Source organism: Haemaphysalis longicornis, unplaced genomic scaffold (assembly GCF_048455015.1).
Source record: "Haemaphysalis longicornis isolate Haplotype H1 unplaced genomic scaffold, Haemaphysalis longicornis Haplotype H1 scaffold_13, whole genome shotgun sequence".
In the NCBI taxonomy this organism is placed as follows: Eukaryota; Metazoa; Arthropoda; class Arachnida; order Ixodida; family Ixodidae; genus Haemaphysalis; species Haemaphysalis longicornis.
This window is the reverse complement of record NW_027526233.1, coordinates 63,689,261-63,977,618: the sequence shown is the minus strand read 5'-3', so window position 1 is coordinate 63,977,618 and position 288,358 is coordinate 63,689,261. Positions and strand designations below refer to the sequence as shown.

Below are 288,358 nucleotides of genomic sequence, written 5' to 3'. Positions count from 1 at the left end.
CAAGAAATGCACGTTCTCTGCAAACCAAGTCAAGTTTCTTGTAGTCGTGGTTAGCGCACAAGGAATCAGTCCCGATACAGAAAAGGTCGAGGCCTTGGCCAAGCTACCAACCCCATCGGATGTCAGCGGTGTCCGAAGACTGCTGGGAATGGTGAACCATGTGGGCCGCTTCATTCCTCATCTTTCCGACATCACAGCACCGATCAGGGCATTGCTTTAAAAGAGAAACTCATGGCTTTGGGGACCGTGCCAGCAAGCTGCTTTCGACAAGCTCAAAAGCTTGCTCAGTTCAGAGGTCTGCATGGCTAAATATGACCCATCGTACCCCACGGTTGTGTCAGCTGACGCAAGCTCATACGGTCTCGGAGCCGTATTGCTTCAAGATCAACCATCGGGAGAACGACGAGCGGTTGCTTACGCCTCACGATCCCTAACGGACACTGAAAACCGCTACAGTCAAACAGAAAAAGAAGCTTTGGCTGTGACGTGGGCTGTCAAGAGGTTCGACCAGTTTCTGAGGGGCATCGCATTTCAAGTCGAAATGGATCATCGTCCTTTAGTCACGCTCCTGGGATCAACAGAACTTGACATGATTCCGCCCAGAATCCAGCGCTTGCGAATCCGTCTTATGCGCTATCAGTTCACTGTTCTCTACGTCCCTGGCAAGCTGATTGCCACGGCAGACACGCTGTCAAGGGCTCCTATTCAGGGACACGATCCTGAGCGAAGTCAATGGCAGGCAGACTCCATCGAGTTATTCATCGGGGAAGTCGTTACAGCAGCTGCCAACCTCAAGTTCTCCCGCATGGATGCCTTACGCAAGCACCAAGTGGAAGACGGCATCTGTTCTGGGCTACTCCGCTTCTGTGAGAAAGGATGGCCAGAAAACGTCTCAAAGGTTCCAGTTCATCTAAGGGAGTACTGGAAGGAAAGAGGCAACATCACAGTGTGCGATGGCTTCTTGCTCAAAGATCGCCGCATCATTATTCCAAGCCTGATGCGCCGTGAGGTACTTCAGCAAATCCACGAAGGCCACCAGGGCATTGGACGGTGCAAGGCAAGGGCAAGGGACGCAGTATGGTGGCCTACCCTTAACAGCGAAATTGAGCAGCTCGTAACATCGTGTGAGAAATGCGCTCAGACGAGAGTTCAGCGTTCGGAGCCACTAATCGCAACACCGACTCCAAATCGGCCATGGCAGCGTGTAGGCGCCGACTTGTTTGAACTTGATGGAACTCACTACATAATCGTGGTGGACTACTACTCTCGTTTTCCGGAAGTAATCAGCTTGTCGTCGACCACCTCCACAGCTGTCATTGCGGCTGTCAAGAGCACGTTCGCGCGACATGGAATACCTGATGTGTTCGTGTCTGACAACGGCCCGCAATTTTCGTCACGGGTGTTCGCCGAGTTCGCGCAGACCTACGGATTTCATCACATCACGAGCAGCCCGGGCTACCCACAGTCAAACGGCGAGGCAGAACACATGGTGCGGACCATGAAGGATCTTTTCACAAAATCCAAGGACCCACACATGGCGCTTCTGGCGTACCGCGACACGCCAGGAGCGAGTGGATACAGTCCGTAGCAGCTCCTAATGGGCCGACGTCTGCAAACGACAGTGCCGAAGATGCCAGACACCCTGCAACCGGAGTGGCCACCACATGACGAAGTTGCAGCTAAGGATAAAGCTAACCGAACAAAACAAAGTCAAGACTTCAACCGTCGTCACGCCGCCCACCAACTCCGCCCACTCGCTGACGGGGAGGATGTGTGGGTGCAGATATGTCATGCGCAGCAAAGGTGCTCAGTCCAGCAAGAAGACCACGCTCATATGTGGTGGAAACACCGACAGGCATCATTCAGCGCAACCGTCGGCATTTGGTGCCGTTCAACGGTGCAGGCATGCCTGATGGCCTTGCGTCTGATAGTTATTCAAGCACAGACGAAACACCAGCAGTGACGGTCGAAAGCTCCGCAGATCAAACCCGCCGGATGTGTGACGCGTGAGCTATCGTGTTCCACGCCTGCGCCGCCGCGCCATCGGGGACCGGGGGGTTTATTTCTCTTCGCTTAATAAAGACACTTGAGTTCCAGCAATCGGTCGGTGTGGTCGCTTTCATCGTCACTCGTCAGCCGACGAGACAGGAAGTACCTTAATTTGAGGAATGAAAAAAAATTGGGCGTTTTAATTAGTGAACAAAGCGGAGTAACGCTAGTTCCATCTTTGGCTCGTTCCTTTTAACTGCGCTATTTTTACTGTGCACCTTAAAACACCCGGTTATTCCTCCGTCCCCCTCTGTGCTTTTACTACATAGCTGCATTTATTACATGGAATGGAGAGTTGATTTTTAAGCATTGCCTTGGGCACACATGGTATCTAGCAGGTTATTTTATGCACCATTCTTTTTTAAGCAACCAACCTTCCCAACCGGCAAGCAGACTATTCATATGCTTGCAGGCTCTGTTTTCACCATCCTTGCGTCTGCACATATGTATATTTGTTAAACGTTGCCTGCATACCTTCTAGTCCAGACTTCATATTTGAAAACCGGCAACTGGCCACAGTTGCCGCTTTTTTAATGGAGGCGAAAAGCAGAAATGCCCATGTTCGAGATTTTGGCACACGTTAAAACATCCCCAAGTGGTCAAAATTAACCTTAGTCCCTCACTACGGTGTGCCTCATCGCCTGTGTAGTGTCAGTGTGTTAAACCTCATAGTAAATCAAAGTGTTTGTACAAACCTTCTACAAAGCCAGCACAAGCCGTTTTCAACTTTATGTGGTCACTGGTGAACTGACTGTTGTAAAACTGTGCATCGCAGCATGTTTAAGTTCACATGTTACTACTCACTCTTGCAGGTCTGAAGCATGAGATCAACCACTGGCTCTCAACAGCCACTCCCCCAGTCTGGCGAAATCAACAAAAAGCCATCCAGCCACCACTAGGCACACAAGGCTGCAGAAAAAAACTTGTTTCTGACCTAGTTTTGCTTCTCTTAAGAAGGTAAAGTTTATGCAGCCTGTGTTGCTTTTCAGTTTCAGTTTACAACTTTTTTTTTATGTTGATTATGCATTTTCGTGTTGAAACGTATAAAAATGTGCAGTGCCAAAGGGACACTGCACCTCCAAGGCAAACTTCATTTTAGATTTTTTTATCCTTCACCTCCGTAAATGCTGGCATCATTACAGGACTACTTGTCGAACGTTTTGATGTGTGGGTGTTTGCGTCTGTCCCGAATGCAAGATGGTGTGCCACGGTCCCTTAAAGGGGCTGGACCTACCCCACTTCTGATAGTGATGAAAAGCATGTCATAGTCTTCACATAAGCCATATGATGGCCAATTCTTTAAATACGTGTGAACATCCACTGCCTGACTACTCTTCACGTCCCAACTTTCAGCCTCTCATCAGTGCTAGTAAACATCCTACTCGAGGCTGACCCCTTTGCTAAGCTGCACAGAAAAAAGGTCAACCCAACAGCTCAGCCATTATCAGCAGCTGACAATCCTTGTGAATCCTCAGGTGCTGTCAAGTGCACAAATAACTCCTCTGAGTGCTCACCTTTGTGAGAGAGCAACGAGCCAAGAATGCCCCAGCAACACATCAGTGATGGCCTCCCAGATGGCCGATAGGATTCTCCAGGTACAGCGCGGAGGGGTTTTGAACCCCCTCCCCCAAACATTTTACTATGCTGCACATAAGCAAGTGCTAGCATTCATTTTGGCAAGGCTCCTTCCATTCTCCCATACCTCCATACACCCCCAACCCCTAAAAGTATTTCTGGCTGTACCAACAGTTGATGGACTGTGAAGAATGAGCACCCTGAAAAGAACTAAAGGAGGTGTTTCAGGTGTGCATTTGGAGGTTGTCAGGTGACACAGTGTTGAGTCGAGTTGATACGTGCAGCATACCACGGTAGCAATGCACCAAGCATGTGTGATCCTGCATTCAAGGCCAGTGCACTGCAGGCGTATTAGTAACTGCACTTGCATTGGGTCAAATTAAACTACGCAGCTGTTGAGAAAAACAATGGGGTGTACTCACGGGAGCAAAACTCTAGATTGATACAAGCAGCAGCTGAAAGGCATTACATGCTGCCACATGAATAAGTGTCTCCTGCCAAGAAGACACTGGCTGTACGGCCTAGTTTAACAGTACGATGTTCATTTCGCGCTTGTTGCTTTGGCTACATGTGGCTTCGGCCTTGTTGAAGCGTTTTAGCGATTAGCGGTCAGTAATGCATTGAACGTTTTTTTCTTGACCTCTGATTGGGAGCTTAAGCACGCGACAGGCTTCATTAAAATCAAGTCCTAGCACTTCGGGATTTACACTCTATGCGCAGATTGTGACTATTCGTGAAGGATGAGGACAATAGAAAGAGCAGTAAAAAATTCTTTAGGGCCTCATCTGGGGACAGTGACCATTTGGGCTCCTTTCCTTGGTTGCAGGAAAGCCAAGGGAATGCGAGCTGTGGACCGGCGACCAAGGAAAACTCCACCCGGAGCTGGGATTGTGTGCGCTGGACGTTGCGTCGTCGGCTGTCGAGCACTGAGGGCCAAAACCATCGAGGACAGGCGGCCATATCCATGCCAACAGAATCAACCTAAACAACAAGGTGAGCTGGGCAGCTACGGTCTCCCACGGCAAACACACTCAGAGACACATGGTCCCCCAGAGTCAATACACTCACGGCAGACATTCCGATTCTAGCTCAGAAATTAACTAAATCCATCACATGCTTGAGTCCATTATCGTTGGAAAAAAAAAGTTCTAAAAGCAGCCCTAACTGAACTTAAGGGAGTCGACACCACTGTCAACCCCGCCTCTTCCAAAACGTCAAACCAGCATCTCAGGCCATCGTTGACTCCAGCCACAGCAGGTTACCGACCTTGGGGTCCTCAGAAATTGCGTCCGCAGATGCAATGGACAATTCTCCATCTGGCTCTACTCAGTTAAAACACTGGGACAAGAAAATTGGCCTTGGCAAACCCCCCTTGCTTCGGGGTCGGATGATTAGTACGTTACGGAAGGTGTGCTTCAAAATTTTGGAGAACAGATCATGGAAACCCTCGTGCGACATTCAAAGCCATGTTAGTGTTTTTTAAGGATAAGATTGGTGCTGAAATCACCGGTCTCAACATTTGCATCACCGGTTCTTTGAGGACGCTGCGTGAAGGGGAATGGGCCCCATAAAATCGACTGCACGTGCGTCTGGCCTCCGTCAGCGGACAGTTCCAAAGTGCTCACCAATCGTCTAAAGGCACATTCCCACTGGCGACTTGGCACATTGCGTGACGTCGCAAGTGATGAGCCAGGCATCGCTTTTTCTCGCTTTGCGAGGGAGGACAAGATCGCTCTAGGACTGAATCCCCTCTTTGCGCCTCGGCAATGCAAAACCGGATAGCCAATCATGGCTAAGGAGTGAGCTGACGTAGCTGCAAATGAAAGATTTGTTTACATCCAGCAATGCAAACAATGGTGAGCCGCTGCTGCCGCACAGGGCTGACTGTGCCTGTCGGGTCAGGGGTCAGGCCGGCAAGGAATTTTTCATGCGCTTCAGTTCTTTGGTCAGTGACTTCAGGGTATGTGTGTACTAATCAACAAACAGTGTAGAACTCATCAGTGTGGAAAGTCTTTTCAAATGGCAAACACGGTGTAGAACTTGGAGCGTTCAGAGGCGTCAAAACTTCTGCGTCTGTGAAAAGAAGTGAAATTCGCCGGCCAGGATGCGAGTATTGTTGCATCGAATTAATTACTAAATGCAAAACATGGCTGACCGGCACGTTTCTCCTAAACGTATGGAGCCCTTCTCGCAACACCTCCAAATTGACCAAGCTTTTTTAGAAAACTCTTGAAATTTTCCATTTCGACACATTACTCATTGTCGGTGATTTTAATGCACATCACACTAAGTGGGGATTGCAAGCATGACACCATTAAAAAGCGAAAACCTTTGGCTTGATGCCCAACAAGAAGGCCTCACCCTTACCACTGACCATACGCATCCCACTTGCACCGGAAGTAGTGTGAGCAGTGATGAGCAGCAGTGTGAGCAGCCTTGCCTCACTTTTACAGAACACACGTAAAGGAAGACCACTTTACGCAACACATAAGAGAATCTCGGCAGCGACCACCCGGCAACATCCAACGAAGGTCTGGTAGGCCCGCTTATCCTCATTTACTGAGATGCATTTCAAGGGCTCTGAGTGGTGCAGCGGGATTCCTCACACTCGGTGATTGGTCCACATATCTGAGAAATAACTAACATCAAGGCAAAGGCGGATCAACTGGGCCGAGATGCTGAGCAGGCAACTAATTATACATTTGAAGCAGGGAACCAATGCCAGGTTGACTTGCAGCTTCCCCACATGTGGGAGGCCAAGAGTGGTTTGCAACAGCAGCTCCGTAAGAACAAAGTCAGTTGCAACGTGTTTTGTCGCCTGGATTGGCTTGACCAACACATTGAAGAATACTCAGTTATTGCGACAAAATTGGCATGCAGCTTGCGATTGCACCGTGAGAAGCAACTACTCAAGACATGAAACGTCGTCTGATGCTTGATCGATCTCGGTAAGAGGCAAGCCATACATTGATGCAACCTAATGGGGAATTCCATTGAGAGAACAGGAGCAGTGGCATCGTGCAGTGAGGAGTAGGTGACAGAACACTTGGGGGCACGCGGGAGCAGGGCGACTGCACCTGCCATGAGTGCGGCACGCACCCGGAGAGCAGGTGGGAGAGGAAAAAACGACGAGGGGAAAACACGGTCCCGACCGGCTGTATGGGCATACACGATAGCATTTATCAGGTTAAATAAGGGCGATCCAGCTACATTACTTGCAGTAGCAGCAATATGAGGCCTGTCTGCAAGATTGGCGAGTGAGGAACAGGCGGTATCACTACGAGGGCGTCTCAAATACGACAAAAACTACTAACAGAGGCTATTTTGCTCATATGCACCATCTCTCGGGGTGAAGTAGAGGTTAAACTGCCGGCTACTTGTTCTTGTAGTCGTTCGTTTTCTCTCTCTCTCTCTCTCTCTCTCTTCAGTCTTTAGCGTTTCTGAGAACTGAGAACGAATATTTCAGTAGAAGAAACACCCCCGCCCCACGCAAAATTGTTAAATGATGTACAACCAAAGTGGGAAGCTCCTTCACTGGGTCTGTTTACTGAACAGCACCGTTGATTCTGGGCATGGAGTTCAGTGAGAGTAAAGCCCCTCCTATGGGCAGGGCCGCGGCGGAGGGGCTTTAATTTAGAGCAGCCCAGCGGCAGCGCGGCGGCGCGCCGAGTCGTCGCTCCATGTACCGTAATTACCCGATTCTAACGCGCGCCCTTTTTCCGGAAAAATAGGCCGAAAAATCACATGCGCGTTAGCATCGGATTCGAAACCAAAACCGAAACAGCAGAAATTTCGTCCCACCCATCGCCATCACCATGTCAAGATGGCGCTAAAGCTTTTAGCAACGATTTTTCGGACGCAGGAACCATATGCGCCTGGACTTTTCCATCGGCGTTCACACAGATCATCAAATTGTTCCACTTGCGCGCTTGATAACAGCAATGGCAGCAGTGGCTCTCACGCGTTCAAAACGAGCGGTCGGCTGAAGCGTGCGGCTCTGGAGAAGCTCGCGGGATGGGCGTGCGAGGCGTGGGCCACGATCCCATCGACCATGGTTGAATGTTCGTTCAGAAGTGTGGCATCGCGAAGGCTCTTGGCGGCACCGAGGACGAGATGTTCTGGTCAGCGGAAAGCGACGAGGAGTGAGATGAGCGAAATTACTTTGGGGAATAAATCGCCCATTTCTCCCGCATTCGTTTGTCTGGGTTATAAAGTTCCGTGCGCGTTACAAACGGAGGTGCAAGTTTTATGGTTTTTTTGTCAGAAAAATCGGGTGCGCGTTAGAATCGGGGGCGTGTTAGAATTGGATAAGTACGGTAGCTCAGAGATTTCCCGCCGCGCGAACTTTGTCGTGAAAGTTCGCTCCACGTATTCCAGCCTTTAGGCATCCCAGCAATCTCTGCGGAAAAGCATGTGTGAGCAAAGCACGTGTGGCGGTGTGAAGCATTCGCATGCTCGTAGGGCTCGCTGCCCATTCCACAAAGTTGCAAATGCACGATGGATACTGCCGCGCTCCCCGATACAAGGGAGCAAAACACACACACACACAAAGGGGAGGATATGACATTAAAGGTCATGTGACTTCCTTCGTATCGTACTGTGCTCACTCCGACTTTTCAAGCGGGAGCAGATCGAACTGCTCCCAACTGCTCTCAGAGCACCGAAAGTGGTCTCGCACTACCACTGGATGACAGTGCTCCTACTTCTGTTCGACCACTGAAACACGCCTGCTCAGGAGAGAGCATTTCAGAGTGCTTTTGAGTGCTCCTGCTCTCCCAATGGAATTCTCCATAAGTGTCATTCCCTATCAGTTTGGTAGCACGGACAAAGAACTACTGAAGGTTATTCAGGATCTTCATATTGCAAGCTGTGCTGCCAAGGTACTGCCCCCCTACTCGAGCCGGAATAATGCCCTCCTCAACATTACTTCGGGCAAGGTACGCGGCTGCCATTACGGCCCTTTGCACAAAACAAAATGTGCTTTTAGGCAAAACGACATCAGGAACAAATGCTTGTAATCTAGGTTATGACTTTTTGGAAGCCCTCACTCATTAGCTCAATATGTGTTGGGATAGAGGCCACATTCCGAAACAGTGGAAAAGAGCCAAAAATATTTTAATCCCTAAACCTGAAAAAAAGCTTACGATTGAAATTCTCCAGCCATTATCTCTCATTCCATGCATGGGAAAGGTTCTTGAAGATGGAGGAAAACTCTTTTTCTGCATACCATGATCAGTTTCAGACGTACACTTTCTACAAAGGTTAAGGCAGCATGAGCTTTAGCTAACAGCCAAACAAGGAGTCGCATTTTAAGCACATTGGACATTAACCTTCCTTGCAGCACGACTTTACAAGTAGCTATTCCAACAACGCGGAGATTGCATCCTCATTCCCCCTCTTCTCGTGAAACGCACCCCAATTACAACGACGAGCGACGATAGGCCAGGGCGCAAGCTCTGCGCAAACGCTAAGCTAAATGTGAGGACGTGGTTTACAGGGACGCAGCCAACTATTTTCGTCTCGACGTAATATTAGTTGCTGTAGTCAATACCCAGGGAAACTCCATTGCCTCTGGTCCGCTTCATACCCCAGTGGTGTATGAAGCAGCAGCCATTGCACTGGCAATGGTGGCCTTCACAAAAATCAGAACAGTAAAAAAATTCAGGGAAGCTTGCGCTCACGTGCAAGGCTTGATCATTGACGGACACAAAGTTGAGTTTTATTGTTGTGGTGCCGTGGTTGACGTCGGCGGGATGGCATTTCATTACCTTACGTTGAGCAACGCCAGAGTGAGCTCGTCGTTTTGGTCGACGTTTTCTTGTGCCGCCCTGTAAGCATGACTTATCGTCTCTAGCAGATGCTTTGCACGCCGAGCCTGTCGAAGCACACCGGCCTCTTCCTTTCCTCGGCCATGCCAACTATCTGTGGCCTATCCACTATCCGCGACAAACTATGCACACGTATCAAGGCACGCAAGCATGGATGGTGTGCATTTTCGTAGTATTTTAAAAGCTGCGGACACCATACAGAAATGATTTGCTCAACAGCATCGATGTTAATTAAAACCTCCAAGTCTGCAATCCTAAATTTCTCCCGAGGGCAGATCTCCGAAGAGGTGTCCGTACCTCTAACTTTTGGCTTCGACCCCGAAAAACGAACCGGCAAGTTCTGGACCGCTAATTCTGGACCGCTAATTCTAGATCTAATCTGGACCACTGCCCTCTTTGGCATGGCCAGGAGTGAATCCGCACACAACGCCGCTTGCGGCTTCACCGACCTAGCGCACGTCAATCTGGACGGTGGCTTCATCTCACTGTCAGGCAGGAACAGAGTAGTGTCCTACACGGATATCCCCAACCACTGTCGGCTGACCTGAGCCTGTATCCCTCCCAGGAATCTGTGGTTTGTTGTCTACAGCTACTGTTACCCAGGACAGGTAACAGTAGCTGTCCCCCCACCCCCCCTGCAGAGTGCCACAGGTGCCAGGAAGGAGCAGGCCTAACACACATGCTATGTCAGTGTCCTCACACAGCCACACCAAGTTGCAGTGTTAATAGCAGTGGGAGACCGTACTGCACAGCTCCTACTTGGGGAGAGTAGAACAAGGGTAGGAGCAGTAAGCACCCTGGAACTAGCATCACATCTGTCTCTGGCCCTCCAACACCTTTCACCATATGAATTGTTCCAATTTTTACTGCCCCATTTGCTCAATTCTTAGTTCCTACCCCATTTTAATAAAAGGTGTATTGAATGTTAAATACTCCAAATCTTTGTGCATCAACCGTAAGTGCATCTATCGGAAGTGCAAGGGGCATGAATAAAAGGGGATGCTTAGAATAAAAAAATTACAATGTAGCAGTTAGTGTGAATTTTAGCATGTTTTAGCTATGATGGGCATGTGAATTGCTTTTCAGGGATGCTGTGTGCCAGATACTAAGTTCCCTTCTATGTACACAATGACGAGTTTTTCCCAGCAGAGTCCTGGGTATCGCGTTTACAATAGTGAAAATTCACTATCTGCTACTTATTTTTTTTTAGGTCTTTAAGCAAAGCCTGCAAAGCTGTTAGTAGGCAACAGGTTAGTGGGCAACAACAAAAAAAGTTTATTCAGCACACAGTATGTCATTTGTGATGTCACTGCTTAAAATAATATTTGCATTTTCCTCGTGTTACAAAAATCACAGCAACTGGACAGTATCATACACAGAAAAGTGTTGAAACAGTTCAAAGAAATAGGGATTTAAAGGCATTATACAGACAGGTAATAGTTTTCTGGTAAATACACAAAGTAATGCCACACTATGAAACTAAAAAGATAATTGAGATTGATGTGATTTCTCTATCATAGCACGTTAATAACAACTGAACAAGACGACGAGCTGCAGGCTTACAAAATTGCTTCACCGATGCAGTTGTTGGAGTCAGAAAAGAAATCTGTAAATACAGGATGTGTTGAGTACAAATGACCATCAATACCAGACGTGCCCAGTAAGTGCAGTCTTCTGCTGAATGGCAAACACGCAAAAAAAATGACTTGATACACTTAATTTACAACTAAAAACAAACTGCAAAAAATGTGAGTATAATCAGATTGCAAGGTAAAACTGACAGGACTAAATTTCTTGGCAAGTTGCACTATTCCAAAATGGTTTTACAAATGCTGCAAATATAACTCGCCGCGGTGTCTCAGTGGCTAAGGCGTTGCGCTGCAAAGCACGAGGTGCAGTCACTTTCATTTCCGAGGGTTGGGGTGGTCGGACCAGCGACAAGCGCCTTACCGAGTCTTGCGGCATCTTAAGTAACCTTGTACCAGGTGACACAGTGTTGGCTGACAGAGGATTCACAATAGGTGGTGCTGTTGGCATCCACTCAGCCAAGCTAGAAATGCTGGCTTTCACTAGGGGGAAATCGCAGTTATCGGCTTGGGACGTCCAAAAAACTCGAAAATTGGCTAATGTCCGCATTCATGTAGAACGGGTGATTGGGCTACTTAGAGGACGATACTGAATCCGGTCAAGCACTATTCCAATTGATCTTGTGACTGTGAAGCACAACGAGAGGCTCACCCAGCTAGACAAAATTGTAGCTGTCTGTGCAGCTCTAGCAAATCTGAGCCAGTCAGTTGTGCCATTCGAATAGGCATTTTCCAGCAAGCCGTGTGCATCAGTTTGGCTGAGACAGCAATGTCTAGCAGTTTCCCTTATTGTGTGGGAAATAGGTGGGCGAGGCACGCCGTAGTGGAAGGCTGCGGATTAATTTTGGCCACCTGGGGCGGGGGGGGGGGGATCTTTAACGTGCGCCGAAATCTCGCAGACACGGGCGTTTTTGCTTTTCGCCTCTGTCAGAAAAGTGGCTGGGAATCGAACCTGCAATGTCCTTGGGCCCAGCAGCACAACACCTTAGCCACACAGAAGAGGATGGAATGGGAATGGCCGCAATGAAATGCCAATACTGGGCAACAGTGAAAAGAGCAGCAGGCATCCAATGCCACTGGTTAGGAGGCGAACATGACCATTAAGACGGCCAGGATGCAACGCATGGTTTGTGTGGTGTGTAACGGGTGTGCAAAAAATGTTGTGTGGTGGGCATCTAAAATCGCCGCAAACCATGTGTATTTATTGGAAGTATGATTTAGGGACTACCCAGCGATGGGCATAACAGCACAATGCACAGGCTACTGTACCAGGTAGTGCAATTCCTGATGATTGACTTATTGATGCAATTTTTTGTTTCGCTGTAGTATCTAAATGCACAGATGTTTTGGTTTTCATTGTGTGATTTGCAGTTATGTTGTGTCATGAAGATTTTAGCCCTGGTCATCTGTATGAATGCACTCTTCTGTTCAAACAGAACATTATGAGTATTTTGCTCATGTAGACATGAAAAGCTGTTTCCTGGACTGTTGACCGACGATTTACCCAATTTCTTGGCGGTGAAAGTTTTGATGTGCCGTAATGTGTAAAATAAGCCCTCCGAATTTTCCATAATGTGAAATGCTATTCCACGCAGTCAATGGCAGCACCCATTGCGAGCCTAAAGCAATGGGAGTCTAGATGAAGACATCAAGCCCAATTTTGAACTGTTACGCTCGTGATTTTGATTCCAGTGGTTTAGGTAGGTTATTTTTTGTCAGTTGTTACACCACTGTCCATTTTATGCTGCTGCTGCTGCTCTAGTAAACGTTCTTCAGCTTAGTTCTGTGTCTTCACAAAAAATACAGGGTGTTTGTAATGCTGCCCAATGTCAGTATTTCTTTCCCTTATTTGTCCAAACTGACATTGATGATTGTCGTCGTAGTATGCAAGTTTTTAATAGTTGTTAATGTTTTATGCAAAAAAATTGTGCATCTTAGTTAGTGACATGAGGGGTCTCAACTCACATCAGTGAGCAAGCAAGCCACAGTCAAGAAGTTCAGTCCCACATGGGAAGGTTGCAATGCAAGAAAGGCAGGGGGGAGGGGGGTGTAACAAATTGTCACCTAATGCTGCCGTTCAAACGAAACAAGTCCTTTCCCACACATTGTAAATATGCTTGGTCATTTCTGTATGGAATTTGGTGTCACCATTCGAGAAACATATCAGTACTGATCTCCAGGATGACTAAAATCTAGGCACTGATATTTGTTTTACGGTGATCCTTTAATACATCAAAAGGTCAAAAAAATCGAAAGGTCTGCAGGCCACATGTGGCCCGGGTGTTTCACACCCTTGCTTTAGATTAACTGTGCACAATAGGGCATGGCTATGTGTATCAATCGTAACACAAAAAATGGAAGGTTACAAGTGGAAGCACCCACACACAAAAACCGAATGGAATGGGAAAAAATGGTGTTTCCGTGTTCTAGATGCGGAGTGTCTTATGCTCGCGGGTATGTCACTTGTTGACCAGTGGCGACCGTCCGCACACCATCTGTGCATGCGCTCCTCTCCTCCTTTCCAAACAGCTGCGTACTCTCCTCTCTTCTCCTACCGTCTGCGCGCGCTCCTCCTCCGTTCGCTTCAGCTCTCTCGCGCGCATGCGCGGCTCTCTCTCTCGTAGTCTCCTCTCCTACAGCTGTGAATATAAAGGGGAACTAGCAGAGCGCCCGTTCAGTGCTGCGCTTGCTTCGCTTGACTCCGAGCTTCTTCAGATGAAGTAGGATGGAAGCAACAGTCCCGTCAGCGGGTGCGCTGACGCAATTAAACATAACGGAAACGCAAACGGAACCCCCATGACACTCCGCATCCTACTCATGGTTCCCTTCGGGGAGATGGGTGTAATTTTTTTTGTACCCCAGCAAGGCTCCTTGTCTCTGTTTAGCTCCAAGTAGTAGTGCAGAAGTGACAACAAAAGAGAATCGGCAGACTGCATTGGTGCTCCTGTGACCTACTGCAAACTATCACTAATATTCAACTGATGGGTAATTACATTGTGAACTGTTGGTTGGGTGGTGTTTTATTGATCTGTAATAAAATGTTTCTTGATAGACATGTTCTCATCATGCCATTTTTAATAGTGTCCCAAGCTGCTGTTAGCAGTTACCCTAGGTGTAAGTAAGACAAGTTAACTTAACAAGCCTTGCTGCTGATGCCCGGAAACACCAATGTTAAGCTTTGGTGGTGCACAAAGAACATGGGTTGGTAAGCTAGTTTGTATTGCATAATGAAAAGTGGGTCTTACAAAGCAATATGAACAAAGGCAGGACAAAGCACTGAACTGTGAGTGATTGTTTATTCAAGGAATAAACATACCAATGCGATTACAACCAATGAAAAGGCTAAAAGCACATCGAAACCAACACGTCATCTCGCCCCTTCCCTGCTACATAGCAAGGTTTTGATACATGATTTCTTTTTTTGGGAGTGCAACTGAAGGGTCTCTAATGCACACATTATTAAACATTCAATTTTAAGTACGCCTATCAATTCATGTGTGAACTTTTCCTTTTCTAAGCGATGAACGCACTTCCCAAAAAGTGGAACACAAGCGTAACTTTTCGCAGTGTGACAAAATGTGGCCCGATAATTCAATGAAGTCCTTGTGCTCACTGTACAGATCACCATTTCTAAACAGTTGAATTAGCCAAAATGAAGGCGATAGCCATGAGTTATCATTTCCTGGCCAGAAACCACGTCTTGCAAAAAATATTCTAGCACATGAAGAGTATGACTAAAATGTTTTTTTTATATTCTAGCACATGAAGAGCATGACCAAAATGTGTCTTTTTTTTCATTTTCCACAGTCATTGTAAATTCAAATAGCAGTAGCTGGAAAGGCACCTAAATGCACATAAAAGGGCACCAGTCGACCTCGCTATTTATTTCTGAATATTTTTGTAGATCAGTTTCGAAGTGTGCTAAACACCATCACTGTATTTAAACCTGCTGCTGCTCACGGATGCCGCAAAAAACGGCACTCTTGAGGCTTGCCCCGCAGGACGAACACCAGCTCTGTGAGGGCGCCGTATTTCTTTTCTAGCAGCTGCATACGCCTGCAATGAAAGAGAAAGAAAAAAAAACGGGCTAAAGTTCGGGGTGAAGCAGAAAGGCACAATTACTTCCATTATGTGCACAATTAGTTTTTCTAAACCAAGCAGGAGCTACAAGTTTTGTACGGAGACTGAAATGGCAGTTCTGCTGCCCCTAAAAACACATAATAGTAAGTTTCGCTAAGCGCTGCTGGCGCAAAACAGCTTGAGACGACGTTCGTTTCCGGACGGCGTGATCAAACAGCAATTTCTTTAAAAGATATATCGGCCTCAAAAGTGCGCAGGATAGAAGTACCCGAGGTTTTGACCTTTAACTGATGCTCGCCGGTTTCCTCACTCCACCCAAGGACAATCGAAACACAGGGCTTCATGCCCTGCGCTGAGATTGACAGAAGTAAATTGATCGCTGCATGCGATCCAATCACCGCACGAGAAAAAACAAGAAGAAAACACGTTGCTGCTAATGTTCGAGTTATTATAAAAAAAGCAGCCCTAAAAACGGCTTCGCTCAAGATGGCACGGGCGACACATTGGCACTGGGTTTCTCGTGCGCTAAATGTTTCACACTCAGCAAAACAACTCACCTGTGACATTAGAGCGCGGCGGCTGGCCATCAGCTGATCTGCGGCGGCGACTTGATACGCGTCTGGCGATAGTTAGATCGCACTGTACTCAACAGTACTTAGCGTCGAGTTATTACTTTGCGTTCAGTGGGCATCAGTTTGGAAATGATGCAGTTCATGCTGACCAACGACCAATGCGCTAACGATGCAACCTTTGCGCCCCGACCGACTCGCACTCGCTCGTAGGTGTGCGCAGAGGCTGGGGTTGAATTGCAGATAAGGTTGTCACACTCAAGAGCGGAACCATGAATTTTCGCGTAACCAACGCTATCGCGGTGCAACAGACTATCAAGCCCCTCGCACACGCCTTGCACGAAAACACAAGCTCATATCGCGGACCGCGACCTGCCTGGCCGCCATGAAGGCACGGAGGAGATGAGGAGGGCCTGATCTGCGGGCCGTGCGCACAACGTCGCCTAGCAACAGACGCTTGGCCACAGATATGGCGGCGCACGCATGGTTGCCTGTATGTATGTGAATACGCTCTCAAAATGTGAGGCAAACTTTTTTGCAAGACATTTACTTCTACAAAATTTTTACTTAAACAAAAAGCGAAGATTCGCTTTTTGTTTTTTGTAAAAGAATTATTTGCAATGTCAAGTTTCCAACCTACGAATTTTTCAAAGTTTATAATGTTTTAGGCAATATTTTGGAAACATTATTTTTCTGCGTAGCTAAGTCGCATCGAGCTATCAAGATAGAGTAATTAGCTTTTAAAAAGCAAGGAATAGAGTAACCATAATTCGTGTAAGGTCACACGTATAAGTGAGAGTCTCTGTGTTCCTGCTGCGTGGTTCTACTGGTAGGTACGTAGACTGGCTGCGCATGAGATGAGTGAGGGTGGTTAGCCGATGAATCTAATTTTCTCACAACCGAGATCTGTCCAGCAGACGGTGAAAGGTATTTGGATTAGTTAAAGTACTTTGTTCTGTTTCCTTGCAATAGACATCCTGGCATCGCGTAAACATCGACATACTGCTCACATCGCCACCACTCCGCAAAGTTATCTACACCTTTACCGCCACGCTGTGGGTTGGAATCGAGATTCAGGTTTTGATCATATCACCCAGATGCTGTTGTAAATATGGGGGGCTTACTTAGAATGAAGGCACATACCAAAGCTTTCAAATTAGAAAAGTCCACCGATATTTTGTTTCATTTTTATGGCCGCTCCCTTCGAGGGTGCTAACGACTTTGGCTGTAGGAAATACAAAGCAAAGTGAAGATATTCTTGGAGCAATACGGTGTCAAACTGTGTGAGGATTGACCATCATTGTTGCAAAAAGTGGACCATGCGCGGGCGCACGAAGACGTAAAGGAGGAAGAAAAGGGCTGGAGGTGGAACGCGGTTCCGGCGGCAGCGGAGACTCGGAGCTGACGAGCCGACCCGCAGTTCCTGTGATCCCGTTCGAGTGGTTCGAGGCGTGTGAGTCGGGGCCCGCCAACCCGTGTGGAACCCGCAGACGACCGGGGCGTGATCGTGCGACTGGCCGAGGTTCGGGATCACAGCCCAGGGCTGAACCACCGCTGCACCCACCACGTAGGATGTGGTGCATCTTCTTCCGTCTCGCTCGGGCAGAGCTGGCGACAGACGGCCAGCGCTCGACCGTGACTCGGACTGGCGACGACCCGCCATCGACGTCGCCGAACATCCGCCGTTGAGGCGGCTGTGAAAACGTTTTTTTTTTTCCTCTATTGAACGCTGGTTAGGGGTATCGGACTCGTGTGTTTTGGCTGTTGTGCTTCGCAACTGTACCGCTTTGCCGCTGTCTCGTTTTCTGGTGGCGCTGTTAATATACTTTCTTTTCTCTTACCCTCTCGAGTACCGTTCTTACGCGTCGTACACCTACAAGGCCAAACGAGTCCATCACAAACTGTTTAAAGTATGCTAAACACCACACAAACATCTCTATCTTGCATTGACGGAGTCACATTGCTTTAAATAAATGCTAAATACGCTTGTCCTTGACACAGACCCTTGTCGGTCATAAAACGTTGCGTAATCAGGGTGACAACTTAGGGTGCATTTGTGCGTGCAACGGTCAAGACAGCATCTCCATGGAATTGATCTGGCTGCGAAGCCAGATCAATTCGGCAGTGGTGCTCCTAGAGCGAATAACTGAAGTAGCCCTGCTGTATTTTTCACGCAGCTTCCTCTGGCCCATGCATCGCCGTTCCTGATACGAGCATCCCGTCGACTGGAGCACCTTTCGTCCGCAGCCACCGCGACCGAGGCAGCTGAGGTCTCTGAGACTGCGCAGCTCGGCACGACATTGGCGCGGGATAAAAGTGGACTGTGCTGCGGCGACGGGACCAGTTCGGCAGCGGTGCTCCTAGAGCGAACAACTGAAGTAGCCCTGCTGTATTTTTCACGCAGATGAGCTTCCTTTTGTGGTAAAAAAAATATATTGCCTGCTGCACCGCTGCCGAACACTTCAAGTTCCCCTTCTTTTTTGCTTTGTTGTCGTTCGCTTGTTACTTTTTTGATGACGTTTTGATTTAACCATGCCAAAGGGGAACAACGAGATGGCAAAGCTGTTGGAAGAGTTTAATAGTGAACTCCGTCAGGATATTCGCTCTCTTACGGAGAGCGTTAAATATTGCTCAGATATATGTGACGGTGTAAATGAAATCCAAAAGGACATGAAGGAGCTGAAGCTGGAAATCAGGAGGCTTGTCGCTAAAAACCTTGATCTCGAAAAGGAAAACAAGAACCTTCGTGACCGGTTAGACGAACTTGAACAACAGCACAGGCTAAACAGTCTTGAAATAAAAGGACTGCCTGTAGATTGCGACGAAGTAGAAATTGTGAAAGAGATTGGCAAAAAGTTAGGGGAGGAAATTGTCGATACTGACATCCACATCTGCCAAAGGGTTGACATACAACACTCGAAAGACAGAAATGTAATTGTTCGTTTTACGCGTAGAAGCAAGCGCAACGCGGTACTTGCCAAGGCAAGAAAAATGCGCCTAACTACCGAAGCCCTTGGCTTTGAAGGAGCGAGTAAGCCGGTGTTCCTGAATGAACACCTGACCCAGAAGAATAAGCGATTGCTCGGGGCGGCTATCGCAAAAAATAAATCAGTTGCCTGGAAGTATGTCTGGAGCAGCAATGGAAAAATATTGGCACGCCGAGGTGAATGGACGCCGATTCTGCGCATTTCCACGATGTCCGATGTCGAACGCATGAATGCGCAATCGCCTGCGGCATCTTTATCAGAATGATAGCGCCGAGCAAGTCAACCTCTGATGCATTCAGTTAAACTGTTCACCTTGAAACTTTATTATTTTTTCTCGCACAGTTTGCAGCGAGTTCATGAGTAGTACCAGGTTTGATTTCGATAGCTTCAATGAATTATAGCTAACAATAAGTGGTCACGCAAGTCTGCGTCGTTATTTCACTTGATTGCTAGAAGCCTCCGTAACAAAGGTGAAGAACTTGATGTTAATTTCGAGCAACTATCTCTAAAAATTTGATTTTTTGTGCTTTACGGAAACCTGGTACGCAGATGCCAGCGATGTGTATTTGTTTGATGGCTATTCCCATGCCGGCCTCTTTAGAGCTGAAAAGCGAGGTGGTGGTGTTTCAGTTTACGCCAAAGCTGGGTTAAAATGTGACCTAATAGATGAGTATTCTGCCATCACTAGTGATTTTGAAGTGATCACGATACGCGGCTGTAGCGTTTATATAGTGCTCATGTACAGGCCACGGTCTGGCAAAGTAGAACGTTTTCTAGACTATTTGGACAAAACATTAGCTTATGTATCTTCTTCAAGTCTATGTGCGATACTTGTAGGTGATGTAAATATTGATCTATTAACACGTATTAATGCCCAATGTGAGTTTGTTTCGACTGTGTACTGTTATGATTTTCAACATCTTGTGAATTGTGCTACTAGAGTCACTGCAACTCGCGAAACATTACTTGATGTTTGTTTTACGAACTGTCGTATTGGAAGAGTGATTTCTGGTGGGCTTTGTGCGGACGTAAGTGACCACTTGGCTGTGTTTTGTGCTCTAGAAATTCATGTTGGTAGAACGAAAGCGCCTACTACCAAAACAAGAGTAATAAATGATACTACTGTAGAAACGTTTGTGGAACATGTTAGACAGGCAGATTAGTCCGATGTATTGAACGAGGAGAGTTCAAGTGCAAGCTTCACAATCTTCTGTAGTAAAATTAAAGACATATACTATAGGGCTTTTCCGGAATATTCTCTGCGGAAACACAAAAAAGCAAGAAAGCCTTGGATATGTGCCACACTTTATAACAAAATTCAAGAAAGAAATCGTTTATTTCAGCTTTGCCTGAAGCTCAGAGATGATACCAAATTTAAGAAATTTCGAGCTCTTCGTAATAAAGTAAATGCCGAAATAAAAAGAGCGAGGGATATGTACTACCGGCGTAAGTTTGAACAAGTTGATCAACCACATAAATTTTGGAGAGTCTTCAATGAGTTAGGCAATAAAAAACCGAGTCACGTTTTTCCAGATTTTTTAGATATAAATGGTGAGCCTGTCTCCGGAACTGAACTGTGTGAGCGCTTGAATGAGCATTTCTTCTCTTGTGTTAGAAGTCGGGAAAAATCTTGCCTAGTAGCTCCTGACCCAATCAAATATCTAAAACCGGGTTCGTCAGGTACAATTTTCATTTCCCCGACTGATGAGCCTGAAATTATGACTACTATCCTTGCATTGAAAACTAGCAGTGCTGCTGGTCCAGTTGGTATAAAAGCGTGGCCAATCAAGTTAATCGCCCCGTTCATAGCAGTACCTTTGGCTCACGTATGCAATCGTATGTTTCACGATGGTCTATATCCCAGTGAGCTTAAAATTGGTCGGGTAACCGTAGTGCACATGGGTGGGGCAAAAAATGATTTCAACAACTACCGGCCAATTTCCGTCTTAAGCGTTTTTTCAAAGGTTCTCGAATCATTAATTCTTAGAAGATTCACCAATTATGTAAACCGCTTAAAAATTATTACACCAAAACAATTCGGCTTTGTAAAGGGAAAGTCTACGGAACTGGCCCTACTTACAATCAAGGAAAAGCTTACTGAAAACATCGAAAAAAAGCTTCACACAATTGCAATATTCCTTGATATAAAAGGCATTTGATTCCGTAAATCACCGTATAATATTGAAAAAGTTAGACAGCTATGGAATAAGGAAAAATGCCCAGAGCCTCATTGAAAGTTATCTTAGTAATCGTAAACAGTATGTAATGCTCGGTGAATATGCATCACAATATCAAAATATCACGAAAGGTGTCCCACAAGGTTCCATTTTAGGACCTCTCCTTTTTTTACTATATATAAATGACATATGCAATATACCGCAAACGCAAGATATTATGCTATATGCAGACGACACTAACGTGTTTTTCATTGGGGATAACATGGGAGATCTTGAAATAGTAGCGAACGATTAGCTTAAGGAACTCTCCGCTTGGCCATTGACAAATGATCTAGAGCTAAATACAAAATAACCAAGTGCGTAATTTTCAGAGCTAGAAACACTCCTTTAGATAAGAATCCGGAACTGTATTTTTCAAATGAAGGTATTAAATCTGTGAACACTATCAAATTTCTTGGCGCATATTTTGATTAATTTCTTACGTGGAACGAGCATACTAATCAACTATTACTGAAGCTATCTAAGGTTACTGGCGCACTATGAAAATTCCGTGATAAAATTCCCAAGAGTTTCAGACTAACTGCGTATTATGCAATGTTCCCATCACAATTAAATTACTGCCTTTTATTCCGGGGCTTAACAAATCGTCTTAATACTTTAAAGCTAACTATAACGCATAAAAAAGCTACATATGTCTACAAGGAAATGCGCATAAATCGTCATGAATTTCAGCAAACATATCTATCAATGAATGATAGTTTTCAATTAAGAAAAATAAACTACAGGTTACCCCGTATTAGAACAAACTATGGCTTAAAGACCATGCACTATCTCATTCCTAAATTCCTAAATGATAATGCAGATATCGGTGAGATTGTCGAAACATGTCCTCCAAATTCCTTTATACGAATATTACGAGAATACTGTTTTGCAAGATCTCTATTTTGACTTATTCTATAAGTAAATTTAGCTATTGGCATCCTGTGTTGTATATCTACCTCTCTTTTTTGTATAAATAATTCCCTTTGAATTTCGGTTCTTCTTAAGTTTATATATATCTTATTGTGTGATGATATGTTGTGTTATGCTCACACTGTTACGCGAAGTGTTGCGAGTGCTTGAAAATTTTGGTTTTTTTGTTTGCTCGGTTACCAGTTGTACTGAATTTTTTTTCTCGTCTTGTAACTTTGTGCTGCTGCTGATGTCTCAAAGGAAGCAGGGACCCAGTCAGGTACTTACGTGTACCTTTTGTCCCCGTACCCTTACTCTTTGTTTATGAAAAATAAAGAGTTTTTACATTAATTTTTTTCATTGAAAATAACGACAATTATTATAGCAAAGCATGATACGGCAATTACCGCCACACCATTCAAACGGACGAAGAAGCCATCCTGAAAATGTCAACGCCTGGTAGTTCGTATGAAAGACGGCAATTTATATTGTCGTGTGACCCTACAGAATTTGTAGATATGATCCAAATATTTGATTTTCGCAAAACGTTCTGAACTGAGAAAATTGGTTCCATGCAGTATTTAAATGTTACACTAAGGCACGTGCACAAAAAGCTCTCTGTTTCAGTGTGTAAACAATGAACCGATAACGGAACAGGAAATACTGCACATATTTTTTTTGGTACATATAAATGTTTTACTACCTTTTATCAAATAATTTCCAGTAAAGGTATGTTACCGCGCAGCTCGTTTCAAGGTAGCCAGCATTTGTGTTGGAAGCATACGTGAGGCGTCCAGATCTAATCTTTCCGCTTTCGAAAGTTTAGCTGCCATCCAGAAAAACTGTTCCATTCAAATTTCAAGCGATGTCCTCCCATATTGAATAGGGAGCCCATACTCCATAAAAACCCCATGTTTATATTTCAACTTCCCATTTTTTTAGTTCTCTCGAGTCTTCTACTTCCTGGCAGTTTCTGTTGCGATACTTGGCAGGGTGTCCCATCGCTGGGGCTGGACAGAAATCGGCTGCGTCTATAGTAATTGTGACTTAGTAAACCGTTTTAGCGGGCATTCCTTCGTAGCCGGCATCACACAAAGGAGTGTCCTGAGTTAGGGCTACCGTTATTTGCCTATATTGTTATTGATTTTGGTAGATGTTGTAATTGTTGATTTGTATTTTAAATAACAAAACGTCGCCCCGTGGGAGCTCGATTACTAAATACGGGTATCTCGCCCTTGTACGCCATACTTCGCATAGTTTGTCGGAAGAAATCGTGTTCATTCCATAATGGCTAAGCAAACATGCATGCGGAGATCTTGTGATTGAATATTTTTGAACTGATGTGCCAGCGTAGAAGTGTAACATTCGGCGCGTATGAGAACAGTGGAGATGAATGAGTGTAATCACAAAATAAGCGAACCTGATATTGAGCAGCCCTTCATGTCACCACAAAAGTGCAATTCCCACGACAAATCTTCAGTTGTTTATGCTGCTATTATTGTCCTGTTTCCGGTTAAATTTAAGCGAAACAGAAGGCGTAATGCGACAAGAAAATAGATTAACTACGCAGTTTTTGTCTGCATCCAGCTTTCATTTTTCCTTGTATCACATCCGCAAGTTAAAAAATGAAATAACATAGGGAACAATTCCCCTCCCGAACAACTACTCAATCACAAAAAATGGACAGCAGGTACAATGCTTTTTTTAGCAGTTAGTTCACTTTCAGGTAGGCACATCTGAGCACTCCCGGAACGCATTTTTTACAATCACGTTGGAGGCATTACAGCTGGGCTGAAATCTCAGAACGCCCAAGTAGGTTTCTTGAAATCAAACTCAGGTGAGGGAGCATAAGGGTGAAAGTATAAAAGCTACAGATACAAAAGCATTTTACCGACTGAACCGATTACTCAGCGCTTATGGTTAATATAAACTAAAATATTGGATAAGCAATGAGAACGCACCAATAGAAAGAAAGATGAAAATATATAGGAAGGTGAACCCAGAATAGCAAGTTCAATGAGTACTATTTATTTATTTACTTATTTTTAATTTTTTATACGCACTGCAGCCAAGTTGGGCTATCACAGGAGTGGGTAGGCACATACAATGCGTAACACAGTTTTCTGCACAAAGTAACAGTAAGATATTCACAACACATTTAAAATCCCGTGTTTCATGAATTTTAGACACAGAAGATAATGTTAATGTTGCGAATTTAGTAAAGAAGAGGACGAGGACAAAGACGGCTAACAGCCGACTATCGCCATCACGGCCTAGAGGAGAAAGAAGCGAATAAACTCGGTTAGGCTCAGCCACGATTACTAAATACGGGTATCTCGCCCTTGTACGCCATACTTCGCATAGTTTGTCGGAAGAAATCGTGTTCATTCCATAATGGCTAAGCAAACATGCATGCGGAGATCTTGTGATTGAATATTTTTGAACTTATGTGCCAGCGTAGAAGTGTAACATTCGGCGCGTATGAGAACAGTGGAGATGAATGAGTGTAATCACAAAATAAGCGAACCTGATATTGAGCAGCGCTTCATGTCACCACAAAAGTGCAATTCCCACGACAAATCTTCAGTTGTTTATGCTGCTATTATTGTCCTGTTTCCGGTTAAATTTAAGCGAAATAGAAGGCGTAATGCGACAAGAAAATAGATTAACTACGCAGTTTTTGTCTGCATCCACCTTTCATTTTTTATTGTATCACATCCGCAAGTTAAAAAATGAAATAACATAGGGAACAATTCCCCTCCCGAACAACTACTCAATCACAAAAAAATGGACAGCAGGTACAATGCTTTTTTTAGCAGTTAGTTCACTTTCAGGTAGGCACATCTGAGCACTCCCGGAACGCATTTTTTACAATCACGTTGGAGACATCACAGCTGGGCTGAAATCTCAGAACGCCCAAGTAGGTTTCTTGAAATCGAACTCAGGTGAGGGAGCATAAGGGTGAAAGTATAAAAGCTACAGATACAAAAGCATTTTACCGACTGAACCGATTACTCAGCGCTTATGGTTAATATAAACTAAAATATTGGATAAGCAATGAGAACGCACCAATAGAACGAAATATGAAAATATATAGGAAGGTGAACCCAGAATAGCAAGTTCAATGAGTACTATTTATTTATTTACTTATTTTTAATTTTTTATACGCACTGCAGCCCAGTTGGGCTATCACAGGAGTGGGTAGGCACATACAATGCATAACACAGTTTTCTGCACAAAGTAACAGTAAGATATTCACAACACATTTAAAATCCCGTGTTTCATGAATTTTAGACACAGAAGATAATATTAATGTTGCGAATTTAGTAAAGAAGAGGACGAGGACAAAGACGGCTAACAGCCGACTATCGCCATCACGGCCTAGAGGAGAAAGAAGCGAATAAACTCGGTTAGGCTCAGCCACATACTCGCGTTCACGTTCGTTTCTTTAACATATATGGTGCCGAAAACGGGAACAACGGACCAGCGGACGTCAAGGCGCACGGCCTTAAAGGTAGTTCGTGGCCTCGAGTACGTCGAATCTTCACATTTCGGAGGCCTCACTCTTGAACGGTGCCTGCCATGGCAGTGTGCTGGACGCAGACCGCCCGCCTTGAAGCCGGAGATGAACCTTACCCATCGGACAGCCTCGACCCTTGCTTAGGTGCCCTCCCTGGTTTTGATAACAAGTAGGTCGTGGACCGACTTGTCAGTTCGCGGGTTGTCCTACGGCCGTACGTATCCGAAATAGCCAACACAACCGTTCGTGTCTTGGAATCACCAACTTCAAATATATATATGCTTATTGATTTGTGCCGTATGGCAGAGCCAAGACAGTACGAAATTCGAAAGCTAGACGGTAATATCCAGAGCCTTCTCGACTTTGGCAGCTTAGTAACAGATTTAGAAGCAGGCCAAAAGTATTTTTTATACGATAAGTAGCACGAAGGTTTCGTTATATGAACGAATTTCAAAGGCAAATTGGCGGATGTCGTTCACGGCGACGGAATTTGTCTCCACCTCAAAAGACGCAAGGGCTTTTCAGAAAGGGCACCTCCCAGAAAAAGGTTGCGCCCAATGTAGTACTACCCTTCGGGACAAGGGCTGCATTCGAAACCGTGAGTTCCTCGTCTTTAGTGGAAGAGAGGACGGAGCAGCAGAGTGCCCCTAATATTGCGGCATCATCAGTGAACCAGACCACGGGACATAGTGGTATGCCCATGTTCGAGGAAGGAGCAGGCACCGTGGCAATCCGTCCGAGCGACACTAATATCATGGTAGACTCGGATGCTCTCGGGGCGAAGCCCAAGAAGCCATCGCACATAGGCAACGCGTAGATTCCGTCAAGGGGTGAAATTGGGTCAGCGTGCAGCATGATATTTACTCGTGAACCGCCATTAGGAAACGAGTGGCTTAGCACCAAACCTCGGAACATCCTAATTCAAGCACGTTAAAGACAAGCGTCTGCTCGACCGCGAGAAAACAGAAAACGCAAATCCATGTTGATGATACACATGCAAGTGGTTAGGACTCAGCCAGTATACGCAGAAAGGAACATCGAAGACGAACAGGAAAAGAAAAGGGCACCACTGACCAGAAGGTTCAGGCTGCATTCCGAACACGATTTGTCGATGCTCACTCGAGGACTAATTTTATTGCATCATTCATAACACAGTCCGATCCAAGCAAAACTTCCGGCCCCATCCTAGCCAAGAAAGTATCAAGAATAAGGCGCAATGCCTCGAAGCATAGATGGCGAATAAACCAGAAAGGCATCTATCACCTCTCGTCTCCACAAGAATGCCATCGGACTAATCTATGCCAAACCTACTCTATCCTGCTCTGCACCACTCCAGTAGTGTCACCTTTGGGGCTGGGAGCATGTTGCGGGTTTAGTAAAGAAGAGGACGAGGACAAAGACGGCTAACAGCCGACTATCGCCATCAGGGCCCCAGAGGAGAACGAAGCGAATAAACTGGGTTCGGCACAGCCATGGACTCGCGTTCACGTCCGGTTTTTTAACAGTAAATAGAGCAAAGACAATGAAAATATGCAATATTCCCACACCACTAATTTAAATTACAGAAAAAGTTCACTAAAGGCAACGACCTAATTTCACCTGGTAGTTGATTTCATTTTTCAATCGTGCGGGGGAAAAACTACTTAAATGATTAGTGCGTGGCTGAAAAGGCGCAAGGATAAGTTGGTGGCTATTCCTTGTATATTTCAGTTGATCAGCTGACAAATAGCTCTTCCGTAATGCGTATCGCGGAGTATCCATAAGAACACGCAAAAGTTTAAGACATTCGCGATTACGGCGCTCGGACAGGGGTTGTATTTCTAATGCATCTAGGTAGGATGACGGTAAAAGGCTCCAATCAAAACGGCAGAAAATGACACAAAATTGATCTCATCTGAACGGTTTCAAGCGTGTTATTTTATATACTTCATAAGTGTTCCAGATGGTACAGGCATATTTCAGGATGGGTCTAATGAGCGTTTGATATGTTAAAGGGACAATGAAGTGAACTTGTCAAGCTCCCGTTTTTGCTTGCACTGCGTAGATCGGCTCAAATTAACACACTTTTTGTAGTTTGTCTGGTTGCCAAGTCGGTAATTATTTTAAAAAAACTCCAAAGAAGAAAAACTACCATGCGCAATCTGTGGCCGCCGCACCAACTAAGCGCTGTGACAACGCGAGGAGGTGCACTGTGATCGTACCATGCCCACAATTATCCTTCAAACAAGTTTCGATTTCGGTTCCGTAAAACATCATGCTTGACATCCGGCATTATCTGATGGGCATTCTCAAGAGAGAGAGAGAGAGAATAAACATTTAATACAGCAAACGGTGGTGGCTGAGCCGTCACTCGGTGGGGTCGCTTCGCCTCAGTAATCTTCGCCTCAGTACCGCGCCTCTGCCATGTTGTCGGCTGTAAAATGCCTAAGATAAGCCTCCCAGGACGGCTTGGAATCGTAGCAATCACTAGCCGAGGCCTACCCAGTTGATGAACGCCCTCCGCGTCGGTGCAGACGCTCAAATGCTATGCGCTTTTCCCCCATATTTGGAGTTTGCCTCAGTCATGCCTGTATCGTAACGAGCGTGTTCGCATAAGGCCAAGGGTCTGCTGATTCTGGCCTGTGTCCACTTCCCGCAAGCTGTCGGTGCTTATGGCAACAACACGCCTAACAGACTGACTGGCTAGTGCGCTAGTGTCTGTCTGCACGCGTTCTGCGAACTCTCTCGTGGAGCAGTGACCTTAACGGCCCAAGAATGGTAAACTTAGTATAGAAAACATCGGCCAAAAACGGAAAAAATCACCCTACAAAAACACATTACCCTCGGGAATTCGAACTATCACATGTAGTGCTTGTGATCAGTCGGCCACGGGCCAGAGCTGTCGACGGCGAAAATATAATGTATATAATTATAACCCTTTTACACTTTTATTTAGTTTTACCACTCCAAGTACTTTAGGTGACTGTTTGTTGTATAGCACTCATGCAGTAACCGTCCCCCAAATTTCCACAATATCTCACGTCAAGCAATTGCGTTTCTTAGACGGAAAAGCGTTCTGAGAAGTGTAGTTGTGCAAAAAAGTGCTTGCGGCTCCCTAGTCTTACGCTGTACGGTGAACGTTTCAGTGGATTTCATTTTCTTAGTACCTGTATTGGCTTCGCTGACATCTCCCACCTTCAAGTGGCATTAGATTTTCCTACTAGCGTACCAATCAGACAAGCTTCGCATGTGTGCTTGTGCAGCGCTTGTGTGAAGCGACCTGGACTTGGAACTTCATACGTTGTACAAACTAAAAAACTAAAGAAAGGCACATTCTTCCATTCACAAACGTGTCACGGCTTAGTTTCAACTGAGCGAACGAATTACGACTACCCGCCGGCGGCCGGTGGACTAAACGCTGTACCATAAACTCTGGGCCGACTGACTCTGTCAGAAGGTCGGTGAGCCGTGCAGTAGCGCAGTCAAGCCAAGTCATCTTCTCCTGATGTCACACGAAAACACCCCAGAAAATGGGCGAGGATGCAGAGAGGAGGGCAGCATTTCCGAAGTGAATTTTCTGCTAAATAAATTCGCATAAACGTCCTCAGAGTGGTGGAAACACGGCCTCTGGACTCCGGACTGCACTTTGCGCGAGTATTTTCGCAATGTTTACAATTACTTCAGTGTCCTTTTAACAATTTTGTTTCGAGTGGAGCTTCCCGCAATGTACAATTTCGGTAGCCAGTTTTTTTAGTGCTTTGTTTCATGTATATTCAATGTGCTTTGACCACGACAAGGTAGGTATGAAGATGACGCCCAATTACTTGTATTCTGACACCCCCTATAGGGAAGAGCCGGTAAACGAATAAATAAACAAACAGAACTGCGCGTACTGAAAGATAAAGTGAGTATATTCATTTGCCACTTGTGGCACCACCTGCAAAATTCAGCAAAAAAATTATTTAGTGAAATATGGTCATCATTAGTGTTAATTATGTTGTATACATACAATCATCGGCATAGTGGCGGATGTTTGCGGATACATAATTATGCAGATCATTTACATGCAATAAGAACAGAAGTGGCCCCAGGACCGCACCCTGGGGAACTCCGAATGACACATTCATTGCCGACGAATATGAGGAATTAAACGCAAGATGCTGGGAGCGATCATGTAGAAAGCTAGCAGTCCAGGCAACTAAGTCCGAGTTATTAATTAAAACGGGAAGTTTATGAAGAAGCTTTGGGTGGGTAACAGTGTCGAGCGCCTTGGACAAGTCTATAAAAATTACGTCAATTTGGTTTCCTTTGTCAAGAGCGTGAGCAATATCATTGGAAAATTCATAAAGCTGAGTGATTGTACTAAATCTGTGACGACAACCATGCTGGACATCACAGGAAATGTTATTACATTCAAGAAACTCCATATTATGACTAAATATTATATGTTATAGAAGCTTGCATGATTAAGACGTTAATAAAATTGTACAACAATTCTATAGTGACAGCTTGGTGCTGCATTTAAACACGAAAAAAGCTTTGCCAAATTCCATGCTAACGGTACTGTCCAGGCAAATAAAGATTTCTTAGAAATTACTCTTAAATACCGACTGGTGCAAACACAATATCTAACCAAAAAGCATTGTTAATGCCATCAGGACCGCCGGATTTCTTATTGTCCAAGTGCAAAATTTAATTTAGAGCCCTTTCGTGAGACACGGTGATATCACCAATTGAATAACGCGACTCGCGTGGGAAATCGTTTGTCTCGATGTTATCAGTAATAAATACTGGCTGAAAGTACTCATTGAAGGCAGGGGCGATAGTTAATAGGTCACAAGAAGGGACATTGCTTACTAGGATAGTATTAGCAGAGGCCTAAGAGGGTAAAATTGTACACTGAAATGTTCTAGAGTTACGTTTCAATAAACCTTGTAATTTAACCTTAAAGAGGAAATCTTTAGGTGAATGCATTTTTGGTAGAGCTCTTCTTTAGCATCGTTCAACTCAGCGATTTTAAGTGGATCACAGTTTCATTTTGCACGCCTGCACGTCGCAACACGACGCGACAGGTGAAATATATCATGCGAGATCCCAGGGAGGCGAGGATTTTTCTTTTTTGTTTTCAGGTCGGCAAAGCACTGGAACATGTTGCAACAATATTTTGGAAAGAAGCCACTAAGGACTTCACATAATGCGATACACTAAGCTATTCTAAATCGTCAAAAGATTCGCTTAAATCATCGATAATAGAATAATCGTCAGCGCGTGAAAAATCAGGAAATGTAGAGTAAATAAAAATTGTTGTGAACCGGAACAGGTATGGAAACAAGAAAAGCCTTGTGATCTGAAATGCCATCAGCAACCTCGCATTCATATCCGTCATCTAATTGATGTGGATAAAATAATAAAAATAAAAAACTGCGGCACCTCTTGTGTTAGCTTTGACGATTTGTTTTAAACCAAAACATAGTGAAACATCTAACAGAACTTTCCTTAAGTCCACGTCGTAACCAGTGAGCGATAAAGAAGGCCACAGAATACCGGGAGCGTGTAAATCACCGATACAGATCGAGGTTGAATAAGACAAAATACGCTCGTGCATGAACGCAGCTATGTTCGATGACGGCGGACGATAGGTGACCCCAAATGCAATGAAAAAGTTCCCGAAAAAGACCTTGGACCAAACGTATTCGGTGTCAGCCGGGCTAGGAAGTACTGAAAATTGATGGACAGACCCCAAAAATAACGCAACACGTCCCCCTCTCCCATGTTGCCGATCAGTTCTAAGAACAGGGAAACCTGGTGGTGTTATATCGCTGTCGTAAACGTTGGCTTGTAATCATGACTCAGTTATGCCAACAATATGACGTTACTGGGTGCAAACCAGTCAATAAAATTGGGAAATTTATTAAGTAAGGTTCTGGCATTTACATTGGGGACACGCAATGGCTGTTGTATGTTACTTGGGTGTGAGAGGGCTACAGTAACAGTGTTGTATGCGCGTTTCGAAGGGCGAGGAGGAAACCTGACGAGGGTGTCTGTATTATCATCCCAGTTGTACCGAACTTTATCAATATACGCGTGGTCGAAGCTTAAAGGACATTCGAGCCATTATCACGGAAGGGCTTAGCTTCCTGTCATATTTTTTTTTTTGGAATTGAGCGTATACGTATGAAAAAGTTTCTGAAATGCAAAATTTAGAATCTCTAACCTTGCGGCCATTTTTAAGGACGTTTAATTTTTCACGGATCAAGAAGTTTCATTAGAACGGGGCGCGGGTGATCAGCATGCTTCTTGCCAGTCCTGTTGAACCTTTCAATACAAGCCATTCTATTTCAAGCTGATCCCTGAACAACGCGGAAACGTTGGACAGCAGAAGGCCGTGGGTTTCCTCAGACGCCTCAGGAAAGCCGTGCCGCAGGACGTTATTACGGCGGAAGTGATTTTCTAACTCATCATTGCTCAAAAAAAGTTGGTTGATTTTGATTTTTATCTGATGCAGCTCGCTTTCAACTTACCCTTTAGCCCGGCAGAGGGATAGCTATAAAGAGCGACCAAATCTTCTCACGTTAACTTGAGAAATTTCATCGTCGCCTAACTACGTGACTGACGGCTAACAATTCTTTGAACACTGGACAGAGTAGCTTATTCCTCTACTGCTCGCGCTAGGCGCTGTCCTCTAAGAACCCTTTGATTGTGTGGCAACTCACTAGATCTGAAGACTTGCTCGTTCATCTGAACCATCAAGATAATTTTGGCCTCCGTGTCCGCCTTAGATAATATACTTCGGCACACTTCTTCCTAATGCCTGTGCGAAACTACTACAGAAGTGTTTATATAAACCCAGCTTCCTCCACTCAAGCCTTTTTCACCACCTTGATCCGCCTTTTTTCGGTCCCTGTGGTGGGAGTGTACAGCCCAGCAAACCACGGTACTTCATGCAGATATCCTGGAGACGTGAGCAATCGACATTGCAGATGTCCAGGAGACGTACCGTTGCGGACGAAATTACATATATTCAACGTTGCTACAAGTGCAAAAAATCAACCCAAGTCACACAAAAAATAACGTAGAATAGACCTCTCATGGTACCTTTATATGCTGTTTATGGGACGTTACCTTTGTGGTACATCTTACGGATGTTCTAGTGGTACGCGTGCAAGACGTATATGGATGTCTGTTCTACATCGTTTTTTTCTGTATTTGGCACAAGCATTAGTTTTTTATATTCATGACTAGTGTACGTTAGTATGATATTGTTGAGATGAATCTGTATGCTTGAAATCTACATTCTTTATACATTTTCGAGTTTGGCCAGCCCCCTTTCAAAGGTTGCCTACGTTGTGTGGGCATTTATATTTCAAATACATGTCTTGCTAGTTATTCAGCACTGTTTGCTGTTACTTGGCACCTGGTTTCTAGATTAATGTGTTTCCAGTTTTTGAAGTGCTGCATACTGCATGAAGTCTCATGTGGAGGGCCAAGCTGACCACACACTCTTGCAGAAGCAAACGAAGCACAGCTCTAAACAAGAAATGTCGCATCGAAAATAAGTGGCAGTAAGTAACAGCAAACCAGTCCTGATCAGCAGAAGCGCCCTTGACACTAAGGCAACCACAGTAGCGTCATCGAATTGTACCACACAGCACGGCTGTACAGGCCTTCTGCAAATAAACTATGACAGAAACAATTCAAACATTAAACTAATTATAATGACAGTCTTCCAACTTAGCTGTAAGTGCAGCTGGGTAGTAAGAAAGCTTTCAAAGTACGCATAAAACACAAAAGGGTACAGGTAAAACAGTTTATATTGACTTCCAAATTATGTATTATGCTTTCGCAGCACAACCACTTTAATTGTGATTCCTATCTGCCCTGGCCCGCAGGGTACGCATTGTATAATTACAAGAATAATAGAAATATTCATGACTATAAATAGGTCACACACACCAGAAAGGTTGAAAAAATAGGAAAAAAAGCAAACATAGAAACCCAAGATACAAGCACAAGGTAGTTATGCAACTTGAAATTTCTCACATTAAGTTAAATGGGTGAAAAACAAGTCAGGAAAAGTGTTAACACAAAGAAATGATCGATTGGTGGTTACGAAAACAAAGCAAATATAGGAAACTAAATATTTTATATCTAGTGAAAGTTTGTGGAACAATAAAACAAAAGCACCTTGGAAACACAGAAGTGGTGTTGAGTGGTGGTTGTGAGTGCCATACAAATTTAAATTACTTTGAACAAACCAACATCTAGGGAAATGGTTATAAACTACAGAAAAGGTGTATACAGAAATGACTGTACGGCGGTTAAAAAAGCAGTAGAAATTTACGTGATGAAATGATTCACACTTAGTGAAATGGCAGGACAACAACCAAACAACAAAAACTTTAGAAAGAACTTTTTGAATTCTGGTTAGGAAAACAATACGAATTTACACTATTTCAATATTTCACGCGAAGTGATATGATGTGGGAACAAACGAAAAAACGGGGAACACGGAAACGATTGAATTTTAGTTACAACAAAACAGCTTTACACGACTACGTGATTCACACCAAGTGATACGCTCAAAGAACAATAACACAAAATAAAAGCGCATCAAAGCGCGGAAATTATTCAGTGGTGGTTCAATGGTGCATGCCTCCATCATCAGTTATAGTAGGAATTCTTGAACAGTTTGCGTTCTTCGTTGTGGTGCCTGAAACTGCCAAAATAGTTGCTGACCGGATTGGTCGGAAAGTGAGTGAAAGATTCATGGTCCAAAGGCTGAAAGAAATTTAATACCTCTTCTAGCAATAAAAACTAAGAAGCCGCAGGTTGTCGACACAGCTGATTTTGCGCATGATGTGACTGACCATAAACATCTGGTCCTTAAACATTGTCTAGTGAAAGAATTTCCTGTCTGTAACAACACGAACATATCTAGTTACACACAATGCAGGATGCCATTCGCAAGTGGAAAAAGCGTGCTTATCTTTTTCCCGAACAAGAGAACTCCTGCGCCAAGTTGACCGTGAGCAGTAGCTTGAGCAGGCGCCTTGTGCTGACTGTTGCAGTAGCACTTCTCTTGCAAGCCAGTTCTTCAATCTAGGCACGGGAGCACGAAAATCTGTGTTGCTAATACAGCTTTTTAAGACTGGTAAAATACAGAATGGCCGCCTACTATTGTCCCTGAAAAAAACAGTGTATGACTGCTGCATCTTACGGGTACTCACCTACGGGGCAGAAACTTCCAGGCTCACTAAACGCGTATAACTTAAAATACGGACGACATCGCAGGCAATAGAACGCTGGATGATGGGTGTAACATTAGGTAAAGGAAGAGAGCGGAGTGGATATAATTTAATGTCAGTATTGGCACTACTAAGGCAACATTAAAACTAACTATGACTTCTAATGCGAGGTACCACTATTTATAAGAACTATATTTCGTTAATGGAGACTCTGAGCACATTTTAGCCAAGCAACAGGTCCCATCTGAACTTGCAAAATATTTTTCTGATTCTATCCTGACCGCTTGGTTGATTGAAGTGACAATATATACACGAATGAAGCCATGTCCACAAAATGTGGCAAAACGAAACATGCACGAACCCGGACAGCGTCATTTCCATGGACGTATACTTCCTGCAGCAGAATAGCGAGGTGGGCTAGTTGCTATATATGATAACTAAACCTTCAAAAAGCACATCACTGAAAAACTCGTCCTATTGTCCTATTCGCTTGTCCTGTTGGTCTGCATTTTTAGTTGAAGTATACGTTGTACAGCAAGAAGCATCAAAGTAGTGCAAGAAATTTTTACTGCATAATCACATTCAAACATAGTCTATGTTGCACCAGTCAGCATCCTGCAACATGTAAGTTATTAGCCAACGACAGGCCAGACACCAGAATCATACTCTGACTTAAACCTGCGAAATCCCAAATGCTGTGTTACTCTGATCACCAATGTGTGTTACACACTAAATTCATTAGGCTGGCAATTCCGTAAGTGACAGAAATTTAACAGCAATTTTTGAATATTTTAATAGGTTCTGAATAGTTAATTTACTTTTGCGATGCTGCAGTAAGAGTACGAAGCGCAACCAGTGCTGCTCATACTACTGTACCAGTTACGACATGCGTGTAGTTCTGACTTTACAAATAAGTTCGGGTTGCATACACGTTCTTCATTCCAACATTTCACGGCCAAACTGAGCGTTCGAAAGGATTGAACACTCAATCAAAATGCGAAAAAAGCATCCAGCTGGCATTTTAATCAAATGCTGTACGCTCGGAAATCACTCGGTTTATTATTTTATTGTAATGCTACACGCACGCCAATCATTCAATTTATTGTGAACGTTTTTTAACCGAAAACTATTATCACGGAAAAAACGGCATCTGCAGAAACCAAACAAAAACCAAGAGTGCATATTATAACGCTAAAAGTACACGATGTGCGTATAGCGCATACATGCACTTATATTCAAACACGCACTTATATTTCCACTCTCTAGCTTCCCTTATTTCATTTCATATCAAAACATTCGGCTAGCAAGACAGGGCAGGACACAAACACTTCACCAAACACAGGGCTAGAAATTGCGCGAGAATTGATTCTGTTTACACACGCAGCAGCCAGGTACAAAGGCCTACCGACAAATGTGCGCAACGCACAAAGCGAGTCACTCAAAACGTTAGGGCTAACCGCTTACGCGTACCAAAGTTCGAGAGCACCTGGGCTACGTTAAATACATATGACAAGAAAACAAGGTGCACTAGTACTCACTTACCTTCATTAATTGGCAGTATTTCTTCGTCCGGTAGATAAATCCATGTTAGTCAAATCACCGAAATAACGAAAGTTGAAGGCGTGCACGCCCAGGCCGTCGCCGGCCAGTAGCATGCGCATCGATACGGAGTGTAGTAACACAACTGTCGGATGGACGGACTCGCCGCGCAGCGACTTTCCTGCCTCATTTTCATTTTCGCAGCGACTTTCCGGTCTCAGGGAAAAACTAGTTCCTGAAAGACACCCACCTTGATAAAAGCGCGTTGTGATATAGATGCCCAAGTTATTGGTAAATGCAGATTAGTTGCCATCTATACACAAGAAAAGCTTGAGCGTGTTTTTTTAAGAAAACAGTAATTGTACCGACAATCTAGATTACGGCATTTAGGGCAATTTCAGGGTCTATGGTGGAAATGCAGCTGGCGTGGGGTTGCGGCCGCCGTAATTTTACGGTTTGTTCTGAGGCCACAACCACTTGCAGCGTAGTTTCCGCGCTTTCGCGCGTCGACATCGCCCCTCGTTGACGGCGTCGGCAAAATGCTTGTCGACGTGAGCTGACGCGGGAGCTACGCCGATGTCTATGCTCGCCAGATATCAGCGTCGACGAAGCGCAAGAAAGCATCCGCAAGCAGGCGACATCGTCCGGATTCCATGTCCATCTCCTGGTTTTGGGTGATTACTTTCGCACAAAACAATCAATTTCTTTTTAGCATGCGGTAATCGGGTGCCTTGAGGCAAATACAAACTATTTCTTTTCGAAAGTGCGCATTCCTTCGTGGCTAGCTTGACTTTCTTTGGGGAGATCGGGGGTTTGGGATAGGTTTTTGTGAGTTAAATACGGGAGCTCTGGCTACATGGCTTGTAGTGTTTGCATGATGGGCTGGTCTGCAAGGTCGGTGCGTAACGAACAAAGTTTATCAACGCCAGAAATCTAGCGGCGCATTCACTTTCATTCGCGGCTACCACAGCTTGCATAGGGGGAACAATGAAACGCGATAGCTTTTCTTGGCTTAAGGGAGCTTTGGTAACATCACTTGCAGTATTACACAATTGGCCTCGCCTCAAAGATCGGTGCGGAAAAAACAAGCGTGATCACTGCCAAAATCAGTCAAATACGACCAAAACAAATCACTCGACAATATGCGTTCGCAGCCTAGAGCTCTTAGGGTACCAAATTCTTCGGTCCACGCATTTTGTTTAAGCCAACAGACGAAACGATCCCGGCCGGCCACTCATGGCGAGCTTTCAGCAGCAAGTTAGGAAATCCATGTCAGGCGCAACAGCCGGATCTCCGACGAAGGGAGAGATAAAAGAGAGAAATCACTTTATTTTCCAAGCAAGTTGAGTAGGAACGCATGGTGGATGCCGGCCGAAGGCTGGCGGCGGCAGTGGTGGCTCGGTCAACCAAAAGTAGCTGTGCCCCTGGTGGCGAGCAGCCGAGTGCGTCCTGCTACTTCTCGACGCTGGAGATGGGGTGGAATGGGCTAAGAGGAAAGGCCCACATGCCGTGGCTTAGTGCGTCCAGGGAATCATAAAGGGGACAGTTGGGCGAAGGGAACCCAGAGGACTAGGTCTTAAGGAGGAGGGATTGGCGGGAGAGGGAGTTGGTCTGAAGGAGTCGCCATAGGCGCTTCTCTGCGTTGTTGAGGGATGTGTGGGCAGTGGGAAACGGCGGCGGGAGAGGCGATAATGCTCCGTGGCTTCTTGATACGAGAGCAGACGATCGCGTTCCGACCGAGCACTGTGTTAGAGAGCAGGAGCGAGCACAGGACGGCTGTTTAGTTCTCGTTCTTCTTTGTGGACCGCGTCCTCCCACCACAGAGGGGCCGGGGTCCAGACGATGTCGAGTGGTTGAGATATGGGGATTTTAGAGAGTCTTGAGTGTTGCAGCCGAAACGCTACTACAAATGAAGTTTTGAATGGCCCTCTTCAAATAAGTGATTATAATGTGCGTTGGCAGCCTGGTGATGCGTGCTAGGGCTATTGCCACCTCTTCCGCCGTTGCGGGGTACGAAGTGCGTACGGTGAGGAAAGTGACCGGGGGAGAGCTTGCCAGCTCTCCTGTTCCTCCAGCCTTACACCATCTGTACAAGCTCGGGAAATTTGTTTGTTAACATATGTGGCTCTACGGTGTCGCCAGCGATTTGTCAGGTCAGCATTTGTATTTTCATTACGAAGGTAGAAGGACCAAGTAAAACGGAAATTTCACTGAATAAGAACTCCTATGAGCATCAAATTTTGTTGAGGCATATGTTGAGTCTAAACTATTTCTTATGTCATCCGCATTTATATTTCTGTAAAAGCAATATTGGTGGATTACAAAACTTGCACAAAACCCCTCCCTCGGTACAGAACCCATACAAAACACATACAAAACCCTTCGGTCACATCAAAAAAGCACACCTGCCGAGAGTTTGAAAATAAAGTATAGCATATATATAGCTAAAATAAATGTAACTGCGATAGACATGTACGAAGTAGAAAACGAGCATACCAGCAACATCCGAACAACGTCAGCAAAATATGTCTAAATACCATCCCCAAATGAAGGAGCAGCAACATCGAGAGTACGTCTTTAGCATAGTTGAAAGAACATCCGACATTAATGTACCAGCAAGGTGATCTCAAAATCCAAAGATTTTCATAAAAATATTGCACGTTGTACGGATGTCTAGTACAGATACGGCTGGGACAGAGACGTTCGGAACTTTTTGGGACGTCGCAGAGATGTTAGTGGGAGACTTTATTGAGGTCACACTCGCTGCCCTTCATGGAGTCATGATTTGGCGTAAACACTAAAATTAATGTTGAGGCCAGTCACGCCTCTGCAGGAAACCTATTTTTCGCTTTGGTGCTCGGTTGTGTAGCCGTCTCACGGTCGATGGAGACGCCCAAACCAATCGGTATTAGCGGTATGCTCGCCCCGAATGAGTGACAGTCGTTTTGCCGACGTGTGAGTCGCAGACAGAGCACTTCCAATCTCCTCCGCTTCTCTTATGCCCCTGGTCTTGACTATTCCGCTTAGGAGGTCGCTGTTCCTAGTTGAAACATCTGGCGCAGTGTATGGCGTGCTTTTACGTGGGGCGGCGTCATTGTATACGGCTTTGACGTCTTTTCCGAAATTCGTCTTGACCATTCGGCTCCGGTTGTTCTTCTAGCCTGGCAATGGGATGGGTGCATCTGGCGGTTCCACCGATTTTGGTTACGTCATCGCTGGGCGGGATTTTTTTATTACCGTTCGTGAGCCCATACATCAGTTTAACCGCATCGCTGTTAAAAAGTAAATATTACGCTTGTCATGCTTCTGCAAGTGTGGTCAGCTAACCAAACGTCTTTTTCCAAGCGTACACCTTCTCCAAAGTTGGGTATAGAGAGGCAGACACCCCTGAAATCGCGCGGTTGCTTTGAAATAACCATGAAATAGACTAAGAAACTAAACTACGTAATCTTAAAACTCGTAAGCAAAATTTTTATATCATCGCTAAATATTTTATGTTGCTAAAAATTTTCACTGAAATTATCCAAATATTGTTTTATTATATTTTAAATAAAAACCCTTCAAAAACTTCACTATTAAAATTTTTGTTTTTAAAATTAATATTTCTTATATAAATTCTTCTGACAAGTTACCTCATCATCGAGATAAATTGCGACGCAATGTATAAATTTAGAAATAACTGGTTGTTAAAAGGCTAGCATAGTACCACACAGTAAGCTGTGCAACTTTGATTTCAACTGCAAAAAGGATGTGTTTTCTCACCTCTGTATCATAGAAATCCTCGGAGTTACTTACACGTCAAGCGGGGTATCACTTAAGACATGGCACCAGACACTTAAACAACTCAGGGAGGATGTAAACGAAGCCTTAGCTTACGACTTTCCATACGCGGTTAAAACGTATTTGGCATTAAATGTTTTTACAGGGAAAGTATGGTATATAGCCGGGACAACTGCCCTTCCTCGATACATAGCGGTTAAAATTACATCTGAAGTATTGCGCCTGTTCTGGTCGGATAAAACAGCCCTGGTCAAAACCGGGAAACTGGGCCTGCCCAGGCAATTCGGGGGGTGGAACATCCCCTCTGTAACCAATTACGCCGTGACCTATGCTTTGAAAAGTGTTCTTAGGGTCCTTGATCTGCAGACGGGGCATCCAGCAAGGCAGCTCTGTGTATACTTCTTGGGAGCGCAGGCTAGGTTATTTCCCCAGCATACTCCGGATGGGCCCAAGGCAACTCAGCCACCCCCCTTTTACGCCAAAGTAATAGCAGCATATAAGAAACTAACCACACATAACTCACAAAGAGAAGTAGAAGATATGAGGAACATAGAACTGGCACAGAAATTAGATGAGACGAGTCCTGAAAACTTACAAGAGAAACAAAAGAACTTTCCTTGGCGCACGCTGATCAATGCAAATGTACCGGGTGAAGCCCAGGACGTAACATGGAAGTATGGGTGGTCAGTCTTGCAGACGAGAACTGTCTTAAGGAGATGGGGTACAACAACAACAGATAAGTGTGTGCACTGCAATCAGAGGGAGACAAATGAACACGCAATGGTCCAATGTACAGTTGCCAAAACATTTTGGCTCATAGTGAGTAGGGCATATAGACAACTCCGCATTCGGGACTTCCTGGAGGGCAGATGGTGCCCAAGAAACCCTCTAGCTGTGCTTATCATAACGATTGGTCTTTATGTACTGTGGATAAACAGGTATACTGCTGTAAAGCAATCACGTCCCCGACGTAACCAGTGGAACTTACTGATCCACATGCACACAAAACTAACCGAAAACCTGGAAGCAGAGCTCTTCTTCTTAGGGGAAGAAGAATTCTTGAGAAAATGGTCTTGTCCTTTCATTGAGGTTCAAAACGGGCGAGTGCACTTGAGCTGCACTCCAATACACGGGTTACGCTTCACAGGAACATAAAAGGAGGCTTATAAAAGCGGGTGTGCCTGAGCCACACTCCAATACATGGGCTACATTTCAGGGAAATAACGGGAGGATCATAAAGGTGAGTGCACCTGAGTTGCACCCCAATAACCTACGGGTCAAGTTTACGGGAACATAAGGGGAGGCTTTTAAAAGGCGCAGGCGCCTCGGGCGGGGGAGACTCTCCTCCCGCACCTGTGCACTTGGCGCCTCACTCTACTACAAAGTGAGCAGGGCTCGCAAATGTAAGCCGCTTACTTGCGTTTTTACAGGTGTAAGCCATGTGGTGCGGATGTAAACCGCGTGATTGTGTTGCTACTGCCAAAGGCAGTTCCAATTGCATTATGCAAACAGGTTATGTTCAGAGTATCCAATAAGTTTTGTGGCCCAAAATGGGAAGGTGGGCCAAATAAGTGTATGCAGTACAGTCAACAAACCAATGGTCGGTGTCTTTTGTATTTGTTTTTGCATTTAAATGTTTTGAAGTTGCGTATGTAACAAGGAAGACCACAGTAAATGAAACGTCTTGTGTAAAGGGAGCTGGTGCTTGGGATGGGGGAGTAGTTTCCCCCTCCCAGGACACAGGCTGTCCTCTCAGTGCACAATTTATGTACCAAGAAGTGTGCGTCATTTGTATTCGTGTTCATGCAATGTTAGTTTTTCACTCATTTCGTATCTGCTTTGTTAATAGCAAGGAGATATGTTGTCCTGCAATGTAACGGACGGACCGAGTATGTAAACGTGGAAGAGCGTAACCACGAGTGTTTTGTACTTCCTTTTGTGACAAGAGAAAACTAAAAATTCCTTTGTTATCCCTGTTATTGCAATACTTGAAGCACATTTCAGCAGTATGATGACGTGAATACTGCAAGAGGGACATGTTTTCTGACCTTTGTTTCTTAAGTAATCTATCTTTGTATTTGCAATACCTGGATGCGCATTACAGCTGAAAAAATATCGGCAGGCTCACTCACGAGTGCACTGACAACCATACACACCTTTCACAAATCCTACAAACCCTCGCGGTGCCAGTAATTTCTTTTAAAGCAAAGGTTTTTACCTCTACCCCCCAAGGGTTCTTTCGCGACCGTTGGTGTCAACAGAAAACTCCCGCGAACAAACAAAAAAAATTACTGGCACCGCGAGGAATCGAACCCGGAACTAATATAGCAACAAATCGAGAGCCCGTTGTCTTACTGATTTAGCTACGAGCTTTTTTTTTTATTGCCGTTTTCAGGCATTATCTAAAAACAACGGTACATATAATAAAAGCGCTGACTTCACTTGAGCGAGCGCTACATGACTAAAAACTGGGCATAGACAGTACCTTATCAGATTCATGCAACCGAAGGACGGGGTTGCCAGGTTTGGCGATTTCTCGCCATATTGGCTCCTTTGTGACTGGCGCCATGGCGACTTTGTGGCTACTTTTGACAGTGGTATTGAATTTACAAAGGCTTCAAAATGTGGCCTCCAACCCTGACGTACATAATAGATTTTCGACTCCTGCAAGCACTTCTGCCACATGAAGCCAGCTCAAGCAACGGTGGATCAAGCAGCGCCTTTGAGATCTGAAATTGTATCTCAAACACGCCGCCAGAGGGCGCCATGTACTGCATGCCGATAGATGGTGATACGGAGGCGCGCTCATCTACAAGCCGTGCGTCACGTGAACCACGCGAACGACGCATTTTTCAATGGTCAGCGCGCGCAAATGGCTTGAACGTCGTGCGCAAGCACACCGTCCTACGAGTTGACGTCCTACGAAGGTACTAATATGGGCAAACACGCTTGTGTACGAAGGATATTCCGCAAGCAATGGCTGGAAGACCCAAAGTTGAAAGGTAAGATTCATTTAAAAATTGTAATGCGTTTTTAGAGAATCTGGCAAAGTTATCGAGGGCAAGCATGTTGCGTGCGCTAAACGGGGCTTCTGCTTTTGTATTTCGTTTTAGATTGGATTGCGCCTGTTCAAGGCCTCGACACATCAGCCCGGTGCAAGCTGTGCAACTCTGAAATTAGAGCCCACTACGCCGACCTTGTGAAACATGCCGATACAATGAAACATCGTCAGAAGGTGACACCGCGTGACCAACAGAGGCTGCGGGATGCCGTCGCGCCGGCTCTGACGGCCGATGAAGACGAGAAAAGGTGCGCTTTGAAGATAGCAATATTCACAGCTTGTAATATGGCCATAAATTGTGTCGACGAACTTTCTGATCTTCTCAAGGGCGAACTGCGTTGCAAACTGGTTATGCACAGAACCAAGTGCACAGCCCTCATTACGAAAGTTATAGCGCCATACTTTTCTGCCAAATTGAGAGAGGATATTGCCGGAAAACCCTATTCTCTTTTGGTTGATGAATCAACGGACATTTCAGCCAAGAAACTGGTGTGCATTGCAATTCGCTTTCACAGCGACATTGCGAGAAAGATAACTACGACTCTTCTAGACATAAAGGAAGCAAAAGACGGGAAGGCGGAGTCTATATATTGCCGCGAACCATACACATTGGGTTTGTTTATTTGTGTTTTGCTTTTACCGCCCGGCTGCGCCGATCTGTGTTATCTCTGCGCCAAGGGAAGCGCGTGTTCCATTCTTTCTTTCTGTGCCGCATGTGTTATCTGTTGTGATAGGGAGACCATTCCCATCTAACGTGAACAGCCCAGAATAATCTTCTTGGATGTACTATGTTCTCGATGCGAATCAACGTTTCGAGAACCACGCGCGCCAAAAGATAAAAAGCCTGCAGTGCGGACGCCGGGGCATTCGATTCGACGACACTCGCCTGTGCAAGTCACTTTGTTGACCGCTGCTTCGCCGCCTCTGTATTCTTTTGAGTTGTTAGGGGAGCACAAGTTCGCTCCAATAAACGTGTTTCTCATTCAAGACAACTGCATCGCTCTTGTCTTCGCGACATCTGGTGGAGGTGCTGGGTACTAAGCCTTTATGCCCTCTACGACATCTCGAAGCCGCCAAGCCAGTCCAACCAGAGAAAGCCCCCGACTGCAAGGATTGCTACCCGAGTTCGGTCTTCTGCCAGAAGGGCCCAAGAGAAGGAACGCTGCAACCAACACCATGGTGCAAGAAACAACGTCGCCAATCATCCTGCAGCAGCCCCGAGAACCGCCATCGTTCCGGGGAGCCCCCGCTGAAGACCCCGAAGAATGGTTGGAGAAGCTGGAGCGCGTCCGCATCTTCAACAGGTGGGACGACGAAGAAACTTTCCGGCATGTCTTCTTTTACTTAGAAGATGCTGCTCGAACTTGGTTCGAGAACAATGAGAGCTCTTTGACCGACTGGACTCAATTCAAAAGGGAGTTCCTTAAGACTTTCACTACCGTGGTGAGAAAAGAGCGAGCTGCGCTTTTGCTTGAAACTCGAACGCAGCACCCCAACGAAGGAGTCGTGATTTTCGTTGAGGACATGAAGCGACTTTTTCGTCGTGCGGACCCTGAAATGACCGAGGAAAAGAAGCTCAGGTTTCTAATGCGAGGAGTGAAGCAAGAGCTTTTTGCTTGTCTAGTCCGTAACCCTCCGAAGACAGTGGCGGAATTCGCGTCTGAGGCGGCCGCGATGGAGAAGACGCTAGAAATTCGAACGAGGCAGTACGACCGCCCTGTCAACGCGCTGTTCTCGGAGACCATCGGTGCCGCAAATGGAAGCTCCGATACATTGCGAGAGACCATCCGAGCAGTGGTCAGGGAGGAGCTTCGGAAGCTTTTTCCAACGACGCCGCAACCTCAAGTGGCTTCCCTGACCGACGTAATCCGAGAAGAAGTCCAAAACGCACTGGGAACTTCTACGCCGTCGGAAGCACCCCGCGAACCACAAGCCATGACCTACTCCGCGGCTGTTCGTCAACCCCGCCCTGCTCCAACCCGTCGTCAAGAGGCCGAGCCATACCACCGTCCAATGCCACCCGCCCGACGCCCTGTAGACCAATACCAGACGCCAAGGAAGACCGACGTGTGGCGAACGCCCGATAATCGCCCGCTGTGCTACCACTGCGGAGAGGCCGACCACATCTACCGTCGCTGTCCCTACAAGAGGCTCGGTTTGCGAGGGTTCTCCGTCGACGCCCCACGCCCCCGATACGGCCAGCGCCCTGCTGAGATCGAGGAATACCTCTCCAACACCAACCGAGGACCAGCCCGCTTCAACCGTTCACCGTCGCCCTACCCGTATCAGTCACCGAACCGCTGCAGCACTGCTGACTTCTCACGTGGAAGGTCCCCCAGCCCACGCGGGGGAAACTAAAAGCAGCAACTTCGGGAGGTAAAGTTGCACAACGGCGGAAAAATGAAAACCCTCCAACGACGCAGCGACTCGCTGAAGCCCATCATTCACGACATGCCCTCAACCCGACGACCCGACCTAGCCCTAACGAGACTCCTGAACACGACGACAGCTACACGGCGCGACGCGTACCCGACCTGACCGAGACGTCCGTTGAGAAGACGACGACAACGACGATGCACAGTGCCCGACCGTCAACACGTACAAGCAGAGATACGACGCCCCGACGAACCCGGAACTCGAGGAAGACTGCATCTGACGTCAAGGTGTCCATCGACGGCTTTGACGTAGTCGCCCTCGTAGACACGGGAGCTGACTATTCGGTAATGAGCGGACCATTTGCGTCTAAACTGAAGAAAGTTATGACCCGATGGGACGGTCCGCACATACGCACAGCAGGAGGCCACCTCGTGACGCCAAGTGGAACGGGCACATCGCGCGTCACCATAGACGGCACAACGTACCCTGCGGCGTTCGTCATTCTGCCTAACTGCTCCCGCGACGTAATTCTTGGAATGGACTTTTTGATGGACAACGGTGCAATAATCGATCTGCAGACCAAGTCAATAACTTTTTCCCCCAATCACTCCATGACGCCGGAACTGAACCCCGAACGACGTGTTGCTGTAAGGATTGCCGATGATCATGTCACCCTGCCACCCCGCGCAAGCTTGATGGTCGCAGTCTACTGTGAAGATGCTGCTCCTGACGTCGACGCTATCGTAGACACCGATCAAAGGGTGCTTCTCGACCGTGGTGTGTCGGTCGCAAGAGGCATTGCGCGCTTCAAGGAACACCAATCCCACATTTTGGTTACTAATTTCACCGAGGAGTACCAGCATTTAAACAAGGGCGCGGCAATTGCATTCCTCGAAGAAGCGCAAGAAGCAAGTGACGTGATCGCGGTCGCCGACTTTGAACGCACACCCGTAGAAACCTTCAAGCTCCCGCAGCCTTGCGACGTGAATCCGGCGCTACCGCAAGAACAACGGAACAAGTTATTGGCTTTGCTCCGTCGCTATAGCGAATGTTTTTCGTCGACCGCAAAACTACGTCAGACCCCTCTAGCGAAGCACCGAATAATAACCGAAGACGGAGCCCGACCTACCCGACAGTCACCGTACCGCGTCTCTTCACACGAACGGGAAGCCATCCGGACTCAAGTCGACGACATGCTCAGCGACGACATTATACAGCCATCGAAAAGCCCCTGGGCTGCGCCCGTCGTACTCGTAAAGAAAAAAGACGGCACATTAAGGTTTTGTGTTGACTACCGGCGACTGAACAAAATCACGAAAAAGGACGTGTACCCCCTCCCCCGAATCGACGACGCCCTCGACCACCTCTGCCACGCGAAGTACTTTTCATCGATGGACCTGAAGACCGGCTACTGGCAAATTGAAGTGGACGAGAGAGACCGAGAGAAGACTGCATTTATAACCCCAGACGGCCTATACGAGTTCAAGGTGATGCCGTTTGGGCTGTGCACAGCACCAGCGACATTTCAAAGAGTTATGGACACTGTGCTAGCTGGCCTGAAGTGGCACACCTGCCTCGTATACCTCGACGACGTTGTGGTATTCTCCCGGACTTTCGACGAACACCTCGCAAGGTTGCAGTCTGTACTCGAGGCCATCCGTACGTCGGGGTTAACGCTGAAGCCTGAAAAGTGCCGCTTCGCGTACGAGGAACTGAAGTTTTTGGGCCATGTCGTCAACGCCGCGGGAGTCCTACCTGACCCGGCAAAAACTTCAGCCATTGCGAACTTCCCAAGGCCGAAAGACAAGAAGGGCGTGCGAAGATTTCTCGGGCTGTGCGCGTACTACCGGCGCTTCGTCGCAAACTTCGCACGCATTGCAGAGCCACTCACGCGCTTGACGAAAGATAGCACCCCTTTCAGCTGGGAAAACGACCAAGAAAAAGCATTCTGCGAGCTGCAAAAACGCCGCCGACAAGACCCGCCGGACTTCTGCAACCGATCGCCGTCCCATCGAGACCATTTCAGCAGATTGGAATGGACCTTTTAGGCCCGTTCCCTACGTCACGATCACAGAACAAGTGGATTGTCGTAGCGACAGACTACATGACGCGCTACGCAGAGACCGCCGCTCTTCCGAGGGGGACTGCACAAGAAGTGGCAAAGTTCTTTATAAGCCAAGTTGTGCTGCGACATGGAGCCCCGGAAGTCCTAATCACCGACCGCGGAACGGCATTTACTGCGGAGCTGATGCAAGGAGTATTACGCTACAGCAACACGGATCACCGAAGAACGACGGCGTACCACCCCCAAACGAACGGACTAACAGAACGTCTGAACAAGACAATCGCAGATATGCTGTCAATGTACGTTGACGTTGAACATAAGACTTGGGACGAAGTGCTCCCGTGTGTCACGTTTGCGTACAACACGGCTATCCAGGAGGCGACGCAGCTGACGCCGTTCGAGCTTGTCTACGGTAGAAGGCCGACTACGATGCTCGACGCCATGCTTCCGCACGTAGAAGACGACGACCTCAACGCCGACGTCCACGGATATCTTCAACGTGCGGAGGATGCCCGCCAGCTCGCTCGAGTTCGTATAACGGACCAGCATCTGGTGGATGCGGGCCGCTACAACCTCCGACGCCGAGACGCCGAGTACCAACCAGGGGACCGTGTGTGGGTTTGGACTCCCATCCGACGACGCGGACTCAGTGAGAAGCTCCTGCGACGGTATTTCGGACCCTACAAGATTCTACGACGTGTTGGCCAACTCACCTACGAAGTGATCCCCGATGGTGACTCCGGCACATCACGACAACGCACGCGGCCTGAAGTCGTCCACGTGGTTCGCTTAAAACCTTTCTACGGACGATGACGAACTTTTATTTTCATTTGTTCGGACTGTCGCTTATGTTAGCATCGGGTCGATGCACTCTTAGAGGGGGGGTAATGCCGCGAACCAAACACATTGGGTTTGTTTATTTGTGTTTTGCTTTTACCGCCCGGCTGCGCCGATCTGTGTTATCTCTGCGCCAAGGGAAGCGCGTGTTCCATTCTTTCTTTCTGTGCCGCATGTGTTATCTGTTGTGATAGGGAGACCATTCCCATCTAACGTGAACAGCCCAGAATAATCTTCTTGGATGTACTATGTTCTCGATGCGAATCGACGTTTCGAGAACCACGCGCGCCAAAAGATAAAAAGCCTGCAGTGCGGACGCCGGGGCATTCGATTCAACGACACTCGCCTGTGCAAGTCACTTTGTTGACCGCTGCTTCGCCGCCTATGTATTCTTTTGAGTTGTTAGGGGAGCACAAGTTCGCTCCAATAAACGTGTTTCTCATTCAAGACAACTGCATCGCTCTGGTCTTCGCGACAATATGACGCAGTGCAAGCGGTACTTTGCAAGAATTCGCTTAGCCCAAGCGACTGCATTGGTCTTGCGACTGACGGCGCCAACGCAATGTGTGGCCGCAACAACTCCTTGTGGCGAAGACTTCAAGATGACAACCCTTCAATAACGCTAGTTAAATGTGCATGCCACTCTCTAGACCTTGTCGCCTCAAAGGCGATGGAAACAATGCCTGCGAGCCTCGAATTCATGGTGAAGGAGACCCACAACTACTTCGCTCACAGTAGCACGAGGCAAGCTGCATACAGGCATGTGTACTCTGAAAGCAGTGCAGCCCAAGAGGGAGCCATACCTCTAAAAATAATTTCCCCTTCAGGCACTAGATGGCTAGTCATAGCAGATTGCATCGAACGCATACTATCTCAGTATGAGCCTTTGAAAACGCACTTCTCGAATGTGTCTGAAAAAACCTACGCCGCCCGCCTTCTAAAGGAAATGTACGCTGATGAGAGAAACCGTGCGTGTCTTTTGTTTCTCGAACCGATACTTGTTGAAATGAGAAGGATAAACAAGCTCTTCCAAGGGGAAGATATCGATCCACTTGGAATTTTCGAAGAATTGCAAAAACTTTTCAAGCGCCTCCTGTGCCGGATACTGAAGCCATGCGTTTTGCGACACCACGACGACTCCAGCCTGTTGACTCTGGACATGAAGGACATGGAGTCTATTTTTCTTGACATACATGACGCTGATCTGGGAAGCAGTTTTCTAGAGCATCTCCAAGCAATGCGCCTCAGCCCTGAAGACGATAATTCCCTGAAACGACGGTGCTTCGCTTTCATTAAAGCATGCTCGTGTGACTTGCAGAAACGCCTTCCGAGCTCAACGTCACTAGTCCGCAAATTGAGAGCGATAAGCCCACAATCGATTCTAGGACCGCATGCTATGCAGGGACTCAAAACGCTACCAAACAGCCTGTTTTCTTGCTCAGAGCGCCGCATCGAGGAACAAGTCAGATACCTGCGACAGGTAGAAAGCGTCAACGCAGACATGCCCGCCATAGAGGTCTGGACCACGGTGCACAAGTATAAGGATCCGGCGGGTGCAAATCCCATGCAGGACATCGCTGCAGCTGCAATGAAGCTGTTGGTCTTGCCCTTGTCAAATGCTGAAGCGGAACGTGTATTTTCGGCCGTCACATTGACGAAGACGGACTTGAGAAATAGAATGGGCCACGAGCTGCTTGTTGCAATCCTCATTATAAAGTTTGCACTACGCATGAGAGGTGTCACCAGTGCTGAATTTCAAGTGCCCCGAGATATGGTGGAAAAAGTGAATAACGACATTTATCAGTGACATAAGGCAGCTGATTGGTTTCACAGTGATGTTCGATGTTCGACCTGCTGTTCGACCTGCAGGTTCGAGTGATGTTCGACCTGCTGAGTCAGTGCTGACTTTAAATGCCGCCATTGAAAACCCCCAGCCTCCTTAGATTGGATTGGATCAATAAAAGATAGTTGACTTGCACGATGGGTTCTTTATTTGCTAGCAAACTTATCTCTTTATGCCGGTGTGACATTTACTTTGTTCTTGTCAACTTCGATTTGTTCACGATGTTTTCATTTTCGATATAGATGATCAAGACGTACTGTTTCCCGTACCATGTAAATGAATTAAATGCTGATCGATTGTGGTGATTTTACTGAATTGTTCGCGTTTCACTAAGGAAACCGCCGATAATGGCGATTTTTTGGCGACTAACAAAACTTTCAGCTAAAGGTGGCGCCTTTTCTGGCTCCTTTCGACAAATTTCCGGCGCCTTTTCACTCTGAGGACCTGGCAACCCTGCCGAAGGAGTACATTGTTGACTTTTCCACATTTCTGCAATACGCTGGGCACTCTCACAGAAATACTGCCTTGCTGGCCTTCCGTCTACGACACAGTGCCGAAACGCCATTCGGGACCTCCATATTCCATGGAGAACCAGCAACATCACAAGGTCAAAAGGCACTCCATTATCGTTGTGCACCGCTAAAAAACGAATGCCGTAAGGGCTCAACGGGAACTCCTTTTTCATTGTTCGCTGAAGAACGTCCCACAAAAACACCCCATCCCAACAATAAAAAAAAACATGTTCCACCGTCTCGGACTTTTTGCACAAAGAACAGTCGACACCCAATGGCACAAACAGACCCTTTTAGCTACGAGGCCACGCTGAGATGGGAAAGACAAGTGGTGCACTCACCAGGCACATCTACAGGTTTACCTCCTGCATTCTTGCTGAATGCCACGTGATAGCGTCACGCGACATCTCGCACCGCTATGCGCTCCGCCCACGGTTCATGTAGGGGACCTGTGCGCGCCTTGCGCTTTTGCTAGGAATTAGAAAAAAAAGGAAGCTCACATCAACTCATGCCATTTCACTTCTATTACGCGAATGAGCTAAAGCCTGTGGCCTTCAGTGTTCACGAAAAAATCACAGCTCCTTCTCCTACGCCCTCACGCCAGACGGCACATCATGGAACACATTCAAATACGGCTTGATAGCCAGGCCATCACTTCAAGCCCCAGCATCAAGACCCTGGGCCTACATCTTCAGGCCAACACCAAAATTGACGTGTTCTTGCAGCGCCTCAAACACAGCATCAATAAAATCATACACTGCTCAGGCGAGGTGCCACCAATAAGCGAGGACTCAAGCAATCCGATTAGTTTAAGCTTTTGCCCTCTCGAAAATCACTTACGTCAACATCTGCCTGCTTCTCGGCCGGGAGGACATAAAGATGCTTTATATAGTGATTAGAACGGCGGTTGACCAGGCCATCGGTCTTTCCATGAGTGCGTCCACAGAGAGGCTGCTTAGCACGGTGCTCCACAACTCGGTGAAAGAGCTGATAGAGGGCCATCCTTCTAACCAGAAGCTCCGATTGAGCAGAACTGCGACGGGTCACCGCATACTTCACCACATTGGCTGGGCAGAAGAGAATGTCACTCTGCTTGATGTACTCCCAGAATATTCGCGAAAGGAACTAAAGATGATTCATTTAGTTAGAAATATAAACCCCTCACGCGACGAGCGTCGCCGACAAGCACTGCTTCAAGCGCACACCACCACACTCGGCGGAGATCATGCAGTCATCTACACAGGCGCCTCCCAACATCTAGGGCAGCAGTACGCCATCATCGTGGCTACCTCCAGAACCAACCTCCTTGAGTGTGCATCACTCAAGACACAAGACATGACGGCAGCAGAAGGGGCAGCCATCGCCTTCGCTCTCACTCAACCAAGGGTTCGGAACGTAGTCACCGATTCCCAAAAAGCCTATCGGAATTACTTTTCGGGTTCGGTGTCACGACCTGCACCACGTGTGTCAAAAAGCCACTCCCCAAACGGTTCCATTCACCTTATCTTGACACCCACTCTGGCTTCCATGGAGAGAAACGAATACGCCCACCAACAAGCCTGCGCTTTTACCCCACGTGCTATGGAGCTGCACTTGGACAGTCACCCGCTTGTCTCCTTTAGGGACATAACCCAGCATTATCGTCTTCATAAACAGACCCTACTTTAGCATTACCCTAACCGTTCCATAGAACAACAAACTACACTACGGCTCATACAATTCGGCTCCTTCCAACACCCGACGCGTCTTCACTTAATGCACCCGAATCGCTACGACGCTGATTGTCAATTTTGCTCATAAGTAGGAACACTCCGTCACATAACCGGGGTGAGCGACTTTAGCCCTGAGCACCCTCAACTACCCAACAAAGCAAGGGGAGATGCTGCTGTCCAGCCCCTCTCTGCCTTCCCTGCTTCAGCTGTTGAACAGAGCACAGGCGGCGCGCACTGCATATGGGCTACAGTGAAGAAGGAACCTCTTCCCTGGGCCGCACTCTGGGCCGTTCAGGAATCTGAATAGACGTATTTCTTCCTCCTTATCCTCCTCCTTCTTCCTTCTCTGCCGCTGATCTCGTCGCCTTCGTCCGCGGCGGCAGAAACGGAGAAGTGAGATCGTCTAACACCGGATTTGAGCTTCCTTGAATTTTATGAAAGAAGGCTTTCCACTCATGTGCTACACCAATGCAACTCAACCGTCCACCGTTCATACATCATGCATTGATTTATTCCTTATCAAGAATAACTCTTTGAAGTAACGACGGGTGTGGTTAAGTGCATTTCGTTTCTCTCGGGTTTCATTATTTGTAGTTCGGCGTGAGAGAATTTAAGTGACGCCGGATGGGTAATCGTTGTGCTTGCCGTTGACACCTTTGCTTTCCAACCATATTCACATGGTGGATTGGCCTGAATTTTTTTAGTTGCGTGAGCGGCCCATCACCGCGCGAAGTTACGACGCTACATGTGAGCACTGCAAGAATCTGTTTTGTTGCATCCTCAATGCATGATATAATTGATCAAGGTGAAAATTTATTGCACTTACAAGCAATGAATCTCGTTCGTCTTGAACATATCCCCCCATACGACCACACTTGTCGTTGTCGATCTGGCGGCCATCGCGGATCCCTCGTCGAAATATTTATTTCGCGGCGCGTAAATAGGTAAGGCATTCATTGCCCTTTTAATACAGTACTCTACCTCGTCAAAACATGACAATGTTTTGCAGCAATAAAATCTCCCACTGCCCCCCACCTGAGGCACTATTTCGTTCAACCAAATTTCTGCTGGTGCCACATGACAGCAGATGGTTGATAAACAGAATCATTTCATGGCACGAATCAGCGCGGACTGCCAATTTAGACGGTATGACTGTGCTTTGCAGAGCAGCAGAACTTCGAGAAAGGGAAATGTTGCTATGAGTAAGAGCAGACCATGTCGATGCTTTGGCTGCCAGCCTCTTCGGCCCACTGCGCGCATCCCCAAAACACGCTGAATTTACCTCTTTGGGCACTCGGAAATGTCTGATGCCGCTGATTCTGCTCGCACAATTTGCGTAGCCGAGAGCAATGCCGCCCAACGCCATCAGAAAAGCCAATACCTAAACAAAAACTCCACTTTTGCCCGCGTCTAATGAAGCCTCACTGCATACGCCGCGCGCACAGTTTCCTGGAGTCGAATCAAATCCAGAGGCAGACAGCCAGATTCAGCGATCGCACCTAGGCACGACGACCCTTTCGGGAGGCCGAGGCAGATGCGGAGGCAGTTGTTTCTGGCCGGATCGGGCCAGAAACAACTCGAGTTTTGAATTCGAGTTTCGGGCAAACACTAAATCTTTTTGTTCCCTCCCAGGCACCAAAAGCAATGCCCTCTAATTTTCCACCCTGGACCCTTTCGCCCCTACATATCAGATGCAGCATCCCCGGATTCGACTCCAAAAAGAGCATGCCTCAAAGCGTACTCCTACAATTAACACTTCACCATATCAGCAGGCTGTACTCTGACGCAAACCACATCTTCACAGATGGCTCCTGCACACCTGAGCGCAGTTCCTCCGGAATATTTATTCCCTCGACTGGGCAGACGTTCTCCTATCGCCTCGAGCGTGTGACATCATCGATGACCGCCGAGCTTCACGCCATCAAGGAAGCTATACGCTACATTTTACGCCAGCAGCCAAAGCAGTGGACTATTTCCACAGACTCGAAGGCGGCTCTCCAAAACCTGCAACGCAGCGACTGCTTCACCCTACATGAACATGCCTCTCGCAACATCTCATACCTGCACCACCTTGCCAACGACGCTGGACACCGTATAACGTTTCAGTGGCTTCCCGGTCACTGTGGTGTTTTAGGAAATGAGAAGGCGGACGAAGCTGCTCGCAGGGGCCTGGAAATGTGCAATGTGAGGAAGATTTTTTTCACTAAGCGTGATGGCACAACTATGGCGAAGGCGCTCGTTTTAATGGAACGGAACCGCCTCTGGTCCCTTCCAGATCACCACCATGCCTTCCTACGCTCATAGACACTGAGCTCAGGATGGGGCTGCCCCGATTAGAGACATTATATCACCGACTACGTCTCAACGCAGCGCTTACGAAGGCATACCTTTTTCGACTTGGTGTCACCACAAACCCTTACTGCGACAACTGCGGGTCGCAAGAAACCGTGAAGCATTGGCTGCTGGAATGCTCTGCATACATACACGCAAGATGCCGTCTTGCGCAGAAACTAGAGCGCCTCAGCCCAGGACAAAGGACCTTGAAAGTACTTCTTGGTCCATGGGCATCTCTAGCAGCTCAACGCAAAGTACTGGAAGCGTTGTTCGACTATCTGGACGAGATTCGTGTCACTGCAGTGATTTAGAGTTTAGAAGACAGACTTTGTAATCTCACTACTCACAAACTGGATGTCATTTTCTTGTTATTTTTCTGTCTTCTGTTATTTCTTCCCTTTCTTCCTTTCTTCTACCCTGAAATCTATGGGGCCTTTTCTTTCCCCCTCCCCCTTCCCCGCCGAGTAGCATGTCGTGTCAACATCTCGGCCTTCTTTTCTAATAAAGAGCCTTTCTCTCTCTCTCTCTCTCTCGCCGCGCGCGCCGGTCCGAATGTTTTGTGAACCACCCTCCCGGCCACGCCCTGCACGTGCGCTCGCCCTAACGTCACGGCCGCCGCGTGACGTATCCCGGTAGAGGTCCACAGAAGAGCAAAGAAATCGCACACGCCAAGTACGCAAAGTTTCTAAGCATTCCACACAGAGGTACACCCCCGTCTCCTGCCAAACGAATACCACCGACAACAGCAGCGCAGGCTATCGTTTCCGGTTCCAAAAACGGCTATATGACGTCACCCTTAACCGACTAGACACGCCGGCCAATGTGTCGTCACTCCAATAGCGATTTCACTAGTGCTGCCTATTTGTGGTAGCTTGCGGCCGGGACAATCAACATCGATTGTCGATGTGATTTCGGCCTCGGATCGTTGCTTGAATTTCTGTGAGGCATCTGTAGAAACTGCTGAAGCCAATTGTGTCATTTTTTAGGCGTCAAAATTTGGTGTCTGTAGACAAAACATAAGTTTGAATAATTCGAAAGATTGTCTCGTTAAGCTATATAATTAATAAAAAATAAGGGAATGGCCATGCAGCCCACTCATTTCCCGCAACTTCCCGCAACTCATTTCCCGCAACAGAATCTGTGATGTCATACCAGCCAGCTCTGCTATTTGCGGAGGCCGGCAAAAGCAAACGCGAATTAGGCAGAGCTTATAAGCTTGCCAAACGCGCTATTTGAGCTTAAATTTAGGGGACATTCTTTTTAAAGCAGTAAGAATTGTGGGAGAAACAGTGGAAGTTACGAAATACACGTAAACATAGAAGTACCGACGGGTACTGCTGTTGGTACTTCGCGCATTATGCTTGGTTTAGCTGCGCGGGGCTTTGGGTTTGTCTCAGACGACACTGCCCGATTGACGCAAGCAACAGTGTCTTACCTGACCATATTTGTCGAGCGAGCACTATGTTTCACGAAACGATTATTTTTTCCCCGAACACACACAAGCCAGGTTTAATTACGGTTAAAAACAAACCAAAGGCAGCAAACGGCCTGCCGCGGTATAGGTGGCGCCATCCAGTTTCAGTAACGGTAAGCAAAGCGTTGCAATCAGCTACGGAGTGGTCAGTTCCTGTGATGTCATTGCAGACGCCGCGGAAAACGAACGATTTGGGGGAGAATCAAAATTTTAGCTGATATAGATTAATTTTTCAGTGAATAACGCATCGTTTGCTTCCAGACAAGTGCTGGGGGCACCATAAAACACGAGATCTTATAAATAAAAGAAGCTTGTATTTTGTCTACATAGGCCCTTTAAAGTCACCTGAAGGCTTCTATTCTTTTTTTTTCCTGTGGAACGACAACATGGATGTCAGCGGAGCTCTGAAGCAGTCTTTTCAAATCTCGTGAGGCAGGTGCAATTGTAGCTTTAAAAACTTCCTCTTGCCGTAAAGCAAGCTCTCGCAATTGAAAAAAATCTGCACCCATATTCATTTTGAACTTAAGTGGTTGCCCTTGAGCTGTGATGGTAGCTTCTCCAGTGTGTTAAGGGGGCACATGAGTCTTTAATCAAAAACTTTATTTTTACAGTTATCATGATAAAAATTGGGGGCATATGTAGTTTTTTATTCTGATTGTAGATATAAAATTGTTCATGTGCAAAACGACTGTATTCAAATTTATCTGGATTTTTATATTTGATTTTATTTGATTGCATTTTATAGTTGATTTGATTTGACTTTATTCAATTTTTTGACAGCCTTTTTAAAAAAAGCTGTAGAGGGATGCAGCTGAGCCAAGTACTAGTGAACTGTGCGGAAATCAAGGAGTGCAATGAGACTAACATCATGATTATATCTGCTCTATAGCAGAAGTTACGACCATTTGAAGTTTGGGTCCGGAATGCAGAACCGGATTTTCTTTTTATCCGTGGGTTTCTTGTGTTGTTTTTCACCATGAATATGAATCTACACCATCTAGCCCAACCTGCCATCTTATTTCGGTTTTTCTGGTTGCCACCCTTGAAGCCCAAACTTCAAACGGTCTGAGGGGGAGAGCGGCGCGCGCTGCTAAGACGTCACGTCTTTCATTGCCTGCCCTCCCAATTTCGACAGGCGCTCCTCCAGCGTTCATGGCTCATCGGAACCACGAGACATTTGCGTGGGAGGTTGAAACACGATTTCTGAAAGCATATTCGGCGGCGGCGCCGCGGTGCGTGACGACGGCAGAGTATCGCGCGCCGCCGTGCCCTGACTGATCACGCGATCGCCTCCGTAGACGCAGCAGGTATGCGCCGTGACTGAGAAGACTGCAGTTCTCGTCGCTGCGCAAAAAAATTCCATTTGCAGTAATTGGCAGCGGATTTTTTTGTTCTTTACCTTTAATTGCAATTTTCGTGGCTTAAGTTAGTTATCGGTGATTTATAATATGGTTTCGGTTGGTTAAGTTATGCAGGTGCGTTTACATTACATTGCGTTAATAGAGGGCGAAGTAGTCATGAAGAAGGGAGTGTTTCATCGAAACGAGGCTGGACGTTGCTTTAGTGGAGTGCTTATTGTACCGTCGGACGTCACTGTAGACACAGCCTTTACCCTTTACGAGATCTTTCTCCTTCTTCATCTTTCACCCCACAAGCCACCATTAATAGGCCCAAATCAATGGTCATAGACCGTAGTAAACAAATTCAGGGAAACTAGCTAGCACTCTCTCGCAAGACTTCAGTACCGAAGCTGTAGTAGGTGAGCATTGCTGGACACATACTGAAGTTTCAGTGTTTATCTGCGTAGCTCCGGGTGTGCTAGTAATCGTAGTCGTCAACGAAGAGGTCGTCGTCTTCTCAGCGGCGAGGGGTGAACGCGGTCATCCACACCATTGTAGGCTTCCAGCAGTTCACCTGGCGAAGTTTTCACTAAACGCGGAAGGCTTGAACCATAGCAAAGCGGCAGAATTTATTTCTACGTGAGCACTTAATGACACATCCAATGCATTTGTGCAAGTTTGAAATTCTTTATTTAGATCTTCTGTCGTTGTTTTGCGCTATATATAGTAGTAATCGTCATGAGCACCGATATATTAGTGTTCCTCATGCCAAGCATTACAGCCGCGGTGGGGCTTGACGACAGCGCTGGAGTTCTTTTTTGCTATAGCCACTGCGCGAGCCGCTGACTCTTGTTGTTGTTGTTCTTCCTGGCGATTTGGCTCATACCCACGTGGGGGATTGGCCAGGAATCGGGCGTGAGAAGGGCTAATGCGCCCGCTTAAACCACCGGAAACTCAGCGGTCCCCGAGAGGCAAGCGCACATGAGCGCTCGGAATTTTTTCACTCTTAGTTGTTTTTTGCCAGAGTTTGTTTTTGCCAAAGCCACTGCGCGTGGCGTTGACGCTAGGCGGTCACCGCGAGGCACGCGCTCATGAGTGATACGTATTTTACTGGTATTTTTTCCGGCCACACCGAATTTACGGCTCGCACAAAAGCGGTGCTATTAACTGTAAGGTGAACTGCACGTAATAAAGGGGCCAGGCTGCTTCTTGTGTCTAAAATATTGTCAGACAATAGCAACACTTTCTGCTTGTTTTTTCGCCGTGCTCTTTCTTTCTTTTGCACTTTATGATTGACCACTTGAACCTTCTTTTTTTCTGTCGCTACCAGTGAGGACGACGACGAAGCAGACAGCCACACGAGCGGTTCGGCACGGAGTGGGTACGAGCCATTTTTTTGGACCAACCAACAGACGATCCCTGCCTCACGTCCTCATTCCGCTCCAAGTCTAGTTCCCGTCGTTTATCTAACAGGCGGACCCCTATCCCAGATCGGCTGTCGCCAACCCGACACCGCCTTTGCAAGAAGCGCCCGTTGGCCACCCCACTAGCAGCGACAGTGAAGACTGAACAGGCACCTCATGGCCTTCGTACCTAAGCGAGACCAAACCAGAGGCCGGGGCAAGAAGCCGGACGTCGGGAAGCGCCGCTCACGGAGCTCCGATTCCGGAGGCGGACCCGGTCAACACACGCGCTCTTCCCGCTCGGCCCAATCGTCTGGAACGGCCCCGTTCACTAAATCCGTGAGCTCCAGAAGTCGCTCCATCAACCGCCCGGAATCGCTTGGGCACGCACCCCCGCCACAATCCAGCAAACAGAGTCACCTGTCAGGGTGAGGACCACCTTTTGCTATGGAAGTGTACAGATTGCCCGAAGCAGGCACTAAATTTAGCTGATAAAAAATGGGCCCATCTCCCCGCGAGGGGGACTCGAGTAAATGCGTCGCATAGGGGGTGGGTGTATTGCGTTAACGTTTAGTGTTTGGGGAGTCGGTGGTAGTGAATGCGTTGTATCAGCAGCTTCTTGACGTAGTTTGAATGAGTCAAGGATATAAGGCGCGTTCGTAGCCTCCCATTCTGTGTCGGCTTTGTGGCGCAGTGGGTAGAGCACCATGTACATTGCGTTCCGCCCGCAGGGTCGAGGGATCGAAACCAGGCGCCGGATAGCATTTTTTATATAGTGTAGGGGGAGGGGTGCGCACTACGACTACGGACGTCAACGCGGGTGACATCGTGAGTTACTGAAATGCTCTGCATTTAAAATACTTGGCTGGCGATGTCTCGTAGTTTGCTGTACAGGCTTACTGCATTTTGGGGGTATTACTGTCTCTGAGGATATAGCACAGTCTGGCATTGTAGCGTGGTGCTGTCGTTGCGCCTCCTGTTTCTGATAGGGAAATGCTCGGAATGGCCCAACCTTGTTCAGCTTCTTTAAATTTTTAATTAAAACAAAAGCTTTTTGTTTTCGCCAGTTAAACCAACTGATGACCGTTGGGTGATTGTTTTGGTGGGCAACTAAAACCCCATTTGCTATAGAACCAAAAGAGTAAACCATTTCTTGTATGGTTTTTTAAGTCTAATAATCGCAGCGGAAGTGTCATCACGGTTAACGCACGCTAAATTGTGGAATAATGAAATTCCTCTTGACGTCGGCCCAGGGCGTGCCTGCCTGTTTCTATGCAGAAAACATCAGATTTCGTTTGTATGACCCACAAATCCTCCCAGAAGGTGTCATTCTTCTGTGGTGAACTATGTGCAATCCGACTATTGATCTACCCCACCATTGAACTATCTGCAATGGTCGGTTGATGTGTTATATTATAATACTCTTTCAGCACACACTGGGTGAATCCATTCTTGTCTAGTTTAGAGACAACTATATTTCAACGCCAGACATTTTCCGTGAAAGTTATCTAAGCATGACCTTATGACAGTATGTGAATCGTGATACTGTAGTTCCGACTCTTCCGAGATCACTGAGGTCTTGCTTACCTTGTGTACCGTAGTTCCTTGCGTACTATGGCTACCGAGACACGGCTATGCATAAGCGCGCGGGCAGGGCTGGGCGTGCCACCCCTCAGGGGAACGAATGCGCGGGCACGGCAGGGATCGACAGTCCGCCAGTGGATCTAAGCTATCCTACCGGGACGAATGCGCCCATCCCCAGTCGAGATGTGGCACTAACAGTACCCCCGGAACAGAAAGTAGGAAGAGTAAGCTAAAAAGACCTAGTGACTGGAGCAACCACTGTTTCGTATGGTATTCAGCCACAATACCGTCACCAACATCTATGACGGGAACGATAGTCGTCGGTGACGGTCGACCAGACCCGATCGATCGACCGCATTGCCTTCGCTGTTGCCTTCAACATGCAGCTCTTCGGGAGCCCAAATAATATGTGGCTTTCCTACAGCATTGCTATAGAATATAAATGGAAAGCCGCCTACATATTCTTGTTTTTGTTTGGTGGCAGGGAACACGTGGTAAGCACAGCCACGTGGTAACCGCACGAATTTGGCCGGGTGTACAACGCGTGCTTTGTGAGAGTTGAGCGCCCCCCATCCGCCTGCTCACCGCCATCGTTTTCACACGCAGGCCTGCAGATGGGGCTTCTCCCAACAGCGAGGCGCCCCATAAGTCGCACCACCGATACCTGTCGCTAGCATCCAACCGCACATGGCTCTTGCAGAACCGACACGCCGGCCCGAAATTTCTACGTTCATTCACTCAGGTGCAGAAGGTTCACCTGCAATGTTTAATTGTGCTGACACGTCTACAATGAGTGTTACATGGAGCATTGCGGTTGTTCGTTGCTGGCAATTTCTTGTGTGAAAGGAAAATTATGCTTCTGATATAGTCTTACTATGTGCCAGTGGTTGGTACGACACATTTCCCGGGCTCACAATGGCTACGTCAGAATTTAGGCAGCACAGAAGGCAGCCGAAAGCGGGATGCCCCAATTAAACGTACTACATTAGGAGGCATTTCATCACTGCGATAGCGAGACGACACCTTGCGTGTTTGAGAAGATGAAAGCGGAGCTCAGTTTTATATTTCGCCACAAATCGACAATCTAATCACATAATCGTCATCATCGATATTAAGGCATAGGATGTCAGCATTCGTATAAAGTATCGGTTACAGTCAAGGCTAAAAGGGGCATGGAAGGGGATTGTCCAGTTTGGCCCGACACGGAAGGAGTGCTTTTGTGGTTAGAGTATCCCCGCGAACTTCGATTATCGCCTTTCTGGGAACGTTCCATCTACAACACGTGTGTTCGTGCGCGCGTGCGTGTGTGTCTGGTCCCACCTTAGATTCATGGAGCGATTGCTGGTCCATGTGAAGCACATTCAGAGATCCGAGAAGTAGAGTGCAATCCAATCAATCAATCAATCAATCAATCAATCAATCAATCAATCAATCAATCAATCCTTAAATCAATCAATCAACCATTTATTAATCACACGTGTGCAGTACTTGCTCGAGGATGACAGTGAGCACGAGCGCTTCAAGAAAGTCCTGCGGCTGGTCATCGCCAACGTGGTCGTCGCCGTCATTGTCGGCGGCCTTCTGGTGCTCCTTTTCCTCTTTTTCTACCGTCGCCTCATCGCCCACGACGTGTGCGGGACGCAGAGCTGCGAGGAGTACGCACATCTCCTGGGCGACGCACTGAATGAGTCGGTGAGGCCGTGCGAGAGCTTCACGCACTTCGTGTGCGACGGCTGGTCTCGCCGACAGCAACAGGGCATCCCGCAGAACGTCGTGACTAGCGCCATAGAGAAGCTGACGCGGCTGGTGAACGTCACGTACCTGCCCAAGGTGCGTTACGCATGCGCCCAAGCGATCTTTCACGACCGTGGAAAACAGAGCACCTACCACCAGTTAAAACTGCACTGATAATACGGTTTCTCTTAGTACTGCTAGTACTCCAAACAGGTCTGATAAAGGAGACTGAGAACCGATAACATCATTACAAACATCACTACCATATGATACTATGCTCGCTATAATTGAGCAATAATTATATCATTGAACTATTAGTGAGCTCACGTACAGAATTGGGCACACGAACGCAGAGGCCGCAACATGTGTGCGCTGCTCAGCCAAGCCGAGATTCAGACAAAAAGCCTGGTAATAATATATTGAGATCGGCAAGTGGACAAGCGTGATTGGTTTCCTAACGCCAGGGGAAATCCACATCACCGGTGGATTTCCCCTGCCGTACTTCGTCGCCTTCCACGATTTCTACTCACCTGTTCTGCTTGACATAAACGTTTTTCGCAGCTGGTTTGAAGCGTTCTCGATCCGCGTAAAATCACCTTGCGTTGCAGGTAAAGCACGTGGAAAGTGTTTTTGCCTGCAATTAATGGGTAACTTTATCAGGAGAGCACTTTCCGTACAAATAATGCCATAGTCACCTTTGCTCTTTTCTCCTGGTCGTATACAAGGGCAAAGGGCAAAGCTAACGATGATATGAGGCGGAAATCTGGGATCTTTCCAAACAAGGGGATTCTGCTGAAAGAGCCATTGTAGTATGACGATGGCAGTAACGGTTCAGGAGAAGGTATGTGAGATACCGATATGGGAGATTCGGGTGTGGAGACAATCTTACACCCAAATTAAGAGAGATAAGCGTAGTTGGGTGCGAACGCAAGGGGCGAAACAAGGGACAGGCGGGCCCAGTAAGTGAGAATGGCTACCAAGCAGCGGAGGGAGATGTGTAAGGTATAAATGCGGTTTGAGGGACGGTATAACCGAATTGACCAGCGAAAATATTTGCAGTATGCAGGACGACTGAAATAAAGGGAACTTAACCCGGCAGTAAAGATGTACATCTTCGGGGATTTTTGCTTGATAACCACGAGCAGGTCATGGTTGCTGTGTGTGTAACAGTTGTGCAGAAAGTCAGACATACACAGGACAGTAATTCCGAAGTCAGAACCAGAATTCATGTTAATTCAATTCCTAAACAGTAAAGCCTATGCGCGGATCCGTGTTTACCAATAGTGTTACGATACCTTCAGTTCGCGTACAGCTTAATTATTTCGCTGTGGCCCTCTATCGCTGATCATTCCATGTAACGTCTTCCTTTCGCAACTGCCTCTCTTCTCGAAGACTGGCCAGAACAACGCCCAGCGTGGATTGGCGCTCTACCGCAGCTGCGATGCTGTGCTCCAGGGAGAACGCCACGAAGTGGCTGGCGTCAAGGCGGCCCTCAAGGAAGCCGGGATAACGTGGCCGCTTCGTCCCACCCAGATCGACATACCGCACATGCTTCTGGCGACCTCGCTCCGGCTGGGCTGGGACGTCATGTTTCGCGTTATACCGCTCTGGAAGTCCCCTGGGGCGAATTCTTCCAGGACGCTTCTCCTAAACAGTGGCAGGACCATAATAGAGATTCTCAACAAGACGTCCAGCACTTTGACCTTGCACAAGCGTAGAGCGTATTTCGACGTGCTCCGCGAACACCTGCGGCAATCCCACGGCGGGGAGGAGGGCAACCATCCGGACGAGGTGACCTTCGAACAAGTGAGCGACGCGGAGAAGATAGCGGTCTCTAAGCTCAGGCGGGCGTATTACAAGGCCGACGTCATCCCGCCGGTCCCCGCGCAGGGCATGATGGACGTTCCTGACATCGGACTCTCCCGTGACGTATGGGAAAAGACTCTTGCGAGCTTCGGCCTCAATGACACCACACCGCCTTCCGGGCTGCAGTTTGGCACAGCAAACGAGGACTACTTCAACGTTTTCTTGGGACTCTGGAAGGAACTAAAAAATGCCAGGATGCATCTTTTCGTTTCCTGGTGTACCGTTCAGGTGAGGGGTTTCACTCGATTTATTTCGCGATCTTAAATTTCGGTGACCCTCAAGGCACTATTTATTCGTGGAAGCTTTAATTGCCTTAGTTGGCGAAAGTGTGCAGGCAGAAGGCGCCCACAGCACGTGACTTGTCTTGCAGGCGCAGACACCTACCGCACACAATTTAAGTCATCCAGAAACTATTGCAGGGCGTGTAATAGAACACAGTGACTTCGCAAGACAAGAAAAAAACCCAAAGGAACAGCCAGCTGGTTTTTGTGGAGTGCGGGTCGTCAAGCTCATATGATTGCCCACGTTTGTATAGTGGGTAATCGAAAAGAATTTCCAAACAATTTGCATACTCCCGCGCCATTTTCTGGTGACTTCACAATAACGTCATCAAAGCTTGTTTGTTCGATTTGCGGCGGCCGAGATAAGCTACCGCCATGAAACATTACTCGGCGGTCTATTGTAGTGGGTCATCTAGTTCTCTTTGGTCTTTTCAGTTGAACGCTAACGTCCGGTTAGTGCAGGGATCAACTTTGTTTCAGCACTGGCCCATATTGCGTCATTTGTGCCCATAACACCGCAGTATTACAGGAACTTTGAAAGTTTCTAAATTTTCATTAGCTTTTTCTTGAAAAACTTCTTTCGCAATTCGAATGGGGCTGAGTGAGTTAAGAAAGGCTTTTTCCTTCAAATGAAACAAAGTTGCATGGCATTTTCGTAACCCCTTTAATAAACTACAGCGGCTTTCCTTTGCGACAAAAGAAGGAACTCGTTACAGGTGGGAGCCCTGTTCGCGAACCAGGAGCTCATTGCTAACTTCTACGGCGCTGATCTCACCGCGGCGAAAACATTGCACGGGGCCTTCTGCTTCAGCCGGGCCTTCGCTGTCTCCGGACCCCACCTCTTCGAGCAATACAACCAGCAGTTCCAGACTTCCTCGACGCTCCAGGAGGCACGTCACCTAGCCCTGTTAGTGCGAAGGGCCTTCCACAATCGCTTGCTCCTATGGAGCGGATATAACAAAAATGTCACCGTAGTATCTGACTGGAATTCGCTCGAGACGCTTTTCGGCCTCATCCAAGGAAGTGACAGAGCGACGAAAGTGAAGCCCAGAAGCCACGCCAAAGCCAGTGGAGACAAGATGTTCCCCGATTTGGACGAAAATGCCCTCCTTTCAAACTTCCGCAAGACGTCTTCGGACGTGGCTGTGCGGAGCAGGGAATTCGACGTGAGCACCGATGTAGAGGTGACCGCAGTGTTGTCGTCCTTGTCCATGCTTCATTTCAGCGCAATTTTCTACGGGCGGCCCGACTTTCAGCTCATGCCTTACGCCATAACCTTCCCCATCTTCGACTTTCAGCTTGTCCCCGGCGTTAACTTCGGGGCTTTCGGAGCCGAAATCGCCAAAACTTTGGGAGTGCTCACGCTCAAGGCCTACCACCATTCGGGGCCGTTGGCGACCGAAGGACCTGTTAGGAAATGCTTTCGGGACAGTCCATTCGCCAGAGACACCAACCTCTTCCTCGCCCTGGCCGAGACCCTCGCCTTGGGCGCCCTGGTCGATGCCTACGACGAAGCCTACGCCGCAAGTCCGCGGGGCGACCGACGGTACACGATGCGGCTGCCGGGCTTTACGGGCTACAGCGGTACGCAGCTGCTTTTCATTGCGTACTGCCTTCCCAAGTGCCGCGGAAGCATCGCCGGCGAGACTCCGCCCTCGGCCTGCAACCTCCCGCTGTCGAAGCTGCCCGAGTTTGCACACGCCTTCCAGTGTGCGGCCGGCACGCCGATGAACCCGATGGAGAAGTGCGAGCTGATTTGAATTGGTCGGGACCAGTGCAAAAACGTAATTTTTTGCTGTACCGCTTGTCTCAGTACTTGCTGAACCCCCACTATTTTCGTACTCATTGTGAGTGTTTGGATTTCGATACGGATGTTTCGTGAGGTTTGTGCTAAAAGTATGTCAGCTGAGTGCCCTATTGCGGGGATATTTTTTTTAGCTCAGAGTCTTAAGACATTTATGGCATTTCTGATGTTGACAAAAATAAGTATGTGGATGGCTATGATTGTTATTGCGTGAGAAGTGCTTTTGTAGCTTTTATTTTAATCGCATGGCGTGATTTAATTTTCAGAAGAAACTTTCTAGGCCTTTCGCATGCTGTTTTCTGTGGCGCAGACATAATCTCGCGAGTGTGTTGTCTTACTACGTATGTGCATGTCAACATCCCCTGGTATACACGAATGATGATGGACGGGCGGAAGGTACCTGACATGGTGTATCCAGGTCCCAACAGTGTGACCTAGGAGACAACAGCAGTTGAACTGTGTTTATTGCGGAACACCTAATTTTGCTGTTTTATGCGGAGGCCGTGGTATGCCGGTCTTCCTGTGCTTGACCTCCTTCTCACGGTAGCGGCGTTGAGCTCACATAGGGACATTGGCTGGCTGTGTGGAGTAAGGACTTTATCTTTATTTTAATAATTTTCAAGGAGACAATAACAGAACCTTTTAATGACTCATAGTAAAGTCCCACTTTCTACAAATTACTTGTGCATAGCTCTTGATCCAGTTCTCTCCTGAAGAGGTGACATACGCATTATTTTAATAAGCTGGAAGTCTTGATGCCTGGATGGTGAAAGTGACAGAAAATTTGATCCCATGCGTAGAGAGGATCACGAGCTCTGACATGCTTTTTTTTATCATAATGAAACTTTTCCACGGGCAATGGTGCACACTGAATTCCTTCAGAAATCCGAGTAATGACTGCGCCCCAAATCTACGCTTCTCTTTCTGTATGCAACTGTAACGAGCCCAGCTAGCCTGCATCGCGTGAGAGAGGGTCGTATTAAATGCGTTGCGTTCATCTGGTGACGTTGGCAGTTTGGGGATGGCACGTAGGTTGAAAGGGACATCAGGAGGTCTCCTTGGCAGTTTTCACTTCGGCATCTCTTTCTGTGCTAACATCACGGACGCACTGTGCACTGTGAAGCCTTTGTTGAATAAATGTTGAAACCATGAAGTTGCGATGCCCTAATACTCGGAGCTGAGGGGCCGGGAATGCAAAGTCCCTACTCCAGAAACGGAATATTTCCCAGCGTGCAAAAGCACCAGTGGAGTGGGTATGAGGAGCGGGTCAATTAGCTGTTCACAGCTGTGTTGTCGATCTAGAGTGAGAATACGCAAATTTTGTAGCCAGTGCCGACGCAGCTATGGGGCTTGCGCCACAGCGTTATCCTAGGTAGCGAGGCCAGTACGACGATGGTCAGAAAACCATGGGCCCTAGTGGTGTCCTCCGCCAGCTGGATGACTGCTTCGTGAACTTTGTATTGCGATCTCAGCAGCTCGCTCTTCCATTGCTAAAGACGTGTAAAAGTGTGCTGACAGGAAATTTTTGCGTTGCGTATTTTTGGCTGCTATGGGTCCTAACAGACCAGTACTCATAGAACGACACATCAAATGGTCGATTGCAGCGTCGAGGTGGCCGCAGTGAGAGCAGGGAGCCTGTGGTGTCGCCGATCTAGTCGCACCACTGCCCGTCTGGACGCGTATGCGAGTGCACGCGCACCCGCCCAGACCGGCCGTGATCTCTGCCACGGACGCTCGGTCTGCCCCTTTTAGTCGAAGATCAGGCGGCCGTATCTCCACCATCTCCACGCGCAAGGAGAGCTTGGCGCCAGTCACAAAACCATGACGTGATACGCACGGCGAAGCAGCGCGCACCAACCTCAGCCAGCGCGTTGGTTTCCCCACGGGAGCCCCGACGTCGGCAGTTTGCGGCCAGGAGCAGATGACGTCATGCTGATGCCGATGTCACAAGGGTATTTGTTCTGAGCTTTCTCGTGCACAGAGAAATTAAATTTGATTCAAAATATGTTGAAACTCGCTTTAATATACGTCTCTATACAAGGGAGGCCTTCAACCTAGCTATTTCAGCTTTGAAATTTTGTGTCATTACTCTTGCATGGGTATCCCAATGGCGAAATCCTATTTCTGTGCTTAAAGGGACCCTGAACACTCTTCGTGCAGTGCAAGTAAACCTGCGCGACGTTTAGATTAGACTTCCAGGAACACCCGAGCCAAATATTACACGCGCACGTGAAGCGGTAAGCGCGCAAATCGCCGCGAAAGACGCGGAAAAACCAACCGCTCTCTCTTCAATTCTCCTCATTATGCACCCCCGGCATGGCCTCTGCGACGTCAATCGGGCCATGGCTGTTCTGGCTGTCCTATTGGCTGTCGCTGGTCAACTTCGCGGTTAAATTCTGGCGTTTCTTTTGACGATCAGCCGTCGTCGGCGCTGTGTATGAACCTCTTCTATGTCTGAACCTGTCCGCATGCTTTTGGTGTTCCTTTTGTTTTGAGTGCGCGCGGAGTTTGAGTGACGAACTAAATATTCCACTTTACACGAGCCCACTCGACAACAAACGTTTATTGCCCCAAAAACGCCCTTTCAGCCTGAGCGCTTGCTTGCGAGCAGGCCTCCATGCCTGCTTTTTTGAGGCACTAGACCAGAAATAGATTCGTCCACGTTGCGGGGAAAAGGACGAAACTCCCCGGCCTGTGACATATCGAAGGCCACCGAACAGAACACCGCGCACCGCCCCGCTCTCCGCGAGAGAGCGCGCAGCTTTCATCGCGTTTATAGTTCCTGTATATAGCTCCCGCAGGGAGCTAAGAGTTGCGCGACCCTTTTCCACAAGCCGCCGTGATGACGTCACTCCGGTTAGCAATGCCGCGCAGAGAAGCCCCCAGTACGGCTGCGCCGCAGCCGCCGACGCGGGCGGCACCGCGCCCCGCATAGGAACAGCAGCAGCAGCAGCGTGATCGACATCGCAGGAATCCAGCGTAGCTAAGGTGGCTAGAATGAGAAGGTGTGAAAACCGGCCGCCCGAAGCTGGCTCACTTGCGCGTGCCTCCCGCGTGGCGGCGCTGTAGGTATCGGCGCGGTAAGAACGGCGTCTGCTGCGCCGCCGCGCGCATGCGATCCTGGCTATCCTGGCCGCGCCGCTGCCGTGTTTCGGAGCCCGCAATCTTTTCCCATGCGCTTAAAGCCGCCTAATGTGTAACCTAAGTGCTCTTTCACAGTTATGGTCACCGGCCATTATACTTAGCTTGCTTCTCAGCACTATACAAGGAGGAACTGCGTATTTTTGCATCAATCTTTGCGAACCAAGCGGAGTATAACGCTTCTGGAGGTTGAGGCCTTCACTTTAAACAGAAAAATTTTCGAGGTTTGGTAAGGTGCACCTGTATTCCACGCGATATTGCAGGGTCCCGTTAGAGAAAGTAGTGGGTACCGGTCTGGGTAGGGAGGCTTCGAGGTGTGAACTACTGTAATCCTCGGTTTAGCATACAGGGCGCGTAATGCGAATTCTACCTATCGATCCGTGTATTTTGCAAGCAATATGCTGCAACCACTAATAAGAAAGTAAAACAAGTTCACCATTTTATTTGCAAAGTTTACAAATATTTACACGTTTGCAAAATATTTACTCATACAACTGAAGCAATTATATTAACTTGCACTGTTTTCACTCTCAAGATATTTTTTTTTACAAAACAAAACAAAGCTACTTTTACAAAACAAAGCTACTTTACAAGACACAGGGCTTTAGCCTCTTGCCTTTCTTTGCATTTTCTTCTTGGTTCAGGCCCTTTAGTAAGAAATAAATTCTTGTAATGCAAAAAATCGCGTGAGCCGTGACTGATTTTGTCAATGATATTGCGTGCTCTGGGCAGCCGATATGAGACACATCATGCATGTTGCACCTAAGATCGTTGATAAAATGCCTGGTGGGAGCATTAACTGCCGTCCCTTGTTCATGAATTTGGGTTTCCATTTCTGCCGACTGGCATGCTTCAGATATGTCACGTACTCTTGCGGCTCTTCTTGGTGCTAGGAGAGTCATGTGAAAAATCTGGCCGCCTTTTCCTTTTTTTAGGCAGGGTCCTCGAAATGTATTTCGGAAGGTTCGGAAATATCGTAGGTAGCGCCTCGTCTTTCTGTCGAGGAACACTGCGGGGTATGTGAACTTGCGCGTGCCGTTCACAGTGTGCGTGAAATCCCGGATGACAAACCTGCAGGAGGTACAAGCCAATGCTTTAAATAGAAGAAAAAAAACATTCCTGAGATCTGCATAGCACTTCAATAACTCGCGCAATGCATTTTTCCCCTGGTAACAAAATACAAATGCCTTTACAGACAGAATTTTCATACAAATGCCTACACAATTTTTCTGCAAAGGCTTGTCAGCCCTGGGAATGGCACGAGCCCACTTTGAGAACTGTTCTGGGCAAGCCGGTGCGCGGAAAAGGGATACTTTCTCAACACACTTCGTGACGCCCACGTCGCATCCCGGTACGAAACACCACCTTTGTGCCTTTTTCTTCGCAGTTGATGGCATGGCTGCCATCATTCCACACGTGTAGCTCACAAGTATCACAAATATTGTCCACCTGAACCAAGATCACGGTTTATCAATGATCACGCGCGAAATGAATCGCGAGCCCGTCGACTGGGCCGCCGGCCGCCTCGTCTTACCGCGCCTGTCACCGAGGCGCCCAATGCTCCCCTAGCGGCAGGCCCGCGAAATGGGGCCCCCGCCGGGCAAGGGCGCTGCTCCGCGCATTTCACACCTTCTCATTCTAGCCACCTTAGCGTAGCCGCCGTAAGGCGCCGCCGACCGAAGCGCCCCCACCGCGCGTCGGCCGCCGTCGGAAGCGGGGCGGCGAGGCTCCTACACTCGCGACGCGACGGAAGAGCAAGAAGCGACCATACAGCCTAGAGAGGAATCTCGCGCTACGATCATCCACCGCATGAACGGGTCTCGCTTACGTAGGGCGCTAGGAAGAACTGCTCCAGAATATGCTGCTTCATGGAACCGAATGTCGCATGAGCAATGGTGGTGCGCTGAGAGATAAGTGGTCTAAACAAAGTTGCTGATCGGTTGGCTGTGTTCAATTCACTGCTGGCCGAGCGAGCACGAGAAGACAAATGACGGCGCTGTATGTGGCAAATTTGCCGCCGAATTGGCAGCTCCAGCGGCGTTATTCGGCAGAACAATGCATTTTGTAAGCTGCAGATGTTTGCGAACTGCTTGGGACAGCCACACCTTTCGTTCGAACGTCGGTTCCTACGGCGTAGACCAGCGGATCGGCGGAACGTGGCTTTATGAACACCCCAAATTTAGGCTAAATAGCTCTCCAAAGGTAAACGGTTCCTTTATTTTTAGGAGCGCAAAACTTTTTATACTAAAAACTACAAGCGCCAAAAGTTTTGCAAGTAGTTTTTTTAAAGAAGTCCACGCCCCGCTGTAGGCGTCAAATGGCAAACATACTCCGGAAACATCCTCCACTCCGCGTCTGCTTTTTCTCTGAACGCGCCCTTCTATTTCGTTCAACACAGTTTTTTAGAAACTCAATGTTTTGTGAAAAAATTAATTTGAATTAGCGAACCACGCCCTAAATATTTTCTCGTAAAAAACAATCTGCCGAGCCGCAATCGCGTTTCGATCCTACGCAATCCGGTTCCACTATATCCTTCGTTCTCGTTGAAAAGTTAAGAACAGCAACGCTGACGATTGATGAGGATGATGATGATGGATAGTTGTATCCCCTTTATAGTGGGGTGATGACGTGTCATCATGCAAAAAAAAAAAACTTATATACATCCGTTTTACACTCTTCGTTTCATAGTAGCGCTGATCTTTCAGTAGGCACAAACAACCATAAGGCAAAAAATACTTTATTTTTCCGTTAAGGTGGTAGCTGTCCTAGGCAATAATCGCCTGCCTGGTTTTAGTGCACCAGCATTCTAGTCTTCTCTTCGTCGCCTCGACAGCCTGGATGTTAACTCCCTCTATGGTGTCGTAAAATCCTAGAGCTTTTGAAAGCCGAATATTTCCCTGAATTAAATTTGGATGTATACCCCCCCCCCTTGTTAGTCTATGTGCCGCATAGTTTCTGTTTCTTTTCCACAGACCACGCATACCTAGTCATTTTGTGTACGCTTCCCCACAAGCTCTTCGTTCCCAAGCAACCTGCTCAAGCCTCAAAAGTTACGAGTCCATTCAGTCGCGTTCTGCCGCTAATATTTTTTACGATCCCCGAAAGGGTACGCGCCCATTCCCCCCCCCCCCCCCCCAACCCCCATTTCTCCGTCGCCGCTGCTCCACGAAATGGTGCCATCGCGCATGTAGTAGATATATTGACATTGTTTTCGGCAATGCTGGGATGCTGCGCAAGGAATAACGACTTAAAGCTTTATCCGTCGTGGTGGCTCAGTGGCAAAGGCGTTGCGCTGCTGAGCACGAGGTCCCGGCTTCGATTCCCGGACGCGGCGGCCGCTTTTCTAATGCAGGCGAAAAGCAAAACGCCCGTGCGTACGAGATTTCGGCGCACGTTAAAAATCCCCAGGTGGTCAAAATTAATCCGGAGACCTCCACTACGGCGCGCCTCATCGCCTGAGTTGCTTCGCCGCGTTAAACCCTAAAATCAATCAATTAGACTTCAAGCTTTAGCTCAAGGCGATATTCAGTATTTGTGGGCCCCTCTATAAGCTTAGGATAAACATTCAGCATGTGCACTTAGCTCGTTTCTCGCTCTACTTCTCCCCGCTACACTCATTCTTGCCTCCTCAATCACATACAGAATAACCGATCAAGTCCTATTGGGTCACAAACCCACTAGTGATCTCACCCGTAACATTTCTGGATGAATCGATATACGAACGAACAAGGTACCCGAGAAAGACCATCTATTGTGTATTACTACTGTCAAGTTCTAGCGTCACCCCAGCCACTTACTACATAGTTTTATTTGTGTCCTCGCCAATTTTGATACCTTTTTAATACAAACAGGAGTTGCCCGTCAGTGCTAGAGCCGCGGTATTCTTTATACAACACGTATTCTTGTTTGCAACGGGCCTGGGCCACTTTTTAAAATCACCCATTGTTGCCAGGTGGGAGGACAAATGTTGACCGTGCCCTCGCAAACACAGGAGAACTTGGGATTAAGGCACCACCAGAGAGGACGGCGGAATTTCTGGCACCGAGCAGGCCCAAGACGTTATACAGGAAACTATATTTCAACGAGAGCGGCCTCAACTGGGCGCGCTGATAATGTCAAGCGTGCCCCGCGCGGTTATCAGATGCTCTACTAGCACTACTTTGTTAACTGGAGCGAGCTATCTCGGGCCTTCTGGAGTAGCGCCGCGGGTCTAATTTCATTAAAAGAACACAGCTAGTACGAGTTTTCTACTGACGAGTTCCCTCAAATATCCCTAATGATTTATTTTTTTGTCAACAGTTTTGGCAAGTATGAAATTCTATACCGGATTCCGTTCCAGAATGGTTTTGTATAGGTACACTACTCGTTTAAAATTTTTTTTTAGTTTCTGGCCGAGTGTCTGAATCGAGGCATATATAGGAAGAGAAAGAAACAGACAGACTGCACAAAAAGACGGACCAACATTTTCGAGTTTAAAAGTATCGAAAAAAATCACACACCTACACGCCGTGAACGATGCCGAGGGTGCGAAGCACTGGGCCGGAAGTTGTGTATTGCCTGTGTGATGGGCGCCACCGTCCGTGGCTGCTGATGCACTCGGGGTTTTAATTCCGCAACGCGCCTATAGAATACGCACTGCACCGCAGTGCCTTCTCGTTTAGTTCTCTGTAGTCACTGTAGTTTCAACTGCAATTGAAACTGCTCTTCTTCCGAGAATTATCGTTGGCAGTTTATGGTTTTTGCTTTGTTTTTGCGTTGTGTACCCTTTGAAATTCCCGCTCTTTGCTACTGCAGTTTGCGGCGCCCTCCCCAGATAGTGCGCGGATGGTACTACAGTGTGCACCGCTCTCGTTAGATGGCTTGCAATGCTGTGCGCACGGACAACTCCATACAACGGTACGGACATTGCGAGGTCCTAAAGGGCTTCGACCGTAAAAAATTATAAGCCTCCCAAGCGGGACCGGCTTAACGTGACCCCACTGGTGGTCATGAGAGGTGGCTTCAACACGCCCGATAACGCAGCCGCGGTCTACCTAAAGGGTCACTGAAGTTATTTGTAAACATTGCGGGATTACTAGCGCAAATTGTAGTCCGGAGTCTATAGGCCATGTTTCGACCACTCTGAGCGCGTTTAGTGAATTTATTTAGTAGAAAAATCAATTCGAAAATGCTGCCCTCCTCTCTGCACCCTGCCCATTTTCTTTGGCGTTTTTGTGTGACGTCAGGAGGAGATTAGCTGGCACAGTCTGCGCTACTGCACGGCTCGCCGCCCTTCCGACAGAGTCAGTCGGCCCAGCTTTTAGTCCGCCGGCCGCCGACGGGTCTTCGCAATTCGTTCACTGAGTTGAAACTAAACCACGACACGTTTGTGAATGGAAGGATGCGTCTTTCTTTAGTTTGTTAGTATGTACACTGTATCAAGCTCCGAGTCCAGGTCGCTCCACACAAGTGCACAGGCGACGCTTCGCTGACTGGTAGGCTAGTAGGAAAACCTAAGGCCACTTGAAGGCAGGAGAAGAGTCAGCGAAGTCAATATAGGTACTAAGGAAATAAAATCAAGTGAAAATTTTACCGTACAGCGTAAAACTAGGGAGCAGGAAGCACTTTTTTGCGCTGGGTGAACACGCAAAGCGGTCAGCAGCACGACCAGACATCTGCGAACGCTTTCCGTCTAAGAAATGCAATTGCTACACGTGAGATTTCGTGGAAGCTTGGGGGAGGCTTACTGCACGAGGGCTATAGAACAAATAGTCACTTAAAGTACTTGAAATGTTAACATAAATAATAGTGTAAACTGGTTGTACATTATATACCTTATATATCCAACCTCGGCAACGCTGGCTCGTGGCCGAGTGGGATTCTGCTTCCGGTCACCGCCATGAACGGACGCAGGATGCAGGGCTCCTCACGAGCGGTTAATGCGGCCACGTTTGGCCGCGGTATCAGGTTTCTTGCGCAGGACGATGATCAGTACCAGGTTTCTCTCCCAACAGGAACTTTTGTTTTAATACTGTTTTTTTGCACGGTGATATAAGGGCCCGCCTGTATCGCATGGAAGATTTCCGCGACGCGCTGGCTCGTCTGTAACTGCTTGCCGAGGTGCTTTCCTTGGGAGCGTTCCAGATGAGTCACGTTTAGGCCGCGACTTTCAAGAATGAGCAAGCTGTGAAGAAGATGCTCGAAGCGAAGGACGTGAGAGTGAAGGGACGGCAGTGTAAGTCATCGACCCAGCGAACCAGGACCTCCGCCTGAAGTTGCATTGGTTGCTACACAATGTGACCGAAGAAGACGTCCGTGTTGCCCTTGCCCCGTACGGCAGAGTCACCGACGTTACCAGGGAGAGGCGGAGAGTTAAAGGCATCCACGACAAGGGCTCGACGACGCGGTCCGTTACCCTCAAGGTGAAAGCGGGCGTGAGGGCCGAGGACCTTCCGCACCAGCTCCGAGTGGCGGGTGAGTCAGCACTCGTGGTTGTGCCCGGGAGAGCCCCGCAGTGCCTGCGCTGCCAGAGTACGGGACATATGCGACGGGACTGCAAAGTGCCGCACTGCAGTGTCTGTCGCCGCTTCGGCCACGAGGCGGCAAAGTGCACGCGGACGTAAGCCGCCGTAACCGGACCCGTGCCAGGCGACAGCTCGGCCGAGCTTGTCATAGACACGGAGGAAACCGAAGAGTTGGTTGCGGGAAGTGACCCGCCACGACAACCGACGCAGGAGGCCAGGGAAGAAGTGCCAGGGAGTTCGGCTCCTCCACCCAGGGACGAGGAAATTGTTCATGAGGAGGAAACTACATCGCCGGTTGCGGCAACGGTTTAAGCTTCCAGCGTCGCACCGGAGGCCATCTTGTCTCAACAAACGCCGACGCGAGCCACCAAGACGCCAGGGACGCTGTCACTAACAGCGACGCTAATGAGGGACGCGGTGAAGATGGTTCGGCGACGAAACGCCCCCGGCACGAACGAGACGACCAGGCTGCGAAGGAGGACACGGACATTGACGGGAAAGGGCGAACTGCTTTGTGGTACTGCGCCAAAGTAGTTCTCAATAAACTAGTTTCGGTTTCGGTTTCGGCGTGACGCATATGCATTTGCTACAGTTCGTTTCTTCGCATGAGCCCTTTGGTTGAGTGCGCTGAACCGCAATCACCAATCATGCAGGCATATTGGCGTATCCTTGTCTACGTTTTATTTGATTCTAAGCAAAAGCCAACGCATTCACTGGAGAACTCGGACCGACTTAATATATTATAGCGTGGACGGTACCGTCGAACTCTGAGCCGCCCAGAAACGCCGTTAATTTTGTCAGCGCTGCAGTTTTGAGGGCAAGCACTGATATTTAAACTCTTCTTTAGCCGAAAACTGGGCAGCACAACGCGCACGTGTAGCGTGCTTACATAGCGCAGGCTCGCTATACCGTTAGGGCAGCACACGGCACTACGGCGCGAAGTGAAATCCCATTTGGGTCGCGCTGAGTTAGGCAGGCCCCAAGACGTTTTGGTGACCCGCAACTCGGAAAGCGTATGGGGGAAGCTCGCGCTGCAGACCCATGAATCTTGCGCTCAATCGCCACGCCTTCCTATTCCAATATCTTTGATGAACAGCGGGCTTTCGGGCGTGTCTCGCTATACTACGTGGCGCAGATTTCATACCTTAGGATAGCAGTCGTACTTCACTGGCTGAGTTGCCTATTTACAGCGTAAAGGCGTGTCAGCACTTGGACGGATGAAAAACGTAACGCTGTCTAAACACCTGCACAGTTAGCGGTGGTCGTAAAGTTTAAAAACAATTGGTCACTGAACATTTTGCCAATATTGTGGTCACTGACATCGTAAAGTACATTGCATCAGCTAACTTTGCCAAACGCCAATATATCGAGCCGTTCTCAGATTGGTGGTTAAACCACCCCTTTCCATTTTTTAATGTGTGGTCACTCGCATACTTCTTGGGTCACTTGCCGAAAAAATCACCGTATCCAGAACACCGCAACTGGGCCTGTCAGCCGAATTTCAATTGGCTTCCAAACCAGGCAACAGAATTCGCGTTGGCTGAGTGTAGCTGCTAACTCTTCATCAACATACCAATTGGCTGCAACAGCCTCCTTTCTTTGTCACTTACATCAATGTTGTGGGAGCATGGCTGGCTCTACATTAAAAAATAGCTGACTGGTATTCATGGCTGTAAATTTGATGTTGGCCTCACCTTGCTCTTACTTGTTCCCAAGCCCAACACGTGGGTTTACCAGTGATGGTCCTGCCCGTCCAATTCACCAATTTTCACTTGGCGACGACGTGACACCCCACCATAGCTTGACTTCCAGCTTGGCGCATTGAGCGTCGTCTGCTATTTGTAAATACTGAGTATGGGCGTGCATAACACACATGGCATGCCTCGTAAACGTCACATCCACGTTCAGGATTTACCGATCTGAGAAATGCACGTGGGGTTACGTACGCTTTGCAAGTCCCACCGCCGAAAAACGACGGAAAGTCATGCAAACCTACGCTGCGCTGACCGCCACCGGCTTTCCACTGACGAGCGGTTCGCCACGGGCGGCGCTATTCGCTGAAACGACGGTGGTGCCATACAACGGCCGCCCGTCCCTACACGCCTCGAGCGCGGCCTGTAGGGGCGCCACTGAAATCCCCCTAGCGGCCCGTTTCGAAAGCAGCCGCGGGAGTTCGCGCCCAGCTCCCCAGTACCGCCGCTGCTTTTGCGGCACGTTCACGACTGAGATTTACCGCTTCGGGCGTTTGAAATCAATCCATGTTTATGTGGAGCAGTCACTCTGTTCGCAAATGGGGTGTGCTTACGAGAGTGTAAATGTTTCTGACGCGATATTAGTGTGGTATATGCGGTCTGTATAAGCGCCAGGTGGGTGTCACACGCCAGCGTCGCGGAACCGGCGTATGATGGAGCCGATTGTAGTTACACTGACCTGAATTGACTAGCCGTGTCTCCGTAACCACCGTTTCCTCAGGTGTTCATGCTACGGCTATACACTACGAGTTAAATCGGTTTTGTGCGCTTACATAATCATCGGAGCACTCATACCTGACAGCACGCCAGTTACGTTTGCCAATATTATACCTCAGATATTGATAACCACCATTTACAAGCCAGTCTGTGTTCATTTCGGGAATATTCAACGAAAGTACGATGGACAATGCATAATTATACTCGGGGATCAGCACACGACAGAGTCGTCTTGTCGTGAGGTGAGCGCCCGGAAGCATTCATCTGCTCCTCGGCTAGCAGCGCGGAGACGGGCTTAGTATATAATCCACGTCCGCGACTAAATGCTTCTTCAAAATATCATAGAAGCAGAATAAAGCAGAAACTGAAATCAGAGGGCCTTATCGCTTACCACACTCTTCAAACGACATTTATCATCGCTTAATTTTTGTTGAACAGCGTACCTTCCAAAAATCCGTCCGCCGTACGATAAGCTCTTCGTTGAAGTAGAAAAACAAAAGGAAAGTGAACGCGCGTGGAATTACTAAAACGTTCATTGCTTGATTCCGGTCCCATACAAAAATGCCTTATGGGCGTCTATTGAAAAATGTATGGTGAGCTATGGCCGCCTATGGGTCTCTATGGTCATCCATAAAAAGGCATAAATTAGGCTATAGCCAGCTATTGAAGTTTTTATAGATCCTGCACTAAAGACTGTAAACCATACAATTCTCTTTAGACGATTATAGAACATCCTAGTGTGTTTAGTCTATAGAGTCACAACTATTCAGGTAACTGTAGCCAGCTAAAGAAATATGTATGGCTTTAGTTCTATAGACCAGCCGCGGCAAAGCTCTTTTGGCTGGCTATAGACCATTTTTTAGCTTGAAGTCTACAGACTCAAAACCATTCAGCCGTCTTTTGCCAGCTATTGAAAAGAGTTCGTCCTAAAGCTATAGAGAGAAAGCCATAAAAGCTCATTTGGCTGGCTATGGGCCGTTGTTTAGCTCTAAGTCTACAAACTTGGAACCATACGGATGTCTTCTGCCAGCTATTGGAGAGAATTTGCTTTAAAGCTAAAGTGAGGCAGACATAAAAACTTCTGCGACTGGGTACAGTACAATATATAACTGTAAACCTTTAGATGTGTGATACTTAAGCAACATTTTGCCGGCATTAAGAAAGCATTTGGCGCAGAACTTACAAGCCTGCATCCATAAAGGCTTCTTTAGCTAACTACATAGTAACATAAGGCTCCAAGTTTCCAGCCGCTAATCGAAAAGTGTTAGCCTATAAAGGTATAATTCGAGCAACCATTAAATCCTATTCTGCTGGTTTCAATATGACTTATGACGCGAAATTCATATACTCATGATTTACCTAGCTACATCTACAACACAGATTGGATAACGATGACGAGGTTCATCGGCCGGTTATATGAACGTATTTGTTCAATAAGGTTAGGTACTTATTATACCAACAATACTGGAAAAGTACAATTAAAAGAAGCTATTCATTAACGCTCAAATTCAGGTTGCAACTTTGGATACTGCGCGTCCGCAAAGCTCGCAAATGAACGTTGACCTAAAGACGTATAATTTCGTAGAATTATTCCTCTGTGGCCCTTCGCTGCCGCGGTCAAGTGAAAACGCCGGCTTCTCTGAAAATGGCCCTCACAGCGTCAAAGCAGATTGGAAATAATTTTCGCGGCGGCCCACGGTACGCTCTCTCAGAAATATGCTGGAAGCTGCGAACAACCGCATTCTTTCTCCCGCGGACCCCACTTTCAGATTAGTCATCGAGAAAGGGGGAGAGCGACCCACGCCCGACCGAAGGAGGCGCGGTGAAGAAATTCTGGGAAGTGATGAAAGGGTAGGGGGGACACCCCTGCTTCCTGTTTTATTTTCTGTTGTTTGTTTGGCATACTGGTTTTGGCGATGGGTACCGAAGGACACGGCCGGGCGGCCCGCGCTGTGTTAGTATTCCTGCGCGCAGCAATGCTAGTGACAGACAATGTTCCCTGAGTACTGAGAACAGACACAACTTTTTTCGGATGAAGAAAACAAAACGTTAAGCGATCTTGTATTTACCAAAAAAAAAATTAACACCGAACAAGTTAGAAAAAGATCGAAAGATGGGCATGTATCTCCGCACTATTTGCTATCGCGATGGACCTGCTTATACCTGGATGTACTCAGTCAGCCACATTTCGTCTCCTTGCTCATGTGCGCGGGCATGGCACGTGTTGCCTGGTGCTGGGAATTTCGACTCGACGGCAATGTGCTCATGTAGATGGTGTGACGCCAACTTTTTGGTGTCGTGAATTTCGGTGTTTACGCTGACAGTGTTACGATTAATTCAACATCAACTTCAAGTCATGCGAAAATGGATACCTGCGATACTGTGCCAGGTATTTCATCGTACGCAAAACTCCAGGGTGAGTGATCTTACGATCTGAAGAGACTCTATAGTGCGAGAAACGCAGGACTTTTTTTGGTGTCACGAATACTTTTCGAAACTATTCTGCACCACATGGACACTGCAACGTAGACAGAAGTGAAGATTTGGCCGCGGGGATGTGACAAAAATAATTTTTTTGCGAACTGAGAAACTTACAAGGACCTAATTGAGTGAACTTGAAAAAACGTTTTTTTTTATCATTGCATTGTGTGCGACCATCTTCATTGTTTTATTGAGAGTGCATTTCCATTTTAGCCACCGAACTTGCAGCTGTGTGCGTTGAGTACTGAGTGTAATGAACGACTTCTGAGTGCTTTCTTTTCTGTGGACTACCCAGCACCTGTAGGTATTTGTGTCTCGGCGGACGTTCACGGGGAATGTGCCACGTCGTATGGCTGTCGAGCGAGTCACTTAAGCGTGATCCAGAGTGTTAGAATGCGTGTGCTGTGTTTTTCGATCGGCGTATGTGAACAACTGTTTACTGGTGGTGAAGTAGCGTAGATAGTAGCCATTTATGTGATGAATGGAATGAATAAACCCCTTGATTTTGCTTTCCTTGAATGCCTGTGTTTAAGCCTTTTGTGAATGAAAACTGGCGAAGTGTTTGCAATCGCAACCTCGCACTCCCCCTATATCGCTGAAGTGTTCACGTAGCATATATTACATAATGCACCTAAGTGCCACATGACAAGTTCTAGAGATCTGCAAGGCTCTATGCCGGCATGGCAGCGTGCTAATAATTTCTCAGCGGCTGCTGCTGTCGCTGTGTTTCAAGTAGTGGTGATTCTCTTCTGGCTGCAGCTCATGCAAAAATATTGTATGGTCGGCTATTGAAAAACTTTCTTATGGTTGTCTTTAGCTATTTGGCCCAATTATCTTTAGACATTTCTATGGCTGTCTTTAGCCATTCCTATCGACATTCCTATGGGCGTCTTTAGATTCTTCTATAGCCATAGCGATATCGAAAGAAGAGCTAAAGACACCCATAGGGATTTCAATACGAATAGCTAAAGACAACCATACAACCGGCTATTGAAGAAGCTAAAGACACCCATAGGAATGTCGATACGAATATCTAAAGACAACCACAGAACTGGCTATAGAAGACGCTAAAGACACCCATAGGAATGTCGATAGGAATAGCTAAACACAACCATATAACCGGCTATAGAAGAACCTAAAGACACCCATAGGAATGTCGATAAGAATAGCTAAAGACAGCCGTAGAACCGGTTATATAAGAAGCTAAAGGCAACCATAGGAATGGCGATACGAATCGCTAAAGACAGCCATAGAAAAGTCTAAAGATTATTGGGCCAAATAGCTAAAGACGACCATAAAAAGGATTTTCTATAGCCGACCATACAATATTTTTGTATGGGATCCGCATTTGTGCACAGCGTTCCCCTCCTCCCCCCCACCGATCTCACGAAATAGCCGTGCATTTCGCGCATAGTTGGTCTAGTGAACCCTACCTGGCTTAAGTTTCGACGAACCTCTTTAGCATGTCAGAAGCTGCACTGTTTTTTTTTTATTTCGGTTAAGGCTATTATGTTTCTTAATACCGCACTTTCACAGCATTTATGTTTCCGTGGTTTCATTAATATTTAACGACGCACAGGCTCGGAATATACTTAACATTTTGGCATGGTTTATATTCTTATAAAAGGCATAAGTTACTGTCCGGGATTGGCTAATCACATCCCCGAAACATATTTTTCTGCGGTGTATATATTCGAAACGAAGCCGCATTCGTTGTCCACGCTGCAAAATGAAGCCAACCTCTCATTGTGCCAGCATCAAGTCTAAACGAGGCGACAGTAGAATTCATTTGTGCCTGATGTTTTGGAGGGGACATGGGTGATATGCTGCTGCCTTCGCCGACGCCCGAAAGAGCGGCGACGAAGCGCGCAGAACCGCGTTCCCGGGTAGCTCTTGCTGGCGATCGCGTACTCTACGAAGACGCAGCTGTTTTTTAAGCGACGTAAACGTACTCTTTGCCTATAGACGTCACCATAACAAGTTTTTAGGGTGCGGAAAGGCGAAAAGAAGCGAAACAGAACCAAAACACTGCCCGAGCCCCTATCAGCCACGCAGCGCAAAGGCTGTCAACGCCGCGGAGAAGCGGCGGCAGACGGCGCAGCGATCGCGAAGCTTGAGGCGTGTACACTGCAGGGCCAGGACAAGATGTATGTCAGCGTGTGAAAAAAATGACGGTCCCGCCTTACGTGCAGTCTTTTTTCAATAAATTACACGCGGGAGTATTACCTGGTAAACCTTGGATGGTTGAAAAAGGTTTGTTTGTTTCCTTGGGCCCTGACTGATTGGTTTGGTTTGTAAAAAGCCAGAAACAGTAGAGCACGCATTCATATACTGTTGGGAGGGGGTTTTCCTGTGGGACGTTTTGCAGAGAACACTAAAAAAGGATTTCCCGATGAATAGCCATGAAATCAGGTTTTTGGCAGTTGAAAACAATGGCGGAGTCCCGTATGATCTTTTGATGTTGCTGGCCCTGCATAATATATGAAAATCTAAAATGGCCGTTCGCCATAATGATGTTGATGTGAGGCCGAGCAGAGAGTTGTTTTGCCAGTGTACGAGAGATCTTAGAAGTGTATAAAGCCCAACCTTCCCTACCTAAATGGTTAAATGTGTTGGAAAGTGTGGCATGGCTTCGGTCTTTTTAACAATCACACACTAACAAGTGACGTGCTGGTGTCTTTTCGCGCTTTGTAATCCTTTTTTTTTTTTGGTTCGTATGGTGTATATCAAAGACAGGCAATAAAGAAGAAAAATCATTGATTTACTCCCAAAGCTGACAGACGATGAGTGCGCTCTGGTTTCTGGGCCTATTACACTCGAAGAAGTTAAGGCTGCCATATCTGACCTCAAGACAAACAAGACCCCGGGGCCCGATGGTTTGAGCGGAGAGTTTTATCAAAAGTTCTCTGATATCCTTGCTCCCGTTCTCTTAGAAATATTCACAGCAGCATACGACCATGATGTTTTGCCGCCAACCTTTTATTTAGGACACACAGTTTTAATTCCGAAAACGCAAGATGAACAAAAGCTGAAATCGGTTGACGGCTATCGGCCAATATCTCTCTGCAATGTAGATTATAAAATTTTCGCAAAAATTTTATCTAGGCGCCTTCAACTTGTCATCACTAGTTTAGTAGGACCTCATCAAACTTGCGGTATTAGAGGTAGGAGTATTCAAACAAACATACATGTTGCCCGTTCAATATTGGAGTGTGTGTCTGATTCGGCAGAGCAGGTGGCCCTTATCCAAATTGACCTTTCAAAGGCATTTGATCGCGTTTCTCATGATTTTCTATTCGCACTATTGGCAGCTAAATTTAGGGGATGTGTTGTTAAAAGGCATTCAGCTTTGTTACAAACAGTGCACCACACAACTGGTCGTCAACCGCGTTCTGTCTAAGCCAGTTTCGATTAAGTCGTCTGTTAGACAGGGCTGCCCCCTTTCACCCTTGTTGTTTGCCTTATACCTCGAACCTCTGTGCCTTAGTATTCAGCAGAGTGAAAGAGTACGGGGCTTTTCATCGCTATCCTGTGAGGTTAAGGTCCTTGCTTACGCGGACGACATTGCCTATTTTTGTGCTGATAAAAAAAGCGTTCAAGAAGCCCTTAATCTCACCAGGCAGTTTTGTGGCGCGTCTGGAGCCGCTGTGAATATGGAAAAAACAAAGGGATTTTGGTTTGGTGAATGTGGTGCGAAACCGTCCTTATTTGGTGGCATTACTTGGGATAAGGACGCACTTCAATACCTAGGTGTACCTTTGCACCAAATACGAAACACCGGGCCTCATTGGTCATTGGCACTCTAAAAAGTGAAGCGAGCCTCTCAGGCATGGATGGGGCGAGAACTTTCTGTGTTTGCGCGTGCGCACGTTTGTAATGTCTTCCTTGTCGCAAAGCTTGTTTATGTGCTGCAAGTACTCCACTGTGCGCGTTCTAAAGTGCAAGCTCTACATAGAGTTTTTGCAACATTTGTGTGGGGGTCCCAATGGGAACCTATGCGTAGGGACAATTTGTTTCTTCCATTAGTGTCTGGGGGTGCTGGGCTGATACATTTGTTTGTACACCAGCTTGTATCTCGGTTTTTCTTCTATAAGGTGACGCATCATCCACTTCTGCTCAACGTTCTTCAACAGCGCATAAGTTTTCATTTACCGTTTTTGCTTGTCTCCACTGGTGAAGTCAGTACGAAACCGCCATGGGGGTTTTTAAAGGAGGTGGTTGACACCTTCAATTTCTTTACTGCGAGGTTTTCCCTGCAATATCTGTTTACCCTTTCCAGGAAGGCTTTGACGAACACTTTATTAGAGAGTCTGTTCCCAGTGCCGGTTTATCGCCAGCCTTACATTGTCCACCATAAGGACAGTGTTTTGAAGCGGGTCACACGTATGTGTCTTCCTCCAAATGCAAAAACGTTTTTCTTTAAGCTGCATACATCAACACTCCCAGTGAAAACATGGCTGCGCGAGAAAGGAATGTCTATTCCTTGGTCTGACAATTGCCGTTTATGCAATCAACCTGAAACGATTGATCATTGTTTTGTTTTGTGCCGGGATGCGGTGTTTTTCTGGGATGTGTTGCAACGAACTCTTAAAAAGGACATGGACATTACCCCTTATACAATTCGGTTCTTGCCTTTTAGAGATGCTACTGGAGTGCCCTATGATATGTTTGTTGTGATCGGATTGTATAGCTTGTGGAAGTGCCGCATGACGGACAGGCACGCGGAACCCCCTCGCCCAACGAAGTCCATTTTTCGGGAGCAAACTGCGTTGGTGCGGAGCATTTATGCGGCGCAAAGTGACCCACCAGAATGGCTGCATCTGTTGGACGCGTGCGTCTGCTTGCCAGAGTTTTAACGGACGGCTTATTTTAGCTGCAGTGATGTGCATCTTCTTGGATGACTCCTAACTTTCGTAGGCTGTATTAAGGGAAGTTTTCCATGCAGTAAAGAAAAAAAAAAGTGGCCGAGTGGTCTGAAGCTGAAGCGCTAGCATTTTTCTTTTGAAAGTCACAGGTTCGAATCCCAGAGGATACATGTTCTTTTTTTGTATGTTGATTTTTTCGTTTGCGGCCGATGTTTTCGAAACTAAGTTCACCATTTTTGGGCCGTGGCGTTCACTGCTCCACTAGCGTGATCGCAGAACGCGCTAGCGTGTTCTCGTTTGCGTGCTGTTGCCACAAGCACAGACTACATGCGGGCAGTGGGCACTGGCCAAAATCAGCAGACCCTTGGCATGGTGCGAACACGCTTTTTACGATACAGGCATGAGTGAGGCAAGCTCCGAATATGCGGGAAAAGCGCATGGTATTTGAGCGTCTGCGGTGACGCGGAGGGTGTTCATCCACTGCGTAGGCCTCGGCTAGTGATTGCTACGATTCCAAGCCGTCCTGGGAGGCTTATCTCAGGCATTTTGCGGCCGACAACATGGCAGAAGCGCGGTGCGACTACTGGGATATCGAGAATGCCCATCAGGTAACGTCGGATGTCAAGCATGCTGTTTTACACAACCGAAACTGAAACTTGTTTGAATGCTAACCTTGGACATCGTCCAATCTAGGTGCATCTCCTCCCGTCGTCACAGGCTTTAGTTGGTGCGGCCGCCACAGACCGCGCATGGTAGTTTTTCTTCCTTCGCGCTTTATAATATATTTACCGACGTCATCATCATCATCATCATCACCAGCCTATATACGCCCACTGCAGGGCAAAGGCCTCTCCCACTATTCTCCAATTAACTCGGTCCTGTGCCAACTGTGACCAATTTATCCCCGCAAGCTTCTTGATCTCATCTGCCCATCTAACTTTCTGCCGCCCCCTGCAGCGCTTGCCTACTCTAGGGATCCACTCTGTTACCCTTAATGACCAGCGGTTATCTTGCCTTCGCATTACATGCCCTGCCCACGTCCATTTCTTCTTCTTAATTTCTACTAATATGTCTTTAACACCAGTTTGCTCCCTGACCCACTCCGCTCTCTTCTTGTCCCTTAATGTTACACCTATCATTTTCCGCAGCACTGCCCGCTGAGTCGTTCTCAATTTAAGTTCAACCCTTGTGACAAGTGTGTGGTGCCCCCCATCCCTGATATTCGTTGGCCGCTAAGTTCAGTGGCCCCACCAGGCTCGGTGGGCAACATTGTGTGTGGCCGTGCAATAAACACCGCCGAGCACGGCTGCTCGGGGGTCAGTCACCGTCACCACCAGCACGCTGCATGTTGTCTGTCGGCAGGAGGGTACCCCTACCCTCCCAGGTTCGCGAACGCGGGTCTAAATCGTGACACTGGCGACGAGGGAAGAAGCCCGCGGAGCGGCCGAAGCCACCGTGAACGCCGCCACCGAGAACACCGAGACACCGCCCCCTCAAGCCAGCCGCCATTACGCCATGCCGCTGTACGGGAGGCTCGAGCCGTTCGAGGGTGAAGGGTCCGCCTGGCCGGCCTACGAGGAGCAAGTCGGTGGGTTTTTCCGGACGAACGACACACCCGAGGCGAAACAGCGCGACATCTTCCTGGCCAGCTGCGGGACCCGCGTCTTCGCTCTCCTGCTCGACCTGCTCAAGCCGGCCACGCCGCACGAGAAGTCGCTGGGTGAGCTGCTCGCGACGCTACGCTCGCACTACAGCCCGCCTCCGTCGACGCTAATGGAGCGTTTTCGCTTCAACAACCGGAGCCGCCGAGACGGAGAGACGCTCGGGCAGTTCATCGCAGCGCTGCGAGGGTTGGCGAGCGGCTGCGCCTTCGGGGAGCAGCTCGACTCGCTGCTCCGGGACCGTTTCGTCTGCGGCATCAACGACCCCGCCATGCAGACGCGACTCCTGGAGCTTCCCGACCCCTCGCTGGACGACGCCGTGAAGGCAGCGCTGGCGATGGAGGCTGCGGCCAAGGACGCGGGCGAGCTAGCGCGTGCGGCCGGCTCACCGTCGACGGAGGCGGCGGTGAACAAGATGGCGGCACGGCATGGCAGGTGCAGTCGCTGCGGTGGTGACCACCCCCCTTCCCAGTGCCAGTTCGCGGAAGCGGAGTGCTTTGCGTGCGGAAGAACTGGGCACATTGCTCGGGCGTGCCGAGGGGGACGACGGCGGACGGACGGAAGCAGCAGCCGGCGTCGAGCACAGGTTCCACGCCAGCCCACGGCCGAGGGAGTCGGCGCAAGGGTAGGCGGCGGGGGCGTGCGGCAGCAGCTTCGGGTCCAACGGCTAGGCTTCACGTCGTGGCCGAAGACTCGCAGATTTTCGACATGTGGCACGCGGCCACAGTGCAGCCGCCGGTGCCACCATACTGGCTGACCGTCGAAGTCTGCGGGCACCCCATCTCCATGGAGCTGGACACAGGGGCCAGTGTGTCGGTCATGGCCGGGAAAGCATTCAGGCGCACCTTCCCCGGCGTGGCCGTCGAGGCGTCGCGCGTCATGCTGCGCAGCTACTCCGGACAGCTCGCCCAAGTCGAGGGTCAAGCCCAGGTCAGCGTCCGCCTTGGCGACAGGGAGGCCACCCTTCCCCTGTACCTGACCAAGGGGCCGTCACCGACGCTGCTGGGCCGGAACTGGATCCAGGCGTTGGGCGTGAGGCTGCCGGAGTACCAGGAAGCAGTGCATGCAGTGGCAGACGGCCCGAGCCTCCTGACCAAGTTCGAGGCCCTCTTCCAGCCCGAGGTGGGGACAGTCACCAGCACGGCGGCAAGCCTTGAGGTGCCAGAGGGAGCACTGCCCCATCCAGCCCGACTGCATGGACGGCGTCATTGAGCAGCTGCTGCACCGGCGAGAGGCCGGCATTAACGGCGACGGGGTGCGGGGCGCCAACGACCGCCTGCTGCACCTGGTGGTGCTGGGTGCCGGGGGCCGCGCCCAGCAGGTGGCGCAGGCTATGCGGCAGGTGCTCCCGCAGGGTTTCCGGCTCGACGACAAGGCCCAGTACGCGCGGGACTTCAGGATCATCGACGGCGACGTGGGGCTGGAGTACATCCGCGAGAGCCTCGAGAAGACCCTGCTGGCCAAGTTGGAGCAGGAGGACCGGCTGCCCTCCCACGGCCTGGCCCTGGTAATGGTGTTCGCGGGCCAGGGGGACTTCCTGCGCGAGGAGAGCATCAACCGGGCCAAGAGCCTGCAGTGCCCCTTCGTGGACGGCGGCGGCGGCAGGACCCCGTGCGGCTGGAGCAGGCGCACGGGGTGGAGAGCATCGAGCGGCTGCACATCTACCAGGCGCTGCCCGCGGCTGCGGGGCCCCGGCCGGACCTGCGGCTGATGCTGTGCGGGGACCCGTATGCGCCCGAGCAGGTGCTGGCGCCCCTGCTGGCGCAGCCGGCCTGCCTGGCCACGGGCCCGCTCCACTGCCTCCGCCTGGACTCCTTCAAGGGGAGCCAGCTTCACCGACTGCTGCCAGCACAGCACCAGGGGCTGGTGCTACTCGCGCCACTGTGGCGCCACGCGCAAGTCCTTCGACACCGGGAAGGCTGACAGCTGGTGCGAGAGTGCCACAGGTGGTACCCAATGCTGCCACACCTGCATCGACACCTGTGCCCAGGCGGAATGCGAGACTACGGAGACCGCCAGACCGTTACTCGCCGGGGGGTGTTGCTTCGTGTTTGTGTAGGACAAACAAACTTGGGGGTGAGGGGTGTGACAAGTGCGTGGTGCCCCCCATCCCTGATATTCGTTGGCCGTTAAGTTCAGTGGCCCCACCAGGCTCGGTGGGCAACATTGTGTGTGGCCGGGCAATAAACACCACCGAGCACGGCTGCTCGGGGGTCAGTCACCGTCACCACCAGCACGCTGCATGTTGTCTCTCGGCAGGAGGGTACCCCTACCCTCCCAGGTTCACGAATGTGGGTCTAAATCGTGACAACCCTCTTAGTGAGCCTCCAAGTTTCTGCCCCGTAGGTGAGTACCGGTAAGATGCAGCTGTCATACACTTTCTTCTTCAGCGACAATGGTGGACTGCTATTCATTATCTGAGAATGTCTGCCATATGCACCCCACCCCATTCTGATCCTTCTAATTATCTCTGCCTCATGGTTGGGATCTGGAGTCACAACTTGGCCTAAGTAGATATATTCGCTTAGCACTTCCACTGCCTCGCCACCTATCTCAAACTGCTGCGCTGTCCCGAGGTTATTGATCATTACTTTAGTTTTTTGCATATTAATTTTCAGGCCCACGGTTCTACTCTGTTCGCCCAGTGCGGAAAGCATGCTTTGCAATTCGTCCCACGAGTTACTTAGCAAGGCAACGTCATCAGCAAATCTGAGGTTACTGAGGTATTCTCCATTAACCCTTACTCCCACCTGTTCCCAATCCAACGTTCTGAATACTTCTTGTAAGCATGCTGTGAATAACATTTGAGAGATTGTGTACCCTTGTCTGACACCCTTCCTTATAGGTATTCTACTGCTCTCCCTATGGAGGATGATGGTAGCTGTAGACCCATTGTAGATAGCCGAATCAGATGCTTTCTCATAATCTATGAAGGCTATATATAGGGGTTCAGTATACTCAGCGCACTTCTCTATCACCTGATTGATCCTGTGAATATGGTCCATTGTTGAATAACCTTTACGGAACCCTGCTTGTTCTTTAGGTTGACTGAAATCTAAGGTTGCAGAGATTCGGTTAGCGATTACCTTGGTAAATACCTTGTAGACGACTGACAGTAAGCTGATCGGCCTGTAATTTTTCAAGTCCTTCATGTCGCCTTTCTTATGGATTAGGATGATGTTCGCGTTCTTCCAAGATTCCGGTACCATTACGGTCATTAGGCATTGCGTATACAGGTTTGCCAGTTTTTCAAGTACAATTTCTCCGCCATCCTTCAAGAGGTCTGCTGTTATCTGATCCTCACCAGGCGATTTGCCCCCTTTCCTTTCTTTTAAAGCCTTCCTTACTTCTTCGGTCGTTACTGGAGGGATGTCTATCTTCTCTGAACTACTGTCTCGTTCGGCATTATCCTGTATGTCCCGGCTACTGTACAGATCCCTATAGAACTCCTCGGCCACTGTGACTATTTTATCCCTATTTGTGATGACATTGCCTTGCTTATCCTTAAGTGCATACATCTGATTTTTCCCCACGCCAAGACCCAAGATGCCTCTTCACTGCTTTCAGGCTACCTCCGTTCTTTACAGCATATTCGATCATCTCCATATTATACTTCCGTATGTCAGCTGCCTTACGCTTATTGATTAACTTCGAGAGCTCGGCTAGTTCTATTCTGTCAGCTGTGGTGGAGATTCTCATGGTTTGCCGTTTCCTGATTAGATATTTCCTCTCCTGTGAAAGTTTACCAGTATCCTGTCCAGCCATAGTGCCACCGACTTCTACTGCACACTCCGTGAAAATGCGTGTAAGGTTGTCGCTGGCTTCCTGTGTCGTAAGCTCGGATTCCTCGTTAAGGGCGGAATATCGGTTCTGCAGCGCGATCCTGAATTCTTCTACTTTACGTCTTACTGTTAGCTCATTTATCGGCTTCTTTCGTACTAGCTTGTTGCGGTCCCTCCTCAAATCTAGCCTAATTTGAGATCTTACCATACGGTGGTCACTACACCTTACCCTTCCGAGCACTTCCACATCCTGCACGACGCCAGGGTTATCGCATAATATGAAGTCTATTTCATTTTTGTGCTGCCCATTCGGGCTCCTCCAGGTCCACTTCCGACTCTCCGGTTTACAGAAGAAGGTATTCATTATGCGTAGGTTATTCCGTTCTGCAAACGCAACTAGACGGTCCCCCCTGCTATTTCTACAGCCCAGACCATAGTTCCCAACTGCCTTGTCTCCAGCCTGATTCTTGCCTACTTTAGCATTGAAGTCCCCCATAACTACGGTATACTGTGTTTTTACTTTAGCCATTGCCGATTCCACATCTTCATAGAAGCGTTCCACTACTTGGTCGTCGTGGCTGGATGTGGGTGCGTAGCCCTGCACCACCTTGAGCTTGTACCTCTTATTGAGCCTAATAACAAGACCTCCTGCCCTTTCGTTAATGCTATAGTATTCGTCTATGTTGCCAGCTATGCTTTTATTGACTAGAAATCCCACTCCCAGTTCTCTGCTTTCCTCTAGACCACGGTAACATAGGACGTGTCCATTTTTCAGCACCGTAAAGGCTTCGCCTTCCCTCCTAACCTCGCTAAGCCCTATTACATCCCAGTTAATGCCCTCTAATTCCTCGAACAACACCTCGAGACTTGCTTCGCTAGATAAGGTTCGCGCGTTAAACGTTGCCAGGTTCAAATTCCATTGGCGGCATGTCCGGATCCAGGGATTCTTAGCACCCTCTGCTGCGTCACAGGTCTGACCGCCGCCGCGGTCAGTTGCTTCGCAGCCGCTGGGGACTTAGGGTCGAGGGTTAATTGTCGTATTCATGGGAGGTTGTGGCCATTACTACACCAGGGTGGCCAATCCTGCTCTGGTGAGGGAGTGCATTACCGGCAATGGTCGCCGGTGTCAGGCCGCACCCCAAGCCCCTTTGTGCAATTCCATCAACACGCTGATTTTTTTTAATCCGGCGGGAGCTGTCCGGCACCGGGATTCGAACCACGGTCCTTCTGCACGCGAGGCGGGTGTTCTACCTCTACGCCAACGCTGCTACTTTACCGACGTATCAACCGGATAAACGATGAAAATGTGGTAATTTGAGCCAGTCTACGCAGTGCAAGCAAAACCGGAAGCTTGACAAATTCACTTCAGTATCCCTTTAAGCGGGTTCTTATTTTTCTGTCGTTCCCATTTTACCCCTCCATCAGCGTAGAAGGATCACCATAGGCTAACAGATCTACGAGAACGAACTGCTGACTTGTGGCAACCGCAAGATAACGACATTCGCAGACGAATTCTCTGTTGAATGACACCGCAACCAAGTAACTGCTCTGATAGGTGAGCTCATTTTTTAGCTCAATACATTCAGCTGCTGCTTTAAAGACGCGGATGCCATTCTCAACCACCAGCCTTAGAGGCTTTCTGACGCAATGAAAACACGCTAACCTACAATAACGCGTACGAGGCGCTGTGAGCCGTACTGCTGCGTGACCCTTTAATCATCAACGACCACAGCTTGCTAAGCTAAGTGGTAATGCAGGCTAAAAATTGCGGGGCGCTTACAGATTTCTAAACATGTGAAGGCAAAGCTTAGTTGTTCATTGTGTTCATCCGTGGTTTAAGTTTCCGTTGAACTTTGCGGCCGCACCCGATCCCCACTTTGCAAACTTCCCAGACAGACCCCCTTCCCTTCCCCACCCTTGAGCTCGTTACGCTCCCTCGGGTTTCACTTGCTGGTCGGCTTCGGTACCGGCACCTCTAAATACAGCTCGTATTACACGTGCGGCAGCAGTCTAACCCCCTCCGAAGCGGATGTTTCCATTTCCCCACGCCCATCCTCGCCCCTCTCCCTGCACTGTTTCCCTTTCCTGGCGCACTATCACCGGCTCACGCTTCGATTTTCCGTGCAGGTCTCTGTAGTCTTCCCCCACCCTTTCTCCATCCCAACCACCTTTTTACTATCTTGATCACAGTTAGGTTGAACACCGGATGGCGTGTCATTCCATGCGCGGGAGCCGACTGAAGGCGTTCTGGGGAACTTCGCACGCGCATCCGCGGCCTGCGTGATCGGCTACCGGCGGCGCGCCACGGCGCATCACATAGCCTCGTTCCAAGTGAACTGCGCATGAGTGCGAAGTAACCCGGAACGCCGACAGGCGCCCCCCGCGCACGGAATAACACGCGCTCCCGTGTTCACCCTGACTGTGATCAAGATGGCACCTCGCGCGTTCCATGAAACAAACATCTATGGTTTTGGCATTGACCGTGGTTTCGCCTTGAAAGCGCGCACTCGTGCGGGGACACAGAAAAAAGGGGAAATGCGCTGCGTTTCTTTCTGTATTCCTTGTTTTCTGTGTCCTTGCCTGAGTGCCCTTCAACCAGCTCTTGTAACTAATCGGCAACTAGGAACATTCAGTGGCGATGGCACGGTCACTTGGGCAGTCACCGGGGGCATATAACGCATTGTCGCCATGAGGACGCTGAAGAGGGCTTACCGACCATTTCCCTGACACGCACTCTGTGCTGACGGATACATTTCATTCCGCAGGCGTAAAAGACGACACCGAAGCGATGCGGACGACCGCCGGAATTTATTGTTCTCGGTAAATATTTCTTATACACAGAAAACAAGCGCAATAAAAAAAACACCGGACGAGGCGTGTACAGGACAGGACGAGCGAAGCGCTAAAAATGTATTTCGGGAAAGCCGTGTCATCCTCTGTACGACCAAACGACTTCTGTATTTTCATCGCTCGGGCCTGACAACAGAAGCTGTGGAAGCGGCAGAGATTACAAGGTCCCGTCATCAATGCGTCAGCAGGCCGTCTGTGGACATATACGGAAACTTGAGCTGGATTTCTTGTCGTAGGCGGCACGTCGCTCTTTTTGTTCTTTCGTCCATCGTTTTGATGTTCTTCTTTCCTCCCTCCTCTCTTCGTGCTATCCAGACGTGTTTATATGCGCTGGTTCTGCAAAAAAAGAATGTTGAAAGTTAGCCCTTGTCCTGTCCACGCCTCATCCTCTTTTTTACTGCGCTTGTTTCCTGCGTGTCTATGAACCAACACGCCCAAATCATATCCCTTCTGAAAACGTTCTACGGAATTTGTGAAATTGCATGTATACACAGTGCCGGGAGCCCCTTTCCTAAATCGACTTAGACGTCATTCCACGTACAACAGATGGCAGTCTCCGTAATGGGCTCCACTTCTGCCTTTCAAACTTTTTGTCCGCATGAAAAATCATTTCTCGTTTTCGCACTAGTGAATAGTTGAAGCATTCCGAAACTACGCCTGCTCGCTCAAGTGTATTTCACGAAGAAAGACAAGCCTAGGTAATTTAAACATGGGGTCATGGAACTAGCCCTGTGATTCCCTGGAAGCACGGCTCCAGTGGAGCGCGTCTTTCGAATTACGAGCTCCGTGCGGACATGCGAGAATTACCGCCTTTTTGCTCTTAACGTGGCGAGCAATGCTACTTGTGCGGTTGAATTACCATACAACGTCGAAGATGGCCAGGAAACTGAGTCGGGGCAAAAGCCGCCCACACCAACGAAAGACCAGCACCTTCCCAATTGGTGCAGGCGCACAAACCGTGAGTGTGGTTCTTCACTCGCGCGAGGGCTTACATGCATACGGCAACGTTTTCAAATTTCACGAAATGTTTCCCTCTTGATCCCAATCTTTTATATCCCGCCCCTTCCTTTGCTTTTGTGTTTCCCCTTATCCGCGTGGAGGAATGTGGCCACCCCATCCTTCCAAAATGACGACGCTGGAACAACGTAAAACGGATAAGCGAGGCGGGACGCACACCATAAGAGGGCATTCAACAAAGCAGCGGCTTTAGGGTTCTCTCAATGCATTAAAACCGACACGAGAAGCAAGTGAAGACATCAGCGCACTTCGAAGTTATCATCAAGCCGTAAACACAGGGTGTTACGTCGGTAACAGGAACCCTAAAAAATGTCTTCCTGAGTGAACCGCTGCTCCGCTCGCGCTCAAAGTTCGCGCGAAGGTCGCATTTTGCGGTTTATTTTGTGTGACACACGCAGCAATTATGGCACTAACCAGGTTATTCAGACATTAAATAAAAACTATATTCTCCTATGGGAAAATTGCCGCCACTTTGGACTTGAAAGCTGATCTCCGAACGACGGTGCCACCTGGAAAATGCAAAATGAAACACACGATGCTGATTCACGGTAGGAATGAGCCAGCTGAGGTAGCAGACGATCAGAAAATTTCTTTTGTGAATAGTTTATGATGGCTAGCAATAGTTACATGAGAGCTCAAACAAATCATAGTAAAATATTCCCCCGGTTCCCCGTTGTCCCTGCCAGAGTTACTTGATGTAGGAGTTTCAAAACTCCCCATGGGCCCCGTGCATCGAAAAGCGGCCCTACGATTGGTCAACACTTCCGGACTTTTCGTACAGTAGTGCCATCTGTCCGCGGCAAAATAAACTATACAAAGTACTTCGCCGCTTTACGACCTAGGCGAGAAATGGTATTTGAGTGCTAGCGTAAATTTGTTGCACAGAAGGAGCCCAATGTGTTCAACCATGCAAGTGTTGTACATGCATTTGAAGCAACAGTAGTAAAAAAATGTGTCCGTGGGGTCCGCGAGATGTGTCGACACTCGCGCATTGTCGTCTGCTGCGCGTCCTCTGCGGTCTTCCAGCGGCAAAAAAAGTTAAAAAGTTCGCTTAAACCACTTTGCACACGCTTTAGAGGATTATTAAGAGCAACTTGATCAGTTACTGCATTAGTCTTGGCATACAGTGTGCTCTAGGCGGAGCGACATGCAAATTTATGGCTCCAGGTCGGACCTATGTTGTGCTCGAGTGCCCGCACAAGCTCAGTTGCGCAGACGAAGAAACAATCACAACCACAACAAAAAATAAAAAGCCGGAGTTGAGAAAGCAATGAATAACTTAGGAAAGAGCAAAAATAAGGAATTATGCATTTTTAAAATAAAGTATAACCAGAGTACTTCAATGCTTCTTATTGAAGACTGGTATAACGTTAAATTGTCAGTTTGAATAATCCGTGCGTTTTTTGGATAGTGTGTGCGGTGACCACGGTGGCGACCGCACGCACGATCCAGTGTTGGGGAAGAAGGGGGAGGGAAGTCCAAATGCGGGACGTGTTTTCTTTTTTTTTTCTTCCTTTTTTTAGGCGGAGTTTTGCGGCTGCATGCATCAAAGATCTCTGGTCACTTCTAGTCGTCTGGTTACACATGCATAAAAAAGGTAGCCTTTTCGTTTGCTTGTGAATGATCTCATGGTGCCGTGTCACAAGCACAGACACACACGAACAGAATAATGAAAGTAACAAAGGAACAAAAATGAGCAAACAATCGGGAACCTTATTTCGGAAAGCGGGTTTACCTGTCACAGCAGACGACAGACAACCTGAAACCAGATGAGTGGTATTCACAACGATGAACCACGGGAATACTTCACAGTGATTCGTTTGAGCTCTTATGTAACTATTTCTGGTCATCGTAAACTGCCGACAAAAGATTTTCTGATATTCTGCTGCCTCATTTGGCGCCTCCCTACCGTGAATCGCCATCGCGTGTTTCGTTTTGCATTTCCCAGGTGGCGCCGTCGCTCACAAAAACGCTTGCACAACCAAAGTGGCCGCCAGTTTCCCACGGGTGAAAATGCTTCCTATTTATTTTCAGAATAAACAGGTAAGTACTGTCGCTGTTCCTGGTGTCAAACAAAATAGATAACAAAATGCGACATTCTTGCGCAATTTCAGCCCGACCGGAGAAGCGGTTCACTCAGGAAAAAAATTTTAACTGTTCCATTTTAGGTGTAACACCGTGTACACACCTTGGGGGGAAAATGCTTCATAGGGTCAACTAGCGCCACTAAATAAGCTACGCTTAAGAGTACCGCCACTTCGCGCACCCGGAGGCGTCTGGGGGCCATTTTTTTTCTGGCTTGCAGTGTTGCCATCTCTCCGAACGAAACCGCCGCCGGTTGTGACGGGCAGAGTGCGACCGGCCGCTCTAGCGCCCGCGGAGCCGAGGAGAGAGAGAGGAGAGGCGCCCAAAAACAAAATGGCTGCGCCCATATGTAAACAAACATCACGTGGTGCCGACCGACCAATGGAAATCCCGGCGGCACATAACAATGAGAGAAAAGAGTGCCGATACTCTAAACGCCTTTATTTAGTGACGCTAGGGTCAACGGAGACGACTTCGCATGATTTTTTGTACATAATGAATCAAGAAACACTCCGTTATCACCATATCACCAGCAAAAAAAGTCCGCAAAGCTGCGCCTCATTTCGCAGGAAACACTCCTCAATATTCCTCTGATAGCTGGATTAATTTTGTTGGCGAAGGAATAAAATTGGTTGGCACTCGGATTAATTCGCTGGCCCCTGGATAAAATTACATCACGCCTGGAATAAATTAGATGGCGCCATGATTAAATCGGCTGGCGCCTGGATTAAATTGTATGGAGAATGGATTAAATTGAGAGGGAAAACCTGTAGTTCTGAACGCGAATCAGATAACGCGTGTAGCAGCATTTCAGCAGCCGAAGAGTGTCCCAAGATGCCGTTTTGCTGCATGTTCGGTAGTGTTGTTAACAAACGACCCGGTCGCAATTAGCAGCAATTCTCTAGAAGCGGCAATCAACCCGCCGCGGTGGCTCAGTGGCTAAGGCGTTGCGCTGCTGAGCACGAGGTCGTGGGTTCGATTCCCGGCCGCGGCGGGCGCTTTTCTGATGGAGGCGAAAAGCAAAAATGCCCGTGTGTACGAGATTTCGGCGCACGTTAAAGATCCCCAGGTAGTCGAAATTAAGCCGGAGCCCTCCACTACGGCGCGCCTCATCGCCTGCGTTGCGTCGGCGCGTTAATCCCAAAAATCAATCAATCAGAAGCGGCAATCTCGCAAAACTGATAAAAACCAAAATGGCCGCCGCTGCTGACTTGCATGACTCAGTGGCGGTAATCTGATACCTCATCTATTGACATAAGGGAAAAACATTATGGCATTGATTTCTGTGCTGCCACACCGTGTTTGTATTTGCATGTGTTCGCTGTGTATTTTGCATCGCATTCTGCGGTGCCGTTGCACTGCGTTTGCATTCGCCACTTGATAACTTCGACCGGCCCATTGGCGACACTTCTCGCCACCGCGTCTCCAGTACCTGAGTCCTCCGTGGCTGGGGTGCGTATGTTCTACCCACGTGCCACCATGTTCACCTGCCATTCAATAAGACGTCATTTTCGTGCGCACTCGGCCAACTCCCGTTCCGCCGCTCGGAACTGGCATTGATGCAGCGTTGAGGTAACCCATTGGGCTACTACTCTGGATACCCGCGTTCGATTTCGACTCCCACTTCAAAAATGCACGTAATTTCCTTTTCAAACTCGGGTACATTCTATCGAAATTACAGATGCACACCTTGGCCACAATTCTCATGTTCTCGTGTTTTTTTTGCCAGTAAGGTATTCCGCTCACGCCTGCCTCGTTTAAACTTTTATGGCATTCGAGTACGCATGTGGGTATAAGCATGAAAGTGCCTTAGTCTGCGCCTTTCCTCAGATGTTCTATTTGAAGCGAGCGTTGACGTTGACCTCCAACTGCAGGCCAGTAGACGCCGGAATCGGTAACCTTGATAAGCTGGTTTGGTCTCGAATCGTGTTGCGGTAGTCTCTCTGTGACCTTAGTCGCTCTGAATTTGTCGTGCGTAGTGCATTGTAAATACTGATGCTCAAAGCAACTTACGTTTTTCTATTGTTTCCGACAATCCATGTGGCGTGTATTTTTCCTTCAGGCGAAGTTCATCCGCTACGGCCTGCATCAGCGCCTCGTGATAGGCGTTCGAGAGACCGTAGAAAAGGACGTCAGGCATACACGGTTCCATGTCAGCGCTGTTGAGGATGTCCCCCAGCTCCTCGCTTAGCGGCGGCGGTGTTTCTGGGCTCATGATGCAGACGCAGAACTCAACCAATAGCACGACCGGCTCCAGCAGCGTGTACTTCGGGTTGCGGCACACGGCCTGAATGTATACCGTCCGCCTGAGAAATGTTCCCGCATTCCTCATGGATTTGTTAGAGGGAAGCACCCGCCGCTTGAGGGCTCTGGCCGCGGAGTAGCGTTGATAGTGATAATAAACGGCGGTTGCTTCTTCCTGGCCGGCTGATTCTACTGCCGTTGTTTCCCGTTGTTCACAAGCCGTAGGGAAATGCCTGCGGAAAAGACAGGGTGAAGAGCAGGTAGAGTGTCTGAACGCGGTTAAAGAAAGATTCTCGACCGATAGCTCTGTTATCGCGCGGAGAAAAACGCCCCTGTGCTCGAGATTTCGGCACATGTTAGAGATCCCCAAGTGGTCAAAATTAATCCTGAGTCCTCAACTACGGCGCGCCTTGTACCCTGTATAGCATCGGCGCGTTAAACCCTACAATCAACGAATCTTGATATTGCGTACCCTTGACTGACGTATTGAGTGACGTATATTATCACTGATCGTCGCCTGCTACACGCCCCGGACCCATATTGCAGGCCCACGTACTGAACCTGAATTCGTGAACCTGAATTCATCTTGCAATGGGCTTATACAGTAGAAGCTCGGGAATTCAATCCGCTAGGGGAAGCTGCTTGATTTCAAACTATCGACATTTAGAACAAATGAAAGTGAAGAATTACAGCGGTACAATGCCACTGGAAACCATGTTAGGCATGCCAACAAATTGGCACCTGAAGTCCATGACTGCCGATTTAATGTCGTCCTTGAAGACATCTGGAAACACCTTTTTGCTCTAGCAAACACATTTGGGCGAACGCCCCCTTAATCACCTTCTTTAAATGTGAAGGACAGACGGGTAGATTCCTTGGGGTGGGTCCGCGGAGGACTGTGAAGTGTGATGACGAGACTTTGGGAGGTAGGTCTAAAAGGAGAGGTCTATTTACAGGTATTTACAGGGGTTCATAGGAGACATTGAAGTATGACGTAAGACGGGCGGTAACTGAGTTACAATACGCCGACATGTACGCAGGGTATCGCCGCACCATCTCCGGTGGGGCCCGTAAGCCACAAAGGAGTCAAACCGCCGCACAGTTGGATAAGGAAATCGCGGGGGGCTCTGGCGCCCAGAAGCATCCACGGGTGCGAATCGGTTGCAGCCACTGATCTCCACTTAGTTGCTGGATGGCGCTCCGCCGCTGTCGCGGCCGGGCGCGCGCACGGCCACCGGAAGTTCAACGGCTCGTCCCGGAAGTCGGGCGTCTGCTACGCTTTTCAACCGCTGATAAGCGTCCCCATTGGCGCATTTTGGCATTTTTTTCTCACTTTACTGCATTTTGGCTATACGCCTCGAGCGCGGCCTGTAGGGGCGCCACTGAAATCCCCCTAGCGGCCCGTTTCTAAAGCAGCCGCGGGAGTCCGCGTCCCGCTCCCCACTGTCACCGAGCTGCTTTTGCGGCACGTTCACGACCGAGATTTACCGTTTGCGGGCGTTTGAAATCTATATTTATGTGGAGCAGTCACTCTGTTCGCAAATGGGGTGTGTTTACGAAAGTGTAAATGTTTCCGACGCGATCTTAGTGTGGTATATTCGATCTCTATGAGCGCCAGGTGTGTGTCACAGGCCAGCGTCGCGGAACCGGCGTATGATGGAGCCGATTGTAGTTACACTGCCCTGAATTTACTAGCAGTGTCTCCGTAACCACCGGTTCCTCAGATGTTCATGCTACTGGTATACACTACGATGTAAATCGGTTTTGTGCGCTTACATATTCAGCTGAGCACTCATACCTGACAGCACGCCCCAGTTACGGTTGCCAATATTATACCTCTGATATTGATCACCACCATTTACAAGCCAGTCTGTGTTAATTCCGGGAATATTAAACAAAAGTACGATGGACAATACATAATTATACTCGGGGATCAGCTCACGACAGAGTCGTCTTGTCGTGAGGTGAGCGCCCGCATACCTTCATCTGCTACATATATCCTCTGCGAGCAGCGCGCAGACGGGCTTAGAATATAATCGGCGTTCGCGACTAAATGCTTCTTCGAAATATCGTCATATGGCACAGGGAGCCGTTAGAACAAAGCCGAAACGGAAATCAGAGGGCCTTATCACATGCCACACTCTTCCAACGACCCCTTTCCTCCCTTGTTGAACTACCTATGTATACTTCCAAAAATGCGTCCGCCGTACAATCAGCTGTTCGTTGAAGTCGAAAAACAAAAGAACAGTGAACGCGAGATTTGTGTGTGTGATTACTAAAACGTTCATTGCTTGATTCCGTTCCGCATTTGTACACAGAGTCCCCCTCCCCTCCCCCCCCCCCCGATGTCTCGCGAAATAGCAGTGCATTTCGCGTATAGTTCGTCTGGTGACCCCTATCTGGCTTAAGTTTCGGCGAACGTCTTTTGCATGTCAGAAGCTGTACTGTTTCTTTTTTCATTTCCGTTAGAGCGTTTATGTTTCTTCCGCACTTGCACAGCATTTATTTTTCCGTGGTTTCATTAACTTGCTTTGGTTCTTGCTATAAGGCGTGTGTAAGCAAATATTTAACGACGCACAGGCTTGGAATATACTTAACATTTTCGCATGGTTTATATTCTTATAAAAGGCATAACTTATTGTCCAGGATTGGGTAATCATATCCCCGAAACATATTTTTCTGCTACGTATATATTCAAAACGAAGCCGCATTCGTTGTCCCCGCTACAAAATGAAGTTAACCTCTCACTTTGTCAGTCTCAGGTCTAAACGAGGTTACAGTAGAATTAATTTGTGCTTGACGTATTTGGAGGTGACAGTGGTGATATGCTGCTACCGTCACCGACGCGCGGAAGAGCGGCGACGAAGTGCGCAGAACCGCGTCCACGCGTATACTCTTGCAGGCGATCGCGTGCTCTACAGAGACGCAGCTGCTTTTTAAGTGAACTAAGCGCACTCTTTGCTTATAGACGTCAGCATAACAAGTTTTTTTGGGCTGCGGAAAGGCGAAAAGAAGCAAAACAGAACCAAGCCACTGCACGAACCCCTATCAGCCACGCAGCGCAAATCCCGTCAACTCCGCGGAGAAGCGGCGGCAGGCGGCGCAGCGATCGCGAAGCTCGAGGCGTATACACATCGCGTTCAGATCGCAACTTATGCTATTCCGAAACATGCGACGTTAATATGAAGCAGAATTTAATTGCGAAGGAGAACGAAAATGTAACTTGGGTCTTGGTTTGAGAGCAGACGACGCAGCTAGAACGGGATTTATGCTAGAAATTTACGCTAGGGATTTATGCTAGAAAGAAAACAACGTGGGCACGGCGTCAGGCTGTAGCCGAGTACATGCGACCGTTGTCAGAACAGTTGTCAGTAAAGTGGTCACTGCAGAGCCTGCTGCCTGGAGATGGAGCCCATTTGTCCCATCCTAATACCCTGGTTACACGGGCACGGTTAACCACGCTTAAGCGAACCGCGGTTAGACAAAACTGCAGGTTGCTGCGTTACACAACAGACGAAACTGCGGTCACGTCGCTAACCATGGTTAACGCAAACTGCAGCTTGGCCACCTCAGTTCGGTCACGCTAACCGCAGTTTCCGCCGCCACAGTGCTCAAAATCGCAAAAGTCAGTTCGGATGCAAGTGCTTACCATCCTATCAGCGGAGGCGAAAAAAAAAATCACCTGGCGTTCGGAAGAGACGAAGGTTTTCAAATAGCGGACGCCCCAAAGCTGTCCCCAAGACGCGCTTTCGTTCTTTGCGTGGCTCTCGCAATCAGCGCGACTGCCCGTCAGCAGCGGCTCGTTTCCCGATCCGCCCGATCAACTACGACAAAAGCCGTGCAAAATGTGTAAATTCCGCGCATCGTCCGCCAAAAATGGATATAGCAGGCAATCCTGAAGCGTTTTCAGCACTCGGAAACGATCGGCGCCGCGTCGGCCGTGCCTGCATACACGCCGGCGCGCCGGCGCGCCTGCCCGCACGGCACTGCTAGCGGCCCGAACCGGCCCAGACCACGGCAGCAACAGCTTATCGCATCGCCGCTCTTCAAAACCAATCTGATCGCGGAAAAGAACTTCCGCATGCGAGAAAATTGATATTAGTTCGGTGAAAAATTGTGCTATGGATTATAATTCGCATTAGCGGCGGTCAAATATCTACCGCGATGCTAAGCCGAAAGTTCACAACACCGAACAACCAAGCAAACCAAGCCGGTTGCGAGCTGTTGGGAAAGCCCCTCTCTTCGCCGCGCGCGAGTGCGTTGCGTTTGGGTCAGAAGCGACAGCTTTAAGGTTATTTTTTTTGTCTACACTGCTTCTCTTTTGTTTTTTATCCTGAAGTTAAAAGTGGGGTAATTTATTTTTGTTACGACCACAACCAAGGGACTGCAGTGACCAAACTTGCAATTTCGCGTGTAACAGCCAAAACCACAGTTTGCGATAACCACGGTTCAAGTTTAGTAACCCCGGGTAAACTTAACTGCGGTTACTTTCGCCGTGTAACTAGGGTATAAGTTTGCCACCGAACGCCGGTATAAGTCCGGCTTAGAGCAAGGGAATCTGCGTAACAAGAGCCACAGCTTAACGACACTGATTTGACATTTGCGTTTTGCTGCGTATTACGCACGTCGTACAGAATATTGTAATACTTCCTAGTGGAACGTCTTCCCAGACGACTTCTCTGGTCTGCTTGTGCAGTTGACGGCGCAACAAGCAGGCATTTTTGGCGGAATGCGCGCGAAACTAGCCCATACGTAGCATGCGCTATGCTGGAACGGCGGCCATTTGCCTGACTTCCGGAACGAGCGCTCGAACTTCCGGCGGCCGCGCGCCGGAGAGCTCGAAGCACCATCCAGCAACTCTAGTGGAGATCAGTGGTCGCAGCTGCGGATCAACTCGACGCACTTTGCGCGTTCACGCGCCGGCCGGGCTTCTTGGGGTCTAGGACATTTCGGCACAGGACGTTCCGGTGCGGACATTTTGGTGCAGGAAGTTTCGGTGCGGACATTTCGATGCGGACATTTCAGTGCAGCAGGGCCGCACAAAAAAAAAAAAATGGCGCGTTCGAAATGCCGCAGAGAGGCTCTAGAGGGGCAAGAAAAAAATGCTGCGCTCGGAATGACGCAGAAAGGCTCCCGGTGGCGTAGCGTAGTTTCGGGCAAAGGCGCGCGAGCACTGCGATGGCGGGAAATTTCAAATGCAATGGGTGGCAGTATTGAGCGGATAACGGCACTTCAGCCCATTATGGCGAATCATTGCAGTGCACTTCCGACAGTTCTCACATTGAGTGGAACGGCTTTAAAGTTTTTCCTGTTTTCCTGTCCGCTTCACCAATTGTATTCGGTGACGAACGCTTAAATAAAAAAATTGACAGCATGGTGGATAAGCGGAAGAAGGCGGGATGGTCGAGTAGAAATATCGCGGAAATATCTTTCAATGATGCACGCAATAGAAGGTAAATTACTCATGATTCAAGGCCCATGCCTGCGTTGCCGTCTGCATATCTAAACGCATAATGAGCACAATTCCTCTCTTGCACCCGGTTAGGAGCGATAGTATTTTATTATTTAGTGTGAACATTCTTCGAGTACCCCCAGAACTGGGACCTTGTAACGCACTGCATTCGCACAAAAATAAATATTTATCGGATGTGACGGTTTAATGGTTATAATAGCGTAAATAGACATAAGTGGTGGAGAGAAATTTGGATAAAAACAATACAAAAGAAATAAACAACTAAGAAAGAATATTGCACAACAACCAAAGGCATAAAAATGCATCTTCAAACATGTACAACAAACGAAGAATAAAATAAAAATTTCTCCCACCTCCCCTCGCGGGAACCCCTGTGTAGATGCGACGCATAGGGGGTTCCGTCAGTCAGTCAGTAAACTTTATAGATGGGAAAGGGGTTGTTGCTTCCGTTCGGTTGATTCTCCCATTGCGTGAAACGTGCCGTGAACCCCCTGCCGCGGCTATGACGCAACGTGGCGCGGCTATGACGCAACACAATCCAACACAATCCACTTTAATCCAATCCAAATCCAAGCCAAGCCAATCCAATGCCCCTCGCGAGAGAGTGTTCGCTATCGGAGAGGAGAGGGGGTGAGCGGCGGAGAGCGCAGCTCGCGCGGCGAGGAGAATGGGGGAGGGGTGTGGACGGACAACAACAACGCCGTATGGAGGGGCAAGGAGAGTGAATGAGATGCAGTCGCATCTAAAAGCCTGAAAAGAAGGGCGGAAACACACATACAAATACCAAAAACAGGCCAACCGTTCTACGCCATGCATTTGCATTTGCACAAAACTGCATGCTTTACGCAAGTAACACATTTATTCGCTATATAGCGGCAATGCAGATAATTGCTATCACGGTATTTCGATAAACGACAAATTCGAAATCCAAAAATAAAGATTTTACGAATATAAATTACGGAAGAGAGAGAGAAGAAATAAGTAAGAATATTTGTCCTAAATACATACAAAAAGTTGACTAAAATAAAAAAGGCCGGAGAAGAACGGCGGAAATACGAATAAAAAATGACCGGAAACGGCCGATTTGTGTAACTCCCTGCATTTGCACAAAAATGCTAAATTGGGGGAAATAACGCATTTATTCATTATAATAGCCTAGATGAAGATAACTGTTGAACCGGATTAGAAAAACCAAATATTAAAAAAAATGAAGGAACTAAAATTACAAAAGCACTTGCAATATTAAAACGTATGAATTTTATACGCCTCCCCAATGAAGGTACACGAAATTATTATTTTAGGGCTTCACACGCCGACGCAACGCAGGCGATGAGGCGCGCCGTAGCAGAGGACTCCGGATTAATTTTGACCACCTGGGGATCTTTAATGTGCGCCGAAATCTCCTACACACGGGCTTTTTTGCTTTTCCCCTCCACCCTAAAAGCGGCTGCCGCGGCCTGGTGTCGAACCCGTGACCTCGTCCTCCGCAGCGCAATGCCTTGGCCCCTGAGCCACACTTACCACCCTTTTGTAAATACCTGAATGGATCGGGACGTTGTCAATTATCCAGTTGGTATTTCATAACTGGGACAGTTTAGAGCAAAAAATGGCAGGGACGGTGGATACATTCCGGTCTTGCCTTCACCGTCCTGTCCTGTTTTGCGCTCCTATCTCCAAGCCATGGAACGCTTCTTCGCGGAACAACATGGTATGGGTCGCGAGAAGCACCCAGCACGCCTTGTGTACTGAACACTACCGGCCGGGTTTAGAAATGGAACACGCTCAGAAAGGCAGTTAAGAAAGAAAAATTCTGGTCTCTATTCACTCACCGCCAGGCTACTGTTGAAGGTTCGTGGCGGAGAGCTCACGGTCGCCGAAACAGCGGTGTGGCTAACGCATTTACATGCCTCTAAGAGGCTAGCCTTTACCGACAATTGTAAGAGACCAACCAGTCACTGTTCTTCTTGTTCTTCTTCTTCTTAATTTTCTTGTTTACAGGGTATTGGCACATGCACACAATGCGACGTCGGCAAAGGCCTGGGTAGCAGGCTGCCCATATAGATTATTTTAGTGAAAATAGACAAAATGGAGAGAAACGAACCAAACGAAAACAAAAAAACTCGGTGCTGCGATGGAAAATGGAAAGTGGCGTGGGTGTGAACCGCGAAACATTTTCGTCGGACGCAATAAAATTATAACGGATGTGGGGGTGGAGGTATACAACCGTTTTATTTAAAGGAGCCATGAAGACAAAATACAAATTGGGTTTATTAAAAGGACTGCTTAGTCCCGATAACAATGATACCAATATCATCGCAATCTTCGAAAAATAACGGAGATATGTGTGAAGCCGTGGCGACCCCCTCGCCAATTTCCCGCAACGTTTCTATGACGTCACGGAACCTTCTTTTTGCGATTGGCGGCCGCCTAACTGACCGGTCGCGACGACACATGACTGGACGTCTGTAATGGGGCCTCTTGTTCCATTTGACCGCGTCACTTGAATGCAATTAACGCACTGAAAATTATATTTTCTTGTTGGCCCGTATGACGTCATTCTTGCTCATACCACGTCACTGTGGCGCAAAATTTGAATGTTTTTAAATATTTCTTGCTTTTTTTCGTTAAAAATCATCTTTTGGGGCTGTAATGGAGCTGAGTGAGATACTGAATTTTAGTTCTTTCAAATTAAACGAAGTTGTATTTTCTCTTCATGGCTCCTTTAAGCTGAAATGGAAATGGCTGATGCGTTACTATTTTGCGGGGTCATGAGCACTTCAGGAGGCTCTGAGAATCTTGCGCGCGACACATCAGCTCGAACTTGTCATTTAGGACACCGTTAGCCAGCTGCTCATAAAGTAAATTTCTCATCTCGTGTCTGGCGCTCAATGGTGCACTAGCGCTCGTTTTGATTTTCAGACAGAGACGTTAAAGTGAAAAAATAAAGTATTTCCACTCAGCTCCTAAAAACTGCAATATTCAACAATTTTGCTGGGGCTATGGTTGGTTATTCTGGGAGCTCGCACGTATAACTGCATACGTAGTTTTCTGTCCGGTCGAACTGCAATTATCCAAATAGGGGGCATTACCTCTGACACGGTTGAACTTCCATCCAAAGGAACCCCCCAAGGAGCGGTGCTCTCTCCTCTAATACTCTTCCTGGCCATACTAAACACTCCCAATCGATTAGAACAAATTCCCGACTTCAAGGATTCAGCCTATACGCCGATGACATCACCTTATGGGTCACGGGCGGCAGTGGTTCGCACATAGAGGAGATTCTTCAGGCAGGTGCTCAGGTCGTAGTCGAAGAAGCTGGACGTTCAGGGCTTTCCTGCTCCCCTAATAAGTCCGAACTGCTGTTATTACCCCCAAAAAGAAATTGTAAAGTTTCTCCACACATTAAAACTCAGATAGCGAACAAGCCGATCCCAGAGGTTCCTGTCCTGAAAATATTGGGGATGTCAATGCAGCAAAATCGGCCCAACACACAATTTCTCCATAAATTGGAACAGCATGTCACCCAAACTGTTGGGCTAATAAGGCGAATCTCTAACCGTCGCAAGGGGCTCAAGGAGGCAGAGAGGATCCGACTGATCCAGGCATTTGTTATCAGTAGGATCACTTACTCACTCCCCTACTTGAACCCCAGTAAAAGGGAATTAGAAAAAAAATCAATCACCTCATCCGCCGGGCCTACAAAGATGCCCTTCACCTCCGTCTTAATACGACTACTGCCAGACTCGAGGGACTTGAGATACAAAACACGGCAGAGGAGCTCATCGAAGCGCATTTATTCAATCAGGTGGTCCGCTTCTCGAAAACTCGCACTGGGCATCACATTCTCTAACAATTAGGAATAAACCACTCTCGACGACCTTGAAGCTAAATCTCCCCTCTCTAGGGACATTCGCTCTAATCTCATTATCAGACCAATCCCTCGCTACATGCATCCTATTCTCAACGCGGGCCGCAGAGGCAAAGGGTACTAGCTCTGGGCAAACGTCTCCCGGTACGACCTGATGAGTTGAATGCTGCCGAATACAGGCACTACAATGCCTACGCCATCGCTTTAATTAATGACCCCGATAACCCCCCAATCACCTCCCAGACCGTTAACTCTCCCCACCCAGCCACGGCCATTGCGTTAGCACACTCAATGAGGCCGACCCCATCAATCATAATCTCCGATTCTAAAACGGCCATTCAAAATTTCGCTAGCGGCCTAATATAAACGCTGGCCTTCAAAATTCTGAAACAAAATCCACCCAATTCCCCAGTAGAGCGGCACACGCTGGTCTCCAGGGAAATGAGGCTGCCCACAATACGGCTCGAGGGATTACGATTCGAGCCGGGGCCAGTCACGTTCCCTACCACGGGCCAGGTCTGCCAGACACCGACTAGTCACGTACAATGAAATTACTACCCATTACCACCTCTCCCGCCATAGATACCCTCCCGCCCATATCCCAGGCAGCACAGGACTGTTCGGCCTAAAACAGGCCGGTGTACTTTGGCAGGTGATTTTTCTGTCCGGCCGTTTTCCGGCAGCCATGTTCGGCCCATGTCCAAATGTGGGCCTTTTGGCCGTATACGGCCGTACCCCCATGGCTGTCCAACGGCCAGTGTCCGTCGGCCAGTCGACCGGCTTACGGTCATACGGCCAGATTCCAGCCGTAGGGCTCCGGCCATTCGAAAGCCACCCGTGTACGGCCGAAGTACGGCCGCCGGAGGACCGCCGAGATGCGGTCGTCGGACTCCAGCCGGACTAAAGCTACCAGAAATACGGCCGTGCTACGGGCATTGGAGTTCAGCCACAGTACGTTAACTGTACTGAGGCTGGCCACTGCATGTCGCGCAAGCAGATGACTCATTCGCGCAGTGCAGAAGCAGCACGAACCCCGCATTTTGGGTCCAATGCAAAGTGAGCTCGCGCGCAATCACCAGCCGTCAAGCTTTCAGCGCAGCCTTGCTTAATTACCAGCCTCAGTTGACAGCAAAATTCATTTATTAAACAGTGCTCACAAATTGTCGTTCCTTTAATTGCTGTGCCTCTTTTACTGCCGAACACAGAAAATATTCAGTTCTTTGTAGAGCTTGAATAGATGTATTGTCCAGGTCCTGATATCCTGTGTGGGGCGGCTTACCTGTAATAAACGGGGAAAGGTGAGGAAGGGGGGGGGGGGGGGCGGCGGAGGGCGCATACTTTACTGGGTTGAATTTCAGAGAGATAAATTGCGCCGCTTTTAGCCAATTTCTTTTGGGGCAATATTCCTGAACTCTTTCATGCTATGACTACATAAACTATTTTTATAACAGTTGCTTGACCAATTTTGATGTATATAAAACCGGCGTGAATGCCTTTACGAAGCGTTTTGGTTCTCAAAAACACTCAAGAGCATTTAATATAACTCCTTCACAAAAAAGTATGTCAAGTTTTTGCCCATTTTTCTTGCAAAGACATTTTCTACCCGATCAACTTTTCTGATGATCTTGCGCAGGGCTGATCCTAAGAAGGAGCAAACAGGTTCTTTCATTTTCAATCTATTTTAATGTTGTTTTCACACCACTTAATAGTCCAAAAGAACTTAATTTTCTTCTAATGTCATACTACGTTCAAAAAATTCTAGACGCGTTGCGAATAACACCCTGCTTCAGGTGGCTGCAGTTGTATCCCTCTGTGTTCACGCAAGGAAAGGCGTAAAATTAGAGTTACATAATTTGTTTCAAACCAATAACATAGCAATGGTAGCATGCATAAAGGAAACCTTGCATACTGCAACGAATAGGGCAATAAATATGTTATTGGTCAAGGTTGCCTTTGCATGCATTACAGAAGGGAGATACATAACACTAAGCATTAAATATGAGACAAAATAACAAAATAATTCTACAAAGCGCGCTGAAAATCATCAATATAAACAGTTAATGCAATCATACGTGGAAGATAATTACACTGCAGTATTGATGTAAAATGAAATGAATCGCGCAAGGCGTCACCTTTAAAGGAATGTTAATAATTTGCTTTAAGCTAGCGCTCCCACTTTGCGATATGTAGAATGGCGCTTGGACATACTTCTCCCCTTCTACTCCAGTTTTCGAATGATAGATATTACGAAAAAAGTTCAACCTGTGGTTTCGTCTGTGATCTTTCACGTCTTGCCATTTCAGTTTACTTTTTGATTTATTGATTTATTGATTCCTCAAAGGTCCCATTGGGACATTAAATGAGGGGTGGGCATGACACGGCACTTGAAAAAAGGGTAACAACATGGTAACGGCAACAGACGATGTACTGTAATTATGGCGGCACTTCTATATAAGGGGTGGGTATGATACAGTACTAGAAAGGAGGGTTACAACAACGTACCGACAGCAACAGAATGGGTACACTAGTTATGGCGGCACTTCTTCAATGGCGTGCTTGAAACGAGATTGGTCAATGATGGTAGCAACTGCAGCAGGTAGGTCATTCCAGTCTCGGATGTGCGTATGAAAAATGATTGTTGAAATGTATTAGTATGGACACGTTCCGGATAGACTGCATTGATGTGACTAGTACGGGAAATACGGTGGGCTAGTTGGATGTACTGATTTCTAAGTTGTTGCGAATGGAATAATTTGTGGTAAAGACACAGTCGAGCTATTTTGCGGCGAGATTGAAGTGTAGGAAGGTTAAGTTCTGCTTTTAACGCTGAAACGCTTGAATAGTGGAAGTAATCAGACAAAATAAATCGAGCGGCTCGATTTTGGACAGATTCGAGGGTGTTGATCAAATAAGTTTGGTAAGGATCGAAGATAGCGTTTGCATATTCTAATTTAGGCCGCACGAAAGTTACTTATGCAAGTAATTTTATTGAGGGAGGGGTTAGGCCAAGATTACGGCGCAGGTAGCCAAGAGCACGGTTAGCCGAAAATAGTTATGTGGTTAATGTGACAGGACCAGTTTAAGTCGTGGGATATATATATGGACACCCAAGTATTTAACCGAGTCAGCAGAACCAATAGCAATGTTGTTAATAGTATACTTAGGTTGCACAAAATTGCGGCGGCGGTGGAAAGAAACGTGCACAGTTTTTGTATATCTAAAGCCATCAGCCAGTCATTGCACCAATCCTGCACGCGAAATAGGTCTTCTTGTAATGCGGATATGTCACAGCTACTACTTATAGGGCGATAAATGACGCAGTCGTCAGCAAAAAGACGGACTTTCGACGTAAGATTTATGGGGAGATCATTTACATATATGAGAAAAAGAAGTGGCCCCAGGACGGTTCCTTGGGGAACACCAGAGAGCACGTGCTTGAGTGATGATGTATGCGAACTGGCGTGGACAAATTGCTGGCGGTCACTTAAAAATGCGCTTATCCAATTTAAAACTAATGGGTCGAAATTAAGCTGATAAAATTTTAGCAGTAGGCGATTATGTGGGACTTTATCAAATGCTTTTTTTCAAAATCAATAAAGATTGCATCAGTTGGAATGTTGCGGTCTAGGCATGAATGTACGTCATGAAGGAACATGGCAAGCTGAGTGTCGCAAGAATGATCTTTACGGAAACCATGCTGATTAGGATTGAAGAAATTGACGGAATTCAAAAATTTGGCGATGTGCGAATACAATATATGCTCCATGATTTTAGAACAGACACTGGTAATTGAAATCAGACGGTAATTATTAGGGCTCAAACGATTTCCCTTTTTAAATACTGGGATGACCATACCGATGCGCCAGTCATAGGGAACCGATCCTGTGTTCAGAGACTGTTGAAAAATGAGTGAGAGAAACAAGCTGCTCATGTGTTTGGTGTTTTTTAGCACTTTAGCATTTATACCATCAATACCAACAGATGATGAATTTTTCAGCGAGTCAATTACTTTGACTATGCCTTGTGGTTCAAACATAATACTCGGCATGGGGGGGTTATCATAAGAAGGGACAGTGGGAAGGTCATTCAAGGGTTCACGCGTAAAAACCGCGCTAAATGCGTTGTTTAATATATCTGGTACTTCACGGTCCGGGGTAGGGAGTCCAGAGTTATCGCAAAGCGAAACACAGTTAGATGCAACGGGGATTAATAGTTTTCCAGAAGCGCTTCGGTTCAGTGCGTAGCATAGAGGGTAAGGTGACAGAGAAGAAACTTTGTTTAGCGTGGGCGGTTGAGGTTTTGTAATCGTTTTCAGCGGCGTAATATTTCTGCCAGGCTCGACTCGTGTTAGAATTCTTTGCTGCCCCGAACAATCGCTTTTTTTTATTGTTTTATTTTTTATTGTTTTATTGTGTTATTGTTTTATTTATTTATGTAGCTACGCCGTGTATTTACTGTTTGCTCATTTCTTCATCCCATTTGGCCAACCGAGCAGATCGCGCCGTGCTTTAGCGATCGAGCTCGCTATCATGCCGATATTTTTTTATTCGTTGTTTGATGATTTTGATATCGTATTGTGTCAACTGAGGAAAGAGTGGCGTGCTTTAGGCTGGCCAGCATACGTCACTTCTGCTTTTTTTCTTTATTTTCTTGCTGACTGTTCTATCAAGATCTGCATACCGAGCAAACTGCGTCGTGCGTACGCAAACGTTTCCCATTTTATTTTTTCAAATTTGACCCATGCAGCACACATGACAGATGTCTTAAAACTTCAGTCAAATCAACGAAAAGCGCGCAAATACAGGATTCGCAACCGCGATTCTCAGAAAAGCCCCAAGTCACTCGGCATAATTTTATTGCGCGATCATTTTATTTATTAAATAAACATAATTTTATTGCGCGTGCGTGTGTGCGCGCGTGTGTGCGTCCGTGCGTTTATGTGTGTTCGCGCGTGCGCGCGTGTGTGCGTGCGTGCGCATGTGTATGTGCGTGTATGCGCGCGTGTGTGTGTGTGTGCGTGCGCGTACGTGCGTGCCTGCGTGTGTGTGTGTGTGTGTGCAAGTGTGCCTGCACACACACACACACACACACACACACACACACACACACACACACACACACAAATTTAAATAATCCTGAGCCCGCCAGACTGTTTCTAAATATCAGCCCGCGTCCGACAGAGTATGAGCCCGGAAAAATCGGCCTTTTCAACCTAGAGCGAGTATATATACAGATATATAGCATTTAATTTTCTTAAACTTGGACTGAGCTTTGTACAACACACACACACACACTATATATATATGAAGGTTGCAGTCGTCATTGCCAGTGCTATTCGGCTTTTTTTTCGAAATACATAATAGGGCCGAATGACGTGTGCTTGTCACGTTTCTTTGATTCATTGATAAATAAGCGAAAATATAAGTCGAGAAAAAATCCGCCGTTTTCCGGGAGCGGGACTCGAACCCACATCTCCGCATAACCGGTGCGGTGCGTTCACCATTACGCTATCCCCACAGCGGCTTCTCTCTCGACTTTAAAGCGGGGGTTTATATTTACAAGAGCTCTGAGGCCGGTCAACTAGCGCCGCCCCTCGACTACCGCGGGAGACGTAGAACGTCTTCTTTCCCAGCGGCCGCCACGTAGAACGTGGTCGGAGGTCGGGGTTAGCAATTGGCATATCCGAACTGCTGGAGCCAGTGCCTCGTAATGCATGTAGCAGAACAGAGAGATACGGGACGAGGGACTCGGTAAAGATACATATGAAGGTTGCAGTCGTCATTGCCAGTGCTATTCGGCTTTTTTTTCGAAATATATAATAGGGCCGAATGACGTGTGCTTGTCACGTTTCTTTGATTCATTGATAAATAAGCGAAACTATAAGTCGAGAAAAAATCCGCCGTTTTCCGGGAGCGGGACTCGAAACCACATCTCCGCATAACCGGTGCGGTGCGTTCACCATTACGCTATCCCCACAGCGGCTTCTCTCTCGACTTTAAAGCGGGGGTTTATATTTACAAGAGCTCTGAGGCCGGTCAACTAGCGCCGCCCCTCGACTACCGCGGGAGACGTAGAACGTCTTCTTTCCCAGCGGCCGCCACGTAGAACGTGGTCGGAGGTCGGGGTTAGCAATTGGCATATCCGAACTGCTGGAGCCAGTGCCTCGTAATGCATGTAGCAGAACAGAGAGATACGGGACGAGGGACTCGGTAAAGATACATATGAAGGTTGCAGTCGTCATTGCCAGTGCTATTCGGCTTTTTTTTCGAAATATATAATAGGGCCGAATGACGTGTGCTTGTCACGTTTCTTTGATTCATTGATAAATAAGCGAAAATATAAGTCGAGAAAAAATCCGCCGTTTTCCGGGAGCGGGACTCGAACCCACATCTCCGCATAACCGGTGCGGTGCGTTCACCATTACGCTATCCCCACAGCGGCTTCTCTCTCGACTTTAAAGCGGGGGTTTATATTTACAAGAGCTCTGAGGCCGGTCAACTAGCGCCGCCCCTCGACTACCGCGGGAGACGTAGAACGTCTTCTTATATATATATATATGTGTGTGTGTGTGTGTGTGTGTGTGTGTAGCGAATCAGAATAGGAAATGAGGGGCTCGTTGAAAATAAGACAGAAATAATGGTTGGCAGTCAAGAAAACCTCGGAAAGCAAAGGGGAGGATATGGTAAGTCATAGAAACAGATAAAGAATTCAGAAAGAAAGAAAGTGGAGAAAAAATGCCCGCCAGGTGGGATCTGAACCCACGACCTCCAGAATACCGGTCTGACCCGCCGCGGTGGCTCAGTGGCTAAGGCGTTGCGCTGCTGAGCACGAGGTCGCGGGTTCGATTCCCGGCCGCGGCGGCCGCTTTTCTGATGGAGGCGAAAAGCAAAAACGCCCGTGTGTACGAGATTTCGGCACACGTTAAAGATCCCCAGGTGGTCAAAATTAATCCGGAGCCCTCCACTACGGCGCGCCTCATCGCCAGCGTTGCGTCGGCGCGTTAAACCCCACAATCAGCATGAGAATACCGGTCTGGTGCGATAACCACTATATACGCTACCGGCGGGGTATTTTTCCCCTCCACTTTCTGGGGTATTTATGTCAATGTAATTTTTTTCCCTGTACTTGGGGGTAGCCAGCGCCACTCCGACTTCTCGGGGGGAAGGGGACCTTCTTTTTAACCCCCAGGCCGTGACTCGAGCGTCTACGACATATCGGTAGTGGTCGACCAGCGTTGAACTTAAGCTCCCTATGGCACCAAGACTGCCAGAACAGAGGCCCTCGCTATGCATGTAGCGAATCAGAATAGGAAATGAGGGGCTCGTTGAAAATAAGACAGAAATAATGGTTGGCAGTCAAGAAAAGCTCGGAAAGCAAAGGGGAGGATATGGTAGGTCATTGAAACAGATAAAGAAAGATTCTTCATCTGTTTCTATGACCTACCCTCTCCTTTGCTTTCCGAGGTTTTTCTTGACTGCCAACCATTATTTCTGTCTTATATGTATATATATATATATATATATATATATATATATATATATATATATATATATATATATATATATATATATATATATATATATATATATATATATATATATAAGGTTAGTAGAGACAGAGACAAACGAGAAAGACGTAGAAAATAGAAATAAGTTTACTGACGTTTCAGGGAGAGGACTCCCTTTCTTCAGAGTCCTCTCCCTGAAACGTCAGTAAACTTATTTCTATTTTCTACGTCTTTCTCGTTTGTCTCTGTCTCTACTGTGTTAGTTTTTATCTTTTCAGACTATATATATATATATATATATATATATATATATATATATATATATATATATATATATATATATATATATATATATATTTATATATATATATATATATATATATATATATATATATATATATATATATATATATATATATATATATATATATATATATATATATATATATATATTGCCGCCACTATCATCAACAGCAAGTCAGGGAAGAAATGCCGCGACTATCAACATCAGCGAAGCAGAAAAGACGACGAGAACGCTCGGGCAAGCGCTTGTCCTCACGGGCTCTGGGCTGCAGCTTTGAGTTTAGACACATTAAATCTTCTTTATAGCCTTGATCGCTAGAAGTACCGAGTGTCATTCGTGACATTTGTGGTAGAGGTGCGGGGTAAACCCCCTTCATGCTGAGTACCCCCTCAAGGCCCCGTAAGCCAAGCCCGATACTGAGTCCGGGCCGGCGAGCCTTCCTCGAAGAGCCCGGTGTCCGCACCAGTCGACGTCTCCAAGGCCAAGCACCGGAATACGGGCAGTTGACGGCGAATCCCAAAAGGACACAGGTGACACGTGCAGTTAGCATGACGTCGCAGTCGCAGCAGACTGACGCGTTCGGGCCTCCGATTGTGTTCTGGCCGATCGCGCCCCGTAATCCTGCCCCGTTCTATGGCGAAGACTTCGAGGACGTAGAAGACTGGATTGAGCAGTACGAGCGTGTAGCTCGCCACAATGGCTGGACGGAAGACCAGTGCCGCAAGAGCGTCTACTTTTCTTTGGAGAAAATTGCTCGCATCTGGTTCAATAACCACGAGGCGGGCCTGAAGTCATGGGAGTCCTTCAAGGAGGGCCTTCGGCGAGCCTTCCCTAACCGCGTTCGACGTCAAATGGCCGAGGAACTTTTAAGAACCCGCGCCCAAGGGCCTACCGAAAGCGTGACGAGCTTCGTGGAAGACGTTCTGCAATTGAGCACACGGGCGGATCCGCTGGCCACTGAGGAAACCAAAGTGCGGGCACTTATGAGAGGCGTCAGGAGCGACATTTTTGGAGGGCTCGTTCGCCATCCACCGACGACTGTCGATGAGTTTGTGACGGAAGCCACCAACATTGAACAGGTGCTAGCGGCGAGGAGTAACCATTACCACAGGTTAGTGGCTTCCCCCACAATTGCTGCGTGCACTACTACTTCTCGCCTCGACCTGAACAGCAATAATGATAGTTGTCTCCGCGAGATCATCCGCGGGGTGCTCCAAGAGGAGCTACAAAAGCTGTTCCCAACGCGCGGGCGGCCTGCTTCAGTATCGGTTGCGGAGGCTGTCAGAGAAGAAGTGCGGTGGACCTTTGCACCCATAATTCCGGTCGACGTTGTCCCCCAACGTCCCTCTGTGACGTACGTCGCGCCGGCTTCCCTGCCGCCCTCGTCAGTCGCCGCTCCTTACTCAAACCTGGTACCACAGCGGGTGGCCGGTGAGTCGTCGAATATTCCCCCGCCGGGACCACAGCAGCTTCGCCCGCGAAAAACGGATGTCTGGCGAACACGGGACAACCGACCACTCTGCTTCCACTGTGGGGAGCCAGACCACACCTTTCGCCGCTGCCCCTACCGTGAGCTTGGACTTCCAGGGTTCCGTCCAAGCGATCCGTGCCCACGTTACGGTCAGAAACCCCGCGAAATCGAAGAATACCTTCGACGCTCAACGCCGCCGTTATCAGCCGTTCCTCGTGGACCCCGTTCGCCGTCGCCCCGTCGCCCACCTTCGCCTCTCCGCTCGTCTCGCCGCGAAAGCCTTTCGCCCGTGCCTCGCCGGGAAAACTAAGTACGGCAACGCCTGGAGGTGGTGTTGCCGACGACGAAAGCCATCAAGAACCTCCGCAAACGCCGCGAAGCTCCCACTCCGACTCCCGCAACCCTTTCATCCGTACTGCTGCGCCATCGAACAACCTGTCGATCACTATAGACGGCTACGGCGCGACGGCGCTCATTGACACTGGTGCTGATTACTCCGTTCTTAGCGGTAGGCTTTCCCGTCACCTACGTAAAGTGATGACGGCGTGGGATGGCCCGGATATACGTACTGCCGGAGGACACCTGGTGACGCCTGTTGGACTGTGCACTGCCCGCGTCGACATCCACGGAGAGCCATGCCCTGTGAAGTTTGTCGTTCTGGAGAAATGCTCCCGAGACATCATTCTAGGTATGGACTTCCTCTACGAGTATGGTGCCGTCATTGACCTGGGCTCGAACAGCCTCACGCTGCGGATGCCGGATGCACCACGGAGTCACTCCTCGCCAAGTTTCGCCTCGGCCAGGGTGTTAGAGGAGCACGTGAAGCTGCCTCCGCTGGCCAGTGTTTTCTTGCTGGTGCAAGTTGACACGTTCCCAGACGGGGAAGCACTCTTAGAAGGAAGTATCCAGCTTCTTCTGGAGAAGGGAATCGGGGTCGCCAGAGGCCTACTGCGACTTCAAAATCGATGCGCAGAAGTTCTGGTGACAAATTTTCGAAACGAGTCGCAGCACCTAACCAAGGGCATGGCCGTAGCCCACGTGGAAGGCATCGCGGAAATCTCAGCTGTTGACGTGGTGTCCGACGCCGATACATCGTCTCTGCCGAAAACGGCAGCAAGTCTGGAACTCGACGTGAACTCAAAACTTTCGGTTCAACAAAGGAGTGAGTTGCTTTCACTGCTCGACGAATTTCTTCACTGCTTTGCTGCGCCGTCCGGAGTTGGCCGAACCACCGTTGCTAAGCACCGGATTTTGACTGATGACGCCGCGCATCCAACTCGCCAACCGCCGTACCGAGTTTCGCCCAAAGAACGAGAGGCAATACAAAACCCAGGTGAAGAGAGAGAGAGAGAGAAAAGACTTTATTGAATTTTCGCCTGCAGGAGGGACGAGGAAAGGCTCCGCGGAGCCACCCCGTCTCTCGACGCTGCCTAGGGCGTCCTCGAAGCATTGCCCCGCAGGCGTCCGCCAGTTAGACATGCTGAAGGACGATGTCATCCAACCGTCTAACAGTCCCTGGGCTGCACCAGTGGTGCTTGTAAAGAAGAAGGATGGGACACTGCGGTTTTCCGTAGATTATCGGCGGTTAAACAAAATAACAAAGAAGGACCTGTACCCGCTTCAATGACACTCTCGATCGGCTCCGCCATGCCCGCTTCTTCTCGTCAATAGACCTGAAGAGTGGGTACTGGCAGATTGAGGTTGACGAGCGGGACCGAGAAAAGACGGCCTTTATTACCCCAGATGGGCTCTATGAGATCAAAGTGATGCCTTTCGGGCTATGTACAGCACCAGCGACCTTCCAGCGTGTAATGGACACCGTTCTCGCCGGCCTTAAATGGCAGACGTGCCTCGTTTATCTCGATGACGTCGTCATCTTTGCAAGTACGTTCGACGAACACTTACGACGACTTAGAGAGGTACTGAAGGCTCTAGAAACTGCCGGCCTTACGCTCAATTAAAAAAAATGCCGGTTCGCGTACGATGAGCTGAAGTTCCTAGGCCACATTGTTAGTAGTGCAGGTGTAAGTGCTGACCCAGCGAAAACAGCCGCGGTTCGTGTCTTCCCAACACCGTCTGACAAGTCGGCAGTGAGAAGGTTCCTGGGTCTGTGCGCTTACTATCGCCGCTTCGTTAAGAACTTCTGCCAGATAGCTGCCCCACTGACTTACCTTACAAAAGAACGGGTCCCGTTCGAGTGGAATGAAGAACAACATCGCGCATTCGAGGACTTAAAATCCGCTCTGCAAAGGACGGCCGTCTTAGGCCATTTTGACCAGGAGGCTGAAACTGAAGTCCATACTGATGCAAGTAGCGCGGGACTTAGTGCTGTGCTCATCCAAATGCAGGATGGAGCTGAGCGAGTCATCGCTTACGCGAGCCGTGCGCTAACCAAAGCGGAGAAAAACTATTCAACCACCGAAAAGGAGTGCCTTGCAGTCATTTGGGCAGTTAAAAAGTTTCGTCCCTACCTGTATGGTCGTCCATTCCGTGTAGTCACAGATCATCATTCACTGTGCTGGCTTGCCAACCTGAGGGACCCATCTGGACGACTCGCTCGTTGGGGACTACGCCTTCAAGAATTTGAGTTTTCCATCATTTACAAGTCGGGCCGCAAACACAGTGATGCGGACTGCCTGTCTCGGGCCCCCGTGGAAAGCGCTCAGCCGGAAGTCGATGATGACGACGCCTTCCTGGGAGTACTACATGGCTGTGATATGGCCGCACTGCAACAACAGGACCCTGAGCTTCAAAAACTTACGGCATACCTTCAAGGCCAATAAGTTGACCTTCCCAAAGTTTTCTCCCGTAACGTGTCCTCGTTCAGTCTTCGACAGGGCGTCCTCTACAAAAAGAGCTTTGACTCAAACGGCAGGTCGTGGCTTCTCGTTGTGCCAGACAGCCTTCACGACGAAATCATCGAAGTTTCTCATGACCACCCCACCGCCGGACATCTCGAATATAGCCGCACACTAGCCCGGATACGAGAAAAGTACTACTGGCCTCGTCTCCCGAAATCAGTCCGTCACTACACGCAAACATGCCGAGAATGCCAGAGGCGGAAGAAGCCGCCAACAAAGCCGGCCGGATTTCTACATCCTACCCAGCCCCCACTAACAGCTTTCGAACAAATTGGCATGGATCTTCTGGGCCCATTCCCCATGTCCAACTCAGGCAATCGGTGGATTGTGGTAGCGACGGATTACTTAACCCGCTTCGCAGAGTCTAGGGCGCTGCCACTCGGAACAAGCGCTGAAATAGCGAAATTTTTCATTGAGTCTATTGTTTTACGGCATGGGGCTCCCAAAGTGTTAATAACTGACCGCGGCTCGGCGTTCACGTCGAAACTGACGCAGGACATACTCCGCTTGAGTAACACCAGCCACCGTCGAACAACGGCGTACCATCCCCAAACAAATGGACTTACAGAGCGCCTCAATAAGACAATGACAGATATGATAGCCATGTACGCAGACGTCGAGCACCGAACTTTGGACGAAGTGCTCCCATTCGTGACCTTTGCGTACAACACCGCGATCCAAGAAACGACGGGATTTTCTCCATTCTATTTGGCGCACGGCCGGCACGTAAACACCATGCTCGACGCAATGCTGCCCCACTTGCCCAGCGACCATACCCACGAAGATGCGGAAGTTGTCTCACAGCGCGCTGAGGAAGCACGACAACTCGCAAGGATAAGGATTCAAAATCAACAATCCGTCGACGCTAACCGCTACAACCTCCGGTCGACGAGAAATACATTTCACCCCTGGTGATCGAGTTTGGGTTTGGACACCGGTACGGCGCCGTGGTCTGAGCGAGAAGCTTATGAAGCGGTACTTCGGCCCCTATACAATACTCCGCCGCATTGGTGACCTCAATTATGAAGTGAAACCTGACACAGCGCGCACAGCCTCCTGTCGAAGGCTAAGATCCGAAGTGGTACACGTCGTGCGGCTCAAGCCTTACTACGAACGTTGAGGCATGGACTACGCACCCCCGTATAGAACTGGAAGTGTTCCGTCTTGCAAATGTTGATCCGCGTTGGACAATGTCATATCGCTTTCCGTAGCATCAAATCGATGCCCTCTCAGAAGGGGGGGAGTAATGCCGCCACTATCATCAACAGCAAGTCAGGGAAGAAATGCCGCGACTATCACCATCAGCGAAGAAGAAAAGACGACGAGAACGCTCGGGCAAGCGCTTGTCCTCACGGGCTCTGGGCTGCAGCTTTGAGTTTAGACACATTAAATCTTCTTTATAGCCTTGATCGCTAGAAGTACCGAGTGTCATTCGTGACAATATATATATATATATATATATATATATATATATATATATATATATATCCTGCAATAGAAAATATTTTTGATTGATTGGTTGATTGTGGGGTTTAACGCGCCGACGCAACGCAGGCGATGAGGCGCGCCGTAGTGGAGGGCTCCGGATTAATTTTGACTACCTGGGGATCTTTAGCGTGCGCCGAAATCTCGTACACACGGGCGTTTTTGCTTTTCGCCTCCATCAGAAAAGCGGCCGCCGCGGCCGGGAATCGAACCCGCGACCTTGTTCTCAGCAGCGCAACGCCTAGAAAATATTTTTGGAGTATAGTATCAGCGAAAGATATTTTTAACGGCGCCGCAGTGACCTCGATTTGATTTTTTTGTTTTTCATTTAAGCTAAATGATCAATGCGGAAACTTTGTGTCATCAACTATCACGAAGACACTGCATTCATGCGCTCGGGCAAGCACTTCCCAAAATATTTTTGTTGAAGCCAGAGCCTGGCCCGGGCCCGAGAAAATGCGTGCTACCTGGCCCGGGCCCTTGCAGTGCAATAATTCACGCAACACACGATACGTTTTAAAAACTTCTCTCAAGTCAGCGAAAAGCATCAACATTCGTAACCGTACGTAGTTCTAAGAAAAGTACCACATGGCACACTTTATGGCGCGATCATTTTAAAAGTGCACAGTTCATTGGAACGCTGGTTAGCCATTAAAGGGGCACTGACATAAAATTTTGAAGGCAAGATAACTTCGGAGACAGATTGGTGGGAACACATATACATCATCTGCAAAATATCAGCGGCGAAAACAGCCTACAACATATTTAAAATCAATTTTCAAGTGTGCGAAACGCAACCGAGCAGCCAGCAGAGGACCACGCGCAATCGACATCCCGAAGATATTGTGTAAATAAACAACATCCAAACACGTCACGAGTTTGTGTTTGCCGCTTCCGTACTGCCGGCGTTTTTCGCCGGCTCGCCCCGCTCGCCGTTCCAATCGAAGGGCCGGAGGGCGGAGCTTCTGCTCTCGAGAACGAACGACCCGATCGTTGGCGGCGGAGGCGCCGTGATTTCGTCAGCTCATCGGGCAGCTGGCCGCGACCAAAGTTCTACAGCGATTCCAGGCACTCTGTTTCTATTACTGTTTATTACCATTGGATGCGAAAACGTGCCGGAGGCATGAAAAGCCCACTGAGCTAGCCGCACGGTCGCTGTGCAGGCGGCGGCCGCGGCCGCGAAGTGGCCCAGGCTGGCGCAGCTTGTGATAGCTTGTTACCGCTGCACGAAATTGTCCCAAGTCCCGACCATGGTGGCTTACATTCATGAGAAAGGAGTTAATGATGCGATGGCGGGTTGCGTTAAAAATTGTCATCTGCACCGCTTACAAGAGCGGCACTCGAATATCCGCCGCAGTGCTAAGCCGAACACATCTGTAGGCGGACCTGTAGGCAGACTGGCCGGCTGCTCCCAGCGCGCGTCTTGCCACCCACCGTCTCGAGCGTCGCGCGTCGTTCTTTAGCCGCGGTAGCATTTGCACTCGCAGCGCCTTCGTCACATCCACGGTCGCTTTTTAATTAAGCGCCTCACGAGATCAGTACGTGGGGTCATTCGCAGAAACTGCCGTCGATGCGGATTCGACAGTGCTACGGCGGCTCTGCTCTGTGATATCTCTCCGACGGTCACGTGGTCAGCTTTGTTCACACAAAATCCACAAAATCCATCGTTTCGCGGCACTCGCTGAAACTGAAACTGCGACTGGCCGCATTGAAAATGCCTCTAATTAAACAACCGTCGCACGCTGAAGCAAATGAGGTTTCTACAGGTTATAAGTAGGTCACTAGCTACTTATCGCAACAAAAAAAACAAGATGCAAAATTTTTGTGTCAGTGCCCCTTTAACATAAAGTAATTACCGCTTTAGAAATGCACATGTTCATGAAATGTACTGCCCACATCTTGCAGATTGTAGTGTCGTGCAATAGCACCAGGTGCCGCCACTCATCTGCGATTATCTGTAGACGCCAAGATGTGGCGCCACACTCGTTATAGTATGTATATATATAGGACAGACATCCTTCAATAAAGACTTCCGTTCGTCTGGGCTACGATGTGTGGTGTGGTGCATCCGTTCGGCCGCACCGTCCGGCCGACATAACAAACTGGCGACGAGGATGCTACCCGGAATTTCGCCGCCGCCGCCGCCGTTCCTCGTTTCACCAGGCACGCCCGGCATCCCCTGGCCGCGATGGCTGCGCCTGTTCGAAAACTTCACGCTCGCCTCTGGAGCGTCTGAGCTATCGGCGGCCCGGCGCCGAGCCCTCCTTCTGCACTGCCTCGGACCTGAAGGACAACGAATTTTCGACGCCCTGCCACCGCCACCACCATCGAACGCCCCAGACCACCCGCCCGCGCATCCGAGTGCGGGAACCGCCCCCCTTCAGACGGTTACGCCTTCTGCAACCACCGCTGCAGTTGGAACAACAGAGATCAAACAAGCCGATGCCGAGCTTGCACAGCCACCGGACGAGTACGACGCAGCTGTTCAAGCCCTGGCTCGACACTTTTCCGCTACTTGCAACGTACGCGTCGAGCGACATCGCTTCCGTGACCGTCGTCAACTGCACGGTGAGCCGATATCGGAGTTTGCTCTTGCGCTTCGCGAACTGGCTTCGTCATGCAACTTTGCCGCGCAAGCGGATACAAATCTGTGCGACCAGTTCGTCGCCGGGGTGGCCGGGGTCACATGCCCGCGCCTACGGGAGCGGCTATTGCTCGAGGGTGACGCGCTCACGTTTGACCGCGCCGTGGAGATAGCGCTTCTTCGCGAGCAAGTGCAGCGCGAATCCGAAGCTCTCGGAACAGCCCCCGTGGATCGAGTAGTACCACAACATAACCGCGGACGCAACCCGGCAGGCCGTCGTAGACATGTACGCCAGTCCAGCAGTACCGACCGACGTAGTACGCCTAGCTCTTCGCGCTCCGGCTTCGTTCGTCCGCCTGCGCCGGAGATAGCTAGCGCCGTCGTCCCGTACTCCGTAAACACAAACGTGTGCGGCAACTGCGGCGCACAAAACTGCCAGCCGTCAGCCTGTGCAGCCCGCGGTCGAGCCTGCTTCGCGTGCGGCCGCCGAGGCCACTTTCAACAGTACTGCCGAAATTCGCGTCGCGGACGTGGAAGACGCCCGGCTCGAGTTGCCGAAATCGTTTCAGAGGAAGACGCTGAGAGTGTCGTGAACATTCTTACTGTTCACGCTGAGAAGCGTACGGGCGTCTACGTTGATGTCGGGGTTCAACCTGTTGCTCTGGCATCACGCCCGTGCATCATAACATTCTTAGTGGACACTGGCTCAGCTGTGTCGATAATGGGAGAACATAACTTTAGGAGCCGGTTCAGAGACCAAGTTGAGCTGAAAAAGTCGCAAATAACGTTGCTGGATTTTTCACGTCGGAAGATTCCTGTGCATGGCCAGTTCACCGCCCTCGTAACGTACAAATCAGAAACGGCTGTGGTAACGTTTCACGTTACACCAGGTGGAACATCACTCCTGGGTATTGATGCTGTAAAAGCTCTTGGTCTCCAGATTGTAGGCACAGAATTGCGCTGCCTTAATATGGCCGCTGAACCGAACGTCGACACAAAAGGCCCCAAAATGCTACGCCCCGAAATGCATTCGCAGGACACAAAGTTGTCTCCGCCCACCACGAAGCCACCACTGGGTCCACCCAAGTTTGGTATGCCTACTTCATTATGGGCCAAGTTCGGACACTTGTTTTCACCGGAGTTAGGACTTGCCAAAGGTGTCCAGCATCGGGTCAAGCTCAAACAGTCGGTAGCTCCTGTCAAGCAGAAGCTCAGACGCCTACCACTTTCAGTGCGAGAAGCAGTCAGCGACGAACTGAGGAACCTACTTTCTGCTGATGTCATTGAATGCGTAAATGCGTCAGAGTGGGTTTCCCCTATTGTTGCAGCTCGCAAGAAAGATGGCAGCATTCGCATCTGCGTGGACCTCCGTGAAGCTAACAAAGCTGTGGTGGTCGACAGCTTTCCCCTGCCACACACAGAAGAGTTGCTGCATGCCCTGAACGGTGCCCGTTACTTTTCTAAGTTGGATTTGGCCTCCGCATACTACCAGGTTCTGCTTCATCCAGACAGGAGAGATATTACAGCGTTCATAACGCACGATGGCCTTTTCCGATTTAAGAGAGTATGTTTCGGCCTAGCCTAAGCACCAGCAGCATTCCAGCAACTCATGACGTCAATTCTACAGGTATGCAAAGGCGTTCTCTGCTACCTGGACGACGTCATCATCTTCGGCAAGTCGGAGAAAGAGCACATGCGGAACTTAGAGGAAGTCCTGCAACGAATTTCACACGCTGGGCTCAAGCTAAATGACAAATGTGTTTTCAACACATCCGAACTCTCGTTTCTTGGTCACCGCGTTAGCGCCGAAGGAGTAGCACCCCTTCAGACCAAAGTTGACGCCATTGTTCACGCTGCCACCCCTACAGATGCTGGCAAGCTCCGGTCGTTCCTGGGACTAGTAGAATACTATGCTAGATTTGTTCCAAGACTAGCAGCGGAAGTGGAGCCCATGCGCAGACTTCTTCGTAAGGACACTCCTTTTAACTGGGACACTGCTGCTGAGAACAGTCTTACAAGAGTAAAGAGCCTCCTAGCCTCCCACAGGGTACTACAAATGTTCGATCCAGCACTTCCCGTCATTGTAGCCACCGATGCATCCGCATATGGTTTGGGTGCGGTACTGCAACAAGTTGATGGTCGGCACATTCGAACTGTGGCATTCGCGTCACGAACATTGACGGAAGCAGAACGGAAGTACTCGACTGGTGAACGTGAGGCTCTAGCTTGCTTGTGGGCTCTAAAGAAATGGCATGTGTACCTATGGGGTCGTCCAGTTACTGTGCAAACGGATCACCAAGCTCTAGTAGCCCTGCTTTCTGCTCAATGCACAGGACAGCGACCACTCCGCATAGCAAGATGGACTGCACGGTTACTGCGGTACAACTTCACGGTGCAGTACAGGCGTGGTGAGCACAACAAGGTAGCTGATGCCTTGTCCCGGCTACCTCTTCCAGACACTGAAGGTGGCCCCGAGTCAGAAGAAGAAATAGTGTCTCTGGTAAGGTGTGTACATCACGATGAACTGAAGCATGCAACCGCGGAGGATAGCACTCTCCAAGACGTTGCCCGTTACGTACAGACATCGTGGCCGCCGCGCAAAAACCTGGCACTTAACTCATGACTCCCTACTATGAAGTCCGAAAGGAGTTGACAGTGGTTGATGGCATACTCTTGCGTACTGAGCGCATCGTAGTCCCCGCCAAGCTCACAGCCACTTTTGTCCAGCTGGCTCACGAATCACACCCTGGTATCGTGAAAACCAAACAACGCCTACGAGAGAAGTATTGGTGGCCAGGGTTAGACAAACACGTTGAAACAACTATCCGCAGTTGTGCCATTTGTCAGAGCGCGGACAAAAGTGCCAAGAACTCGCCCACACCACTGCAGCCAATCCCTCTTCCTGACAAACCTTGGGACAAGATAGCTATTGACATTGTTGGTCCTTTCGAGCGTGCACCTACAGACTGCAGATTCGCCATTTCAGTAGTTGACTATTTTTCGAAATGGCCAGAAGTGGCTTTTTGCGCTGATGTTACCTCCCGCACGGTGACGAAGTTTCTACTCTCGCTCTTCGCACGTGAGGGTTACCCGACAGAGATAGTGTCTGATCACGGCAGACAGTTCACATCGAGGGAATTTGAATCCTTCCTTGAAGACCGTGGAATCAGGCACATCTTTTCTGCCGTATACCACCCACAGGCAAATGGTCTAGTGGAAAGATTTAATCGTGTACTGAAGTCGTACATTCAACTGGCCCTGCTGGAGCAGCGTCCAGTGAAGGCAACTGTGACTGAATACTTGGGAGTATACAGAGCCACCCCTCACAGCACCACCGGTCTCTCACCGGCCGTTCTTCTACATGGCCGACACATGAGAACATCGCTGGATGTAATTGGTCAGCGTATACGGCCGACTTCAGCACAAATCCATCGCGGGAGATGAGCGTGCTCAGGAAAAGAGTCGCAGAGCATCAACGGAAGAGCAAGGCCTACGCTGATCAACGGCGAGCTGCTAGGGTCCCCAATTTCCAAGTTGGCACCTACGTACGAGTGAAAAAACCAATTCCCGGACCAAAGGGCACTCCAAGTTATGGACCACCATTGAAAATCCTCAAAAGAATCGGCCGCTGGTCTTTCTATCTGGAAGACGGTCGAACCTGGAACGCTTCGCAGCTGTCAGCGGTACCAAAAGAGGCATCGCCAGAGCAAGAAACTAACATAGACATCTCTTGCGCGCACGACATGCCCCCGTTGACAGACTGTCACAGGAGAGATGTACCATCGAAGACTTGGATCACTACGCCTGCTGGTCCGCATCAAACGCAGGAAGCGAGTTCCGCTGATCAACTTGCGTCTCCTTCACGCCCTGTACCACTACCCGTGCCGCCGAGCCCACCGCAGCCGCAAGATTCGCAACCGCATAGGCTAGCTTCAGGCTCTCGCACGGAGGAGTGCAGTGTACCGGTAGAGGGCAATGGATTCGATGCCGAGCCACCGCCTGACCGGCCAAGGAGAAATCGCAGACCTCCAGTGCGCTTCCAAGATTACGTGCAGTGATTTGACAGCAGTGAGTGTTCACACAGATAGTGACTGTTTTGTGATTTCTGTGTACAGATAGTGACTGTTTTGTGATTTCTGTGTACAGACAGTGACTGCAATTGTGATTGCTTTGTGCGGACTGGACTTTCTAATGATTCATACGTTTCTTCCCAGGGAGGGAAAGATGTAGTGTCGTGCAATAGCACCAGGTGCCGCCACTCATCTGCGATTATCTGTAGACGCCAAGATGTGGCGCCACATTCGTTATAGTATGTATATATATAGGACAGACATCCTTCAATAAAGACTTCCGTTCGTCTGGGCTACGATGTGTGGTGTGGTGCATCCGTTCGGCCGCACCGTCCGGCCGACATAACACAGATGTAAGACAATAATGAACAGTTAGGAACTCAACAAATAAAAGCAGGGTAAAACAAATCGCAGATATAAAATATTTCTAGCAATCGCATAAATTTATTAGGGGTGCAGTCCCACCCCACAATACTGCAATCTCAAACTGCATGAGCCATGGCATTTCTGCAATTAGAGACCGTTGCACGCATAACACCCTGTCCGTATTACCAATAAAAGACAGAATCAAGAACACTTAAGGATCAGTGCAGTGCCTGCAAGGCTCCTCTTGTAATTACACACAAAAAAGACCATGTGCAGCGGTTAAAAAAACGTCAAAACACAACGTGAATCGCCGAACAGCAGCATAGCGGCACGTCGATCAACGCGCGCCGCTTCGGGATCTCTATCGGGCGGGGCACACCAGCGCCACGCGCGGCGGTTAACACGTTTGGCTTCAAGGGCGCCGTGGAGAGCAGCCGCCGCTTTTTTAACTACCCAAGTATTCTAGTTCACTCTACCTTCGCGGCACGGCCAATTGGCCCATTGAAGTACATGTTCAGACGCCGCACAGCACGCGGTTCAATTTTTCAGACTCCAGCTTCGGTGCTCATGGAATTTTTGTCGGTGAATACAACCAGTGTGTTGCAGCCCATTGATCAAGGTGTCATCATGAACTTGAAGCTGCCCTACCGATCGCGCCTCCTGAATCGTGTGCTGTTCTGTGTGAACAGTGGCAAAGGCTACGTTGTGGATGGGCTGTCCGCCATAAGCATCTTGTTTGATGCTTGGAAGGCAATGTCACACAACACAATCCGCAACTGCTTTCGGCATGTGGGATTTGTGGTTGACAGTGAGGACGAGGATAGTTACACAGTCCAGAACTCCACAGCTAAGATGACACCTGCCGCAGCATCCTGCATTTTTGATGACCTCCGCTAATGGTGTCAATGTTGGAGTGGCTTTGTTTGAAAATTTCGCCAACATCGATAGTGCCGTCCAGCTGTGTGCCGTGTTCAATGATGACGAAATCGTACTCCAGGTCCTCGAACCGGCGCAGGTGGATGAGACTCCGATGATGATGTCCCACCAACACTAGAGGCACCCAATACTGATCTAGCATGAGCCCTTACAGAAATGTCTGCGTACAGTGATGGCGGACAAACACTGGCGGAAATACAGGCGGACTTAGCTGCAAGTAGGCGTGCACGTTTGCAGATGCACATACATATGTATTATAGCCGTTAGGCCAATAAAGTATTTTTTTAGTGAATCCTTTTCGGACTCCCAATTATTCAGACTTACCGGCGGTTCCCATTGAGTCCAACAAAAAACGGTCGGCGACGGTTTAGGGATGGGGCGGCCGTCATATGGCACCACCCTCTCTTCAGAGAACAGCGCCGCCCGTGGCAAACGGTTCTTCAGTGGAATGCCGGTGGCGGTCAGCACAGCGTAGTTGTGTATGTTTTTCTGCCGTTGTGCTGCGGTGGGGCTTGCAAAGAGTAGATAACCACAAAGACTTCTTCCAGGTTTGGAAATCTTGAAAGTAGAGGTGACCCTTACGAGGCATGCCATGTGTGATTCACGCTTAGTAATTACAAATAGTAGACAAAGCTCATTGCGCCAAGCTGGAATTGCAAGCCCATTCCTTCGTGCAAATGTTTCATGCCTGCATGCGGTTTGTCGTATCAAGGAATATATTGAAGCTAAATGCTCCTGAAAAGCGGGAGTGTGCTGGTGATCCAGGAAATCTGTGGCGCTGGCTTTTTGCAGATGACGAAACGGCGTCGTGCACAAGCGGAAGACAAAGTTGGGGGGGTGCCTTCTAAGATTTACCCCCAAACAGAGATTGTAATGGACGACACTCCTTCACTTCATTAAATTCGGTAAAAACGTGTTTAATTTCACAGAAATACAATTACTACAGTCATCGGGAACCATTTACAGAATAAATACCGCATGATAGAACGTTATTGCTTGTCGTGAAAAAGCAGTGCTTTACAAGACGTGCAATGGTTGCTGGCTAGTTCTTAAATGGTTTTTCAAAAAATAATTCCTGCGTGGGTGAAGGAGAGACAGGAGGTATGCCAAAAACCTGCCCTCAGTGTCACAACTGAATGCTCCGGTCAAGTTTTACAAGCTGCCACCTGCGCTTGAAAAATGATGCACTGCTTTGAATAATGACGATGGTGGTTAATCGCAAAGCTTGCTTGTGTCGGTTTCCTTGGTTGAATTTGACCAGCACGCAGTTTGGTCTTTTGATCGCAGGGTCTTTGACCTTGACCCTTTCCAATTCTATTAATTCTATTTCCCACAAAGAAAGCTTTGCGTTCAAACATCGCCGTCGCTAGACGGGGGGCTGGATGATTTTGCTGCGTAATTTTCTTCTTCCATGCACCCCTCTCCACATCCTAACTGCTTCCAGCATGTCAAAAATGCGTCTGTGCTGGAGGACTCGGGCTGATGCACCCCCTAATTTAGGCATCTATAATATATTCGTGCATTTTTGGTTTCTTCACAAGGCATTCCGCAGTTGTTTAGGTACTCAGCAAAGAATACTTAAAGGTGTTGTGCCACCAAATTTTAAGTCTGTAAAAAGCCTGCTGTAGGCTTCCTCTGCATGCAAGGACCCTCAACACGAAGTGCTGGGTTCAGCAAGCGCTTAATATATATTTTAATTCGCTTCTAAAAATTACCTAAATGCTCTTCTGGAAATCGGGACCTATCGCTAGCGCCACTAACCATGATGTCAGTGAATTGCCAGCGTAATAAGTTTGTGACGTCATACCACGCTAGCGACTCGAGCGACGTCAACGTGAACTCCAGTTACCACAGTTTGTTTGGGCGCTTGGTGGCTTGGTCGCTCCATGCTTGGTCGTATCAGCGAGGGAGTGCGACCGATGCTCGAGCTTCTACTGTTGCGCCACGAAGCACCATGCCTGGTTACTGTTGTGTGATGGACTACTGTCCAAGCAAATTCGGGGACCCTGTGAGCTTCCACAAGTTCCCCCGAGACGAAGCCCAGAGAAACGTTTGGGTGGAGTTTGTCAGGGCTACCGGGAGGCACTACTGGACGCCAGGGAAGTCGAGCATGCTTTGCTCGCTCCACTTTACCTCGGACGCGTACGAGTACCCGTATGCGGCGAGCTTCGACATACCAAAGAAACGCTCGCTAGTGTCCGGTGCCGTGCCGACCGTGTACCCAGTTGCTGCACGCAGACTGTTGCGGCCTGAGAGCGGCGCAACTTCGCCGAAGCGTCAGGTGTGTATTACGTCCGGCAAATAGCCTTAGGCAAGTTTGTTGACAGTGGAAGTGATGCTCGCGTATTTGATGGTTTCCGCAGTGTCTCACTGAAGTTGGCACCGTTGACACTGAAGTTGGCACCGTTGATGTCCATCCCTGCGAAGAGATTGTCATGGAAGAAACATCTTCCAGCACAGGCACGTATATGCCTTTCGCTGATCGGCTTCGCTGTAAGCCCCCATCGCACTGCTCTGCGCGCAGTGCCGAAAGTTGAAATTCTGCTGTTAGGCTGATGCCTAAAATCTTTTCCGTTGTTTTATGTCGTAAATGAGCAAGTTGAGGGGAAGTATATTCGTAATTATGTATGCGTACTCGAATAGCTAACATTGTATTGGCAACTACGCCACATACTATTGATTAAACTTTGCTTCAAGACTCAGCTCTGATAATCTATTAATGCAGCACTTGGCCATCACTCCGACTCACCACCAAGCGAAGCCACACCAGGGATTTCGCGCACTACATGCGACGCCCAGACTCGAGTCACTGAAGGCAACGCAGGCTCGTCCGAAAATGAGAAGCATCGGCGTGCAGACAGCAAGTGCAAACCGGTCTGTGGGTGCGTATGGATCGAGAAAATACATCTAACCTTTTTACTGAAAGTGTGTGAGGAGCATGTGGGCACAACCGGGCGCATGTTTGTCAATGGTGATAATTACTACATTGGGATATCGGGAATTAGCACATCTGTGTGCAGTTTAGCCTGAGTAAGAGCTTGTAGCTGCCTGGCAGCTACCTTTTAATTAATACCTTTTTAATTTCAGTTCTCCTGAGCTACAGAAATCGTGTATATGCGTCTTTGTTCTTTTTTTTTTTTGCAGCTCCTCCTCTAAAGTATCACTTCTTATTTGCAAGTGTGGAAGAAGCAACACTGTTGTGTTATGCACTTCACTCATAAGCTTGAATACATGCATGTTGATAGCACCCTTAACCTCGCTTTCCACCACAGAATGTCAGACCGAGTGTGATTTTGCGGACATTGTGCTCCCGGATGACGAACAGCCAAGGTGCTCCACACCACTACCACCAGAGCCACCAGAACTGTCCATGACATTTGAAGACGACCCAATGGATACTACATATGAGCCATCTGTGGAGGACTCTTTGCCGTAAGTGCTCCTGATGGCTCAGAGCAAATTTTTCTTTTTATGCGTGTCATACAGATTGTAGGCTTGTTGATAAATACAGGTGCACAGAGCATAATAGGTGTTTTAAAATAGTGATGTTGGCAAGCGTGCTATGGCAAGTGTACCAGTGGCTTTGAGAGCAGTGATAGAGACTGGTGAGTGCAGAGGTGGCATGTTTACAAGATCAATGATCGAGTTTGTCGCGATTGTTTCAAAAGCATGGATGCAGCCTGTCAACACACATGAATACAAGAGAAAACTAAAGAATAAGCTTAGAAATGTTGATCAAGACCACAGGAACTTGAGTAGCCACTTTTTTTTCTTTGTTGCTGAAGAGAAATACATCTGTATGGTTTATTTATTGAGTTTCAAACATAACTTGGATTACTGAGCCCTTACAAATCTTTTCAGACCATCTCTGTGAGCAGAGTCATGAACAGCCGCCGAGCGGTAGTCTGGTGGCACGATTCGATTCCCCGCCGCCGCGGCCGGTTTTCTGATGGAGGCGAAAAGCAAAAACGCCCGTGTGTACGAAATTTCGGCGCACGTTAAAGATCCCCAGGTGGTCAAAATTAATCCGGAGCCCTCCACTACGGCACGCCTCATCGCCTGCGTTGCGTCGGCGCGTTAAACACTACAATAAATCAAAATCAGTCTGGTGGCACGTGCGCCGCAGGAAGAATTATGACGTCGTGAATACTTGTTGTACCAACTCAAAGGCTCAGCTGGAGTAGTGGGGGAGGTTCGGGCTCCCCTTACGACCACCTAACATGGTGTCGATATTACGAGGTTCAGATCATAGTGCTGCATTTTCACGCGGCTTCAATGTATTGATATAACTTACTAGAGGTGTGCACGGGCTTGGGCTTACCCGAAAGCCCGTGCCCGGCCCGTGGGCCCGGCTCGGGCCACCTGACTTACTTTTAACCCGGGCCCGGGCCGGACTCGGGCCGAAATGTAAATGCTCCGGACGGGACGGGTTGTCCTGGCGGCCCGGCACAGTGAAGCAATACTTAAGTTTTCTATGATATCACAGAAACTACATGTTGCTGACGCGGTAAAAGCACGGGTCAGGTTTCTTTTTACATCCCACGGGACTTATTGTTAGGCCCTGAGGCACATGTGGGCGTATGGCAAGCCGGTAAGTGTGAGAGATCTGCAACTGCATGTCTTGGGATGAACTGAGCAACACATGCGGTTCAGCGACACACCGCCTAGGGAAGTGCAACGAATGACAATTCAGCGTGACTAGTTTCCACCTCTAAGTTCGGGCGAAAACAAATTTTCAAGATGGAACACTTTAAACTGCAAACACTGCTCTCCACTCCATCTGTTTTCTGTAGCAGTGCCCTATTCAGAGTTCGTTTCCTTCTCTCAGCCAACAAAAGTGAAGCTATGAAACACTGAGGTGACAGTGCAACTTGAGGTAGTTTTCACTTCCACACGTGCCCCAATCAGGCGCGGGCCCCCGCGTTATTTGGGTTGGAAACACGCGGCCGGGCCGGGCCATAACGTTAAGGTCTCGGGCTGGGCCTGCCCAACGGCCTTCTTCGTCTCGTCGGGCCGGGCCAACTGCGATAAGCACCGGGCCCGGGCTGGGCTTGGGCCCAAATTTTCGGCATGTGCACAGCTCTATAACTTACCTTCCAAGCTACATTCGCTCCTTAAATTTATTAGGCAATAAATGGATGTCCACAGCAACCGATTCCGCATGCTATCTCTTGAGCAAAAGTTTCTGTCAGCGCCCCTTTAAAAGAGTGTTGCAGTGTTGCCATATGAAGGAAGAGTGCAAAGGCATTTGCACAGAAACAGTGCAGTTGTGTGAAACAGGACATACATTTTTTTTTACAGTGCTCCCATTGACCCGTGCTCTCGCAAATTCATAGTATATGAAGACAACCTCCTGCAACTCATGAAGTTTTGCAGGAAATGCCACCTCCCTGCAGAGTCATCGGTGGAGGTATGAAAATCATTTTTGTTCCATGTTGCTAGCACATATTCCCGGATTGGGTTATTATTGAGGGGTGTCTGAAGGCACACCACGTTTCTGCCGTCATTTTTGTTGGCCATACTTCCCACAAAGGTAAAGAGAGAGAAGAGAGAAATAATAAACTTCATTGCGATATGTAGTTAGGAGGGGGCGGTGACCGGTAGTTGCAGTTTGCCGGTGACCAAGGCAGCCCATTCCGTCAGACTTCTTTGCATCTGCGGGTCGGAGCTACCCAGCGCTGCCTCCCATTGCTTGGTGGTACGGATTAATGGGAAAGGGTCGTTGTTGCATGCCCACATGGTATGGATGATGGTGTCTTTCAAGCCACATGCGGGGCAGTTGGGGGACTGATACAGTGTGGGATGAATTAGGTGCAGTTTGGCGCGACAGGGCAAAGTGTTTGTTTGAATGAGGCGCCATAAGCGTTCTTCAGAGTGAGAGAGGGTAGAATGAGCTGGCGGGAATATGCGGCAGGCGAGGCGGTAATGCTCAGTTATTTCCCGATAGCTCAGCAAGCTGTCTCGCATTGATCGGGCTTTGTGTAGGGGTACGAGGCTTGGGCCTGCACGGACAGTGAGTTCTCGAGCTGCTTTGTTGGCTGCCTCGTTGCCCCCCAGCCCTGCATGGGCAGGAGTACAGATCAGCTCCACGGGGTCGGTAGGGAGATTTTGAACAAGAATTTGGAGCGCCTGAGGAGATATGGTACCTCTGGCAAAGTTTTGAATGGCCGTTTTCGAATCAGAGACGATAATTGTGGGGGTTGGCTGTGGCGTTAGTGCTAGGGCGATTGCCGCTTCCTCCGCCGTTGCCGGGTGACAGGTGCGTATTGTGAGGGAGGTGAGGGGTGGGGAGTTAGGGCTGAATATGGCTGTGACAGCGTACGCGTCGTGATGTCTATAGTCTGCTGCATCTACGTAGAGGGTGCTCGGCTTAATGGGATATTTCTCAGTCAAGGCCCGTGCTCGCTGTTCCCTGCGTGTTTTGTTGTGCACTGGGTGCATATTGCGTGGGAGAGGGCGGATGCAGAGGTGCGCATGAATGCTTGGAGGAATGGGGACTTTGGGATCAGTGATTAGCGGAGCTCGCAGATTTAATCTATGCATCATCTGTCGACCAGTGGATGTTGTCGATAGGCGCTTAAGTTGATTGAGTTGATGGGCCTCGACTATTTCTTCTGCAGTGTTGTAAACGCCCAGCTGTTCTAATCTGGCAGTGGGAGTGCTGTGGGGTAACTGCAATGCCGTCTTGTATATCCGGCGAATGAGACAAAGGTAAAGATTTGCCTGTGTTGAAACCAAGAAGCAGACGCGGGTTACAGGACACCGTTTTATTGACTATCTTCAAGTGGCTAACGCTATTCGATTGATGAAAAATATGTCCCGAGCTTTGCTGCTCGTGCGGTGGCTGCTCGTCTTTGCTTCACTGTTGTCTTCCCACCAACTACATCACAATTTGTAACAGTCTGCTGGGCCACGTGCCTTGTTTGGGTATTCATGTTCAGCAAGCTTGCAGCTGTTAGTAAGTGCTGTTACCTCTCCTTTCCCTGTCTCAGTTCGCGCTTGCAATTTCAAACATGCATATGCATTGACTACCTCATCTGTCCGTCTTACTCCGCAGAGAACTTGAACCTACTGAGTCAGTCAGAGACTACTTTAGGAAGGAGGAGCCTATGGTGACATTCAATGAATGAAGTGAATGTTAATGAGCTTAGTCGCACTGGCCCTGCTAAGTTTCTTTCGGAGCCTCTATGAGGGTGTGCGGCTGTTCTTACAGTGGAGCTGTTATAGGCTTACTTTTCCCGATTTTTGTGTCTGCAACACAGGAGCGGGGATCTTTTTTTTTTTTTGCCTTTGCGAAAGGCCTTCATCAAAGCAATTCAGTTTGCATGTGAGGGGAAGTTTTCAGCAAAAATATTTGTCATGTAATGTGCAAAATGCTTTGAGAATTGAAAATTATGTTCTATAACACAGATGCTTCGCTAGGAATTGAATGAATGGCCGTAGGAATTTAAAAGGTAAAAGTGGTCACTTGCCACGCTTTTTGAGGATTTCTGAAGAGCATACGTGAAAGCTCCATCACAAGGTACCGAATTACCTTTCTTGGATGCTGTAGCAGCATAATAATAGCTGTACTGCTACATTTCGCCACATGTAGGGTACTATTTGGGTGTGTTCTCTTGCTTTTGCAGGTTTTTGGCTCTCTTGCTGTGGTGACGTCAACATGCCAAGATGGCCACATCTTGAGCTGGCACACCCAGCCAAAGAAGAAGCGTTTTGCCATGGTCAACGTCGCTTTGGCTGCTGCAATTTTGTTCACGGGCTCCAGTCCCACGCAAGTGCTGCGGCTGTTCCAGAGTGCTGGCATCGCGTGCTTCAGCAGGCGAACGTACAACCGGCTCCAGAAGGATATTTTGATTCCAGCCGTGCACAAGGTGAGCATGATGTGTCTTATTGTTTGTGTCGGCCATTTAGTCCTAAATACCAGGATGGGTATTTAGAACTATTAAGAATATCCGTAGTGTTTTCTTCAATGCCCAGTCCTCGGAATATGGACCATCATATGTGGCACTACATTGCCAATTAGTGCAGTTGCATTGTTAAAAGCATTGCTTCAGTGTTCTCATTGTCTTTTTGCTACATTTTGCCTTATTTCTAGGCCTAGAGCACTCCATATATATTTTTATATTTACCTTTCATTTCAGCTCTGGCAACAAGAACAAAATTCTTTGTACCACCAACTAAGCAGCACCGGTGCCACGCTCTCCGGCGACAGCCGTGCTGATTCGCCTGGCTACAGCGCCAAGTTCGGCACTTACACCTTTCTGGACATGTCACTCAACCGTATAATTGATGTGCAGCTTGTGCAGGTGAGAATTATATTTGTTTTAACTGGTAGAATATACAGTAGACTCTCGATAAACGGAACTTCAAGGGACTGGAAAAATTAGTTGCGTTTAACAGGAGTTCCGTTTACTGATAGAGATGTTCTAAGGTGCAAATTTATGTGTGTACACACTTCTAAGGGCATTTCATGGAACTCTAACCACTAGAAAGTGACTGTAGCTGATATTTTTCAGAAAGAAAGAAAACTACAAGAAGCGTAGGCACAGCATTCACAAAGTTGATTTGGCAACAATGAGTCGCTGTGCACTACAAAATGCGTCAATTATTTTTGTTTGAGTCCTTGCAACTGCATCTTCACGAAGGCTAGAGGCCTCAACTTCGCGAGTGCTTATGAGCCACCGAATTTAGAAGACAGCAATGTGGTAATGAAGGACGAATAGCACAACGATGGCACGAACGAGGTGACAGGAGGTGAGCCCTGTAGCCTCGGTGTCTAGAATCGAGACCGAACGACTGGAACAAGAACTGCGATGTTGCATTCATTGCGCTAACACGGCTAACCACTTACGAGACGAGGCTTAAGAGGCCAAAGGCTAAAAAAGCATGGAGGAAGAAAAAAAAACAACGAAACAGCCGGAACTGTAAAAAGCTGATTCTCATGCCAGTGGATTTCACAAGAAGTTCCATTTCTGGTTCCGTTTACAGGGTGTCGTGGAAATTTTTGTTCCGATTACCGAGAGTTTTTTTTATGTTATCTGAATACAAAACCAACCAAATTCCAGGCAACTGTTCCGTTTAAGCGGGAAGTCCGTTTAAGCGATTTCCGTTTATCGAGATTCTACTGTATTGTTAGCAGATTAAATAAACCCTTGTCTCCCTCACCTGCCTTTGCAGTGTAATGAAGTTGGCAGCAGTTGTGCGATGGAGCTGGAAGGATTGAAGAGGGCCCTAAAAGGCCTCGACGAGAAGGAAGTCTGTGTGCTTGAGCTTGTGACCGACAGGCACACCCAGGTGCGCAAATACATGGCACAACACCGACCTGACATTCTGCACTACATTGATGCTTGGCATGTTGCCAAAGGTTAGTACCTCAATTATTTTAGTGTATATTTGGTGTGAGTATTGTGGGAAATGTTTCCACCATACTTAGACATACTCATGTTGTTCAGAGTACCTCTTATAATGCAAGTGAGTACATCAGAGCGGCACGTTAGCAGAGTAGGGACCACTTTGGGCCTAAGTGCTGCCCTGTCACCATTGTGTTTTATTTATGGCTACTTTCCTGTAAGCTTCCCCAATGGCAACATTACTGCTAAAGAGTACCCTAGTTGTATGATTACAGCGCACCCCCAACTTCCACGACCACAAAAAAATATAAAAAAAACCTTATTCCAAGGCATATGTGGCTTGCGTCACCCAAACAAAATGAAGACTGGACGATTTTGCTTTCAACTGTGAACAATCTCGTTATTAGGCCTGTAATTCGTTCATTTGCGATCTCGGCTTCCGTTCACTTTCAAGCCCAATCATCTCATCCATGGTACTGTCAATTGTGCTTGAAATGCAACGTTTCAAAAAAATTACACCATTTTCCCGTGGGGAACCCTGAGAAGATGCGAAGCATCATGGGGGTTCCGTGTGGTTCTATTGTGTTGTTTCATTTATCGGAGCACGAATGGGAACATAATGTGCACCCCCATGATGCTTCACATCTACGCTGACGAGACTGTTGGTGCCGGTCAAACTCATCATACAACGACGTAGCAGAACCGGCGCAGGCGATCCCTCCGAGAAGACTGAAAGGGCGCGCTGCGCGCACCTGCTTTATTCGCTGGCGAGGGAGGGAGGGGGAGAGAGGGCACGTGTAGCGTGCACCTGCTTATCCGCTGGCGAAGAGAGCGAGAGAGGGAGAGGGAGGAGGAATAAACGTCCCTATAAAGCAGTTCACCTTGGGGAAGAGTCCTCATTCCAGGACCCCTTTTGAGACCGTCCGGCTTCTTGAGCCCTCTTCACCAGCCAAAGCTGGTCATCAGGGTCCGAGCTGGACAGTGCTCTCTCCCAGAGCTCAGGGGAGGTGAAGGGCAGGGGGGGGGGAAGGTTGGGGTTCTTCTCGCAGCCCCACACATAAAGCGTGCCCGGAGCCTCACAGAAGCGGCATTCCGAGGAGTAGAGGGTGGGGGCCAGAGGGGCACGTGCAGCGTGCACCTGCTGTATTGTTGGCGAGGGGAGAGTGAGAGAGGAGGAGAGGCGCTGCGGACGGGGCACGCAGGAGTGACATACCCCCGAGCAAGAAATGCTTCACATCTAAAACATTACCGCTATAATAGAAAGTTGGGCAAGTTGGTGTGCATTCATTTTTGATGAACCAGTGCGCAATAAAGATTAGGTTGTAAGTGCAGCGCTGTTTGTTTTCCCCTGCTCAGTTACCATCAGTTACCACCATAGCTGATGGAATCCCAAATTTCTTCCGCGAGCTTGTGCTGCCCACCTTGCTTTTTTTTTTTCTTTGTCAATCCTCACCAGTCGCGAACACAAGTCACGGCCCAACCGCATGTACGCGATTTTGTATGTGAAAGTGACTACAGCGACGGATCGCTGGGGAATTCGCTTAGTTCTGCATTGCAAAATGGAGCAATCTGTCACGCAACAATGTGTTTTGTCACTCATGCGTGCGGTTCAGCCTTCACGGTTGCATGCTCCACTCATCATCTCCTTCACTCGACTACATAAAACACTGGCTTTCATATGAGCTAAAGAACATGTATGCGACAAAAATTGGTGCTGCACCCCTTTAATTTGATGATGGCCAAACCCGATGGTTATGCAACTCCGCCAATTGTGGCAAGACCGAGCAGTTACATGGTTGCCTACTTTCTACTCTTGTTTTGTCTAGGGCTGAAGAAGAAACTGCAGGCTGTCTCCCGGTCACGAGGCTGTGGTCTCATTGAAAAGTGGATACCATCCATAATAAACCATTTCTACTTCTCTGTAAGAACTGCTGCAAAGAGAGTGACGACTGTGGAGGAACGAGGAGAGCTTGCGATAGTCATCTGGCTATCCATGCTCAACCATGTTCAAGACAAGCACTGCGGACACAGCGAGCAGTATGGCAACTGCGAGCATGGCGACCTTCAACCTAGAAAGTGGATTTTTTCAGGTACTTTTCATACTGCGTACTAACTTGCCATTTGTCAATGGATGTCCTTCCATATTTCTGTGCTAGAAGAATAGGTATCAGCAATCATTAATGCAATACTGACACCTGATGATGGAAATAGCGTTTGGTTGATGTATTTCAACTAATAGTGGTGTACACTTGCTCACTGCCATACTGTTAATTATTTATTGTTCTAAAAATGCAAAATACTTCTTGAGTTTGTGTTGTATCCTTGAATTTTTTGTGACCAGGTACTGACGCCTTCGACAAGCTACGTGGTGTAGTCGACAACCATCGCCTGCTTGTGGACATCAAGCAGGTGTCGCCATTGTGCCAGACGTCAAGCTTGGAGTCCTTTCATTCGGTTGTGAATCGTTTTGCTCCAAAGAGCTTCACATTTTCCTTTCATGGAATGTTGGCAAGGTATGAATCCAAATCGATTTCCTTACATACTTGTAAAGTACATTAGTCATGGTTCTTACAGGTCCTTGAAAACCTTAAAATTGAAATATAAGAAGCCCGCAATTTTTTTCCTTATTTAAAACCCTTGATTTCTAGAGGCGACAAAGAGGAGACTTAATTATGTGACTGGATTTTCGTGGCTTATGTCAGTGCGGCCCTGCACACTCCTCACCCGAAACGGGCTTTTTCACTATAAAGCCAGCTTGGGGGTACAGTAGTGCTGCTTTATACAGCTTTTACAATGTAAAGTGAGCTTGTGAGAACAGGTGTGCTGCTTTATGCTATGAATCGTGCAGAACGAAATCACTGCTTTGGATGAGACAGAAATTAGCATTGGTCTCCTTCCAATTTTTCATTCTGCTTTCTGCACTGCCTCGTCCTGTTATACATCTTGCATATCTTCCCGCTGCTGTGCTCCGCCATAGCTTTGCCCCACTATGTTCGAAAACGAATGTTGCTGACACTCCTGGGTGAAATAAAAATGAGCACAGATAAGCGAAACTCTGAATGTGAGAACACGGTGCGTCTACCTCCTAAGCTTTACAGTAATATTTTATTTTGACGGGTATGATGGTGGGCAGAGCCAGTAGGCTCTTCATTCCCTCCCCCCTCAATGAGCACAGAAATTTGGGAGACGAGAATGGCGGGGGCTATTAAGTTATCTTCTTCGCTACCCGAGACTGTGTATTAAGGCATTCGCAAAGCTTTGAAAAGTTCAAGGTGGCATGGCTTTTGTAAAGTTCCCTCATTGTTTCTGGGGGCGGGGGTAAACTTGTCTACTTCCAAGGGTGGAGCTGTTCCAGGGAGACTTTGCGTGAGGTCATTTTTTGAGATGTAAAGAAGCAGACGTTTAGCACGCGAAAACAGTAGTGAAATGTTAGCAGACGTGCTTCCTTGCACCCTTGACAATGCCTAGGCAGGGCCTAGAATGTCCTTGAATATCCTTGGTAAAGGTGTCATAGAGATGGTGCTTTGCAGCACTAACAGCTAACATGCAGAAGTCGGCAAAACAATTTATGACTACTCAGCGTCACTGAATTTTTTTTCTGACTAGGCACTTTCCTCAACCAATCACCGATGTTTAGCTCAGCTGGTCTCACTCGGGCGGAGACTCGACAAAATCCTGTGCAGCTGGGCTCATTTGGAATCAAAGGTGGCCATATCCTTCTCCCAGCTGCAGGCTCACTGAAATGTTTATCAATTGGAATCAATCTCCCCAAAGCGACATTGTGGTCATGGACTGCACTTACGCACCCGACCAAAGGGACCGGACAGCTGGACGGGTGGCGCCACCACTCAGCATTCCCCTCGTTAGTCGAATGAGCCGGGGCATTGGACTACACAGCCTCCCGTTGTATTTGTCGTGTTTGCTTCGGTGCTTTGAATGTTTTGGTGGTTTCTTTTCCACGACAAAACCACCAAAACATTCAAAGCAATAACGTTCTACTATCACGTGGTATTTATTCTGTAAATGATTCCCGATGACTGTAGTAAGAGCATTTCTGTGAAACTAAACACGTTTTAACCATGGTTAATGAAGTTACAGAAGCGTCGTGCATCACAATGTGGTTTTTGAGGTAAATCTTAGAAAGCACCCCCCCCCCTTCCCCTTTGGCTTTAGCTTGTGCACGCTGCTGTTTTGTCATCAACTGGCAAAGGCGAGCGCCGCAGCATTCCTGGATCGGTCGCACCCCGGCTTTGTGGGAGCATTTAACTGCAATATACTCCTCGATACGTCAAACTGCATGCAGGCATGAAAAAACTGCGCGAAGGAATGGAGTTGCACTTCCAGCTTGACTTCCAGCTTGGCGCATTGAGCGTCGTCTGCTATTTGTAATTACTGAGTATGGGTGTAAATCGCACACATGGCATGCCTCGTAAAGGTCACCTCAATGCTCAAGATTTACCGATCTGGAAAAAGTCCTTGTGGTTATGCGCGCTTTGCAAGCCTCACCGCAGCAGAACGACAGAAAGTCATGCACAATAACGCTGCGCTGACCGCCACCGGCATTCCACTGACGAGCGGTTCACCACGGGCGGCGCTGTTCGCTGAAGCGACGGTGGTGCCATACAACGGCTGCCCGGTCACTATAGGAAAACAAAATAGGCTAGACTTCAGATGAGGAATGTACCATAGTGGGGCACACAGCTGTGAGCTCTGCACTAAGCAACAAGCTCCATCTATTTTGTTGTAAAAGGAGCACTTTCCCTTGATCATGCATGTAGGCCCACATTTCATAAAACTGTCATCGAAGTATGTTCTGTTTAGTTCTTGTACAGGTAATGGTGTGCATTTGTGTTGTTATGCATTTTCCTGCACAGGTCAGAACTGGCTGCCTTGCACTACAATGGCAACGCTGACAGGGCGCAACGCAGAACGGCCCTGGGAAACGAGCAGTATGGAGTGAAAAACCCAAAAGCAAGAAAGGGAAAGCCGGTGGTATTTGCAATCAAAGAGCCTGCAACTTTTGGTGTGTACATAGACGTACAGGAAGAGCAAAAAAAAAATTTACGCCTACTAATTAAAAGAGCACATTTGGCTCCCTGTTTGCTGCAGATAAAAGCTTACCAGAAAAATCGTATAGTATGCACCGGTGGTTCTCAACCATGAGTGTGTTGGGGGCCCTTTCGGGCTTGCTTATGGGATGGGGGACCATGTGAGAGTGGTATAACGAGGAATATTTTTCAGGGAAGGGGGGTATATGCCACCGGTTAAAAAAAGTTACTAAAAAGAAAGCCTGTTCAAAACATTGTATCAGTCATTTTTCATCCATGTCATTTCTATTTTCATGTTATAATATATTGATTCGGATTGTAAATATGTAAAAAAGACAGAGTTGAGGAGTGCAGCAATTGGAAAATATTCGCGAGTGTTCTGACACTGATACGCCCCCCTTGGCCCAGCTATGCCCATGCCCCACAATGAGTTGAATGTGTCATAATGTCGAGCAGTTTGCACTTGCAGCTACAGTTGCCAACATACCTATTCAATGCCCACCTGTTATGTCTGACTTTTGGGCTTATGCGTGTAACATTGCTGAACAATTAGCCCGTGAAGCCAAAAGTCACCTAGCCTTTTGTGTGTCTGGCTTTTTTGCATAGCTTCCATGTCGTGCAAAAAGCCAACATTAAAACTTGTGCTGCGCGGAGAAATTAAATGTACAAGTAATGCAGCGAAGCCATCTTTTCCCATTCCCACCAAGCTTTAGCAAAAAAAGAAGAAATGAATGGGGTGGGAGGGTCCCGGGAGAGCATTGGGGAAGGCGTCGGGGACCCCCGGGGTCTACGGACCCCCATTTTAGAGCCACTGGTATGCACTAGATCGGGTTTCAGAGTATCGGCACTCTTTTGTCACGTTTGTATGCTGCCTAGAGCGGCCTTTGGTCGGACCGCGTCATGTGACATTCGTTTACCCCGAAATATCCATGAGCCCTGACATTTTGGTGCCTCTGTGTTGCCGCATGCGCATGTTTTTCGATAAATCGTGATTTTCAGAGCGCAGTGCGGCTGTATGACACGTTTGGGAGTGAGCTTTTAAGCCCCAGGAAAAGCCCAGGCTTAAAGCCCAGGAACCGGCCAGACGGTGGAAAACGCCTGCTTCACTTCCCACTGCGAAAGAACGACTGTGACCTAGCGTTGCCTACAGCCACTAGAAAAGCGTAGCTTATTTAGTGGCTCTAGCGTAACCTAGATCAACTAAAACAACACAAGTGTAACCAAGCGTGACCCTGTCACACCAGTGGGCAGGCTTGAAATCCTCGAAAAGTAAACGCAGCTGTCATGTTTGCCAAGCGCACCCGGACCAATTCTGTCTGTCGATGTTGGCTGCAATAGGCCGCATAAAGCTGGCCACTCGGGCGCCAGGCACCAAAATGGCTGCTGCTGCGCATCAGTGTCGTTACTCTTAAGTGTAGCTTATTTAGTGGCTCTAGTATGCACTAATAGCCCCGAAGCAGTTGTGACAGGTACAGTGCTCATAAATTTAAACGTGATAATTTAAAGCAAAGCATGAAATTTTGCTTTTGCCGTCTTCAGTATTCAGAGTAAGTAATAACATTATGACAACTTGCACTTTTACATCAGAGTGAGCATCACCATTAGTGGCCACATTCCTAGGCACAAGGTGTGGTTATCTCGAGCAGTTGTGCACATGTGTTGGTATACTGAAAATTTAGGTGTCAAGTTTCACCAATTCTCTACACATGCTGAAACGTGTGAAACTTTGTGATGTCAAGTTCTTGGTGTGGTGCGAACATATCTAAAAATATTATTTCCTGTCTTTCAAGACAAAACTATGAATTGCAAGCCAACGCTACATTCTTCTGTGTAGGTAGTGTAGTGTTTTGGCTCTGTAGTTTGCAGTGAACTGCCAGAAAGAGTTTACATGGAGTACAGCACCAGACATTTCGGATACACTTGCAAAATATTTGCATTGCTCCTTTTTCTACATGAAGAAAGCAGACTGTAGGATAGACAATGATACTTTGTATATGAATGAGATTGACGTTCCTTTTTCTACATGAAGAAAGCAGAGACTGTAGGATAGACAATGATACTTTGTATATGAATGAGATTGACGTGATTTTTGGTTTGCATGCGACCGGTGCAGGTTACATTGACCGTCTTTTTGAGATTGTGGAAGAGGCCGTGGAGAGTGGCAGTGTCGGTGCTTCGTGCATCACAACTCTGCCTGTTCCACCACCACCACTTGCAAGCTCTCTTGAACCAGTGGACAAGGCTGTGCTAGTGCGGGAACACCTGTCAAGGTTTGCATCGAGACCGACCTAAGCACTCACAAGGCACCAGTGACGACAGTGTGTGATTTGGTTACACAATTGCACGTCTCTTTTGTAGCAGATCGTCATTGTGCTCAACTTCCCAGATGTCTATGTTAAGTTTACAGGCTACACTCGTTACAGCGGATCCGGCAACAACGGACTTCCGGTTAGAACAGACCATTACTGTTGGTTTGTCTGGTCCCCGTGCATTTTAAGTGGAGTTCACTCTGCTCATAACAGATTTGGCTGGAGCGGGCTATCGGCTACAACAGACTAAAATTGTTTTGACTGAATGCTTATAGCAGACTTCCGCAATGCCGGCACCCGATATGCTTTTTCTTAGTTTATTTTGGCAAGGAAACTTATGATTGATTGATTGTAGGGTTTAACACTCCGACGCAGCGCAGGCGATGAGGCGCGCCGTAGTGGAGGGCTCCGGATTAATTTTGACCACCTGGGGATCTTTAACGTGCGCCGAAATCTCGTACACACGGGCGTTTTTGCTTTTTGCCTCCATCAGAAAAGCGGCTGCCGCGGCCAGGAATCGAACCCGCGACCTTGTGCTCAGCAGCGCAACGCCTTAGCCACTCAGCCACCGCGGCGGGTGCAAGGAAACTTATGTCTGAACTTTGTCGGCAGCCAGGTCATTGCATAGCCAAGCCAGTGCCACTGGCCTTTTTTTTTTTTTTTTTTTTTGTGCGACCAGCGACATGAGCGGCAGGGTAGCTGATTTTACTGTCGGATAAACAAGCATGGTTAGCGCTGTCGAACATGATGAAAAACAGGCCGTCATCGAAAAAGTACAGGCCTATCTAAGCAGATGGTCCGCTCAACCGTCAAAAACAAAACCGCTGCAGATAAACGCGACTCTGGTGAGATTGAACAACAGCACTCTCGAATACGCTAAGTGCCGCACTCGGAGTCGAGTCTCCACTCTTCGGTTTTTTTTTTTTCATGTACTAAAGAACTGAGGTTCAATGAAGCTCGGCATTTATTATTCTAGGTTGTTCCCCCCCCCCCCCCCGTGAAACCTTTGCAGACGTGCTGCAGGCGTGTAGAAAGAACAAAGTGTCTGTAGCATGTATATGCAGTACTGGTCACCAGCCATGCTATTTCTCAGCTAGTTTCTGTAAATTTTCGACCTGCTTTTCAAACTCTCTGCACAAAATACTACGAAATGACACTGCAACCTTAATTTTTTGAGAAAGAGATTTAGTGTACCTTTAGTGTACTTGGCAGCACTGTATGGTACTGCCAAGTCTCATGTTTGTCGTTTTCGTGAATGTCTTTTCCAGTGCCCCTAGCTGTGATGCTTGCTTCATGTCGTCTTGCTTGTAATGGGTGGGACAGATGTGAAAACCAGTTGACAAAGCATGAATTCCATTGTTGTTTGATACAGCAAGAGTTGAGTTGCACAGAATCTGACCCCATGCCCTTCCTATCACAATTTGCAATGCTGCCAAGCTCATTACTTCCATTTTTTTCTCAGCCTTACAGTCCTGTGTCTGTGTCACTGTCAGTTTTTTTTTTCAATTTATGCTTCTTGCATAGGCACCTTGGCATACTGATTTGTCAATACGTCTTTTATATGTTACACATATCTCCTTGCATTATAAGCAGTGATGTTCTGTACTGAAGAGAAATATTCACATTTGTAGGCTCAGAAAATTCATGGTTTTAGCCTTTTTTCCCCTGCAGGTGTGTCAAGTATTCCCTGCATTCTCTTTTTTTAGTCCTGTTGCAGAGTGCATTTTTATCCCACTGTGTCATATGTTCATTGTATTAAGTTTTTTGTTGATTGCAATATGTGTTGTCGAATTGCTTTGATGTTTTCGTTGTATCACTGCTGAGATCACCAATCAGGGGTCCTGCGGCTCCATCAAGCTGTTGAAGTAACACCTTTTTCCACTCTCCTGTACATTGCATTGAAAATGAACATCATTGATTCATTCATTATAACAAACCTCCATTTTTCTTTAACACCTCTTCACCTTTGGGTTATAGGAAAGCATGGTTTAGTCATGGTCAATATTTCTATAGCCTTTGCAGCCAAATGGTGCAAAATATGCAACCAACTTGCCCAAATGGTTACAGTTCCTACACTCCTGTGGAGTGCATTTGGTTACCTTGTTTTTATTTCTATTTGAAAACTGTGATTGTGATGCATATAATTACGAAATAAAGCACCAAATCTGTCATGACCTTTATTTTTTGGAGACAGAGATTCTACTCGGGATATTTGAAACCGGCATACTGAGCCGAAGGAAAGGCATTCCGTATCTCCTTCACCACGCAGCTTGGCAGCACCTCGCGATGCCTCTGTCCGAGACACACCCATACCCAGCGTACGAACTGGCGGTACGCAGTGTATCGGTACCTGCTACATAAATGAAAAAAAAAAAGAATTAGCAAGCATATGAAATTGCAACAGGTGGAATACGTGCACTAGAGTTTTTGTTGGCACCTAACACAGATGGACCAAAAATGTCTGCATAAACACTTGAATTTTTTTTTAACTATACAATGCATTGGGTCATGTCACGATAACAGAGCAGCCTTTGACATTCCCTGCTTGTGCTATGTGCTGCAGCAGCAGTGCTTCCTTAAAATTCTAAGTATCCAGGCTTATGCAATCGAAGTGCAGACAAGGGAAGTCTAGAATCACGGTACACATAAATATTGTACACAAATATTCACAAAATTACCAAGGCAGTGGCTGGCTGGGCTACAAAATTTTGTACTACAGTGTGGCTGGTGATGGTCCCTCAATATGCGAATGCAACATTAGCTGCTACAATTCGTACAGTTATAAATAACAAGTGGGGCAGATGAAAACTACCTTTTATAAACGTCCCGATTTTTTAAGAGGATCCGAATTTTTGTTTTAAATTGAGAATAAGTGCAATTATTGCAGCAAGCTCATTATATCCAATTTGATGTGAATACTGTACGTAATATCGGATTTTACGTCCCTAACCCACGATCGTGGCTATGAAAGACGTCGTAGTAGGGCGGGGGGGGGGGGCTCCGGTAATTTTCACCACCTAGGAATCTACATACACGGGAATTTATGCATTCCGCCGTGGCCGGGAATCGCACCCGCGAACTCTAGCATAGAAGGATGAGTGTTCGTACGTACGTGTGAATATCGGGTGCATCGACAATTGCAGGCCTATCTTGCCGCAGCGTATAGTATGCCACCTGCAGAGCGTGGATGTTAAGGCATATCGGCTCAAATCCGGGGTGGCTTGTAATGCATTTTGAGCCCTCTGGCACAAGGGCGGCCACCCTCGAAATTTCGGCGCAGCACACAGACTCGAGCTCGCTCTCTATTGGCCGGCAACGACCACACGTGCACCTGAAATATAGTTTTCGCTGTATCTAATACTCTACCGCAGGCCGCCCCCGGACAGGGTTGTACGCTGGCGAACTCCCAAATGAGTTCAAAATATCACCAGTCCACATCTTTTCCACTTATAAAGCACTCACTGTCGCACGGCCAGAAATACTAGAATAAAAGATAGCGCGCGCGCTGCCGTTTGCATGAGTATGCGCCGAAGTAAATAATGCCACAAAACTAACGCTTCAATCGCTCGTGACCGGCGAAAAAAAAAAAAAAAAAAGTTTGGCAGCGTGAGTGCATGAAAAATAAGCCAAAAAGGCGCGTAGCAGCAACACTTTAAGCGAGCGGGCGCCGGATGTTCGCAGCTCAACGAGATAAAGCCCAGAAACCGTCTAAAGTATTACAATGCGCTGTTCCAGTGGGCAAGTATAAAACGATCTTCGAAAACGTCAAACATCGCCACTTACCAGTCGATGTTACCACTTCGTGGAACTTGTTCGCCGACGGCCTCCTCCGGCGCGGCAGCGGCTTCTTCGTCATCGCTGGCCAGCGGGTCAAATTTAAAATGGTTGTCCGGATTTTTGACATCCTCATCCCCGCTGCTACCAGCAAAAAAAAAGTCGATATTTTCATCCGACGATGCAGACAAAGAGTCCGTGTCGGAGCTGTCGCGGCTTGACATGGCACGTCGGAGTGTTTACGTCCGTGGTGCAGCACGTGTGTGCAGGAGCAGACGCCGCAATAAAGTCGCAGCATACCGCAGCGCCGCCTGGAGACACACGCGGTAGAGCGCTCTCGCAACAGTGTGACGTCACTGCTTGAATCGGCGCCCAGAAACCGAAACCGAATCCTGTTCACATGAATCGTGCGATAATAAATTTTTTACGCATAATATGTGTATGTGAGAGCATGTATCATGCTTTATAAAGAAATATAAAGCGTTTGCAACAAAGAATGCACAAGCAACAAATTTGGTGGCACAACACCTTTAAGCAATAGAAAATGCAGCCTGACGCTAACGCATCCACATTTTTTAACTATAGGTGCCAGCCTTTATTCCACGAAGGTGGTACAATGGGAAGGGGCGGGGGGATGGTTTGTAGCCTGGGCTGTTGTGTGGTTGAATCACTTTGGTTCTTGATAAAATGACCACTACAAACGTGAGAGTTCCGCTTCAGTTCTCAGCCTTCCATGTTGCAACAGTGTCGCTCACCAAAACCGAAGCCACAAAGCTCACGGTTACAGATAGTGTAAACTGCTGCGATGTTTACACAGCCACACGGTAATCGATCTCGTACGTAAGAGCCTTTCTCTTCAAAGCACACATAGTAAGATATCCCATCGTTAAGGCTGGCGTAGAAATAGTAATCACTGAAACCAGTGAAGATAATTTAAAGTGGTAGAAATGAATACCAATATTAATAGTTTTGGTCCTACTCAGACCAGGCAAAGCCAGGCGCAGAGAACTGCAGAAAGCGCTCATGTCAATGTAACCCATTCCTAAACTTGGAAGCGTCCAACAAGGTTATGTAGCCATTAGTGCGCTTAAGAAATGAATACTAATAAAAGTAGTTTTATTGATACTCAGATCGGGTTGAGCCAAACGTAGATCGCTGCAAGAAGTTCTCATGTCATTGTAGCCCGTAGCAAACTTTAGAAGCGTACGACAAATTTACGTAGCCGTTATTGCATCTATTTTTATTTATTTATTTATTCAGGTACCCCTAAAGGCCCTCTGTAGGAGGGTATTACATAGGGGGAAGCATGCGCATACATCGAACATAACGTGAATGGGTGCTAACAGAATCACAAATTACAAACATAGAGCAAAAATAAAAGCAATAAGAACTTTTAAACACATAACTCCAAAACATATAACTACAAGGCAAGCACATAACAAAAAATAAAAATAATAAAAAGGTCAGCAAAAAGGTCAATATACACAAGCAAGCACACAATTAGGTCACTCCATTTTTAAAAAGTCTTCAAATTTTGTTATGTGAGGTGTTAAAAACCGAGGCGAGGACCGCGGGACGTGGGTGATTCTTTTTAATGGCGGATGGAACTGTACAATGATAGTTGAGGGCAGCTGCTAATGGCCACATCTTCCTCTTCTAATATTTTTAACATCTCCCCAGCCGGCTGATAAGTGGAAGGAGGTTAACTTAGTATGAGGAGTTACCTTTTCAGCCGTAGCCCACACAAAAAACACCATTGTTGTTCTCTAAACAGTCCGTGGTGATCAGAAACGATGTCAGGTTCGTGTTAGCCGCACAATAATTTTTTCTTCTGCTTCCACCTATGTTTCCATCTTCTGTGGCACAGGCGTTTTGCTGACTTGGGCCAGAGCAAGCAGCTTGTCTTGACCATCGTCTTTCCTTGATGAGCTGGCAGTGTTCGTGCATGCTTCGTGTGGCATGAGCGTAGGATCATTTCTCGTGTCGAGGAATTGACGTACTGCATGCTTCGTGTGGCATGAGCGTAGGATCATTTTTCATGTCGAGGAATTGACGTACTGCCTAACTCTTTCCATGTGTAGAACGATCCTTCTTCGTGATGCTTCTCTTTTCTGTTTCGTTTTACCGATCAGTCGGCCTTTCGTCACGTGCTTTGGTGAAGCCGCGTTTGGGGAATTTTCGTCTGCACATCGTAGGGCATTTCGTTTATGCCGTCTGCGTGGCCTTCGTTTGGACGTAGGTGTTTTCAGATGTTTGTTACATTCTACCTTGGTAAACGAGATGCCCTCTGAAGCCGTGCTGCTGTGATGGCATCTATTAGGCGTCTCCATGGGTGAGCCAGAGTTTCTTTTGTGGCGTCGATAACTGTGCTGCGCTTCTGCATTAACCTGTGGTTTTGCTGGTCCTTCATTAGGTCCTTCCTTGCGCCTTGATCTTCTTTTCTTGCAGCTAGAACCTTGCACACAAGACGGCTCTGCAGGTTCCTGCACAGCGTTCTCGTTGGTCGGGTTATTCGTCCTTTTTGTTGTCGGTAATCGAGAAATTTCATCTTTGGGGTTGCAGTCGTCTGAGCGAGCAACAGGAACGGGTGACTCCACTTCGTTATTCCATAAATTAATCCCTTGCTTGAAGGAAACAACTTCTCATATGTCTGGCTCATGATGAGGTTTTTTCAGAGGCGTCGTCAAATCGCTGTTTTCGTTTAGGAGGTGACTGTTTTCCAAAGCCGTTTCATTGACGATTATGATACCAACCTTCTTTTTCAGGGCTATTGTAACAATTTCATCGGTAGAATACTTTTCCAATTCCGGGAACAATCGCTCCATCCCTAAATTTCGTCACGATAAGATCTTCGAATTCATAGGTGGCTTCATATTCTTTTTCTAATCATCGAGTTCAACAAGCTCTTCAATTGCACTGTCCAGTTTCTTAGGTATTTCATATTTCTCCATCAGGCTCTTCTTGAGGCAAATTAGCTAACCGACTGATGGTGCCTTGGCATTCATCTGTGATTTTATGTCATCGATCAGTGTGGTGGCGTCGTTCCGGATTAGGTTTCTTCGTTCGCACAGGGCCTCCATGTCGATGCTCGGCGTCGTTAATATCTGTAGGTAGCCGAGAAGAGTCATGGTAGGCGAGAAACTGAAGCCGTTGATTCCGTTGGTCACCGCAGGCATCCGTTCGGTAGCACTGGTGAGGGCGCCTGCTGGTTAGTTGCTTGGTGAGCCCTCAATTGATCCGTGTGTAGTCACATCCGCCTGCGACCCGTGGTCAGCGGTCACCGTTCAGTCCCATCGCAGCCGTGTTACACACGTCATCATGATGGCGGTCCGCACACTCCGTTCTCCAACTGTGTAGATCTTCCCATCCTGGTCACGGCACCATTCTTTTTAATGGCGGATGGAACTGTACAATGACGGTGATAGTTGAGGGCAGCTACTAATAGCCACCTCTTCCTCTTCTAATATTTTTAACGTGAGCTTTTGTGGCAATGTGCTGTGGTAGGTTATTCCAGTCTATTTTTGTGTGTGGAATGAATGGGTGTGCGAACACAAATGAATGGCAAGCGATGCGCTTAACTTAACAAAAATGACCGCGCCGTGGAAATGTAACGGTGATTGAGTGAAAAAAGTCGTCGCGAAGGCGCTCATGGTGATACAATTTATGAAAAAGTGTTAGGCGAGCATGTTGGCGGCAAAGTGATAATGAAACCAACTTGGCCCGATATTTCAGCGCTGCGACGCTTGCATATGGTAAATAATCAGAAAAAATAAAACGAACAGCACGGTTTTGCAGGGATTCAATATCACGCATAATGTATTCTTGACTTGGGTCCCAGATGGCAGATACGTATTCAATTTTAGGGCGAATAAGAGTGAGGTATGCAAGTTTTCTTATGTGTTATGGTGCCTGTTTTAGGTTGTTTTATTACGCCTGGTGTACGTAGTCTATGAACCCAACACATCTGTCTAGACTTCGGTTCACTGCACATATCTGCTCACACCACCACCAAAACATTGAAAGCACCGAAGCAAACAGGGCAAACACAACGGGAGGCTGCGTAGTCCAATGCACCGGCTCATTCCTCTAACGAAGAGGGCGCCGAGTGGTGGTGCCACCTGTCCAGCTGACCAGTCCTTATTGGGTTTGTTTGCTTATGTTTTGTTTTTGCTGCCCGGCCGCGCAAGGGCTTTGTTATCTGCATTCCAAGTGAACCGCTTGTTTCATTTTTTATTCTCCTAGTTGGTGGGTTGATGAAGAAACGAAATGTACACATAATATTCTTTTTTTGTAGACAGGTCTAATGTTTGCACACAGTCAATGCAGGCTGGCTGTTAAGTGGGTTGTTTTATGATCAGGAATTAAATGCCAATTCTGGGGAGAGGAAACAAGGCAGGTTTGGCCACAGACAAAGATACTGTATTCACATGACAAATAACTAACAAAATAGATAAATAAACATTAGCCTAATCAAGTCAAGACTGACGGTCCTACACAAAGAAGTCCTTCCCTTCAAACAGTTTACACTCACGCGTGGAGTTGATGGCTTCAAAGCTCTGGAGCGGTGCACTGGCCCGGTGCCCTTGCTGTTCGCACTGTCACTTCAAGTGATGACTCGGCGCTGTTGCCCGTGCGCTCGTTGATCACCGAAAAGCTCTACGTTGCGGACGCTCAGGCCCTTGCCAGTCTAGAAGATCATGAAGGAGGTGTGGCTCAAATCGGAGGTACCCCAGGAGTTGGCACCCAGCCAGCAACTCCCGAACATGCCATTTCTTGTGACACCCGAGCAGCTCGGCGACACTGCTCCCAGAGGAGAGGTGACTTCAGTCGTTGTAAAGGGCCATGAGCCTCCCAGAACAGGATGACGTGGCTCTGCCTTGAGGTCTCCTGGACGTTTGCGACCACCACAGAACTCGATTACCCCGTTCTTCCTGCCTCCGACTTGCCACCTCTCTTCCGCTTCTCTTCGTCCTCCTCGTTCCGCGCCTGCTCTTTCCTTTCTGACCCCAGCACGAGCACTTCACTGTCTTCACCACTTACGGGCATTCAAAAGGCGCCTCCTCAGACTGGCCTTTATGACGGCAGCGCCTAATGCTACAAAGATGACAGTGTGCATCGAACGCGGTGTTTTCTGCTAGTGCACCCTTTCATCACAAATTAGATAGCTTCTCTGAGCAAAGCTCTTAGAGAAAATGTTTCGCACATTGGCTACTCACAAGTGTGCAATCTATGAGTAACCCGGCAACTTTCTTGAAGCTCTTTTATTGGGTGACACATCACCTACACAAGCCCTATACAGGGCAGTCTTTCATGCCTTACCAGGTTGCTTCTTTGGGTAAACATCTTTTGACAGAAAAACAGACATACGGTATCTCAGCAGAGCAAATTCTTTGATACCTAATCACGTTGATGCTCATGGCAAAGTTCTTTTCACAAACAGCACACGTAGTGCCTCTCACCAGAGTGCAATTTTTCATGTCATACAGGTTGTTTCGTATAGTAAAGCTTTTCGACAGATGCTACTTATGTAGGGTCTCACCAGAGTGCCATCTTTCATGAGTAATCACGTGGATTTATTTATTAAAAGTCTTTTGAGAATGTCTCGACATATGGCCTTTCGCTAGAGTGCACTCTTTCATGAAGAACCAGGCGGCGTTTGTTAGGAAAGCTCTTCTGACATAAGCTACATAAAAAAGGCTGCGGAAGAGAGTGCAATCTTTCATGAGTAACCATGCTCTGTCTTCGATTAAACCCCTTTTGACAGATGCTACAGACATACGGTTTCTCACCAGAGTGCAATCTTTCATGGCTAATGAGGTTGCCTCTAAGAGCAAAGCTTCTGTGACAGTACCTACATGTGTAGGGCTTCTCACCAGAGTGCACTCTTTCATGGTTAACGAGGGTGCCTCTTTTAGTAAAGCTTTTTTGACAGATGCTACATATGTGGGGCTTTTCACCAGAGTGTGATCTTTGATGAACAACCAGGTGGCTTTTCTTAGTAAAAGCCTTCTGACAGAAGCCGCACACATATGGTTTCTCCCCAGCGTGCACTCGTCGATGTAGAACCAGATGCTCTTTCTTAGTAAAAGCCTCCTGACATAAGCTGCATGCGAAGGGCCATTCCCCAGAGTGCAATCTTTCATGCGAATTCAGCTGACTTCTTTGTTTAAAGTTCTTCTGACAGATCCTACACATGTAAGGACTCTTGCCCAAGTGCACTCTCATGTGGGTGTCCAGGCCACGTTTTTTATCAAAGACTGCTTTGCAAACAGTGCATATGAAAGTCACGCTACTGCTACACACTTTCATGTCATTTGTCTGGTTGTTGCGTTGTTGACACCCCAAGCAGGAATACAGCTTCCCTGCGATCTCCACTTCTCCAGTGTTGGTGAGACAACTCCTGAGTAGAAGAAAAAGATGATTACACAAATTTAAAAAAAATTATAGCAAAAGCTGGATGCTAGCAGCTTCAATAATTCTGGAGGGTGCATTTAAGCACTACTCCAGTGCGCTTGGTAGAGAAGGCCTAGGGTGACTGCAAAACCTAGCCTTTTGACGTTTTCCTCTGAGCAATTTATTATTAACATCTTCATTGCAACTAAAAAGCACAGCACTGAGTCATACAGGCACAGATAATTTTGCAAGACTACTTTCATATTTACCAAACCAAAATAGACTCAAACTATGTCCTGTAAGCGATGCCCAAACGATGCCAATAAAAAACTCCTGAAGTGAAGACGAATCTGAAATATATCATGTGCTCGTTAGCCATAAAGTTTAAGTTGTTGATGGAGTTTGCCGAAACTCGTGTTTTGACAGGACTGACAAGAAAAACATAAGCATCCACATGTTGCACCAGTCCCAGATTGATAGAGGTTTCCATGCAGGACGTTGCACAAGCCAGCTTCAGAAGGGTGAATAGGTGTCTCTGCGCAACGCATTAACTTCGACCCCTCTACGTGTGAAAAGAGTAGCTCCTAGAACATCTAGCACAAAATAGGGCTACCTAAGTACTCCCATTGAGGCAGCGCATTAGCAAATAAAGTCGTACTGAAAGGCCAACTGCAACGAAATTTTCGGTTTCCTCAATGGACTGTTTTTGGAAGTATTTCTTTCAGAAGTGCTACGTGCAAAATTAGAAGGCAAAAATTTTTGTCGCTTTGTAAAGGAAGATCAAGATTGCTCTTTTCCAAACTGAAACTAAAAAAATTGCGTGCCACTCTACCCTGCGAAGGTGGTTGGAAAGCAAAGCTGTAAACGACACCGATAACTATTACCCATGCGACATCACTTGAATTCGCACACGTGCCTCTACAAAGAAAAAAACGAGACAATTAAGAGCACTTAACCACACCCTTTAATACTTCAAATACATATTCATTGCTAAACTTAAATTAATGCACGATTCATGAACGGTGGTCGGTTGAATTGTATTGGTGAAGCACGAGTGGAAGCAGTTTTTATAAAATTAAAGGAAGCTCAAACTCGGTGTTAGATGATCTCACTTCTGCATCTCGCCGCTACCGATGGAAGCGATGAGATCGGCGGCAGAGGCGGAGGAAAAGTGAGATGCAATAAGTTTGTGTGAGCTTACTTTAATTTCTATAACTCCTAGCGTACGTGCAAGGCACGAACACAGCTGCTACACGTACCGTGGGCGGAGGGAGCGCACAGCGACATGAGAAGGCGCGTGACGCCGTCACGTGGCATTCAGCGAGAACACAGGGGGTAAACATGCAGATGTGCTCGGTAAGTGCACCGTCTGTCTCCCCAGTCTCTGCATGGATTCGTACTCAATCAACAAGATAACGCTCTCGCTCCGTTTCATTCCAGGTTCGATTGCTGGCGGTGCCAGTAACTTCTTTTATTTGTTTGAAGGAACTTTCTGTCGAAACCAACGGTCGCGACTGAACCCTTGAGGGAAAAGAGGTGAAAAGCTTTGCTTTAAAAAGGGCGGCCATTACAGCTGGCCAGTAGTGACCTTACAATTAGAAATCGAGCGGGCACGGCCAGCAGATTACTCCACAGTTGCCTGCGAGAAGGCTGTGCATATTCGGTGTTTCGGGTTTATGCTTCTTCATAAACTCAAAACGAGCGAAAAGCGGCTGAGAAGTCCATGCAACTACAGTCTACGCTCGTTACAGCGGATCCGGCAACAACGGACTTTCGGTTACAACAGACCATTTCTGTAGGTTTGTCTGGTCCCTATGCATTTTAAATAGAGTTTACTCCGCTCATAACGGACCCGGCTAGAGCTGACTATCAGCTACAACAGACTAAATTTTAGACAAAAATTGTTTCGACTGAATGTTTATAGCAGACTTCCGTGGGGCCAGCACCCGATATGCTTTTTCTTTATTTTGCCAAGAAAACTGTTATGTCTGGCACCATTGCTGGCAGCCGGGTCGTTGGCGCAGCCAAGGCAAGCCAGTGCCAGTGACTTTTTTTTTTGTGCGACCGGAGGCATGGGCGGTAGGGTAGCTGATTTCACTGTCGGACAAAGTGTAATTAACGCTGTCGAACACGGGTAAAAACAGGCCGACGTCGCCAGAAGTACAGGCCTGTCTAAGCAGACGGTCCGCTCTACCGTCAAGAACAAGGCCACTGCCGATAAACGCGACTCCGGTGAGATTGAAAACAGGGCTATCAAATACTCAAAGTGGTGCAGCCAGAGGCAAGTCTGCCCTCGTCAGTTTTTTTATGTAATAAAAAACTCGGATTCAGTGAAGTTCGGTCTTTATTATTCCCACACATGCATCGTTCCCGTTCCGTTCAATGAAAAAGGTAAGAAATGTCTCAAGTAGGGGGCTGTTTCCCATCCATTGTGTGCAATCTGCTGGTAACTGTGCTAACTTTCAATTTCGCAGCTGTCCGTCATCAGAATATTTCATTACAGCTGTTTCAATGACCACACGAAAATCGTTAAAAATGTGGAAGCTGCCTTGGGGGAACGTCAGGCACCAATCCGATTTGTTTGACGAACAGTTTCCGGAAAACCTGCCTCAACGTGAAGGGGTTTAAAAGAGCCTAGCTAATTCTGATCACCCCGACTGATGTTTTATATTTTATAGCTGGTTAATATTTGCACCTAGTTATATTCTTGCTTTATTTGCTCAGCTTATCATGCCTCTTTACACGCTTGACCGCATGCGCTAGGCCTTTTTCAAGTGCCGGTGCTAAGCTTTGGAAACGGTGTTTACGTGATTCTTTGCCCTCGCGCGAACACTGTGCAGAGGTGCTGCAGGCATGTAGCAAGAACAAAGTGTACGTGTATGTGCTATGCATATGCGATATCGGTCAAAGTACCAACTTTAACTTTACAGTTCATATCCCCCTCCCTCCCCCCCTCCCTCCCTCCTCCCCCGTCGGATACTGCATACTTCGGCTACAGCGGATGTTTTTTTTTCCGGATTCACAGGGTCCATTCTAACGGGAGTAGACTGTATCATTGCTCTAGTGCGATCAGCTGAGATGCGCCTATAGCCATCCAGTGAAAGGTAAACCATAAAAAGGTGCTGTGCTGAAGCTGCGAGCTAGAAAATAGGTACACAAAAGGCAGTGATGAGCATTAGATGGGCGCTGGCACACAGCGTGTGCTGATCGAACGTGCCTCCTGCATTAGCGAGAGAAGATAAACAAGAAAAAGCTACCAAGGAAGAACAGCGCCGGAACATGATGGCTAGCATGTGAGAATTCGGGTTCAGCACATATTATCTAAGTTAAAATGGAGAATTTTATTATTATTTTTGTTTACCCGGCCAGTTTTTTTCAAGTTAACATGGTGCCCACACTGAATCATTATATCTAACTTAAAATGCAGAATTTTATCGTTATTTTTGTTTACCCGGCCAGTTTGTTCCAGTTACCATGGTGCCTACACTGAATCATTAGATAATGATACCCACCTATGTAAAAAGCCATGCAGCGACAAAAGCACTGCATTCTCTGTTGGCACTGTGAAATAGTCACCTTCCCAGCGACTCGATGTTGAAAACCTTGTTGTTACACAATCTACCAAATGTGGCCTCCTTTTTTCGTGTTTTTTTTCAAGCAGATGAACAAAATGTTGCCAACAGTGGAAGTTCTTATTTATTTTTTGACGAAGTTGTTTTAACCGAATCAATAATGTGCAGAGCACTGCGTAGCTGCACTACCTGTTCGCGCCCAGGCCGGCTGCGACAACAGTGACAACACGTCGCCTCACATGGGTCGTGCTCGCACATAGCGCTCTCATAGAGTCAACTGGCCACAATCGTGCAGTGCGGCGCAAAGCTGACGTACTTGTTTGCGCACCGACTGGCCGTGACAACAGCGTGTCTTGCACCGAACGTTCTCGCGTACTGAGCACTAATAGAGCCACCTGGCCGACTCGCTTGTATGCTGACGCCCCGACCAGCCTTCCCAACCGCATATTGCCTTGCATAGGCTGTACTCGCGTCTCGTGTGGTCATAGAATCAACTGCGAGCCTGCTGCCACCGTCGCGACCACAAAATCAACTGTGCAACTGCCGCACTCGGACGTCGACAACGTATCGTGTTGTGTCAAATGCTCTTTTATACCGGGAACCCAGATCTTCCTCACCTTCTCGCATTTCAGGAAAGCGTAAAACAATTATTCATGCAAGAAGCACGAATTAAGCTGCTCGTCGTGTGAGGCCACGTGTAAAGGGGCTACTGACGAGACGAAGGGAGAGCAGGATTTGTTGACTCTAATGTCGCATCAAAACGTTCACTGCAGTTGTGACCAGTTGTAGCAACAACTCCTCTATGTGCTCTGTCAGCTGAAGTGGCGTGTTTTCGTGTGGTTTTAATAAAAATACTGCATGCGTGTGAAGTTTAAAATTAGGTAACAGGAGACCATAGTGGTGTATACCAAACAATGAAACACAATTTGGGGCAGGTAATTTTTTGTTGCACTTGGCCTTTAAGAACTTTCTGGATTCATAATGAAGTACCAGCATGTGATACCAAAGCAATGAATGCACAACTGCACTGGCCTAGTAAGTCTTCCAGGTCTCGACAAAAAAAAATCACATACTTATGTCAACTCGGTTAAACATGGCTTACCAAGACAAAATATAAAATTGCAGTTCGTGGTGAAAGCTTCAGTTGATACTGAACACAGCAAGAAATGAAAAATCCCACTTTTTTGTCCCGTTCTGGTGAAAATTTCAAAGCATAATCACACCAGTGCAATACTCAAAAGTTCTTGTAGTCTCTCTGGGCGGTGCATGTTTGGGTACACTCACTCCAGTACGTCAGCAAAAATCCCAATTACATAGTCCCGCAAAACGGATGCTCCTATTAGGCAACATAAGAAAACTGCAGCAATGTCTTGCAGCTATGATTATTTCCAGCAGGTTTGCAATATTTCTGCCATGCAGATAACTTCAGACTGTCTGCAAGATCATTCAGAAACTTCCCTCTCGCTGATGCTGGGTGGTGCATGTAAATGGCACCTGTTCCCTTATTAGTGCTGATGCTTTCTTGTTCTCTTGTAATAGTTTCTCAAGCCTTGCTGCGATAACAAACAGCATGAAAATGAGGACAAAGCGCCGATAAGCAGCGCTCGCATTTGTCTGTCCTTTTGTTTGTCCTCACCGTGCATTGTGTTTTGCTCTAAATGTTTCCATGGAATCAACTAGCTCAGATGATGTTCATCATTTGTCCCCCCACTTAAGACAAAATGATAGGCAGCACAACGAAACGAGCCCAAGACTGGTTTTCCTTTAAATAATCTATACATGCATAAAAAAACCATCTGTGGCTGTATCCTGGCATGCAGGTAATAGTTTGGTTGCCGACACACGACTGGGATGATCAACACTACAGAAACAGCCCAGTGTTACCCGTGTCACAGGTAAACGTGCTGGCAAATGAGTGGGACAGGTGCACGCAGAAAAGAGCTCTGTGGGGGAAGCTGCCATACAAATTGCAGCCAGTAAGCTTATTGGAGAAATTCGAATCAAAAGAGAGAGAAACCAAACCCAAGAAAGAGGTGCAAAAATATTATAGCAGTAAAGAAGTCCTTAATTATCAGTAGGCCTTTGCCTTCAAATTAAAAAAGCAGATCTAAGTGCTTCAGAAACTTTTTCGTGTAGTGGCATTGATGTGTTCAACGGCACAAGAAAAAAATCAGAGAAAGAGCACCATGCAAGCCACTGCTTTGAAACTTCCGCAGCGGCGGCAATGTAATCCCAGCACAGGATGTGGCATGTCTCTTTTATGCTTGATGGCTCACTTAGTCGAAGCCTTTGTTTCTACATCAACCTTTGGCTGCAATTTTGCAACCAGAAAAGCATTAAAAGACTTTACAGCATCATGGTTGAACAGCTGATATCCCTGAACAAATCAATGCCTGTATTACACCACAAAATGGGACCAGACGATACTTTTTCGTCAGCTTGAGAAACACTAACAATGATGTAGATAGATGGTAAGGCATGTGAAGCAAGTCTATTTCATTAGGAAAGCTGAGGCGCCATGCATGCTCAGCCCATTGTACAATTTTCTTGTGATAAACACCCATTCGAAATATCCACTCTATTCACTTGAGCCAAGCGAATAGATGGCCCACAAACCAGCAGCGAGCAAGTCACCTCCGAGGCAGCGTCTGTTGAAAGAAAACTAGCGCTGACAAAGAAATGAGGGATAAATCGCTGAAGGCATGCTTACAAGGGCCAAAACTTTCCAGAAGCCCAAAAACAAAGTGTTTGCCAAAACCAAATTAGTTCAAAGTGAGTTCATACGGAAGTGCATTGTGCACCCTGCTAACAATTGATGTGCTGCAGATGACACCAAGGTGGAGAGCAAAAACAGAAACACTTTGCGAATTGGCTTCATGGTAGCAGCAGTGGATTCTCTGCTTTACGTATCTTGCCAGGTTCTTCACATCAGGACACACTGACTTTGCTGAAGATTACCTCAATGCCTCAAAAGATGCTTGTGTTCTTTTAGTGCCACTAGCATAACTAAAAAACTGAACTTCTACACAAAGATTCTTACTGGACCCTTGACAACCTCACAAAAAAAGCCTGATTTGCAAGTAACACCTTTTAGTTTAGGCATATAACCCAATATTCACAAACCTAACCTGAGTATCACATTTGCCGTCTCACACTTCGCAACACCTTAGCGTGTTTGAAGAACCAAACTTACGCTGAAAGGCCACCTTTTCGCGAACTTATGGGTCTGAAAAGTAAGTGCTAATTAATAAGGTACCTACTGACCTACCTTAAGTCGGCCTTTCCCCAACCAACATTTCAAACTCGTATGATAGCTTAGCCGAGATTGCAGATTTCGCGGGTCGTGCACAATAAATGATTAAAACTATGAAGAATGAAGTACTTTCTTTGCCCAAAAACGATCTGCACACACGGCCGCCATTCTCACGCAGCCCTGCGCACACCCGCACACCAGCCCAATCAGCACGCAATAGAGTCAGTGCCAGCACCATAGGTGCTGCCTCTAAGCACGAAACTATGCAGGCAGGCGCTGCTAACATCTGTCGTCACTTGCCATAATCCAGCCAATCCCGGAAACAAAGTTACGCATGCAAAAAAGACGACCACAATGTGGTAAAAATTTACGCAAGGGATAGTTATGTACACTCCTAGTGCAAGCGACAATCAAATATCAGGCGCAATGTTAAGCCTGAAGTTCTCTATGGGAATCGCCCACCGACTCAGACAGCTGCTCCCAGTGCCTAGAGGCTGGCACCACAAGGGCGTCCTTCCCTATTTCATAAAACGTCTCGGACTCTAGCCTTTAGGATACTATAGAGACTATAGTAAGACAAGGAGACTCCGAAATGGTGAACGAAAGGGCGTGGGAAATGAAGATAAAGAAAACTGAACAAACACGTTAGGACGCGATCACAAGCAGCTTATCTTGCACATTGGAGGTGCAATCCAGACAAATTTAGAAATCTGTACAGCCGGAGGAACTAATTTGAACCATGAAACGTTAAAGACCATTGCTGATATGATGGAAGCAGAAATCGACAAGTACCCGGACAAAAATTGGGATTACAACAAAATTATTGGGTTCATAAAGCTAAAATGGATGAAGCCAAACAATGAAACTGATGGAAAGGGAAGAGAAAGCTGGTAGAATCAGGAAATAAAAGAGGCTATTGCCCAGTGGAAAATGCCGTCGAGACAACATAGAGAGGCAAAAACACCTGGTATGGAACCGGAGGTAGTGAATAAAAAAAGTCGCCAGGAGAAAAAACTGCAAGTTAAGAAAATGGTGCAAGCAAGGAAAGCAAACAATGGTTAGCAGAAATATTGAAGGACCAAAGCGCATCCAAGGAGTATTGGAAATACACATGTAGATCTCTTAGCTCAAAAAACACTATCCATTAAAAATGCTCGATTGATGAGAATGGGGTAACATTTCGGAGCAGAGCAGGAATTGGTGAGCATGCTAAGGGCATTCATTGAGTGATTAGTGAGGAATTTAGGAAAATCAAGGAAGTGAAGCCTACATTGAAGTGAAGCCTACACAGATAACAGCGCCACAGAAGACTGCGGAAGGAGAATTAAATTTGAGCAACCTTGATTGAAAAAAAAAGCAGAGAAATGTTTCCTCCCAAACAGCAGTGGGCCCTGACAGAATACCATAGCAGCTGATAAACCTGCTTGGACCAAAAAGTAAAGCCTGCTTTCTTCTTAGTCCGACTGAGCCTGACATGGTCCAACTCGGCCTGTCGAACCCTGTCGGGCTACGTTGGACGCCGAGGCTGAATTCACTCGAATTCATCCGACTCAGCCGTCCACCCATCGGTTTTCGGCAACATGGCGGCGGCGAGCTGCGGGGACAGTGTGCGTCGCACAACTTGATTGTGATAGCAAAACCACAGGCACTTGCAAGAATTACGACAAACCATGCCGGTTGTGAGTCAGTACTGCGATACGCATTTATTGTTGGTTTATTTCAAATGTTTGCGCTTTGTGTGGAGCCGAGGCAGAAAAGGCACCAGTACCAGCGTCCGCAGTGTGGTGCGCCGTGTTTTCGTTTTCTATCAAGTGTGTAGAGATATGCTCGTCATGCACATCTCCAGATATGAAATATACATATAGCACGACACGGTCGCTAGCGTGAGAGGACCGCTCAGTCCAGTTCATTGTGGCCCGGCTGTTGCGTGCTCCAAAATGTGCTCAGAGCTGTCAAGGTCTGTCTCCGCGCTTGGATCATCGATAACGTTCAAAATACGGTCACTGTGAGTGAAAACAACGCGCTGTGCCGGTCAGCGCTTGTGTACAGTGCAAGTTTTCATATCAAGTGTGTACGCCGTGCTGTTATCTACATTTGATATACAGTTGAACCCCTTTATAAGAGACACGTACCGGGGAGCAGTTTCTGTCTCTTATATGAGATGTCTCTTATAAGCAGCGAACCATGTTTTCACTTACTAATCAGACCAAAGTTCAATGTGGGCACCATATGACTAAAATAAGCTCAAAGGAACGCTACAGCATGTTGCAAAAGATTCATTCTAATGTATGTTTGGCCCAAGAATTTATGAAACTTTGTTTGCTTCACGACTGTATTTACACTTTTTTTTACAACCAATTCCACAAGCTTTTTTTCCTTTCCTTGTTTGTGGAAGATAAATCGTAGATGTTGAGTTCACAAGCCTGATGAATAGCCGGAGCGCACAGCTTCTTCGGCTGTGTGCTCAGGCTATTCATTACACTTGCAGGACTCAACATCTGCAGTGCTTCTTGATTTGGAGCTACGCGAGTGGGAGAGCCCGCATGTGCGATCGTGCTCCATTCAATGGATGGCAGTAAGCTTCAACCACTTGTCAGTTGCATTTCCACTGACAGGGCTTCTCATTGTCATTTTATAGCTGACTGAACCGCTGTGTGTTTGCTGAAGTTATAATAAATAGCGACTGCAGGTGTCTGTTGTCCCCCCTGTGTTTCCACAATGGAAGCAACTGCAATTAGTGACTGGTGGCACTTCATCTGAAGCTAAAATGTCTGTTACAAGCTAGATTATTGATTAAACTTCAAGGATGACTTGTCCCTTATAACCAATCTTCTACATCCGACGTCTGTTATAAAAGAGGTCGATTTAATGGGAAAGATAGGGCAGCCAACCATGTGGGTGAATAGTGTCTCTTATACCCATTTGTCTCTTACATCAGTGTCTCTTATAACGAGGTTCAACTGTATCGCACTTCCGCTCTCGCAATCAGCCGTGTGTGCAATTGACGTGTGGTACGTCGCAGTTCTCCTGGAGTTTATTGTTTGTGTGAAGCTACGGCGCCGCAATCTCCAATACTGCAAGAAATACATCGCATCTCAGAGATGCACCTTTTACATCATTTTCCCTGTGTATGTCTGCGCATTTGGTAGTGATGTGTGGCAGTTTTTCTGCGTTTTGAAATGCGGGGGTGCTCCTAGTGCTTTGGTGCCGCTGGTGGACTGCGGCGTTCCCAAACAAGTGACGCAAGTGCTCCGCTGGTTCGCCTATTCTAGCGGCCACATGATCTGGTGCAAGTGTGCTTTGTTTGAGCAGCAACTACTGTGTGTGTCCAGGCTGTTTTTCCCGCGTTCAGTACTTCCTCAGTTACGTGATGTGTGCTTCATGCAAGATGCTGTTCCCATTTGGGACTAACTTGAGTTTTCATGGTCATTTCACTTGCAGCCGTTGCTTGTTTACACATGCCGCGTATAGGCACTAGGTAAAGCTAACGCTGCCATGCACCATTGTTCGAAAAAGTTCCTTCACCAATGAAGCACATGGTTATTGTTGATGCAATCATGTAGTCATGACAGGTGCCTGTAAGTAGTGTTTAGATACCATATTCACAAAATGGTTCTTGCCATAAACCTTTTCAAGTGCACATTTACACTTTTGTTATTGTTGTTTGCTTTTATTTGTTATTTTTACTTTTGTTTATATTTATTGTTTATTGTTTTGTTTGTTTTTATTTCATGTTTATTGTTTTGTTTATCATTATTTACATATTTGCTTTTATTTGTTATTTTTATTGTTATTTGCCCCACCAAAGCTGGCTACACTCTGGCCTTCCTTGAACTCTTAAAATGCCAGCACTATCAGTTATCAGTGAACATTGTTAAAGCTGAGCCGCGCGTAATTCATGTTCCGTAAGCGACACTTGCGACTTTTATTTAGAGGCCCTCTTTTAGCTCCCAACGTATTCAGTATCGCTTGATTAAGCTCGTTGGATATCAGGGATACCAATTCCTTGCTTGTCTTTTGCTTCTAGCGATGAGCCGAAAAACCCGAGCCGTGACCTCGATTAGCTTTGGGAATATCCCATAGTGTTTCAGATCAATCACACGTGACTCGGCAGTTGGCGACGTCACCATTGGCAATGACCTTGTTTTCTCCCTTTCCCGTAGTTCGATCTCACCGTATGTCGCTTTGGGAACCACTCGAGCCCAGTTCACGCCTGCGGGACAAATCCACATTGCTCTGCTTCATTACAGTTCGTTTTCGGCAAGCTGCGTGGCTGGGATCCCACGTGCTGGATTTTATTTTCCCAGATAATGTCTACATATGAACTTGCCTGCGAGGTGGTGAATTTTAGTGACTCAGTTGCGCACGAGCTGCTTCCAGCGGTCAACATCTTTATGAATCGAATAGAGTGCTGTAGTTGCATTCATCCATAGGTAGATGTTTCAAGGCTGTTGCTTGAGGGTTTCCAAAATATAGTGACACAATCGACCAGCGAGCAGGCGTGCCATCAGTTCCAGTCTCGCCAGTGTAATTTCCTTGCCTGGCACCACCCTTTAATTGCTTATCAGAATTGTTGCCCTTGCACCATTTTCACCCTCCAGAGTGAGGTAGGCAACTGCTCCATACGTCACTGGACCGGCATCAGCAAAAATGTGAAGGCAGTCCGCCCTCCCTCCATTTTTTTGCGACCTGTAGTACTAGGGTACTTGAACCTCGGGGAGATATTGGAGTCCGTATAGCTACACCTTCCAGGCTACCGTGATGTTGTCAGGTAGCGTGTCCAAGTCGATGTTTTTACGCCACAGTTTGTAGAACAGGACCTTGGCATGGACGACGAAAGGAGAAAGCTACCCTAGTGGGTCACATATCGATGCCGTTGTTTGTAGCATGGGCCAATTTGTGAATGGTTCTATGCCATAAAGGCAATCCATGCATGGAGAGAATGTTAACTGGTCCGCAAACGGGTCCCATGTGAGTCGCAAAACCTTCAGCACTCTCGATAACTAACCGAGATGGTAGCCCAGGAGTCACGGTGAAATCGCTGGAGTAGCATTTTCTTGCTGGACGACCGTTTGTCCAGTTTCATTTTACTGCTTCAAACATTTTGGTTCCGTTGTTGTAGAGCTTCACTGCAGCTTTCTCGCTTTCAGCTCCTGTGAGTACATCATCCGTGTATGTGTCCAATTTGAGGGTACTGATCTTCGTATTTCTTTAGGTGGCATTGAAGCGTTGTGGAAAGTAGAAATGGGTTTGCTGTTGTTCCGAAAGAGATGCGGGTCATGCAGCAAGTTGAAACTGGTAGAAGTGGTTCACCCAATTTTGGTGTTTGATGCTTGAAACCACAGAAACGCAATGTATCTCCGTCTACCAGTCTTGTGCCAACCTTTAAAAATGCTTGTTTGATATCTGACTTCAGTGCCACTTGATGACTTCGCAACTTCAGCAATAGGGTGTATGCACTGGGCTTTTGACCGCACAACGATGCTACCTGTGCGGCAGCATTGACAGCATATCCACGGTTGCATTCTGTCATGAAGGCAGCACGTTTCCCGACGCAAAATGTGTTTTTGCGGAGTGGTGTTGGCAAGAACGTTTGTGTGTACAGTGTTTTTTTCTGTGTGATTCGTGGGTTTGTGAATGCCTTGTTGCAAGGAGTAGTGTGCATTATTTTCGCTTGGAAATTTCGGACTGCGCTGTTCACACTTCCACAGCCGCAGACCTGAAGCAGGCCGCACAACAAAAGCAATCGTGTCACTTATTGACATTTGACATTTTGCTGTGCTTTTGACATTTTTGTTGTGCTTTTACAGTCCTAACTTTGGCCAAAGGCTTCATTTCAAAACAGAAGACAGCGTTAAAAGTGGAAATTACGGAAATGAGCTACCTATTGGGAACTCATTGAGGCATCACTGCTTTTAATAAAAATGTAGCCATTCTTTTTTTTTATAACTAAGGCTTAATTCATGCATCTGTAGATCATCTCTGGATACTAATCTGTTTTTGTAAATAGCTGTCTTGTTTTGAAATAAAATTTGATCTGTGAGTTTCATTTCATGTGGGGTATACACTTTGTGTTCTGCTGAGAGTCTTCTGCAATTGTGAGGCCAATTTTTCTTCAGCCCCTCGAGCTGCCCTTGTCACTCATTTTTTTAATTTTTACTGTAGTGCATACTGCAAACCAGAGGCCCAAGAAAGAGGGGCATAAAGGTGTGAACAAGATCAAAGATACCAACAGTTCAGGATACTACATGTGGCAGCAATGAGAAAGAAGAAAAGGGTAAAATTAACTGAAAATTTGCATCTATTTATTCAAATGAGTCACGAAATATGTTCACGTGTATTTGTCCAGTCGATAATAACATGTAGAAGACCAAAATTTAATCCGTATGTAGAAAGGGTGAAAGAATGGAAATGGTACTGACGAATAATATTTTGAAGTACGAAGTGGTTTTGTATCTAGGCCAAGCTTAAAAATTTAAGGCATTAAGACTCTTTTTTCCCCTAGTGCTTGAATAACGCCAGTTTGCATGAGCTCAAAACAGAATTCGTGCCACCGTATTGTGCGATTATAGTAAGAATTATAAACCGAAAAGAAATGTAAGATGTAAAAACTTTCTTGTTGATTATTATTTGAATCCCACCAACTTACATAATCTCACAAAACCGAATTTGTGCAATTGTGTTTAGAATAAAGTCAACAGCCTTTCTTGGAGCCTTTTCAAGCAATTCAGTATTTGTTCTATAGGGGTCTGAAATGGTGTAGGCATACTGAAGTTTCTGTCAAATTAAAGTAGGGTACAAAATCTATGTAACTTTTGCAGGAGCATCGGTAAGTTTATGCTTTATAAAACAGACTTCACGACAAGATGAGGACACACTGGTTGTTTTATGCGACTTCCAGCTCTAGTTGCTAGTTTATAAAATAGCTAAATAAGTACATTTTTGAGCTTCAGGCAACAGATATTCTTTTGTCGACAATGTGAAGGGAGAGCGGGTCATCCAGTTTTAACACCGTAGCTGTAACACCAATGAAACTTAATACGGCTCATCCTAGCAGTCTATAAAGATAATAGAGTACACCAGACATGGGAAGGGCAGAAATGTGCAGAGCAGATCAACACCCATCGAGGACTAAACCGGGAATGCCCTTTGAACCCAATACTTTTTATTCGTCAAGATGGTAGAATTAGGAAAGAAACTGGACCAAAGTCAATAAGGGTCACAACCTAACGCATGGGTGGCAAAGCGAATTGGCCGGGAATGTTATACCCAGATGACATTCTTCTTTTAGCTGATAACCAGAGCGATATGCAACAGCTCTGAAATATTAGTGGCCAGCAAGCCACAGACCTCGGGTTAAATTTTAGCACTGGAAAATCCAGAATAATGATTTTCAATGACACTAGTACAGAAGCAGTGTCAATCCAGCATGGAGAATCACACACAGTGAAGGAATATAAATATTTGGGAGTGTGGATAAAGGAAAGGGATAACTATTTGAGAACTCACGAAGACCAACTTAAGAATAAAGGAAAGAGAAACGCTGCTATAATGAAGCATAGAGCTTTTTGTAGGTATAACAAATATGAAGTAGTGAGAGGAATGTGAAAAGGAGTAATGGTTCCGGGCCTTAAAGTTGCAAATACAGTACTCTGCCTAAAATCAGATGCTCTACCATGCCTTGAAGTGAACCAGAGAACAATAGGCCATTTACCCTTAGGAGCACATGGTAAAACTAACCAAGCAGTAAGAGAAATACGGGCTGGGCGCGTTTAAAGTTCGAGAACCTCAGGGTGAAATATGTTTTAAGGTAAGGTGAAGAGCCATGGACCAACGTAGGTGGAGAGCTAAAGTTTTCAGGCAGTAATACATGAAGTGTGGACACACAGTGGCTAAGGAAGACTAAAAGGCTAACGATGAAATATGGAAAGAACACTAGGGAATCAAGGACAGCCAAGGTAATCAAAAAAAGCAAGGCTGATAGAAACAGATAACTGGAGAAAAAAAATGTAAGCTACAACATTTTTAGAGATGTACAGGGCCAAGAAACTGCACATCAGAAAGGAAAATCTCTACAATTAAAAGGCAGTGCTTTACTTTTTGAGGCTAGAGCAGGTTGCTTGATAACTAAGAGCTTTGTGGGGGAAGCATACACGAAATGATAAGGTATGTGTGGTCTGGGGAAAAGAAACAAACTACGTGGCACATAGTGTTTGAATGTGAGTGTGCCCATACAAATCTATATGAGGGAAATATTCGGTTCCCAAAAGCCCTAGGATTTAAGGGTAGCACAGAGGCAGTTCACCTCGAGGCTTTCAAGATGACTAAAATAAGATGAAAATGCCGGTGGATGAAAAGCAGAGGGGAATATTGCCTAGGAGTACTACTACCTGTAACAGAAAAGTCTTTGGAGCCCGCCCCAAGAGCAGTGCTAGAATTAAACAAAGAGAATAATACATATATTAGTTTCTTTGCTAAAATGACACGTCATTACACCAATACAAAAAGGATACAATTGGCAATTAATCAAGCTAGAGTTATGTCCCGACCAAACGCCACATGGTAGCCTCATTCACAGGATCTAGGGATGCTTCGAAAAGGGCGCCGTTAATAAGGGCACTATAAAGAAGCTTGCTAAAATGTACAGCGGGCTTTTATTTCAGTCCTTTTCCCGACACTTGAAAAAGGCTGCTGTATGGCATAAGTTAAAGGGACGGACCACCGACGGACCACCGATTTTTGTCGCATATATGCTCTTTAGCTCATATGAAAGCCAGCGTTTTATATAGCCCGATAACCACAAGCAATTTAAAAACAAATTGGCAGAAATAATTTTAATTTGGTACCAAACTTTGTGAAATAAGCAGGGTGGCGGTTCAAAGTGTACAAACTTGACACTACAATATCTGTCCCGGTCACATCACCTGCAAACCTAGCAGCTACTGTAACTGCTGAGAGATTTATTCACTTATTGAAAACGCTTTAATACAAGTGTTTGTATAAGTTGACATTATATATGTATTTTTAAAACATTATTTTGACTTAAAAAATTAAAACATTACTGAGCCTCCTGGCCCACAATCAATGGCAGCTTAAAAAAAGCACATGCCCAGGGAGAATCGAACTGCCGACCTCTACAACGTGGAGCCAGATTCCACCTATCAACCATCCCAACAGATGGCACCTTTGTGCAAAATAGACTAGTCAATTAAAAAAAACATGTAAAGGAATAAGAAAGCCCGCAATTCACTTTTTTAACTGGGGACAAGTTTTTAAATATCGCTTTTCATCTCGCATGCACACAAAAGTATGTTGCTGCACTACTGTATGTCATGATTGCCAGCATTTTTTGGAGGACACATACGGCTAGGCTTGTGCGAATAGTAATATTTTAGTTCAAAGCGAATTCAAAGCAAATAGTCCATGGGTTCGAATACTTTCGAAGCGAATTCGATTAGCTGTCAGGTGTCACTGAGCTTCCTGTCAGAGACACTGAGCTTCCTGGCCTGGCAGGACCTTCATAAAAGGTTCTATACAGTGGAATCTTGATGATACGCTTCTGGGTGATACGAATTTTGGAATAATACGAATTTCTAATAGTACCATTGAAATTGGATTGTTTGCAATAGGAAAAATTTCGGTTCTTACGAACGGACCTGCGCGGCCCGGTGGATGATAGGACCAAGCCGGCGAGGCGCCCGAATGCCGAGCGAGCAAGCAAAGGCGACGTACGGGCTTTCTGCCCCCTCTTTGTTGCTCGTTCTCCAGGAACAGCCGGGCTGTTGTTTTCTGCTTGCGAAAACGCACCGCGCACGTCACAGGCATGCTGACGCTACCGCAGAACTACCCGCACGCTGTACGCGGCGCGGCCGGCGGCGGCAACATGGTGTTGGCGTCAGCCGCAAAGTGGCGTCGGGAGCTCGAGCAACCGCTTTAAAGCGCTCTCTAAAATGCAGCTCAAGGCACGCACGAAGTTGCTCGTGTGGTTAAAGAGCTTATAATGTGGGTGAAAAAGGTACTATAAAACATCATCCGCGCTGCTAGTAAAAGCGCCCATGCAATATCTGCCGGTGCGGTAAGTCTAAACATCTCTGGCAGAGCCAGCCGGCTGTCTCGAGCGCTTCGAAACTGTCGCCATGAGACGCGCGCCTCCCCATTCGCGCTAGTCAAGTCGTCAAGCTCGTACCACTGCCGCGCGTGACGGGACTCATTTCCTGAGAGAGGCAGAAGCTGCCGCGCACGTGAAATCGTCGACGCCGGGGTCGAAAAATCGCACGCTCAACACCGACGCACCCGAATCATGTGCAAAAACGTGCCATGCGGGTCACGCTTAAGAAGGCTACAACAACTTTCCGAATGTGGCTTAGCTTGTCTTCGCTCCACATGTAGTCAAGATGCAGGCCTGATGTCAATGGCACTATGGCTCGCCAAATGAAACCGAAACTTGAAAGCAGTTTTGATATTCATTCACCCCGAATACTTTGAAACACGGGAAATTTTAAATTCGAGTCGAAGCGAATTCGAATACTGTAATATTCGTTCGAATATTCGAAGCCCCCGAATATTTTCACAAGACTACATGCGGCTCATAGATCTAAAAATTTTGATTTAAAAGTCCTAGGGCGTTATCAGCAAACAAAACCGTCTCTCATTATGGTGCTTTTCGGATAAAGAACATAAACTCCACAAAAATCGCTTTTCTGTCCCTTTAAGTCTTTCTGAATATGGAAGGCACTCAGAGGTCTGGGATAAAACTATATGCTTGTCAATATCATATGTGGCTACGTTTGTTACATCTTCCAGTGTTTTTCAAGCTATTGGTACCTTTTACATTTCTATGTTTAGAGGAGGTCACTCCACCGTATTTCCTAAACTAGGTTTGTTAGGCTTAGGAAAGTAACTTGGTGTTTTAAACCAGGTCTCCTCACAGAATTGATGTTTTACAAGAAACAGCAATGCAACCATTGCAACATACCCGTTGTGGCAAGAATGTGGGTCACGGGAGTAGGTGCGAAGAATAGCCTTTTTTTTTGCCGCAAGGACTTCACCCCATGGTAAGACGGACAATTTCTCCTGGACACCAACTTGGCCATTGTCAACATCCAGAACTGAAACAATCAAATGTAGAGGCAGCTGAGGCAATGAACAATATAAAAACTCTCAGACAAGTGCTACACTTGTGTGCACCCATCGTCATTTTCCTACAAGTTAGACTTGGTTATGCCACAGCATTTTTAAATGTTTCGGGAAAGTTTTGTTGATGCAGCGATTTATCCTCATGCTGTGCTAACCTTGAAAATGATTAAAAGGTGACAGTAAATGCTTGCATTGTCTAGAAAGAAATGTTCAAAAAATGGGATTGCACAAATTATCAAATGAAATTTCGATGAAAAATGTACCTTTAGCACGTTTGCGTTACATGCAAACATGGTTACTTTTGCTACATGTAAGTTTGCTCCAAAATATTTCCTTCAAAGGTAGTGTACTGTATTGAATTATGTTGTAGTTACATTAAACTGTGACATTTTGTAAAAGGCTGTGTCTAGCGTTCCGTCCAGACGGAACAGCAACTGTCACTAAAGTTGCGTCCAGAGGAAACACAACTCGCGTTGAGAGCAGTCTTTCTTGATTTTTACCTAACCGGCCAAACCGCTACCGCTCACCGACTAGCCAGAATCAGTGATAATTATTAATCATTATTAATAAGTACAGATGATACAGATCCGGACGGATCTCAAAGCTGCCACCCGACGCCCGCTTCACAATATTTCAGCGAGAGCAGTCGGTCTTGATTTTAACCTAACCAGCCAAACTGATTCTGCTCACTGACTAGCCAGAGTCACTGTTAATTATTAATCACTGGTAATAATTACAGGAGATCGGGCGTAACTGGCGATGGCTACGTCGGCATTGGCTCCAGTGAGCGGGAGCGGTTCGGCCGCTTGAGTAAAAAACCAAGACCGACTGCTCTCATCGTGTGAATTGCAAAGCGGGCGTGAAGTATATCTATTACAAAACGCTAACCTCGAGACAGCAAAAAAAAAAAAAAAAAAAAGTTCCAAGAATTGAACCAGTGACTACAGCGTCCGTAGACAGCGGCGGAACTGCTACACCAAATCCCAGGACGAGAAATGGAGGCTAATCGGCTGGTTTTGATTTGGCGTTCAGTCTGGACGAAACTTTAGCAGTTTTTAGTGTTCCGTCTGGACGACACTTCCTTTGTAAAATGGGTCTTGTAGGGTGATGATCTTAGCCACTGCCTCAATACACCGGCCCCCCTAACAAACCCCTTGATCTACCAATCCTTGAAGCAGAAGTGAGGGCAGTCCTACATGACCTCCGACTGTAGTCAGCTCCTGGTGGTGACCGCATTACCAATAAAATGCTCCGTAATTTAGATGATCCGTAATTTAGACCGTAATACTGATCCGTTTAACGCTTACAGGGAAGCTACAAGATGGACTGCATCGAGACTCAAAACAGAAGCGCAAATTTAAACTGCCATGACTTAACAAATACCAATGGCTCAATTATTCCGCTTTATGTGTGGGCTAATCCTGCCATGTTCGTGTAATTTTCACTCTTAACAGCGCTGTTCTTGTGCGTGATGTCTGTGTTTATGGTTGATATTTGTTGAAATTATTGCTAGTGGTATAACCCTTCTTGTATGTGTAATTCATAGCCTCTAGTTTTTTTTGAAGATAAGACCTGCGCTACACATAACGCAAGTGCAAAGATTCGATGTATACTGCACAGAATGACCTCCGTTGGCCTTACACTGGAAGCTACTGTACGGGGGTTCGATGCCTATAGTCTAACCATTTTCTTTTGCATTTCGGACAAGAGCAACTAAACCTCATTCTAGCCGCCTAAGTCGTTTAATGCACTCATCCTACTCCACACGTTGTTTAATAACACTCATCCTACTCCACACGTTGAAATAAACCAACAAATCACATGAAACTATGGCCATTTAATGCAATGCCTGCACAAGGTTCCTGTACATGCAATGTACATACGTCCCGTATCACAGGCACAGATTTGTACCACGCGGTCTGCAGATTTTCGTCCAGTTTACAACTTCACCTGGCACAAATACAATCAACACAATTATCACGAGAGAACCTTAAAGGGGTTGCATGAAAACAAAATACGGACGTTTTCAATTTGACAGAACTAGTGTTCGGTAAATCACACAGCTCTGTTCCAATCACAGACGTTTTTTCAACCGAAGCAATGCAACAAATGTTAAAAATTTTCAAATTTAGCGCTGCAGTGACGTAATATAGGCAGGAGTAATTATACACACATATATATATATATATATATATCTAGGCTAGCACTAAAAAGTAGTTATGAGTGTGTTAAATGCACGTTAGAATTCAAATGATAAGATCAATGGAGGCCCCTCTACAATCGCGCAATCATGTTCCTTGGAGGTGACTTAGGTCGTTGGGCGCCAGTCGTACAAAGCAGGTCCTGTGATGTCATAATGAAATAGCCGCCGGCACAGGCAGAAAGAAGCTCTTCTGCCTGCGCCACTTGCCCATGTTGTTGACTTGCAAATTCGGCCATGTTGATCCGTCGTATCAGAGATCAGACATCTCCCATTTGGTTGCAGGGCGAGTTTCATCATGGTGCCGATGCTGTAGCTTTATCTGACCCTTTGCGAGCCCGCTCAATGCCAACATGTTGTGCAGACGAGGGGGAACTGTGATTGGCTTTTTCCCAAAACGTCACTTTACAAGATCACAAGGAGGAAAGCCTTGGTAATACCGTAACTTCATTATTTTCCTTTTTGTTAATATCGAGCAATGGAATGGGTCCACAATGGAATGGGTCCACATTGTTTGTTAATAAAGCTTCCAAAGTTACAAGTACCACACAACACAATAATTTTTGAAAACCTCTTCATGACCCCTTTAAGTTTAAAACCATACATAGCAGGAAACACTGACTGCACTAAAATTTCTGGCAAAATAAAAATTGTTTCTTCTAATAGTACAGATAAAAAGAGCGACAACTGAAAACACTGCTGTTTAACAGGAATGCAAGCTATGGAAACGAATTGCAAAGGTTGACATTTTTGGAACCAAAACAAAAAATGTGGCCACTACTGGTGGCTCGGCGTGATGCAGGTGTTGAAATGAAAGCGGGCCTGACACTACTGGTGACCGTTCACAGCCCCCACCAAATGTGCGTGGTAGTGTCACTTTTCGCACTGTTATAGCCCCAGAAGAACTTCCACTGACAATTCGCCAAAGCTAATGGACTTAGGCGTGATTTTAACATCGTGTTGCTATATCAAGATGCACTAAATTCTTAAAGCAAATAACTATTTACTTCTGTTTGCTGCTTTCACTAGGGACATTTGCCGTTGAGAACCAATTAGTTTCAGGTAAACTAAATCTAACGCAACCAAAGTAAATACTTTCTTCATGAGTGAAAAAATAATGTAACTGATCGTTTAGAAGACAAACAGTTCTGTCAGCTTTCAGTCTTCGAAAGATGACCAAGCTGATCTTTGTGTGGATATATTCAATACCATGAGCAGGCTTATTTTGGTTCACTTTGCAAATGTGAAAGTCGTCTTGCAAACGGTTATAGAAACCCGTAGAACAACTTAATGGTTATACGTTGCAGGGACGCAGCCCCGACGTGCGCCCACGGAGGGTGATTACAGTGCAGCGAGTGCCCGTCGAACACCGATAATGGCGTCAGTGCGTCATGTGCCCGTGCGCGCGTGTGCAATGAACAGTAAGCCAGAATGAACACGTGTAGGCCGCATAAAACCCGGAACATGCACACAACCAACCGAGGGGCTTAAAAGCGGCGCTCACAAGAGCAGCAGGGGGAGTGTGCACCGGGGGACATGCGAGAGCAGCTGCGGCCGCGGGCGGCGCGACGAGCCACAACCATGACACCCGGACAGCGAGGAGCAACCAGCGTCCGTGGCGGACGCCCTTCACCCGACGTCGGCACATCTGAATGAAGACGTCGTGAGTGTACAGCACCATACTGTAACTTTCTGGACAAGCAGGGATTCAACTGCCCCAATGTTTTCTTTACGCGCTTTATGCGCTTGCTTGCTGTGCCCTCCTTGTAGTGCCTCCCAACTTTCTTTCTTCGTTGTTTCGATCTTCGTTTTCCCGGAATAAACCAGTGATTTGTTCTCTTGCGGATCGGCGTTACTTCGTCGGGCGGGTTCGGGCTCGCGAACCGTTTAGGCTCCTTAAAGGGGGTTCCTTAAACGTTATATGTCAAGTATTTGATGAGGTCAAAGGGGTACGGGGGATTGGAGCCATCCCCAATAAAGTCACTCTAAAGCACGAGACATGGGGTCTTGGTGAGTGCCGACAAATGGAATCTTGATTGATTGATTGATTGTAGGGTTTAATGGGCCGATGCAACAAAGGCGATGAGGCGTGCCGTAGTGGAGAGCTCCGGATTAATTTTGACCGCCTGGGGATCTTTAACGTGCGCCGAAATCTCGTACACACGGGCATTTTTGCTTTTCGCCTTCACTAAAAAAACAGCCGCCGCACCTGCAGAATGGCATCTGCTTTGCCTTGCCAAAGAACGGTCGACCTGTCCAAGGCCCCTTTCTTTCGCCCTGACACAGCGCCCTACAACCTCAACAAAGGTGTTTCCCGTTCTTTGTTTTTTGCATTGTATGATAAGGAAATAATGCCTGTAAGAAACTTTGTGACCAAAAATACTGACTGCGGGGTAGCAGGCTGTGTCAAGTGGCTCAATGATAACAGAACAAGAGTATTGTTTGCCTTACAAAGACTTATTATGTAGAGTTCAGAGAACAACACCTGTTGGCTTCTTTTTTCGAAATAATCACGATTTTTTGAAGGGATTGGAATTTTACATATGGCACAAAAAAAGCAGTGAATGGGCTGTGCCCACTGCAGTTACCTCGGTACCCAGCAAGGCTTTGGGGCTCCTCGCCTGGTAAGCAGACACGAATACCATTGGCCAATACTTTGCCACGGCTCTGACGGCTGTTTCAGGGTATTTTTCTCAAAATTTCAATATACCACCCAATAAACAAACCAGTTAAAAAAGTCTGCATGAAGAGAAGAAACAAAGGCACAGTGCGACAATGCAGCACAGAAACCCCCGACGAACAAATACGTGTGTTCGGCAGCGTGCCATGCCAAACGCTAGGAAAGCACGAGCCCCACAGAACAGGTTCCTCTTCTCCGTCACAGGCCACTTGGAACTTCTTTCATGACTCTTCGTCAGGTGACATCATCTCCATGGAGCTACTTCTTTCTAATGCAGTCGTCGTTTCAGTGGACTTTGTTTCTCCTTTTTGTGCAGTCTTTTTCCGCTGGCATGTTAATTTGGCGATCCTGAGCCAACATGTGCAGACTTCTACCTTGTTCAAAATACCCCAAAAATTGGCTCCAGCTTATGTTTGGGGGTGGACATGGTGACGCCTCTCACTGCCATCATAAATGGTCAAGCTGCTGCCCCGGGCGATATTGCACAAAGGCTACCTTCAAGCTACAAGACAGTATTGTAGACATCTACAACAAAATTTAGAGCACCAGATATCATTTCATATACGCTAACTATGCCGGCACAATCATCCTAGACTTACATAGCAACTGCAGCCTTTGCAACATGAGCACAACAGCTCTGTTACTACACCACTGAGGTGGATAATGACCGATAGTTTTCTTCATTATTGTACTTCAAATATTCACATTTAAAAATCCTTCATGGACTCAAATTATCATCACGTATATGGTATAGGCACCTTACAGAAAACTACATTCTAAATGCACATTACAATAAAACAATTTTCCATTTTTTCATTTTGTTGACCGCTGCACACCGAGCAGTTTAGTTCCATAAGTGAAAGCAATGAAAGATTCAAACCTGAAAATTCCTCCATTGTTTGGGAACATTGGCTGATGAGCACTGTGAAAGCACACTGGGTACCTGACAAGAAAAAGCACATTCAGCAATGCATACAAGCAGGAAGTTAAACAAAATAGAGACGGTACCTGTGGCCGTGGTAGTAATGTGCGCTTGTGTGCTTCGGCTGCGGGATACATGTTTGCTGCACGCTGCGTCTGCAGATGTTGCCATGACGCAGCTGTTGAGCATCAATGAAGTTGAACGTGGAATGTCCGCTGTTGGTATTGTGTCTCTTGGACGAGAAAAACACAGCCACATGTGAAAACTCCCACAATAACATCCCATGCCAAGAGCACCAGTAGTAAGTCGATTGCTAGTTATACATTCCTCAAGAAAACAGCAAGCACACAATTACTTGCCTGATCAACCAGATAAATGGGCAAACAGATAAGCTTACTTGGCATGAAAAACGGCTCATGGACCATCCATGCATTCTCCATTCCCTTTTGCACTAGACCGGACTGCAGCACGAATTTCCTTCTTGGTCTCGGACACATTTTGCCATTCCAGGCTACTTTCTGGTTTTTTAAGCTGCTTAAAGGCCAACTGCACTTAAATTTTTACCAAAAAATAGTCATCAAGTAATGCCTACAAAATAGTATGCATACAAACTGCAAAGCACTGCGTTTCAAACAGGAACGCACATGATGAATATGGCTCGTGAAGCCAGAACACAAACAGGCCGCCATTAATAGTGGCTGGACAGGACATAGGTGATTGAACAGGAGAGGGCATATTAGTACCGGTAAATGATCACAAAAGCCAGCAGCAAATTTCGTGCGCTAGGTTACAATATTACATCTTCCGCCCGACAATTTCCGTGGATTTTTTCAACGACCATCATCAAAAGCATGTTTTTCTACGACACAAAACGTGTTTGGACACTGCATCTTTAGCCATATGACTTGAGCTACGTCCGATAACATGTAACAATCATAGATAGTTAACAGCGAATCTGGCTAGTAAGTGCGTAGAGGCAGTTTTTGCCCAGTTGGGTAAATATTAGGAAAGACTGCTTTTATCACGAGTTCAGGGAAGCGAGCATGTGGTAGCGGGTTATAGTTTCATCAGGGTTTGGCTTTAGTTAAACTAAGTACGATCAACTGTAATTATTAATAGTAATGAATACTTCAGCAACTCTGGCTAGTCAGCGGTCAGCAGCAAGTGCTTTGGCAAACACAAATACAGGGTGTTGCGATGGTGAGTGGAACACTTTAAAATTTTTTCCTGAGCGAACCGCCGCTCTGTTCGCGCTCAAACTTCCCACGAAGGTCGCATTTTGTGGTCTATTTTGTTTGACACCGAGAACAACGACGGTACTTACCTGTTTATCCTGAAAATAAATAAACGCTGTGTCTAAAGGTACGCCCGACGTACCCTGATCCCAGAATCTAAAGGTACGTTGGACGCATCCTGACCCCAGCGGCTAAAGATACGTCAGACGTATGCCGATCTAAGAATCTAAACGTACGTCGGCGTACCCCGAAAATATTACAGTACGTCCCTCCGATGAAGGGACTTTACGTCGGACGTGCCCGATACCTAGAGGCTAAAGAAAGGTATGGCGGACTTAGCCAGTAGATGACAGTACAGGCCAGTCGAACGCACCCGCAGGCCGCAGATGTATTCTGAGGTTGTGCTATGAGGTTCCCCCTGGAAATGCAAATCTTGTGCCTAGGATGTAAAGCCTCTCGTGTGGTCTCATGCGATTCACACTGGACGAGATTGCCATAATGCAGGAGCCTATTGGAGGAAAGTTACCACTCGGATATTGGTCGCACGAGTGTTCCATCTTGTTGGCCGTCTGTTACGACACGCGATCCTGCCTGGCTTCGTGGCGACGAGACACCGCCTCGAACTTCGGATCTGAAGCCCTAGGTGCGAATCCCCTGCACCAGTTTTCTTTTTTTTTTTACGAGGACAACCGACATTGCTACCCATTTTTGCGTCATTTTTAGATGATGGACTGCAGTGTTATGTATTACGCTGCTTTCATTACACGAAACACTGCCCCAATCGCTCGATTATTGGAGGCTGATGGGTACCGCGGTACACACAGTGTGAACAAAATGCAGTTTAAATTGCTGGAAGTCAGCCAGCCAGTCACTTTGCAAAGGAGTAATCGTAGGACAGGCTCATCATAAACTCACTACGAAAGAGCAAGGAAAAGTTACATTATTTGCAGTGCGCACAGAGTGAATTTTTCACAGTTGTGGGTTGTGCCGCTGCATAACACTGCTTTAGCTGGTCAAGGATGCACAGACTTCATGAGAGCAACACAGGCATAGCTCACAAGCTGCCCATGGGTTCTTTTTTTTCGCGCCATGAGCGGGGGAAAACTTGCGAGAGTGGCGGCTGGCACCTCGGTAGGTCCACCATCTAAAGCTAATGCAAAAATGTGTAGCAGTGTCGGTTGTCTTCATAAAACAACAAAAAAAAACGGGGGCAGGGGGATTCGAACGTAGGGCTGCAGATCCGAAGTTCGAGGCGGTGCCTCGTCACCACAAAGCCAGGCAGGATTGCATGTCTTAACAGCCGGCAAACAAGATGAACAATCGTGCGACCAATATCCCAGTGGTAAATTTCCTACATTAGGCACCCCTGCATTATGGCAATCTCGTCCACTGTGAATCGCATGAGACCACACGAGAGGCTCTTCTTCCGTGGCACGGGATTTGCATTTCCAGAGGGAACCTCATAGCACAACCTCAGAATACATCTGCGGCCTGCGGGTGCATTCGACTGGCCTGTACTGTCATTCACCGGCTAAGACCACCGTACCTTTCTTTAGCCTCTGGGTATCGGGCACATCCGACGTAAAGTCCCTTCATCGGAGAACAGACCTTTTTAGTCTGACATAATATTTTCGGGGTCGGCATACGCCCGACATACTTTTAGATTCTGAGATCGGCATACGTCCGACGTATCTTTAGCCACTGGGGTCGGGATACGTTTGACGTACCTTTAGACACAGCGATAAGTAAAAACGATTTTCGCATATGGGAAAATGGCGCCTGATTTGGACGTGCGAGCCCGAAAACCGGGTTTTCTGATCGTCTGCTAGCTCGTTCCTCGGTGCATTTTCTGACCGTCTGCTGCACCATTTGGCTCCTTCCTACCATGAATCCCATTCGTGTGTTTCGCTCTGCATACCTATAAAGGTGGTTATGTCGTTCCAAGATCAAGCTGCTCTGGCTCGCACGTCCAAATCAGCCGCCATTTTCCCATAGGCGAAAATCGTTTTTATTTATTTTCAGAATAAACAGGTAAGTACCATCGTTGTTCCCGGTATCAAACAAAATAGACTACAAAATACGACCTTCGTGGCAAGTTTGAGCGTGAGCAGAGCGATGGTTCACTCAAAAAAAAATTTTTAAAGTGTTCCAATTATCGTCGCAACACCCTGTACTAAGACTGCTCGCGTCACGAGTCTGTGAAGTGACCGTGAGCGTGGTGTTTCCTCTGGACGAAACTTCAGTGACAGCTGCCCTTCCGTGTGCACGGAACTCGTGCACACTTTTTGCATCGGGTTCTGTCTGTACGGCACCTTGGCATATCATATCAGCTCCATGCAATTCAGACGCGATTCCCTGCAACGCCTGCACCGTTGCACGGTGCGCTGCACCAAAGCGCTCGATTCGCCACTGCAGGAATGGTGCCGTGCACTGCGTCGCTCGATTGCATATGGTGCAGCAGCGGTGCCGCCGCGGTGCAGAGAACCGCCAGCTACAGAGGAGGTGCAGCGATGCGGTGCCGTGAGCGTTGGGGCGTTGCGGGTTGGCAGGCGGCTACCGGCAGTTGCAGCGGGCGACCGCGTGAAAATGTCCGTTGAGCTCGAAGATACGCGGGACGAACTTAGTGTCGCCGCTGATGCATACGACGCAACCCAGATGGCCGTAAACATCCAGTTGTAGAGGACGACAGGCGAGGATGATTAGCAGACAACTATGCCTGCACCTCGCTCGGTTATAAACACGCAGGGGCGCTACTGACAATGCAGCCGTGATGCACGGCACCTCAAAACCGCGCTGCTGCACTGCACCGCACCACAGAACTTTCTCTGCAATGTTGCCGTGCACCCCTTCTGAATGGAATGAAGCTATCGTTCCATCTGGACGGAACGCTCACACAGCCTTTCTAATTGGCACATACTGAGAGGACGCCACCGGTTGATTGGAGTAACTGGGAGGTGGCGCCCCCACTCTGTATAAAGGCATTGGTGGGGATTAAACGGGGCTTTTTTGCCATTTGTGAACTGCGCGTTGTTGGGTCATTCTTCGCGGGCTTCACGCCCACATTCGGCCTGGCTAGCGGTGTCCGCGCCACCCGGGCGCGTCTCTACATGGTTTCAGGAGTGGGATCTTGCGACAACCGTGCAACATGCAGGATAACCCAGCCGCCGCCTCCGCCGTGACCGCCAGCTTCACGTTGCAGACTCCGCCGCAGTTCACTTTCGACAACCCAGCCCAATGGACCGCGTGGCTTCTACAATTCGAGGATTACTCCTTCGCCTCAGGGCTGTCCTCCGCCCCCGAAGAAACCAAGGTACGTACGCACGCTCGTCTACTGTATGGGTCCCCAGGGTCGCAAGGTGCTTTCGTCTCTCATGTCAGACGCCGAGGCTTATCGTTCGTACTCCCGCGTGACGAGTCTTTCGGGATATTTTGTACACCCCGTCAACGAGGTATACGAATCGAGCAGGTTCCACAAACACACGCAAGAGGTAGGCGAGTCAGTCGACGCGTTTTTCCTGGCACTAAGAAATCTCGTGAAGAAATGCAACTACACCACTCGGGAAATTGACGACCGGCTGGTTCGGGACGGATCTATCATAGGTTTGCTTGACTCTCGCTTGACCGACCAGCTCTGCTGCAATCCAAAGCTTACACTGGACGAGGCGCACATCCAAGCGCATCAGTATAAAGACGCCGAAAATGAGAAAAGGCAGCGTCAGGGGACAGGCTTCGCACCAGATGCACTGAACGTCGACGCCGTTGCGAATAAGCAGTACCGAATGGCTGCCGCCCCAGCGTGCGAAACTGCACGAAGTCTGTCGGCCTCCCGAGTGCCGCGCCAGCCCGAAGTCGGCATGCGATTTTTGCGGCCACGCCCCTCATCCACGATCTGAGTGCCCAGCACGGTGGGCCACATGCAACCACTGTCGCAATAACAAACACTTCGCAGCGGTTTGCCACTCGAATAATACTAGGCGCTTAAGCCAAATCCAGCTCTGCGGATGCAGCGCAAACAGATCGCCAGCATGTTGTTCATGTTAACGGACGCCCCCTTCAATTCAAGGTGGATACTGGGGCGGACGTTTTGGTCGTACCTCCGAGCTTCGCGGGGTGCCCAGTAGACCTAGACAAACCCAATAATGAACAGTTAATGGGGTCGGGCCGCTGCCGCCTAAAGTTGCTCGGGACGTTTCCTGCTACCCTGTCGTGGCGAGGCCGGATGGTATCCAAAAGATTGTACGTCGTAGCAGACATTGACTCTCCTCTGCTGGGGTACTCGGCGGTAGTGGACCTGGGAGTCGTCCAGCTTGTTGACACCGTGGAAGACACGAAAGCTCCGAACAGGCCCCCAACGTCCGACAAGGCCGCTGCTTCGCTGTTCTCAGGCCTTGGCGAGATGCCTGAAGAATACCACATTCGCATCAAGCCTGGAGCGGTTCCATTTTCTCTCAGCATTCCTAGGCCCATCCCTATTCCCCTCGAAGATGTAGTCAAGAAGGACTTAGACGCGATGGCAAGGGATGGGGTCATCCGGCGAGTCACAGTGCCAACCCCGTGGTGTGCTGGTACCCAAGGGAGGTGGAGAATACAGAATTTCTGTCGACCTCACGAAGTTGAACCAAGTAGTTCTTCGGGAGAGACACCTTATGCCCACGGTGGACCAGGTACTTGGGCGTCTTGGCAATGCCGCAGTCTTCTCGAAACTTCATGCAAAATCCGGGTTTCATCAAGTAAGGCTATCTGAAAGCTCTCAGGAACTGACTAGCTTCATAACCCCGTTTGGTCGCTACTGCTACCGCCGCCTGCCCTTCGGCATCACCTCCGCTCCCGAAGTGTTTCAGCACCAAATGTCTCGGATTCTAGAGGGTCTGGAAGGATGTGTGAACATGGTAGATGACATTCTAGTATTCGGCAGGGACCGTTCCGAGCCCGAAAGCCGACTCCAAGCAGTCCTTCACAAGTTAGAACAAGCGGGAATTACGTTGAATACCTCGAAATGCTCCTTCGAGGTATCTTCCGTCAAGTTCCTTGGTGTAGTGGTAAGCGCCAGTGGCATCTCGGCTGACCCCGACAAGGTATCTGCTATTGTGAACATGAAACCGCCGACAGATACGCAAGGCGTCCGTCGTTTCCTGGGCATGCTGAACCACATTGGAAGGTTTTTGCTGAACCTGTCTGCCATCACTACACCGATTCAGCTCCTTTTGAACAAGAATGCTGTCTGGACCCAAGACCAAGCGCAAGCAACTTTTTTCCAGACATTCAAGAGAATGGTGGCATCTAATGCTTGTATGGCCAGCTACAATCCGGAGCTACCCACCCTTGTGTCGGCAGATGCCAGTTCGTTCGGGCTGGGCGCGGTTCTCTTGCAGGAGCAACAGTCAAGAGAGCAACGGGCTGTCGTGTTCACGTCAAGAGCACTGACTACCGCTGAGCAGCGGTACAGTCAGATTGAGAAGAAAGCGCTTGGTGTTTCTTGGGCCATTGAGAGGTTTGAGGAATTTCTGCGAGGACTCAGCGTTGTCATTGAAACAGACCATCAGCCACTCGTCAGGTTCCTTGGATCCGCTGATCTTGACCTCATGCCCCCTCGCATCTAGAGATTTCACATAAGGCTCATGCGATATCGGTTCATCATCAAGTATGTTCCACGGAAGTACCTGGCCACTGCAGACACCCTCTCTAGGAATCCTGAAGGCTCTACTATGTCCAAAGTGGACAGCACAAATTTTCATGTCTCGTGGCAGCCCTTCCTTCAACCCTAGCCGTATGTCTTGAAGACTTCAGGTCTCACCAAACTTCAGACGGCGAGTGCTCAATGCTGAAAGCATACAGCATGAAGGGGTGGCTTCGACGAGACCGGCTGCCGCTCAACATGACGCGCTACTGGGAGCACCGGGGGGACCTCACCATATGCGAGGACCTGCTGTTCATGGGTGGACGTCTAGTTGTGCCCGAAGCACTACGCAGAGACATCGTGAACCTGCTGCATGATGGTCATCAAGGCGTCAATCGATGCTTGGCGGTGGCCCCGTCTCAACAGCCAGGTTAAAGCAGCCGTAGAGAACTGCCCAGCATGTGCTTCTACACGCGTCCAACGCTGTGAGCCCATGATTGCGACCGAGACACCATCAGCTCCGTGGGAGAGGGTGGCCATAGACTTGTTTCATTTTGCTAATCAAGATTTCTTTGTGGTTGTAGACTACCGTTCTCGCTACCCAGAGATCATCACACTCCGGTGTACTTCTGTGGACGCCCTTATTTTTGCAATCAAGAGCACGTTTGCCCCACGGCATCCCGGTGACTGTCATCAGCGACAACGAGCCACAGTTTTCCTGTAAAGCTTTCGAGGACTTTGGGAAGACCTACGGTTTCACACGTCACGAGCAGTCCACGCTACCCGCAGTCCAACAGCGAAGCATAGCGCATTGTTCGCACAATCAAGGAGTTGTTTCTGAAGGCCACAGACCCATTTCTGGCTCTGCTAGCATACCGCAACACTCCCGGTGAGTCTGGCTACAGCCCGGCTCAGCTGCTCATGGGACGCTCTCTGTGAACTCGTGTGCCAGCCACGGCTCAAAGCCTTGTTCCAGATTGGCCCCAGGTGAAAGAATTCAATGACAGGAATGCCGCCCAGAGACGAAGACAACAGAGAGACTACAATACCGACACACAGCGCATGGCCTTCGTGCTCTCGACGATGGGGAGGAAGTATGGGTACGCGACACGCGGTCAAGGGCGACAGTCCTAAGCCCAGCTCAGAGACCCTGCTCGTACATCGTCCAGACGCCCAGTGGCATACTAGTGTGGGAAACCGCAGATACCTCGACCCCTGCACCAATCCTCAGTCAGCCCCCTCAGATGACATGGGAACCCCCGACCCTGCGGCCCCGACATCTGTGCCGTCCCCCGGACCACAGCGGGCAGCAACCGGTGATGCATTGGACACTCAAGCTCCTGCACCTGCTGCAGGATCGCCAGGCCACCGTTACACACGATACGGCCGGCGCGTAGTGCCACCTCGGAGACTGGATTTGTGAGACTGCTGCAAGGACTGTTTCTTGGTGGTGCTCTTTTAAAGCACTTGTGTTTGAGAGCTCCGGAAGGAGGGATGTAGAGGACGCCACCGGTTGATTGGAGTAACTGGGAGGTGGCGCCCAGACTCTGTATAAAGGCATTGGTGGGGATCAAACGGGGACTTTTTGCTGTTCGTGAACTGCGCGTTGTTGGGTCATTCTTCGCGGGCTTTACGCCCACATTCGGCCCGGCTAGCGGCGTCCGCGCCACCCGGGCGCGTCTTTGCGTCGAATCAAGACATACTGCTCTAATCAATGCAGACTGATCACTTGTAGTTGCGAAACTACACCTGCGAGGATTGCTGCACTGGATTGGAGCAGTATGTCTTGATTCGACGCAACCGGCCAAACCGCTTCCGCTCACTAACTAGCCAGCGTCACTATAAATAATTAACAGTGACTCTGGGTACTCAGTGAGCGGAAACGGTTGGTTCGTTTGAGTAAAATCAACTATGACTGCTCCCATGGCGGCCATCATGCGACACTAATTAGACCGTTGCCGCGCGTCTCTACACATACCTCGCGTATAGGGCAGGCCCCGTATTAGTTAGCACGCAGGCATGGTTGTGGTTTTCTATTAGCGAAAGTTTGTCATTGGTATTTGCAAAAATTGAGCGCCAATTGCGCTGTGGCATCACAAAGCCCACTTGAAATAACTGACACCGGTTTTACGGCCGTGTGTCTAGGAACGTTACCTGAAGTCGGTATTCCACGGAACGCAGTTGGAGACGTATTCAATCGCCCCTCCACGACGGCCGACACGGAGGGCTGCGGGATGCCACTGATGTGACGAACGTAGCTGTACTCAGCAAACAGCAACTGCGGCGGCAGTAAGAAGAGCGGTCAGTCGGGTATCACAGGTCGCCGCTGGTTAGTGGGCACGACAACCACACCGAACGCTGGCAGACACGGCACCCGTCCAAAACTACTGAGACCCACAGAGGTGCTTTTCAGGAGCTGCCCAGCGCCTTTACGGGAACGGAGGTCCGCGGATAAGCCCTGCATCTTCACCTTATTTGCTGAACTACAGACGTTGTTGTTAATTCACGAACGGCCCATATTCCACCACAGCTGATGAGTACACAAAGCCATAAGAATTTTTCCCACCATAACACAGCGTATGCCAGCCCATCCCGCCAAACCTCGTGAAGAAAAGTTTTTTTTTTACACAGAGAGCGCCCCATTCCGAGTCGTTTGATGCCCTTGTTGATTGATACGCTGGTTTCGAGTAAGTTTCGAGCTCGGAAGGCTCGAAGGCGTGCGAACAATATTTATTTTTTGTTGGCAGACGGCGTGCGAACTAAAAATAAAAATTGTTCTAACGCGGCGTGCAAACTAAACATTGTTCCCTCGTGACGTGCGAGACGCTGCCTTTGCCACGACCGATCAAACGCCTCAGAACAAGGCGCTCTCTGTGTAAAAAACTTCTTTCTTCCCGCCGTGGGGCGAGATGGGCTGGCATACATTGTATTATGGTGGGACAAATTTTTGCGGGTTTCTGTATTGTTCTGTTGTCGATCCGCTGTGGTAACGTCTGTGCGGTAAAGTGTAGTTCCGTTCCTGTGAAGGCGCCTGAGGAGCTGCTGATAGGCACCTCTGCGGGCCTCTGAGCAGTTTTGGACGAGTCTGTCGGCCCCCTAGCCAGCGGCGACCTGTGATACCACGACTGACCGCTCTTCCTACGGCTGCAGTTGCTTTCTGTCGAGCGTAGCTACGTTCGTCACATCGGCGGCATCCCGCAGCCCTCCGTATCGGCCGTGGTGGAGGGCGATTGAATACGTCTCGAGCTGCGTTCCGTGGAATACCGATATCAGGTAACGTTACTAGACGCGCGGCCGTAAAACCGGCGGCAGTTATTTCAGGTGGGCTTTCTGATGTCAGAGTGCAATTGGCGCTCAATTTTTACACATGCCAATGACAAACTTTCGCTAATATAAAACCAGAACCATGCCTGCGTGCTAACTGTTCCCAAGAACAATTAGAAAAGCTGTATCGAGCGTTCCGTCCAGATGGAACGATGTGAAATGCTAAGGTGCCGTACAGACAGAACCCGATGCGAAAAGTGTGCACGAGTTCCGTGGAAACGGAAGGGCAACTGTCACACAAATTTCGTTCAGAGGCAGCACCACGCTCACGGTCACTTCACAAACTGGCGGTGGGAGCAGTCTCTCTTAATATTTGCGTTTGTCAAAGCGCTTCCGCTGACTAGCCAGTCACTGAAGTCACGCTATGGGAGAGCTTCGTTCGCTGCCGCGGCGCTGGTGTTGATCGGAAGGGTGGTTACATGGCGGGGTCAGAAAGGAAGCTAGAAGTCAGCACGCTGGGGTTCAACTTATCCTACATGAAAAACGGGCAGGTGGTGGAACAACGGGTTCCGGGACTAATGTATGCAGACGACATATTGTTGATGGCGGACAACCGGATAAGTGTGCAGGGCTTGATGAATATATGCGGTGAAGAAGCGATGCACCTAGGGCTATCCTTTAGCAGAGAAAAATCGGGGATCATGGTCTTTAATGACGGCGAGGAGCACAAAACAGTATCAGTGCAGCAAGTAGAAATATCATTGGTGAAAGAGTATAAATATTTAGGAGTATGGCTCAACAACAGCGAAGATTACACGCAGGCACATGAGGCTCACCTTAAGACGAAAGGAAGACGGAACGCGGCTATAATGAAGCATAGAGCCCTCTGGGGATACAGCAAATACGAGGTGGTAAGGGGAGTCTGGAAAGGGGTCATGGTACCAGGATTAACTTTCGCTAATTCGGTTCTGTGCATGAAGCCAAACACCCAGGCGGGCCTGGAAGTAAATCAGAGGGCGGTAGGCAGATTGGCCCTAGGGGTCCACAGCAAAACTACAAATGAAGCGGTGCAAGGGGATATGGGCTGGTCGTCTTTCGAGGCGAGGGAGGCGCAGAGCAAGATAAAGTTTGAGGAGCGACTTCGTGACATGGAGGACGAAAAATGGGCCGCGAGGGTGTTTAAGTACCTGTATATGAGGAGCGTGGTGGACACGCGGTGGAGACAGAGGACTAGACAGCTGACCAAGCGGTACGGAAAGTCAGGAAAGCGGGGTTTACACAACAGTTAAAAAGCAGGTAAAGGCAGCAGAGACGACGAAGTGGGCACAGAGAATGCAAGCGAAAAAAACCCTGGAGACTTATAGGGCAGAGAAATGGGAAATTAAGAAGGAGGGATTCTATGGCAATACGAGAGGCAGTGCGTTGCTCTTCGAGGCACAGGCAGTGTGCCTGAGAACCCGAGCATACACGAGTAGCTACAGGCAGCAGGATGAAACGTGTGCATGCTGCGGCAGTGATCGGGAAACTACAGACCATATTGTCAGGAGCTGCACAGAGATACGGCCACCGCGGGGTGAGGGGGAAATGATGCTGGCGGAGGCTTTGGGATTTGGGGCGAGGGGGAACCTCAACTTCAAGGCCATAGAGGTGACGAAGAGGCGACTGGAGTGGTGGTGGAGTAATCATACGGATGAGGATTTAGAACAGCGAGGGGAGAAAAAAGGGGGCTGGGGGCGATGAGTTTAAAACAGAAAAGAGGGAGGAAGCAAATCTATAGGTTAGCTGGGAGTAGGGCAAGTAAACGTAACGAAACAGGCAAGTCGGTTGCTGGCAACCGACGCCCCGATTCAAAGGGAAAGCCACTAATCATCATCGGGCAGCCGGAGTCGTGGTTATAGCGTGTTTGGCAGGGAACGGACCAAGGAGTCAGATAAAACAGACGCTCCCCACCTTATCAGCAGTGCACTTTCGCTTTACGTGTCGTGGGCCGCTCAAATGTACTTATCATTTTGTGAGTGGCGAAAAAATTTGGTGCGAATGGGCATGCGGCTACTGCGTTCCTGCCTGCCGGTCTGGCTACAGAGCAGCGGCGTCCGCCAGATGCCCTCCGATCTGCGGTCGCGCCACTTGCGGTAGCCTTTGTCCCCGTACGAAACTTGGCCGGGAGTTTCATGACCGGAGAAGCATTGAAGGACTCTGGTTTAACTGAAGCCAAATGCTGACCTACCACATGCTCGCTTCCCTACTCGCGATAAAAGCAGTCTGCCCTGATATTTACCCAACTGGGCAAATCGCCTCTCCTCACTTACTAGCCAGATTTGCTGTAACCATCTATTATTATTAGTAATTACACGTGATCGGACGTAGCTCAAGTTATATGGCTGAAGATGCAGTGTCTGAACACTTTTCCTGTCTTAGAAAAACGTGCTTTGATGGAGGTCGCAGAAAAACTCCCGGGTGGAAATTCTCCTGTGGAAAATGTAGTATTGTGTGCCAAAAATAAGCTGTGTAGTTGTACATATTTTTAATGACGTAAAAGAAGGGAATTAAACATAAATTTTAAACTCTCGAAAACGAAGTTTTAGTCAACTTAAAAAAACATGTAACGAAGATAGATTCGTATATAAATGCAAGAAATTCAGAACCATTCTTAAATGTAAAAAAATGTTTACACCTTCACAGAAAAACTGTTTAGCTACTATTTAGGCTGTAGCTGGTAGTTTATTTTTATTATGAATATTTGTGAGAGCAACGTGCCACTAGGCAACGTTACTTGTAAAGACAGGTCATCCGCAGATGGTGAGTCTCCTGCGAAACTCTATCCTTGCTCCATTCATGTTTGAAGCGCGGACAGACGAAACATAAGAAGAGGACAACACGAGCGCTTTCTATCAACTGTTTATTCAATACAAAAGCACACACACATTTATACTGGATAGTTCATTCACAACACATGCGGAAAGAGCATGAAGATAACTTCTTTTGTTATCATGCATTACCATCCCCCATGACCCTCGATTGCTGTATCCAAGAATTTGACTTCTTTTTGCTGTAGTGTTATTGATGGCTTGGCAACACATGTGTCTCCTGCTTTTTGTATCTTGTAAGCTTCAACGATGAGGTGACACATCTCATCTTTGTGCGCATATTCTGCTGTCGCACTCCTACAAGCTGGCTGGCACCCTTTGCAGTCTTTGCTATGTAGTGCAAGGTTCGAGCTCGGCATTCCTTTCGTGGAATTCTCATGTTCGCGCAGTCTCACATTTAAGCAGCGACCGGTTTGACTGATGTAGTGCTTTCCGCAATCCAACGGAATGTTGTAAACAACACCTTCCTTGCACTCTACATACGGGTCTCGGTGCTTGACGACGCATTCTTCAGAATGTTTGCACTCTCCATCTATTCTCCTAGCAATGCTTCCGCAGGTTCTGCCAAGCTTGTTCCGAGCCGTAAATCAACGTCGACGCCATAGCCCGCAGCGACCTTTTTCAGGCGATGCTACAGGTTGTGTATGTAGGGCACCACCGCCATCTTCCTTCTACCCTCCTTCTCCTCCCTGCAGGGCGGCCTCTGGCTCGATCGCTTCAATTTTCCCAACAGTCGCTCTGAAATTGAAGCAAGCAATGTCATAGCAAAACCCGCTTGTGTCAGCCTCCATACTTGCACTTCGAAACTTGCGTGCATCATGTGCACACACGACTTGTTAATTGATGCCTTTAGGCACAACATGGCTAAGCCTTGTCTCACCAACTTTGAATGGTTAGAAGCGAAGCTCAGCAACGGCTTTTCAGATCTCGGTGCATACGACCATCAAACGTGGTCTCGTTCAAACTTGAGCCGTAGGTCTAGGAACTGAACTGCACCTTCCTTCGGTGTTTCCATTGTAAAGGTCAAGCAATTTCCACTACTTTTGAACAACTCCAGAACATGGTTGGGGCGTATTTCTTTCCTTTGATCCACAATCACCAGATAGTCGTCGACAAACCGGAAGGCCCTATCTGCGATGCCTTTCATCTGCTCGAGCACGCTCCTATCAATCTTGACTAGAAATATGTCTCTAAGAATTGGAGCCACTCTCGAACCGATGCATATGCCCGATTTTTGCTTGTAAGTGCACCCCTCCCATGCTACCACTGTAGAATTCAAATAAAACGACAAAAGCTCCAGAAAACTCAACAGAAGTACCGCTGCTGGTTGTGAAGGCAAACTCATCGTTCTCATCAGTAATCAATTGTTTAACACACTGCATCAGTTGGTCATGGGGAATGGAATAGAATAAGTCCTCTACATCAATGCTCACTGCGCTGCACAGTCCCAGGTTATCCATTGACAAGTAGTCGACGACGTCCTCCGATTTACGCACCAGGAACGGGTCCACGTAGCGGAGTTTGGCGAGCTGATCCTGCAAGAACCATGACACCACAAGTTGCCAAGTGCCCCGCTATGAAACAATGGCACGGAAAAGAATGCCCGGCTTATGTGTTTTCGCACTAAACAAAGAGCTTCAAAACCTGACCCTTCGCATTCTTCACTCCGTTACTCAGGGATTCAAGCCCCCTGTCCTGTAAAAGGGCCACTGCTCACTTTTTCATCCGTCCCAGGTCCTCCTCTACTTGCTTGAAGTTCTTCTGCACGGACGTGAGTGCCCTCTGCGAGAACTGCTCCTCCGAAGACACCACAAAAAAACCTTCCTTCTCGGCCACTAAATCCTTCTTGCGCCAGGGCAACTCTGGATGTTTTAAATCGCATGGGCAGTTAAAGGCAAGACGGGCAGTTCTTTGGACTTCCAAAAAAATTGCTTTGAACTAAAAAAGTTTACATACATATTTTTAAAAAAAGCCACTGAAAAACTGCGTGTTGTTGGGAACACTGCATCTCTTTGGCCAGACAGAGTGTCATATCTTGTAGTTTAACAGTAAAGCCCATGGTACTGCATAAAACCTAGTAAAGCTACCTTAGCGGCCAACTGCACTGAAATTACCTTCCCCAAATTTGATCCAGATAAGTAGTCCATGCTTGTGGACCAGCTGTGGTGGCTCAGTGGCTAAGGCGTTGCGCTGCTGAGCACGAAGTCGCGGGTTCGATTCCCGGCCGCGGCCGCCGCTTTTCTGATGGAGGTGAAGAGCAGAAACACCCGTGTGTACAAGATTTTGACGCACGTTAAAGATCTCCAGGTGGTTCAAATTAATCCGTAGCCCTCCACTACGGCGCGCCTCATCGCCTGAGTTGCGTCAGGCCCTACGATCAATCAATCAAGTTCATGCTTGTGAAGTTGCCATGGCGAAATCCTAAGCCCCTTATGCAACACCCAGAGCACACTAACTACTATCGTTAACAGTTGCTGTCTAGCGCAGGAAATATAGCTGCTGGCGGGGAGTCACCAGGTGGCATGTGACAGAAAAGAAGAACCGGTCATGTGGAGCTCGCGGTTCTTTTTCGACTGGTGCAGTGCACTGTCAGGCACACGGATGTGTTCACTGGCAGTTTCTCCGCAACACTGTCGCGCCGTACCACCGTCAACATCAAGTTTGAAAACTAACCACATGGGTTGCAATATCCACAATTTTCAACGCCAAAAAAAAAAGGTCATCAGCCTACAAACTATTCATTCCCACAATGCTTCTGGCATAACCAATTTTTTTTTTACTTGAGCATACAGAAAAGATCTTTATGAATCCTTGACCACTTGCACTTCTGTGTGAAATATTTAATATATTTGGGTTAGCCCAATGCAACCTCTACCTCATGGGCCTCTCCAAAAGTTTTATGACCGAATAAGCTAGAGTTGTTGAACGCCCGGGTATAAACATTTGAGTGACTGCTTCTTCACTCGCTAAGTGAACCAAAATGCGCATTGCTCGTGCTAATAGATATATCTGCACAAAGACTGGCTGTCCTTTGTGCAAAGGGCTAAACCTAATGAAACTGCTCCTCTCCTAAATAATGTACTGCATTAGTTTTTCAACTGCAAAATAAAGTATTTGCTTTTGTAGAGTGTTATGTTGAATTTACCGAATGCTGAAGTATTATCAACTGCACGTTTCCCTGATGAAAGTAGCAAACAGCACTAAACAGGTAATTTTTTTCGCATTTTAGTGCACCATCGAGTTTCTCGAGCTGACGTATGGTTCCAGGTAACTTTTACGATTCGATCTTTCATGTACAGTGAGGTGGAAGTGACTGGGTTCACAAGGCTGTCTGTGGATGGAGACAGTAAAAACAGTTTTTTATTGATTGCTGCCCATGCATCGTTTGTTCCACTCAAAAGATGCGAGATGATAGCGAAAGTGCTTTATAACAAAATAGCTATTTTATATGTTACAAGCAAATAGCTTTGTAAACCTGGACTTGCTATTTTGCTTGCAATGCTAAGGATAGCTACTCCAGCAGGTATGCTGATGCAGAAATTACTGCGGGGTGGTCTACTTCATTTTGGTTGCTAACAATGCAATGTGAATTGCGTTAACCCCATTAGCCTTAAAAAATGTAATGGAAGTTCTCCTGTTGAGACCATGGTGTGGAGTGCGATGCCACCACAGGCATTTGGAGTTGTTTGTGATGGTTTACCGGTACTAATATGCCCTCTCTCGTTCCATCACCTATGTCACGTCCTACCACTATTAATGGCTGCCTGTTTGTGTTGTGGCTTCAAAAACACCGATTTTCACGAGCCATTTTCATCATGCGCATTCCTGTTTGAAACGCAGTGTTATGCAGTTGGTATGCATACTATTTTGGAGGCATTACTTGACGACCTTATTGTTTTGTCAAAAATTTAAGTGCAGTGGGCCTTTAAGCAGCTTAAAAAACCAGAAAGTAGCCTGGAATGGCAAGATGTGTCCGAGACCAAGAAGGAAATTCCTCCTGAAGTGCGGTCTAGTGCAAAAGGGAATGGAGAATGCATGGATGGCCCATGAGCCGTTTTGCATGCCAAGGAAGCTTATCTGTTTGCCCATTTATTTGGTTGATTAGGCAACGTTGGTCTGATAAGTTGTGGGCTTGCTATTTTCTTGAGGACAGTAAAACTAGCAACTGGTGCTCTTGGCATAGAATGTTATTGTGGGAGTTTTCACATGTGGCTGTGTTTTTCTCTTCCAAGAGACACAATACCAACAGCGGACATTCCACGTTCAACTTCCTTGATGCTCAACAGCTGCGTCATGGCACCATCTGCAAACGCAGCGTGCAGCAAACATGTATACCGCAGCTGAAGTACACGAGCGCGCATTACTACCAGGGCCATAGGTACCGTCTCTATTTTGTTTAACTTCCTGCTTGTATGCATTGCTGAATGTGAATTTTCTTGTCAGGTACCCAGTGTGCTTTCACAGTGCTCGTCAGCCAAAGCTCCCAAACAATGGAGGAATTTTCAGGTTTGAATTCTTCATTTCTTTCACCTATGCAACTAAGCTGTCCAGTAGGGAGCGGTCAACAAAATGGAAAATTGTTTTATTGTAATGTGCATTTGAAATATATTTTTTGTAATATGCCTATACCATATGCATGATGATAATATGAGGTGATGAAGCTTTTTTGAGTGTGAACATTTTATATTCCACCAACTAAGAAAGCTATCCGGCATGCACCTCAGTGGTGTAGTAACAAAGCGGTTGTGCTTATGTTGCAAAGGCTGCAGGTGCTATAGAAGTCTAAGAATGATTGTGCTGACATATTTAGCGCATATGAAACGATATCTAGTGCTCTAAATTTTGTTGTAGATGTCTACAATACTGTCTTGTAACAAGAACCCAGAGGTAGCCTTTGTGCAATGCTTGGTAGATGTAAAAACCTATCCCGCACGGGGCACCTTGATCATTTATGATCGCACTGAGAGGCGGCACCATGTCTGTGCACCCCAAAACATAAGCTGCAGCCAACCATGGTGGTAGTATGTTGAAAAAGGTGGAAGCCTGGACCTGTCGGTTCAGAATTGCCCAATTAACATAACGGTGAAAAAACACTACACAAAGTGGAGAAACAAAGTCCGCCAAGGAGATGATGTTATCACCTGATGGAGAGCCATGGAAAGAAGTTCCAAGTAGCCTGGGAAGGCGAAGAGGAACCTGTCCTGTGGAGTTCGCGGTTTCCTAGCGTTTGGCGTGGCACGCTGCCGAATGCACTTATGTGTTCGTTGGGGGTTTCTATGCTACACTGTCGGACTTTGCCTTTGTTTCTTCTCTTTGTGTGAACTTTTTTAACTGGTTTGTTTATTGTGCGATATGTTGAAACTTTGAAGTAAATACCCTTAAACAGCTGTCAGAACCCTAGTCAAGCATTGGCCAATGGTATTCATGTCTGCTTACCAGGCAGGGAGCTCCAAAGCCTTGCTGGGTGCCAAGGTAACTGCAGTGGACTGGGCACAGCCCATTCGCTACTTTTTTCGTGCCATGTGTAAAATTAAAATCCCTTAAAAAAAATCGTGAATATTCTGAGAAAAGGAGCCGCACCAGTCCTGTTTTCTGAACTCAAAATACTGTCTTTCTAAGTCAGACAATACTCTTGTTTTCTTGTCATTGGACCACTTGACAGCCTGCTACGCCGCAGTCAGTATTTTTGATCTCAAATTTCTTACAGGCAATATTGGCTAATCATACAATTCAAAAAAGAAAGAACCGGAAAAATCCTTGTTGAGGTTGTAGGGCGCTTTGTCAGGGCGAAAGAAAGGGGCCTCAGACAGGATGATCGTTCGTCGGCAAGGCAAAGCAGATTCCATTCTGTTGGCACTCAGCAAGGCCCCATGTGTCTTGCTTTAGCGTGACTTTATTTGGGGTGGCTGAATGCCCCTACCCCTTCTACCTCACCAAATACTATGACACATAACTTATAACCATAGAGTTGTTCTATGGGTGTGTATAGGGACCGGGCGGCCGTTGTATGGCACCACCGTCGCTTCAGCGAACAGCGCCGCCCGTGGCGAACCGCTCGTCAGTGGAAGGCTGGTGGCGGTCAGGGCGGCGTCGTTGTGCATGTCTTTCTGTCGTTCTGCTGGGGTGCGGCTTGCAAAGCGTAGATCACCACAAGGGCTTTTTTCAGATCGGTAAATCTTGAGCGTGGAGGTGGCCTTAACGAGGCATGCCATGTGTGTGATTTACACCCATACTCAGTAATCATAAATAGCAGACAACGCTCAATGCGCCAAGCTGGAAGTCAAGCTGGAAGGGCAAGTCCGTTCCTTCGTGCGAATTTTTCATGCCTGCATACAGTTTGCCGTATCGAGGAATATACTGCAGCTAAAAGCTCCTACAAAGCCGTTGTGTGCAGCCGATCCAGGAATGCTGCGGCACTGGCCTTTGACAGTTGATGACGAAACGCCGTCGCGTACAAGTGAAAGTCATAATTCGGGGAGGGGCGGGGGGTCCTTTTAAGATTTACCCTAAAACCGAGATTGGGATGGACAACGCTCCGTAACTTCGTTAACTACAGTAGAAACGTGTTTGATTTCTCAGAAATATGCTAAGGTCATCGGCAATCGTTTACAGAATAAATACCGCATGATAGTATAATGTTAGTGTGTGTCGTGAAAAAGCTTCTTTACAAGAATTGAAATGGTTGCTGGCTAGTTGGTCAATGGTTTTTCAAAAAACAATTCCTGCGTGGCTGAAGGGCGAGAGACAGGAGGGTGCATAAAACCTGCCCTCACTTTCACAACTGAATGCTGCGGTCGTTTTACAAGCTGTCACCTACAAAATCGTGCACTCCTCTGTCTAACGACGATGATGGGTGATCACAAAGCTTTCTCGTGTGGGTTTCCTTGGTTGCCTTCTTGATTTAAACTTTGACTAGTTGAGGTTTGAATTTGACCAGCACGCAGTTTGGTCTTGTGAGCGGAGGAGCGTCTTTGACTTTGGCCATTTACCATTCAACTTCGCACGAAGAAAGCTTCACGTTAAACCATCGTCGCGGTTTAGAGGAGGGCTGGATGATTTTGCTGTTTAATTATGCACTTCCATACACCCCTCTCCAAGTCCTAACTACTTCCGGTGGATCGGAAATTGGTCTGTGTTGGAGGACTCTGGCTAATGCACCCCTATTTGAGGCAGCCAGTCATGCGTTTTTGACTTATTCACAAGACATTACATGATTTTTTTAGGTACGCGGCAAAGAATACTTAAGCACTAAAACACACAGGCTGACGTTAACACTGCCACATTTTTTAACTATCGGTGCCAGCCTTTATTCCTCGCAGGTGGTAAAATGGGAAGGGGAGGGGGAGGAACGGTTTGTAGCCTGCGCTGTTGGGTGGTTGAATAACTTAGGCTCGAGTTCCGCTTCAGCTCTCAGGGTCCCACGCTGTCGCTCACCATATCCGAAGGCACAAAGCTCACGCTTACAGAAAGTGCAAACTGCCGCGACGTTTTCATGACCACACAGTAATCGATCTCGTACGTAAGTGCCTTTCTCTTCAAAGCACACGTAGTGAGGTATCCCAGTGTTAAAGGGGTCGTGAAGAGATTATCAAAAAAACTGTGTTGTGTGTGCGCTTATAACCGTGGAACCTTGATAAACAAACAATGCATACCCGTTTCGTTGCCAGATATCGGCAAACAGTCAAACAAATGCAGTTACGGTTTCACCGAGGCTTTCCTCCTCAACTCGTGAAGTGACGTTCGTGAAGTAAGCAGCCAATCACAGTTCTCCGTCGTCTGCACAATATGTCGGCATAGAGAGAACTTGCAAAGGGTTAGATAAAGCTACAACATCGGCGCCATGATGAAGCACGCCCTGCAACGGAACGGGAGATGTCTGATCTCTGATACGACTGATGAACATGGTCGAACTTTCAGTCAACAACGCCGGCAAGTGGCGCAGGCAGAAGTAACCACGTTTAATCTATACTGGGCATTCGTAAACTGTTTGCACTGTTTTGCACGAGTCTAAACTGTAGTTGGCCGACGTCTGTTTCACGTAGCCTGTAATGTGAGTTGCATGAACGTGAAACTTCTGACCTGACGAGATAAATGACTGAACTCTTTAAATGAGTTTATTACGTAAACACGTTCATCGAAGGAACTTCGAGTAGTCGGAACTTAAAACCCATATATCATTCACTCATCAAGCGCAAAAATAACTAGCGAGAAGGAGCGATACAGCGCCGAGTCGCCGAGTCCCGTGCAACATCACACAGTTCGATGATTGCTTTCCTGTTTCCTGCAGTAAACAATGCTGTTAACGCTGTGTCGTTGATTGTATATGCTCCGCTTTGGCTTTCTGCAGAAGCGCTCAACATTAAGTTGGCAGTTAAAGCTCTGGGTTGATCAGAATTTATGAAAACACGACAGACTTCTGGGTTACAAATGCGAACAGGGTTTTATGCAGCAGTTTTTCGCCGGGCGCGCTTCTCACGTCGGTAGTGTAGTGGATAAAGTGTCCGACAGGCCGGCCATAAAGTTTCGCTGGCCCGGAGGCTGCAAGTTCGAATCTCACGAGGGAACTACTTTTTTTTTTTTTTTTTTGCTTGAGAGGTCTCGGGCCATTCCATACAAAATAAGGTAACATTTCAAAGAGAATTCGGCAAAAGAACGTGAAAGTCCGCAGGGAAAGTGGCTAGAAACTGTACAAATACCCAGTCGGTCTGCGTTCTGCTGCAATGGTTGCCAGACAACTGAACCGGTCACGACACCGCTCACGTGGATAGAAAACTTTTTTTGGCAACGAATAAAGGATTAATTATTTTTAAAATGCCGGGTTTGCAGCTTTGCAGAACATTATACACAAACAACATTCAACCACGTTGTTGTATCCTGACGTTGCAAACTTGGAGGCTTGATATCGTGACGTCAGTACCTCACGTGGCTTTTCCTTTCCTTAAGCCACCGCTATAAAAAGGCGAGGCTCACAAAATAAAGCGTTCACTATCACGGCGATCTGCGTGCTGTGTTGTTATCGTCCGGCCACCCTCAGTCTCCGCCGGCCCAGGCGGGATAGCACACGTTGAACTCTCGAATGTACTTAACATGACGGAATTCTAGTTGCGCTGCCGACCGACAGTGCGCGCATGGTCGCTTGCAATGCGCCTCAAAACGAGAATTTCAACGGCGCCTCCTAAATTCCAGAAGCAATGAATTGTGAAAATATTTGGGATTTATATTCTTAAAATGTCGTTCAAGCAGACAAAATTAAGCAAAGACAAATGCATTTTCTCTTCATGGCCCCTTTAAGGCTGGTGTTGAAACCATAGTCATTGAAAGCAGTGAAAATAATCTAAAGTGACAGAAATGAATACTAATATTAATAATTTTATTTCTATTCCGATCGCGCGATGCCAGGCGCAGAGCGCTGCAAAAAGCGCTCTTGTCAGTTTAGCCCATTCCCAAACTTAGAAGCGTCCGATAAGTTTATGTAGCCGTTAGTGCATTAAAAAAAAATAATACTAATAACAGTAGTTTTATTCGTACTCAGAACGGGTACAGCCAAGCGTAGACCACTGCTAAAAGCGCTCATGTCATTGTAGTCATACCCAACTTTAGAAGAGACCGACAAGTTTATGTTGCCATTATTGCATCTAGGAACCCAACACACCTGTCTAGACTTCGTTTCACCGCACATGTCCGCTCACAATGCCACCAAAACATTCGAAGCACCGAAGCAAGCACGGCAAAAGCAACGGGGGGCTGCGTAGTCCAATGCTCCAGGTCATTCCACTAACGAAGGGAGCACCGAGTGGTGGTGCGACCCGTCCAGCTACCCGGCCCCTATAACCGTTTGTGAGACTTCTTTCACACTTGCAAAGTGTATCAAAATAAGCCTGCTCGTGGTAAAAAATGTATCCACACAAAGATCAGCTTGGTCGTCTTTGCGAAGAGCGAAAGCTGACAAAACTGTTTCTCTTCTAAACAATCAGTTACATTTTTTTTTTCACTCATGATTAAAGTATTTACTTTTATCGTGTTAGGTTTAGTTTACTTGAAACTAATTGGTTCTCATGGCAGATGTCCCTAGTGAAAGCAGCAAACAGAGGTAAATAGTTCTTTGCTTTATCATTTTAATGCATCATCTAGCTTTCGCAGCTGACGTATGGTTTCAAGCTAATTTTACAATTCGATTCTCGATGTGAAAAGAGGTGAAAGGTACTGGGTGGATATTCACAAAGCTGTTTGCACACAAAGACGTAGTAAAATAGTTTCTGGTTGGTCGCTGCCCACGCGCCTAAAAAAAGGCAAAACGATAGCCAATGCACCATATAACCAAAACTGCTTTTCGATATCATACGAGTAAGCAGCTTTGTAGGCCCAGGTTCTTTATTTCTTGCAATGCAAACGATTGCTACTCCAGCAAGTGTTCAGATGCAAAAATATCTGCCTTGCTGTCAGTCTTTGCAGATCTAGCAACACAATAGCGAAATCATGCCTAACTCCATGAGCTTTGGCGAAGTGTCGGTGGAAGTTCTTCTGTGGCAATAACAGTGCGAAAAACGACACTACCATGCACATTTGGTGGGGGCTGTGAGCGGCCACCAGTATTGGCCGCATTCTTTGTTCTGGTTCCAAAAAAGTCAACCTTTGCAAGCCGTTTCCATTGCTTTCATTCCTGTTTAAACAGCAGTGTTTGCAGTTATCACTCTTTTTATGTGTACTATTATAAAAACAATTTTTATGTTGCCAGAAATTTTAGTACAGTTGCCGTGTAGGTAGAACACTGTTCATTCAGTATTTTCCGCAAAGTATGGTTTTGAACTGAAAGGGGTCATGAAGAGGTTTTCAAAAATATTGTGTTGTGTGAAACTTATAACTGTAAAAGTTTGATGAACAAACAATGCGTACCCGTTTCATTGCCAGATATTGAAAGAAAGGGAAAAAATGCAGTTACGGTTTCACCAAGGCTTTCCTCCTTGTGATCTTGTGAAGTGACGTTTTGGGAAAAAGCCAATCACAGTTCCCCCTCGTCTGCACAACATGTTGGCATTGAGCGGGCTCCCAAAGGGTCAGATAAAGCTACAACATCGGCACCATGATGAAACTCGCGCTGCAACCGAACGGGAGATGTCTGATCTCTGATACGACGGATCAACATGGCCGAATTTGCAAGTCAAAACATGGGCGAATGGTGCAGACAGAAGAGCCACATTTCAAGTAAACTGGGCATTTGAAAACTGTCTACACTATTTTGCACGAGTCTAAACTCGTTCTTCTGGCCGGTATTCTTGCACAAGCTTGCTGATGTCTGTCTCCCACAGCCTGTAATGTGAGTTATGCAAACGTAAAACTTCTGACCTAACGATATAAATGACGAAAAGCTTAAAGGGACAGACAACCGATTTTTGTTGAGTATATATTATCTATCCCAAATGAAAGGGCATCACTTAAAGCACCTTGACGAGAAACAGTTTTGCTGATAACGCCCTAGAACTTTTTAAATCGAATTTTTTTATCTACGAACCGTATGTGTCCCTCCCAAAACTAATGCTGGCAACCATGACATAGAGTAGCTCAGCAACATACTTTTGTCTGTATGCGAAATAAAAAACGATATTTAGAAACTTGTTCCCAGCTAAAAAAGTTTGAGTCGCAGGCTTTCCTGTTCCTTTATGTGTTTTTTTTTAATGCAACGGGCTATTTTGCACGAATGCGCCATCTATTGGGATAGATGATAGGTAGAATCGGGCTTCACGTTGTGGAGGTGGGAAGTTCGATTCTCCCCGGGCGCGACGTTTCTTTTTTTTTTTTTTAAGCTGCCGTTGGCGTATTTGAAGCTGAAATCAAATATTTTGGCAGAACAAACGCCCCTGACTCAGGCAGAATCGTCAAAGCCCCTTCGCTGGATCTGTTTACTGAACGCTGCCGTTGATTCTGGGCATGGAGGCTCAGTTAGCCACACTGAGAGGCATGCTGAGAGGCACCCAGCGACGGCGGGCGGCGTGTCTTTAAAAATTTCAGAATAATGTTTAGAAATACATACGCAATTTAACCTCGTACAAATACTTGTGTTAAAAGTTTTTCAATACATAAATAAACGTTTCAGCAGTTACAGTAGCTGCTAGGTTTGCAGGTCACGTGACAGGGACACATATCGTAGTGTCAAGTTTCGACACTACGAACCGCCACCCTTCCGATTTCAGGAAGTTTGCTGCCAAATTAAAATTATTTCCGCCAGTTTGTTTAGAAATTGCTTGTGGTTATCGGGCTATATAAAACGCTGGCTTTCGTATGAGCTAGAGAACATATACGCGACAAAAATCCGTTGTCTGTCCCTTTAAAATGAGACTTCACTATGGAAACGCGTTTATCGGAGGAACTTTGATAGTCGGAATTAAAAACCAACGCATCATTTAATCATCAAGCGCAAAAATAACTAGCAAGAAGCAGGGATACCATGCTGAGTAGCCAAGTCCCACCATCATGCAGTTTGATTGCTTTCCTGTTTTCACCTGTGAACAACGCTGCTAACGTTGTTTCGTATTCAACAGTAGGTTGGCAATTGAAGCTGTGGGTTGATTAGAATTTTGGAAAACACACCAGAGTGCTAGGTTACAGTTGCACAGCACCTTTAATGCCTCAATTTTCTCCCCCGGGGCGCCTCTCACATTAATAGTGTAGTGGGTGAAGTGTCTGACTTTAATGCAGGCTGCTGTAACGGTGAGCTGTTCCTGCGAGCACAATTTCGAATCACACACAGGGCACCTTTTCTTGCTTGAGTGGTTTTGCTCTATTTGATGCAACAAAGGCAAGTATCCGAAGAGTATTCAGCAAAACAACCTGAACACTACCACGCACATTTGGTGGGGGCTGTGAGCGGCCACCAGTATTGGCCGCATTTTTTGTTCTGGTTCCAAAAAAGTCAACCTTTGCAACGGTAATGCACGTGTGTAATGCACGTAAACTGGCTACAAACTGTACAAACAGCGAGTAGGTGTGAGTTCTGCTACAAGGATTGCGAGACAACTGAAGCGGTCGCGACACCAATCACGTTTGTAGAAAACTTTATGGCAACAAAAAAAGGATGTGGTATTTTTAAAATTAGGGCTTGCAGCTGTACAGAACAATATACACAAAGACCGTTTAACTCGAAGGTTCTTAATGTGACGTCACTGCTAGTTGCGCTACTGACCAACGAAGTATGCATGGTCATTTGCGATGGGCCGCATAATGAGAATTTCAAAGCCATCTCCTAAATTCCAAAAGCAATGACTTGCGAAAATATTTGGGATTTATATTAAAAGGTCGTTCAAGCAGACAAAATTGAGCAAAGAAAAATGGATTTTCTCGTCACGACCCCTTTAAGTGTTACGTTCCATAATCAGATTCTACACTTGCAGTTCACAAGGGGAAGCTGCTTTGCCTTCATTTGCAACCTAGTGTTCGGTCCTGTCTTGTGAATTTGAAACATTTCGCTTGTTCTTCATAATTTGTTATTCATAAACGTTCTTCGTCCCTTCTGCACTAGCAGAAGGGACGTTTGATTAGCTTTGTGTCACGAAATAAAATAGCAGGTGTGTGTCTCTAAACTCTAGAGCATTTTCACGGTGGGGCCCCTTTTATAAAATGTCACAGTTTAGTAGAACTACACGGTATCCAATACAGTACGCTACCTTTGCAAGAAATATTTCGGGGCAACCTTACAAGTAGCAAAAATAACCATGTTCTTGTGTGTAATGCAACGGTGCTAAAAGTAGGTTTTTCAGACGTCATCAAAATTTCATTTGATAATTTGTTCAACCCCATCTTTCGAAGTTTTCTCTAGATGATGCAAGCAAATATAATTCACGCTTTATTCATTTTCAAGGTTAGCACAGCATGAAGATAAATCGCTGCATCCACAAAACTTTCTCGAAGCATTTAAAAATGCTGTGGCATCACCAAGTCTAACTTGCAGGAGTGAGTGAAATACTTTATTAAGGACGAGAGGGCCATCAGGAAAACTACGATGAGTGAACAAAAGCATAGCACTTGTCTGAGGGTTTTTTAATGTTCATTGCCTTAGCTGCCTTTACATTTGATTGTTTCAGGTCTGGCTGTTGACAAGGCCCAAGGTGGTGCCCAGGAGAAATTGTCCGTCTTACCAGGTGGTGCAGTCCTTGCGGAAAAGGCTAGTCCTCACACCTGCTCCTGCGTCCCACATTCTTGCAACACCGGGTAGGTTGCAATGGTTGCATTGCTGTTCCTTGTAAACCATTCATTCTGTCACTTTAGAAAACAGCGCGAAAAGCTTGGACAGAGAGAGGGCAAACAGACACGAGCGCTGACGAGGAACTGGTGAAATTTTATTAGAGTTGCAATAGATAGAAGAAGGAAATAACATAATCATACACCAGTGCAAGAAAGAAAAGTGAAATAAACATAAAAAGGCGATAAAACGCACAAACATTCCTTTCATCTGGCCAGATACGTAATCTCCCGCTTAGAGTGCCACTAAAGGCGAACTCACGCATCCCCCCTCCCCTTGATGCTTATACCTGAAGCCTCAGAGATTTCGCGGGATCGGGTGTCACAGTACCGTTTTAAGATTCGGGTTTTGTTGAGCTTGAGGTAGCAATTTTTGCAATTCTTGCAGTGTAACACAAAATTTCTCCCTGTTCCTGTGCGTGTGTTATGTGCGTGCTCACGAAGACGGTCGTCAACGCACCTGCCACTCTGTCCCACATAGAGTCGCCTCCACGAAAGTGGGATCTCGTCCACGCATTTAACATATTTTTTTCATGGTTCATCGCACACGTGGCCCTGGGATCCTTTCCATCATTGACCAGGGCACACAAGGTGGCTAGTTTGTTAGGAGCTGAAAAAACTGTCCACACTCCTGCCTTGTCGTCTATCTTCAGGGGGTATGAAACGCCGTGTACATAGGGGATGACGTTGAGGCGGCCCCTGGCATGCTCTTACTTTTTTGTAGCCCTCTTCGAACTCACCGATTTCAATACGGCCTCCGCTGAGCTGCGAAGCAATAAGGTGGGATGCTCTGCCGATGTGAATCTGCTGACCTGGCTGTCCAAGCTTTTCGTCATTGTGTAAAGCAGAATTTAGTCACGGCGTTTTGAATGGCTGCCACGGCGATCCCACGTTTCACCACCTTAGAGGGTGCCGAACTGAACGGCAGGAGTCCTTTTTGTGAACGTGGAGAATATCGCCAACACACGTGACTGCCGAAGGTTAATTCCAAGTCTAGGAATCACAGCTTCTCGTCTTCTGGCCTCTCACTCGTCTGGCCTCTCGCTCGTCTGGCCTCTCGCTCGTCAATGTGAAAGTCGTTAAAAGAGATGAAAATGCTTCCAGAAGCTTGTCTCCTTGGCTCAATGGGTTTTCACAAACCTTGAAGAGCACAAGGTTGTCATCAACATAGCGAGACTTTCGTACGACTGCCAGGTCAGGAAGGACGGATTCCAGACGGCTGTCAAATACAGAAAAAAGAAGGTCGCTGAGCACGGGTGCGATCGAGGAGCCTATGCACGCTCCCTCTCACTGGAGGAACAACTTGTGCATTACAAAAGTTGACTGCAGGTAAAATGCTAGCCCCTCAAGGAAGGCTTCCATACTGATGCCGCGCTCACTTTGGAATTTTGTGTTCCTGAACACGTCGATGGCCTTCTCACCGCTTCCAGAACCAAGCCATGAGGGAGCGAGTAGAACATTTTGTTAAGGTCCAGTGATAAGCCACTCAGACGGTCAGAGGGCTGCGTCTTCAAAAACTGTGAGGCTGCTCGGGGGTTCTGCACCAAGTAGATGTCTCATGGTAGCGCCCAAAGGCGTTCTGCCAAGTGCCTCTTTCCGTGACGATCATACTAAATGGGCACTACTCCTTGTGGGTCTTGGCACTGAAGAAGCTTTTCAAGTGCAAACCCTGTGTCTTCTTGATTGAGGTGGCTAGCTTGGTCAAGTAGTAGGACTTACAGGAGCAAATGGCGTCCTTTGCCTTTTCAGGTTTTCTTCCCCTCAAGGAACGGAAGTTCGCTCCAATTGCCTTATCGGCCCTCGTCTCATATTGTTGTGTGGTAGCAACCGTAAAACCACCTTCCTTGTCAGCAAGAAGTATTTTCAGTCCGGCTTGCTGCAAGCTTGTCGCCAAGTCGCGCTTGCTACTACGCTGGCAGTTGCTTTTTGGCGGTAGTCCGCTGACTCCTTCCAAGAGGCATTGGTGTTTCTCATCACTTTTGGCTTTCTTGGCTGTGCCTCGCAGCAGGGAGAGCAGCTCAGGCTTTTCCAGTTGCAGCTGTAGGCAAAACTTCGGCTGAAGTTCCAGCGTCTTTTCTACTCCATGTGGCTGAGCCTTGACCCCTAGCAGGTGAATCTTCTGTTTTGGCTTCTTACCGTGTTCCTTTCTTGGAAGGTCGGCCAGCATCTCTTTCCAGACAACCTCGGTGACTGTGGATGCCACCTGCAGATCCGAATGCACGCGGCCTGGAACTTGGCTGGTAGGTGCAACTTGCGAGTGTGCCACTTGAAGGCAAGACTGAAAGAAGCGGACTTGCCAGTGAGCTTCTGAGTGGAGGATACTGCACCTCCTGGTGCTACGCCCCACCGACGGCAGTAGTAGTCCTGTCATGAAGGCCACATCTGGTGGGTCGTAGGAATTGCGGATGGCGAAGGCCAGCAGATGTCCTCGGCAGGTAGCTTGGACGATGAGGGTGACGCACACAGATGGCAACACACACATAGTAGAAGAAACCAACGGAAATAAGCCCAATGTACTACAATTGTAATGCACTAAAGCTTGTCTTTGGGCTAGTTGGGTACACATGACACCTTAGGAGTCAGTGCGAAAAACTTGAACAGAAAGAGGGCGAACAGACACGAGCACTGATGAGCAACTGGTGAAATTTTGCTAGAGTTGGCAATAAATAGAAGAAGGAATAGAACATAATCATACACCAATGCGAGAAAGAAAAGCGAAATAAACAAGGCTTAAAAAGCAGCGTCGGGTATAAAAGATGATAAAACACACATTCTTTTCATCTGGCCAGGTACGCAATCTCCCGCTCAGAGTGCCACAAAAGGCGAACACTCACGCATCCCCCTCCCCCTCCCCCCCCCCCCCCCCCACTAATGCTTATAACTGAAGCGCCAAAGATTTCGCGGAATCGGGTGTCACGGTACCGTTTTAAGATGTGGGTTTCGTTGAGCTTGGGGTAGTAATTTTTGCAATTCTTGCAGTGTAACGCAAGATTTCTTTTGGTTCCTGTGCACATGTTATGTGCATGCTCACGAAGACGGTCGTCAACACACCTGGCACTCTGTCCCACATAGAGCCGCCTGCACGAAAGTGGGATCTCGTATATTATACAGTCCACGCCTTTAACATACTTCTTTTCCTCCTTTGTCGCACACGTAGCCCTGGAATCCTTTCCATCATTGACCATGGTGCACGAGGTGGCTAGTTAGGCGCTGAAAAGCTGTCCGCACTCCTGCCTTGTCGCCTATCTTCAGGGGTGTGAAACGCCGTGTACATAGGCGATGACGTTGAAGCAGCCCCTGGCATTCTCTTGCGACTTTTTTATAGCCCTTTGTCCTCATTTTCGTGATCTTTTGTATTGCAGCATGGCTTGGCAAACTGATGCCCAAGAACAAAAAGGCATTGGCACTAGTAAGGGAACAGGTGCCATTTGCATGCATCACCCAGCATCAGCGTGAGGGAAGTTTCTGAATGATCTTGCAGACACACTAAAGTTATCTGCGTGGCAGAAGCTTTGTAAACCTGCTGTAAATATTCAAAACTGCAAGATATTGCTGCAGCTTTCTAATGTTGCTTAATAGGAGCATTCATTATGTGGGACTAAAAAATTGGGATTTTGAGTAACGTACCGGAGTAAGTGTACCCAAACGTGCACTTCCCCGTGAGACTACAAGAGCTTTTGAGCATTGCACTGGTGCAATTATGGCATGAAATTTTCACTAGCATGAGAGGAAAGTAATATTTCTAGTCTCTGGCTGTGTTCAGTATCAACTGAAATTTTCACCAAGAACTGCAATTTTATATTTTGTTCTTGTAAAATCATGTTTAACCAAATTGGCATAGTTACGGGATTTTTTTATCGGGACCTCAGACTGTCCGCAGGCCACTCAGGACTCGGCAGGCCACTACAGTTGTGCATTTACAGCTTTGGTATCACATGCTAATACTTCATTATGATTACAGAAGGTTCTTTAAAGGCCAACTGCAGCTAAAATTTACCTGCCCCAAATTCTGTTTCAACGTGTGGTTTACACCACTATTGTCTCTTGTTACCTAATTTTAAACTCCACACGCGTGCAGTATTTTTATTAAAACCACTTTAAAACACGCCACATCAGCTGATTCAGCACGTAGCGAAGTGTTGCCACAGCTTGTTGCAACTGCAGTGAACTTTATAATGGAACATTAGAGTCGACAAATCCTGTGCTCCCTTCGTCTCATTAGTAGCCCCTTTATGGTGGCCTCACATGATTGAGCAGCGTAATTCGTGCCTCTTGCATGAATAATTGCTTTTACGCGTTTCTGAAATGCTAGAAACTGAAAATCTGGGTTCCCGAGACAAAAAGAGCAAATTCGAAGAGTGCCAGAGCCGGTTGATGGGATGCGATACGCCCTCTTAGAGTGAGTACAGCAGTCGCATAGTTGATTTCGTGGTCGCGACGGCGGCAGCAAGCTCGCGGTCCATTCTATGACCAAAAAGACGCAAGTACAGCCTATGCAAGGCAGTACGCTGTTGCAAAGTCTGGTCGGTGCGTCAGCGTACAAGCGAGTCAGCCAGGTGGCTCTATTAGTGCTCTGTATGCAAGAACGTTCAATGAAAGACATGCTGTTGTCGTGGCCAGTTGGTGCGCAAACAACTGCGTCAGCTGTGTGCTGCACTGCACGATTGCAACCAGTAGACTCCATGAGAGCGCAATGTGCGAGCACAACCAATGTAAGCCTATGTGTCGCAGCTGGTCAGGTGAGAACAAGCACAGCAGCTACGCAGCGCTCTGTACGCAATTGTATCAGTTACAACAACTCCGTCAAAAAGTAAATGAAGACTAACCGCTGTCAACATTTTGTTCATCAGTTTGAAAAAAAAAACGAAAAAAGGGGGCACATTTGGCAGATTGGGTAATAACAAGGTTGGTAACATTGAGCCTCCTGTAAGGTGACTGTTTCACGCCAACAAAGACATGCAGATCTTTTGTTGCTGCAGGGATTTTTGTATATGTGGGTTTCATTATCTAAGGATTCAGCATGGGCACCCTGCTGACTGGAACGAAACTGGCTGGGTGAGCAAAAATAATCATAAAATTCTGCATTTTAACTTTTATAATATGCACTCAACCCGAATTCTCACATGCTAGCTGGCATGTTCTTGTGCTCTTCTCCCTCGGTAGCTTTTTCTTGCTTGTTTTCTGCTTCTGCTTATGCAAGCTGGTTCGATCAGCACAGCCAGAATGTCCTGTGCCACCGCCCATCTAAAGCTCATCACTGCCTTTTGTGTAGCTTTTTTCTAGCTCTCAGCTTCAGTTTGGCATACCTTTCACCGGATGACTATAGGCACGTCTCAGCTGATCACAGTAAAGCAATATGGTTGTACAGACTTCTCAACCCTTTTTCGCACGTTTTGAGTTTTTGAAGAAGCGTGTGACCCGAAGCACATTGAATATTCCTTGCAGGGGCACCTTGTACGTTCAAGGTGACTGTAGTGGCGACACTGCGGACCCCAAGCTCATGTGGGTTGGACCCAGCCACGCTTTCGGCTGTGTGGCTTAGCTGTGACCAAGGAAAAGGGGATCCTGGTGGCTGAGCTGACACCGAGGTTGTTGTGGGCCTTAGGGCCTCTTGGTGAAGGCAACACGCCACTTTGGCCCTCGCTTCTTGTAGATGGCACCCCCGGACTGGCCCGGCCGAGGGGGAATCAGCCAGTCTCCCTTTCTTGTCCCCCTCTTCACTCTTTCACTTTCCTGTCTTCTTTCTCCATCTTTCCTGATCTCTATTTTTTCTGCTTTCTGATATCCTCTTCCAGCTGGCAAGGGTTAACCCTATTTGGCCACCCTAGGTTTCTTTATGCAGGGTTATAGTGGCCACGTATGGCTAATGCAGGTTTGCGTTCCCGTGTTGGGCTCCAATGTGGGCGGCCAGCATGGCTGCTGAACGTTTATTTGTTAGTCTATGGCTATGAAAAAACCTTCTCTTGATTGGGCACAGAAATGAGTTCGCACCGCAGTAAGCTACCCTGTATCAAGGGTCCCATTCCAACTAAAGGAGCAAAGCTTTCCAAAATTTCTTGTTATCGAATCCACCGACAGATAGTGCCCCCTACAAAAGGTCTCACCATTTGTAGTCGCTAAAGAACTGGAAGCTGTCCTTGGCAATAAATGCAAAACTACGAAGATGTCTTCTGGAGTTATCTTCATTGAATGCAAAAACAAAGCTCAGGCTGATGCAGTGTTTGCAATGCAAGGGTTAGCAAACCTAACTATAAAAGTATCGGCTCACCGAAGCCTAAACTCATGCCAAGGAGTGATTTCTGATCCTGACCTCGCAGACCTCACGGAGGATGAAATCCTTAAGGGCCTGCAAGAGGAAAATGTTACTGCTGTCAGGCGTATCATGTTCCGACGTAACGACATTGGCATCCCTACTAATCACCTTGTCTTGACTTTCAACTCCACTAAGCGTCTTGAATCCCTGAAACTTGACTATGTAGTCCATCGAGTCCGTCCATACATCCCAAACCTACGCCACACACTGCAGAGCTGTCAGGGCATGGAGCCATGTGCCAAGTGCACGAGTACTGATCATCCCGCGAACTCCTGCACAGTGCAGCAAGCAAAGTGTGCCAATTGTGCAGAGCCACACCCTGCGTACTTACGGAAATGCCAGAAATTTCAAGATGAAAAAGAAATAATGGCTCTGAAGATAAAAGAAGGTCTGTCAATTCAAGAAGCGCGACGACGCTTCTCGTTCCTGCGAAAAGGCAGTTTTGCCGAAATGGCGTGCTGGGGGGCTGGGCCACCTCAGGCATCGGTAGGGATGCAGGTTAGCTGTGCTGACCTTGCCCTTGCCCAGCCTCCCCCGTGCAGCAGCTAGCACAGTCACAGCCGACTGCGCGCACTCCGGCACCCGAGGCTGTGCAACCACCGGCCCTCTCTGCTCTGGCTGAGGAGGCCATGGAGGTTGTTCCCTCCCCCTCGTCCCTTCCAGGGCCCCAAAGGGCACTGGAAGACACTCAACATCTCTCCTATCCGTGCCTTCTAAATTCACTGGGAAGAATGCATCAAAGACCCCTGCGAGGAGTGAACTCCTGCAAGGAAACCACCTGACAAAAAAAAAGGTTAATTGTATCATATCGAGACAATACTAATATGCCAGTTCCCTTCATGCACTGTAACTGTAGAAGTCTAATCCACAACATAGACGTTATACACAAGTTAATAGATGAATATGAACCCCAAGTAGTGGCATTGCAGGAAACAAACTTGACAAAATTCCCCGCAATTTCACCTCCTTAGAAAGGATGGAGAGACAGTGTGTGTGGCTTTTGTTGTGGCACAGGGCACAATTCTAAAGTCAATACAACTACACTGGAGGCCATTGCAGCACAATTTTACGTCAGCAAGCTGGCCACTGTTGTCTCATTCTATCTGCCACCATGTGATAATGTGTCATTACAGGAACTTAATGACCTTGTTGAGCAACTGCTTGCACCATGATTTGTTATTATGGCGGACTTTAATGCCCATCACTGCCTGTGGTGAGGTGACAAAATCGACAGGCGGGGAAAACAAATCGAACAGTGGGTAACAAATAATGGTCTTTTTGTGCTCATTAACGGAGACAAAACACATTTTTCTGTGGGTACGGGAAACTTCTTCGCACTAGACCTTTGTGTTGGGTCACCAGAGCTCCAGATGGACTTTGAATGGACTGTAGTGAATGATCCACACAGAAGTGACCACTTTCCCGCCTTGTTACGAGAAGTGCAGCCTCTTCCTGCCCTCAAAAGCTGTCCACCCCGATGGAGGCTCAAGAGAGCAGACTGGGGAAAATTTAAGGATGTGGTTAGTTTTGAGGGAGTTGACATGAGCAGTATGTCCATAGACGAAGCAAATGCATACATTTGCGAGGAACTCGTTAAAGCCGCTAAAGTGGCCGTCCCACAAACATCTGGCCGAATCCCTAAGCAGCCAAATTCGTGGTGGAATGATGCATGTCACGAAGCCCAGAAAAAGCAAAACAAGGCTGTGGGTGTGTTCAGACGGTACCCTACCATGGATAACTGCCTGAGCTTTAAAGCTGCCTGAGCTGCTGCCAGGAAAACCAGAAAAGAAGCAAAAAGAAACTCGTGGCGAAACTTTGTAAGCACAATAAATACTACTACTCCCGGAAAAAAAAAAGTCTGGGACCATGTGCGCAAAGTCAAAGGCAAGCTACAGATGGTTTACTGTACCACTTTTTTCTACCGACGGTGGGATCGATTTGTTGCGAACGCAAGCAGATATTTTAGCTGCCCACGTTGCAGATGTTTCCAGCTATGCAAATTACACACAAGAGTTTATGAGAAATAAGGCTAGTGCTGAAAAGTTCAGGATTAAAAATACTAGCAACAACACTGAGTACTATAACCAAGAATTTACATTGTACAAACTTAAAAGAGCACTAGCTCAGTGCAAGGCTACTTTTGTTGGCCCTGACTTTATTCACTACGCTTTTCTGCATCACCTAAATGACAGCTGCTTAGAAGTGCTTCTGAAGTTCCTTAATAAAATCTGGAAAACAGGTACACCGCCCAAAGCATGGAAGAAGGCTATCGTAATTCCATTACTGAAATATGGCAAGCCACCAGACTGTCTATCAAGCTACCGACCCATAACGTTGACCAGTTGTCTGTGCAAGACATTTGAGCGGATAGTCAATTTTAGATTGGTCTTCGTTCTCGAACGTTCAGGTTACCTAGATAGGTTTCAATGTGGTTTTCGGCAGTTTCGGTCTACAACTGACCACCTCGTTCGGCTTGAAACAATGATACAAGATGCTTTTGTTAACAATCAGTTTTGCCTTGCCATCTTTTTTTATATGGCTAAGGCTCATGATACCACTTGGCGGTATGGAAATCTGCAGGATACGGCAGCAATAGGAATCAGAGGGCGAATTTTTTTTATGTGTACAATATTTTCTTCAAGAACGAACTTTACTGTGAGACTGGGCAATGCACTCTCCCATTCTTTCAGTCAAGAAAAGGGAGTACCTCAGGGCAGTGTGCTAAGTGTGACACTCTTTGCCATTAAAATAAATTCCTTGGCCAAGGCTATTCCTCGACTGGTTATGTATTCCCTTTACGTCGATGACCTGCAGATTGTCTTTTCATAATACAACCAATCAGTCTGTGAAAGACAAATCCAGACTACTGTCAATCGGCTACAACGATGGGCAGATGAAAACGGTTTTCGCTTTTCTCCTGAGAAGTGGGCATGTGTGTTTCACGGGGAAACGAGGCATTCATGCCAAGCCTGAAATAAAAATCAGGGATATGCTCGTTCCAGTACACAGTGAGCACAAATTCTTAAGCATCATTTATGACTCCAAGTTAACATTTGGGGCACACATAAAGACACTCAAAATGTGTCTGTGTAACCTCTCTACGTCCGGGTTTTTTGCGCTGTTTTTCAAGGTGTCACTCAAAGTGACCTGCATGAGGAGACCTAAGGGGGGACGCGAGCTTAGTATGGTCAGAAATGGCCAAAATGTCAATTTTGAGAAAGTCTAATTTTTGGAATAATTGTACCTTCAAGTACCTGCCTTCAAAATATCAACGGTAAATTCCATCGGGAAATACTCCAAAATCATGTTTTGAAACGCCTCGGGGGCCACGGAATGCCCCGAATCGGACAAAAGTTGTTTCAAATTCCCGCGCGCGCCGCGGACGTAGCAGCCGACCGATCGCCGCCATCTTGGTCTTGTTTTGAAGCTTGTTTCTTTGTTCGCATTTTGCGACATCTCAAAATGGCGTCGCTTGAGTAGAACGACCGCCCTTGCCAGTTTTCCGAAGGCACCTTCTGGTCCGCCAATTGGCTGCAGCGCGCGCGCGTAGTTTGAGTTCGTCGTCTGACGCCTCCCATTGGTCGGCGCGACTGCTACGTCAGGTGTTTTTTTTTTTCTCGCCATCATGGCGTGTGCTACGCACGTCTCACGGAGTCCGCTCTTCTGGCGCAGCGCTCGCTTAGAGTAGTTTTGCTAGACATTTTCGCAGTTTCTTTGGATTCTTTCATCACACAAATTCGTGACTGATGCCAGGAGACGTACGTTTGAAGAGAACGACCCGCCATGCATACGGGAAGCAAAAGCGTCGTCCGCCCGCGTTGTGCGATTTCTGGCCGCTCGACTCAGCCGGATGAAAATTGTTCGCCTGTCCCATCGCCTGACCAACTGGTCCAAGCACGTCTTGTCAACTTGACACAAGGTATTACACGGCGGAGGAGATCGCCGCACGTACGGAACATGCAGACGAGGTCAAGCGCGGCATGGAGACCAAATCACCAATGCAGCAGAAATTTGACCTCCTTCAAGTGGATCTGGCGCACTCGGAGGTAGAATCCGGCACAGATTTTGTCTTAGTGGATATGGCAATGCTGAAAGACCTTTTTGCGCACGTCGAGTGCGGCAAGTGCAAGCTGGCAGCGCTGGATTTGGGACGGCTGAAAGCAGTACAGACTCACTGTGAGGCTCCAGGTGACGTGCTCGGTTTACAAACATCGTGTGGAGTGTTTTCGTCACAAAGGACCGAAGGATCTGGCAACATCTTTCCTTTCGAGGTAAACATAATGGCCTTGAAAAGTATTCAAAGCATCGCAAAGGGGGTGTCTGCTCTGTCGGATTTTTGTGCTGGGATGAACTTATCGCACAGGGGCCAGCCCACACCTCAAGACGTTCCAAGCGCACTTGAAAAAGGGCCCATCTCCCCGCGAGAGGGACTCGAGTAGGTGCGTCGCATAGGGGGTTGGTGTATTGCGTTAACGTTTAGTGTTTGGGGAGTTGGTGGTAGTGAATGCGTTGTATCAGCAGCTTCTTGACGTAGTTTGAATGAGTCAAGGATATAAGGCGCATTCGTAGCCTTTCATTCTGTGTCGGTTTTGTGGCGCAGTGGGAAGAGCACCATGTACCTCGCGTTCCGCCCACAGGTAGTGAATGCGTTGTATCAGCAGCTTCTTGACATAGTTTGAATGAGTCAAGGATATAAGGCGCGGTCGTAGCCTTCCATTCTGTGTCGGCTTTGTGGCGCAGTGGGAAGAGCACCATGTACCTCGCGTTCCGCCCACAGGTAGTGAATGCGTTGTATCAGCAGCTTCTTGACATAGTTTGAATGAGTCAAGGATATAAGGCGCGGTCGTAGCCTTCCATTCTGTGTCGGCTTTGTGGCGCAGTGGGTAGAGCACCATGTACCTTGCGTTCTTCCCGCAGGGTCGTGGGATCGAAACCAGGCGCCGGTAAGTATTATTTTTTTATATAGTGTAGGGGGAGGGGTGCGGACCTGTTGTTGAGAGCGAGGAGGGTAGCGTGATGTAGGAGAGGAGGAGTGGGGGAGAGGGCGCACCTGGAACGGCTGTTGCGGACACCGAGGCACGCCTACAACACTGGGTGACATCGTGAGTTAAAGAAATGCTCTGCATTTAAAAAGTGATCCAGGTTTGCGAGGACACTGCAGCAGCCTCTGAAGCAGATAGCTAGTGTGTGTGTCGTCAAGGGCTTGTACAGGGACCTTGCTCATCCGCCAAACAACATTGATGTCATGTTTGATGGCACGTGGATGACCAGGGGACGGTCATCACACATTGGATTGGTACAGCAAGCCTTCTGCAACTTGTGAAACCCAACCCCCCCCCCTCCCCCTCCCACTTAAAACTTCAGTGTTGCGAAATCAAAGCTCAATGTTTTGTCACAGGATCGCCCAAACGTTTCCTGCCATACTGCCATAGGCCAACGAAGCTTGCCCTTCGGCTACTTTTTTTTCCCCAAAAAACATCACGTCGTTTGACCCCTGTATCCTCTCTGCCCTGCATTTGACCCCTGTATCCTCTCTGCCCGGCATTTGACCGCTGCATCCTCTCAAACTTTCTGCGCAAAAACCACGACTAAAATAACCTCACCAAAAAACAAAAAAAAGAGGGCATCTAAAGCAAGTCCCTCCTCTGCCGTACCCAATATTCTGGCTACCAAAGTGCACTGTAATGAATGATGCCAGTTTACGAAGGACTGTTGCAGTTTTCACAATGCCAGTGAGACGACACCAGATTTCACAACGCCAGCAAGACGCCAACCGATTTGAAGTCAAAAAATTTTGCTGAATTCCTGATGGTGTACGTTACTTGGCCTCTGGAATCTCCAGTTGTAGTTGACATTTTTGGAATCCAAAGACAGATTTGGGAATGGGAAGAACATGTCTTTGTTACAGGGAAATACTGCAGTTACACTACTGACCGTTCATTTCATAACACATGGCCAAACTTCAAATGCAGTTTTCTCAGTTTCATATTTTTGGTCGTTTACGTCAGCCTTACGCAGGGAATGGGAAGAACATGTCTTTTTTACCGGGAAATACTGCAGTTACACTACTGACCGTTCATTTCATAACACATGACCAAACTTCAAATGCAGTTTTCTTAGTTTCATATTTTTGGTCATTTACGTCAGCCTTACGCAGCTTTTTGGGAACTTCTTTTTGCTTCATAAGGTTAATCTTGGTACCGTTTTTTTTTTTTCAGTACAACCTGAGGTACCCGATGACATTCTTCGGTTTTCTATTTAGGCCATGCATAAATAATGACTTGCAGTTATCTTAATGAGCCAAAATATCGAATACTGCCATCTTTTATACTTGATATATTTTTTGGGGGTGCCATGACTTTAGAGAAAAACGAAAAATGTCATCGGGTATGGGAACTCTCTGGCTATCAATTCATGTAATAAAAAGCTACAAAATGCAATGTGAAAGTTCATTAAAGCTGCCTAAGAAATTCCCTAATTACGGTTTAGACTTTGCATGATAACGTTCAAACTAACAGCAGCAGCTCAAATATAATTGCATATTTGAAATATACAAAGAAAAATACATTTGTGTGCAAACTTCCATAAGTTTCTACTCATAAATAAAAAAGTTAGTTTTAAGACCCTCGTCTCCCCTTAACATATTGAAAATTTCGTCCCACAAGTCATGGGGGGCCGACCGTGCATGTATGCTCAGAATTTATGGCTCACTTTTACGGTGTCATCTTGATTATGGCTGTATTGTTTATGGGTCAGCTCACCAATCTGTTCTCACCTCGTTCGATCCAGTGCACAACTTCAGACTTGCCTCAGGTGCATATTGTACCTCTCCTGTTGATAGTCTTTACGTTGAGTGCAATGAGTGGCCTCTGCAGTACCGTAGAGGAGTATATGCAGCCAAAATAGCATGCATAAATGACCATCCTTTTGCCGGCGAATTGTTTGAGAATAAGTACAAGATGCTCTATGAGAACAAACCAAGAGTGGTCTGCCCTCTTGCCCTCCGTTTGGAGGAGTATATGTACTCTTTCAAGATATGCCCGCCAACTCTTCTGAGTTTCTCGAATGCTTTAGCCTCTTGGGATTATAGGGCTGTCAAATGTGACCTGTCACTGTTAAATACGACAAGAAAGCTTTTCCACACCAGTTTTTGAGCCAAGAATTTCTTGCACTTATGGATAAGTACAGAAGCTATTGCCACTACTTTACCGGTGGTTCAAAAACTGCTGGTCACACTCGTTATGCTTTTTTAAACTCTGCAGTTACTATAGCAGAGAGGATAGCTGATGAAGGCAGTATCTTCACTGCAGAGGTCTTTGGTATAACCTCAGCTATTGAAGACATAATAGCAAATGGAATACAAAGTGAAAATTTTTACAGATTCCTTAAGCGCCATACGTTCTATGACCTCCCTTGTCCCTTCAAAGAATGCGGCTGTACATATGCTAAAAAACCGACTGTGCTGCCTTACATCGGCAGTGGTTAGTCTCGTCTTTTGTTGTATACCAAGCCACATTGGCATTCCAGAAAATGAAACTGTCGAGAGAGCAGCATACGATAACAAGCATTGCGTGATAACAAAGTGCAAAATTCCTTACCAGGACCTCCGGAACACCATACGAAAGTCAGTTACAATGCACTGGCAAACTGAATGGGCCAGACAGACTGAAAATAAGTTACACCTAGGGAAGCCATACCTATTTGAATGGAAAAGTTGCCAACACAGGAACCGTTTTTATGAGGTTATTTTAAGCCGACTGCGAATAGGTCACCCTGTGCTCACACATGGCTTCCTGATTCAAAAAGAACAGAAACCTGTGTGTGACCACTGTGGAGATCCTCTTAGTGTACTTCATGTTTTCATAAGCTGCCCACACCTTGAAGCAGCCGCCCTTTTTTTGTTACAGTTTGGAAAGAGCATTTTGGATCTTCATTTACAAAGCGTCAAAAATTAGATCCTTCACATTTTTCACGTCGCAATTATAAACGTAATACTTCTGAAAACAGTCCATTAAGGGGCCGGAAATTGCGTTGCAGCTGGCCTTTAAGTACGACTTTATTTGCTAGCATGCGGATTCAATGGAAGTACTTACGTAGCCCTATTTTCTGCTAGATGTTCTGGGGGGCTACTCTTTTCACATGTAGAGGGGTGGCAGTTAATGCATTGTGCAGAGATACCTATTCACCCTTGTGAAGTTGGCTTCTTGAAAGTCCTGCATAGAAACCTATATCAATCTGTGACTGGTGCAACATTTGGATGCTTATGTTTTTCTTGTCAGTCCTGTCAAAACACGAGTTTCGGCAAACTCCATCAACAACTTAAACTTTAGAGCTAATGAGCACATGATATATTTCAGATTCTTCACTTCAGAAGTTTTTATTGGCCTCATTTGGGCATTGCTTAGGGACATATTTTGAGTATTTTTGTTCGGTAAATATGCAAAATAGTGGACTTGCAATGTTATCTATGCATGTATGAACCGTTGCTGTGTTTTTTAGCTTGTTTCAATGAAGTTCATAATAAATTGCTGAGGGAAACATTAAAATGATAGGTTTTGTGGTCACCCTAGGCCTTCTCTACTAAGTGCACCTTCCAGAAATATTGAAAATTAAACGATTTATTTGGTGGGTGAAGCAGCTTGCATCCAGCTTTCTTGCTATAATTTTTTACAATTTGTGTAATCATCTTTTTCTTCTACTCACTTTTTTTTAGGAGTTGTCTCAACAACATTGGAGAAGTGGAGATCGCAGGGAAGCTGTATTCCTGCTTGGCATGTCAACAACTCAACGACCCGGCAAATGACATGAAAGTCTTTCATAAAAAACGTAACCTCGGCATCCACATGAGAGTGCACTCTGGCCAGAGGCCTTACATGTGTAGCATCTGTCAAAAGAGCTTTAAACAAAGAAGTCAGCTTAATTTACACGAAAGATTGCACTCTGGGGAACGGCCTTTCGCTTGCAGCTTATGTCAGAAGTCTTTTACTAAGAAAAGTGACCTGGTTGTTCATGAAAGATTGCACTCTGGTGAGAAGCCCTACATATGTAGTCTCTGTCAGAAAACCTTTACTAGAAAAGGCTCCCTCGTTATCCATGAAAGATCGCACTCTGGTGAGAAGCCCTACATATGTAGCATTTGTCACAAAAGCTTTAATAGAAGAGGTGCCCTCGTTAGCCATGAAAGATTGCACTCTGGTGAGAAGCCCTACATATGTAGCATCTGTCAGAAAAGCTTTGCTAGAAGAGGTGCCCTCGTTAGCCATGGAAGATTGCACTCTGGTGAGAAGCCTTACATATGTAGCATCTGTCAGAAAAGCTTTGCTATAAGAGGTTCCCTTGTTAGCCATGAAAGATTGCACTCTGGTGAGAAGCCCTACATATGTAGCATCTGTCACAAAAGCTTTAATAGAAAACGCGCCCTCTTAAGCCATGAAAGATTGCACTCTGGTGAGAAGCCCTACATATGTAGGATCTGTCACAGAAGTTTTACTACAAGAGGCACCCTTGCTAACCATGAAAAAGGGCACTCTGGTGAGAAGCCTTACACATGCAGCTACTGTCGCAAAAGCTTTGCTGTTAAACGCACCCTCGTTGGCCATGAAAGATTGCACTTTGGTGAGAAACCCTATGTCTGCAGCATCTGTCATAAGGGGTTTTCTTTAAAACAGAACATGGTTACTCATGAAAGATTGCACTCTGTCAGGCAGCCTTTTTTTATGTAGCTTATGTAAAAGATCTTTCCTAACAAACGCCGCCTGGTTCTTCATGAAAGAGTGCATTCTAGCGAAAGGCCATATGTCGAGACATTCTCAAAAGACTTTTAATAAATAAATCTACCTGATTACTCATGAAAGATGGCACTCTGGTGAGAGATCCTACATATGTAGCATCTGTCGAGAAGCTTACTAAAAGCAGCAACCTAATATGGCTTGAAAAATTGCACTGTGGTGAGAGGCACTACTTGTGTTATGTTTGTCAAAAGAGCCTTGCCATAAGCAGCAACCTGATTAGTTACCAAAGAATTCACTGTGATGAGAGACCTTACGTCTTTTTTTATACCAGATGTTTACCCAAAGAAGCAACCTAGTTAGGCATGATAGATTGCCCTGTAGAGAGCTCCTGTAGGCAATGTATCACCTAATAAAAGAGCTTCAAGAAAATTGTGGCTGGGTTACTCATCATAGATTGCACTCTTGTGAGAGGCCCAATGTGTGAAAAGCTTGCTTAAAAAGCTTTGCTCAAAGAAGCTACCTTATTAAGGCCGACCTCCATGCAGCGAAGTTTCTCGGTGAACTTGGCACGGCGGACGCGCCGCTCAGTTTTCGTCCACCCCAACCTCCATGCAACGTGATGCCAGGTGATGCGGCGAACGCCGCCGATGGAAGACAGGAAGGAAGTGCAAGGAAGTACAAGGCTGTGATTGGCTGTGGCCTCAAAATGCAGTTTGCCGCTTCCTGCCATGTTCGCCGCCGCGCGCTCGACATCTAGCTCGCGTAGATCACCAGCGAACAGCCGTATTTCCGATGCTGGCGACGGAGCGGGCGCTGCCGGGCGACGTTCGTCGCCTTTTCGCCTACATTTTGCTGCATGGAGGTCGGCCTTTAGTCATGAAAGGGTACACTGGGGGAAACCCTATGTTCGATGCACACTGTCATTTTTGTAGCATTAGGCGCTGCCGTCATAAATTCCAGCCACGCGTTGACCGTGTGCACACACTGAACCTGTCTACAAAAAAATAATGTTATGTGCACATTTCTTTCGATCACCAACCCACGATCATGGAGCAGGTCATTTTAAATGTTGGGTAGATAGTTCTGTTGCGAGATATAGCTCTGTGGCTGGTGCAAAGAAAATATTGCTTATGCATATGTCTTGCCACTCTGCCAAGTTCTTCTGTTATGCCAGCTTAGTTTATGGCACATTTTTCTAAGATTCGTAGCCGACCTTCATATTATCGTAATGTGTACCCATGCGAGCTTGTTCAGATGTTTTGTCTCAATAAGTGCATGTCTTGCAGCGCTTATCATAAGGTCACATTTTTCTTTGCTGCACAATGTAAATATCAGCCATTTCAATGAGATACGTGCACCTCAAATGCATCATTTGCAGTACTTGTGTCTGGAAGATTGCCCGCAGTTAGCTGGTTGTGAAAAGCATTCCCTTGTACTGACGGGTGTGCTTGCTGTCGTCCACTGCGGTACTTTTTGTTGCCCAGTGGAACCGAACCAGTGTGCAAGAGTGAGCTGGCGGCAAAATAAGGGTGGGCTGTGAAAGAACGGCTATACTAAAAATCAAAGCTGCTTTTTTCGACACATGGTTAAATGCAAAGCTGCTTGTATTGCACAAGAATTGTGCAATGCGATAGATATCGGCTTGAAAACATGGGACCCAGTTTTGGTTCTAGAACCATGGGAGCCATTTTTCCTTGAGGTGCTTGATGTGCCTTCACTTGGCATCATTTTGTAAAACTCAGTGTAAAGTTGGCTTCCCCACAGTGTGTTATGTGGCAACATCAAATGCCATCTGCCAGGCATAGAAAGATTCACTTTAAAAATGACGGGTTGCATATTTAAAATAGAAACCTTTGTTTCTAACATGTTCACTAAACGGGTTTTGCATGATGGTTGCTTGAAGATGCATGCTTCACTTCATTTAGCTTACGCTTGGTAACCTGCCACCATCTGTGAAAGCAACACAATTCATATATTATGAAGCAACGAAAGGAAGCACACTCAATGTGCCTTCTATTTTGCATCATTTTTTTAGCAAGAAAGGGTCTAACGTTTCACTTTTGCTGCCAATTATGAAATTATCCAATGCCTAATTCCACAACATACTTTTGCATAGTGTGTATGATTTGATTGGATGTTCCGAAAAATGAACATTCGTGCATGCCTGGTCATATTTTGACCAGGAGATATTACAGTGCCAAGCAGCCTATCTATTTAATAAACACTGCTTGCTAGCAGTTGGTAGCCAAATAAAAAAAGTTTGTTGCAGGTGTAGAAACAGAGAAGGTCAACTGGAACCAAGTAGTCTTGTTTCAAGTTTAGTATCAAATGGTATATCAGATTTCACAGCCTTTCTTAAAATTCAAAGATCCTCATGGCAAAAATTCCAACTAAAAACTAACCATAATTGTACTTTTCAACCCAATGTAGCACCTAGTAAATGTTTACTCCTTTTATTACAGAATAAATGCGTACAGTGCAACTTAGAGTGTAAAGAACACAAACACAAATTGGTGCTGCAGTTTCATGCAATTAGGTAGCGACTTCATTAATGGGAAGTCATTTTCCATGACCTAGGCATTCAAACAAAAATGCAGGCTATAAATTATTTGAATGCCTGAGGTCAATTCAGGTCCTGATACATAATTGCTAGTTGTGGAACTAATGCATTAGATAACTAAGACATGCCTTGAAGTTCTATGCTTAAAGGCCAGAATGCACGGAGCGAATATGCAAACAGAAGTCGATGAACAAGTCTGGCGGAGCCCGCTCCATTCGTGGCAGCGAAAAAAAAAGTCTTTCCTCGGTTTGCTCGATGGTGAAGTGGGAAAGCAAAGCAACCAGTCAAGTCTTCTGATTTCCCCTACAGGGCTTGTACATAAACTGCTGCTGAATGGCTGCTTTGGAAGCCTTTGAAAGCAAAAGAGTTTGGCAAGAGTACGCATGGCTCGCACCTTCTCGAGATAGCTGAATCCGCAAGCAAAACTGTCCCTACCCAATTGGTGTTGCTTGTGTCACTGACATATGCAGGTTTGATAGCTTTTATTAGGGGAAATAAAAATGACCCGGCTACGTTACTTGTAGTAACCAACCAGATTATTGGATATCGCCAACGTGGAGTAAGATTCTGTGAAGGAAAGTTTTGCATCCATCTCAATGCAGCTGTACGGCTACAAAGGAAAGCTTAATGAATGTCGAAGGTGGATGTCAAGCTTTTCTTCGCATTACTTGCAGTAATAGCAATATGGGGCCTGTCTGCAAGATTGGCGCGTGAGACACGGGCTGTATCGCTGCAAGGGCCTCTCAGATACGACGCAATCTAGAAGCAGCAAGCCGCATGTACTCATGGCCTAGTTTAACAAGTTGTATTTTGCAGAAAGATGCCATCTGTTGAAGTGGACGAGAGGTAAAATGCTGGCTTCATGGTTTGGAAGTTGCTAGCGCGAATCTGCCCTGGGGCGTTCTTTTCTTGCCGTTAACACTTTCGTGACCATGCCTATTCCTATCGGTAGTATGTTATCGATGAATACAAATTCAAATTTTGACACGCTCCGAGCGCTTCTGAATCGCTAACGCCATCCAAATAGTAAAGAAGGAAGTATTTTATCAGTTTTGTAGTTCAGGAAGTATTTTATTTGCTTTGTAGTTCAGTTTTTCTGTTGCGGGGGGCTTTTTTTAAATGTCCTTCGCCGGCGGGGAGGCGAGCTGACGTGGTTTCAGTTCTGGCATTGCCACCCCTCACCGATGCTTCGCGCAAACGGCGAATTTCGATGTATCTGAGCTTGAATCTGTGCATGACACTAGCAGCGCAGACACAGAAGACGACTTCGATTTGTCATACTTTATTACGGACATCAAAAGTGCGTCGAGTTGCCCTGGACTTGCAAGTTCGCCCTTCACCAGGTGTACGCCTGTAAGTTTCGCTTTCTTCTCCGGTCACTTTATCATGAGTGCACGTTGTAAACAGATCTGGCTCTATTCTAAAGGCCGCAGCTCTTATCTGCAGGATGTCGACTCCGTTCCGGCGAGACCACTTGGTGCCAGCTGCACAGAGAGCCGAGTTTTCTCCACGAAGACAGCCCGGAGTTGACCTTGGCATAGTGCTGTGGAACAGCGCCTGGCTGGTCACGTTTATATTTACATTTTGTGTGTAAATAACTTTTGTACTTACACCGCTCATATTTGTAGTTATATTCTATAAGTGTGTTATATTCAAAGTGCATATTTCAATTGTTTCTATGTCTACCGTGTGCAATGTAGCCTTGAGGTTATCATCAATTTTATTATATAATTTTTAATGCTTCTGTTGTATGAAATTATTACTTTTGAAAGACCCCATTCTTCCTCTATCATTTCATAACCTAAACTTTAGCATTCATCATTTTTTGTGGCAAGAAAAAGATGTTTCCTGGAGTACCCAAAAACAACTGGTAGGCACTAGTTTTTATAAAGGGTAAGTCTCGTGCCCCGCGCGGGGTACGAGATCTAGCCCCCTCGCGGTGGCTCCTGCCCCGCAGAAGTGACGTCAAACTAAACTAGTCACGTGACTTCCTGTGACGTCACTATTTTTTTTTTTTGCACATTTGAAGACGTTTTTGACGGCGTGTGTGCGCCATGTGGGATTCCGGCCTTGGCTCCAACTGCAAACGTTACGTCCTTATCCTCCCTGTTCTGTGTTATCGCCTTGCACAGCGGCTGCCTCGCGGCGCTTTTTTCTTGTTCGGAGGGTTGTTTGAAATGATTTATTGAGTATTTTTCGTGAACTTGCTGCTGCTAGTCTTGGTAAGCCTAACGCATCCTATTTTGGCAAGCTGCTTCGCCCTGCTTTTTTCCATGCTCCTTTTGTTGCCGTTAAATATGTTGCTAGCTTCATATTGTCTTGGAGTTCGCGTGCCATCGGCTTTATGCTCCTGCATTCGTTGTCTACTTGTTCCGATCGCTACTTGCATTCCAAGCCTTGTATTTTGATTCTGGCGTAAAACGTGCGGATCAGTTTTCCAGCGCTTTGCGCCGTGGCTAACGAGGTAGCTGACTTTGATGACGTGATAGCGCGAGCGACGCAGTGTCAGCGGCGTCAGTGTGCACGAATCAAGTATCGTCAGGTAACGCAGGGCATCGTCGAACGCAATCCGTCCTGGCATATAGCCTGTTCAGCAATTTTTCTCACGGGGTACTGCGAGAAACCTTACTACCCCGCGGAAACGATCCGTGCACGCTGCATGCAGGGAGCGCAGCTCCACTTTCGTGGGTGGCCTGGTGAATGGGAGAGCCCAGCAGCCGCCCGTCCATGGGCAGCATAGGTACTCAGCTATCGCTGAAACCAACCGCCCACTGGCTGGCTTCTTGTGCAAGGAGGCTCAAGCTCCAAATGTGCAAGTTCGGGAGAAGTCAAGCCGATAAGATCGCCGTTTGTGCCAAGCTTGACACTTGTGTTAAATAGTGCTTTCAAGTTTGGTGTGCTCAAGGTAAACAAGTGACTTGTTGTTCATCTATGTTTTTCGAATTTGTTCCTTCGAATAATACTATTGTGCTTTCATGATATGCAAGACTTCAAATGAGCTGCGAATTCTAAGCAATCTCTAGGCAGCTATTATTGAATGCGCAGGAAACACCTTGAAATTTTCTACATAGGGTACGTGGAACTGCCAGCTAGCAAGTTTAATGAAAGGTTTTTATCTGCTCAATTATAGTAAAGAGGTAGCAAGGGATAGATAGGATAGCCCTCCCTCCTTACCAGCTGATCGTCTGGCCGCGTCTCATAACTTCGTTCACAATTACCGCATGGATTTTATTTCCCTAACCTTTGCCCCAGTGCCTTCTGCCTTCTTCAACCCGGTTAGCCAACAAAACGTCATCCTGCATCTGTTCTGATTATGTATTTTGGTATGCTAGTTTTTTGTTTACTCGTGTTTGGCTTGGAAGTCAACATAACCAACAACAATACTTTCATGCCCACTCAGTTGGATGGCCAGTAATGGTGAGAGCTTCTCTCGAAGGCTTACAGTGGATTCACGAATTCTGATTGACTGTGACATCAATGTACCCATCCGGAGCACCCTGTGGAATTCAACTTGACGTAAATACTTGTGTTCACAGCTGGTAATTGTCTGCTCTGTGTTTTGGGGAGGGAGTGAACAGTAAAAGTTTCTAATTTCAAGGAGATATTTCATGTTCTTTTGCTTTTTGACTCTGTGCTGTGTAAAAAACTGTTTCGGCTAATTGCTTAAGTGACTATGCTTAGTCGTAAGGGCCATAATACAGTGTCCCATATTTTGTTTGCAACGATGCATACCCAGCAGAGCCCAACTGCTAGAAAGCACATTCTCTTGTGGTGGTAATTAGCTTGAAAAAAAAAAGGGGCACTGAAACTATTTTTTAAGCTAACAAGCCTAAAAAACAATTTATGGAACACATCTACGAGGGAATGGCTCTTGTACAGCTTGACATTACCCTCTCCCGAGAGTACTTAATACCTTGTGCAGGAACTGGAGCCAAGGACACCTATGTGGACGTGAATGTCTTTATTGTTGTTTGTGAATATTGCAGTACAGCTGAAAGCTGTAAGTATCCTGGAAGGCTTCAACAATAAAATGACTCCAATGAACGTACTTCTGCTTTGGTGTCAACGGGCAGCATGTGAGCATTGATAAGTGCTTCACTGTTGACATTTTTGTTACACAAAAACAGGCTTGATCAGGCACTGTAGCAAGTCCATGAAAAAACACGGGAAAGAAACTGGACAAAAAAGCTGCGAACACATGGACACTGTTCATCACAGCACCTTTCCTTGTACTTCAGTACTGTTATTGTCGCTGTATTTTTCCCCAAAATATAAATCAACTCTCCCAGATTCACACCTTCAGACAGAAAGCAGCAAACATGGTGTTTGTCAATGGCAAGTGATTCTACCAAACTTCCGTGGCTGTGAAAAAAGTCAGTAGCTCTACTTTCTCTGCACGGTCTGTGGTGTGAAGTTCCTTTTCCAAATAAAACGCAAGGGTTTCTTGGCACAATACACAGAAAAAGTGCCAAATAAGCAAGTGATGCCTTCTAGCACTACACTACAGTCCTGCAGGAAAGCCAAACAACCAAGTGATCTTTTTGCTTGAGTGCAAAGCTCTGCAGAGAAGCCAAGAAAGATTCCTTTTTTGTTGACACCAGTCTAGCTGGCCAGTATCTGGCTGGCAAGTGGGCATTTGTTTAGTGACCACTGCTTAGGGGCACAGTAGGCAGGCTGTTGCAGAGGCTACGAAGAAAAAATACAAGGTTCGTTCATTAAAAAGACTTCTTTGCCCAAAAAACAAATGACATCAATTTTATTGTAAACTTCAAACAAATAAGATAGTACAGAAAATGTGTAGAGCAGTGGAAGTTCCATACACATTTTCCAGCTATTTCTCTATGACATCACAGAATCTTGTTTGTGCAATTGACAGCCACCAACCGAACCCACCGTAAAAAAAGCATAACTGGGCAATTGCAGTGGGGCCTCCATTCCGTTTGATCGTATCACTTGAGTGGTAACGTACAGTTAACACAGATAACTGCATTTACAGTGCACGTCCATATGACGTCACTCGTGCCCATATTACACCAATTCAGTTTGAAATTGGGATGTTTTTCACCATTTCTTTTGGTTAAACTCCCACCATTACAGCCTTGACCTTTGCCTATCAATTACATTTGCAGTGTGTTCGCTGCATATACCAATGGACACAAACAATCCGCTGAGGCTTTCACGTTCCAGGCACATCTTAAGATTCTCTTTGACGTAGACTGTTGAGCCTGCATAGAACCCATGGGTTTTCATATGATGGAGACATGATGGTTGGCCAAGTGTATACCCTTCCTGTTACCGTCTGTACAGCTTCTTCTCTGACCCTATCGGCTGGGTGTCCTGAATTAAGTCCTTTGCATGAGGGGACTCGGTAAAATATGGCAATTAAGTCCTTTGCATGAGGGGACTCGGTAAAATATGGTCAACATAGCATATACTGACACATATACAGAGACGTGAAGGTTATGCCAATGCAGCAGCTATGGCATGAAGCGCCTAGCTAGTGTACCTTTTGGAGGACCCAGTTCCTAATTTGTCGTAGCATCATGTGTGTGCCAATGTGAGGAGCTGAATTCATGATGGAAACTACCCAGCCACAATCTGGGCCACGGGATACGAGACTGCCAATGTTCTCACTCTTTCACATACTTTGTATCGCAGATGTATTTCTGCCACATTTTACTGTAGTGAAATAGCTCACCACTACAGCTGCAATAATTTCTTCTGAAAAATATTTTCAAGCGCTGAATACCATGCATTTATGATGCAAGAAGCCCATGATCACCAGACTTTTCCGCGCACAAAACTTATTTCGGGTAAACAATTCTAAGCCACAATTCAGTCCACTCGAAAATACATACAGAAAACGCGACAAACTGCAGATTTTCGGGTCTTCTTTGGTAATCTCCTTAAAGGGGAAACTACTGTGCTGGGTTGTACGCGGTACATGTGTGGGAACACCAATGATTACCTTTTCTAGCTATCCGTGGTTTGCACTTCTAATGCACACATGCGACCAGTAAAATATCAGTGGCCGCGTCCAGCCTACGTCCTGAGCACTGTAAGTTCCGCGCTGCTGTCATTTTGAAAACACACCGCGATTTCAGGCCACCCATTTAAGCATTCTGAACTTGCCGTGGTGCAAACTGTTGATAGCAGATGCCGCCGCGCGGACATGCCGCAGCAGGCTCACATAATCACGCTCGGACGGTGTCTTTTCTTGCGTGGGACATGGGTTGTTCGAACGGGGCCACTCGGCTGCGCGATGTCGTAGATCTAACGCAGGTACCATCGGCATACAGCAGGCGGTCACAGGTCAGCATTACTCGAGAGGATTTCGCTACCGTGTGGAAAGGCTGGCTTGGTGCCCGCATACGGCAACGTTCTCGCACATTCTGATAGTGTTTCTAACTCTATCAACTCTGCTTCATCTACGTTGTCGACCCAAGAAATTCAGGCATTCAGGGCTTTCGGCACTTTCGGATACGCCATACCGCCAGCAGCGGCAGCATCGGCGGCTTCCGCAAGAACGAACAAAAAAATTCTTTTATAAAACTTCTAGCAAATGAGTGGCTTCCTAATTTTTTATTAAAATGTAAAAAATGTGCTTTTTGTATTCTACTACGCAAACTAATAACAATTGCTGTTAATATGACGTCACTATGACGTATATATGACGTCACGCGGGGCAGGAGCCGTTGCGAGGGGGCTAAATCTCGTGCCCCGCGCGGGGTTCCAGACGCTGCCTTTTATAAAAATAACGTATAAATAATAAATTTAAATAAGTCAATGTAAATAACTTTTGTACTTACAGAGCTTATTTATGCAGTATTATGCTAGAAGTCTTATAAAAGTGTATATTTCAAATTGTTATTATGTCTACCATGTGAAAAGTAGCATTGAGATTGTCATCAATGTTTTTCTTTTTGTTACTTTTTTGATTTCTCAATTTTTTAATAACATTTGGAATGCATCGATTGTTCTAAATTATTACTGTTGTAAAGCCCCTCTCTTCCTCTATCATTTCTTAACTTACAATTTAGCATGTTTCATTTTCTGTGGCAAGAAAAAATATTTTCTTGACTTCCCAAAAACAACCAATATTCGTATAATTGTATGTATCTAAATAACTTTTGTACTTACAGAGCTCAATTTTGGATTATTACTTGATAAGAGCCTTGTGTTCAAATGTATATTTCAAATTTTATGTGCACCCTGTGGAAAGGGACATTGCTGTTTTCATTGTGCTATTTATTTTTTTGATAATTTTTTAAAATGTGTAATAAATTTGCTTGAAATTATTACTGTTAGCAACCCCTATTCTTTCTCTATCGTTTCGTATCTTACATTTCAGCGTCAGTCATTTTCTGTGGCAAGAAAAATATATTTCCTTGAACGCCCCAAAACAACCGATTTTTTTGTGGTCACCAAAGTGTTAAGCTGTCACTTATTGAATAGGCAGAATGGGGTCAGCAACTGTTTCAATAATAGCCATTGGACAAGCGTTTAACTGGTGCAATTTTCGTAATATTTTATAGGTCTTCGACTTCCAGCAAGGTTCATCTGGTGGATCTTGAAGTGATTGTGAAATGAAATAACTACCGTTGTTCTTTGCAATAAAAATTGGAGATGGTTTCATATCGTTAATAATAATATATATATAAATATATATATATATATATATATATATATATATATATATATATATATATATATATATATATATATATATATATATATATATATAAGGTCTTGAGAATGCCACTACGTGGCATCAAATTGGAATTACGTGATGTCAGGCTATCTGTGAAATATCCAGTTTCATGCATTTTAAGGACATCCTGTGGATATCTAGACAAAAGCATTTCTGGGTGGATGTCCATTCTGAGGCAATAGGGACATGGCATGGATATCCTGTGGACATTCAATATTCGAGAAGTTACATTGCATGGATGCATGCAAGATGTTTTAGGGTTTGCTGGGTGGGCATTGACTCAGATCAGCGTGACATCACCGGCGGTCCCTTACATCAAAGCACGACAGAAGCCAAAGAGCTAGGAGACAACAGGTCATCTTAACACTTGTTTTAAACAGACTGCAAATGTCCGCCGTCCTACTCTAAAGGCGACAGCCACCACTTTTTACTCTGGAAGCGAATCTATCTATCAAAAACACTAATTTTAGGCTTCATTAAAACAAGAGAAGGGCGTCCAACCCAGTCATGACTTCCAAGTGGCTGGCAGCACTGATTCTTTGTTCTTCACCCACCTCGTCACTGCTAGCGCCATATGCTGCACTTTTGAACTAAACAATAACATGCTCATGCCAGTGCACCACAAACCAGTGCACTCGTCTGCCCACAGATTTAACCAACAAAGTATACATCTTCCAAAAATTGCAGCATGGGTGTTTCAAATTGTTTTTACCCCATTGTAGCGTCTCTCTCTCTCTCTCTCTCTCTCTATTCCAGGGATGACACAACCTTAGTGCAGGCAGCGGTTGCATTTATCTGGGTGTTTGTCAGGCGCCAAGTTGCCAATGTGTTAGTGCTCGATTTATCCGTAGCGGAACCTCCGCACATGCAAAAGTGTTCCTTCGTATGACTAAATTCTAATGGTGTCTGGCTATACCATATAGGAGAGTTGGAATAAAATATAGTTCGTACAAAGAGTTTTCGTTGTGTTTGCCCATGGCTGAAGCTTCATTTGCCAAGAAAAACTATCGCTGCCATTGGGATGTTCCTTCTGTCTGAAGATTAGAAACTGCTTTTCAAAAAGGAAATGTAAAAGGGGATATCAGGAAGAGCACTTGCAGTTCTGACTCACAAGTGTAAGAGTGCATTCATAGCCAATAGCAACTAAAGGGAAACCTGCACGGTGAGCATAATGTAACCGCATTTTGCGTGGATTTTTTTATCAGAAAATGAAATGTTTATTGTGTGGAGGAAAACTTGAAAATCTGCATTACCAATGTAAGCCGCACATTATAGGAATATGTTTGAACACATTGCGTAGCAAACAAATACCATCAGGGGTGTAACGGCGTAATGCCTCAGAGCAGCTCAGAGAACAGGAATAATGTCTAGGAGCAGCCTTGGAGAATTAAAAGGCAGTTTCGAAGCAGCATTAGAAGGCATTTCTCGGAGCACTGCAAGTCTGTTGTGCAGCAGACTCCTATAATCAAATGTCTTTTATTTGCGCTTTTTTTCCGACCAAGACAAAAAATTATATACACTGTTATAACTAAACCATTAGTGACGATAATGCTATAAGTGAGAGAAAAGCCATGCTTTGAATAACCACACCTGAATGGACCACATAAATTAGTAAAAGTTTGTGCTATAGCATCACCACTGCTGAGATGAGAAACATGTTATAACTAAACCATTAGTGACGATAATGCTATAACAGAGAAAGTGAGAGAAAAGCCATGCTTTGAATAACCACACCTGAATGGATCACATAAATTAGAGTTTGTGCTATAGCACCACCACTGCTGAGATGAGAAACAATCCAGATATGACTAAAGCCAGATGTCCCATTTGCACATATAGATATCTTTATTCTGCACCTAACAAATCTGGATAAGAGAAAACTCAAGCTCCCGGCATTAAAGTGTCACTGCTGGCAAGAGAAAGTGAAGGCAACTAAGAGAAAAGCAATGCGTTGCACAACTATACCTGACAAGGCCTTAAAAAAAGTAGTGTTCACGTAAAGACATGGGAAGAAATCTATTGCCATCCAACTCTGTGAAAGTGGATGACCAGTGGAGCTCTGTGGGTGACAGGTTGGCCACAAAATTCCCACTCAGACCCCCAACTATACCTGACAAGGCCTTATAAAAAGTAATGTTCACATAAAGACATGGAAAGAAATCTATTGCCATCCAGCAATGTGAAAGTGGATGACCAGTGGAGCTCTTTGTGGGTGACAGGTTGGCCACAAAATTCTCACTCGGACCCACCGGAGAAGCGTTCTGCGGGATTTTAGCCCGGCTGCGTTGCATTTTGTGCCTCCCTGTATTGGGGTCCCAACGAGCATCGCGCTTACACTTTGCGGCCTGATCGTTCCCGGTGGCTTCCTTAAATTCTGCCGCGTTCACGCGAACTCCCGCAATTTTTTTCTTTATAAGTGGGCTTCACTGTGCAACACACAATGTGGGAAATCCAGCTTACAAAAGCTGAACTTGTACTCATCTCATTAAAGTCAACTTCTAAACTCTAATTCATCACTAAGACACTCTTGCGGAGGCAATATTACCTATGCCAAATATAAAGCCCAGGCAAATAGATGACCGAATGGAGAGGGCGTGCCAAAGTGAGGAGGAGGGAAACTACCTTTCTAGGTCTACGCATGCTAAAAACGAGGGAGCGCTCTATAACAGCTCGGCTGTCAAATATACCCCAACATATTAACCACACCAGTGATCATGTCATGTAAAAAACACTGTTCAACTATATATGTACTGTTTATCCAAATACCGAGCGTACAGTGTTTATCAGGTTTTTTCATGGGTTAGTAGAGGAAGGAACAATGCATCAAAAGCAATGCACTACAAGTCAATTTAGTGTAATTAAATAAGTGAGACTACTCCGATCTGTCAAGCTGATTTCTTGCAGATAGCTGCTAGCTTGAGTTCTACCTGGCTCAACGTTACTCTGGCTTGTGGCAAAGCGGTGCCTGTTACCTTACCCTGTGTGATGTGGCATGGCAGTTGTCATGTGGATGTCTCGACCGGCTCGAGAAGATGGACCAGAGAGCCGTTGGCTGCTTGCACAAACCACACATTTAGTTACATGAAGCAAAACCGGAAAGTTAACCAGAGAATCCTTAGGTCCTCGATACTGACTCTACAAAGTCCAATGCAAGAAACCTCTGCCTACTATCCTATGACTACGTGTCCTTCTACAGGCCTCCTCTCACCGGCAGTGACGTGGCATAGACGCGGTGCAGCTGCAACACAGTGGTAGCCGTAGTCAAATGTGATGGTGCCGACGTTGCTGCATGCAGCTGTTGTGGAGACAGCGTCAACGGCAAGCATCCCGACGTGGTTCCTCTGTAGCTACCACTGTAATAGCCCACACAGGAGGCAGCCCCTGACCTGCGGACCATCACTGTCAGAGCGGAAAGCATCGTCGTGCAGGGACCGATAAAGAGTAGGCGGATGAGCGTAGAAGCTGGACGTAGGCGCCCGACCTTCACCACTCGAGCTGCCAATCCACAGGTTGGCAGTGTGAAACGGAAGCTTGGAAAGATGCAATGTCTGCACATTGCAGCCCAGGCTTGCATAGCATTGTCTGGGCCCGGCCACGTTCCCCTGGCTTGCTCCTCCCACACTGTCTATTGCGGAAGAATGGAGTCGTTAGCCACCGCAACGAAAGAATTACAGTATTTGAATCACACTGAATTGCTGCTCACTACGTTCATAGTGTCTGAAAGTTACTCTTCTTTCTCATCTTTTTCCTTAGCGTCCTCGGGCCATGTCCTCTTCTTCCTCTCGGCTACTTTGCTATGTGCGACGCAATAAATTCAGCATCCTCCCCTCCCCACAAAAAAAGCTATTTCAAGCTCCTGGCGTTATCCCTACAGCCTTCGCCCCAAATTATACTGTCCCTGTACACCTACAGCACTGCACATCGAGGTCGTCTTGTGAAGAAACTAGCTCTGTGGCACACCTACATCTTAGCTTTATCATAGAAGTGCACCGTTCTTTCGTCTTTCTTGAGGCGCTTGTACTGGCTCCAACCGGGCTTCTCCGTGTGATCACTTCTTACTGTCGGAAGCAGGTCTTGTGTCTCGCTGAGTGATGTACGTATACATCACTCTTCTTCTCACTACTTTTCATCTGCCTCCTTTTCCTGAAATGTGGACAACTTAGTTCAAATTTGACTTCAGCGGCTTGACTTTGTGGTAGGCGTTTAGGCCGGAAGCTCGTGGACTCAACTTTGGAAGGTGGCGTACCTTCCCTCTAGTAATTTCTCACAAGTTTTACATGCTTCGACTGGGGCTCTATGACCGTGGCTGGTCTCTCCGGGTACTGCTCTCTATAACAATTTTTCGTGCACGTGTGGTGAGGCAGGCGACGTTTTCGCGAGGTTGATTCGTTGTCGTCGCCTGTCTTGTCTTCGTAAGCCCCAGAAGTTCCTGTACTTTCAAGAGCACGGAACGGTTCAAAATCTTCGTCCACCTTATCGAACTTGGGTCTCACTCGCAACACGGCGACATTCGCTGCAATATCCAATGAACTGGCTACAGATAAGGGCCCCTGAAACATCCAACCAAAGACCGACTTCAATGCAACCAGGCCGTTGTTTCTTGGGTGACGACGTACCTCTCCTGGCATAACCTTCCAAAGTTGGTCGGCTCCGAGTAGAAGGCTGATCCCAGGTACAGCGGCCATGCCTGGCCAAAGAAGTTTGTCCGCAATAGGTTCGCCACCGGTTTCGATAGAAGCAATAAAGCCACTCTCGGTGGGTACTTGAATGATATCTTTGCAGATGAAGGGAACTTCAATTGCTTCTATAGGGAACACAGCGTCGCTGTATTGGCTCCACACAAAGACTTCCACTAGACGACATTCTCTTTTTAATAACTCATCCTGGCCAAACGAATGAAGGTGCAAGCTTGTCTTCCCAAGCTCTCGCAGACGTAGGGTACGTGCGACATCTTCGCGTATGAATGAGCGCTGACTTCCTCCATCCACTAAGCCGCGGACGTAGGCGCATTGCTCATTCCCTTGAATCCATAACCTGCACGTCGGCAGCAGCACTTCCATGCCGAGAGAAGGGCGAGTGCGGCAGTGCAGGTTCCTGGCGTCCATCTTCCGCAATCTGTCTGCTCCTCTTCGCTGCCAGCCAAAATCGCACACCGAAGAGACATGTCGGCCGGAACAATAGGCGCACTCGACATTACGCCGACATTCCCTTGAAAAATGCCCTCTCATGGTACAACGAAAGCACCGTCGGTCCTTTGCCAACTTTTTTATTCTATCATTGTATCCGATGCTTTCATGGCATTCGTCTGTAGAGTGCTTATCGGAATGACAGAACAGACAACAGAACTCATTCGAGGAGCTAAAACTTAGAACAGCTGCATTTGGAAGCATGATCCGATTTTCCGATCCATAAACTGACTCTGTGTCAGCTTGGTCTTTTCTAATGCCGATCATACTTCTTTCTCTACTCTCTACTTCCATGGTGAGGTGTGACAAGAGCTTTTCAAGCTCACCGTCAAAGGACGCCGATGACGCAGCTGCCTCGCCGACGGAGGACCCTCCGTCCCTCAGGCTTGACCTGGACGAACTGTGCGCTATCTGTCGGTAGTAATCAACTACGATGTCTGATGGTAGCGCTATCTGTCGGTAGTAATCAACTACGATCTCTGATGGTAACGCTCTCAGAAGCACGTCAGTCATCATGCATCGTAGAGTACGTGGCTGAAGAAACCTTCAGCGGGAATCAGCGCCGCGAGGCCGCGCACATCGCACTGCACGTGATCCAGCAATCGCCGTAGTCCACCGACATCTTTCGATGACTCCACTGAAGGAAGCGATCGAAGATGCGCCAAATGTTTCTGCACAATGCGGCGGGTGTCACCGAAGCGCCGCGAAAGAATTTCTACGGCGGCTGGATAGCAGTCTTCTGGTTGGTTGTTCAGCCACTGGTTGGTTGTTCAGCTCAGCCACTGGCAAAACTAGCCGTTGAATGTTTGGAGCTGCAGCGTCGGGAGCTTCACTGAGCTTCCATGGCGGTAACGCTCGTCAGTCTGAGGGCCCACCACAGAGGCTGGGGCTGTCGATCTCGACAGGCGTTGACCACTCCGGAGTGATCTCTCCCTCGCCTTTAACTGGCCAGCATGCCCTTGGCGGCGTCTTCGTGTGTCAGCACGGCAACGCACTCTGCAGCAAAGTCTTCTTCCGGTATGGCTCCCTCCAGCTCGACGTTCAGCTTGCCCAGTTCGTCATTGTTGGACTGCAACCTTTCTATGAGCCCACCCAAAGTATCTAAATCAGCCATATCCAAAAGAGTTTTCGCTTCATTGATCAGCCGTGCGTTCTGTTTGCGACGAGACGTTCTCTTCATTTTCAGCTTCTCCATGCTGCGGTCCTTACCGAGGCCTCTTTCGCTTTGTGCACATTGATACCGCTTTCACTGTTCTTGGCCCCTGATCCGTCGGCTTGGTGGCTCCAACTCCGTTCCCGGGTTTACAGGCACCATATGTTGCGGAAGAATGGAGTCGTTAGCCGCCGCAACGAAAGAATTACAGTATTTGAATCACACTGAATTGCTGCTCGCTACGTTCATGGTGTCCGAAAGTTCCTCTTCTTTCTCATCTTCTTTTTCCCTAGCGTCCTCTGGCCATGTCCTCTTCTTCCTCTCGGGTACTTTGCTATGTGCGACGCAATAAATTCAACACCGTCTACCTCTCGTGCTGCTTGCTGTTGGAATTTTCTTGCCTTTTCCTCAGCCCTCCTGTCGCGGGCCTAAGTATTTTTTCCAGCAGTCATGGTGCTCTTCTATTGGCTGTTCACGTCAGCAGCGCTTGTCATTGTCCTATTCACAGCTGCCTTATGCTTGCTTGCGCATTCTCCCATATGTCGTTCTTTGATTGATTCAATTATTGGCGGCACATCTAAATTTTATTCCCTTCTTCGTCTTCAGCCCTTTGTCACCACAATCTTCCTCCAGGGTTGCCCCATGGCCCATGACACCGGCTTATAACGTATCAAACAACAAGCGCACCTGTGATAAGATAGAATGAGAGGATTTAACTAAAAAATAAAGCTTTTCTTTTGACAAAAACAGATTGCAGCGACTGCTCGTGATGACATATGCAACATGGCAGGGTGTGCACTGCAGTGAAGCTGCAGTTCAAGATAAAAGTTTCCTTTAACCTGCACTGTGACATAACCCCTTGTGGAAAAGCATGGTGCCACAGTGAAAGCAGCACACTGTAACTAGTGTGTATAGCAGTAGATCTTTAGGTATCCTGCCAGAATGCGCTGCATCATGGATAACAGCTTAAATCTCTATGCTCCCTGCACATAAGCGACATGGTGCACATACCGACATGGTGCCGATGCCGACATGGTGCACATACCGACATAAGCACATACCGACATGGTGCTGACCAGCAGCATCAGGTACAACACTGGGGCCTAAAGTCGTAACTATTACACTGGATTTGTTGCAGCACACCTACCTCGCTATCTCGTCACAAATGAGCATCTTCAATAAAACAGTTTTTGACACAAAGCTGAAATGCCTAAGGGCAAAGCACCATACCCTGGGGGATTGACCTGAGCATAACCCCCCCCCCCCCCCCCCAAGGGATTGTCCGGTACACCAGTGTCCCCTGGCACTAAGGGAATTTCCACTGCCGTGTTCCGGGGCCTGCGGGCGTGTTTGCATCCCGCAGGGTGGTGACCGGAGGGACCTTCCGGAATCTCCGGTTCCGCGGCCTGCGGGCATGTGTGCATCCCGCAGGGTGGTGACCGGAGAGACCCTCCGTGAAGCATTACCCCTGAACTGCCAGCTTCATGGTGACCATTCCGGCCAAGTTGATCCCTTGCGTGACGCGAGGGTTGGTCCCTCGAAGGGAAATCTCTGCCCGCCGGGTGGCCTCTAGGGCACCGGTTCGTACGCATTGGGGAATTGCTGGCGTGACCACTTTGACGCAGGCGTACTGAGGCGGAGTCTCGTTTTCTGGGAGTTGCACTGATCTGCTGGTCTACTCATGTTGCCTACCCCTCGTGACGCGTGGGACGGAGGTCCCTCGAAGAGGGTACATTCTGCCCGCCACTTGCTCCTAGGGCGGTAGATCGTACGAGTGGGAAATGGTGAGCGGGCGACGGCGTGAGATCATGTTGTGCGGTGTGAGGATGGGCTGGTCATGACAAAGGATCATGAACAAAAAAATGTTCCTGCCGCCCTTTTCCATAGGGGTGATTTCCCGTGCAAGCCGGGTGAACTTCCCAAGCGTTGTAGTCCCACACAAGGGCCGAGCGCCAGGCCGGGGAGTCGCTTGTACCTATTTTACCGGTAGGTGCCCGGTGCCACCAAGGCACACGAATGCACATGGTGCCTTCCACAGCCACGGTGGACGATCAATTCGCAACCGCCTGTGGCAGGACATGCCGCCAGACTCTTTCACCGGTCCCCGGCAACGGCGCAACACGGCATGATGACCTGGGACCCCTCGCAAGGGTAAAGGCAGCTTTCCAGGCGTCGATTCCCCTTTCAAGGGTCCGCACTCGACTAGAGACGCCTGTACCCATTAAAGAAACCGGTGGGTGCCCGGCGGTGCCAGGATTCGAACCCGGTACCTCCCGCAAACGAGGCGAGTGCTGTACCTCTGAGCCATCAATGCGGCTTTCTTATGCACGTATACATAAGAAAACAAAAATGCACTGTAGTGCAGTGTTTCATCAGAATCCTGCACCAGGCACTTGCAATACATGCAAATTACACAAGAACACTTAGAGAAACTAAACTGGGATGTCCCCCTCTCAATTTCAAACACTGCAACAAAGACGAAAAAAGATGTGCACGTCGCGAACCTGTTTGCTGCTGAAGACAACGTACCATCTATCACCGTCACTAATACTAGCTGTTTCTTTGAAATGTGGTGCAGGAGCGGCCGGTGCCCCCTTTCCTAGCTGGATTACAAGTTTCTCTAATACGTCTGTAGATATCCACAACTCATGGTCCTGTACATAAATATATAGGTTTGCTCAAGCTGGTTCTATCATACTGTAAGGCAGGGGACGACAGTGGTGCATCCTTGGCGAAAACCTGCCAAATTCTAACCTCTGTTATTAAGAGATTTCCTAGCAACACAGAATACATATGTGGATTTAGCAAGCTGACACCACAGCCACACCCGCTGCGTAGGCTCAGTTGCCAAGGCGTTGTGCTGCTCAGCAAATGGACGCGGGTTCGATTCCCGGATCCTGCGGCCGCTTTTGTGATTGAGGCAAAAAGCGCGAACGCCTGTGCGTTGGAGATTTCGGCACGGCACGCCTCATCGCCTGTGTAGCGTTGGCGCGTTAAACCGAGCAATCAATCGACACCAAACCACAAAATTTTGATCCATTTTTTACGTTCCAAAAGTTTCTCCTAACACAGTTAGGTAAGCTTAACCTTACCTAACTGCAATTTCCGGCACGCATTTGGTCTCTCTAAAGAAATGAACACCCACAGAATGTAAAAGCAACACATACCACTGCTTTTCCCCACCACAGTATCTTGCACGTGCGTGCTGTACTCACATAAAGAGCATTAAGCGATATATTTCTAGAAATATGCATATACCGCTGAACAACACCATGGTTGCAGAAACAAGTGCAGGAGTAGAGCTTTTCCCGGTGCAGCAATATCAGAATGCCTACTCGAATTACAAAAAAAAAAAGTAAACGGAGGATATCATCAGCTTCAACATTGAAAGGGACACTGGAGTGATATGTAAACATTGCGGGATTACTTGCGCAAATTGTAGTCCGGAGTCCCCAGGCCATGTTTCGACCACCCTGGGCGCATTTACGCGATTTTATTTAGTAGAAATATTAATTCGAAAATGCTGTCGTCCTCTCTTTACGCTCGCCCATTTTCTGCGGCGTTTTCGTGTGACGTCAGGGGGGGATAAGCTGGCAATTGGCTGCGCTACTGCACGGCTCCCCGGCCTTCAGACAGAGTCAGTCGGCCCAGCGTTTCGTCCGCCAGTCGCCGACGGGTCGTCGCAATTCGTTCGCTCAGTTGAAACGAAGCCAGGACACGTTTGTGAATGGTAGAATTTGCCTTTCTTTACTTGGTTAGTTTGTACACTGTATCTAGCTCCAAGTCAAGGTCGCTTCACACAAGCGCTGCACAAGCGCACATGCGACGCTTCGCTGACTGGTATGCCAGTTGGAAAATATAAGGCCTCTTGAAGGCGGGAGAAGAGTCAGCGAAGTCAATATAGGTACTAAGGAAATAAAATCAACTGATATTTTTACCGTACAGCGTAAAACTAGGGTGCGGGAAGCACTTTTTTGCACTAGGCGAACAAGCACAGCGGTCAGCAGCACGACTACGCATCTGCGAACGCTTTTACGTCTACGAAATGCAATTGCTAGAGGTGAGCTATTGTGGAAACTCGGGCGACGCTTACTGCACGAGCGCAATACAACAAATAGTCACCTAAGCTGCTTGAAATGCCAAAACTAAAGAAAAGTGTAAACTGGTTGTACAATATATACCCTATATTACCAACGCCAGCGGAGCCCGCTCCGCGGCCGAGCTGTCTGGGTTGCTAGCTATGCCACCGCCAGTATCTTGCAAGTCACGAGTTCGAATCCCCACGTGCTTTTTTTTTTGTAAGTAAGTAAACTTTTTCGTTTTCGCCGATGTTTTCTATATTGAGTTCACCTTTTTTTGGGCCGCAACGTTCATGGCTCCACGAACTAGTTCACAAAACGCGCGCAGGCTGGCACTGGCGCGCTAGCGAGTTCTCGTTGGCGTGCTGTTGCCATAAGCACCGACTGCTTGCAGGCAGTGGGCACAGGCCAGAATGAACAGACCCTTGGCCTGGTGCGAACACGCTTTTTACGACACAGGCATGAGGGAGGCAAGCTCCAAATATGGGGGAAAAGCGCATGACATTTGGGCGTCTGCGGGTACGCGGAGGGCGTTCATGCACTGCGTAGGTTTCGGCTAGTGAATGCTACGATTCCAATCCGTCCTAGGAGGCTTATCTTTATGCATTTTTACAGCTGACAACATGGCAGAAGCGCGGTACCATGATTACTGAGTTATTGAGAATGTCCATCCAACAACGCCAACGGTTGTTTTTTTACAGAACCGAAACCGAAACTTGTTTGGTTGCTCACCTTGGGCATCGTCCAATCACGGTGCCCGCTCCTCCTAACGTCACAGCTTTAGTTGGTGCGGCCAAGGTGCGGCCGCCGCAAACCGCGCATGGTAGTTTTTCTTCTTTCGCGCTTTGTAAAATAATTACCGATTTGTCAACCGAATAAACGATGAAAAGTGTGCTAATTTGAGCCAGTCTACGCAGTGCAAGTAAAAACGGGAGCTTGACAAATTCACTTTAAACGATGAAAAGTGTGCTAATTTGAGCCAGTCTACGCAGTGCAAGTAAAAACGGGAGCTTGACAAATTCACTTCAGTGTCCCTTGAACTTCTTGAAACACATTTCAATCATCAACCAAGATCAACGCGACGTGTGGCCCGCCGATGATCACATTTCTCGCTGCGACAGCAATAACTACTGAGGTAGTTATTGGCCAACAGCTATGCGGGCAGCTTGCTAAGCTTGGGCAGAGTCCTTTCTTGGGGTATGCTAGCAGAAAAACAATTCTTGTTTTTAATTCGCTATTGTTTACAGAAGACCGATCGCAGTGCGCCTCACTGCAATCGGTCTTCTGTAAATTGTTCCCACGCGGCGTGCGAACAAAACATAAATATTGTTCCTACACGACGTACGAATAGGGACATCCATAAAAACACGGTTCCCCTAGCGGCGATGGTCTCAACCAGAAACCAGATGAGAGCTCATCGAGCAGGCACTGCAAATCTGCAAATATCGGAGGCTGCAGTGGTCGCCGGGCGCGTCTGTAATCCCTCAAGCGAAGAGGAGCTTCGTGTGTGATTTTAATTAGTACTTTTTCCCAGTCGTGCTTCATCGCTCAATAGCTTGTATTCACTGCTGTTGTGCACCGGCGTTGTTTCGTGCACGACTTTCCTCTCCATGCAGCAAATGTGCGTAAAGGGGTGGTGGTGTTTCGGCTTTGCACGACGCGACGCCGTGCAGGGAAGTGCTTCGTTCTGCTACAAAACCCGCGGGAGCTCAACGTTGCATGGTAATCTAGTGAGAGACACTGCTCGGAAGCCGTTGTGGGCCCTACGGATGCTTCCATAAAGGTACGCTACCAGCCTGCGGGCGTCGTGTTGGTCTCGCGCCGCGAACCTGCGCTCGCGTATCGAGCGGCTTATGTGGAGTGCTTCAGTTCCCAATTTGGCGAACTTCAGTGCGTTGGGTTGCAGTTTGTTTTGTCGGATTTTTGTTGAGCGCAGTTGGCGGACGGCGCAGAATAGGACTCGGCCGATGTAGGAGTCCGGGGAGAGGTGTAAACAGCTGTTTTGCCAGCTCGGGTCACATCCTGATGTAGTGTACTGTAGCAGACAAGCAGCTTATAAAATGCAGGGTTGTGGGCCAAACTTCCGTCTAACTGTTCCCAGTAGTCGGGAATACAAAGGAATAATCTCGCGAATCGATTTCGGCTCGCTACCCCGGACCTAGAACTGCTGACGACGCTGGTATCCTCCGCCACTCACGTTGTCACGCGCTCGCTCGCTCCGTGCTAGGAGTGCGGATAGGGACAGCGTCGCGTCGCTTCCTCGCTTCTCTGTGGCGCTAGGAATAATTCTAAAAGTTATCCGCGCTAGGATTGCGGATAGGGACAGCCACCGAGCGACGCCAACAATACCAGCGGAGTGCCGCAGCGGTAACCGTATGAAGCGATTTTTGCGAGCGACGCGGCGAGCGAAGCGACGAGGATCCGCAGTCACTCGCTGAAGAAAGCGACGGCGCGAGCGACTTCGAGACGCGATCCCAATATTGCCGCACAGCGCTCAATACGATTATCGAAGTGCACACGGCCGCAAGGTTTTTTTTGTGTGCATTTCTCACAAAAACGCAAAATAAATGTATTGCAGTAAGCAGAGGGTAGTACGTTTCTAGGATGCAGTGGGCTGCCGCTCGCCCGTTCCCCTCGTTCTCTCTCTAAGCCGGAAGTTGCGCCCTTTACGGCTCTCCTATTGGCTAGTTGCTGAGGCCACTTCAGGGAGTTGAGCGATTTTTATTGGCGACCCAGAACCGAGCGATCGAATGAGCATTTTGGTCCTCGGCGAAAAGTAGTTCAACGCAGCCGCGTCGCTCCCATGTGGTTAGCGCTGCGCCAGCTAACCACATGGTATTCGAAACTCGAAGTTCCGCGAAACAGCCTGGCAACATCAGTCAAAACAAACAAAATGGCATCTCAAAACAGGTCCGCCGTAGCAGTTTCGCTTGCAGCTGTACAAGGATTCTTGCTGCAGCGTTTATTCGCGTTGTTTTGGCGAGGAAGAGCACATGATTTCAGCCGACCTTATCTTGATTGGCCCCATCAAAGATCGCGGCGATGAAAACAGCTGAGATCGTCGCTATGTGCATGCAAACGTCGGGTGTGACCGAGGAACCGCATCGCATTTCGCTCAAGATAAGCTGCCTCTTTATGGAGCCAAAAATCGTGAAAGGGCAGTGCTCGTGCGCACCAGGGCTGTCAGAGAAGTGCAAGCACCTTGCTGCGGCTCTCATTTACTGCTACAGGTAAGTCGTGCTGTTGTAACTGTCACTGTTCGGGATGTGATAGAACTTTGCCGTAGCCTCATGAATAACTGTCTAGTGTGAGCGCAAACTGCAGGAGAAATATACCAGTTGAAAGAAACAGGGCAATAAGAACATTACTTTTTTATAAAACACTGTGCTAAATTGAAGAAGACTGAGGACGGCATCTTGTGTTCTGCTGTCCTTCATCTTCGTCAATGTCAATTCAGCGCAGTGTTTTATAAAAAGTAATGTACCAACTAGTCCAGAAGTAAGCTCTCAATAAGAACACTTTCGGTGTTTTGTTTGTTGCCTTTACCCTCGTATTCGTGGCGCGATGTGCGCTTAGAAGCGGAGCACTCCCGTATGGCTTGACTCTAGACGAAAGCGCGTTTGGAAAAAATGTGCGACATGTGTTCGCTTACATCTTGGCAGATTTTTATATTGCGCACTGTATTGTGTGCTGTCAAACTGCGTCAGTTATGTAGTGGGCTCCATTGCCCTCGCAATGGCTGTATTTCGGATTGTGGCGAAAAACGGAAACGCTGTCTGTTCGACGTATGGACGTTCAGCTCGCCAATTTCTAGAGAATCGACACAAAGGAGTGTCGGTGCTTCATCACCAGCGTCGAAATTACCGACAATCAGCTTAGAATTTAAACAGCTTTCCAGGTCACATTGCATTAGCAATGACTTCAGTAAGTTTGGTATATGGTGTGTCGCACTGTGTAGTTCTCAATTCCACCCGATTTTTTTTGTGAGTGTTATACCTGCCTTCGGTTTGTTCAATATCAGCATTGTAATTTAGCTCATGTTGTACAACATGCACATTGTACAACAGTGCTCAAAATAAACATCCTGCGAGACCTAACTAAGCAAGTTGAGTAACTGCCTTTCTTTGGGGTTTTCGCATTAAGCTGTTGAACAGATTTCTTATTTTTGGTATCGGGTTGTAGTCTGATGCTGTAACAGCGTTTAAAAACTGGTGCCTTTGCTGAGGAACTTATTACACAATTCAGTGCCGAAAAAGCAAGTGGATTATTTCTAGCAAATAATAGAACTTTGAGTTAACATGGTTTATTCGACTAGAGCTTGCAGTCGTGCAAGTGCACAAGGGTTGAGTTGGCAGCAATTGAGTTGAGCTATTTAAGAATATGTATTTTCTGTAAAAGTAATGGGCACTTAAATGCAACTTGGTATGTAATAATCAGTGTTTCTGTTGTTTTTCAGGCATGGACTGCACCGGCATGGACTGTTCATCGGCAACTGGCTGTATTCTCTCATATAGGCCATAACCAGGCACTAGCAACTAGTGAGGGTCATCTAATGAAGGAATTAACATTCAAACCATCTAGTATGTAAACAAATTTGTTTACAAGTGCTTCTGATTTGAATTGAACAGCCTTGTCAATTTTTACACGAGCTTGAGACGCCAGTTCTGCATGGGCAGTAGCAGTTCCTTGCTCTTGAGTGAAAGTGGGCTCCCAGACACGTCCTACAAATGAGAGATAAGAAGGTAAAGGAAGTTTTGGTGCCAGCTGAGGAATACTTTGTTTTCTTCAGGTAACTAGCACATAGAAGCTTTGCACTTTACTGTGACCATGACGATCTCATACAGCTTTGTTTAATCAAAGGGTTCAGGAGTCCGCACCTTGCTGTAATTTTAAACGATGGGGACTTTGCAGTCATCACAAAGGAGTCATTGATTAATGGAGTGGATTTCGAATTATACGTGTACTGCGCCTTAATATGATGTGGCAAGGGCTCTGCGACATATTTAGAGGGAGCAACCAAATATTAGCAGTCAGAACAGTGACTCGACGTATCGTAATGACAAAACTGGAAGATTGGAAGCACTGATCAGGCTTAAAAAACTCTGCAAGGTTTTTTATATGTGGCTGCGCAATGTTGTAGCAATGAGCTTTGTTGGATGGATGTATAGTCTGGATTATTTGAGCTTGTCTGAACACCCCATACCCAATCAAGAAAACAGCAAGTACAATTTCCCCATTTTGTTATTCCAAAAGTTTTTGCGGTGCAGCGAAATAGACATGAGCTTCGTAACCAGGTTCGATCTCGACCAGGGGAAGTGGTTTTCTTTTTGGAGCCTGTTTGGGTGTGTGATGCCGTGACCCCGTACAAGCTACAAAGACATGCCGGGCCCCTTGAGTGCTCCACACTTAAAACAACAGGACAGAGGCTCACTGGCAACCTGTTTTGTGCAACGAATCATCTCATTATATATACAAAACATAATGATGAAATGGCTGGCATAGCCAAACTATGGATAAGTGCCTTTCTTGTCATTTTTGTGACAACCGTTGGTAGCTTATTACGAAAGGGCTTTCTTTTCTCAGCTTCTCTGCGGGTATCCCGATATGTCTGTATCTAATATTATGTGTTACACTTGGCTGAGCAGATTAAAAAAAACTGCTTTTGGCAGCACGAAAATATAGGGTTTTTAACTCAGTTCCCTAAGCTTCTCAACAGAAAATGTGCCTGCCCACCCACAAACTTTTGCTAATACTAACCTGTTAAAGCTGCGAATTTTTTGTGTCTGTGTAGCCTGTTTTAGGGCATATGTGACTGAATAAATCTTCATTGTATCTGTTATATTTCACTAGAAATGGAAACAGCAATGCAAAAATACATGCTGTTGCTCCTTCAAGCCCATGCTGACGCACGTGACATATTCACAGAAAACGAAAGAATGGCAATGTCTTACTAGGAGGTCTGAATGACCATGTGCCCCAGAAAATTGCCCACATATTTCGACGTTGCACATTTCCGTGCCCCAGATACTTCTACTTATTTTAAATCATCAAGTTTAGGATGTACCTGCTGTGGTGGCTCAGCGGCTAAGCGTTGTGCTGCTGAGCACAAGGTCGCGGGTTCTATTCTCAGCCGCGGCGGCCGCTTTTCTGATGAAGGCAAAAAACAAAACGTACGAGATTTCGGCGCACGTTAAAGATCCCCAGGTGGTCAGAATTAATCCGGAGCCCTCCACTAGGGCGCGCCTCATCGCCTGCGTTGCGTCGGCGCATTAAACCGTACAATCAATCAAGTTGAGGGTGTGCTCAATAAGATCTTGCCTCTCCGAGAAACGTAATCCCACAGCAGTATGTCAACAGATGTTACCATTGGTCCTATCACCATGGTGTAATTGCCTAAATTTGTTTCCCTTGCTGGCTCTGCACTCGAAATTGTTGGCTCGAAGCTGCCAAAGATGTAGTGTGCAGAAAGGTGCCCACTCTTTTGGTGCCATCATTTGGAACACTTGCTGTTAGGTGTGGTGACTAACTTGTGACACAAGCTAGAAGAAATTGATGTTCCAACCCTCCTTTCTCCTGTAAAATGGTAATATCCCTGATTGGCTCGAATAATGATGTTGGTTAAAATGGCATAGAGAATGAGCATTGTTGTGTCACCTGAACACCACAAGTGCCAGTAGTGGTAATCAGCAGTGTGTCAAAAATCCCTGAGCTGCATATGGCTGTAGATGTGCACTTGCCTTGATTTCAAAGAAGGTAGAATAAAAAGGGTATGTGTACGTTTTTAGAGAATGGTTTTCAACTGATGCTTACAGTAGTGAATGGTGGGCCGCTGCATCCTTAGCTGCGTTTCTGCACTCAGCTGTTCATGTTGGGCAGCTTTCACTGCATGATAGGGTGATGATTTTGGCAGGTCCTGACTTGGAATGTTCTGTGGTACCCTCCTCTTCGATTCGTAGTCTGAAAACCCAGTTCAGAATATTGTTAGCATGCCACGACAACACGCAAATCTAAACGCGAATGCATATATTAGCAGTACTGAAGAATGGTATGTTTAGAACAATTTGGTTTACATTAAACTGCTGTAAACCTTCTGCGGAAAATATTTGGCTTCTCATGACAGCGATATGACAGCATGCAATTTATGAGTGCTTGATAAACTTAATAAGTGGACATCCTACGCCCTGGTGTGTGACATTGAGGGCGTTGGACAGCAGCAGGTGAAGTCGGGTTCTATGCAATCGGGCTGTGTTTTAAATTGCGTTACATTCGGGGCGCAAGTTAAATTTCCTCTACATTTTTTTGTCTCGCAATGGCGTGATTCTCCTCTTTGAGACCCAAGTTTGACAATTTTGATTTGAAGCCGCTCGCGAGGTTTGCTAATTAATAATAATTACGAAGTCGTACTAGTTTAACAGACACGCGGATCACTGCCCAGGAGAAAATGTCCTAGCTGGTTTCAGCTGGTCCCAGCTGAGACGGCTAATGGTTAAATTCTCTGCTGGGACCAGCTAGAAGCTTGTGCCAGCTGGAACCAGCTGGAGTTAGGTGGTCTTAGCTGGGACCAGCTACTCATAGCTGAAACCAGCTACTCCTAGCTGGGACCAGCTAGGAGTAGCTGGTCTTAGCTAGGAGACCAGCTACTCTTAGCTGATCACAGCTGGGAATTGGCAGCATCTATCTGATATGACCGCGTTCAGTAAAAACGGCTCCAAGGAAACTATGCACAATAATGAGATGAACAAAATGAACAGGGTGTTTATTTTTAAGCATTACAGCTAACGAACAAGGTGTTTATTTTTCACTATATTAGCGTTACAGCTGCGAGCATTGCTGCTTTTTTTGCGACCTCCGCACATCTTGAATTTTTTTCCGTCAACAAACAAACCATTGCAGCGATAGTGGGTGCGACGTTAACTTTCCGCGGTCTGCCCCAGAAGTCGATTGTGGCTGCAAAGAAACCAGAACCGACTTGCATATATTGTGCATGCTATGAAGTAATATGATCTGTGAAGGCAGATCTGCGGTTCGTTAGTCTGTATGGATTCTAAGGGTGGAATAAGTGGAGCTATCGCAGGTAACAAATTAAATGCTTCCATCACTTAAGGCTGCAAATTATTAAACAACTTGCTAAAACATTCATCTATTGCATCTAACCTCCCAAATACCACTGAGATATGTGGTTATGATAAGTAACTTACCGGCAAGCAGTAAAACGCGGGCGTCATGGAAAACGTTCTCGCTCGCGAGACTAATTAGACCGTTGCCCTCGCAATTTCCCTTTGTGTCCTCATAATCGTGCGGTCGAAGTTTTCTGTCTTCTCTGTCGACTGCTAGCACACCGTCGTCATGCAGAAATCGCACAAACGCAAACATGTTCACAAACACACACACACACACACACGTGCACGGTACAAGGCCAAAGTTCTGTAGCGAGCGTGTCAACAAGCATGCCGACGTGCCAGTAACCACCTTGTAATTAAAGCGACGGGTAAATCGACCTCTTTTTTTTCAGAATGCGTACGCAACAACAGCAGCACCAGTCTTAACAAAAATTATTTTAATATTACAATTACTCGAACAACAATTTTTTGAGAACTAGAAACTGTCTCATAATTTCTACTTTTTTTACACATTTGGCTTCTATTGGCTTCGCTCCTGTCGGCTATTGGCTGTCCTTTATTCTACGTGTTTTGTTGTGTGGTTATCAGCTTGTGTTCGCGTCTCTTTCATTGCAATGTGCATAAAAATTAAAACAATGCGTCCTCGTCAGCGCTACCTTGACTCTGTAGGCAGCGTTGATGATATTCCATACTCCACGAGGAGGGGCTGGAAAGAGACCTGACATAATGCAAATGCAATTCCTACTGAATGCGACGTATCCGTTATACTCCGCGTAGTGCTTATACGAGTGCAGTTGGCTTTGAGACACCACTGTCGTCGCTACGGCCTGATGAGTGGAGCAAGCTAGAACTATAACAGGCTAGTCTGGCTCCAGCTGGGCTGACCCGCCGCAGTGGCTCAGTGGATAAGGTTTGCTGCTGAGCGGGAGGACGCGGGTTCGTTTCCCGGTGGCGGCGGCCGCTTTTCTGATGCAGGCGAAAAGAAACAAACGCGCGTGTGTTCGAGATTTCAGCACACGTTTAAGGTCCCCAGGTGATCAAAATTAATCCGGAGTTCTCCACTGCGGCGCGCCGCATTACCTGTGAAGCGTCGGGGCGTTAAACCCCACAATCTGCCGATAAATCTATTTGGGCTGAAACCAGCTGAGACCAACTCGCCTATGCTGGTCTCCGCTCATGCCGGCTGCTAGCTGGACAGCAGATAAGCTGGTCCTTGCTGTGACCAGCTGCCAGCTGAACAGCAACTAAGCTGGCCTCAGCTGGGACTATCTATGCAGGAGCGGGTCCCAGCTCGGACCAGCTGCCAGCTGAAAGTCGTCTAAGCTGGTCCCAGCTGGGACCAGCTTCTACATAGCTGGTCCCAGCTGGGGCTAGCTACCAGCTGGAAGCCATCTAAACTGTACCCAGCTTGTCCGAGCTGAAACCAGCTAGCACATGTTCTCTTGGGTGCGGGTGTTTTTAACATGCACAACTTGCTTCTTGGAAACGACCGAACTAGAATGTCATGTGCGATTAAAGTAAACAGAGAAAGTGACCCAGCGTGTGCCGATAAGATAACGTTGTGCGCTCGTTGCTTGGAGCCGCGGGAATTCTGCCATCCACTGACTCGAGCTTCAAGCACATCGAGCTGCACGGGGTGGTCACGCAGGTTTCAAGCGTGAAGTAAAAAAACGATGTTTCAAGCTAATTGAAATCCAGGCTTCATTTCAAACATGTATCTTGACAATATTAGCGCCTAGCATATGTGAAAAGGGCAGGTACATGTTTGAGCAGAGCACACGGGGGAAGCGCGCCGACAGAAAGTATGCCGCGCATGCAATGCGCCTTCATTACAATGAAAAAGCAAGTAGCTGCTGACCTGGAAGGTAGTTGTCATTTTGAGCGAAGGGCTTTGGGCAAACTTGCGTGGTGGGCGTCACTTTTTTTCCAATCCGTAGGTTCCGTGTCCACAGCGTCTGGCTAGGCGCGTCGCCTGCTTCTCGCGGGAGGCGGTAAAAGGGTGGACTGCTGTATTTCAATCGTGCCGTCACACGGTAGGGATGTAATAAAGCTTTTTACTCGTGCGCTTTATCTGCTTCGGGTGTTTTTTCGGTGGTACCATGACAACTACGACGCTAAACAAGCGTGCTCCGCCACGGTGAAGTCCGCAACCGGACCAGATTGGGGCGATCCTTGCGACGGCCGCTAGGTGGCAAACACAAACACAGGGTCGCCAAATTAAAAAAAAAGTCTCTCATAAAGCTAACCTTTCAATTTGTAGAATCCTATTAAGAAATCTTCCCATGTCGCAGTTTTTTCACTGTGAAAAGAAATTTACTTTACCCGCATGATGCTGTTTCTAAAAACACTGCAGCAAAATTTGGCAGGAATGTGTAAGGTGAAAAAAAATTTCTGTGGCAATCAGGTAAAACAGCCTTTGGATGGGTGTTTGGTTTTCTTGTGCCGGTGCTTGTCCAAGACGGTATTTACGCTTAAAGTAGTGGATGTTTTAACGCAGTGTGCCCATGCAAAACAACAAAATGCCAAAGCGGTTACCGCAAGGAACGACTTTTGTGAGTGACACAACAAGTGATCGCTCGCTGAGGCAGCCACATGAGAGTGATTGTGCTAGTGATGGTTAAAGCAGGTCCCAATACTGCTGCACTGCACCCAATAGGATTGTGAAAGTACACGCGGCCGCAAGGTTTTTAAAGCGAAGCTTTTTACCTCTACCTCCGAAGGGTTCTATCGCAACTATTGGTGTCAACAGAAAACTCCCTAAAACAAATAAAAGAAGGTACTGGCACCGCCAGGAATCGAACCTCGAACAAACAGAAAAACGGAGCGAGATCCCCTTGTCCTACTGATTGAGCTACGAGCCCACCCGGAGACGGGGGAGACAGACGGTGCACTCGAGCGCATCTGCGGGTTTACCCCCTGCGTTCTGGCTGAATGCCACGTGATAGTGTCACGCGGCCTCTCGCGCCTCTGTGTGCTCTTTCCTCAGCCCGCGTAGTGACTGTGTGTGGCCTTGCGCATCTGCAAATAGTTATAAAAATTAAAGGAAGCTCACACTAATGCATGGCATCGCACTTCTCTGTCTCTGCCGCTGATCTTGTCACCTCCTTGGCAGCCGCAGAGACGGAGCAGAAGTGAAATCACCTAACACCGGGTGTGGGCTTTAATTTTGTAAAAAGTTTCCACTCATGTGCTTCACTAATACAACTCAACGAAGCACCGTTCATGAATCATGCATTGATTTTACCTTAGGAAAGAGTATCTCTTTGAAGGTATAATGGGTGTGGTTAAGTGCATTTCACTGGTCTCTCATTTCGCTCTACATGTGTGAGTTTGACAGGCATCGCATGGGTACCCATTGTGGGTTACATTTACAGCTTCACTTTCCAACCACATTGATAGGGTGGATTGGCGCGGATTTTTTTATGTGTCTATTTGTCGCAAGATCTTGAAATAAACGTGTTTCAGTAGGCAGATGGTCATAATTTTTTAGAATGGCTATACCACTGCCCGCCTTGTCCTCTCGTTCTCTCCGTGAGGTGGAAGTTGCGCCTCTTATGGCTTTCCTATTGGCTTGTCAGTGCGGCCACTTCCTGGCGGGGAGTGCAGTTTTCTGGCAAGTCACAAACGGGCAAAGCGGTGACGATTACTTCCGCTGTGAAAGGTAGCTCGCTCCTCATGCCACTCCCTGTTTTGCTTGCAAAATCGCTCTATGTGATTGCTCAAAGGTAGTTAGCATGTACTCGAGGTACCTTTAGCCGACGTTAACTTGGTGTGGCATGAAATTTTACTAAAATAAAGCAGCTGTAAAAATGTGGTCATATTGACGCTATCACTACATTTTTACAGTTTTTTAGTTTTATTTTCTGGAATATAAAGTTTGTCCACTGGGATCCCAGCAATTGTACAAACATTTGCTGCTCTCATTGACTTGTTCATGCGCAATTTTGCAGTTCGAAGGTTGATTGATTTATTGTGGGGTTTTAGCGTGGAGACGCTATACAGGCAATGAGGCACGCCATAGTGGAGAGCTCCATATTAATTTTGACCACCTGGGCATCTTTAACGTGCACCGATATCTCAAACACACGGGCGTTTTCACTTTTTCCTCCATCAGAAAGGTGGCCGCCGTGGGCGGGAAACAAACCCAGGTTCTTGGGCTCAGCAGCACACCATAGTCATTCAGTTCAAAGAAGGTTCACTACAACACCTAGTTTGTAGAAACTCAGCAGTTGTGAACTCCAGACTGCAAAGCGATACATAGCGAGAAAGGGAAAGCTGATGACATCTATGCTGTGCTAGCTCTGGTCCTTCACTACATCTTACCCAGCTGAAAAAAAACCACTGCTCGTCCAAATGGACGTTCCAAAAAACATTCTTGGACTATTTGGAACCAACTGGAAATGCAAATGGTTTCAATTGGTCCCATCGTGTTTCTGGCAGATCCTATTGGACCTCCAATAGTATTTTTGGGCTGGGTATGCTCGGGATAGAAACAAGGATGAGAATTGGGAATGCATACATCTGTAAGCATTGGAAGGAACCAGCAATGGGATCAACTACTTTTTTGTTTGACCATTCTTTGTGGTACTGGACTCACAATGTGCTCTGGCTATGGCGAGCATTGTTTGCTACCCATCTAATAAAGTTGGTGACTTCAGAAAATCATGAAAAACCTATATTGATCAAAAGTCTTGCCTTGCCAGGCTAGGAACTTCCAAAGCCTTAGAAACAAGCGAGATTAGAAGTCTTCAATCACCATTGAAGTAACGGATGGTTCCTTCTGAAAACGCTTAAACAATTCCAAACACTGAAAAGGTAACCAATCCTTGAGGAACTAATATGAAAACAGACTGGAATGGAATATCAAAACGCGCTATGTTCAGTGTACTTGCATAGTATTGTGAGTGAATTGTTCCAGAATTCGGCAACGCAGCAGCTATGGTATGCCACACAGCCCGCTCTGGTGGCTGGCTGACTAACGCATTCGGTAGCTGAGCCTAACATTATGGATTGGATGTTAGCCGCTGTGGTCATTTTTGTCATGGAGGTGAAAAATGAAAATACCCGTGTCAAGATTTCGGCACATTAACATACCCACGCAGCAGGTGGTCCAAGTATATTTGTAGCTTTTTAATACTGTGTGCGTCATAGCATGCATCATGCTTTGACATATAGAAGCCCAAAACTTGAATGTTTTTTAGACGTCACAAAACTGCATTTTGTGTTTCCCGCTGTCTTTGCGGACTTCTTCCAAGGCAAAACTATCGTCATGTTTGAGAATCCATATATCAGTGGCTTTTAACTTGCCAGTGTTTTTGACTGTACAGCAGTTGCAATGTTCTGAAGCAATTTGCGGGTGTATCTTTAAAGTTGGATATATATATATATTTCTGCTGTGGTGCAATCTTTTTTAATCCAGTGGAGTGTCATGCTCTCCTTGGCCATTTAGGAATAGCTTTCTTGCAGGTTTATGCTTACCAGAAATGTGCTAAAGAAAATTTTTCCCCCATAAAAACTCCCTCACAAGAACCTGCTCCACATTAGTTATCTCCCCTAAAGTGGTTGATTACCTACCATAAATTTGTATTAGCAAAACACGTATGGGACAAACAAAAGGACACTGGCTGGTAGCTTTCGCAGTCCTTTCTAGCGTACAAGATTATGAACGATGCCTGAATTTCGCATAGCTATAAAGAAAATTTGTTGCACAATGTTTTCGCTGGCAGATGTGCCTGGGGAGCTTATGGGCATCAGAGGTTATTAAGCATCCATCAAGTTTTTTTGGTCAGGAAGTAAAACTAGCAATTCGCTTTAAATACTTCTCTTGGCTTTGTGTGTGTCTTTGAATTTGCATTGCTGATAATGTTTTTCACTTCCACAGGGCACCCCAGTACTGTGCTACAAGCAGCGTCACCAATGTTTAAGGGCTGCATTATGGCTGTGTCAGCGGATGAGCGACTCAAGTCACATAAATCCTGTAACCAAGGGACACACGCGAACATTCCCACTGTTACCATAGGTACTGCCCATATTCTGTTCCCTGGTGGAATGGACGCATCACTAACTGCATTTTCTTTTCAGCCACGCAGTGTGCCCTTACTTTGCTCGTCAGCTCAAGCTCTCAGACAGAAGAGGTTCCAGGTTAGCATGTTCTGGTTTCTCTCTCGTACGGCCATTCTGATACAAAGCACTCAATGCAATTCTCAGTAATTTTTTATCGGAGACATCAGTGTGAGTCACTTTTATTTAATCAAGAAAACCTTGATGTAAATATTGATTACTATTATGCCTACCTCGAATTTAAAAGAACTAAGAAAGAAGTGGTAACTCAAAAACTTATTTTATATGTGAACTCTACATCCAATATTGCTGAAAATGCTGCAACCAAACGCATTTAATGCTAAAAAGAACGTCCTTGAGTAAACAATTTCTAAAAACAATTCTTTCGAAGAGAAAGCGCACGAGATGTTTCATAGCACAAAGCATTCACAGCACAAGCATAAGCTCGGCAGTAGCAAGAGGGCCATCCACGGCAGTACTCTACAGACGAGAACACCAAAGAACACAGCCGAATGAAGAAGCATACATGCAGCCACGGTAATTAAGCTAAACATATTTCAAAATTTTGGACGACAGTGAAGTTGTGGAGACATCAGCACGAACATTGCCAGAAGAAAGATACATCGATGGTAAATGTGAAAATTTCAGAACTAGAAACAAAGTGAAGTCTCTTCATCTCTAATGCATTGACACTCAGGCTTCCACCTACAAGTCGACTTAGGAAGAAGCTAAGAGACCCTGTAAATTGTTTCAACTTCAATAGCTGTCACGCTGTTGCGAGAGCTACACGACCTAATCTTCTATACAAGCTAAGCGCATCTTTCCAGCATTTATGGCGTGACCAGCTGTACACTGAAGGGGGAATGAATGCTGTGTCAATAAATTATCTTTCGGGCATTAGTGATGTCTGGCACCACATAATTTCACTACAAAGTCAACGGGCTGCGTTTTAGGTACATTCATAGGAGTGTATGTAAATATCACGCCTGTCGGCCTTTGAAGCATTTTTTTTAATTAGCCAGATCCACCTAATGCAAATTTAAGAAACAGCGGAAGTTCGTTACCGGCCCTAAATGCAATGCCGTCAAAGCTAATTTACAAAGATATACTTTACATGTCAGCTAGGGAAGGTAACGGCCACAAGTAATTAAAAAGTAGGCCGTAAATTTGAGCAGTATTGGTGTGATAAGTTTGGGCTTGGCTCATATTGAATTGAAACACTCAAGTGATTGATGCGGCATTCTTATGAAAACTTTAGTTAAAGTAACTTTAAAAAATAGTGCAATTGAGTTTTGGCTGAAAAGGCATTAAACGTTTGCAACAGCACTTAAAGAACAGTAGAAGTATAGATGGAGAGCAGGTGAGTCCCCTTGGCACCATTAGTAGCTCTTTTCGAATTCTTCCCTAGCATAATTTTCTTGGGCACGCCTGAAGGCACTCACGAAGAAAGGTCTTCATTGGTTTGCCATGAATTTCCAAAATGCTTCACAGGAAGGCTGCTCATATCTTCTTCCTCACCTTAGTTCTAAGAGGGGGAGGGGGAGATTTGCCAAAGTTTGTAAGCGGCGGCTATTTAATTAGGTACTAAAGTGGTAAATATAAGAATAAAAAATAGATATCACCAGAGTTATTTCTTAGGGATGGGGGAGGGGAGATGAAATCACTTTTGCAGCTCTCAATTTCATGGCGTTCACTTCTTCCATTCACTTCGTCGATGTGTGGGGACGGATCTTTCGGCGATCTCCTAATTGCCATCTGAATTCGTGATAAGCCAGTTACGGAAAGCCAAAAAAGAGAACTTCCAAAAACGCCCATGAAACAGTCTGAACAGTCAAGCCAAAAGCAAACTCCCATGGGGAAATGGGTTTGGCTCATTTTGGTCCATGTAGCAGCAGGATTTGGCGCTTCCTTGATACGAACTATGCTCTGTGTACACATTTTCAGGGCGTTACCTCGCCTTTTTCTTGCCACCCCTTTTTTAGGGGAGAGTTGCCAGGTTTTTCCTGTCACCGCAGTTTTATCCGACTTAGTTTGAGTTGCTACATCTGCTTGGTTTCGAAAAAAATGCCTCATTTGTATAACAGTCATTGCCCTTTGCCATAACAGTCATGCCACTTGCGTTGACCTTTGACATTCGCAGTTGTGGAGGTGCACGGCAACCCATCTGGTGCTTCATCGGAGGGATTTCTTGTCCTGCAAGATGGCGCAGACATTTTGGTGGAGAGTGGTTTTCACACCTGCAACTGCCGCCCACATTATGGCAACACGGGGTAGGTTAAGTGGGTATACTTGCAATGCTGTTTCTTTTACAATGTAACAAACATACCGCTAACATTTATTATCGCGTATTGCTGGTAAATAAGCAACTGTATTCAGGAAAAATGTTTCAGTTAACTTGTGTAGCCGAGAATATCTAGTATATTTGGCACCAATGCAATGTTATTGGAGCAACTGAGAAATGTAGTTACTAAAACATACTTCTTAATTAAATGATAACAGTAACAGAAAAGCCGCAACCAGAACCAAGAGTAAAGCATCAGAGACTCAGCAATTGTGATAACTTGAATGTCTGTATTCAAAAACATTGATCGGGAATTTTTTTGACTAACATTATGTTCAGGTTTTTCTTCCCTACTTATTCAGTAATGTCAGTAATCGTTTATAGTAGAAACATTTACTTTTCATGGCTTGAAAATTTGTGACTTTTAATTGTTCGAGGCCTGAAGTGTGATAAAAGGCGATAATGTAGTCATACTGGGAATTGAAAATATGGCATATGGTTTTATTTAGGTCAGTCGCATGACTAACAAGACTTTTGTCTACTTTTTGCATCGCATTTAACATCTGTGTACGATTTCATTGTAACGGGACAATTCGAAAGAGGCAATTAGTGTGGAAAAATTCAGAAACTTATTGAAACATTACCCAGAAAAAAAAACGAAATTGAAAGCTTGATTCTCGTTAGATAATAAAACTCTAGCTCGAAAACATTTAACTTACTAGTGATAGGGTTTGAAATGTTTCATTTGCATCGCTCAGCTGGGACTCACCTGCTGCGCGAGTGGTAAATTCGCAGTATGTCAAACACGATGCCGAAATCAATTTGTCCTGCTGGCTAAGTTGGTACTAAGCAGATACTTGCTTTGCTTCTGTGAAGTTGTGACTTTAGTAGCTGTGGCGCGTGCTTATTCGGAGGTGATTATATGTTTTGTGTTGTTGAGGTTTGGCCAGAGGAAGGAGACCACTAAAGCTTGGAAACTGACGAAGTCCAGCGTCAAGCTTGCATGCAGCAAGTACCATTTTCAAATTAGTCACAAAACAATCATGCTGACATCTATAGTGACATGCTGGTTGAGGCTTTGCGACCAGCAGAAACAGTGAAATAGTACCTACGCAGCAGGACACTCATCATCTGGATGTTGCAGTTCCAATACAGGTACGAGGTCTGCTTTAAGGCCTCAACCAGATTGTGCTTCCCGCATGCTGGAAGTAAGATTAGTGTGGAAACTCCACATAATTGTGCCTACACTCCTCCCATTGCTGGCTATCGCCTCACCTTGGAATGCTCCCAAAATGGTGAGCGGTGTGCTGTGGGTATTGAAATTGTTCCTGATAAAAGCACCATCATTATCCAACCTAACTTGTTTGGATAATTATGGTATTGAGAACGCCTGCACCAACTGTTCACCTCTAGCACTGATTAACCACTAGGTGAACTACATTAATATTAGTGGCGTAATGGTGCTTCGCTACTTGCGTAATTAGCATACTCAAATTATTCCTGCATGCCTCTCCGCGCGTCTCGAACACGTTTTTCAAGTCGCACTCACTAGGTCCACGTGTAGTTAACTGGAGGAAGCGATTTCCCGCGGTGTGGTGGGTGTGATTTCTGCTCGCATTCCACAGGCCCCAGATTTAAATCCCAGATCCGGATCTGCCAGGTTTCCTTTCTTGCTTTTATTCTCTCGATGTCGTTAGCCGTTTTTAGTGATATCAGTTGGGGATGCTTAAAAAGAATTTTTATGTAGTGCTACATTAAATGCTTGCACAGTAATACAGACCAAACTGGAGTATTCGACTTCCACCATTTATTATGTGATTTTTAGCTGCTGCTGGGATACCTTGAGTGCATGGGCCACTGTAAGAAGACCTAGGTGCTTTTTCGAAGATGTATTGTCCAAACTTCCACGTAAATACGCTCTTTATATTTTTGTTAGCATAAAATAGAAAGGCTCATGCAGTCCTTGTCACGAATAGTGATGCAGAAAAAGGATCCACACAGCTGGTAACTTGCTCGCTGTTCTGATCTTGAGCAATTGCCTTAAGTGCAAAGAGTGAGATATGCTGCTGGCCCCGGACTTGTGCAGTCCTGCTTCTTTAATTCATTATCATCGTCATCAAAACACTTTTCTCACAACCAAGGTGTGCAGGCTAACACTATGCAAGCACATGAGAGGTCACCCGTTCACTGGGCTGATATCTCAAGCAACTGTCCCAAGTGCTGGGAGTGAGCTGGGCCTGTGGTTTCGTTCGTGTGCAGCCCCGATTGTTTTGCTCATTTTCATCCTCAACAGTCCTCCCAATAATATATCGTGCCATGCATGTTATTTTTGCTTCGTTATATGCATAAATAACATGGTCACTATTGCTGCAGGTCCCTTTAAAAACTTGAAGATTTCACAAAGAAATACCTTACAAATTATGTTTTTGCCTTTTTCGATATTGTTGCATGCCGACTAAACCAGAAATGGGTGACGAGACACTATACGGAGCACTGTTTATTCTGTTTATTGAGCATTGGGTGCAGCTTGAGAGGCCAGACAGACCATACAATGGAGAGTGACTCACAGAAAATGGCAGACCAGCCTAAGTGCATGAGCTACTGTCCAACACTCTTCACTGTTGTCTTCAGGGAATTCTTCCCATGCCTCCATGCGGGGCATGTACCACAAAGGAGGCAGCTCAATATTACCTGCATCATTTGGTCGTCTGCCTGTGCTGTAGAGGTCAGCATATAACCTAAGTACAATTTCTTCCCATATTTTTATGATCTATTGGAAGAACAAGGCAAAACATGCCAAAAGAATTGAATAGTCCCTACGAGTTTATAATTACTGAATTTATTTTTTCTGTCGTATGCTATAAATGCGAGTCATAGTCAACCTTGGTTTGTGTAATATTAGAGACTGGACTGGTAACGTGATGTTTTTATGTCGACGCTGTTTTAACTTCGTAAGTTTGCCAATAATAAATACCACATTAAAACATTTGGATGAACAGCATACATTTATAAGCTTTAAAATTTCTGCTAAGCAAGACGTGTGCTTGCTTAGCAGAAATTGCTCTTTGAATCGCTTTGATCCAATTCATAGTGTTGTGTCTTTGCGCTTTCAGGAATTTTTCAGATCAGAATGAAAAAATGCAGTTTGAAGGGAACCGTCACTTCTGCCTGCCTTGTCAACGCAACCACCAGGCAATTCATGTTAAAGTGTGCACAAGTAAGATTGCTTACATCTGCGCAGTTTGCAAGCAAGTCTTTAGTGACAAACACAGCTGCGAGGCCCACATGAGTGTGCACATCAGCAAGGCAGCCCACCTTTGCAGAATCTGCCAGAAAAGCTTCGCTCAGAAATGGCAACTGCTTAGGCATGAAGTGCTTCGTTCTTGTGAGAGGGCTCATGCGTGTAGGATCTGTCAGAAGAAGCTTACATCAAAATACAACCTGCTCCGTCATGAAATGTTGCATTCAGGCAAGAAGCCCTACATGTGTAGCATCTGCCAGAAGAGGTTCATTACAGAAAAAAACCTGGTGCGTCATAAAACATCACACTCTGGGGAAAAGCCCTATGTTTGTAGTACCTGTCATAGGGGCTTTGCTAGTAGAAGCCACCTTGTTCGTCACGAAAGGTTGCATTCTGGGGAAAAGCCTTACGTATGCAGTTCCTGTGATAAACGGTTTTCTTCAAGAAGTGACCTGGTTTGTCATGAAAGATTGCACTCTGGCGAAACACCTTACGTTTGTAGCGTCTGTCAGAAACGCTTTAGTAAAAGAAGTAGCTTGGTTAAGCATGAAAAATTGCATTCTACAGAGGGGCCATATGTGTGTAGCATCTGCCAGGAGAGCTTTCGAAGAAAGAAAGCCTTGGTTCTTCATGAACTTTTGCACTCTGGCAATCAGCCCTAAATGTGTACTATCTGTCAAAAAAGCTTCACTAAAAAAAGCAATCTGATTTGGCATGGAAAACTACACTCTGGTGGGAAACCCTATACCTGAAACATGTCAAAACATCCTTTTTATATCTATTTGACTCAGCACAAAGAACGCCCATTGGCAGTAATGCATTTTCTTTAGCAAGCAGCAGTGCAAAGCAAATCCTGCTCCGTCCTGTTGCAGTTTATGTAAATGGCACAGCACCTCTATCAGAACATTTTTTGTGACTTGTGCAAACAAAGCTAACAGCCCAAGCTGATAGCACAATGCAAATAGGAAACCATTGCTCAGAAAACATACACACAGCCAGTTCAGGTGTGTGCAACAAAACTACACATGTTGCTAAGGCTTGCACAAACCAGGCAGTAAAAAAATGGAAGAGTGGCCCGGTCCTTGCCCTTTTTTTGGTGGTTTCATTTCTAGCATTAGCTCAAACACTGCAATCCAATGCCCCAACTTGTGGAAATGGCAATGATCTCCTACCTTTGAGATTCTGCCTGCCAGATGCCTGGCATTTATTTTCCTTCTTTCGTCGAGCTCCACCACCGGTGCACTGGCGGGATGGAAAAGTACGTAACTTGATGTGTAGTAAACTCCAGACCCAACACAAGAAGCTCATTTTCAAATGCGAATGCATTTCTTAGCCGCAGGTTGTCTTGCGTCGTTGAGCGGCGTGCACCTAGCAACAACTGTGGCGCGCGCCTAGCAACCGGAGCAGGTGCGGAGTAGCGGAGGGCAAGGGGAGAGGAGGAGCGCGCTCGGCGTGTGAGGGCGCTCGCATCGCGGGGCTCGTGGTGGAGAGAGAGCTCGCGCGCGGGCTGGCGCGGGTCTCTCTCTCCTCTCCGCGTACCCCTCTCCGCTCGCTGCGCATATAAATGTAGGGAGCGCGCGCCTCTCTCCGTGACTGCTTGCCGACTGGCGCCTTGATAGCGATGGAAGTCGGTGAAGTCGAATCCCTCGCGGCAACGATACTGCAAAAAAGAATTCGGTGCACCCAATGCATTTGCATTTCCGCACGATCCCCTTCGGGGAGGTGGGGGGATTTTTTGTTTCCAGTATGTTGTGATGTGCTAAAGTACAGGATATTTCTTAATTTCTGGCAGACTTAGCTGAATTGGTTTGCTTTTTGCAACTATGTGCTAGGTCCTGGAGTGTGGGCAAAGGCAGGTGCAGAAGTTCATTTTCTGGAAAAGAGATAAAGGAGAGACCTAATTCACATAACAAAAACACTTGTGTATGCCATTGTTTTTGAATAAAAGTCAGAGAGGAGATGCAAGTTCAAGTACATCGTGCATTTGTTTGTTCGTGTGACAAGAAAGCACCTGACTTAAGGGAGTACCAAAACAAAATTTCTTTACTGAGAAAAAGCTTCCTTTGTATATGGAGATATCTCCCAGTAAGGTTCAACTGTAACCATTCAGAACAATATAGTATAAAAGCATGTGGCGTTGAGTGCCTCGCCCATTGTGCCGATGTCGGGACTCCTGTGACATAGCCGAAGTGCTCCACCTGTGTTACACGTCTGTTTTGGGACTGAAATCATAATGCCTGGGTGCGTGCATGCCCAGTTTGAACGCACTCGCTCGCTCTAGAAGGCTTGTCCAAACTGGCCGAAGTGCGAAAAAACTAATGATAGGTGTCCTTTCATGGCAGCCGCATTGGTGCTTATTTCATCATAACCAAAAATGGCATGAGGGAACCAGGCTGTAAATAATTATTTACAGAGTGGTTGACCATGTAATTTGCCACTCTACGATTACTGGGCTAGTACGAACCCACAGCAATAAAAAATACACAAGGAAATTTCTTGTCACTAGTTCTTTATTTACCTTGGACTGATTCAGAATGCGTTTCTTATTAAATGACTCTAGAGATGTGGACTGAATAGAAGCCATTCATAAAGCGGCATTCTTTTTAGGAACAATTGGCCCTACACAGCGCCACGTGGTTCAGCTACATGCACAAGTAGTTTCCATGCTTTTAATCAAATAAAACTTGCCGCTTGACTTGTAGCCATGTAAACATTTGCTGGCCAAACGAACATCATTGTTAATTATCTTCTGCCACTGTTTCACTAGCATTGACATCACCGCATGCAGGCTTGTCAAACACATGTGAAATTGAAACTTCTGACATGCTTTTTTATGCTCCCAAGTGGTTTCGCAACTTCTGCTCAGACACTGAAACAATGACAGATGAATACTGCTTTTCCTGAGGCCTTTGACCTGCTTTTTTGTTCGTGGCTTATGCCTTGCCTACGGAAAATATGTGATTAACCTTGATGTTGGCTCTTAAGTGGTGTGCTCACATGTAAATGTCTTCAAACATCCTTGCAAAATAAAGAATATCCTTTGACTTATCATTAAAGTTTTGGGTTTGCCCTCTGTGCAGAACAAAAGTACCACATTTTTTGGTGGGGCTAATGCAGCTATATTGCGTTGTTTACTGATCTTCATTACGCAGATTGCTGCCCATGTATATTTCAGGTTCTAGGGAGCCGTCCCATATGCAAGGTGCTATGCATAGTATCTTAGTCTGTGTTCAACTCTTGGGTAGACTTCAAGAGCATGCCAGTGGCTTAGATAAAGTAATGATAGGCTATACAAGCTCCAGACAGACTAAAGGATGAGAAGTGCCATTGTTGTGCATTGCTAATAGGAGGTGGGATGTCAAGAGGCACTTTCCCTTAGCAGAGATACTTCCACAGCTCATTCTTGCTGGTTTGTTTATTATGTGTCTTGTTGCCAGCGCCTGGCCACACCCGGCTGTATTAATAATGTTCAAATCAAAGCGCATGTTTCCTTTTTTGGTATGCCTCGCACGGTAATTTATTTTAGGGAGTGTTTGGCCCTGTCATCACTAGACCAGACTGTTGATTACAAGTGCTTGCTGTCTAGTTCATTTCAGAAGGAGTAGCACGGAGAGATAAATGCTCGCAAGGAGAACGCTGCGGCATTAGTTTTTACCAATGATCGTCTGTGCAGGTCACTCTGTTGCCTGCTTCTTCACTGCTTTCTTTAAGGTCTCTGCGGAGCACAAGTTCGCTGCAATAAACCTTGTTTGCTAAAAGAAGGCTGCCTTGTCCTCGGCTACACGATAATACATTCGAAGATTGGACATGTCTCGAATGGTGACCGACATTTCTCTTGCTGGTGTAATGTATGTAAGCAAGGATATGTAAAAGTTTATTACTTGCCTTTTATGAATAGAATGTTTCACTTTGTAGAAGTTACCAATGCCCTTTAGTGTCACTATTTCATAAAAATTTTCATTATTCAAATTTCAGGCTATCTACTAAAAACTGGGATATTACCAGCATTAACATACCAATTTTTTGGTGTTGAACTTGTGAGGCCCTATGATAAAAATGTGAATGTATTAGTACGTTTGTAAGCTGTATGCCATAGAAACCCCAAATTTTGAATGTTATCCGAAAAAAAATTTGTCTTTACTTATCAACCTTGAGAAACAGTGCTTCATTTTTAACCCCAGGAATACCAACATATAAAACCCAAAAACACACAACCCTAGATATATGCAAGGCCCTGCACCTGTTATCATCTCCCAGGTTTTCCTCTTATACACAGCAAAGTGGTGGCACTTTTAGACTGTAAGTGCAGGGGCAGATGCAACAATACGCCAGCTGACGTCCAGCCACACAGAAACAAAACAATCTAGGTTTTGTTTCTGGCACGACACCAAACGTGACTTTATGTGGTAGCCAGGGTGGAAGCTTTGCGCTATACTCTTTGAACCTACTTTTTTTGCACCATGACACTTCAAAATGCATTATTGTGGTAAGACTGCTCCTAAGCGACGCCTGAGATGTGCGCCTACAAATTTAGTGTAACACTGATTGCTATATGGTTTGCTATACCATAAAAAACCTCTAAAAGTAGAATGTTAGCGATTTTGGGAGGAAAGCTAAGTGCAGTGTTGTGTCTCAACCAGCCAAGAAGGATGATTGAGGGAGACGTTTTGGAGGGCTGAGAAAATCCATTATAGAAAATCACTGAGTGCTGTAACCTGAAAACACCAGAACACAGAATGAAACAAAAATAAGCTCCTGCACAAGCATCATCAGGTCAAGCTGAACCAAACCAAAGGTCACTATTATAAAGTCCCTGTACAGTCCAGACTAAGAAACCTTTAATACTTATAAATACACAAATCATATGTAGTCTACAACATCTCACAACTTGCTTCTAGTTAACATGCTTATCACTGTCACTGGCACTGATGTGGCAAAGACATTGCGTGGTTGACGTTGTGGTAGCTATGGTTGTGTAATGTGGCTGTGGTGTCACTGCACCTAGTCATGGTGGGGTACACCCTAGTCGCGAGAACGCTAACCCCAAAGAAGTTGTGGCATGAAATGTCAACAATGTACCTGTCGCAGTAATTTGTCAGAGAATCTGTGGTGTGGAAACAGAGATGACAAAGGAACAAAAGCCACGAAAAAGACAACCACGACCTTGACCTAAAGAACCCATTTGTAAATGTCGACAGGGAATGTCTCCTTCCTCCAAAGTGTGTAAGCAGATTTAAATACCAAAGAATTTCTTTTCAAGCTTTACATATAATGCAGATTGAGCATGATAATTGTTTCCATTTCTTACAAAACTATATTTAACTGCCACCAGTAATGAAAACTAGTTTAAAGAATTTGTCCTACAAAACAGAAGGCCATTTTACGGCCGCATTCGAGTTCAGTGGCCTAGTAGAGAACAAATTTAGTGTAGGAGGTGCTGCAAGGGAAGAAGAAACTCAGCTATTGATGTACCAACTATCATCAAATTGGTCACGAAACCAATGACGAGAACTGTTTACAAACAAGCAGGCTTTCCCTAATGGTCTGAGAACTGCTTTTCAAAATGTTCATTAGCTTTTCTGCAATCCAGGACCTCGAACCTCAACCGCACTTTGTCATCTTTTACGTAGCCACGTTCCTGCAGCATGGTTACATCCTTTCTTTCCATGATTGACTTCGAAAACGTTTCTAACTTAAGAAATGGACCAATTTAAGGATTTTCACATGCTGTACAGACAACAATAGAGGCAACCTCGGCACATGTGAATGGATGAAGCAACGCTAAACGCAAGGTCTTTTTCACTGGCCTGGGAAGCAGTTTGTCACACTCTCCTGCAATTGTTTGAAATCCTAGGTGCAACAACTGTGATTCTCCACTTCTCTTTAACACTGCATTAGGAAGCACATGATATCCGTAAAAGTAGCCGGGATTTGGGGGATAAATGAATTGAAAACATTGCCGATTGGTTTGTGCTTCTGACCAGGCTTCAATTCTCCACTCTGGAGCTTCAGAGACAGCGAGCCTTTTTTCCAAAGGTAAATGTGGGATACTTTCTGAAACATTTGTCTTTCCAGCCGCGTCAAAAGGGCACCCTTTCGAACACTTGCTGCTGGCTGCTTCACCCTCCAAGTGGTCTCACATCATCTTCTCTATTGCTTCCAGCTTTTCTCTCATTTCCTTACTTTCTCTAGCACCTGCTGTTTCCAGCCTGTCAATGCCATGCGTGATGTTGCTGCACAGTGCCAAAGTCTAACTGCTCTTTTCTTCAGCGATCTGGTTTAGTGACACGTTGAGCGTGCCAAATTCATCTTTCATTTTCTGCAATGAATACTTGGCAGCACCTATGTCATTTTGCAGAACTGCTTGTGCATCAGACATTTGATCCACAGCACCTCTGCAGAGTTGGGCGCTCTCTGTCAGCATGTTCTCCAGGCACTGAACCGATTCCAGAATGGGCAATTCTGCAGTCTTAAATTTCTCTGTGCCAACACTTGCCCAATACCAGAGCCAACACTTTTCAGGTTTTATTGAAAAGATCTCTGGAGCAGAAATACCTTTGTGTCGAGGTTGCTGAGAGCACTGACGATGTGCATTGTTCCCGAATAAATGTTCTCCCCTGCTACACCCTCAGTCCCAGAGGTATGGCCACACACACCAGACGCTAGATGGTTGACAATGTCCTTGTGAGTAACACTTCTTTTGCAGCGCAGGCAGGTAACGTTGTGGTGCTCACAATCACTGTTGAAGTGCAGAAGGACCACAGATGCTGGACCCGTGGCGCCGCATCCAAAGGGAGCATTCCAGCACTTAATATGTAGAAGAAATTTTGAAAAAACAGGGAAAATGAATTTTGCCGACATAATGGCTGTCCACAATCGTAAGAGCGAACTAAGCCGCCCAGCTCTATTTAGGAATCTCCCCCAATGCCTAACTTCCGCCAGAAAAATAAAACCTTACATAGCCCTAGGAAAGACATGCAACAGACCCTCGGAAAAAGGACTCGGACTTAGCCACAGCAACCAAGACGTTTTCACAGAATACAGTAACTTCCAGCGGTAGACCTAAGATCTGGTGCGACTCAACATAACTGAAAACCATGAAATATCAATGACTCGTAGCCGTTCCCAAGCGAGGTATTACCATGAATGCACGGGTAGAAATTCTGACCGAATTTTTGCCACAAGAATTCACAAACAATCTGATGCCTAAAACATTCGAAAAACTTTGGTACTTCTCTCAACCCCTGCCACATGCCTGCGCGCATAGTTGGCCAGATCTCACCAGATCTAACTCAAAAGGGCGAGAGTTAATTGCCTCTGTGAAAGTTAAAATGTCTAGGAGGTTTTTAATCCACTTTTATACAGCCTCAAACTACCGAGCATTCGTTGCCAACGTGTGGTCTCTCAGTTGCCATGCAGTGGCCACACATTCTGCACAGGCAATGATATTCGGATCACAGAGAAACTCAGGAAAGAGAGAGAAGCAACATTTATTCGTCCAACATGGTTTTGAAGCAAACGAGGCGGAGCCTCTTCACCCCCCTCAGACGGCGGCCAGGAGTCCTTGCGATCAGGCGGCGTCTTCGGCCATTGGACAGCCCGGGGATCTGTACTTCCGGGTCGGAGCTGCGCAAAAGGGTCTTCACTGCTCCTCGGTCTTAATAAAGAATCACCTAACAGATTCTTCTTCTGGGGACATCACCAAATATTATGCCGCAGGTCTGTCATGCCCGTACATAGCTTACATTCGCTGGTGTAGAGCCCCGGGTAACAATGACTGTACACATTCGCTGGTGTAGAGCCCCGGGTAACAATGACTGTACATGACCGGATTGGGGAATATACTTGTCTGTAAGAGGCGCCATGCTACAGACTGCTATTTGTTGGGAGTACAGTAAGGGGGTGGATACTTAACCCGTTCCAATCTGTAATGATTACCCTTTCGGCCCTGGTGTTCTATATTTAGGACATTAACCAAAAGCCTTCTAGCAATTTAAGAACAAAACGAAAACAGATAGTTTTCTGGGAAATAGTTCTTCAAAGATGCCCCTTCCGATTGATATAACTATTGTTCGCTTTTTGCTATAGCTGAACACGTTAAAGAGGGAGGCATTGCAGTGAAGACCAAATTGACGTCAGGGTGACTCCAAGGACTGAAGTCATAGTTATATTACATGGCTGTCAATCGAAAAATATTTGCGCTGCGAGCTTCAATTTTTGTATGTGGGTGAAGTTCTTTCCAAAATTTAAAAAAACAAGCAAAAATATTTTTTCTAGTCGACTTAAAAATTTTAATTGCCTAATGAGCTAATTAGTTGTCATGCCTGTGGATCTCTAATTACATGCATCACAAGGTCAATTTTTTGTTTCTAAACTAATAGGGTACAAATATAAAGAAAACACATAGAAAAAATCTTTTCAGTAGAAAGAAAAAATTCTGGGCTGAAAGGGTTAATTATGTCTCTGTACGAGACCACGCGGTCCATTCCAATCCGAGCGCGCGAGAAGTGCTCAGACGTGATCGGCTCGGTTAGCCAAACCTCGAACCGCGTCCTGAGCGTTCTCATTACCGGGAAGAGAAGAGTGTGCTGGCGTCCATACAATTTGGACCATTCTCCAGTCTTTGAAGCCGATCTGTATTCTCAGTGCCTCCGACGAGATCCGGCGCTTTGCAAAATTCCGAATTGCAGTTTTAGAGTCACTGACAATAAATTTAGCTTTCGTGGAAGCCATCGCCATAGCAATGGCCGCCTCTTCTAACGCATCGGGCAACGACGTCAGTATCATGGCGCTAGTTACGGAACTGCCGTTGCAATCGCTAGCTACCACGGTCATGGCATTGCGGGCTGCGTATGCCGCGACGTAGACCACGTTCTAGGTGTTTTTGAATATCTTTTTGTGAGGCTTTCGCTCTTTCTCGTCTTCTTTCTTTCTTGTGTTGGGGATGCATATTCCTCGGTATAGGAGGGATGTGTATGCATTCCCGTACTTCACGGGGAATCTCGAGTTTGGCGCCGAATTGAGATTCGTACCGTATGCCTAGAGTCATTAAAATATGATGACGGCCAGTCAAGCTCTTTGTGAGTCTCTCTAGCTAGGCAACTCTCTGCGCCTGTAATATTTCCTCCAAAGTATTATGAGTTCCTAACGCCTCGAAGCGTTCGTTGGACGTGGTAACTGGTATCCTGAGAGCTTGTTGATATGCTTTCCTAATGATGTTATTAGTTTTGGTATTTTTGTCCGCCCTTAGTCTTCAGAAAGGCGTTACGTACTCTATGCGAATCAGGACGAACGCTTGTACTAGCCTGATCAAATTGCCCTCCTTCATTCCATGATGTCTGCTTGCTCTCCTGAAAATTAGTCTGGAGGTTTGATGGGCGCTTTTTTCTAAAGCTTTAACAGTTTCAGTGTTTTGTCTGTTGGCCTGAATTCTCAAGCCGAGAATCCTTATACTCGTCACAACTGGAATGAGATTAGAATCAGCGAAAAGCTTGATTTTTGGGACTTCCAAGGCACGGTTTCGTCCTCTCGTCGTGGGTTCGCAAAGCAAAAACTCTGATTTCTGCGGAGAGCACGCTAGACCTCCCCACTTCACGTATTTTCGATTGCGTCGATCGCTGCCTGGAGAATATTCTGAAACTAACCATCACCACCTGCGGTGACCCAGAGGGTGATTTCATCAGCGTAGAGGCTGTGATTCAAGCCTTCTGTTCGATCTAATATTTCAGGAAGCCCAATCATGGCGACATTAACAAGAAATGGCGAGAGGACGGATCCTTGCGGTGTTCCCCGGCTACCCAATTCTATATCCTCTGATCTGACCCCTCCGGTAGTTACTTGAGCTTTCCGGTCGGAGAGAAAATCTTTTATGTAATCGTAAGTTCTACGACGCACTTCTGTTTTTTGTAAGTTTTCTAGGATGGCATCGTGAGCGGTGCTATCGATGTAAAGTCCAGTTCCAAAATTCCTTTAGTGACTAGGGACGAGCTCTCGTCTCCATCTAGTATCTGATGTTTGAGGCGTAGCATTACGTCCTGAGTAGGCAATTTGAGTCTAAAACCTATCATCGTGTGAGGGGAGAGCGCTCTGGCCTCGATGTACGCGTTCAGTCTATTAAGGATGACCTTCTCCATCAGCTTGCCGACGCACGACGTCAGTGAGATGGGTCTCAAGTTTTCCTATTGTAATTCCTTTCCAGGCTTTGGAATTATGACCACTTGGGCAGTCTTCCATTGGCGCGGGATGCTACCCCTTTCCCAGCATACAATAATGTAATTCGTCAAGGCTTCTATAGATTCATCGCCCATATTTCTTACAATTTTGTTCGATATACCGTCAGGGCCGGGGGTGAACCTTGTCCGGAGATTGTTCAAAGCTGCCCGAATCTCTGATATCGTTACGGGTAGATCAAGGTATGCGTTTTCTTTACCGGTGTACGGTTTTAGCGCCTTTTGGGTAGATCGAATGTACCTATCTTTAATTTCTTTGAGCAAGCCCTGCTCCGTTCCCTTGCCTGTATCCATTTTGCCTGTACCCCTGTCTCTTACAGTGCTATTAATTCCGGTGCCTCTTGTACACTGTACACTTCAAACATGCAGTCAATACTGCTGTTTTATTGTTGGAGTTCTTCGGAGTCGTCGAGTCCTTTGGGTTGTTCACCCGCCTTTCTTTTGGAAGGCTGTGAAGAATTCCCATTACTCTGCATCGCAACTGTGATCGGCAGGGTTCCAGTTTCTGGTTCGCCCATTTCTATTGGCGCTGGAGCCGTTCGCACATGAGTTTGCTTGTCCGCTTTCAGCCTTACTATTTCTTTCTTTAAGATTCTGTTTTCTTGGGTACTTACTCAAGCATTTGCCTGATCCTCACCAGTTCCTCTTCTAGGGGGGAAGGCCCTGACTTTTTTGTTGTGTCTGCAAGGGACATTATGACAGACCGCATCTGCCCAGCTCACCTTATTTTCATTGTCGTTTTTGTTCCTTTCCGAGGACAGAGAGCGACCACTCCTGGTCTGGGGCCTGGAGCTAGAGCAGGACCGTGATTGAGCCCGCCTTGAATTCCTCCTGCTCTTTGACTTCGACCGAGATCGATAACGCTTGGAGTTCTGCTTTTCCGCTTCTTCTGAAGGAGCGAGTCGGGGAAAGGAGCTGGAGCGCTCTTTTCGGTCGTATTGCTGGGACGCCGTATTCTTCTGAGACGTCCTCCAGAGGACTCTAAAAAAGGACCTCCCGCTGACACCGAAAGGCATACGTTTTCTTGAAGTTGAATGTGATGAGGCTCCTTACGATGTATTCTTCCTCCTCGGCCTACATGCTATATGGCGTAGCAGAATGGCAGTCAGAAACAGTGATGAGAATGCCAGGCCAGTGGATTCTTACTTTGCAGAAAATGTTAGCAAACTGAAAGAAGTGTACGCCAAACAAGAATATGATGATGAGGTTTTGTCACTTATGAGTGCATTAAGCGTAATTACGGCCCACAAATATTAACTACCAACTATAGGTTCGGCAGCGTTGTTAGGCCAACCTAAAGAGTTTCTACGGTGTGTGAGACCAAACCAGGCTCAGAAAGAAAATGTGAGAGCAAGGGTTGTGTACGACCGTTACTACACGCAGTTGTGAAAACAAGGACAAGGCCAAGCCGGAGTTACGGTTGGCCGCCTTATGCATTGTATGTTTTGTACCAGGTTTCGTTGTTGGTACTTTTTCTTGTCTGTACCGTGAGTGTTTATTTATAAATGACCGGCAAAAAAGAAAAAAAAGGTCGTACCGGTGTCTTTGGTGGGATCTTCCTTGCTCGGCTCAGGTGATTTTCACCGCGGAGAGTTCCGGAGCTGGTTCTCTCGCCGTATTCTTGTCTTGAGCGCTGCTGTTACTCCCATTGAAGTTGCTTGAGCAAGAACGGTGTCTTGAAACGGTTGCGACATTTTTTGTCGCCTGTGACATGCGCTTTGCCGCAAGTGGCGCATGTTGGACAGCAATTGTGATCTTCGGTGGGTCTTTAATCCTGCAGCCCTGGCAGTATCTTTCGTTTGGGTTGGGGAAGACGTCCGTGCGATGCCCGAGACGACCGCAGGTGTTGCAGATTTCCACCTTCTTCTTGTGCAAGAAGCATCGATATTCCGCACCGCGGTAATAGTCATAGTGCGGAACTTTGGTACCTTCGAATACGATAATAACCGAGCTCGTCGTCTGGCCTAGAGAATCGCGGGGTTCTTCGAGTTGACCAGACTCTTTGTGACGTCTTGAGGGTCATAGTTGGGGATATTGTGAATCACGCCTTTCAATGTGTCGTCGGGTGGCGTCACATACGCCGTCGTAACGTAGGTCTGGTTACCGACTTGAATTTCTTTCATGCTACAATACTTCTTGAAATTTTCCATCGTTTCCACGACCATGATGTTCTGTCCGGGGTGGAGGCGAAAGACGTCGTCACTCGCCCTCTCCGTCGACACTGCATGCGGCGGCGCGTAACACACCGTCGCGGAACTGTGCGTCACTCACACGCGACGTGTTCAAGCCGTCGCGCGGTCAAACAACTAGCTTCAAATCTTCTCTTTCAATAGGCGGCAGGCGCGGCCTCCGCGCACCCAGATAGTTTTGGACCTTGTGCGCCTGCTCTCGGCGGGCGCCTTCCTTGCTTCGGGAGTCTCGATGAGTGAGCCTAGCCTTGGCTCGGCTGCTTCGTTGCTGGTGGCTGGTAATCCAGCCCGCGTCGTTTTCGTAGTCTTCGGGTAAGATTGGCTCACCATCCACTTCCACGACTGCCATAATGCCTCGCTGGGTGTCGATTAGGCGGGGGCTGAGACTGCACCCCGGGATGGAAAAGTTCCCGGCGGCTCGTGCCATTGCGCATTCACAGTGCACGCCAGTGCGCCCGAGCATGCAAGAGCGCGGTTCACAGCACGTGACAGAGAGTGCCAGAACAGAGCGTTCGCCTCAGCGTGCGAGCTGTGGCCGTTGTAGGCATCATTGAGGTTAGCAGGCCTCGCCCGGCCGGCTGCAAACAAAGGCCGTACAATTTCGGGCGATGGTCCGTCCGCCGAGGATTTGGTGTCCTCTGGGCGCGTTGACCTTCAGGAATACGGTGGAATACCTTTCGTGGGTCCACGTTTGGAACGTCCGCCACAGGAATGGAAAATTCAAGGAGCTTATGAGGAGGACGTTTGACCAGCTCGGCCACGAAGCTCTCAATTGGCCTCGAGGACATACCGTGGCGCCACCTACGAGTGACGTCACTTGTAGGACGCCGAATCGGCCGAATCGTGTTGTCGTCTGCATATTTCCCCCTGCGTATGCGGAAGCGTGTTTTTTCCTTGTGGCCACCGTCTCGCCCGCTCCTTGTGGATTTGATGCAAATTACCAAAACATTTCAGCAATCAGCTACTCGCTTGTTCCCGGCGACACCGCCGCGTTTAGGTATAGTTGCTACCATCGTGACCCACAGCTCTTACATACGCAGCCAGCTAACGCCAAGGACGATGCAACTGATGCGAGAAAAGTACGCTGTAAATTCATTATGAAATAATTGTGACGGGACATGTGCGTGCAAGCAAACACCTTGTAACAGCGACGCAAACGCGTCGCTCACTTATGATCTCACCGCGCGAGCTGCACGTTTTGCCTGGTAAATGAATGACGTGAGAACGCTGATCAGATTGCTTCGCCGCACATGCTTAAAAGTATTGTTATGGTCTGCAGTTTGGCTTGATCAGTGCCTATTTCCCCTACGATGTTTTAAATGCAGAGCATTTCAGTAACTCACGATGTCACCCGCGTTGGCGTCCGTAGTCCGCACGCTCACTGCGCATGCGCGTCGAGTCGAGGCGATAGCGAACTCTCTCGCGAGGGGCATTGGATTGGATTCGAACACTCTCTCGCGAGGGGCATTAGATTGGATTGGCTTGGATTGGATTGGCTTGGCTTGGCTTGGATTGCATTTTAATTGGATTGGATTAAAGTGGATTGTGTTGGATTGTGTTGCGTCATAGCCGCGGCAGACGCGCTGGGGCCGGCGCATGTGCTGTACTCTCTCTTCCGCGGTTTCCTCTCCTTCTAGCGCGGCGCATATAACCGGTGTGCCGTTCTCCGGCGAAGCAACATCCGCGCTTGGCTCAAACACCTAGAGTCCACGCCGCTTTACAAGTACGCCAACGTCGTCGACTGGGACCGGCTTACGCAGTCCCCTCAACGTAAATAAGCGGCGGAGCGCGCGTTCGGAATTCAGTCAAGGGCGTCTTTGCTTGGCTTTCGCTTGACGTGACGCTTTGCTTGACTCGAGTAGATGAGACGCATTTACTCGAGTTCCCCCCGTGGGAAGATGCGGGCGGCTTTTTATTTATAATCATGCCTGGATTTGATTAACGATCACTGCCATAGCCTGTACTCTGCACGGCTGATGTTTTTCGCAACTTTTGTCCGCAATGTATAAACGGTATGAACGCGAGTATTTAACGCCTTCGAGCGGGTTCAGACAAGGTTATATTTAGTTTTCATTAGGTGCTCGGCGTGGTAATTTATAATTGCAGCGTGTTTTGTATGTTTACAGTAAGCCGGCATTTCTCAAGCATCAGTTTCGAAACTCACGACTGCTCACAGAAGGCGAGGCTGCGTACGAGGGGAAACATGAATGTTTTCGGGTAATGGGGATATTTAGAATAGGAGAACCGAGCGTTGGGGGCGTCCAAGAAGTTAGAGGAGCCCAAACACAACACGCGCGTGCGCGACGAGAGGGCCTTCGTCAACAGCTCGCAGCCGGCTTCGGATGCACGTAATCGGATGTCGGGAACTTTAGGCTTGGCGTCGCAGCAGATATTTCATCGCCGTTAGACTTGCGAGTGACGGTCCCTAACAGAACGTTTCACCGCGCTGGGAACTCTGTAAGCGCGGTGATTTCCGTTGAAGCGATCGACGATCAAGATATCTGCACGGCCTCGGCCGATTCTTGCGCGCAAGCATAGCCATCCTTCGGCCGCTCGCCGCACCGTGCGTGAACGGGCCGGCGATGCCGGGACCGACCTCCGCGGCCGGTCGGCGTAAATCGCGGCAGATATTTGAGCATCGCTTTGAAAGCCACAGCTGATGACACTATTTATCAGAATTTTTCATCACACTAACATCCACTTTCACCAATCTGGGACTTCTTTTCCACGACTTGTGTGATTTTAAAAAGCGGCGGCAAGTTGCTGCCGCGACCTGCATCGATTTTAGAGCCACTAGATGAAGTTTCGTAGCTTATTTAGTGGCTCTAGGTTTGAGCCGCACCGTCGGCTGTGCGGGCAGGCACGGCGGGTGCGTGTGCTTCTGCGAGCAGTAAACGCTAAACGATTCCCTGCTTTATACATTTCTTGCAAACAAGGGAAATCTAGAAACTTCACTCGGCGATCGTCGTAGTCCACATTGTTGATCGGGGAAACAAGCCGCTGCTTATGCTTCGGTCGCATGCGTAATACACCACCACGCGCATGGTGTTTGCGGATAATTTACCACCGTTGATACGGTTATACAGTCACCATTAGGTCGAACTGCGCTTGACGCACTGAGAATTAACTTCAAACGAAGGAAATTAACAAGAAAATACTTTTAGAACGCGCTTCCTAAACGAAGTGTCACGCGCTGCAAGCCAACTACGCAGCAAGATAGGAACGGTTATCCTACAAGTGACGTCAAAACGATCGCAGCGCCGGCCTCTCCAGTGGTGGGCCTCGCGGCCAATACCGTGTATAAAAAAGACGCATTGCCCTGGAGATTACCAAGTTAAAACGGGAGACGCTGAAGGTTCGCGTCGTACGTAATTACCTTTCGCTAGCGTCACGGCACGTAAACATATTGCTTGCAATGCAGTACGCAGTAGTGCGTAGGCATCGTGACTTATAATGCTACAAGAGCACTAGCAGCGTATACAAAATAACCAAAAAAATCTCTTTATGAAGCTGCAGATTAGTGAAGCGATGGGCCAAAACACGTAACCGCAGCCGCAACAGCGTTCCTGAGCGACGCTTCCTTTATAATGGCGTCGTCGCGTTAGCCACCAGTGTTGCCACCAATGAATTTTCAGCGTGGCCCGCCTTTTTGCAAAGGGTCTATGGGCCCCCTCGATTATCAGTTCCGGATCGTCCGCGAACTACCCGAGGCGCGATCCGGCGCTCAATTTTCCCTTGTATTCCTATGGGACTTTCAGTCCGAGGGCTGTCCCAGGACTGCCCGCTAACCGTCCAGGACTAATACATCGAGGAGGCCTATTAATGGTAATGAAATGCGGCTTAGACGGCGCGCTTTCTTTGAATTTCTCAAGATTTGCCTGCGTGCCTGCGTGCGATTGCTTGCAGACATGTTCTGTGTTATGTGCAACAGACTCAGCGATGTCAGCTCCCGAAATGCGCGTGTGTGGCGTGCAGTGGCGTATCCAGAAATTAATTTCCGGGAGTAAGGGGGGGGGGGGGGGTTGTGCGCTCGTTAAGAACTCGGATACCTTGTAACGTCGATCAGGTGGAAACTTTTTTTCGCCCTGCATTTACATCACATACGTGCCATGTATTTGCCCCCCTTTTGTCGCGAAAGGTTTGTCGGGGGACCACGGATATCTCGAAATGTTGACAGAAAGCAGGCAGACCAAACTTTTATTGAAAAACAAGACTTTTGACGTCGCTGATGGGTGGGGCCCCTAGCATGGTCGTCGACAGGATGTCTTCGCTAGACTTCGACACAAGCTTCCAGATCTGCTAGCAGACCACGACAATGCTCAATTCTCGTGGAAACTCCATGCCCGGGAAAGGAATAGCGTAAGTTAGCGCCTTCTCCTCGGCTACAAAGCTTTCGGTTGGTGCCTAAACTGTGTCATCACAGATGTAAGGCACGACGATGGCTGCAGTGTATGTAGACGTGCTGTCGTTTTGAATGCAAAGGGTCGATCTGGCGATCTTAAACATTTTTTTGGAGAATCTAGATCGCACGGGGGGATGGAGGTCCAGATCTATTTGCCAACCACGTCAAACTTGAGCTTAGAGCCGACATCGTGACTGATGAAAGTTCATTGTCTGCTATTTTGAAAAGCTCCACGGCCGCAGAGCAATGCGATGAAGTTATCATCGCCGCGCGGAACGTCTGTCGTAATACGTCGGGCATGAGTTGTGGAACGGCTGATTTGCTTGTTCTGTCGGCAAGATCCATCGGCAAAAAACTACGTGCATCGCAGTATGTAGCGTTTCCGCAGCCGGTCCACTGGTCTTCGGGCGTTGTTAATGCTGAACACCGTGGTAGCATGTCGTCGTTTACATGACACACACTGGACCTTTCCTCGGCAACTCCGCGCAGAATCTCCATTGGCGGTACATTTAAAGGGTCCACCACCACTTGCTACGCGGTTTTGCTTGGCAGCCAAAGTGATGTCGCAAGCACATTATTGGGTTCTGCGGTGTTCGGCGCAGAAGCAAGGCGGAGTCTGCGCACCTTGTTTAAAGAACGGCAGAAGCCGAAATAGACAGTCGCTTCTTGGACCCTCAGTCAGCTTCTTCAGTTCGTGGTGGTTTCCTGTTCTGAAAGCTTATTCTCCTTCACTCGACTTCCCCCCAGCAGGAATGGCAGCCCATGTTTAATACCCTGTTCTGAAAAACAGTGATTACTCATGGAAGCGGTGTTCACAGCAAGAGTGCTGTTTAAAGTTATCAACAGTGATGTCGCCAGGCATCACCTTTAGCAGCACTTCATTCAGCATGTCCATAAAAGAAAATATTCCAAGGCAAAAGCTGCGCAGTCCTCTCCGGTTCATCTGCACAGTGTCGTAAAGCTTCCTCAAACTGATCATGTTGCTCAATGAATTGACAAGCCTGAGCTTCCGAAGATTGTCAAATTGCTTCTGCTCGGTCACTTTGGCTGCACCAAAACAATTGTTTAAAATATTTATAGCATCTTTATAGCCCGCGTTTTACTTTCAAGCCAACAACATCTTCAGCAACGGCTCAGTCAAGACACGGCCCCTCGATCAAGCGCACGCAAGGTGTGGCCTGCCGCGTTGCGCCGCTGCCAATGGGCGAACGTGTCTTGGCGGAGTTGAAAGTTGCGGCCGTTGTTTTCAGTGAGGGCGCCACCTTCCGGGGATGAGCCGGAGAGCCGGCCGCGAGAACGCGCGCAGTCGCGCTGTTGGCGGGAACGGGTGCACGAAAGCAAGCGCGTCGTTCGCGTTGGTGCGCACAGCCCCTCAAACGCATGTGGTGCAGGTGTGAAATGTGATTGTTGTCATTAATGAGACACTGTTCTGTGTTCCTTTTAGGGACAGTATGCCTCGCGCAAGCGGCTCGATGCCGCGCAACTGCTGTGTGCCGCTCTGCGGCTAGAACGCTAAAAGAGACCCCGGAGTGCGGTACCACGAGTTTCCTAGCAACTCAGAACGTCGTGAGGCGCGGCTGAAGAATGTTTCTCGCGAAGCATCAGCGGGAAGAGGAAGCAAATGGAAACCAAGTGACCGGTCGCTGGTATGCTCTAGACATTTTACAGAAAGCGACCACAGGGCAAACGCGAAGGTAAAAATTTTACTTCCGACCGCCGTACCCGCCGTCTTTCCCAACTACCCAGAGTACATGCACACAGGAACTGAGAAGCCAAGAAAACGTCGTAAATGTAACTGTGATGTTGATGCAAGTAGATGGCTAATAGAGAGCCCCAACGAAGGTTCCCTGCGGGATCACAACGACGTAGAAGCGCTCGCTCCTGACTTCCCCGTAGAAGTGCGAGCAGAAAGTTGGTTTTAAATTGATGCTGGGTGTCAAACCACCGTAGAGATCGTGCGCATCATAGAAGAGAACAAGAAAAAAGAGGCCCCACTAAAAAAAAAAAATTCTCGCCAATTAAGCGATTTGCAAAGAACGCAGAGCGAACTCGACGAACTGAAAGACCGCCTTCAATCGTATTAAAACGACAAGGCGATTCAAGCTTTCGTGCAGTTCTTGGAAATTGCAAAAGAGTCTGGAGCTTTTCCGCAGGCTCGCTTTTCCGCAATCATTTTCACTTTTTCACGCTTGCCCGTTTTCTCCGCAGCAAAATTCGTGAAAAAAGGTCGGTTGAACATTTGTCACCTTACCTTCTTTAGATCGAGCTCATCAAAATATGGCAGTCCTGGTCTGGCAACCATGGTAGCCCCGCGAAAAAATGGCGGGAAAATTTGCGGGTACGCCAGCCGAAATGCTACCGAAAGTCTTCACCGGGGTCGGCCCCAGTTAGACTACTCACGCCAGACCACTCTTAACTGCAAAAGTGGCAATTGTTCGTAATAAAGATACGTCTAATCCAGTATGTGCTTCATGTGGTAGGGTGTCGGGATTAATGTTTGTTAAACTCTCTGGCCGATGTTTGGCAAAGTGTGGGCACGTCCACACTATGCGGTGGAGATCTGATTTGACGTCAGTGTTACAGTAGGGGCATCGTGGGTGTGTGTTGAGGCATCTTGTTCATTGCTGGGTAATGTGAGGAGTGTTGGCGGCATCCGCGCATAGCTTGTTAATGGATACTTCCTCGGATCTGCTGCAGGTGACAGTGTGGGCAAGATACCCAGGGGTTGTAACCTGTTGGTAACGTCTTTTACGTTTCTTTAGTCGGAGAAGCTGGAGGGCTGGAGGAGTGGGTGTGGAGGCTGAAAGGGGAACCAGTGGAGGCGTAAATTTCAAACACTCCTGTGCCGCCTCGTGGGCGGACTGGTTCCCTGGGCCGGTCTCCTCGTGGCCTGGAATCCAGTCAATTCTGATGTGCACGTTGTGGCTTTTGAGGAGTTTTTTGTGTAAGATTATAGAGTTGCCGAGTGGGTTGAGGGAGAGTGGCTTGCGAAGTTCTTGAATTGCTTCGAACGAGTCCGTTAGAATCTGTATTTTGGCTGGTGGTCGGGTTCCAATAAGGGCTCCATTATTAAGGGCTCCATTGATGGCATGCAGTTCGCCTTCCAGTGCAGTTGCACCATCGTGTCTGAGGGAGAGTTGACCTCCAAGGGATGGGTTTTCGGGGCAGGTCCATGCTACGACAATATGCGAAGTTGCCACACTGGCGTCGGTATAGATGTCGATCTCATTGGGAAGTTTGGTTTTCTCCAAGTGAAGGCTACGTTTCGATCGAATTGAGAACGAAAATGAACTCTATATAAAACTGCCAAAGTGAAAATATTCTGCAATTACAGCGTTCATTAAGGTTTTGAAAACCTTACTACAGTGTGGCATTGTGTGCGTAAAGCATGGCAATGTGTATGTAAATAAAATTAGAATGGCATCGTTGTTGAGTTAGTAGTGTAGCAGGTCATTGTAGCACTTCACATGGACTCTCAATAAAGAATTTCCAATTTATTCGCAAAGACGGGGACAAATCATCGATTATTAGTGCGTGTACGACCTGGTATCTTCGGTGCTTGAATTTGCATTTCATTTTCCGAGCATGGAAAATTCCACTGCTACGTCATAGCAAAAAACAAACAAAAAAACAAAACAAAAACTGCTACACTTCATGAGGAATTTCAACAGAAAGCTTCATTTTTTGTATTTACTATGACAAAAAGTGTTCTTGGGAAGCTTTTATTACCTAACGACGTTTGGTTTATGCTATGAACTTCCCAATGTACCTCATATTCGGGTATCACCTCCTCTTCAAGTATGAAGCGGTACAGTTTGATTAGCTATCCAGTTGTTTTGTTGTCACGCGAGGTAATATAATTCCTTTTTGTCATCACTTCACATGAGATCACGAAGCTGAAAGCGTCGCGTTCACAGCAGCCCGTCTCACAACGGGAAAGACAGTCAAGAGGCCCAGCTTAATCAGGAAAAAACACTCGTTCAGGGTTGGTCACCGTAAAACTGCTGCTTATTCATTTGGAATTGCCGAAATATATTAACTGAAGTGTCATAAACACGAATTTCCGGCCCAGAAGGCTTCTACTAGCGCTCGAGCACGCACTCCCCAGTGAGACCGCCGCTCCCCACAACAAGGCACCCTACCCAACAGGGCGTAAAAGCACCCACCCCAGCGGCCAGGCGCGAAACGAGACTGGGCGCAAGCGCTCCCATTGATCGCAGCTTGCTAGGCAGGTCCGAAGTATAGTTGGTCATGCTTTTGACACGAGTGCGCCAGAAGCATCAAGAAATCATGCCCGAACGCCCCGCTCTTAGCAGCGAACAACACGCCGTTCTGCTCCGTCAGGAGAAAAAAATTACGACATTATGCCTACCTCCCCTCGCGGGAACCCTGGTGTGATGCGACGCTGAAGGGGGTTCTATTGTGCGTTTCCGTTGGGTCGATTACTCGAATTGCGTGAGCAATCGTCGGGTAATGCGAGAGAGAGAGAGAGAGCAAGCGTAGCGCGGACGACCGTCGACTGAGAGACCGGCCGGAGCGCGGCACTCCGCTTAATGCGCAGCGCGCCCGAAGGAGAGGAGACCGCGGAGAGAGAGGGCGCTGCACATGCACACAACGCGCTTGCGCCGCGCGCAGCGCCGCCCACCGGCGGAGTGAAAGAGCGCGCCGCACTGCGCGCGCCACAGATATTGGGGGAGAGGGCGCGCTATCACGGTGAGATGAGAGGGGGTGAGCGGAGGAGAGACGCAGCTGTGCGGACGCGGACAACGACGACGCAGGAAGGACAGGGCCGCTGGCAAGAGATGCTCCTCTCAGCGTCGCATCTAAAATGCTTTGCTTACGCCCACTAAGTGTGATCTCTTCTTGTTCCTGACATGCGCTAATTTAAATAAAATTTCTGTATGTTTTGCAACAACCAACTTCTCGCCGTATTTATGCCAAACTTGTTCTTTGGGATATACGTTGCGGCACCTGCAACTAAATTAGTACCTTTCACCTGCCTTGCACTCTTGCCATGTGCACCGTTTTTTTTACTTCGAGTTTTTGCCGCGCGGCATATCAGAGGCGGTTTAAAGATGGGAGGAGAGAAAAAAAGTAGGAAGGCAGGAGAAAGAAAAGAAAGTAGGGAGAGAAGGGCTGCCAAGAGCACAGATGGTCACGATACCGATAGGTTTTTGAGTCTACAGGTGTGCATGTAGTCCAGTGGCGTGCGGGAAGTCCATCAGCGACCTGCAGTATTTATCTTTCTCATCCGGTTTATCCCACCGGAGGCCAACCTTTCTGAGCGCATCTTCTCGAGCTGCCCTTGTTCCCGCGCACGTCCACAAAAGATGCTTGGCGTCAGCTTCAACCGGCGGAGACGGACACTTGGGACACGTTCCTGGGTCGTTTTGTGAGTGCCCCCAAGTCCAAGTGACTGAAGGTGTGAGGGCCACCCCAACCCGAAGCCTCTTGAGAGAAACTTCCTCCACCCGGGAAAGATTAGGGGGCAGGGAGCAGACACACGGGGGAATTAGGGCACGTGTGTCCCTTCTCAGGAGAGATTTCCGGGCTAAAAAACGGGAGCGCGGATCACAATGAAGGGGGCTAAGGGAGGATTCAGGGGGGGAAGAAGGTTGGGAAATATGGTCCACTAATTGATTCAGTATATTCTGACTGTGCCCCTGTACCCAATGTACACGGATCGTTAGCTCTGATGTTCTGTGGAGGCTGTGAATCTACTGGCAGATCCGAGGTGTCTTCTTTGCTTGCTTCACAGCACTGACCTAGTCTGTGTATATATGCACCTCCGTCATGTTATGGAGTGCACTTGCAGCATTGACTGCGTCATGAACAGCCTGGAGCTCCAGTAGCAGCGGGTCCGGAGTGTCGGTAGTGTAACAGCGCGAGCCTTTGATTTCCGGGTGTGTGGCACTGACGAAAGCAGTCCGTCCTCCGTCCGGCAGAAGAGCTGCGTCTGTGTACAGTACGCAGTGGCCTTCAGGGAATGTGGTATCGGAGGTTGGCGCTGGCTGGTCACGGCGACGAAGCTTCAGAGCTTATAATATTATACTTTGCCTAGAGGCTCTGAAAGTGCCAAAAAGTTGTGGCAAGCTCAAGGCAATTGATGACGGTGATGGTGTTACAGGAGCTGGTGTGTGTTATCATCGTCGTAAAAGCATTTTTTTTTTGTTTTCACATAGGTAGGCACTGCCTTCTTCAACTTAATCATTGGACACAATGCTTAAGCAAAACCGTTTATTTAATAATTGTACACAGCATACAAATTAGGAGGCAAATTTTTTGGTTAAAAAAATGTACTCAGTGAACAGTTGTAGTACAGCACTTGTATGTGCCTTTTTTGTCATTAAAAATACACATTCTTAATAAATATATCGGCAAAAATCTAATTTATTGCTCCTCACGCGAACCCTGAAACACTTACCTTGTCATGGGGCCTCGTACCTTCTGGCCAAGTGACTTCACACTTGGGATTCACACTTTGGACACTCCAGCCAGCTATTGTTTGGCGTTTTCGTGCCGTTATTTGTCATGCAGTGCTTAAAGGAGCCATGAAGACAAAATACAAGTTGGGTTTGTTAGAAAGGCTGCTTAGTCCCGATAACAATGATACCAACATCATCGCAATCTTCGAATAAATAACGGAGATATTAAAGAAAACGTGCGAAGCAGTCGCGACCCCCTAGCCAATTTTCCGCAACTTTTCTATGACGTCACGGAACCTTGTTTGTGCGATTGGTGGCCGCCTAACTGACCTGTCGCGACGAAACAGGACTAGACGTCTGCAATAGGGCCTCTAGTTCCATTTGACCGCATCACTTGAATGCTAACGTGCAGTTAAGGCACTGAAAATCATATTTTATTGTTGGCCCGTATGACGTCATTCTTGCTCATAACACGTCACTGTGGCACAAAATTTGAGAGTTTTTAAATACTTCTTGCTTTTTTTTCGTTAAAAAACATCTTTTGTGGTTTTAATGGAGCAGAGTGAGATACTGAATCTTAGTTCTTTCAAATTAAACGAAGTTGTATTTTCTCTTCATGGCTCCTTTAACCACGTGTTTCTTAGCGCTTTCTTTTTAACAAGAGGTTGTGGGTGAGCTTCCGCCTCCGCAACCCACTTTCGGGACCTCTGCGT

General features: G+C 47.1%; 3 protein-coding genes across 4 annotated transcripts; 2 read left to right on the top strand and 1 right to left on the bottom strand.

Annotated features, from left to right (window-relative positions):
• Positions 1 to 93,873: 93,873 nt before the first annotated feature.
• LOC144164311 (uncharacterized) lies at positions 93,874 to 190,190 on the bottom strand. Its single transcript, XM_077694809.1, has 7 exons — positions 190,001 to 190,190; positions 189,757 to 189,880; positions 180,837 to 180,980; positions 180,709 to 180,771; positions 174,788 to 174,920; positions 98,958 to 99,421; positions 93,874 to 94,178 (listed from the first exon to the last, which is right to left on the bottom strand). The coding sequence occupies exons 1-7, from the start codon at positions 190,064 to 190,066 to the stop codon at positions 94,150 to 94,152; spliced, it is 1,023 nt and encodes a 340-aa protein (XP_077550935.1). The 5' UTR covers positions 190,067 to 190,190; the 3' UTR covers positions 93,874 to 94,149.
• A 233-nt stretch (positions 190,191 to 190,423) lies between these two features.
• Positions 190,424 to 224,119, top strand: LOC144164309 (uncharacterized). The gene is made up of 5 exons (XM_077694805.1): positions 190,424 to 190,875; positions 197,968 to 198,111; positions 198,177 to 198,239; positions 207,809 to 207,935; positions 222,992 to 224,119. The coding sequence occupies exons 3-5, from the start codon at positions 198,224 to 198,226 to the stop codon at positions 223,998 to 224,000; spliced, it is 1,152 nt and encodes a 383-aa protein (XP_077550931.1). The 5' UTR covers positions 190,424 to 190,875; positions 197,968 to 198,111; positions 198,177 to 198,223; the 3' UTR covers positions 224,001 to 224,119.
• A 21,993-nt stretch (positions 224,120 to 246,112) lies between these two features.
• LOC144164310 (uncharacterized) lies at positions 246,113 to 268,291 on the top strand. 2 transcript variants are annotated; one of them, XM_077694807.1, is made up of 6 exons: positions 246,113 to 246,481; positions 258,700 to 258,837; positions 258,900 to 258,959; positions 261,019 to 261,148; positions 264,273 to 264,376; positions 267,987 to 268,281. In XM_077694807.1, exons 2-6 carry the CDS (start codon positions 258,735 to 258,737, stop codon positions 268,016 to 268,018), a joined length of 429 nt encoding a protein of 142 aa, XP_077550933.1. In that variant the 5' UTR covers positions 246,113 to 246,481; positions 258,700 to 258,734; the 3' UTR covers positions 268,019 to 268,281. The 2 variants fall into 2 exon arrangements, with proteins under 2 accessions (XP_077550933.1, XP_077550932.1); XM_077694806.1 differs by having other exon boundaries at positions 264,273 to 268,291.
• The last annotated feature ends 20,067 nt before the right edge of the window (positions 268,292 to 288,358 follow it).

Bases quoted from the DNA above. Each gene is read 5' to 3' on its own strand.
- LOC144164311 (XM_077694809.1), bottom strand. From the start codon at position 190,066: ATGCAGGGCTTATCCGCGGACCTCCGTTCCCGTAAAGGCGCTGGGCAG. The intron at 189,881-190,000 runs GTGGGTCTCAGT...CTGCCGCCGCAG, and splicing joins AGCTCCTGAAAAGCACCTCT to TTGCTGTTTGCTGAGTACAG. The intron at 99,422-174,787 runs GTATGTTGCAAT...TCTTTTCCGCAG, and splicing joins CCACATTCTTGCCACAACGG to GCATTTCCCTACGGCTTGTG.
- LOC144164309 (XM_077694805.1), top strand. The intron at 207,936-222,991 runs GTAGGTTGCAAT...ACTTTTTTTTAG, and splicing joins CCACATTCTTGCAACACCGG to GAGTTGTCTCAACAACATTG.
- LOC144164310 (XM_077694806.1), top strand. From the start codon at position 258,735: ATGTTTAAGGGCTGCATTATGGCTGTGTCAGCGGATGAGCGACTCAAG. The intron at 258,838-258,899 runs GTACTGCCCATA...TTTTCTTTTCAG, and splicing joins CATTCCCACTGTTACCATAG to CCACGCAGTGTGCCCTTACT. The intron at 261,149-264,272 runs GTAGGTTAAGTG...TTGCGCTTTCAG, and splicing joins CCACATTATGGCAACACGGG to GAATTTTTCAGATCAGAATG.